General features: G+C 52.7%; 63 protein-coding genes across 67 annotated transcripts; 36 read left to right on the top strand and 27 right to left on the bottom strand.

The window, feature by feature from the left end:
- Positions 1-745: 745 nt before the first annotated feature.
- PV07_06000 (uncharacterized protein) lies at positions 746-2,315 on the top strand (the record flags this gene model as incomplete). The annotated part of the gene is made up of 5 exons (XM_016392939.1): positions 746-933; positions 990-1,363; positions 1,420-1,652; positions 1,710-1,974; positions 2,035-2,315. The coding sequence occupies 5 exons, from the start codon at positions 746-748 to the stop codon at positions 2,313-2,315; spliced, it is 1,341 nt and encodes a 446-aa protein (XP_016250458.1).
- Positions 2,316-2,688: 373 nt separating this feature from the next.
- PV07_05999 (uncharacterized protein) lies at positions 2,689-3,594 on the top strand (the record flags this gene model as incomplete). Its single annotated transcript, XM_016392938.1, has 1 exon — positions 2,689-3,594. One exon carries the CDS (start codon positions 2,689-2,691, stop codon positions 3,592-3,594), a length of 906 nt encoding a protein of 301 aa, XP_016250457.1.
- A 15-nt stretch (positions 3,595-3,609) lies between these two features.
- PV07_05998 (uncharacterized protein) lies at positions 3,610-5,074 on the bottom strand. Its single transcript, XM_016392937.1, has 2 exons — positions 4,131-5,074; positions 3,610-4,058 (listed from the first exon to the last, which is right to left on the bottom strand). Exon 1 carries the CDS (start codon positions 4,882-4,884, stop codon positions 4,201-4,203), a length of 684 nt encoding a protein of 227 aa, XP_016250456.1. The 5' UTR covers positions 4,885-5,074; the 3' UTR covers positions 3,610-4,058; positions 4,131-4,200.
- A 7-nt stretch (positions 5,075-5,081) lies between these two features.
- PV07_05997 lies at positions 5,082-7,874 on the top strand. Of its 2 annotated transcripts, XM_016392935.1 has the most exons (5): positions 5,082-5,392; positions 5,450-5,665; positions 5,719-5,822; positions 6,197-7,472; positions 7,527-7,874. In XM_016392935.1, exons 1-5 carry the CDS (start codon positions 5,330-5,332, stop codon positions 7,551-7,553), a joined length of 1,686 nt encoding a protein of 561 aa, XP_016250454.1. In that variant the 5' UTR covers positions 5,082-5,329; the 3' UTR covers positions 7,554-7,874. The 2 variants fall into 2 exon arrangements, with proteins under 2 accessions (XP_016250454.1, XP_016250455.1); XM_016392936.1 differs by having other exon boundaries at positions 5,719-7,472.
- A 2,412-nt stretch (positions 7,875-10,286) lies between these two features.
- PV07_05996 (glutamine-fructose-6-phosphate transaminase (isomerizing)) lies at positions 10,287-13,380 on the top strand. The gene is made up of 5 exons (XM_016392934.1): positions 10,287-10,710; positions 10,770-10,840; positions 10,897-11,128; positions 11,182-12,758; positions 12,808-13,380. Exons 1-5 carry the CDS (start codon positions 10,706-10,708, stop codon positions 13,026-13,028), a joined length of 2,106 nt encoding a protein of 701 aa, XP_016250453.1. The 5' UTR covers positions 10,287-10,705; the 3' UTR covers positions 13,029-13,380.
- PV07_05995 (uncharacterized protein) lies at positions 13,367-16,011 on the top strand. Its single transcript, XM_016392933.1, has 2 exons — positions 13,367-13,699; positions 13,759-16,011. The coding sequence occupies exons 1-2, from the start codon at positions 13,430-13,432 to the stop codon at positions 15,748-15,750; spliced, it is 2,262 nt and encodes a 753-aa protein (XP_016250452.1). The 5' UTR covers positions 13,367-13,429; the 3' UTR covers positions 15,751-16,011.
- Positions 16,012-24,103: 8,092 nt separating this feature from the next.
- On the top strand, positions 24,104-25,810 carry PV07_05994 (uncharacterized protein; the record flags this gene model as incomplete). The annotated part of the gene is made up of 3 exons (XM_016392932.1): positions 24,104-24,789; positions 24,926-25,099; positions 25,156-25,810. 3 exons carry the CDS (start codon positions 24,104-24,106, stop codon positions 25,808-25,810), a joined length of 1,515 nt encoding a protein of 504 aa, XP_016250451.1.
- Positions 25,811-49,248: 23,438 nt separating this feature from the next.
- On the bottom strand, positions 49,249-51,258 carry PV07_05993 (uncharacterized protein; the record flags this gene model as incomplete). The annotated part of the gene is made up of 6 exons (XM_016392931.1): positions 49,249-49,476; positions 49,572-49,717; positions 49,781-49,902; positions 49,956-50,050; positions 50,135-50,892; positions 50,958-51,258. 6 exons carry the CDS (start codon positions 51,256-51,258, stop codon positions 49,249-49,251), a joined length of 1,650 nt encoding a protein of 549 aa, XP_016250450.1.
- Positions 51,259-52,356: 1,098 nt separating this feature from the next.
- Positions 52,357-55,407, top strand: PV07_05992 (uncharacterized protein; the record flags this gene model as incomplete). The annotated part of the gene is made up of 7 exons (XM_016392930.1): positions 52,357-52,439; positions 52,526-52,612; positions 52,669-52,986; positions 53,038-53,314; positions 53,363-53,532; positions 53,582-53,808; positions 53,865-55,407. 7 exons carry the CDS (start codon positions 52,357-52,359, stop codon positions 54,653-54,655), a joined length of 1,953 nt encoding a protein of 650 aa, XP_016250449.1. The 3' UTR covers positions 54,656-55,407.
- A 3,399-nt stretch (positions 55,408-58,806) lies between these two features.
- Positions 58,807-59,873, top strand: PV07_05991 (uncharacterized protein; the record flags this gene model as incomplete). Its single annotated transcript, XM_016392929.1, has 2 exons — positions 58,807-59,550; positions 59,607-59,873. The coding sequence occupies 2 exons, from the start codon at positions 58,807-58,809 to the stop codon at positions 59,871-59,873; spliced, it is 1,011 nt and encodes a 336-aa protein (XP_016250448.1).
- Positions 59,874-64,192: 4,319 nt separating this feature from the next.
- On the bottom strand, positions 64,193-66,831 carry PV07_05990 (uncharacterized protein). Its single transcript, XM_016392928.1, has 7 exons — positions 66,520-66,831; positions 66,256-66,445; positions 66,115-66,206; positions 65,317-66,002; positions 64,800-65,239; positions 64,672-64,747; positions 64,193-64,506 (listed from the first exon to the last, which is right to left on the bottom strand). Exons 1-7 carry the CDS (start codon positions 66,631-66,633, stop codon positions 64,494-64,496), a joined length of 1,611 nt encoding a protein of 536 aa, XP_016250447.1. The 5' UTR covers positions 66,634-66,831; the 3' UTR covers positions 64,193-64,493.
- A 346-nt stretch (positions 66,832-67,177) lies between these two features.
- Positions 67,178-68,247, top strand: PV07_05989 (uncharacterized protein; the record flags this gene model as incomplete). Its single annotated transcript, XM_016392927.1, has 3 exons — positions 67,178-67,861; positions 68,123-68,134; positions 68,195-68,247. The coding sequence occupies exons 1-3, from the start codon at positions 67,318-67,320 to the stop codon at positions 68,245-68,247; spliced, it is 609 nt and encodes a 202-aa protein (XP_016250446.1). The 5' UTR covers positions 67,178-67,317.
- A 284-nt stretch (positions 68,248-68,531) lies between these two features.
- Positions 68,532-68,810, bottom strand: PV07_05988 (uncharacterized protein; the record flags this gene model as incomplete). Its single annotated transcript, XM_016392926.1, has 1 exon — positions 68,532-68,810. The coding sequence occupies one exon, from the start codon at positions 68,808-68,810 to the stop codon at positions 68,532-68,534; it is 279 nt and encodes a 92-aa protein (XP_016250445.1).
- A 2,439-nt stretch (positions 68,811-71,249) lies between these two features.
- PV07_05987 (uncharacterized protein) lies at positions 71,250-72,622 on the top strand (the record flags this gene model as incomplete). The annotated part of the gene is made up of 4 exons (XM_016392925.1): positions 71,250-71,318; positions 71,385-71,596; positions 71,725-71,807; positions 71,904-72,622. 4 exons carry the CDS (start codon positions 71,250-71,252, stop codon positions 72,620-72,622), a joined length of 1,083 nt encoding a protein of 360 aa, XP_016250444.1.
- A 655-nt stretch (positions 72,623-73,277) lies between these two features.
- Positions 73,278-74,833, top strand: PV07_05986 (uncharacterized protein; the record flags this gene model as incomplete). Its single annotated transcript, XM_016392924.1, has 4 exons — positions 73,278-73,931; positions 74,000-74,386; positions 74,473-74,655; positions 74,717-74,833. The coding sequence occupies 4 exons, from the start codon at positions 73,278-73,280 to the stop codon at positions 74,831-74,833; spliced, it is 1,341 nt and encodes a 446-aa protein (XP_016250443.1).
- Positions 74,834-75,848: 1,015 nt separating this feature from the next.
- On the top strand, positions 75,849-76,702 carry PV07_05985 (uncharacterized protein; the record flags this gene model as incomplete). The annotated part of the gene is made up of 2 exons (XM_016392923.1): positions 75,849-75,942; positions 75,999-76,702. The coding sequence occupies 2 exons, from the start codon at positions 75,849-75,851 to the stop codon at positions 76,700-76,702; spliced, it is 798 nt and encodes a 265-aa protein (XP_016250442.1).
- Positions 76,703-77,453: 751 nt separating this feature from the next.
- PV07_05984 (uncharacterized protein) lies at positions 77,454-78,575 on the bottom strand (the record flags this gene model as incomplete). Its single annotated transcript, XM_016392922.1, has 2 exons — positions 77,454-78,460; positions 78,515-78,575. 2 exons carry the CDS (start codon positions 78,573-78,575, stop codon positions 77,454-77,456), a joined length of 1,068 nt encoding a protein of 355 aa, XP_016250441.1.
- Positions 78,576-80,876: 2,301 nt separating this feature from the next.
- On the top strand, positions 80,877-81,886 carry PV07_05983 (uncharacterized protein; the record flags this gene model as incomplete). The annotated part of the gene is made up of 1 exon (XM_016392921.1): positions 80,877-81,886. One exon carries the CDS (start codon positions 80,877-80,879, stop codon positions 81,873-81,875), a length of 999 nt encoding a protein of 332 aa, XP_016250440.1. The 3' UTR covers positions 81,876-81,886.
- Positions 81,883-83,099, top strand: PV07_05982 (uncharacterized protein; the record flags this gene model as incomplete). Its single annotated transcript, XM_016392920.1, has 1 exon — positions 81,883-83,099. The coding sequence occupies exon 1, from the start codon at positions 82,305-82,307 to the stop codon at positions 83,097-83,099; it is 795 nt and encodes a 264-aa protein (XP_016250439.1). The 5' UTR covers positions 81,883-82,304.
- A 7,418-nt stretch (positions 83,100-90,517) lies between these two features.
- PV07_05981 (uncharacterized protein) lies at positions 90,518-92,332 on the bottom strand (the record flags this gene model as incomplete). Its single annotated transcript, XM_016392919.1, has 2 exons — positions 90,518-91,534; positions 91,607-92,332. The coding sequence occupies 2 exons, from the start codon at positions 92,330-92,332 to the stop codon at positions 90,518-90,520; spliced, it is 1,743 nt and encodes a 580-aa protein (XP_016250438.1).
- Positions 92,333-94,420: 2,088 nt separating this feature from the next.
- On the top strand, positions 94,421-95,209 carry PV07_05980 (uncharacterized protein; the record flags this gene model as incomplete). The annotated part of the gene is made up of 1 exon (XM_016392918.1): positions 94,421-95,209. The coding sequence occupies one exon, from the start codon at positions 94,421-94,423 to the stop codon at positions 95,207-95,209; it is 789 nt and encodes a 262-aa protein (XP_016250437.1).
- A 13,490-nt stretch (positions 95,210-108,699) lies between these two features.
- On the top strand, positions 108,700-114,158 carry PV07_05979 (uncharacterized protein; the record flags this gene model as incomplete). The annotated part of the gene is made up of 8 exons (XM_016392917.1): positions 108,700-108,736; positions 108,789-109,013; positions 109,098-109,114; positions 109,167-109,469; positions 110,386-110,781; positions 110,846-111,144; positions 111,219-111,375; positions 111,486-114,158. The coding sequence occupies 8 exons, from the start codon at positions 108,700-108,702 to the stop codon at positions 114,156-114,158; spliced, it is 4,107 nt and encodes a 1,368-aa protein (XP_016250436.1).
- Positions 114,159-114,459: 301 nt separating this feature from the next.
- PV07_05978 (uncharacterized protein) lies at positions 114,460-120,415 on the bottom strand (the record flags this gene model as incomplete). The annotated part of the gene is made up of 13 exons (XM_016392916.1): positions 114,460-114,753; positions 114,816-115,317; positions 115,430-115,691; positions 115,802-115,932; positions 116,645-116,902; positions 117,037-117,124; positions 117,222-117,554; positions 117,645-117,693; positions 118,252-118,285; positions 118,339-119,040; positions 119,094-119,866; positions 119,987-120,020; positions 120,105-120,415. The coding sequence occupies 13 exons, from the start codon at positions 120,413-120,415 to the stop codon at positions 114,460-114,462; spliced, it is 3,771 nt and encodes a 1,256-aa protein (XP_016250435.1).
- Positions 120,416-126,761: 6,346 nt separating this feature from the next.
- PV07_05977 (uncharacterized protein) lies at positions 126,762-127,534 on the top strand (the record flags this gene model as incomplete). Its single annotated transcript, XM_016392915.1, has 3 exons — positions 126,762-126,849; positions 127,091-127,146; positions 127,415-127,534. 3 exons carry the CDS (start codon positions 126,762-126,764, stop codon positions 127,532-127,534), a joined length of 264 nt encoding a protein of 87 aa, XP_016250434.1.
- A 101-nt stretch (positions 127,535-127,635) lies between these two features.
- On the bottom strand, positions 127,636-133,368 carry PV07_05976 (uncharacterized protein; the record flags this gene model as incomplete). The annotated part of the gene is made up of 8 exons (XM_016392914.1): positions 127,636-129,601; positions 129,681-129,798; positions 129,853-129,995; positions 130,057-130,084; positions 131,492-131,881; positions 131,961-132,178; positions 132,234-132,856; positions 132,949-133,368. The coding sequence occupies 8 exons, from the start codon at positions 133,366-133,368 to the stop codon at positions 127,636-127,638; spliced, it is 3,906 nt and encodes a 1,301-aa protein (XP_016250433.1).
- A 5,171-nt stretch (positions 133,369-138,539) lies between these two features.
- PV07_05975 (uncharacterized protein) lies at positions 138,540-139,211 on the top strand (the record flags this gene model as incomplete). Its single annotated transcript, XM_016392913.1, has 1 exon — positions 138,540-139,211. The coding sequence occupies one exon, from the start codon at positions 138,540-138,542 to the stop codon at positions 139,209-139,211; it is 672 nt and encodes a 223-aa protein (XP_016250432.1).
- A 906-nt stretch (positions 139,212-140,117) lies between these two features.
- On the top strand, positions 140,118-141,578 carry PV07_05974 (chlorophyll synthesis pathway protein BchC; the record flags this gene model as incomplete). The annotated part of the gene is made up of 5 exons (XM_016392912.1): positions 140,118-140,230; positions 140,289-140,653; positions 140,748-140,834; positions 140,912-141,391; positions 141,445-141,578. 5 exons carry the CDS (start codon positions 140,118-140,120, stop codon positions 141,576-141,578), a joined length of 1,179 nt encoding a protein of 392 aa, XP_016250431.1.
- A 2,481-nt stretch (positions 141,579-144,059) lies between these two features.
- Positions 144,060-146,875, top strand: PV07_05973 (uncharacterized protein; the record flags this gene model as incomplete). The annotated part of the gene is made up of 8 exons (XM_016392911.1): positions 144,060-144,629; positions 144,698-144,716; positions 144,772-144,966; positions 145,041-145,330; positions 145,389-145,595; positions 145,649-146,154; positions 146,245-146,665; positions 146,771-146,875. 8 exons carry the CDS (start codon positions 144,060-144,062, stop codon positions 146,873-146,875), a joined length of 2,313 nt encoding a protein of 770 aa, XP_016250430.1.
- Positions 146,876-152,342: 5,467 nt separating this feature from the next.
- On the bottom strand, positions 152,343-153,110 carry PV07_05972 (uncharacterized protein; the record flags this gene model as incomplete). The annotated part of the gene is made up of 2 exons (XM_016392910.1): positions 152,803-153,110; positions 152,343-152,728 (listed from the first exon to the last, which is right to left on the bottom strand). Exons 1-2 carry the CDS (start codon positions 152,912-152,914, stop codon positions 152,343-152,345), a joined length of 498 nt encoding a protein of 165 aa, XP_016250429.1. The 5' UTR covers positions 152,915-153,110.
- PV07_05971 (uncharacterized protein) lies at positions 153,107-155,717 on the bottom strand. Its single transcript, XM_016392909.1, has 8 exons — positions 155,526-155,717; positions 154,939-155,459; positions 154,870-154,888; positions 154,629-154,823; positions 154,266-154,570; positions 154,013-154,219; positions 153,461-153,960; positions 153,107-153,394 (listed from the first exon to the last, which is right to left on the bottom strand). Exons 1-8 carry the CDS (start codon positions 155,608-155,610, stop codon positions 153,139-153,141), a joined length of 2,088 nt encoding a protein of 695 aa, XP_016250428.1. The 5' UTR covers positions 155,611-155,717; the 3' UTR covers positions 153,107-153,138.
- Positions 155,718-156,470: 753 nt separating this feature from the next.
- PV07_05970 (uncharacterized protein) lies at positions 156,471-158,432 on the top strand (the record flags this gene model as incomplete). The annotated part of the gene is made up of 7 exons (XM_016392908.1): positions 156,471-156,765; positions 156,818-156,850; positions 156,917-157,182; positions 157,243-157,466; positions 157,520-157,975; positions 158,047-158,329; positions 158,379-158,432. The coding sequence occupies 7 exons, from the start codon at positions 156,471-156,473 to the stop codon at positions 158,430-158,432; spliced, it is 1,611 nt and encodes a 536-aa protein (XP_016250427.1).
- On the bottom strand, positions 158,376-160,854 carry PV07_05969 (uncharacterized protein). The gene is made up of 5 exons (XM_016392907.1): positions 160,549-160,854; positions 160,400-160,482; positions 159,930-160,326; positions 159,422-159,809; positions 158,376-159,359 (listed from the first exon to the last, which is right to left on the bottom strand). The coding sequence occupies exons 1-5, from the start codon at positions 160,704-160,706 to the stop codon at positions 158,532-158,534; spliced, it is 1,854 nt and encodes a 617-aa protein (XP_016250426.1). The 5' UTR covers positions 160,707-160,854; the 3' UTR covers positions 158,376-158,531.
- A 2,292-nt stretch (positions 160,855-163,146) lies between these two features.
- PV07_05968 (uncharacterized protein) lies at positions 163,147-164,033 on the bottom strand (the record flags this gene model as incomplete). The annotated part of the gene is made up of 3 exons (XM_016392906.1): positions 163,147-163,398; positions 163,464-163,558; positions 163,766-164,033. 3 exons carry the CDS (start codon positions 164,031-164,033, stop codon positions 163,147-163,149), a joined length of 615 nt encoding a protein of 204 aa, XP_016250425.1.
- A 1,858-nt stretch (positions 164,034-165,891) lies between these two features.
- On the top strand, positions 165,892-168,404 carry PV07_05967 (uncharacterized protein; the record flags this gene model as incomplete). Its single annotated transcript, XM_016392905.1, has 7 exons — positions 165,892-165,940; positions 166,002-166,377; positions 166,469-166,567; positions 166,635-166,665; positions 166,744-166,796; positions 166,907-167,083; positions 167,450-168,404. The coding sequence occupies 7 exons, from the start codon at positions 165,892-165,894 to the stop codon at positions 168,402-168,404; spliced, it is 1,740 nt and encodes a 579-aa protein (XP_016250424.1).
- A 3,571-nt stretch (positions 168,405-171,975) lies between these two features.
- On the top strand, positions 171,976-173,049 carry PV07_05966 (uncharacterized protein; the record flags this gene model as incomplete). The annotated part of the gene is made up of 1 exon (XM_016392904.1): positions 171,976-173,049. One exon carries the CDS (start codon positions 171,976-171,978, stop codon positions 173,047-173,049), a length of 1,074 nt encoding a protein of 357 aa, XP_016250423.1.
- A 583-nt stretch (positions 173,050-173,632) lies between these two features.
- On the top strand, positions 173,633-176,263 carry PV07_05965 (acetoacetate-CoA ligase; the record flags this gene model as incomplete). The annotated part of the gene is made up of 9 exons (XM_016392903.1): positions 173,633-173,884; positions 173,941-174,594; positions 174,654-174,689; positions 174,760-174,840; positions 174,904-175,028; positions 175,105-175,169; positions 175,229-175,378; positions 175,443-175,746; positions 175,828-176,263. 9 exons carry the CDS (start codon positions 173,633-173,635, stop codon positions 176,261-176,263), a joined length of 2,103 nt encoding a protein of 700 aa, XP_016250422.1.
- A 10,050-nt stretch (positions 176,264-186,313) lies between these two features.
- Positions 186,314-188,554, bottom strand: PV07_05964 (uncharacterized protein). Its single transcript, XM_016392902.1, has 4 exons — positions 188,380-188,554; positions 188,045-188,320; positions 187,549-187,966; positions 186,314-187,474 (listed from the first exon to the last, which is right to left on the bottom strand). Exons 1-4 carry the CDS (start codon positions 188,399-188,401, stop codon positions 186,778-186,780), a joined length of 1,413 nt encoding a protein of 470 aa, XP_016250421.1. The 5' UTR covers positions 188,402-188,554; the 3' UTR covers positions 186,314-186,777.
- Positions 188,555-189,035: 481 nt separating this feature from the next.
- Positions 189,036-190,206, top strand: PV07_05963 (uncharacterized protein). Its single transcript, XM_016392901.1, has one exon. The coding sequence runs from the start codon at positions 189,115-189,117 to the stop codon at positions 190,048-190,050; it is 936 nt and encodes a 311-aa protein (XP_016250420.1). The 5' UTR covers positions 189,036-189,114; the 3' UTR covers positions 190,051-190,206.
- Positions 190,207-191,000: 794 nt separating this feature from the next.
- On the bottom strand, positions 191,001-192,350 carry PV07_05962 (uncharacterized protein). Its single transcript, XM_016392900.1, has 4 exons — positions 192,233-192,350; positions 191,925-192,165; positions 191,580-191,864; positions 191,001-191,515 (listed from the first exon to the last, which is right to left on the bottom strand). The coding sequence occupies exons 2-4, from the start codon at positions 191,941-191,943 to the stop codon at positions 191,223-191,225; spliced, it is 597 nt and encodes a 198-aa protein (XP_016250419.1). The 5' UTR covers positions 191,944-192,165; positions 192,233-192,350; the 3' UTR covers positions 191,001-191,222.
- Positions 192,351-192,786: 436 nt separating this feature from the next.
- Positions 192,787-193,625, top strand: PV07_05961 (uncharacterized protein). The gene is made up of 2 exons (XM_016392899.1): positions 192,787-193,496; positions 193,550-193,625. Exon 1 carries the CDS (start codon positions 192,908-192,910, stop codon positions 193,433-193,435), a length of 528 nt encoding a protein of 175 aa, XP_016250418.1. The 5' UTR covers positions 192,787-192,907; the 3' UTR covers positions 193,436-193,496; positions 193,550-193,625.
- A 376-nt stretch (positions 193,626-194,001) lies between these two features.
- Positions 194,002-195,464, top strand: PV07_05960. Of its 2 annotated transcripts, XM_016392897.1 has the most exons (6): positions 194,002-194,036; positions 194,086-194,288; positions 194,336-194,413; positions 194,462-194,913; positions 194,967-195,232; positions 195,283-195,464. In XM_016392897.1, exons 1-6 carry the CDS (start codon positions 194,020-194,022, stop codon positions 195,290-195,292), a joined length of 1,026 nt encoding a protein of 341 aa, XP_016250416.1. In that variant the 5' UTR covers positions 194,002-194,019; the 3' UTR covers positions 195,293-195,464. The 2 variants fall into 2 exon arrangements, with proteins under 2 accessions (XP_016250416.1, XP_016250417.1); XM_016392898.1 differs by having other exon boundaries at positions 194,967-195,464.
- A 360-nt stretch (positions 195,465-195,824) lies between these two features.
- Positions 195,825-197,377, bottom strand: PV07_05959 (uncharacterized protein). Its single transcript, XM_016392896.1, has 5 exons — positions 197,244-197,377; positions 197,093-197,180; positions 196,772-197,042; positions 196,602-196,710; positions 195,825-196,531 (listed from the first exon to the last, which is right to left on the bottom strand). Exons 2-5 carry the CDS (start codon positions 197,158-197,160, stop codon positions 196,179-196,181), a joined length of 801 nt encoding a protein of 266 aa, XP_016250415.1. The 5' UTR covers positions 197,161-197,180; positions 197,244-197,377; the 3' UTR covers positions 195,825-196,178.
- Positions 197,378-199,138: 1,761 nt separating this feature from the next.
- PV07_05958 (uncharacterized protein) lies at positions 199,139-201,069 on the top strand (the record flags this gene model as incomplete). Its single annotated transcript, XM_016392895.1, has 1 exon — positions 199,139-201,069. The coding sequence occupies one exon, from the start codon at positions 199,139-199,141 to the stop codon at positions 201,035-201,037; it is 1,899 nt and encodes a 632-aa protein (XP_016250414.1). The 3' UTR covers positions 201,038-201,069.
- A 1,182-nt stretch (positions 201,070-202,251) lies between these two features.
- On the top strand, positions 202,252-202,710 carry PV07_05957 (uncharacterized protein; the record flags this gene model as incomplete). The annotated part of the gene is made up of 1 exon (XM_016392894.1): positions 202,252-202,710. The coding sequence occupies one exon, from the start codon at positions 202,252-202,254 to the stop codon at positions 202,708-202,710; it is 459 nt and encodes a 152-aa protein (XP_016250413.1).
- A 683-nt stretch (positions 202,711-203,393) lies between these two features.
- On the bottom strand, positions 203,394-206,403 carry PV07_05956 (uncharacterized protein). The gene is made up of 2 exons (XM_016392893.1): positions 205,891-206,403; positions 203,394-205,835 (listed from the first exon to the last, which is right to left on the bottom strand). The coding sequence occupies exons 1-2, from the start codon at positions 206,125-206,127 to the stop codon at positions 203,718-203,720; spliced, it is 2,355 nt and encodes a 784-aa protein (XP_016250412.1). The 5' UTR covers positions 206,128-206,403; the 3' UTR covers positions 203,394-203,717.
- Positions 206,404-206,562: 159 nt separating this feature from the next.
- On the bottom strand, positions 206,563-208,243 carry PV07_05955 (uncharacterized protein). Its single transcript, XM_016392892.1, has 2 exons — positions 207,536-208,243; positions 206,563-207,485 (listed from the first exon to the last, which is right to left on the bottom strand). The coding sequence occupies exons 1-2, from the start codon at positions 207,629-207,631 to the stop codon at positions 206,733-206,735; spliced, it is 849 nt and encodes a 282-aa protein (XP_016250411.1). The 5' UTR covers positions 207,632-208,243; the 3' UTR covers positions 206,563-206,732.
- A 158-nt stretch (positions 208,244-208,401) lies between these two features.
- Positions 208,402-209,830, top strand: PV07_05954 (uncharacterized protein). Its single transcript, XM_016392891.1, has 3 exons — positions 208,402-208,573; positions 208,631-209,188; positions 209,239-209,830. Exons 1-3 carry the CDS (start codon positions 208,571-208,573, stop codon positions 209,560-209,562), a joined length of 885 nt encoding a protein of 294 aa, XP_016250410.1. The 5' UTR covers positions 208,402-208,570; the 3' UTR covers positions 209,563-209,830.
- Positions 209,550-210,564, bottom strand: PV07_05953 (6,7-dimethyl-8-ribityllumazine synthase). The gene has a single exon (XM_016392890.1). The coding sequence runs from the start codon at positions 210,463-210,465 to the stop codon at positions 209,779-209,781; it is 687 nt and encodes a 228-aa protein (XP_016250409.1). The 5' UTR covers positions 210,466-210,564; the 3' UTR covers positions 209,550-209,778.
- Positions 210,565-210,753: 189 nt separating this feature from the next.
- PV07_05952 (ornithine aminotransferase) lies at positions 210,754-213,683 on the top strand. The gene is made up of 3 exons (XM_016392889.1): positions 210,754-210,879; positions 210,933-212,393; positions 212,470-213,683. The coding sequence occupies exons 2-3, from the start codon at positions 211,122-211,124 to the stop codon at positions 212,653-212,655; spliced, it is 1,458 nt and encodes a 485-aa protein (XP_016250408.1). The 5' UTR covers positions 210,754-210,879; positions 210,933-211,121; the 3' UTR covers positions 212,656-213,683.
- Positions 213,684-214,542: 859 nt separating this feature from the next.
- PV07_05951 lies at positions 214,543-216,015 on the top strand. Of its 2 annotated transcripts, XM_016392887.1 has the most exons (3): positions 214,543-214,609; positions 214,667-215,392; positions 215,445-216,015. In XM_016392887.1, the coding sequence occupies exons 2-3, from the start codon at positions 214,992-214,994 to the stop codon at positions 215,683-215,685; spliced, it is 642 nt and encodes a 213-aa protein (XP_016250406.1). In that variant the 5' UTR covers positions 214,543-214,609; positions 214,667-214,991; the 3' UTR covers positions 215,686-216,015. The 2 variants fall into 2 exon arrangements, with proteins under 2 accessions (XP_016250406.1, XP_016250407.1); XM_016392888.1 differs by lacking the exon at positions 215,445-216,015 and having other exon boundaries at positions 214,667-215,435.
- Positions 216,016-216,122: 107 nt separating this feature from the next.
- PV07_05950 (uncharacterized protein) lies at positions 216,123-217,427 on the bottom strand (the record flags this gene model as incomplete). Its single annotated transcript, XM_016392886.1, has 1 exon — positions 216,123-217,427. One exon carries the CDS (start codon positions 217,425-217,427, stop codon positions 216,123-216,125), a length of 1,305 nt encoding a protein of 434 aa, XP_016250405.1.
- A 2,245-nt stretch (positions 217,428-219,672) lies between these two features.
- PV07_05949 (uncharacterized protein) lies at positions 219,673-221,102 on the bottom strand (the record flags this gene model as incomplete). The annotated part of the gene is made up of 2 exons (XM_016392885.1): positions 219,673-220,769; positions 220,823-221,102. The coding sequence occupies 2 exons, from the start codon at positions 221,100-221,102 to the stop codon at positions 219,682-219,684; spliced, it is 1,368 nt and encodes a 455-aa protein (XP_016250404.1). The 3' UTR covers positions 219,673-219,681.
- Positions 221,103-223,586: 2,484 nt separating this feature from the next.
- Positions 223,587-223,940, top strand: PV07_05948 (uncharacterized protein; the record flags this gene model as incomplete). The annotated part of the gene is made up of 1 exon (XM_016392884.1): positions 223,587-223,940. One exon carries the CDS (start codon positions 223,587-223,589, stop codon positions 223,938-223,940), a length of 354 nt encoding a protein of 117 aa, XP_016250403.1.
- Positions 223,941-224,653: 713 nt separating this feature from the next.
- On the bottom strand, positions 224,654-229,350 carry PV07_05947 (uncharacterized protein). Its single transcript, XM_016392883.1, has 3 exons — positions 228,713-229,350; positions 228,458-228,662; positions 224,654-228,410 (listed from the first exon to the last, which is right to left on the bottom strand). Exons 1-3 carry the CDS (start codon positions 229,077-229,079, stop codon positions 224,948-224,950), a joined length of 4,035 nt encoding a protein of 1,344 aa, XP_016250402.1. The 5' UTR covers positions 229,080-229,350; the 3' UTR covers positions 224,654-224,947.
- An 809-nt stretch (positions 229,351-230,159) lies between these two features.
- PV07_05946 (uncharacterized protein) lies at positions 230,160-232,641 on the bottom strand (the record flags this gene model as incomplete). The annotated part of the gene is made up of 4 exons (XM_016392882.1): positions 230,160-230,314; positions 230,382-230,658; positions 230,707-232,582; positions 232,637-232,641. 4 exons carry the CDS (start codon positions 232,639-232,641, stop codon positions 230,160-230,162), a joined length of 2,313 nt encoding a protein of 770 aa, XP_016250401.1.
- A 2,437-nt stretch (positions 232,642-235,078) lies between these two features.
- Positions 235,079-236,020, bottom strand: PV07_05945 (uncharacterized protein; the record flags this gene model as incomplete). Its single annotated transcript, XM_016392881.1, has 1 exon — positions 235,079-236,020. One exon carries the CDS (start codon positions 236,018-236,020, stop codon positions 235,079-235,081), a length of 942 nt encoding a protein of 313 aa, XP_016250400.1.
- Positions 236,021-236,389: 369 nt separating this feature from the next.
- PV07_05944 (uncharacterized protein) lies at positions 236,390-239,964 on the top strand. The gene has a single exon (XM_016392880.1). It carries the CDS (start codon positions 236,631-236,633, stop codon positions 239,724-239,726), a length of 3,096 nt encoding a protein of 1,031 aa, XP_016250399.1. The 5' UTR covers positions 236,390-236,630; the 3' UTR covers positions 239,727-239,964.
- A 6,183-nt stretch (positions 239,965-246,147) lies between these two features.
- On the bottom strand, positions 246,148-249,850 carry PV07_05943. 2 transcript variants are annotated; one of them, XM_016392879.1, is made up of 5 exons: positions 248,274-249,850; positions 247,872-248,218; positions 247,707-247,821; positions 246,636-247,661; positions 246,148-246,581 (listed from the first exon to the last, which is right to left on the bottom strand). In XM_016392879.1, exons 1-5 carry the CDS (start codon positions 248,755-248,757, stop codon positions 246,457-246,459), a joined length of 2,097 nt encoding a protein of 698 aa, XP_016250398.1. In that variant the 5' UTR covers positions 248,758-249,850; the 3' UTR covers positions 246,148-246,456. The 2 variants fall into 2 exon arrangements, with proteins under 2 accessions (XP_016250398.1, XP_016250397.1); XM_016392878.1 differs by having other exon boundaries at positions 246,148-247,661.
- A 70-nt stretch (positions 249,851-249,920) lies between these two features.
- Positions 249,921-251,492, bottom strand: PV07_05942 (uncharacterized protein). The gene is made up of 3 exons (XM_016392877.1): positions 251,024-251,492; positions 250,874-250,969; positions 249,921-250,821 (listed from the first exon to the last, which is right to left on the bottom strand). Exons 1-3 carry the CDS (start codon positions 251,171-251,173, stop codon positions 250,387-250,389), a joined length of 681 nt encoding a protein of 226 aa, XP_016250396.1. The 5' UTR covers positions 251,174-251,492; the 3' UTR covers positions 249,921-250,386.
- A 43-nt stretch (positions 251,493-251,535) lies between these two features.
- Positions 251,536-252,644, bottom strand: PV07_05941 (uncharacterized protein). The gene is made up of 4 exons (XM_016392876.1): positions 252,466-252,644; positions 252,358-252,412; positions 252,201-252,306; positions 251,536-252,152 (listed from the first exon to the last, which is right to left on the bottom strand). The coding sequence occupies exons 1-4, from the start codon at positions 252,477-252,479 to the stop codon at positions 251,806-251,808; spliced, it is 522 nt and encodes a 173-aa protein (XP_016250395.1). The 5' UTR covers positions 252,480-252,644; the 3' UTR covers positions 251,536-251,805.
- A 120-nt stretch (positions 252,645-252,764) lies between these two features.
- PV07_05940 (40S ribosomal protein S2) lies at positions 252,765-253,877 on the top strand. The gene is made up of 2 exons (XM_016392875.1): positions 252,765-253,134; positions 253,225-253,877. The coding sequence occupies exons 1-2, from the start codon at positions 252,868-252,870 to the stop codon at positions 253,738-253,740; spliced, it is 783 nt and encodes a 260-aa protein (XP_016250394.1). The 5' UTR covers positions 252,765-252,867; the 3' UTR covers positions 253,741-253,877.
- On the bottom strand, positions 253,874-254,856 carry PV07_05939 (uncharacterized protein). The gene has a single exon (XM_016392874.1). The coding sequence runs from the start codon at positions 254,639-254,641 to the stop codon at positions 254,153-254,155; it is 489 nt and encodes a 162-aa protein (XP_016250393.1). The 5' UTR covers positions 254,642-254,856; the 3' UTR covers positions 253,874-254,152.
- Positions 254,857-255,229: 373 nt separating this feature from the next.
- Positions 255,230-256,801, top strand: PV07_05938 (uncharacterized protein). Its single transcript, XM_016392873.1, has one exon. The coding sequence runs from the start codon at positions 255,372-255,374 to the stop codon at positions 256,593-256,595; it is 1,224 nt and encodes a 407-aa protein (XP_016250392.1). The 5' UTR covers positions 255,230-255,371; the 3' UTR covers positions 256,596-256,801.
- The last annotated feature ends 6,026 nt before the right edge of the window (positions 256,802-262,827 follow it).

The following is a 262,827-nucleotide window of genomic DNA, read 5'->3' as shown; positions in this document are numbered from 1 at the left end:
TGCGCACAAAACCCCCTTGTCCTTTTGGCGCCTTCCCCGCATTGAGGATCTCGCACCTTCGAAGCTCCGATTTCAAACTCGACACCGGCACAACCTAAGATGGCGGCATTCGGCACACAAATAGCGTGTTCGAGGACGAAAGAGCCTATGACAACGAGATATTTCATGCTGGTTTGATGTGTCTAACCATGTCCTGTTGCCGGTGTCACCAGAATGTCTATCCTATGTTGACAAGACTCTCTCAAACATGGACAGGGGGAACAAAAGGGCAGAATATCTATGTCGACACTGCTGATCAGACACCGCCAATGTCGTGCCCTAATTCCGCCATTGTGCCGTCGGATCCTCGACAAGCAGAAGCAGCTGCTAGCCTCGGTACATGCAATGCACCCTTGCTGCTGAATGGACCTGGGATTCCCATGGGGCTCTTAGAAACGACGCGATTTGCGGATTTGACCATCCTTTCTACACACTAGCACCACCTCTTACAAATGCTCCATGTCTTTTGGTCGTCTGGGCGGTTTATTTGTTCTACCCCGGCTATTCTGTGACTTTGTTTTCTTCTTCTCTTTCTGTTTCATTGTGCGCCCCAAAGAGCCTGAGGATCGCGGTGTGAAATTGAAAGCCAATCGTTATGGGTCTCTGTACTCAATGATTCCGTTGCAGCTTTCGTCCAGAATCTTGACAGGTGACAGAGAGAAAGTCGGACCAAATCTGCTTCTGTTTTGCACAGACACCTGTCGTCATGTCAGACCCCCGGCATGACATTTCTAAAACAGGTGTCGATGCCATACCCATCGATGCCCCTAGCAGCAAAGAAATTGAGATCGAGGCAACGACTGTTGTTTCTTTGCCACCAATTACCCTTACAGATGGTGGATTCCGGGCATGGCTCCAGGTCATTGGGTGCTTCCTTGTCTTCTTCAATGTCTGGTAGGAGTACCCGGTTTTTAAGGGGAGACGGAATGCTAATTGTGGCCGGCGACTAGGGGCTTCACATTTGCATTCGGCCTCTTCCAGAACTACTATGAGACGTCCTTCTTAAAAACCAGCTCTGCATCCGACATATCCTGGATCGGGACGCTTGCATCCTACCTGTTGATCGTCATTGGCATAATTTCTGGGCCGTTGTTTGACCTCGGTCATTACCGCATCATGCTGTTTGGTGGTGCGGCCATGTCATGCTTGGGGATTTTCATGTTAAGCTTGTCAAGCGAGTATTATCAGATTATATTGACTCAGGGCATTTGCACTGGCCTTGGCTGTGGTGTCCTCTTCATTCCCGGAATGGCACTTGTTAGTCGTTCATTCAAAGCGAGGAGGGCAATCGCACTAGGTCTCGTGAGCTGTGGCGCTCCATTTGGTACGTGGAAGATCCAGACAATATCAAAAGCGACCCTCGCTCACTATCACAAACAGGTGGCATCATTTATACCATTGTTTTCCAGCAGCTGATCGACCCCTTGGGTTTTGCTTGGACTGTTAGAGTTATGGGCTTCATCATGCTCGCGTCGTTTCTTCTGGCCTTCCCTCTGTTGCTCTGGGGGGCTACAAATATTGGTGACATCAGCTCGGGTACCGCGCGAAAACTCTTCGACAAAGCAGCTCTTAAGGATATTGGATTTTGGTGTTATACATGGGCAAACTTCTTCGTCAGTCATTGCCCGGCCCAACAAGCTATATCTGCACGTGAAAGCTGACTGTCACAGTTGTTTACCGGTTACCTCGTTCCTTTTTTCTATATACCCAGTTACGCACAGCTTGCATTGGGCACATCACGAGCTCTAGCACTTTACTCGATTGTAATTGCGCAAGGCGCTTCAGTGGTAGGACGAATGATAGCTTCGACCGTCGCGCTACACATAGGTGTGATGATTCCCTGGTTGATATGTGGCTTTGTCTCCGCCATACTCTGCCTGGCCTGGATAGGCATCAAGAGCACGGCTTCCTTCTGTGCCTTTGCCGCTCTCTACGGTAAGCCTTTCCAACATTTCAGTCGTGACTCTTACCGCGGTGGTACTAACTAGCGTGCAGGCTTCTTCAGTGGCGCTCTCATTCCACTCCCGCCCAGTATCTTCCCCGTTGTTTGCCCTGACCCAAAGGTCTTGGGCGCCCGACTTGGTATGGCTCAAGCAATCGGCGCCACCGCTTCCCTTATCGGCAGCCCGATCGCTGGAGCCCTGGTTGGTGATGATGGGCGGCATTATGTGGGACTGCAACTCTTCAGCGGGCTTGTGATGATGGTCGGATCTGTGTTTCAACTATGCCTTTGGTTCACCTTGGTTAAAAAGAGAGACTGCAAGGTCCTAGTCTGAGCCATCATGCCCAAATTGCCGGAGGAAAGTGTGTCGAGCATTTCACCACTGCCTGCGCGAGTCCAAGGGTGATGTCCGCCTAAGGTTCCTCGAGAAGCTTTATACAACTATGGTAACCAGTGGCATGGCCTTGCCAAAGAATGAGCGAACTAACTCGGACGCCTTACGACATACTACCGGGAAACGCAATACTCGTGACCTGAATCTCAGCTCAGACAACGTCCATAAATAGCCTCTCCGCCATTCGGCCCCAGCCCTCCACATTGTCATCCCCAGAATCATTATACCAAACCAACTGACAAAAGATATGCATTTCGCGGCAATCTAAGGCAACCTTCTTCCCATCCGATTTTCTCCAAAGACACCTACCACGATGCCTCTTGGGGTGGACGATGATGATCTCGAAGCCGCCATCGGCATGTACAATTTCCGAGCAAAGCATGGGACTAGGACTGCACATTCGCTACAGCGGCAATCTCCAGAAACGGGCTCTCGCCTACCATTGGCGATAGGACCATCGCATCATCGCGATGTGTCGTGTGCTCGAGGAGAGGAGCACGCAGAGAAAGAGTCACAGCAGCTCAGTCCCGTCCAAGAAGAGCAACCCAACAGCCGCTTTGGTTCGCCGGTCACCATTCATACCTCCTCGCCACGGCCTAAAGCAAATGCCCGTACTCCGAGGGAAGGCAAAGGCGATACGACGTACTACAGTTTTCAAGGTGGCAGTGACGAGATACAGCCTCGAAAACTAATCCACAGCACTTCTCTCCCTCCCATTCCATCCCGCCAACCTTATTACTCCAAGCCAACTCTCCAACGTCAGCATATGCCTTCACAGAATATCTGGCGCCGGCAATTCGGCTGGGCAGACGTATTCGAGCAGGAGCTGCGGGACCTCGACGTCAAGCCCGCGTGCATACCGAAGGCGAGATCTGCTAATAAGGCTTCCCATATTCGGACCCTGTCGGATCTGTCATCGACGAGTTCGTCGCTGCCCCAAATTCAAAAAGGGGTCTCGAGTTTCTGGAAACCGAAGAGAGATCTGTATTCACACGACTCGACTTCCTCCGCTTCAAGTACGCAGGATGACATCGATTCCCGGGAACCTGCCACCAGAGCTGATGTACCACCACGGCATACGGAGAAAAGATTGACTCGCTTTGAATGGCTGTTCAGGAAGCTTCCGGGTGGTAGTGATCATGTCGGTATTGGTCCTGTTGAAGAGGCTGGTCAAGATGATCCAGGACACGGGGCTAGGGATAGGAAATTGAGGGCTTGAACAGCCAAAATCCCACTAGGCCCCCCGGGATGCTAGTGCACGGGCAGCGCGATTTCAGCTCTGCCTGTCTGTTCGGAGTGGTATGTGTTAAAGTGTGGAACGTGGAATGAAGCAACAGCACACGAAGGTTACTGGCTCGGAATGACATGATCTGAGGCTTTCATCAGGATTTATATCGAGATTCTAGTCTCAAGTCGTACGGTTGGCTATTTTTACAGGACCACAGGACAACCCATGGCTATTCCATCATGGAATCAACTGCATATGTCGGGAGGAGGTCTGATATACAAAGGAAAGCATCAGGTTTCTAGGCAGAGAAATGCTTTCATGGAGTTTTCCGAGCGAAGTGTTCCGTCTCTTGCATCCTTTGCTGAAGTTCCATGTGCGGCCGTGATTGTTTGATCCAGTGAGGCGGCTAGTCAGTTGTTCGACGGCTGGAACAATGAGGAGGCGATTGGATGTTCCTTCCTAGGTTGTTAGCATTTGGAGCGTTCTGGGCCTTGAACTTGATAGAGGAGTCTTCGTGTTCCTCTCACCTCGGACAGATGTACCACCCCTGCCAAAGCCAAGTAGACACCACGAGCAAGTCGCTCCAAACGGAAGCGTCTATTTTGGATACTTCTTCCAACCTCGCCCGTGGCCCTTCTGTTTCCACTCTCTTATCAACTCCGGCATGCTTTCCATGGCCTTCTTCCTCTTCTCCAGCGTCGCCCCCATGCGCCTCTCCCACTTGTGACCCTTGACCTTTTGTCCCTCGCCCGTACCTCTAATCCTTAATCCTCTCTGCAGCAGCCGCTCTTCCTTGAACGCGGAAGATTTTCGCCCGGGTGGAAGGAGCTCTTCGATACCGAACTCCTTTGCGAGGTTCACGAGGTCCGCTTGCCGGCGCAGGCCAATCTTTGGGCCAGCCCAGCGGCCAGTGATGAAGTTTTTGCGTGGGAGGAAGGGGTTTGGCGGGTATTTCTGCAGGGTGCTAGGCGTCGATGTCGGGGTCGGTGTAGGGGGAACTGCTTCTTCAGTTGTCTCTGCCGTGGGTAATTCGGACTGTGAAGAAGATGCTGGTGCTGACACTGATATGGGCTGTGCAAGGATGCTCGCGACGAGGCGCGAAGGTGGTGAAAAAGCAGACACTTGGTTTTGCAGCTCGGCGGCTCGTGCGACGGCTGCTTCTTTCGCTTCTCTCCGCGTCAGCGGTATTGTGATGCCTGTGAATTTTGCAGAGTAGAGCTGGGGAGGATAACGAGCGAAGAAGTTCTTCAGCCGGAGCGGCAGAGCATTGAGCTCCGCCATGGCAGAGATATGGGAGACCAACGCCAGGAAGTGGTGACGGAACAGGTTGTGACGAGAAGCCTTCGTTGTCTGTGTCTAGTAGGAGGCAACAGTGCAGTGCTGCTTAGACCTGGTCGATGGTATCTCGGCAGTGAAAGGCGTCTATCGGTGACTGTGAGCCTTCAATCCTTCACCACATAGAAAAAGCTGCTGGAGCGCGGATTTCAGGACAATGCTCCGCAGGCTTGGCGAACGGGAAGGACTTTCTGCTGCTTCAGCCTCTCGCCGTTTTTCCCACTCCACATGATTCTTCAGCCCTCTTGCCCCGTATCTCTCTCACATGCAGCGGAATACTGTCTACTGTATTCTTGTCACTAATAGATATTCCCGGAATCACTCCTGACTCGCTCGACTTTGCCTATAGCCGTCCGGAACGTCCCTCTTCGCGCGACTTGGCCCAGTCCAGATGGACGCATACGGTGGAAATGACGAAGAGAGCGCTGAGTTGCGGAAGCTCTTGGCCGAGGTGGTACGTGATACCCATAGAACGGCGACCCGCGCCTTGACTAACATATGGCGCTCGCAGAACGATGACTCGGACAACTTCGAGATCTGGGAGAAGCTCGTCCGCGCGGCGGAGGCCCTCGAAGGCGGAATCAACAGGAACTCGAGTTCGCAGGCAATCACGGCCGTCCGGAACGTCTACGACCGCTTTCTGTTGAAGTTCCCTCTTTTCTTTGGCTACTGGAAAAAGTATGCCGACCTGGAGTTTTCGATAGCGGGAACCGAGGCCGCCGACATGGTCAGAAAAGTCCAGTGCAAACAAGAGAGGCTCGCATGCTAAAAGTTGGACAGGTCTACGAACGCGGGATTGCCAGCATCACCAACTCGGTGGATCTGTGGACAAACTACTGCTCATTCAAGACCGAGACAAGTCACGACTCCGATGGCATTCGAGAGTAAGTATGAAATACATGTTCCCTCTTGTCGAGAACCTAAACATAGCATGACACAACATCATCGGCAGAAGGAGCTGGCGATGAAATCGATGATGATGGCCACCGCAGCTTTGGTGAGCTCATCGTCGCTGTCCCTCCCCTTCCGAGCTTGCTTCTCACTCATCACCAGTCAGGTGCTTTGATTTGATTTGCCCGAGAATTGGGCCTTTGCCCGTCCACCCTTTCTGCAGGACCATTTCAACTTGTTACAAGAGCAATTGAAGGACTATTATCACGCGTACATTCCCCATCCTCCCATATCTGCTTTCTTCTTCCTCTTCTCTGGACCCCTTCGCGAAGGTGCCCCACAACAAAGCTAACCAGTTGATGATCAGGCTCTTTGAGAGAGGAGCAGTTTGTGTCGGCCTCGATTTCCTCGCCCATCCCTTCTGGGATAAGTACATTGAGTTCGAAGAGCGCATGGAAGGATTCGACCGGATCTTCACCATCCTCGGCAGAATCATCCACATACCCATGCATCAATATGCGAGATACTTCGAGAAGTACCGGCAGATGGCACAATCGCGCCCACTTTCTGCCATCGCCCCGCCCGGCACGCTCACTCAGCTGCAGATGGACATCGAGAACGAAGGTGCCGGTTACAAAGCCGGCCGAAGCCAGGCAGAAGTGGAGCGAGATTTACGGGCCCGGATCGACAATTATCACCTGGAGATCTTCAGGCGAACACAGACCGAAACTACGAAACGATGGACCTACGAATCCGAGATCAAGCGACCATACTTCCACGTGACCGACCTTGACGAAGCACAAGTGGCCAATTGGCGCAAATATCTCGACTTTGAAGAGTCAGAAGGTGACTACACTCGCACTCAGTTCTTATATGAACGCTGCTTGGTTACTTGTGCCCAGCATGATGAATTCTGGTTAAGATACGCCCGGTGGATGCTGGCCCAGCAGGGCAAGGAAGAGGAAGTTCGAAACATCTATCAAAGGGCATCTTGTTTCTATGTCCCGATTGCTTTACCAACTACCAGACTTCAGTACGCATATTTCGAAGAAATGAGCGGTCGGGTCGATGTGGCAAAGGACATACACGATGCCATCCTCTTCCAGCTGCCCGGGCATGTCGAGACAATCGTCTCCTTGGCGAATATCAATCGTCGCCATTCGGGCTTGGAGGCCGCTGTCGCCGTGTACCAAAGTCATCTCGAGTCTCCGAGCGTTGACTCTGCGGCCAAAGCTGCTCTGGTGGCAGAATGGGCGAAGCTCCTTTGGAAGGTTAAGGGCTCTCCGGAAGAAGCTCGCCAAGTTTTCCAGAAGAACCAACATTGGTACCTCGAGAGCGCTGCTTTCTGGACCAGCTACCTGCGGTTCGAAATTGATCAACCCACAAGTAGTGAGACGGAACAACAGCACTACGAGCAGATTCGGCGCGTCGTGGAGGAGATCCTTAGCAAGAGCGTTCTACCAGAACCTACCGTCCAAGAGCTCATCACCACGTACATGAGGTACCTGCTTGAGAGGGGTACCAAGGATGCAGCCAAAGAATACATGAATCTCGACCGCGAGATCAATGGACCAACCTCGGTCCAGAAGCTACCCAAGGCGAACCCCGAGCCGAGCAAGACACTTGGGGTTGTTAATGGACAGGTGTGTGGTCCACCAACGATTGGCAGCGGACCTCAGACTGACTGACCTGCTCAGCAGCCACTACCGATCCGATACCCCTGAATATTCCACGGCGGGCGAGTTCCACGCTGCGACAGTCTGGCTACGAAGAAACGGCTCACTGAATCTCCCATCAACACGGTTACCAGAGGCGGGCAAAATGGAAAGTGCATGGCCATTCCGAATGTCTTTTTGCTCGGCTCGGCGGAGGGTTACTGCATTGGAACGGCTGAATTGATATCCCCTTGATTGTGAGGAGAGATCTCCCTGTACACAGATTCAATGTTGATATTTCCACTGAATGCAGCCTGTCATCCTCCCCTTGACTTCGCTCCCCTCGTTATCACGGTCACTCCATGGTGACCACTTTATCGTCATTTCGCAGTCTTCCCGCAATAACTACACAGGTCCGTGCTCTGTATCTTTGCTTCAGCGTCAGACGGTCATCTAGTCGTCATCTTGTCTTGTCAAGGAGAAAGGTGAAGCATTTGAGTTCGCCGCGCTCTAATTTACTGAACACGAGACCTGGCCTGAGCGTCAGACAAGTGATATTGGTTGCTTTATCCAGAGCCGCCTGCCAGTATTCTCGCTGAAGCCAACTGACGAAAGGCTCGTATCCGTCAAGATTTTTGTGGAACAGTTCTTCTTCCTTCATCCCAAGACCTCACAAACGTTTCGAACCAAACTATTGCAAACCTTGCAGAGAACGCATCCGCACGCTCGCCCAGTTCAAACTTCATCTGTGTTATTGTCCGCCCGAAGGTCACCAAGACCACATTTCTATGGGCACCAAATCACATCTTGGATGTACTTTGGGACTCCCTTTGCCTAAACCAACCCTGTCTTCAACCTGGCCCTGATCGGTGTGTTGGAGGCGAGAGGATCTCATGTGGAAATGACTCATCTGCTGGACCACCGGGTATAAATGTCAGCAACAGAATCTCAAGCGTGTCGAAAACCATCACCGGCTGGTGGGATTTGAACCGAACAACGCCCGCTGTCTGAAGGATGATGGACTTACAGGGGACACCAATTTTGTTCACCAGTATACTGACTTCAGTCACGCGCATTTTCCTAGCTCTGGGAAATACAAAAAACTTTCAGCCTCCGATATTTAGTAGCTTCATCATTGCCCATCGCTCAAAGTGCTCTAAAAGTCTTCCTTGGCTGGTGGGATTTGAACCAGAGACAGAAAGAAAGGCACATGGATGGCGAACAAGGAGCAAGCTGTGCCGAGAGTCGAACGGGGTGACTTGTGGAAGAAGGGAGGGAAGAGGACAAACGCAAACAGCGAGAGGACTTGAGGTCAACGACAGATTGAATCTGGGCAAGCACAGTCCTATGCAATGTTCATTCGGAGCAAGAACTGACAACGATGTTCAGATTCTTCAGCACATCGAGGAACTTGTTGTGATATATGCTCGGCAGGTACGTGGAGCTCAGTCTTCGAAATGCATCGCAGGTTCGTGATTGTCCTATTCAAGACGGAAGAAGTACCTCGAAAATACTTCAACAACAGGATATAGGCCCCTTCACAGCGCAACTGCAGAGTCAAGACATGATGGTTCCTCCCCTAGCCCTGGCTGCTTGAGCACACGGCTGAGCTTCGCATAACAGGCAATCCCCCATATTGACAGGGGCAGCGCGCAAGAACGCATAGAATGACCAAGTGACACCCAACCCCTATTTCACACCTGCTCGTATCACAAGCCCGCAACAACCTCTCGGGGATGGAACCTGGAAGGATTACTCAAACAGGGAAGCAGCCGATCCAGATGCCACGGGGGCCAGATTGTCTCAGCAAGCGACGAGGCGGGATGACGGTGAGGGTGAACATACATCTCACTCGACACTAGGGGAGGCTGACGAACCTCCGTATTTTTGGACTCAGCCACTGGTGGAGCGATTCCGAGGCTGTTCAAGAGGAGCTACCTCGCATGCGCTCGCCTGGGAGGGTAACCTGTTTTGTCCATTGTCCAGATCAGCTCGGAGAATTAGAGCTAGGCTCCTGCAGAATTGGGCACTTATACGCAGGACTTGGGCAGGGAGAACAGGCCAGATGGCAAAAGGCTGGCTGATACGAAGACTCAGCATCTGCTGATTGATGTCTCCTCCCTGCGAAGTTCCTGGGGACATATGACGAGAAAATGCCGCACGGCAGTGGCACAAACAAGGGGGATCGGGGCTATAAGTGAAGGAAGTGTTTCACCACCAAAGGACCGATATGTGGACATTTGTAGATGTGTTGTAGCTATTGCGGAGTTGATGCGGGTTTATTGAAAAGCTTAGAGCCGGCGGAGAGGCACTTGGGAGCTGCCAGCACTGCCCACTGCCCACTGGTACCTACAATGCAGCACCTACAGACCCCGCTTAAGCGCTGCTCGGGTGCTTGTTGCGCGTTGCTGGTAGCAATTGTCCCTGCCAAGCGAATGTCTAGGCGGTTGCTGTGCCAGTGATTGTGGCCTGTGGGCTTCCCAGTGGGCGGTGGGCACTCCCTGAACACCCCCAGCCGCCACCCGGGGGGGTCATGGCCACTACTGCCACTCGTACTCGCCAGCTGCTGCCAGTTGGATCGGGCTTACTGGGCAGTGGGCATGGGGAGTGGGCACTGGGCTGAGTGCCACCAAGTGGAGGCCAAAATGGTCTCGTCAACTGCAAAACTGGGGGCCAGGAAAAGGACCCTGCGGGTTGCGTCTTCGTCCTGGGCCACATGCGGCTGGCAACACAGCTGAGTTGGGTTTAGCTGGGTGCTGCTGGCAACGCTGGTCGTCCTGGTGTTGCGCCTCTGATGCGCGTCCCGTGTCCGTGCCCGAGACTTGCATGCACGCACCGTTTTGTGCAGTCGAGCTTTGAATTTCAGCCCTGACCTGGGATACCGCTGGTTGTCAGCAACGAGACGCAACTTGGCTCTTTTGTTTCTCACGGTGCTACAACTACTTGACTGATTCCCTGCCAGCTGATCCCTCTCTCTCACTCACTCACTCTCACTCCTATCTTGCTCATTCACATTCCAAACCCAGAGGCCTCCCATCGTTGCAAGCAACGCCTGCTTTGACCGCCCCTCCTTTATTGTCCGCTACAAGCCCATCCTTTCCTTTGTCTGTTGACTGGACCACAACCCTATAACAAGGCTGGCAGCGCTTTGTGACATTCTCTTCTGTGCTCACCTCGAGTGAAATCAATCCCTTCAGACACACACTGTAACACTCTTCAAGATGTGGTTTGTATATCCCCCCCAGCCGTTCAGGCAATCCCAAGCATGTGCTGACAGGGTATAAGTGGCATCTTTGGCTACATCAACTATCTGGTCGAGAAGGACCGCAGATTCATTCTTGACACCTTGCTCAATGGTAAGTTGTGCCTCGTATATCCGAAGCAAACGCTCATCTAACACGGAACCCTTCAGGCCTGGCCCGTCTTGAGTATCGAGGCTACGACTCCGCCGGTCTCGCCGTCGACGGCGACAAGAAAAATGAGGTCTTTGCGTTCAAAGAGGTGGGAAAGGTGGCCAAGCTCCGAGAGATGGTGGACAAGTCTGGCGTCGATATGACAAAGGTCTTCGACTCTCACTGCGGTATTGCTCACACCCGATGGGCTACCCATGGCCAGCCTTCCAGACTCAACTGCCATCCTCACAGGTCAGTGCAGAAACATTTTCACACGAGAGCGAGCCCTCTCTGACCGGTGACAGATCTGATCCCAAGTGGGAGTTTGCTGTTGTCCACAATGGCATCATCACAAACTACAAAGAGTTGAAGGCCTTGCTCGAGGGCAAGGGCTTCAAGTTTGAGACCGACACCGACACCGAGTGCATTGCGAAGCTTGCCAAATACCTCTACGACCAGCACCCCGACATTGACTTTACCACCCTCGGAAAGGCCATCATCAAGGAGCTCCAGGGCGCCTTTGGTCTGCTCATGAAATCCGTGCACTACCCCCACGAATGCATTGCGGCCCGAAAGGGCTCGCCTTTGGTGGTGGGTGTCAAGACGGCCAAGAAGATGAAGGTGGACTTTGTGGACGTCGAATACTCGGAAGACGGTGGTGCTTTGTCCGCTGAGATTGCAAACCACAATGTTGCAGTCAAGAAGTCTGCAGCTGGTCTCTTGTCCCCTAATGGACTGCTGGCGCCCCCTGACAAGTCTCTGCTCCACCGATCACAATCACGAGCATTCTTGTCGGACGATGGTATGCCTCAACCCGCCGAGTTCTTCCTCTCGTCCGATGCCTCAGCCCTGGTGGAGCACACCAAGAAAGTTCTCTATCTTGAAGACGACGACATTGCTCACATCCACGACGGTCAGCTGAACATCCACAGACTGACCAAGGATGACGGTACCAGCAATGTCCGTGCTATCCAGACCATCGAACTTGAACTTCAGGAGATCATGAAGGGCAAATTCGACCACTTCATGCAAAAGGAAATCTTCGAGCAGCCCGAGTCAGTCGTCAACACCATGCGTGGTCGTTTGGATGTTGCAAACAAGACTGTCACCTTGGGAGGTTTGAGACAATATATGAGCACCATCCGAAGATGCAGGAGACTCATCTTCATTGCTTGCGGCACTAGTTACCATTCCTGCATGGCGGTCCGAGGTGCTTTTGAGGAGCTCACCGAGATCCCCATTTCGGTCGAATTGGCCTCGGACTTTCTCGACAGACAAGCCCCTGTCTTCCGGGACGACACGTGCGTGTTTGTGTCACAGTCCGGCGAGACGGCAGATTCGTTGATGGCTCTTCGATACTGCTTGGAGCGTGGTGCACTCACCGTGGGTATTGTCAACGTGGTCGGCTCGTCCATTTCCATGCTCACCCACTGTGGTGTCCACATCAACGCCGGACCTGAAATTGGTGTCGCCTCGACGAAGGCTTACACTTCTCAGTTTGTGGCCATGATTATGTTTGCTTTGTCTCTCAGCGAGGATCGCGCTTCCAAGGCACAGCGCCGCCATGAAATCATCGACGGTCTGGCCAAGGTAAGCGATCAATTCCGGGAAATCCTCAAACTCAACGACTCGATCAAGGAAATGTGCGCCAAATTCCTCCAGAACCAAAAGTCCCTGTTGCTGCTTGGCCGAGGCAGCCAATATTCGACAGCCTTGGAAGGTGCCCTGAAAATCAAGGAGATTTCATACCTTCACTGCGAAGCCGTCATGTCTGGAGAGCTTAAACATGGAGTTCTGGCCCTTGTCGATGAGAACCTGCCCATCATTATGATCCTCACCAGAGACGACATCTTCCCCAAGTCCCTGAACGCATATCAACAAGGTAAGGACTACCCTGATCTCATCCGCGGTCATGGCTAACAATATGACAGTGATTGCTCGTGGCGGACGACCCATTGTCATCTGCAACAAGGACGACCCGGAGTTCCCTCCTTCTAAGACCGAGCGCATCGAGGTGCCAAAGACGGTCGACTGCTTGCAAGGCTTGTTGAACGTCATTCCACTGCAACTGATTGCCTACTGGCTTGCGGTTGCTGAGGGATTGAACGTGGATTTCCCCCGTAACCTGGCCAAGTCTGTCACTGTTGAGTAAGCTTGGTTGCGGAAAGTGCCTCCAGGATCTGCGTATTATGCTTGTTTGCGCTATGAGGGATCATCTCACGAAATGATCTGGAAATGCAGCCACAGGGAGAAAGGTTGCTTGTAGGAAGTAAATGAGACACCGGTAGAGAGTACTTCATGGAGTTTCCAGAACAAGACATTTCATTGCTTACTCGTCTGCTCTCGTTCATAAATGCCCATTCATATGGCACATTACAAGCGTAGGAGCTTTGCTCGTCCTATAAAGGGTGAAAGGCTGCCATCGTAAGGCTGAGTTGGAGAAACTTGGAGAAGTTAGTTGACGACCTCGACATCTGTGTTTGCAACTGACGGATCCCAATGTGTGCTTCAAAGTGTCTTTGATACCTCCTCAAGCTCCTCACATGGAAAGCAATGTCAATAGATGAGTCAATAGCGGCCAAGGCCGTCCTTCAAACGGATAAGAATGCAGAGACTGTCGGTCGCACACAAAATTCATCTCCTCCGACGGCGCGACGATCGTTCCCTGTCGCACCTCACAACGTCTTCCTATTCCTGGTCGGATTACGCTTGGTCAATGCTTTGACGACAAGGACCTTCTTCCAGCCAGATGAGTACTTCCAGGCCCTGGAGCCAGCATGGCAGTGGGCGTTTGGAGCAGGAGGAGGAGCGTGGATAACATGGGTGCGATAAATAGCAAAATGGCACACGCGCAGTGAAGGAAAGCTCATGACGGACAACAGGAGTGGAAGAATCATCTGCGATCGGCAATACATCCTGCAATCTTCGGACTGTGCTACCAGCTGGCCGACTTCGTTGCTGACCACCTGATGTTGCAAAGCCCTGTGCGCTCGGAGGTCCTTCTTGCTGCTCCCAAGACCTTACAGGCCTTCTTCGCTGCGACGGCGGATTTCTACACCTGGAGACTCTCATCAGACATCTACGGAGAAGACTCGACAGCAGCCCTAGCGTCGCTCTTCTTGACGGTTGTGAGTCCGTGGCAATGGTTTTGTTCGACGCGGACGTTCTCGAACTCGTTGGAGACGACCTTGACGGTTATTGCGCTGTACAATTGGCCATGGCATTGGACGCTGCCACGCGGTAGAAATCGCGACACGGCTGGTGCCCACCTCGACAACCAAAGAATCCGCACTCGCGATGACATCGCAGCCGACGAGGGCTCGACAGACGAGGTCACCCGAGTGAGGAGAGCGCTGCTCTGCGCTGCAGTGGCGACCATCCTCCGGCCCACGAATATTCTGATCTGGATGATCCTGACGCTTCTCACCTTCATTCGAGACTGGAACTCAATAGGCCTCAACTGGGCCGAGTGTGTTCTGTTCGTCCGCGAAACGGTCCTCTGCGGGAGCATCATTCTAGCCTCTTCAGCAATAGTTGATCGGATTTTCTACGACGCTTGGGTCTTCCCACCCCTGAACTTCCTCCAGGTCAATGTTGTCCAGTCATTGGCAACATTTTACGGCAATAATGATTGGCATTATTACATCTCCCAAGGCTATCCTCTGCTCCTTATGACGGCGCTACCATTTACATTGATCGGACTATATCGAGCGTTGGGCTCAAAGGATGCAAATTTTGCCCCGACACCTGCGGCCGGCCGCGATGCCCTTCACTCTCTATCCATCATATGTCTCCTCGTCCCAACGGCCTTCTCAGTCATCGCACATAAGGAGGTTCGCTTCATCTATCCTTTATTACCAGCTTTGCATACTGTAACCGCTTTACCCTTGGCGTCCTTCTTTCACCCGTTGATAACTCCTTCTCCGTCGTTGCACCTTGCAAAACGACTCTTACTCCTCCTCATTCTGTCGCTGAATCTCACCATATCATACTACACCACACAAGTCCACAACTCCGGCATTGTTGACCTGACCCATTATCTTCGTCACGAGTTCGAAACAGTCTATCTGTCTCCTCCCTCGAACATGACGGTCGGCATGCTCATGCCATGCCACTCCACGCCCTGGCGTTCTCATTTACAATACCCTCCGTCCTCGACGCATCCGGGAATCCGAGCTTGGGCATTGACATGTGAGCCGCCACTCAACCTCAACGCGAGCGATAAATCCAGCTATCTGGACGAGGCAGACCAATTCTACGCCAACCCATCGATTTGGGTCAAAAAACATATGTCACGCCATCCTCCACCAGGCAAGGGTAACATTCGACCAACTGGGTCGGTGGCAGGAATCCTCGCCGCCCCCAATGTAAACGGCAAAATCGAGACCATCCCTTCCGATATCCTTGAAGGCGAGAGGGCGGAGCAATTCTGGCTCACGGGCGGCCAAGGTCGAAAGCCATGGCCCGACTACCTTGTCTTCTTCGCCCAGCTCGAACCCAGTTTACAAGCGATTCTGAGGGGGAGCGGGTACGGCGAGTGTAAGCGGCTGTTCAATTCTCACTGGCACGACGATTGGAGGAGGCAAGGCGATGTGGTTGTGTGGTGTCTCGACGCCGACAAGCAGCAGGAACAGAAGACAGCATCAGGCAACGGAAGCGGGGGAACAGGGATCGGGATGGAAGAGGTCGAAGACGCGATCCACAATCCATCCGCTCTGGAAGATGGCGGTACGGGGCAGAAGGTGCTCGGCGGGGGTGCTTCGAAGGGTCAAAAGCCGCGGGAGAACGGAGAGTTTGCTGACCGAAAACCGAAGGAGCCCCTGAGGAGAGTGGTTGAGAAACCCTTCTGGAAAGTCAGGGAGCCGCGAGACTGATTCACCCGCAGTCGTTTGTCTTTATCCTCAATCCAGACCCGAGCCTCGCTCAGCTGAGCCCTAAGCGAGAGCCACATCATAATGGAGAAATGAGCCCAGAATTCCCTTCTGGTTCCGCTCCAGAATACCTGTCTTTGTGGGACGTCCACTGTATGCGCAAGTTCCCCCAATATCTCCCACTGGTTTTGTTTGGGAGGGACAAGGCGCAGAAGGAAAATGCGAGCTCAGATTATATACCTCCAAATATACTATATATACCCCTTCTTTATCTGTTCCTATAGAAGATCTAGGACGACAAGATGACCGTGCTGAGCTGCAAACTCAGCCCCCCCTCACTGTCGCCGACGAAAGATCGCGGTATGAGTATAGAGAGCTATCACGCCTACGCACCGAATGCTAATAGAGTTATTTAGAATCACAAAACTAGGAATCTCAACGTTCGTATTTGGTTTACCATATGTCGCATCTGCCGAATCATTCCAAGCAGGACGGGTTCCAGGAGTGGTCTCTTCTTGGTGTGCAGCTCTCGGGATCCTAGTGCTCTATGTGTGTCTGAGTTGCGTCGACGAGGACCTAGGAAATTCGATCGCCTATGTCCCTACGGTCCCATTGACCGGGGTAAGGGCCTTGCCGGTCTGGAAAAAAGCCGTGATGTTGTCCATTGCCAATTTTTCGAACGCGATGCCGGACTCGACAGTTGTGCCGCCGATGTGGGGAGTCAGAGTGACATTGCCCATCTTGATCAACTCTGGATGTACCTCCGGCTCTTGTTCCTGCACGTCGAGACCTGCGGCAGCAAGGTGGCCTGATTTGAGAGCCGCCACGAGCGCGGCCTCGTCGTGGAGAGAGCCCCGCGCGACGTTGACGAAGCGGCTGCCCTTTTTGAATCTCGAAAACATGGTCGCGTCGAAGAGCTTGTGGCCTTCAAAGGGCACGCAACATACCACACAGTCCGAAGTCTGCACTAGGCCTTCCAGGGTGTCGATGTAGGTTGCTTGGACAGCAGTCTCATCTTCTTGGGTCCTTCTTCTAACATCATGATACTGGATGTTCATGTCAAGCCCGTGATGGGCCTTTTTGGCGAGCAGGTACCCAATTCGCCCCAGGCCAATGATGCCCAAGGTTTTCCCCTCGGGATTTTGAGCCTTTGCGGAAACGGCCCGGGCTCTCTGCCATGCCTCTGTGCTGCCAGATCGAGCGGCGAGCTGCGCCTCCGTCAGGTGTCGAAAGACGGAGAGGACGAGGTACAGGGCCAGGTCCGCCACCGCTTCAGCCGGCGCCGACGCGCCGTTACAGTACAAGAAGCCTGGACTTCGTGTCAACGCCGCGAATCCCGCCAGCAGCAGCCCGGGACCCCAAGACTCGGGACAAACCTCGCTCAGTGTAAGCCGGGATATCCATCCAGTCGTAGCCTGCGCCGCAGCTGGAATGGATCTGGAGGCTGCTCGGCAGCAGCGGAACCAGCTCCGAGTCGAACGGCTCCATCTCGTCGCCCTCGTACCAGAAACACCGGAGGATGGCGTCGAACTCGCCCCATTTGCGCGTCCGCAGGCCCTCGAGAAACGCGGACCTCTCGCGTTCCCTCTTGGTCGTCGAAATCACGTCAAAGGTGTCGTAGAACTGTGCAACGGTTTCGGCATTGTGCACGGGGACATGTCCTAAGGAAAGGACTCTCTTTTTGGCCGCCATTTGAACAGGGTATGGTTCCCACGCAAAGACATTGGTGTTTCCCCGCTTGAAGGGTGCTTCAACTATGCAAAGGTAAGTGCCCGTCAACTTATACATCGCCGAAGCCCTCCTACGGAAGCCTCCGCCAGTGGGCTGTCGTCGGATTTCGTGTCTCGAATGAAACGCATGCCGAGCCCCAACCTCCTGGCCCGTCTCGTAGGTTGTGGGAAATATTCAACTGTCCGTTGTCCTGCTACAAGGAGCTTAGCGAGCCAGCTACCTGGGTGTTTGCTTTCCGCAAGTCCAAAAAGGCCGGCCGTGTCATCGTTGCTACTATAGAGTGGTAGGGGACAGTTCCGAAGCTGGCGCGGCGGATGTCCTAACCACCGACGGAAAAATCCTCATGGGAATCCCTGAGCATCAGCATCAAACCGCTCTTGTCAAAGGAGTGTAAGAGCCTCTTGATCTACGCCCGGGATTCGGCTGCCTCGACTGATTCACCCCATGAAGCTGAATGATTCTGTCCGGCGACCATGCTGACAAGGGCATATCTGGTTCCGAGCCACCGCCACTACGAGGTACAGTATTAGTGCCACATCTCCGAGCATATTAGCGTCATAGCTTTCGGCCAATCAGGGGCTTTGCCATACCTGGGTGAACATCAAGAGGCTCCACTATGTTAATGTCCACCCTCATAAGCACGTTATCATTGCTATTTTGCTCCCTCGATTTGATGAAGTTCCGAATCAGGGTCAGCGGGAAGGGAACTGCTCCGGAGCTGTTGGTGCTGATCGGGACTTTCGGAAGCTGGCCGCACGTCGCCCTCAAAGCGGCGGCTATTCGACAGAGCCTTCCCATGTGTGCTGCAAGGACGTATTGCGTATTTCAGACTCCTACAGCACACTTCAATGCTGCATATTAAACAAAATGGCTAGGTCTGCGGGCTCGAGGCGTAGTGCGTTTACCGTTCTCTCTTCTTCGCCAGGTAAGGAGACCTGCTCTCACTAAGCATACCCTTACCAGTGCGTTTCTGTACAAAAGGCACCCTACAAGTCAAGCACCTTTGACCAGCACGGAATTATGAGCGGCCAGATCGACCTCGCTGAGTATCTGTTTCGACGACTCTATCAACTGGGAGTCAGGAGCGTCCATGGAGTTCCGGGCGACTACAACCTGACGGCGCTGGACTACGTCTCAATCGCCGGACTCAACTGGGTTGGCAACGCCAGCGAGCTCGGCGCTGGGTATGCAGCAGACGGGTATGCCAAAATCAAGGGATTGTCGGCCGTGATAACCGCCTCGGGGGTGGGCGAGCTCTCGATCATCAACGCAATCGCAGGGGCCTACGCCGAAATGGTGCCCGTGGTGCACATCGTCGGAACGCCGCCTCTCCCCGCCCAGGACGCCCGTCTGGTCATGCACCACACGTTGGGGGACGGCGACTTTCGGGTGTTTGCCGACATGGCCGCCAGAATCACCTGTGCGCAGGCCAGCCTTCGAGATCCGGGCGTGGCGGTGGCGGTGATCGACGAAACGATCCGGCAATGTCTTCTCCAAAGTCGGCCTGTCTACATCGAACTACCTACCACGATGGTCCGTCTGAAGGTGTCGGCCGCGGAGCTTGATAGGCCGATCGATCTCCTGATTCCGGAGAATGACACACGCCTCGAGGAACGGAAAGCCAGCTTGATCCTGGAAAAGATGTACGCCGCGAAGCAGCCGTTTATTGTCGTCGACGGACTAGCTTCGCGTTTCGGCTTCGGCGACGAGGTCGGAGAGCTGGTTCGGGCCACCGGCATCGCCACGGCAGCCACGCCCTTTGGGAAGGGCATAATCAACGAGCACCTCCCCAATTTCCATGGAGTATATGCCGCAAACGCCGGGGATCCAGCTTTTGAGTCCTGGGTCAATAAGTGCGATTTGGTGCTGTACTTCGGACCTCTGATGTCGGACTTCAATACCTACGGGTTCGTTACCATTCCCGAACGCAAGCGGACTATAGCCTTCCATCGTAACGTTGTCGAAATCGGAGAGGAAAGACTTAAAGGCGTACGGGTAAAGTCGTTGCTGAGAAAAGTCCTCGACTTGATGGACCGGACGAAGTTGCACATTGACATTCCAATGGAACTGCCCGATCCCGTGCTCCAGTTGAAAAGCCTTCCCTCTGCGGCCCCGGACGGACACATCGACCAACACACGTTTTGGAGACGAATATCGTCCTTCCTCCGCACGGGCGATGTTATTTTGGTAGAAAGCGGCACACCATCACTCGGGGGCTCCGAAATGGTCCTCCCACCAAACACCACGTTCATTACCGGCGCGATCTGGTTGTCCATCGGCTACATGCTGGGGGCGGCGCAGGGAGTATCTCTCGCACTGCGAGACGCGTCAAACGACGGCCTGCGCCCTGCCGCCCGAACCATTGTGTTTGAAGGCGACGGCAGTTTTCAGATGACCGTCCAGTCGATCAGCGACATCGTCCGGAACCGCCTCGACGTGACCATCTTCGTCATCAACAACGACGGATACGTCATTGAAAGGCTGGTGCACGGCATGACGGCCGAATACAACGACGTCCAACCGTGGAGATATCTCGAGGTATTCAGTTTCTTCGGCGCCCCCCGAGACGATCCCGCGTACCCTGTTGTGACGAGGAGAGCGGAGAACTGGGGTCAATTGAACGATGCGTTGGCAGAGGACCCCGTGCGGCGAGGGAAAGGCTTGATCATGATCGAGGTTGTCATGGGGCGAGAAGACGTACCTGCATCCTTGAGGAGGCTGGTCGACGGCGCCAAAAAACGAAATGCAGGCCCGTGAGGTCGATGGGCGTGACGTGTCACATGAACCTGACTCAAACACAGGCATCTAAAGCTGGATTCGCCTGAGTCCCTGGTCCGCTGTGGACCCTGGCCATGAGATGGTTACTAGGAACAGCTTAGCAGGAAGAACCTAGAGTCTGAATTGTTCTGTGAAGGAGCAGAATGTATCTTGTAAAAGGGGGGTCGAGAAAATGTGTAAGATTGAGAGAATACAGGTGCAATATCGAACTATATACTGGGCATCATTGAGAGGGATTCTTGCCGTATACCACTGTTGACCGCAAGGGAGCCTCCAATGAGACTGCAATTACCCATTCTTTCCCTAGCGTTGCGGAATAATCACCAAAACGCCATCACCCTTGCCTCTACACTTACTCTCGGCTCCTCATTCTGCGTGCCGTGAACGACAGGGGAGCAGTGCACACACGAGGCGGCGATCTTCGGATCCTGCTCCGTGGCGGTGTCGGCGAACTTGAGGATCAAGACGTCGTCGGGGTCCTGGTTCGGCTTGCAGTACCACTTCTGCCCGGTGCCCTTTGCGCCCGGGGTCTGGGTCATCTGCTCCAGCATGTACTCGCCGGCCGCGAGGACGTTGCTGGTCGCGCGGTACTCGATGGCCTGCAAGGTGCCGGGGTCCACGGTGCGCCAGTCCGCCACGGCCAGGGGGTCACGCTTGACGGTCTTCAGCGGCCGCCAGACCGAGTAGGCTGCGTAGCGCCGGGGCGCGGCTCCCTGGTCCTCGGCGTCGAGCGCTTCTTGCGCCGCCACCGTGATGTCCTTGCGGCAGTACCGGGCGGTCCGCTTCAGGCCCCTCATGGTGTAGTCGCAGTGTGCGAAGCGGGCGGGCTCGAGGCCGGCATCTGAGCGGCCGTTGACTGCGCGGACATGGTTTTAGATTCTTTTTCTGGCAAAAAAAAAAGGAAGAAAGAAAAAAGCAAAGACCGGGTATCAACCTACCCCACGGAGCATTCTTCTCGGTCAACTTCTTCACAGCCTCGTCGTGCTGGTCGCCTGCCTTGCGGTAGAAGGTCGGGTCGTTGTTGTTGGCCGACAGCCGCTTGCGAATGCCCAGGTGGTTGACGATCACCTTCTTCGCCCCGGTCACCTGCCTGACCAGCTCCTCGACCTCGGGGACGTATTTCTCCTCGACGTTGTTGCCCTCCAGCCAGTCGTGCGTGCCGAGGACAGACTGGTGCTTCACGTAGGTGAACCCCTGCACGTCGAGGCCCTCGGGGCCTTGGACGATCTCCTCCGCGAGCTCGGGATTGTGCAAGTCGACGTCGACGTCTTCGCCGAAGACATGTGCTGGGCCTGAGAAGAGGCCACGGTCTTCAGGCTTGACGGATAGGTCCGGCAGGTTGTAGCGAACGGTGCCGCGAACCGATGACTGTTGCACTAGGCCAGGCATGTGTGTTTTGTCCTTTGAGAGTGTCGTTTAGAGGCAGGCAGGAAAGAGTTTCAAAGGCAAGTTTGCAAGTGTGTAGGTTGAAATCAATGCTGGCGAATAGGACCTTCAAGCTGGCGATATGTACTATTCGTTCACGGTCTTCACAGGTCGTCTTAAACAAATTCCGGGAGAAGGCCTGGCTATGATTTCTTTTACCAGGAATTCGAGAAAAGTCCTCATCATCCTTGCGTTGAAGAGAAGTCCAGGCCGTGTCTACCTCTTGCGCGGTTATGGCGAATTACCGCGGTTACACTGGAGTCGTGAGGATCGGGTACTGAGAGCATAGCCACCGGTGCATTGTTGTCGTAGCGTAACTTAGCATGCGGGGACCCCGCGCGCTATCATGGCAATCAGGAAAAGGTCCCGGGTATCAAGGTCGAGAGGCAACTGTCCCGTCGTGGACTACTGTCATGCGCAGCAGAGACGCCGGTTCCAGTCAAGATGTACGCAACCATATCGGTCACAAGTAAAATCATGCCGTGGGAGATTCCTTAGCACATCTCCTTCCCATGCATAACGTAATTCTACTTTTCAACAGTGTGGTATTGAGTACATGGCTCTAGTTGTGATGCACGCACTAACATGTCCCGGAGAGATCAGTATCCGTGACACAGTATATCGTGGCCATGTTACAAGTCAGGCACCTGGTTACGATGCTAGCCAAGCTCTTCATCACACAGCTAGACGCAAATACTGTAATAGAGTGATGTAAGGTTCATGACTGGCATTTCTATCTACCGTTGCCATTAACCTGGGCCGGGTGCTACCACTAAAAGATTGCCATGATGTTTGGCGGCGAAGCCACAGCTCTCGGATGGTTCAGAGGACTCGATGTGACGAAGAACGTCCATCGGTTGAGTTTCTTGCACAGATCCGCCAGACGCTCCAAGTCAAACATCTCGCCGATGGGCACACCCCAGCCAGCAAGGCAATAGTTATGCATCGACCAGTCGTTGTCGCGGTTGGGCCGGACTTCAAACGAGACCCCATCCCCGGCCACCGCCACGACATGGTTCTCCCACATGAATCGAGCCACCGCCTCACTCTGGATCAGGCCGCTGTGTCTGTGCTTGTGTGCTTGGGTCTGGGTTCGATAATCCTTCTTCTGTTCAAGGGTGAGAGACTCCCAGGTTTTGGTGAAGCCGCAACGCAAAAAGAAGATGTCGCCGTGCTGGAAGGTGATGTTGCACTCTTGGGCGATTTCCTGCACTTGTTCCAGGGTGATGGCATGGCCGACCATCCCGTTAGTCTCGAGGCCTCGCTTCTCCGCGTAGGAAACGTAGTCGATGAAGACACCGCGAGCAGCAATCCCTTCTTGCGCCCAGTGCCCGACGCCAATACGGTCGCTTTTCCCCTGACTGATCTCGTCCGAGGTCGTGCCACCGTACCATCTACGCGTTCCGTCGCCCATGTCGGCGCTATAGTGACGAAAGCCATCCCACTGCGAGGACGCTTGAGGGTTGAAGCGCCAGATGTCGTCCCAGGCAATCCCTTCGTAGTTCGGGATCGGCACGATCTGGTGCTCACATGGAAACCGGTTGAAGCCTGACGTTACTGTAAGACACTATGAATCTCTGTGTGGAATCGTCACTACCCACCTGGGGTTTCAAGTCTGGTCATCTCCCAGTTCAGACATACCTAGACGAAACCTATGTTAGTGGACGCGCACAACCTTCAATCTTCGCTTTCCACGTACTCGCTCCCCCGTTCGCACTTCCTGTTTGACAACCCCCGCCACATGGGCTGGCGTCAGATACCGAAGCATCCCCAGACCTTCATCTCTGCTGCCTGGCTTTGCTGGCCAATACCGCTTCTTATCCTCGAGCTCATCCCACTTGGGGAGGTCAGCGAATGACACCATGGTTTGACGGGTTCTTGTTTTTCCTAGTAGTTGGGAATGCATAACCAACTACAACCTGGACTTGCACGGATGAAACAAGGGTCGTAATATGTACACATTGTACCGTTCGTCTCGTTGATCTACGTCAAAGGTGTAGCCGCGGAAAGCCCCTGTTACTCCAACCTCGACGACCGAGGGGAAACCGGGCGCTGGCAGAAGCAATTGTGGAGAAGGCTCTAAGGAGCATACCAATGAGGTTAGGCACAATCAGGCTGACAGAGTGGGCCAAAGAGGATAGACCAGAATACGGTTGCCGCGGACCAACGAGGGCGTGGCTTCTATAGCCGGATCATAGCCAGTAGAGTAAGCGGCCGGGTATAGACACGGTTTCACCTGGTTTGTCTACGGGGATGGATGGACCCGCCTATTGCCATCCCCAGATCCGGGGCAATCTGGGGGCACTCCGTATTTTGTCTTGGAACTCAAAAGCAACACGAGTCCTTTCCATTCTCCTGGGGGCCATCAACCTGGGCACTTGCTTTCGAGCCTCGTATACAGTCTTGGGGGCTTTTCGCTGCTATGTCTCTCCATCGGAACAGCGACGTCAAGGACGTTTCTCAGCAAGTCGAAGACATCCCCCTTCCCAAGGTCGAAGTCGCCGACACGGACCATGGCTTCACCAAAAAGCAGCAGATGCTCATCCTGCGTCATGTCGACCGGAGACTGGTGCTGACGTGTGGCTTCATATACTGCATCAGTCTCATGGACCGGACGAATCTGGGAATCGCGGTTCTGTCGGGCATGAAAGCGGACCTCAATCTCATCGGCGAGCGGTACAACATCATCACGCTGGTCTTCATGCCCACCTACAGTCTCTTCATGCCTCTGGCCAACGTCATGCTCAAGAAGTTGGGCGCCCGTGCTTTTCTGCCCACCGTCTGTCTCCTGTGGGGCGCTTCGCTGGCCTCGCTCGGATTCATCAAGTCCTGGGGACAGGCGATTCCTCTCAGGCTTCTCATGGGCGCCTTTGAGGCTGGATGCTTCCCTGGCTGCGCTTATTTGCTCAGTTGCTGGTATACCAGATACGAGCTTCAGAAGCGAGTTGCGGTCTTCTACATGGTCGGCATCCTCTCTCAGGCTTTCTCGGGCATTCTGGGCTACGCATTTTCCCAACTGGAGGGGCACGGAGTAGGAGCAAGCTGGTTGGGACGGCTTTCGACCGTCACTGGAGAACACGGACCTGGTCTGGCTGGTTGGCGGTGGATGTAAGTATCGGCCTTTCTTCTGTGCTCGTGATAAGTCTTGGAGGGAAGAGCTTTCGACTCACCATTTCGACATTGATCCTTGACTATTCTGCCGTCTTCTAGGGAGTCAAGTGTAATGGCTGCTGACTGAGTCTAGTTTCATCTTACAGGGTGTGATCACGATGGTGATTGCGTTGATCGCCTATATTACAATCGTCAACTTCCCGGAGAACGCGCACAAAACCTTTGGGCTCAAATTCTTGACCAAAGCCGAGTCGGACTGGATTGTGGCCCGGCTCGAGGCTGACCGTGAGGACGTGCATGCGGAAAAGTTTGTCTCTCCAGCACTTCGCCTTCTGGCTCACGACTAACCGTGGACTGTGTTAGGTTCAACCTCAAGAAGTTCCTCTCGTACGCGAAGGACTTCAAGTCCTGGTGCTTTGCCCTGATCTTCCTGTGCAACAGCAACCTGACCTACTCCCTCGCCTACTTCCTGCCCATCATCCTGCGCGACGGCATGGGCTTCGGGGTCGCGGCGGCGCAGTGCCTGACCGCGCCGCCGCACGTGTTTTCCCTGCTCTTCATGTACGGGTTCGCCTGGGCGGGCGACCGGTACCGGCTGCGGTCCCCCACGATCCTGGTCTGCGGGACGCTGTCCATGGTCGGCCTCGCCCTGCTCGGGTTCGCCGGCAACACCGGGGCGCGCTACTTCGGCGTCTTCCTGACCTGCATCGGGAGCAACTCGACCATCCCGGCCCTGCTGGCGTGGCAGGCCAACAACGTCCGCGGCCAGTGGAAGCGCGCCTTTTCGTCCGCCCTGATGATCAGCGCTGGCGGCGTCGGCGGCATCATGGGCAGTCTCGTGTTCCGGTCGCAGGACGCGCCGGCGTACATCCCCGGTATCATCACCGGCATGGCCTCCGGCGGCGCCATCTTCGGGACCACGGTCGTCCTCATCTTCTACTTCTGGCGGGCGAATCAGAGGGCCGCCCATGGTGAGGAAGTCATTGAAGGGCTGGAGAGGTTCCGCTACACTCTATAGAGATACAAGTCGTAGTCGTCATCAGCATGGGGATCATGAGAATTGAGGGCCCTTACACCTCCCTGCAGATAGCGATCTTGTTTGTGGCCAAGTCCAACAACCACCGCGACGTTGTGCAAGGGTGACTTCCGCGGCCAGGCAAAGAAATTGTATTCGGTGCTTCGACTTCACATGAGAGGAGTACATGGCGTTTCTAGTGTCTCGCTTTAGGAGGTAATAAGGAGCTCGCGCCGAAGTTCTAACCATAACCCGGACGCTACCGGTAAGTATTTGATTATGTGCTCCGTCCTCGACACTTGGATGGGCACGTCGTCAGGCTAGGTTAGGGTGCCCAGGAAGTGCCCGCGTAGAAGTCGTAATTAAAAGTCATGGCATCGACATCAAAGCCGGCTTCCGCATCATAGGTCCAATCCCCCAACGCGCCCTGAGTCGCTGAGCTCGAGGCGTCTCCAAAGATGGAATGCCTAATCTCGTCCAAGTACTGCCCTGACATCAGGCCGTCCCTCGCCATGTCGGCGGCCTCGTAGCCAAACATCGCGGAGGTGTTCGAGGCCGGGAATGCCTCGGCGGGTGGTAGGTCGAAGCCAGGGGTTGCCATGCCACGGGGATGTGGGTGTTGTCTGTTTTTGAGCAGAAGGCCTGGTGAATCCCCCTGCTGGTTGTATCCTTCCGTGGGTGTAGGGCAGGGTCTGGCCTGCATGTTCGCCGGGTGGAGGGTTGTTCGTCGGTCGGGCTGATCGGTGCTCCTTCGCCGACGGGCTGGCGAACGATTGCCGATGCGGTTGGCGACAAAAGGCTCCAGCGCAGGGGCGGGGACACGACCACCGGCTCTCTGAGTAATGGTGGTGAGAAACGATATTGCCGCGTCCGCCGATGCATATATCTCACTCAGAGCTTGGAGCACCTGGAGGTTTTGGGAGAGCCGCCAGGCAACCGCGTCGTGGACGTCGGGATCCTGCGCTCTGATGTCCAGCGCGTGGGAGAGACTGGCCGCCACTAGCGCAGTGACCCCGACCGGGCCCAGAAAGCGGACCTGGTCGCGGCGGAGCATGGTCCGCAACGACTCGGTGAGAATGCGGGCTGTTTTCTTGACCTTCGACCGGGACAAGATCTGGGTGCTTCGGGAATCGGGAGACTTGGAAGGGGTTTGGAGGGCCTGCGCGCGATGGAGGACATTCAGGACCGTCAGGTACGTTATGTTGAGGATCGTCCAGTATACCCCGGAACAGCTGTTTGGGTCACGGGGAGCAGCCAGCGCACCACGTCCCTCCGTGTTCCCACCTTGTGCCTGACACCACTCTTCCAGTTCTCGATCGCAGCGCTCCAACTCCTGGGGATTTTCCACGTTGCACTTGGACACCACCATCATCGTATAGGGGGTGTCTGGGTGGGAACTCAGGACAGTGTACTGGGATGACACCACGCGCCCGATGTGTTTGCAGAGCTCTGCAAGCTGTATACACATGAGGGCCATAGCCGTGTTCTCCTCAACGCTCAGGCGCATGGATGGGGTCTGGAAAGGTTCCGCCACTTCTCGGGGGTCGAAATCCTCCAAGGTCAGCATGGCCACGTCGAAGTCGTCATCGTGAATGCGCATCGGGCGGCGGGTGCCGAGTGTAATCAAGCGATCTCGTATGTACAAGCTCCACCAGAGCCGCCTCCGGAAATGCCGAATGCTTTCTGACCCGAATTTGGTGGTTGGCTCGCGGTGCAAACCCATGTTTCGTGCAACGTCGTAGGCCAGGCCGGTCCAATGCCACGTATGCTTCCGGTCGTCCCATTTCCCATACCAATTGCTCATGAGGAGCAATGACTGTAAGATGGCAGCGTGGTCCTTCTCCACGTCGAACTCGTATAAGAGTCTGACGCGGTTAAAGAAGACTTCGCGGGCTTGCTTGACCGACTCGAAACCAAGTTGTTTGATGGCATCCGACTTGAGTGGGTGTAGTCCGGCAAACATGACGGCTTGGAAGAGTAGGAGGCTTATTTGGAGGTCTTCCCTCTCATGCAAGACCGCCTGGCTGAGAGTGTGGAAGTCTAACATCGGCATGAAGGGGTGAACGCCGTATAAGTAGCCGCGAAGGATTTCTATGCGCGCGCTGCGGTCTGGTATAGTCATCGCTCCTTTTCGGACAAGGAACTCCAGATCTTCCCCCGTGACGCGAGTAGATAACTTGGCAATGAAACCAGGGAGTGATGCCCTCACGGAAGGGCTAGCCACCATCCCGGTTTCTGGCTCCGAGGCAACGACATCACCGTGAGCCTCGATGACCACCCGGTCGATGCTGTCTTCGTCGGCATCGCTCTCCGCAGGCTGCTGGTAACTTCGCGCCTTGTCGAGCTCTTCGTCAAACGTGACCGAGACCGGGACGAGAGCAGGATCGTCGGGGCTCAGGGGCGAGCTTGCCGTGGTGAAATCATTCTCTGCTGCTTCTAGACCCAGGCCACCCAAGCCGTCCCTGATATGAGATGAGGTATTCTCTGCATTTTCGAGGACACTGCTCCGGCGTGCACGCTGAGTCCTGCCCCTCTTCGAGACCGGGACAACACATTCGATGTTGTCCAGCCTGCAGTTTGTACACTGCGAAACCGCCACGGTGACATCGCAGCGAGTTTTCTTGGCCCGACAAGCCTGACAAGCCCGGGACGCGCGACGCCTGACCACCCGCTCTGCCTCAGCTCCCAACAGCGAGCTTGGTCTCTTGTCGCTTGATCGAGGCGGGCCAAGGGCGGTCGTTCGAGCCGGTCCAGTTGCGATGAGGTCGTTATGTAAGCGCATAGTCTCCGGTCGACGGTGATAACCATTCACTCCCTGGGAATGAAGATATGGCAATTCGATGGCTAGTAACCTGAGGAATGGTCTTCTTCCAGAATTCAAGAAAGGGTGAGCAGTTAGCCGGCGGAGCTCCAAAGCGGGTATCATATGCCGCGAGAACCACGGTAACGCGCGCGACCTTGCCCACTTCGCAGCTCCGCTTAATGGAAAGCTCCCTCGCTTCCCACAGGAACTGATCAGCATGCAGCCTCTCCTCCCTTTTGCGGGGAAACACTAAGATTCATGCCGGGGGAACTGAGGGGTCCTGCAGGTCTCTCCAGGTCTGAGGGGAATATGCCAAGGTCGGATACTTGCCAATGCGGGCAGTGACTGGGTGGTTGCTGACGAGACATCGAGTTCCATTGGCTAGTGAAGGCAAGCTGGGCCTACGAGTACTGGCTGGGTGCTCGATACCCCCGGCAACTACCATGCCCAATAACCGCGGTCACCTCCAATCTGTCTTCTGGGAGGACTGAACCGTGGTCCGTGCTGAGGTCGAACAAGATCCCCTGGTTGTCCACTGCTCACAAATAGCTGGGCTATAGCCGAGGAACAAACCATGAACCTCCAACTCGGTACCGTCCATGGTGAAAAGAAAGGTTCCAACTTGGAGGCTGGACGATGTACAGCATTGGCACAGTTCTCGACGCATAACTCGATCGATCTTTGTCGAGTATCACCTGCAGTTGCCATATCCAGGACGCAAAGAGTTTTGATCAATCATGCCTTCCATGAAACAAGAGGTGAACGGCGGCAGTGTCCGTGGCACTCGCCCTGTCCGCATTGCCAACTGTTCTGGAGGTCAGATGGAACCCGGATGGCAGATGCGCAAACAAGCCACTATGGGCCCAGTCGACTTCATCACTGGCGACTGGCTTGCAGAGAACAACATTGCGCAGGAGGCGGCGGCCATGGATAAGGGCACTGGCGAGGGTTTCAAGAAGAATTGCTGGGAGGGATTACAGTTGAGCATGGATGTCATCGCGCAGAAAGGCATTAAAGTGATTGTCAATGGTGGTGGGCTCGGCCCCCAAAACCTAGCGAAGCGGTGCCAGGAGCTGATCAACAAGAACAACTACAATCTGACTGTCGCGTACGTCTCAGGCGACAACATCACTGGCCGAGTGAGGTCTTCACTCAAAGAGCACGGAAAACTACCATCAAGTTTTCAAGACGGGAGTGGAAGAAACCACCGGGACGCGAAATTCACGGCGGATGAAGTGCTTGCGTGTACCGCCTATCTTGGAGCCCGAGCGATTGTCAAGGCGCTTGAAAACAACGCTGATATCATAATCTGCGGCCGTGTGGCTGATGCTGCTCCGATCATGGGAGCGGCCTGGTGGTGGTATGGCTGGGCGGATACGGATTATGATCGTTTGGCTGGAGCATTCCTCGCGGGTCATATCATCGAATGCTCTGCTTACGCCTCAGGCTCTAACTTTTCAGGCTTCAACCGATTTCCGTTGGAAACCTTCATTGATTCTGGATTCCCGATCGCGGAGGTGGAGGAGGATGGAGCTTGCGTGATCACCAAGCACGAAGGCACTGGCGGCATGGTCACCGAAGAAACGATCAAGTGCCAGCTTCTTTACGAGATCCAGGGCAACGTCTATCTCAACAGCGACGTGAAAGCCGTCCTCGACCACTGCCAAATCAAGCAAGTAGGAAAGGACCGTGTTCGACTATCTAACATCAAGGGTTATCCACCTCCTCCGACGACCAAGTTAGCCGTGTTCTTCCAGGGGGGCTACGAGGCGCAGAACTTGGCCAATTTCGCGGGTTATTCCACCCGTCGGAAGCACAAGCTGTACGAGATGCAGATCAGAGCCCGTCTGGACGCAAGGGATTTGACCAAAGAGTTTGACGTGCTGGAGTTCCAGATGATTGGCAGTCCCAGGCCGAACCCCAGGAGGATGTTCGAAAGCACCACCTATTCCCGCATCTTCGCACAGGCCAAACGGCCAGAGCCTCTGTCGGCATTGAAGCTGATCCTGGCTGACGACACACAGCAAAAGCCCTCTGTAAGTTGACGAGGCCGTGACCCAGATGCGTATCGTGAGAAAAAGAGCTCGACTGACTCTTCTGCAGGGACTCCATTGGGCACAGGACATGAGAACCGCCGACCCCAAGACATTCTACGTCTACTATCCATGCATAATGCCACAAGACGAGATTGAAGAAGCCGCCCATATCCTCGACAAAGATGGAAACGTGCGAACGTTCCCCGTCACACGGCCTTCCAGATATGAAGCTCTCGAGGAACGCGAATCCTACGATCCCGTCAATCCGACTCCTCTCGAATCCTTCGGAGAGACTGTGACGATGCCTCTCGGCAACATCGTCATAGGAAGGTCCGGCGACAAGGGGCCGAACGTGAACATGGGCCTGTTCACCGACAGGCCCGAAATCTGGGAATGGCTGCGGAGCTTCCTCACCATTGACAGAATGAAGAGCCTTGTCGGCCGTGACTGGAAGGACGAGTACCGGATCGAACGGGTCGAGTTCCCGACCATATTCGCCGTCCATTTTGTCATCTACGGGATCCTGGGACGCGGCGTGAGCAGTTCGACGCTCTTGGACAATCGAGGCAAAGGGTTCACCGACTACATCCGCGCGAAACACGTCGACGTCCCCAAACGGTTTCTCCAATGGGCGTGGGAGGAGGATGACTTTGAAGACGAGTGAAAGCCTGGGGTTTGTTGCCTGGGAAAACCATGTCACTGGTGGGTGGTACTTCGGAGGGCCTGCTCCTATGCATTCGGGACAGATCTCGATCGTAGCATGGCATCAAGAGAGAAACCAGAATGCATCGCACTATGCTGTCTTGCTGATTCTAGCTTCTCCTGTTTCTATTGCACTTGAGCTCTATGTTACGCGTGTTTCTATGTTGGCCCTGAGAAAACAGATCACCATGTTGCTGTTGGGACGGGATACGGATGAACGAGAGCGAGAAGTCCGTACGCATACCCGTTGCCGTCCTCCCAAGAAAGGGAATTCGTGCGTGCTTTATGTGCTCCAGGTGCTCTAAGGCCGCGTTCAATGCCATGGACTGTGCCTTCTGTTGCTCTAGCTCCTTTTCCGATGCTTGACGTTGTCGCTCCCGCTCCGAAGCCTCTCCACCTACACAGCTTTGTGCCTGGAGGTGTTGCGAGTCTCTAAACATGTCGGAAAGCAAAATGGGTCCCGACCTGGCTCGGAGATTCGGAACATCGCCGAGCCCTCGTCCATCCGCCCTCCATCCAGCCAGACACTGCACACTCATCCCTGCTGCACAGTGCACACAGGATGACCTCTGAGCAACATTGGTTGACCATGGATCATGACCTTGTTTCACGAACCTCCGTCGTCGGCGGAAATACTCGGCTCCGACCTCATTCTCTGTTCTATTTGCTGCATAACAGTATATCTGCCATTGAACCAGCAGACAAGCCTGGACATATGCAATTTGACAGTCGAGATTACATCTAAGTTTCAGCCAGTGCTCTTTGAGACTCCGGTGAGATGGCGTCAAGCCAGTTGGACCCTTTCCAAAGCCAGTCGATCGGTCAGGCTGCTCTCTTTGGCATTGTCCTCGTAACATCTGTCACGTTCATTGTTTACGAGTTTGTCAGATGGAAATCCAGAATACCAAAGTTCTCAGGGCCTGTTGGACTCCCAATCGTGGGCAATCTGTGGCAGCTGCGCGGAAAGGACATTCCAGAGCAATATAGGGTATGGTCAAGAAAGTATGGGGCCGTGTATCAGGTCCAGCTTGGGAACATTCCCGTCCTCGTCATCAACAGTGCGGCGGCCGCGAAAGCAATACTGATCCAGAATTCGCAAGCGACGGCGTCGAGACCAGAATTCTACACGTTCCACAAGGTAAAAGCAATACCTCGATCTAAGTCCAAGCCGTTACTAATGTCACAGATTATCGCCAGCACATCCGGCACAACCCTAGGCACTACCCCATACACGAATTCTCTTCGAAAACGGCGCAAGGTGGTCAGTGCGGCCCTGAACCGCCCCGCTGTCGAGAGCTACATCCCGCATCTCGACATCGAGACGCGATTCTTCTTGGCGGAGGCGCTCAAGTATGGTCAATCGGGCGGGAGAGCGATTGATCCAATGCCTCTTTTCCTGCGCTTGAACCTCAGTCTGGGCCTCACGCTGCACTGGGGTGACCGCATGGGATCACAGTCGGATGTGTTCCGAGAAATCGTGTACGTCGAGGACCAAATCAGCAACTTCCGCAGCACCACGGGCAATCTGCAAGACTACGTTCCTCTCTTGAGGTTGAACCCATTCAACTCCAGCTCGACCGTCGCCGCCGACATGAGGACCCGCAGGGACAAGTATATCGGCGCTCTTGACCGAGGATTGGACGAGAAGATGAAGCAGGGCGAGCACAAACCGTGCATCAGGGCCAATGTGAAGCTCGACCAGGAGACGAAGCTGGACGAGATGGAGTTGAGCAGTTTGAACCTGACCATGCTGACTGCGGGACTGGACACTATGAATGGAGCAGTCGGCTGGGGCATCGCCATGTTGGCCACAATGCCCGAGATTCAGAAGAAGGCGCAGGAAGCAATCATGGCAACGTATGGAGATGACGCACCGCTATGCGACGCCTACGACCGGCAATCGTGTGAGTATCTTGTCATGATGATCAAAGAGATTATGCGGTAGGTTCATAGGCCAGGCCTTCGACGTCTTCGCTGCTAACGTGTGTCCCTAGGTACTACGCGGTGACTCGTCTTGCATTGCCCCGGCGATCCATCGCCAACTTCACCTATGAAGGCAAACTTGTCCCGAAGGGGACGATCCTCTTTCTGAATGCATGGGCTTGTAACATGGGTGAGCCAGCCCCTCCGCCTCTGCAAAGCCGATGGCGATCCCCTTGTTTACCTCCGTGCAGATCCTGCGGTCTGGGATGACCCCGAAGCCTTTCGCCCTGAGCGCTGGCGGGAACAGCCCGACGCACCGCTCTTCACTTTTGGTGTCGGGCACCGAATGTGTATCGGCACGCAGCTGGCCTACCGGGAACTGTACCTCTTGTTCTTGCGCCTCCTCAACAGCTACGAGATTCGCCCGCACGGACCGATCGAGTCCCACCCGATTCGCGGCGTCGCCAATCGGGACTCTTTGGTGATGTTGCCCCGGAGCTACAAGGTCAGGTTCATCCCCAGGAATGAAGTTGCGTTGCAGAACGCGCTGGTGGAAGAACTGGGACAAGTAGTGTTGGATGGCAAGGTTTGAGAGGCACCCCGTGTAGTTGTCTCTGCCCGATATGCTTTACGCGAGGGTAGATATTGCCTCCTTTTGGATCTCCTTTGGCCTTGATTTTTAGGAGATTCTTCGAGGGATATCTTGGACAAACATAGCTTAAGGACTATGTGAGCTTGGTTAACCAGTCAGCTGCACATGCATTCTCTATTGCAAGATCCTCAAGGTTCATTTTTGTGGAGCCCTCAGATTCCAGTTTCGAGAAGTTCCAGAAGTCCAATACGCGGGATCCCACCACGCCCTAAGGGTTCCGGCGAAGATATAGTCCCAAGAATGAAGAAACTGAGCTGGACCCTACTCGTATTCGTGGCATTTCTATACGAACTTCAAGAGGGCGTGGTCAAAATTGTTGGGGGTGAATGCAAGCAAGCAGAAACCTCACTAGGATAGGGGAACCATACCTGATCTGATAGTACTGTAACAGCCACTTCCCCATGATTGGAATGTCTAGCTCCCTCCACATTTGCCGTGGCTCGCCCGAGCTAACTATTTACTCCGGAGTGCTTGGGGCTGGTACGGTCACTGGAACAATTGGCACAAGCACCGAGCGCCGAGTTCCAGAAAGGGCCTCGTGCCCCGCGTGTCCCGCAACCATAACATTTTGCTAGAGCATGCTGGACCGTTGAAATCGAGATCGTCTCCTTCTCCTGGTCTTTATCTGCGCTATTGTTGGCGATCCCCAACCCCGTCCATCCATCTTTTCTTCTCTGGGTCTCCCTCTCGTCACTGTTTGCAACTGTCTTTCAGGACTTATTGCCAGTTTCTGCTTGCTCTTCGCGGGTCATTACTCGATGGCAGGGTCGGGGACCGTCTGGGCGACCGGGCCGGCTTTCTACCAAACAGAAAACGCGAAAGCGGCCATTGCCGGCGAGAAAAGAGATCGAGAAACCTCTGCGAGGCCAGAGCCGCCGAAACGCGCTCGTTATACCATTCATGCTTGGTCGGTGATAGCGTGCTTTACCCCCGCTGAGTAAACAAACCCGCCGCTGACCTGGCGCCTTGGGCCAATCTAGCAATGAATGCAAACGGCGCAAGGTCAAATGCGACGGCAACAGTCCGTGTCAGAGGTGCGTGACACAAAATGTGGACTGTTCATACTTTCGCCGAGGACGACGTGGTAGCTTCGAAGACGTGAGGTGTGTGATGGCCCATTCCCCAAGCTCACTTACAAGACACTAACACCTCCAGCGCTCAGAATGACCTCAATTCGCAAATGCGAGAGATGCAGAGTGTCCTCCACACGTTGGTCAATAAAATGAGTCCCCGGGCGCCCAATAAACAAGACGCTCGAGAGGGAGGGAACGCAAGTGATTCGGCTGTCGGGAACTCCGATCAGCGCAACGAGCAGCTATGGAGCGACGCAAACCCAGTCCGCGCCGAATCACCTCATGTGCGTGGACCGACGAGCACGGAATTCACCCTCGATGTGGTGAAATGCGGCTTCAGAGCCATGGGATACGACTCGACCCCTCCAGCATCACCAGCCCAAGCTCCAGTCTCAGCAGTTGACACGGGCTCACTTTCAACCTGCAAACTCAGCCCGTGTCTCAGATCGGTGATGAAAAATCCGTTATGGCAACTCGGTAAAACCAAAGCTTTGCAGTTGATCGGAAGCTATACCAGCGGGCCGGGCGCGATGTATCCGGTGCTTCTCGGCCAGAATCTGATTGAGCAGGTCGAGAAGCTGTTTGCGGCCGTTCAAGACCTAAAAAATCCATGTCCTTCGCCACGGAAAGCCCTCGCCTCGGAGGTCCTCCTGGTTCACGATCCAACGACGCTCCAACTGGTCCTGGCGATAGGCATCTCGATCCAGAAGAGGAGCTCTGACGAGCTTATGCTTCGGCTGTATGACAGTGCCCAGGAAGAATTGACAAGGTCGCTCCTGGATACCCCGACGACCTTGCAGTCTGTGGTCTGGTTGATTTTGGCGGTAAGTATAGTCATGGTCGCTGCCCTGTGCTGTCGCTAAATTAACATCACAACCCCCAAAAAGGCCATTTTCCATTTCCACCTTGATGATGAGCATAAAGCTGGCAAATTCGTTTCCATGGCTGCGCGGGCCTGTTTGGAGCTGGGCCTGCACCGAAACGAGAGTATCCTGCGTGGCTTTCCAGATATTAAAGAGCGAAACCAAGCTGTTCTTGTCTTTTGGGCCGTCTACATACTCGACCGACGCCAGAGTTCGGCACTTGGAATCCCTTTTGTCCTCCAGGACATTGATTTTGACGCGACGCTAATGACGCCCACGCTTGATGTTTCCTCCTACGCTGGTTTGGAGACCCGGTCACCGAGTGCGGTTCAGACACAAAAGGCTTCGCTCCAATATGTGGCCGCAATGGTTGACTTCGCAAAACTGTCGGGCAAGGCCATCCGGATTGTCAATAAACTTGGGGACATGTCTCTCGAATTCCCCCAAGAAGAAGTCGGATTTCTCGACTATCAGGTTCAGCAGTGGTACTCGAGTCTGCCTGATATTCTGCAGACCACTTGTGAACGCGTATGCGAGCACGGGGGCGGAGAAAGGGCGACTGACGTGTCTTTCTACCTCCGAGTCGTGCTGAAGACGCGGACCTGTCAACTCCGCAACCTTTTATGGCGGCCAGTGCTCTATTCTACGACCAGAGTCTCCAGGAACACCGGCCACGCCAGGACGGCGATCGAGGCGGCAAAAGAGACGGTTTTGTTTCTAGGGAGGGTGAACAAATCGACGACATTGCTGCGGTCGCACCCCGTCTTCTTCAAGCACTTTCTAATCAACGCTCTCGGTGTTCTCTTGCTCAGCATCGCTCACGCATGGGAGGATTTTGGGCGCCACGTCAGCCAGGATTTCTACATGGCTCTGGATCTCTTGAGGGTCTTGTGTGCAGAGTCGCCCCTGATCATGCGGTACTGGGAGCCCATCCAGAGGCTGGAGAAAGTGGCGCACAGAAATGGCCTCGAACGTAAACACGTTTCTGAAGGGGCAATTCCGGATGAACTCTCGGACATGGTCGCCAGTGACCAGGACGGCCGCCACGCACCCGACGAAATTATGATGCCGACGTGGGCGGCGGCAAACGAGTCAGAGGGTGACATGAGCTTCATGGATCCGGTTGATTTCAGGGCCGACTTCGCCACCCTCTTTGACCTTGAGGCCGGGGGCCCCAATGCCCTGCTTGACATTCCGCTCAACGAGGTGTTCATGACCAATCTTACCGCCTCATAGCCTTCGAGGCGGGGGAGACAACAGGCGGCTACTGTTTTCTACAAAGAAGGTCGTGTGCCTTGTCGGATGCCACAAGGAAGTCCCTTGAGGAAAGTTTCCATGGCAACTGAGGCGTCTTAGTCTGAATTTGTCCTTTCGGCTCGCAACTACTTCGTAGTTGTCTCGAGCGAAAAGCTGAAGATTTCTCAGGGAGATCTCTGAGTATTCTATCCTCTGTGAGCTCCATGCACGGAATAGACAGGCTAATCAGAATGCAGTGCAGGTAGCAGGATGTCACCTCAGGACCGTGCGCAGACTAGCCCACGTGCACAGAATAGGCGGGCTCAGGCCTGTGGTGCACCTCCATGCACATTTGGCTCGTACGGAACCCATTGCCAGGGTGTCTCCACCCGAAAGGCTCTCGTACAATTCTGCAAAGTATATAGACTGACCAGATCCTCGCGTCTTGGAAACTAACAAGTCCGTCGGTACAATCACAAGTGTCGTCGAAATTGTCCTCGTGACGGGGTCATCTTGCGTTCCCGCTAGCGAGTCTTCCTCCGAGGCGGAAGTTACTGCTTCCGTCTAGTCTTTCCGAAGTCATAATCCATTTCCGAAAGCATCACCAAGCATTACATCTTGTCTAGCGGATATCTGAAGGCAAATGGACACTCCGCTTTTCACGCGTTCAATCCGGGGCAAGTGGTGAGAGCGAAGAGAGATGAAATTTCCCCGTAGGCCTTTCACACTGCTATTGCTAGAGTTCTCCACACGCTTAGATGATCGAAGCCAAGTGACATATGTGCCAGGATGCACTACGGAAGATTGTCAGGTTCCGATCAGAACGGGTCCCATAGCCATACCTAGCCATGCCTCGTTAAACACACCGGCTCTCCTCACAATACCCATTCGTCCTCTATCCTTGTCGGTCGGCATAACAACCAGGCCCTCCATGTTTCTACATATCTTGTACTGACGCAACCACTACTCGCCTGGCGTTCGTTCCAACTTCAATGCTATAGAGCATCTATGACACTCATGCCTCCAGACCTTGCAGCGCACCTTCTAAATAACTAACCATGCCACAACCACGACAAGCTCCCTTGAAAACGAAAGATTACCTCGCGATGATAGGGATCTTCCCAGACGACGTGCCCGTCACGGTGGTCCACATGCTCCGCTTCAACGAGCAAGCCCTCTATCCGCCTTCCTCGCCACACGCCTCTCTCCCGCCCACTTCCGGCCGCGACGCCTTCTGGACGCGCTACGTGCCCGCGGGCAACACCGCCGCGCAAAAGCTCGGCGTCAAGCCCGCCGAGACGCTCTTCTTCTCAGACACTGTCACGAACCTCTTGCGGCACAACGACACTCCCTGGGACGTGGTCACGGCGAGAAGGTACGAGAGTTTCGCCGTCTACGCGAGATACCAGACGAGTAGGGAGTACAGTGAGGGGGCGGCGCCGCATAGAGATGCGGCATTGAAGGATTGGTCTCTCGTGGCTTGCATTCAGGGCGAACTCCCAAAGGCCTAGGATCATAGATGGCGGATGAAGACGAAATTCGTGAAAGGGAGGCGGTAGTGGACGCGTTCACGTGATGGCACGGGAGCAAGAGTGTCAGGTTGCTTCTTGTCTATCTACGCCATTCAGCGACACCTTCCTGTTCATGTAGACATCGGGCCTGTGTGACGGGATGATCTCTGATTCTGCGCTGTAAAAGAAACACCGCTCCATATGCCTTGCGAGGATTCTGATGATCGAGCTTGTGTTGCCATAATTGGCGGGTTCCGTCTTACAACATTCTCCCGATGGGATGCGAGCCGCCTTGCTAGAGCCGCGTTACGATCAAGACAACTTGTCTTCCTCGTTAGGATCCCCCAGATTCTTGAGCCAAGGGTGCGGATCGCAGGTTTCAAGCCTTGTCCTTTCTCATTGTCATTAACCCTTTCTCGTGATCTAGAGACTTACATTTCAGGATCCCTTGGCCGAAACTCTTACTCCATCACAGAATACCTCGCCGCGGGTTCCATTCTGTCCCGGAGATCGACTTTTGGTAAGGAGATGGCCGAAATTCCGAGCACTGATTACACTGAGCCAAGCCTTCCTCCCGATACTTACGAGACAGCTTACCACCTTACGGGTCCCTGTAACAGGGTGGAAACCTTGACACTCGCTTTGGTTGAAGCTGGGTCAAAGCTGAGTCAAGATAATGCACCAAGTCCAGTTAGAGTGACGGAAGTCATTGCTCGGGGTTCGTAATAGATGTTGCTTACGAAGCCTTTTTCTTCGGACCCGGCACAACAAAGCCATAATCGTGGAATAAGTTGAATAATACAGGTGTAGCCTTTGCCATCCCCCTCCGGGGGGACTAACCGTAAATGGCGATCCCCGCTTCCGACATACCAGATCGGGAAGTTGTGGGTAATCCGGGGTTGTGTTAGCCCAGCGGAACTTGCGTTGGGCATCTCGACTTTAGAGGGAACATACAAGTATTTCGACAATAAAAGGCTGGACGGCAAGCTGAGATCACCACCGACTGTCTTACCTTACAACCTTGGGATCCTTTGTTGGGAACAGATCGTTGCAGCTTATTCCGACATGGCAGATTCTTTCACCACGGAAAAGACATGTGGTGAGCACGTCGAACTTGGGGAAGAAAAGGACAACTGCCATGGCTCTGTTCCACTCGATAGCACAATTTTGGCTGATCAGGAACTTTTGTCATTCGACCGAAAGATGCTGCTGAAGCTGGACCTGATTATTATCCCAGTGGTGGCGCTGCTTTTTCTCATGTCTTTCCTGGATCGTGGCAATATTGGAAATGCTCGGGTGGTGAGTGATTTTTGGGACTATTACTTTCTCGCGTGCGGACTTTGTTGAGTGATGTTTAGGCTGGTTTACAAGCGGATCTACACCTCACGGACCACCAATATCAGACCGGTAAGACGCGAAACGGGCTTGAAAGTTTTGGGCGCTAAATGATCGGTTCTCAAAGCACTCACGGTCACCTACGTGCCGTACATTGTCGCCGAGCTGCCTTCCAACCTCCTTCTCTCCAAGATCGGCCCAAAGATTCTTCTTCCGACCCTCTGCACGGGATGGGGTCTTGTCACAACACTCCAAAGCCAAGTCCACAACTACAACGGTCTCATCGCCTGTCGTTTCTTCCTCGGGCTTCTCGAAGGAGGCCTGTTCCCCGGCATCGTACTATATCTTTCATTTTTCTATCGCCGACATGAGCTACAGCTCCGAGTTGCCTTATTTTTTGCTGCAACCTCGGCCGCTGGAGCTTTCTCTGGACTCCTCGCGGCGGCAATCATTCAGATGGATGGTGTTGGAGGCATGCGCGGCTGGCAATGGATCTGTAAGCTCTCACCGTCTCATCACCCAAACCTGATTTCAATTGGCGCGCTGACTCTCAATGATTAATAGTTTGTCTGGAGGGCATTCTCACCTTTCTCATCGGTTTCGGTTCCTTCTTCTTGCTTCCAAACAATCCACGCCAGGTTCACACGTTCACCGCAGAGCAAGCCGCTAGATGCGAAGAGCGACTCAAGCTTGACGTTGACCTCCAAGGCCACGAAAGTGTCGACTTCAAGTCCGTCGCGTCAGCCTTTGCCAGTGTGCACGTATGGCTCATGGTGCTCCAGCTTTTCGGCGCCGGAGCATGCTTGTACGGCCTGGCGTACTTTACCCCGTCGATTGTCAAGGGCTTTGGGTACAACGAGACCCAGACCCAGCTCTTGACAGCTCCACCCTTCATCGCGGCGTTCATTGTCAACCTGTTCACGGCCTACATGTCCGATAAATACCGACAACGAGGGCTCGCGGCCATCGGAACCTGGATCATTGCGCTCGTTGGGTTTGTCATGTTCTACAAGTGCCGGAGCATCGGGTCGCGCTATGCTTCCCTCTTCTTGATGATCACGGGGGTCTATTCCGCCTCGCCATGTCTTGTCTGCTGGGTTCCCAACAACACCGCCACGCGCACCAGGCGTGCCACCGCCATTGCCATGGCGTTCATCAGTACCAACGTAGGCGGCATTGTCAGCACTTGGATTTTCCCGACGTCCCAGGCGCCTTATTACCGCTTTGCATCCAGATTCCTCCTGTCACTGAATGTCACCTCCCTTATCTTGGCAGCCGTCACCATTTTCTGGCTGAGAAGGCGCAATGCAGAGAAGGGCGAAACAGAATACCGACGCAGGGTCCTGGAGCCAGTGGCGGGTCTGGAACCTGCTGATCAGCTCCGAATTCTCGGAGACTCACACCCAGATTACTACTTTACATACTAAGCCACGGTACCCCAGAGTCATGGTGAATGCTTGTCCGTGCTCTTTCTCTTCAGACTCATGTGCTGGAATTGGGTCTGTCTCGAAGAGGATACTTGCCAAGGCACAATCTTGCATACATTTGAGGATGTGGGACTCGATCGAACATTCTATTGTGAAGTGGTAGGCATAGGTGAACAGAGATCCGTTTAATCGATCTTGTAATCTGCACTAGAGTTGTGGAGATTCGAATAACCCTGAACCTAGCCTTTGAACAAGCGAAGGTCAAGCGCGAGACTTCGAGCTACCGACTCTCTTGGAAGTTCCAACCTTTCACAATTTAGATCGAGCCTTTGATTTCTCTATGCAATCGATGTCAGTATCCCGCTGCAGGTTGCTGAGAGGGGACAGATCACAGGAGTAACCACTTACCTCGCAACAATTTCTGCTTGTCTGCGAACCTTTGCTTGGGTGCGTCCTCGACATGCCTTTCCGCCAACGCTTCCAGAGCATCATAAACCGCCAATATCCTATCCCGCCTGAGCGGGAGATTTTGCAGTCTTTTAGCCTCCATCATGCTCTTCCCGTCATTGACAGCCAACTGTTGTCGGAGAAACTCGAGCACACGGTCATGGAAACCTTCTTTGGGGAAGATCCGATTCACCACTCCCCACTGCTCCAACTCTTGCACAGAAAGCTTCCGACCGAGCATGAGAAAGTCGTTGGCACGATGAACCCCCATGGTCTGCATGAATATTGTGGCAGAACCGAGTTCAGGAACAAGCCCGAGGGCACTGAATGGGGTTTGGAGGTATACACTGTCGGCAGCGAGAACAATATCGGCGACACCTGGAAACCACGTCGCTCCACCACCTATAGCGGGACCATTGAGAGCCAACACCAAGACTTTTCGATGATCGATCATGGAACGTAACAACTCGTTCGCTGCAAGGCAATGGATGAGTAATGGTTAGCGGAGTGCCCTCATTTAGAAGTTCGATGCTTAGAAGGCTCCTCTTACCGAACGACATTTTGGCCATCATGGCAATTTTCTTCGCAGCCAGACTAGGATATTCGACATTGTCCCCGTGGATGTCGTTGTGCAGTCCGGTTTTCCCTATCCGGCACAAAATGGCTCAGTTCTTGTTCTGGCTCGCCAAAATTCCAGGCAACCCGCTCTCTTCACTTCGCGATGCCCATTTTGGTGGGTACCACGAGTCTGCTCACCTAGAATGTCGGCGCCGGAGGAGAAGAATCTGCCCTCCCCAGTGATAACAGTGAAGACGGTATCAGGATGCTCATTGAGTTCTCGAAGAGCCGTCGCCAAGTCCATCATCATGTTACCGCCGAAAGAATTCAAGGACCTGGGTCGGTTAAACTAGGAGGAGAGAGTTGCGTTAGATCTTGGTATATTTCGGGTCGTCTGGCGAGAGTACCTTGATGACCCCGATTCTGTCCTGGATCGTAAACACAATGTCGGTGTATCTGTACTTGGGGGCGACCATGGTGGGCATTCAATCCTGGTGGCTATTCAAGTTCGACTTCTCATGGGCCGGACTACTTCAGTTGGGATTTTCTGAAGGTAGGCCTGCTTAAATGCACGGCAATACAAAATCAAGAGGGAACCGAGGATGAGAGAATTGTATACCCAAGAAAGTCTCGGTGATTCGTTTCCCAATACAGGCTTGCTCACTCACCAACCAGTACCTAGTAAGCCTTCTCAAATCTTTTCCTTCGGTGGGATCAGGCTCATAACTGGCTTCAAATTGATCTTTGAGAATCGAGGCTCTTCACGTTGTTGCTACGGAATCACATGAACCGGGGTCGCTGCCATGGCAAAGCGACGAATCATCGTCTTGAACCCCCGGAACAAGGACAAGCCTCACAGCCCTAACCAGCTTAACCTCTCTAAGTACCTCGTATCCAGAGTCCCCTAAGCTGAGCCAACCGAGCCTCTCGGCCCCCGGGTAGGGTTCCAGGCGGAGACGCAGCCTGTGGGAATAGATTCTTCCCCCTCGCCCCGCAGCCAACTCACGCTTGTCTCGGGCTGCGCACCTGACTCCCACCGGCATTTCATTTCCCAAACCTCGGAAATCAACATTACATTCTGCAATGCTCAACCAAGAGATTCGACATCTACCTCAATGGACGCTATGGAAAGCGTGATTGGCGTGCCTTATCACTATTTGGCCGTGGAGGGTCAAACGCCTCCATCAAGCGAGAGGCAGGCCCCGCGACGAAGGGCGACAAAGGGCATGTACAATTCTCCTCTCCACCTTTGCCAGCAAATACTGACCCCGATGTCTTTCAGCCTGCTTACCTTGCCGTGCCCGCAAGGTAAGGTGTGACGCTACAATCCAGTACCCAGACCCTTGTACCAATTGTCAGTTGGACGGTAAGCACTGTGGTATACCGAACAAAAGGTTGGCGATCCTATCCGGTCAAACCGGCTCAGTGTTTGGTGTTGACCATCTTTGCAGACGTCCGGCAACTAAGAAACTGCACTTACTGCTATCACAAAGTCCTGTTGTTGACCCCAACACTTCAATTGGACCAGCTTCCGAAGGGATAGATTCAACTTCACAGTCTGGTATCACCTCTACAACCCTCTTTCAAAGCAGTACAGCTCAGCACCCACCTAGCCATGGTTCGGATCCCAGTCGTTCTCTGTCGCTGCCATTCTCTAATGATTCTCGCGGACAATCAAATACCGCAAACGACGGACTTCAGTCTGTCTATGATGTCAACCAGCCACTTCGACAGTACGAGACCACGCAGTTGGACCTCTTCCAAATGGATATTTGGCCGGATTGGCTGAATATTCCTGACAATGTGCTGCTGGCAACACCTTCGGACGATAATCCATTGTCAGAGTCGAATTCGAACTTGGCCTCTGAGCGCCTGTCTCACTCGACCGAAGAACAACCTTTACACTGGGTTCAAGCGCGGTCTGCAATCGCTGACCACTGCCAAGGCAATGAAGAGGTAGACAAAGAACTACTCTCCTTGCCAATCCCGAGTCTTGTCGAAAAGCTCCTTCATTACCACTTCTTATATGTCTATCCCTCTTCTCCTGTTGTCAGTGAGTACGAGATATATCACCTCATCCATCGAAGTGACAACGGGACACATGGGCTGCAGCCAATAAGTCTGGCTTTACTCAATGCTATTATGTTCACTGCTAGTGCGGTGAGCGCTTTCGGTCCCCCACACCTATTTGGGTTCTGACGTCGAAAGTACCTTACAAAAGACGAGGCTTCCTCTGCAGGCTTCTCAACTGTACTCGAGATGCGTGATGTCTTCTACCGGAGAGCGACAGTCAGTATTTGAACCTATACTTGTGTCTCGTTAACGCCTGCCGCAGGAACTCTACGACCAAGGCTACGAATCAAGTCCCATTCGTCAATTACAGATATGCCTTCTCCTCAGCCTACGGAGGAAATACCCAGACGGCATGTTTGAGAGTGAAAAGTGGCTCCGGAGAGCACACCAGCACTTTGCAGACGCCAGTGTCCCTGAGTCCTTGGCTGAAAAGAACAACTCAGCGCACTGGAAAGTGTTATATGCGTGCTTCTTGATCAGAGCACGCGGAACCATCCTCGTCACATTCCGGCCGGGGATGGACGATCTCCTTCAATTTGAGGCTTTCGAAGTGAATACCAGGGACCTTGAAGAAGAGACGAGTTTCTCGTGGCTTCTCCGCTCCGAAGAGAAGAGTCGAATAGCACTAGTGTTCATTGCACGTTTCTATTTGCTTCAAGCGATGGAGACACTCGCTCACATCATACCCAGAGGAACTATTGACATGCGGAGAGGGCAAGTGATCGGAAAGATTGAAGAACTAGAGAGCTCTCTGGCGGAATGGTATGTTCAGTACAAAACGCTGATTGAGGATGATTTCGAAGGTTCCAGCACTTCCTTCATTGTCAGTCGGGATTATTTAAGACTGAATTACCAGTAGGTGAATCCCATACGTGATTCCTGGGTGAGGACAGTCCATTCGTCGTCTAACAGCACCTTGACTAACACGGTTCACCAGATACTGCCTCTCTGCATTACACTCGCTCAGCCTTTGCGTCGAGCGGTCGGCTCCGACCTCATGGAGCACGAAACTTCGTGACGCCTCAAGATATGCCCTAGAGGATTCCGCCAACGATACTATCAAAACCATCGAGAGCTTGCTCGCCAAGGACCTTTTCAGATTTCTACCTTTCTGCCCGTACGTCTCTGTCCGATTCCACATTTAAGGCTAGACTGGCTCTGAAAGAAGAGTCTGCTAATGAGCCGTGCCTCAGTGTGATTATGGTCTTCATACCATTAGCTATTAACAGCTCGAATCTCAAATATTCGACCAAAAGCAATCCCACCTCGGCGCACAATCTTTCAATTTGTTTCCGAGCGCTCGAGAACTTGGCCGGTCAGTGGGAGGGAATCACTGATTTCCTCATGGCGCTTAACGATGCCTGTCTGAGCTCGATTCATAAGAATCTGACCTGCAAGCAGTCGAGCATAGCGGCTGACACCCGAGGACAGCGGGTTTGGAATTCGCCCAACTACAGCGGCGATCCTTCCGATGTATGGAAAACTGACGCAGTTTCCCAGATTGTAAAGCTCCAGGTTCAGTCATTCGCACTTGGAGAAGTCAAGTGACCAGCCTCGCCTGCCACAATAGTTCAAGTGCAATATACTGAGTACTGCTCCGAGGATTAGCTACGAAGCCTAGCTCGACGCGTTGTCACAGAGCAACACCAAGACCGAAACGCCTCAATCTTCACAGCATGTAACGAGTACCAGCAATGCACGACAGGAGGCCCCGACGAAGTATTTGCATTAGATGACTACGAGAACATCTAGACTAGTCCCAGCTTGCCAACACTGCTACTCCAAACTCTATGGATGTGAGGCGAGTTAAGGGTGGGTTCTGAATACCTCGGAGTTTCGACCAATCACGGTGAGCTGCCTCGGGCTGATGAATGCTTTCCGCACCGTCATCGGTACGTCTGAACCTCATCTGAAGGAGCTGGACCACATCACTCGGCTTTGCTTTGACATTCGATATCTCTCTCCTGTCTGGGCCTTCGCCTGTGAACTATGCCACCACCTCCATCGCGAAAACCTCTTGCCGAAATCGCATCCCCACAGCCAGGCCCAGCCGCTGTCCCCCACAATTCGGTAAATCTGGAGGTGGACGAAAGCTCAGCTGCTTAAGAAGACAAACAAATCTCTCTGTAGAAGAGGAGCCAGACTTTCTACTTGGCCCTCACTCCTACTATGAACCGCTTCTCTGCCTACATCTAGACACAGAAGCTTCTCTCCTTTCCGTCTTAACACAAGCGGGCTCGCAGTCACCAAAGCATCGCAATGTCTTCACCCGAGAAAATCAGTCCGACCGAAGACCTCGTCGAAACAGCAGAGCCAGAGACCAGTCTCATGGTGCCAACAAAGTCAGCCGACCTCGACGAGGCCATCCACTACTTTACTCCAGACGAGCAGAAGAAGATCGTCCGCCGCGTTGACTTGCGCTTGATCCTCCCTCTTGGTCTGATGTATTGTGTGGCGTTGATTGACCGCGTCAATCTAGGCACAGCTGCCGTGGCCGGAATGGCTGTCGACCTCAGGCTCACTGGCGAACGATATCCGCTCATAGCTCTCGTCTTTCTGATCACATATGCCTTATTCCAGCCACCAGCGACCGTGGCGACGAGGAGGATTGGCCCTCGCATCTTCCTGCCTGCCATTACTTTCCTCTGGGGACTGGCAATGATCTGTGCCGGGTTTGTGGAATTCTGGTATGAGCTGATTCCCATTCGATTGATCTTGGGCGGACTTGAGGCAGGTTCTTTCCCGGGTACGTGTGAGATCGTCTTTAATCCCCCACCCTACAAAAGAAGAAAATCCTACTTACTGTTGGATCTTATCTCCTTGGTGTAGGAGCAGCTTATCTCCTCAGCTGCTGGTATCCACGCTACGAGCTCCAGAGGAGATATTCCTGGTTCTACGGCGTCGGCGTCTTTGCCCAGGCTTTTGCTGGAATCCTAGGCTATGGTCTCTCGCAAATCAAGAACCATGGTGCCCGTCCAGCCGCCTATTGGGGCCAGCACTATGGTCCAACGGCCGAGGACCCAACAGCACCGTCTGGAATCCTCCCCGGTATTGCCGGATGGCGATGGATCTTTATCATTGAGGGGACGGTGACGGCGCTTGTGGCTATTCTGATCTTTCCTTTCCTCATTGACTTCCCCGAGGTATCCAGGAGGGGCTTCACCTTCAGATTTCTGAATTAACGTGAGATCAGGTTTATTGTGGCCAGAGTGCAGAAAGACAGATATGACGTGCTTCCGCAAAAGTGAGTGCTCCTTTCAGTCCCGATGCTCTTGATAATTCGATCTCTGACCCCGTCCCCAGATTCCAGCTTAAGAAATACCTTCAAGCTGGCTTGGACATCCACGTGTGGGCGTTCTCCGCCCTTTTCATGCTCAACAGCGTGCCCGTCTACGCCACTGCGAATTTCCTCCCCATCATCTTGAACTCCGGGATGGGTTTCGACGTGGCAGTATCTCAATGTCTCTCCTCGCCACCTTACCTGGCTTCAGGATGCCTACTGTTGACCTTCGCATGGCTTGGAGACAGATATCATCTGCGGTCACCTTGGATTTTGATTGGCCTCGCTCTCATGCTTACAGGTAAGGTCGATCAACTTCTTCCAGATAGATTACCCTCCCTATTACTTTTTGGCATTGCATTGATGATTCTGACTACCTTGATTATCTCTTCACAGGCCTTCCTCTGCTTGCCTTCTCCACCAATACCGGAGCCCGATACTTTGGCGTCTTCCTCACCACCATGGGGGCCAACGCCAACATCCCTGCATTGCTCACCTGGCAAGCCAACAACATCCGCGGCCAATGGAAGCGTGCGTTCTGCTCTGCGACTCTCCTCGGCGGAGGTGGCGTAGGCGGCATCGTAAGTGCTAGCAATTTTGCTCGCGTCGAATTCAATGCTTCCACCTTGTCCCGCATTATTGTTTCTTTGAAATTCCGCGTCAACCCGAGCATTTTATCGTACATCGGTTCTGAAAAGCCACGCCTAGCGACGGCGCTAACGAATTTCTGATATCACAGATTGGCACAGTTGTCTTCCGCTCCCAAGATGCACCGAAATACTATCGCCTGCTTGGTCGCCACCGGGATGATGGTAATTATCACCCTGGCGTTGGATGCGAAGTTCTACTTCGCAAAGAAGCGCGCTCGAGGCGGTGGGGAGATGATTGAAGGGTTGGAAGGGTTTTATTATACGTACTGATATCAGTGTGGGTGACTGGGAGGGTGAGGAACCTTGAGTCGATGGCCGGGGTCGATGGCCGGTGCAGGAGGGGTAACAGATTCGCGTTAACCCGCGCCAGATTGGATGCTTGAGTAAAAGTGATCTGACTGTCCTTTTGAGTTAATAATAGGGCGTACTAGGTATCGACAGTGCCAGTCGCGCTTTGCGTGCACTTCGAGTTAGGAATCTTGTTGCAGTAAATAAGTATGAGACGTAGCTTCATTCCAGAGACGTCAATCAGTGTCTTTCTCTTGCCTTATCGAATAGTCGTGATCGAGGCGATGGCTTGGGTCCAAGATTTTCGTCCCAACCCACCTGGCAAGTACGACGACAAGCCCTTGTCGAGACGGGACCAACAATATCCAAGGCATTTTGTTTCTCCGTGAGTGTTGAAAGGTCTTTGACAAAACTAGATCGTCAAAAGCCCAAGGACAAATGCTCCTAACCACGGCTAGGATGCTATGCGCATAAGGAGGATCGAAGTGAGCGCCACGGCAGGAACACAGGAAATTCAGCTTCCGCCTTACTTCAAGGACCATGTATCTATGCTACGCTTGATATCACCCCTGCACTCCTACCTCTCACAACCTCGCTTTCGCATTCTCCTTCCCCTCCCCCTTTCCCGGCAGCCTCTGGATATCCGGATGATCGGCCCCAAACAGCGTCTTCTTCAACAACGCTTTGGGGACCTTGAAACTCGCCGTCTGCTCCAACGCCGGCACAACTCTCAAAAGCGTGGGAAGCTTGTAGTAGGAGAGCTTATCCTTAAGGTCGTGTCTGAGTTCTGGCAAGGAGAGGGAGGTTTGACCCTGCAGACTCATCATGTTGGACCGTCAGTTTCCGAACGAATGGATGTTGCGGACAGGATCTAAAAGTTGGTTGGACACCGTTCGAGCGGACTCACCTCTTTCAAGACCACTGCGGCGGCCAAGCGCTGACCCATGTCGTCGTCGACGACGCCCACGACAATGGCATCCTCGACTTTGGGATGGTCGAGGATGGCGCGCTCGATATCGAGTGCTGAGATCTTGTACCCGCCGCTTTTGATGACTTTTGCCCGTCTCACGTCAGTTTCAGATCCCTGTCACGCCTGCTGGAGGAAGGAGGACTCACTATCGACCGACTTGCGCCCTTTGAGAAAGTATATATCGTTGACTTTCTCCGCCACATCGCCGGTTCTGAAGTAACCGTCCTGCGTGAGAGCGTTTCTGGTACCGTCGACATCGTTGATGTACCTGGTCGGAAGCCTCAGCAGTGATAAGAATGGAGCCGTCAAGGTTTTGCTCACTTTGAGAACATGAATGGCGATCGAACAAAGACCTCCCCGTGATCGCCGTGCTCGAGGTATGTTTCCACCCCTGGATTCTTGACGCCGACCGAACCCTGGCAGTGGGGATCAGCATTAGGCTCCACTGGCAGCGCCAGAGTCTCTGAGCATTCGAGCAAACGAGAGGTACTTGCCGGAACAAACGGCGTCGTCTTGAGATTCAAAAACGGGTTGCCAAACTCGGTCCCACCGTATCTCTCCAAAATGTGTCGCCCAGTAAGTGCCTTCCACTTCATCGCCGCACGCACCGGCAACGCCGCCGATCCACAGTGATACTGCTCAACGGCGCAGAGCGCATCCAGGTAGCCTTTCCTCTCCGCGTCGTCGCTCTTGGCCAGAACGTCGTCCCAGTGCTTGAGCAGTCGCACGAAAATGGTGGGCACTGCGGAGAGACTTGTAACGCCGCCTTGACGGATTCGCTCCCACGTCGTCGCGGCGTCGAACTTGGGATGCGTGAATTCGATACAGCCGCCACCCAGGACGGTGGGGATCGTGTTGAGCATCAGACCGGTCCCGTGGTGGGTGGGGAGCGTCTGCAGGACGGTAAATCCCTCTTTGACGCCGTTCTTCCAGATCTGCTGACAGGCGACCAGGGTCAGATTGTATCTTCGGTACGCAACTCCTTTGGAAGGACCGGTACTCCCGGAGGTGAAGATGATGAGGGCAGGCTTGCTTTGGTCTAAGGGTTTGTTTGAGCTGAAGAGCATGGATTGGACGGACAGTGTGGAGGGATTGTCATTGATGCAGCCGTGCAAGTTGATGGCGAGGTAGCCTTTACGCATTCGAGTTCGCCCAGCGATGCCACTTGCCAGCTTCACGTGCTCGGGTGAACAGACGGTGGCATGAGCCTGGGCTGTTGCCGCCGCATGGAGCAATTCTTCGGACGAGACGTGTGGACCTATACAGGGGGAGGTCGTTCAGCTACTGTCGGATGTCACGCTCGCCAGGTCAGGTCGAACGTACTTTGTGGGACTGCAATGGCGTCCAGGCCCAACACTGCAAAGAACACCACCGTAAACTCATAGCCCCTTGCCACAATCAATATGCTGACTTCCTCTTCCTCTCGCAGCATCTGCAGCGACCCGGCCGCCAGGTGGTTCCGGATATGGTTCCTGGTGCGCACGACGTCGAGCAACAATTCGCGATAACTTTTGCAGTAGCTGCCGTAAGGGTCACGAAACGGCGGTCGTGTCGCCGTTGTTGTTCGCCAGGTAGAATATTCTGTGGAACATGAAGTCGTGGGGAAGGACGTTGGGACCTTCATGGTACGGGACCATGTCGGTGCGGTCGAAGGTCGCGGCGCTCAATTGACGACTGGGTCTTGGGCCTTCCATCTTCATCTTCTCTGTGCGGCGGTGTGTTTCGCAGCTGAAGTTTGGCGGGACCGGGCGGATTCAATGCGGTTTTGCAGAGGTCTAGTGCTCAGCACAAGACGAATATCAGCTCGACCACTCCTACCGGTTGACTTAAGGCCTTTTAACGAGGCGTGATGCCGATAATGGACATGCTTTTCTCTTCTGAACGTCGGCTCTTAGGAGAATCATCCGTCCGTGAATGGGTGACTGGACCGTGTACAAGCAGACCCGCCTCGACTACGGGCCCAGCTCTTTTACCTAGGCACGGCAGCAGCATAGATGGCGACAATACTGGCCTTTTCCGCGGTGAGAAATCTTAGCCTTGGTTCTGGGAAGTATTCAAAGAGGGTAGCCTAATGTACCACCTTCCTAGTCCGTTAGGGAAATCTCTCGGCATTCCATCCAATGACCGACACAGACTCATTCTCCCCGAACTCCACTTTTGCCGTAGACTCGGGAAATGAGCCAGTCGTAATTCAGCACCAGATTCTGGTGGAAAGGAATTCTATTCTACACTGCGAGGGACATGCCGCACGCCATTGATGCCTATATCTACAGACACGAGAGACCTTCTTGTACGGGGCAAGAATAGATCGAACAGGACACAGAGAACAGAAAAAAAAAGGAATTCCAATATCTCTTTTTATGCGCGTTGATGTGTTTATTTTATAGTCGTTTCAGGCTGTCCAACAATGCGCTTTATGTCCGTATGAAGGTGATTTATGCTGAATAATTCGCGATGCAATAGACTCCTTCTCAGAGCCGGTATATATTTCCCCCTTCGACAAGTCGGGCCCCAGCGACGGAAGGCTGAGATTGTGGCGGCAGATCCTCGGTTTTTGTCCTCGCTTGGCACCTTAACCTGCAAGCCCGCTTCGTACTTTCTCCATCTTCGTAACAGCATCAGCCGTAGAGAGCCATTGTACATTGATACATCACCCACCACGATCCGACCAGGGTCCATTACGTGGTTTCTGATGGCGATATGAATGATCAATTTGCAATCCATGAGGAACCCCCCTCAAAGTCTCGCCGTCGCATTCTTGCTTGCGCGTCATGCCGGCGACTCAAAAGTCGTTGCGAGTATAATGTGCGATTCAATGCCTGCCGCCGATGTCACAAATTGAGGTCAGAACCAGCTTCATTCGTCTTCTTCAATCTTCTGAACCATACCAGGATCACTTGTTCACTCGAAGAAGAAGGTCAGCGCGTGACAACGGCCGAAGTCACCAACGACAACAACAAATCAGAGGATCATGACAGGTACTCTGCTCGTGTTCTGGTGCCATCCGAAGCCGACGTAACTGAACCCCGGTTAGGCTGGCTAGATTAGAGTCATCGGTGACGGAAACGAAACATTCGGTCGAAACAATCTTGAGCTTCCTGCAAGAGCACTTCAAAGACCCATCCGAGCTGCTCAGCCGCTCCTCCTCCGGCCAGAATGCACACAAGCCAGCAAGAAACGATCCCGAATGTGCACCTCTGACAGGCGTACAGGACAACCTCAACAAGTCCGGCCCCATTTTGATGGTCAGACAATATCGCTCGAGCATGCGTAGGCTGTACAAAGAAGCAGATCGCGATATCATTACACAGCAGATCTTGCCGCAAGAAGTCACAGAGAGACTGCTCTCAAAGTACAAACCCATCTTTTCCTGTATCAGCAATGACTGATCAGACCATGCTAGTTTTATGAGCCGCCTAGGCCATATCCTACAAATCACGCAAGACGAAGACATGACGACCGGGACTCCTGTTCGACAGAGCTCACCATTGCTCTACGCCGTGTGCTGCCTCAATGGCCTGCGCTTCTGCGACCAGCCCAATTTGATCAACACACGCCACCATAGGCAGCTTTATGAAGCAGTTAGAGACATGCTTGGCCAGGTCGTTCTCGCTAGCCCTTTGCCGGTACCAGAGCTATACGCTTTGCTCATTATGTCAACGTTCGAAGCTGCCCCAAGAGTGTGTCTTTTACGTCTTGACTTGATATCGCTGACTAACCCCTTACAGCCTGCATTCGAGTACATTGAAAGCTGGCTTCTGAGTGGAATTTGTGCAAAGCAAGCTATATCAAGCATAGATTTTGCTCAAATACTGGCCAATCTGACATTGGGAAGACACCAAAGCAAAGACAGGAAGTATCTATCCTTGTGGAACAACATTTGCCTTATCAACCTCAGGTCTTGAAACATCATACGTTGAGCTCCAACAATAAGCTGACCATTGCAGATTTGCTGTTGGAACGGGTAAACCGACTTCGATTCCATCAGAGTATTTGCAACACTGTCAGGCAATCCTGAACCATCCCGAAGCTTCCACCGAAGATAGGATAACACTCGCAGAAATACTACTCCTATCTGTATTGTGCCAAAAACCCAGATCCTCGTTGCTGCTTGATCGAGGCGGCAAATCTCAAGACCTAGAGGCATGGGAGCAGAAATGGGCACATCTACTGGGTTCGTATCCGGTTGATTGCGCTGAATACAGCAGCTTATATTATTGCCTCTACCAGATTTGCCTAATGCGACATTCCTCCGGTTCTGTCGCGAATTTGCATATCTCGTGTTGGCAATGCACACACTCGAAAGACATCGTGCCGCAAATGCGCAAGAAGGCTTGGAAAAGCCTACCGGTGAAAGAACCGGTATCATTTCGAATTCCGACACGGGCCATCGGGATATGCTTCTGGACACTTTTCAGAGCTACATACTGGACCACGCTCTTTCGATGGCCCGTGTATTTCTGAGCATGTCGACGTCCTTTGTGGAAGAACTTCCAAAGTTTCATTATATTTGCATCGCTTACTGCGTGCTTGTCCTGGTGGAATGCAGCGAACGTGTGCGCTCCGAGTTGCAGGAAGACATCATACAGGTCATTGATGATGTCTACAAGCATTTCTCTCGAGCTACAGATGAGCTCCCCGCCGCCATAAGCGTTGCTGTAGAGAATGCCAGGCTTGGCCAAAAACATAGCAGGTCCTCGAAACAGACCGAGCACCTTATTCCAACAGGTTCTCTGGCGCCCTTCTCCACAGCAGACCTAGGTCCAGGCAACATTTCTAAAGAAAGTCGAGAACAGTTTTCCGATCATCCATTAGACGGACGAACTTGCCCCGGTTCCCAAAGTTCAACTTCTATCCATGGAACCCTCCACCGTTCAGAAAGCAACACATATCCGTATCCCAACATGGACGGGCTCGATGATAACCTGACATTTCCTGCCCTTCCGGCTGTCGAAGATTTCTTTGAAAGTTGGATGATGGATGAGGGCAATGAGTATTCGGAGTACACCCTCCCTGACTGAGCGATATTTCGATAGCGCTAACGTACCTCAACGCACGCAGCAGTCAGTTCGTGCCTGCTCATTCGACGGATCCGAAAGACTCTTCTGCTGGCCAAAACATCCATATTCCGGCTATACAAAACTTCAGACCGCTGGCAGCGAAAAATATTGCAGGGATACCTCCTTGGCTTCTACTCAGCCGACCACCGCAGACAGCCCCTAGTAAAAAGGCGCCTACGGCAAAGAACCGTCGATTCCGGGGCAGATTCTTTTTGAAACGCTGCAGCAACTTTACGTCCGAGGCAAGCCCAAAATAGACGCTAGTCAGCACCGTTGTTGGGATTTCCTTAAAACCCAATACGTCACTTGTCCAGACTTGTCCTCCAGCCTGAAATCCAAGGAAGACCAGGGGAACAAGGACCATCATTGACTCGGAATCCTCGTTAGCGCCTGGTACAGCCTTTGCCTGCACAAGTACGGCAGCAATCCCCAGGCAGAGTCCTTGCACCAAGAAGGATATCGCCAGCATTCCTCGACTCCTCGGTCTATAATGCCGGCTCGCGGAGAAAACGAAGCAGCCCGTAACGAAGGACAAGATTGCTATCAGTGAGCGGAGCCAGCCATAAGGCTTCGAGGCCGGGAGTCCTGCTGCGGCGAGTCCAAGAAAAATGGTGTTGCCTGCAAGCCAGTATCAGCCTCGAAATATCTCTAGGATGCTTTCTTTGGAGAACGGCCTAATTTTGAGGGAAAAGACGAACCGGTCTGCATGCACCCAAAACAACTCCAGGCATTGAAAGTTCCACTGTCACACAAGCCGGACAAGAAGCTACACAGCAACAGAAGGATGTCGCCGTGCTTTGCGCGCACGTCTTCTCTCGAATACTTGATAAGCCAAGACCGCTTCGAGGCTGCCACGCCCGCGGGAGCGTCGTTCTCGAGATCACTTTCCGTAACCGTGTGATTTCGAGGCATGCTGATCGACTTGAGATACTACTTCAGTCCAGGATGAAGTAGAACAATCAAAGCCTGCTGGAAATGCTGTCCAGAAGCATTTTGACTGACTTCCACAAGCGTGGAGTAGTGGCAACTTGCAAGGCTTGGCCCGACGCAGACCGGCGGAGGTCGATGGACTCGGCCGAGGGCCAATGGCTGGGCGCTGTCAAGGGCTTCGCACCTTGCGATCCCCGGTCGCGGCCGGTGAACATAACCCACATTCATATCTCATCTCGAATCTGAAAATGGGGGTCCGAGGTTCCGTCAACAGGAGACGAACAACGACAGCGATATCAATTAGATACGCGGGATAGGAGGATTCTAGCGCTATTTCTTATATTAGATCCGCAACCTACAGGTAGACGGCGAATCAGGCGGTAGCATTAGTTTCCGTCTCTAACTCCTACGCCCCACTCCTATATTCCTAGCGGCTCGCAACACTTGAACTACTCTGTTAGATGGTGAGCAGATACAGCGGTGATATCTAGTAGCCCGAATAACAATGGCCACACCATCCGCAGTCCTTGTCACACAATGCCCAATCCAAATCGTTCGGAAAGGCATCATGATAGCCAATGCCACCCCAGCTGTTCGATGACGACTGTTTCTTCCCCTTGCGTCGACTTTTGACCTCTCCTGCCCTCACAAAAGCGATGGGCATATGACGAAGTGCCTTTTCAGGCTCCTGCTATTTGTGAGCGGGTTACCATTGACAGCAGAGGCGTGCGGCCTACCTGTACTTGGTCCAATCTCTCGGTAGGGACCGATGTTTGGTTCTGCAAAGCGACAATGGCGCTGCTAATGTTGTCGACTTCTTCTCTTGTCAATTGCAAGTGAGCCTTTGGAGGCTCTGCAGATGTCTCGTTCCTGTGTCCCTGGCCTCCATATCTGACGCGGGCTTTTGTCTTCGTGTTGCTGTTGCTTGCTAGGTCGACAATACGATAAGGCCCCTTGCCCCTTTGCTTGCCGCTGGCCTGGGGATCATAAGCGGGAGTTCTCGATCGTCTTAGCCTTTTGTCGGTCTCTGCGCGGAGAGCCAGCCAGCCTTGCGCGGTCAGTCGGAGAGAATATGCTTTATACAACGCCGGCAGGTACTCGACACCTCCTGCAGCGTAGATCAGGAGGTCTGCCGGCAGAGGTCTTCCCTGGAAGGGCGAACCGTGTAGGTTTGCATTGCCCAACCATGAGCGAGGGACCGACAGTTTTACCTCCAGCCAATCTTGGATATCTTCAGATGGTAGTCCGCTGTCCTGCTCCACACACTTCCTCAGACTAGCTAAATTTCGACCCGATCGGCCATTCTGGAAATACTCCATCATCTGCAGGTCCACCACCCCTTCCACGAGGACATTGTAAAGACTAAACAGTGCGTCTGCGTCATTGCGGACGTCGAAAAAGATTTTCTGGATGGACGACGACTCTAGTAAAGTTCTCAGGGAAATCCCTCGAAACGAAATATTGAATGCCGCGTGTTTCAAAGTGAACACGTCGACAATAAGGTTTCCTGTAGTGGCAGAACGAGGATTTGGAGAAGGTCCAGCGTCCCGAATCGTCCCAGCTTGTCACCTTCCGCGTCAATGTAAAGCGATGGGAGATCACTGCCGATACCGATACCGCCGATCTCGTTTAAAAAACATCGCAGAGCATCCTGGTTGTCAATCCAGTAGCAAGCCATGTCGGTGATCAGAGAGGGCGGAGGGCAATAACGTGCTGGACGATAACGTGCTCATTGAGCAGGGCAACAGTAATTCCTGGCTCGACCCTTCCCTCAGTCTCTTTTCTATCAGATCGTTGTATTGGCGGCAGTGCTGTAATACATGTGAGACTACCCCGCGTTGGGCACGGATTCTGGTGAATGTGACAAGTCAGCATTGGATTTCGCGCAGCTGCCCGGAGTTCAAGTAGATGACATAATATATCGTATACAGCCGCAGGGAGGAAAGTGATAGTCCCCTCTAGGTGAGCGCAGTCTCTCGGTGCTCCCTTGCCAAAGCCTTTTTGCTTCTCGCCCCACCTTATCGTGAAGCAGGTCTACCGGTGTTCACGCTGATTGCCTCGTCGAAGCTGTCCACGCAAAAATCTGGGGCTAGACAAGGCTGTACGGAGAAAGGAGATTGAGCGGCGGACCGTTCGTTCGGAGAGATCTCATTATTGGTACTATACAAACAAAACAATAATCCATCATCCAGAACAGTATTCGCCTCCCCAAGTGAGCCTCGATTCCAATATCGCTCAGAATGCTGCCCTCTTTTCCAGATTTCCTGTCACATTATCGACCAAGAGTCCCGCCGCAAAACACCTGCAAATGCCGCAGTGTTGCAGAGAAGACCTTTCTGCGCAACAGGTTCTGGACGATCTCGGATATGACCGGCGAAAGTATTGCTCAATCTGCCGTATATTCGCGATAGAGGGCGTCTATCGCGCTTCACCAACGTGATATAAGTTTGATTGGAACAGGAACTCGTCTGTTCGGATCCCTTTTGTGCGGTCAGAGCTGCAGACTTGATCACTGCATCGCGGGGCAGTCGAGTTGTTCTGAAGCAGGTGGGACTGTAGACAAGAAAACAAGCAAGGGTGAATCTCGCGAAAGAGGTCGGTGCTGCGAGCCCGTCATGCTGTCCGAGGGGTGTGAACCGAATGTATTTACCCCGCTGATTTAAATAACGGCTCTGTTCTGGCTGCTTCAAGGTGTTGCTTAACCAAAGCCCCTGAAGGCGCTACCTAAGCTCGACCTATCCTAGAATAACTTAGGGCGAAATAGGCGCTCACGATCTGACTCCCGATAATTCTGGAGGCCATTGCTCTTCACGACGAATCGAAGGTAGATCGTCTTTTGAAATTAGCTGTCATTTAAACTGGTGTGATAAATACGTTTGATGCAACACTCGGCATTGAGCCGCGAATGGGTGTCTGATTGATACAGAATCTAACAGAGACTGATTTCGCTCCGACTTCAAGAATGGTTTCAGATCACGCGCTTGCAGACGCTCGACTGGCCACATGGCCGGTGCCTGTTGAAACCGAGCTTCTAAGCGCCGGGTCGCATCCAGTGAGTATGTTAGGCCATGTGGCCGAGTGACTGCTTCTGGCCGTGACAATAGGTTTCCTAGCTCAAAGAAAGACATCTTCGTAGTTCAGCTTTATGTCGAGAGTTGTCGAGGCTAACTACTCTTCCCAAGATGGCTCAACCTTCTCTCGCACCTCAGCCGAAGCCATGGGAGACACTTTCTCCTCACCAGGAAGCGATGATCGAAGCATGCAAGGCTGGTCAGATCTTTGAGCTAAATAACTTGTTCGACGAACACCATGTCAAGGAAGGATCCGAGCCTATTTCTTCTTACCAAGCAAAACAAGAAGGCGCACCCGCGACTGATCTGCTATTTAAGGCAGCCATTTCTCATGGGCAACAGTCAATCGTCCGATGGCTGCACTCAATGTATCCGACATACGACTTTCATAATCCTTGCATCGTCAGGGCGCTGGGGGCAACGCGAAACGTTGACATGCTCAAGTTAATCCACTCCTACTACCCTCGAATTGTCAGCTACTCATTCGATGACCACAGGACGTCTATGATGAGCTTGGCTATTGCACAGGGGCCGGAGAATGGACCCTTCATTCACTTTCTTCTGGATCACGGAGCAATATCCATGAACGATGGCGGATACCTCGTCCATGGCGGAGCCGAATTGTGCCCCGCCATCGAATACAATCAGCCGATAGATGTCATCAAGAAAATGATCCCGAAGACTCGGTTTCTGATATCCCCGCTGCTTATGGCAATTGATCACAAGCGTGCGGACGCAGTCGAGGTACTCTTAGCCGAAGACCATGCCAGGAGGAGACAAGTTGGGATGGAGGATTATTTGCAAGAGCCGCTGAAGGCTGCGCAGAAAACAAACGACAAGGATACTATCGCCGTGGTAGAGCGCTTCATATACACAAGGTGGAGCAGCAAGATGCGAAAGATGCTGCAAAGAAATTACGAGCCTCGAAGAAATGGTGGCAGTTCGGCACAGGAGCGAAGCGCGAAGATAACACAGGAGGCCCGGAGTCCAGCAACTTCAACCGGCCAGGCAGGTCAAGCTGGTGGAGCTCGCTGTCAAAGAGTGGAAATGAAGGAAAGTCTGGAGATGTCAGTCGGCAGGAGAGGAAGGAGATGGAGCCCTACGACTCTTCCACGGACGAGGAAAGCGAGCCAGAACTCGGAGAAAAGGCATCGACGCCCCCAAAGAAGCTAGGCTGAAACGGCAAGTCAAGGTGCCCGTCAACACGAAGTTCTCATTATCTGGCAACAGTATCCGCCTTCGTGGGTGAGGAGAACACGCAGCCCGCTATACATTGTTCAAGCCCTTGGATCACGCCAGCAACCACATCACGACCTGTGGGATTGTTTTTGTGGTCGAAAATAGTTTTCATTGGCGCTGATTGGCAGTTTCGACTGTCAAGCTGCTGGAGTTTACTCTGATGAGTCTGAATTTGAATGTGCTCTACCCTTTCGTTACTGGGTATTTTATGGAGGAGCACCATGGCAATACGTGGCCATCAATCGTTGATTCATTTCCCCTTTTTTGACCCGCACACCTCCTCGTCCTTAGTCTCCCGTGCGAGACCTCATCCAGGCGACCGCGCGCTTCGGTGACACAAGGACGGGCGCTCTGATGTTTCTGTCAGGCTGCTCCACGGCCGACAATCCGGTGTCGCAGCTCGGCGACGAATGCATCCACCTGGCCGCGGCTTACCACTTGGTCGGTAACACGAGCTCGAAGGTCGTTCACATGATTTCAACCTTGTATAACCTGGCGTTCTGACTGCCAAAGATATGCAGATAAAGGGTGTAAAGGAGCCTTGGCCGACATGCTGACCCATTCCTCGGCGAGTGTCAGAGCAGTTGTCGTGGTCCACCATCCTTCGTATTTATTTTCTCTGACAATTCCACTCTGTATTGCGTCCTCTTGTTTGATAGCATCCATTGTATATGTTAGAATCAGATTGTCTGAAATTAGTCCCGCCAAAGCTCGCCAGACGACAAAAGCATCGCAGCTACAGAAACTCAAGACTTGGCTAGTGAACTCCACTTCAGCTTGTTCGCTCGGCATGGCTTCAAGATCAGAGCATAGCTTGCCCATTGTCACAGGAATGGATCAGCCGATTGCGGCGGCTTTATTAGACTCCAATCCTGACGTGATATCCCGGAACTCTGGACCAGATCCCACGACAGTTATCGCACGCGACGATGCCCGATTGATTTTCGGAACAGTTTTGACAACCTTCACAGGCTCTATAGCAAAAGCTGAGGCAAATTTTAAAGCCCCTTGCGACAGGCTCAAAGAACGGAAAGCAGCTGCGTTGGACTGGCTGCAGCCAAGTGTCAGCGTGTGTCCACCTCTGGTCAAGTGGGAAGACAAGACCTGCGAGTGGCTTCTTGTGCATCCATGCTACATTGAATGGACAGCGTCAGGCTATTCCTCTCCGCTCTGGATCCATGGTATACCAGGTTAGTCGTCATGAAGAGATGTACGAGTCACTATACTTACTACTATTCAGGATGCGGGAAGACGGTACAAGCGAATTATGTTATAAACAACGCATTTACGCCTAGCGATGTACCAGGTGGGATTTTCGCTCACTTCTTCCAAAAACCCACATCTAGCGCCTCATCGACCCCATCCACATTAGTGAGCTCGATCTTAGCTCGTATATTCAGAAATCCCTCACTGCATAGCAGTCCCGCGCTATTGAACGGCCTAGAAATGATCACTGGCCTTGCATCCCGCTTCAACACCAGTGGAGAGTGCGCTTTCAAACCTCTTTGGAACATTTTGAAGTCAGCCATAGCGCATATTCAGAACTACGCCTTGGTTGTTGATGGCCTCGACGAGTGCAGTATGGGAGACGAGTTTGAGGATTTGCTGCATGGTCTTCGTGATCTGGCTAATCTGCCCAATGCAAGAATCATAATACTGTCAAGGTTCAATGCTAAATTTCTCGCCTTGCTAGGCTCTCCAATCGCTATTCCAATGCACGCAGACATTGTTGACGCGGATATTCGGGTCTTGGTGGAGGCAGAGGTCAATCGGAACCCTCGACTTGCCCCCATCAGTGGAAGGCTTTTCGAGAAGATCGCGAGCAAGGCCGACGGCATATTTCTCTGGGCGAGATTCATCATCGATTGGGTCAAGGATACTCCCACTGAGTACATCCAGAACAACCGTGTCGCTACATTTCCCCCTGGTCTGACTGCCGGTTACGATCACTTCATCAACCGGACTACAGAGTCACTGGGTAATGATAAGACTCTTCTCAAGTTACGCAGAGAACTGTTCTTGCTTTTCGTTGGAAGCCGACGAGTGCTCAATATTGAGGAGATCAGTACCGTCATTGCACTGAATACTTATCGGCCCACTCTTGATGAGGGCAATAAACTTCTGGACCCCGAAAATGATATGTTGCGTCTCTGTTCACCACTGGTGGTGGTCGTGGGCAGGCGCGTCCGGTTGATACACGCTTCGGTGAGGGACTATCTACTCCGACCTGTTACGACTATTCCGTCTTCATCTCCATTGTACGCTCCTGTCCGTTTTGACCTCTTCGAGACGGACGATTACTTCGCTAGGAAGTGTCTGTCCCAGCTCATACTGCTAGAATTTGCATCGCTGGAAGCCATTGTGACACTTTTGAGGAAAAATCTGTCCATCAAGGATAAGCCGGATTTAGACCATGTTCAATCCGAGACGAAGGGGTTCTACGAGTACTCCTGTCTGAATTGGCACCTTCACCTCACCGCAACCCCTAATCCGTCTCAACACACGCTGTCTCTAGCGAAGAAGTTTTTGTTGAGTAAGCACTTGGTAACATGGAATGAGACGATATTCGTTCTCCTAGGCAGTATTGATTCGGGGCCTACCGTCGAGGTTCGATCAATTTTGAGTTCTTGGCTTACCCTACTGCCATTGTCGATGAGAGAAAAGATACCAATAGACGAATTCATTTCAACCTCGTACGTCTCTGCTGCAAAAGAGTTCGAGTCAGATGGGTGGCGGCTAGGGGCTTGGCTTCTATACTCACGGTTGGGCCACTATTTCAGCTGGTTAGGAGATACTGATGCGTCCTATCATACACGGCTAGTGGGACAAAACAAGAACTTGGAGAGGAAAACCCTATCACTCTGAGGGCACTTTCCGCGCTGGCCACTATCACGTTCGCGCAGGGCCATCTCAAACAGGCGGCTAAGCAGCATGCAGATATCGGGAAGCTACAGAGCAAGATCGTCGGCGAGGGTCATAGAGACACACTCATCAGCTTGAGTGGAGAGGGGGTTGCTTATTACTTCCTAGCCAGGTTCGCGGAGGCTCGGAATTGTCTCGAGCGGGCATCCGCCGGACTCTTGACTACGGATGGCCCAACTTTGAAGGAGTACTTATACAACCAGCTCTATCTAGGATATGTCCTAGAGTAGCAACACGAGGTTCTCAAGGCAAATCAATTGTACGAACAAACTTTGCAGGTATGGATGGATCTAAGCGGACCCGAAAACCCGGCAACCCTCATGACACAGAGCGCTTTGGCAGGGTCCTACCGCAAGATGGGACAATATGAGAAAGCAGAGAAGTTTTATAGGGAGGTGTTCGCTGCCCGTCAGAGAAGCTGTGGGCTAGATCACTTTGTCACCTTCGATGTTGCTCTGAGTCTCGCATATGTTTACCGAGAGATGAAAAGGCTGGATGAAGCGCTTGGCTACGTCAATCTCGTATCATCTCTGGACATTCTTCGAGACCAGTTCGAGAGGCGCTGTCAGATGATCCATCTACGTGCCTTATTGCTTTACGCCGAAGGGCAAACGGATGAAGGCGTATCTGAATTACAAGACTTACTGTCTGTGGCAGCAAATCATCGACCGTCCTCGAATCGAGAGATTCTTTGGATACGACTGTCGCTCGCGGATATGTTAAGAGAGCAGGAGAGGCCCAGAGAAGCTCTCTCACTTTTCCGTGACCTGACCCATAACACTCACATCATGGCATTACAAGGCAAAAGCGACCTACAATCCATCATTGCAGAAAAGGCACTCAGGCTTGTACGAAAGGGAGCGATAGCGGATAACGGGCTGTATTGGACTCGAAATGAGGATTTTCATATTCTGCCTGGAGGACCTTTGACGGACACGGCCTGGCTCGGAACAGTAGAAGATGGTCCAAGCCTCCCAACTTCGTAATTATGGCAATTTAGTACATTACTCTACAGAATATGAACAAAGACCGGATGGTTCAGCGCCGAAGCACTCTGACTACTCTGATATATATTGATTACTGTTGGTCTGCAAACATCTCTCTGAAACTAGAGCAGTTTCAACACCAAGACATTCGCTACCTAAACAAAATAGTGTTACAGCACCAGGTTTCCGCACGCAGAAGTCCAGGTTGCCCGTGCGACCCGACACGAGGCTTGGTTTGACAAAAGTTGGCGCACTACAGCGCAAGAAGCACCCTGCCAAACAGCAATCTGATTGTCTGCGCGGCGGTAATGATGTATTTATCTCACATGGTGCCACAGACCAAATGTCTACCTGTCTCTGCGCCCACGCCCTTAATTAGCTCTCTTTGTCCTGGAATTCGTAGTATCATATCTGCACCCTGCAGTTGAGAACACGCCTGCTAGTTGTGTGCACCTAGATACGCATTGATGGGAGCTTTGTCAAATGCCTCCAGCATATCTAAAAGGGCTTCGTCTCCTGGCGTGCGAGACATGTCGGTTACAGGCAAGGAGAAGGGCCTCTTCTCTGGCTCGCACATGGTGTTTACTTCTGGTAGGGTACCGGTCTGGAAATAGCGCCGAACCACCTTTGCCGTACAAAGTGATGGGGAGTTTAGAGAGCAATGCTATCACGTATGCTGTTAGACATGACTTAATTCCAGATTAGAACTATGCCTACCCCTTCAGAGTTCTGTCGCAATACAACGGAGCCGTTGAAAGCGCGAGTCATTTTATGGGCGCTGATACATATCCGTATAAAGTCTTTCGTGAAGAACGCGGAAAGAACCTACTTGTGGATGGGCGTGACAGGATCAAATGTGTTCCCAATGAATAGTAAAGGGTGCGCTGGGTCTCCAGAAATGGGTCCTGTAAACAATTGTAAGCAATTAATGAACCATGAAGCAGTAGTCATGATTACCAGAAAATCTCCAACTCGGCCTGACTTGCCATCCAAAACAGGGCAAACGAACGACCGAAAATAGGTCACCAAGCCACTTGCTCTGGTTCCTCCTGCGAGTAAGATAATCTCGAAAATCTGATTTCGCCAAATTCGTCTGATCTTCAGCGTCGGTGCAAATGATCGAGTCTGCAACTTCGTAAATCAACTGGTCGTAATCCGGACAATCCTCAGGCCGTTCTTGAGGATCTGATTCCGATAAGCTCTGACAAGTAGGAATTTCATCTTGCTTGTAATCAGCAAATCCGGACCCGTTCCCACGAGAGATCTCATCGAGGAACCTCGCTATTATTGGAAAGCCGAAAGGAGGTGAGTAGAGCGACACCCGAATCAATCTCATGACATCGCTGTATGTGATAACATCTGGTCCTCTATTTGGAGAAGCTTTGACAGCAAGGGGGCTATCCTTGATCGCTGTTACCTAGTAAGGTGCTCCATAAGCTGTCATCCTCTCGATTCTGAACGGGTTAATACTTACCACGTTTTCAAGTCTATCCAAAATTTCTGCAGAACTGCTTCCAACATAAAGCGGGCATCGTTCACGGCCGGCTTCGTGAAAATAATCGCAAAATTTGTGTATGACGGTATCGGAGTCTTGGAGATTTGTCTGCCAGCCTCCACGAAATATGTCTTCTGCATCACATACACCGTCCAAGACCATGCGGCCCACTCGATGAGGATGCATAGCTGCAAAGGATGCACCGAGCACAGTTCCATACGAGAACCCCAATAAAGAAGCTTCTTCTCTCCACGCCTCCGGCGAATTTGATCACTGATGGACTGAACATGTTGGTGAGACGCTGAAGTTTGAGCAGGCCGGCTGCGAGCTTCCTGCTCCCGCCATTCACCATGGCGCTCCATAATTTCTACCATGTCCGTCACAACTGGAGCGGTATTCGTGAATCGTTGGAGCTCATGTCCGTTGTGAACTGCGATTGATGTATCTGAACAGCTGTGGGCTAAGGCTATCGTCCTAGCCCACAAACCATCAAACGCAGTATCAGAGCTCCCAAAAACGTCGACGTGGTTGGTAAACAGTGTCCAGGACTGCCGTGAAAAAAAGTTCGTGAAGCATTCAAAGCGTGGGCTTGTATTGTTGACACCACAGGGATCAAAACCAAGTACATCAAAGTATTTGATGCTCAAATTGGAAGATTGCTGGATCTATAGAAGGTCAGTGGGGCGTATGCACTTCTGGGAGATCAGAATTAGAAGGGCTTAGGAAGTAGGAACATCATAGATTCATCCCGGCAAAAGCACAAAAACGCCAGCTTACATTCGATGATGGATCAACTTCTGAGTCGATATTCTGTTGAATGGGCTTGCCAGCTCTCAGGCACAAGTCCACACCGGAGGCTCCAGGGCCGCCTAGACGCATTAATTGCCTGTTTATCGTTTCCAACCAACATATACATACCTGGATTGAGGAGAACCACGCCTCCATATCGAGGGTCAGTCACTGGCACACGAGCAGGCAGCTTTACAATAGCAATAGCAACCTGTTGTTCGCTCCCAACAGTGCTATTCCAATCTAGAGGGACATCAAGCCGCGCACATTGAAAGCCATCGAAACACGGATGATAAACTAGCCGCTTGGATGGCGATATCTTGGCTCACGTCAGATTTGATATAAAGCGTGGAGATGAGTGCTTGGGGGAGGTCAACATGCGTGAGAACTTACTGTGCTCCATGTGAATGGTCTCGTCTGCGAGTTCGTCAAACTTGTGGAGTTTGGCGCGTCCATCCTGGGATGATAATGTTGAAGTGTTGCAGATGACCAAAACCGAAAGAGCATCCAGATAGGAAACAACAACAAGAGTGTGCGCGGTGGAATAACATTTTTGAATGAGACGCCTCGTCGCCCAACCTCATAATGAAAGGGATGATGGTGCTGACGAGGAAGAGCCACATCGTCTGGGGAAAGCACTTTCTGATGCTTTGCAGGCCATCACCGAAAGCAACCTCTTCAGCTGCGTGTGTACGTAGAATGACAGAAGTATCCAGAGGGGAAGAATCGTAGTTCAAAGATAAGTTCCGGTAAGGGAGAGCGGACATTGAACACATGATGCGGACGGGACATAAATCAGGCTATGCTAATTACGGAATAGAGCGTCCACGTGAAAACCGCCAATCAGGTGAAAGGGTCTTCTCATTTATCTTGCAGGTCTTCTTGCACCTCAACCATCACTTAAATTTGGCATACGCCTTTTCGATCAGTAGTTGGCTTTCGTTTACCTGTTGCCGTGTGGCCCTCCGGCAAACTTTCAGAGTCCACCCTTGCGCGTTTCCTTCCCGTGAAGTACAAAATGGTGTCCACTGGGCTTCCATCCCGCTAGCGGCGAGTTTCTCTCTCCCCACCATTGCCTCCAGCCGCTAGCTCTTCTGTCACCGTTACTGTTCTCCCACCATTCTCACGAGCTGCCCTTCCGACGATGACCATGGGCGGCCTGAACACCACGACCGGCCAACTGTGGGCCTGATGCGAAGGATTATGAGAGAGGAACAGATGCTGAAGTTTAGAATGTCCGCGGCAGACGGAAATACCCATCCAAGACACAGAAAGATCAAGATCGAGCTTTATGCCGCTATATCCTCGAGTGCTGCCTTGGTCAGGGTTCTTCTGATCAACGGCGCTACCTTGCTTCCTTTTGGCGCAATGGAGCCTAACGACAACACAGGGTTTGGCCGTGCCAATCTCGCCAACTCGCTCACAATTGTACAGGGTGAAGCTGGCACAGGCAGAATTGAGCATACCTTCGATGCCACGCACGGCAATCCATTCATCCATTCCTTCAATTGCACGGAGGTATCCGACTTCAAAGTGACTCTTGTGTGGTCGGATCCCCCTGGCCCCAAGATTCAGAACCAACTTACCCTGCAAGTCACCAGCTCCGCTCAACCAGATATCAAGCGACTAGACCCCGCCAGGGGTCCGCAATTGAACATCGTCCAGCAGGTGCTCTGGTACAAGATGCCCCCTGGGACTGTGGCCATGAAAGTCCAATACGAAAAATCCGCCCGAGGTGAGCCGCAATCCTGCGCGGTTGTTTGTCTTTTTTTATAGTCCGAGTGTTTGGGCTCCTGGAGATATATTCACGGTCTATGACCTGACCACATGCCAGCCGGCGGGGCCACCCCGTATCAGACTGAGCACGTCGCACGAGGCACGTTACTACCTCTATCATTAATTAGGCTTCCACCGCCTCAGAATCCATATCATGATTGCACCCCCAATAATACAGCCCCTCCCTTTCCAGGTTGTACCGTGATACTAGTGTGATTAGAGCGGCGGGCGAGTATGCTATCCAATATGGCCGCGGAATCGAACGACTAACCACTAATACTGAGTGGCCTAGCATTCCTGGCCATCATGGTGTGCCCTGTTGTGATTGGTGGAGCAACGAGCTAAGAGACATGGGCGTGAGAACCCGTCAAAGAAAGTCTATGAGCATTATTTCGACTACGTCGTTAACAGTTGACACGAGTAAGCCGACAATGGTGGTGCGGGTAGCGACGATAGCACTGGGGCAACCTCTCCAGCGCTAGGGTCCTTTCTGCAGGAAACAATATCGATGTGATTGAGATCTTGCTTATGTCTTCGATTGACGACGATGGCGTATCTGAGCCAGGAAGTATCTTCTTCTCCCAGACGTCGACGACGCTCCGACACTCCCAAGGCGTGCTGCCTGTACCTCAGACCTCATACCTAAAAGTCACTGCATGGTCCCCCAGGTCGCTCAACTGCCGGTCGGTCAGGCCAACTTGCCGCGCGTCGAGGGATTCACTGGTCTTGTTGATCCGCTGGTACAAAAACAGCAACGTCGAGTCGGCCACGATGGCGGCCAACACAAAGCCAAGTTCGAGGCTGCGCCCGAGGATGGAATTCGGGGGGTCTTGGACCCTGGCAATGCCATTTCCGCGCACTGGCTCCCAAGAGGACGTGAGGACTGACCGGTAGCAAGTCGACGCCATGGCGTCGCTGAGGTTTCCCATCCCGAGCAGAAATGCCGTGCCAGCCCCCCTCTTGCACGATGGAACCAGGTTGGTGGCTATCCAGGTCTAGCAATGATTAGACTAGAGGGTATGGAGGACCTATGTCTCCCGTGGACGGGGAGAGGGGATTCTGGGATCTTATCACGGCCAAGACGAGTGCTGGGTAGCAAGAACATGTCGCCAGAGACACGCCGGCGTACGCGAGGCTTGGAACGCCGCCCATGGCGCAGCCTCCCACTGTGGTCGAGTCAGGTCTCCTCTTCGTAACCACCTGTAGGATGGTCTGTTTGACACTCACGAGCGAGGCAAAACCCGACCAGCGTCGTTATATGAAGTGCGAGGACAAAACTGCCGCGTCTACGGTACTTGTCCGAGAAGAAGGCGACAAGCGGATACATGGGAACTGTGAGAAGGTTGGACGCGTTTGCTATACCGTCGACATCAGGTATTGTAGAGTGACGATGGAGAGTGTGAAACCCACTGAGAAGAGGGTCGTAAAGGCTAGACAGGAATTACGGGAGAAGGGAAGGGATGGCTATAGCAGGAGACTCGATAGAAGCAGCCCCGTCACCCTGTAGGTCACGGTCCGATAGTCTACCAGGGCACTGAGTCCGGAGGAGCAGCACAGCCTATTGTTCGGGGTCCTGGCAGTTAATAAGTGCAACGTCAATTGTACGTGAGAGAGAGAGAGAGAGTCAACTCCATCAGATACGAGCTCACCTTCTGCAACGCATAGAATATTTCTAGGGCTCACCACTGGCTGGAAAGACCCAGCGGGCTTCGGAGGTCAAATCCAAAGGGCACGGCACGACGAGAATTGACAGAGAGTAAAGAGAAAGTTGGCAACGCTCGGCGGAGAAGAGACTATAATGTTTAGAACCAAAAAACCGAGGGGTCGATATCCAGCCAGAGGCCTGAATTGCAAGAGGTTGACAGTATGCAGACTGGACACCCTCCTATCTGAACAACCTCTCGGCGTTGTCGACGAGGAGCTTCTGCAATGAGCTCGGCGGCAATGCAAGCTTCAATAAGGCCAGCTCATTTTCCAAGTTGACGTTCTTATTTGCAACTGGCGCCAGCGTCTTACTCTCGAAATTGGTATGTGGCCAATCGGACCCCCAGAGGACCTGATCGGGTAATCGTTCGACAATACTCAGTATCGGCGCAGGGATGGCGGACATCCGCCCCGGTACGTCGGTCCTCGCTTCCAGTCGATTGAGCCCACAGATCTTGACGAAGAAACGGGTTGGGTGTTGGGCGAAGAGATCGAGCAGGCCGTCGAGCCCCGGGTTGCTGGCGACGTCTGTCGACGGATCGATTCTGATGTTGTGCTCGACGATGATCCGGACGTTTTCCAGGTCTGGCGACTCGACGAGCCACGGGGCGAGTTCAACCCAGGTTTCCAGGGCACACATGCTCGACAGGAACCATCCGGTCCTCCTCGCGTAGGCGGCCAGTCGGACAAACTCCTTCTGCACCCCCTGGAGTACCTCGTCGCGACCCCAGCCGAGGACCCCGTGGAGCCGAATTGCCCGGACCCCCTTGTCGTCTAAGTCGCGGAGTTCAAGGTCGGTGTAGGCCGTGGTCGCTGGAATTTCGATTTCTGCTCGAAACGTCTTGCTTGGATAGCGGGCCGCAGCCAGTCGCAGGTGAGTTAATATGCTCGTGGTGCCGTCCTCCACCGACGCTTGCACGACGAGGAAGCAGTCTGCAAATGTCGACGCCATAAGTTCGTCAAGCCTGCCCGGAGCCGGGGTGTAGAGTCTGTTCGGGGCATAGGGGAAGGCCCGGGGATCGAGGATGTGTAGATGGGTATCCCAGGTCCCCCGTGGAACGGTCTCTCGTCGCTGATCCGCCATCGACTACGCCTCTGCCGTGCGTGTTACTGGCAGACAACTGGCAGTGCGGCCTGACGACGAAGACTGACAGCTCGATGACGGGTCAATGATCAGACTGTCTAAACTTCGCTGATCTCGGCCAGGAACAATTTCTAGTCCAAACGTTAGAAGTTCCCCAGGTTGTATTCTGTGGTGTGGCCCGGCTTCTCGGACCAACCGGCGGTCAGGAACAAAACTTCCTGCGAGGCTGTGACCACTTCCAGCAGCCGCAGCCAGCAGAATGGCCGAGGAGCCGGGGGTCAAGTCGGAGAATATTGGGAGTATGGGGCTTCTTGGCCCCTTTGCCGGTTGGATGCGACCCACAAATGCTGCCACGGGCTCTAAGCAGTGTTTGCACGAGCCATGCATCTTATGCTGGTGGCGCCGTGGCCACAGCACCGAAATGTTGCAGGTTTGGCTAGACTACTTACTACCCTTGAAGTTTGCGAGTACGCTTCCTAACTAAAGTGCCTGTTTTGTGCGACTGTCTTTCCTGACATGACGCTGACGCAGAGGCTGCAATTTGTTTTGATCCTGAGCCATGACGGAACAAGTATTCAATCACCAACGACGGAAATACACAATCCTCCAAGCCGATGGGCTCTATCCAGTACGCTGCTTGGACAAGTTTTGGATAAAATTGTTTGGACATGCACTGACTCGATGCTGCCATCAGGATGACCTGGTCGAACAGCGCACGTTCGCGCCTCGAGACGCTGAAGATTATGAGGTCCACTATGTACAGGCCAGTTTAATACCGCCAGGAGCAGCGTCGGCGAAACCCTGGTCAACCATTGACAAGGAGCTGCGAGATCGAGTCGACGGCATCATGCTGCTCAAGGCGTACTTCACCGCGGCGGATCTGGAACTATTCCCTCGATTAAAAGTGTGAGTTTGAAAGAGTGACCAGACGCGAAATCTGTTTGCGTCGAGACGAGAAAGAGAGAGAGCAACAACTGTGTTGGCACAACTACAGGACAAAACTACTGACACCGGTATTTGCCGCCTCCAATTAGCATTGTGCGGATGGGCGTTGGGTACGACCGGCTCGACCGAGACGCCTTGGGCAAACGAGGAGTAATAGTGTGCAATATTCCAGGTATGTCTGGCGTTACCCACGCAGACTCATCCCGTGAGACCCAAATTGTACATGAAAGCCCCCGTTCTAACGTCGACATTTCTCACGCCGCTGTAGACTACGGTATATGTGAGATTGCCGACCACGCCATCGCCCTGGCCCTCTCTCTGAGACGAGGGATCCTCCTCCACGACGCAAAGCAGCGAACCGAGCCGCCGGCGCCCTACGTCTTTGTCGACTCGCCGCTCGTGTCGCGGGTGCGCGGCCGGACGTTTGGGGTGCTGGGCCTGGGCCGCATCGGCACGGCAACGGCGATGCGCGCAAAGGCATTTGGGTGGAACGTCCTCTTCTACGACCCCTACGTGTCCAACGGGACCGACCAGGCGCTCGGCGTCGAACGCGTGAGCGACGTCCGCGAGCTATTCCGCCGCTCGACCACCCTCAGCCTACACTGTCCGCATACGCGCGAGACGCGCGGTATGGTGGGCTACGACCTGCTGAGCCTCTTGCCGCGGGGGGCCATCTTGGTCAACACGGCGCGTGGCGAGGTGGTCGACCTCGACGCCGTCGAGCGCTGCTTGAGGGAAGGCGTCCTTAGTGGCGTCGGCCTGGACGTTTTGCCCATCGAGCCCATCCCCGCGGACAGCGTCCCCTCCCTGGTACAGGCCTACCGTCGGAGGGAGTCGTGGCTCCTCGGACGCATGGTCCTCACCTGTCACTCGGCGTACTACACCCCAGAGAGCTTCGCCGACATCCGCGTCAAGGCTGCTCAGACCATGAGGGACAATCTGATCGACGGCCGCCCGAGCAACGTCATTCTCCCCGAGATGGAGTAGTCACTATATCTCGTTCAGCCAGCACGTATGGCTTGGTACCTCGAACGATCTGAAGGTTGCTGTCCTCTGGGTGCTTGTCCGTATCCAAGAACTAATGGATGACTATACTTCGCACTTCTCCCATAATCTTAGATGCAATATTAAAGAGTGTCTATATCAGCTACACGGGATGTAGTAGGCCGTATATCTGTTCAAAGGCCCTGACTTGCCTACATTTTCGGTATGTCGTGAACTAATTAATTGCTTGTTTCAGAAACAGTAGATAGAGTGGTGACATGATGGCCACTCGGTTGTAGCGGAGAGTGGTTGTCGGTACGGTACATCCTCATCATCCGAACGGCCGTTCAGCGGGCAAAGAGGGGCCTTGCTTATTGCCCAATCAGTTCGGAAGTTTGCACGCCTCGGGAGTCCTACTGTCAATTCCAAATCAACATAGCTAAGCCCATGTGGCCCAATCTAGTTCCATGTGGTTACCTTTGTAGCTACAGCGGTGCCAAACCATGAATGGACATGCACTTCAGCAGCAAGCAAGCAGATGGCAGGACCGGTCCAAGAGCTGTGTATTTCAGTCCGGGGATCATCAACCCGTTGGTCTCGACGTGTCTGGGTCTGGCGCGATGTTCACAAGCTGTCCATAGGGGATTTAGCATTCACCATGTGGACAGTCTTCTCCCACGCTCGGTCAAAGCATGCTTCGGGGACACGGTTGTCCAACCAGCCTCCTTGGCTGATGGCAGCTCGTCGCCATCAGCACACGACGGTCAAGGTGCCATCGATGGCCGAGTCAATCACAGAAGGCACTCTCGCGCACTTCCACAAGCAGATCGGTGACCGTGTCGAGGTCGACGAGGAACTCGCAAGTATAGAGACCGACAAAATCGACGTGTCGGTGAACGCTCCAGAAGCGGGTGTTTTGGCTGAGCTGCTCGTGGCTCCGGGAGATACAGTGACGGTTGGCCAGGACGTTGCACAGATAGACACCACGTCCGATTCAGCCACGACGGCGTCAAAAGCACCATGGGTTGCTGCTGCGAAGTCGTCCCCTGCGCATTCCGACTCGATAGCAGACACAGAGAAGATGCAATCGTGGACCGAGCAGTCGTCTTCGAAAGGGGACGCCAACTTACCCTCTCACGAGCAATTGAGGAACAACCCCCTCTCCAATATTCTTGTGCCCTTTCGAACCTCAAATGCTTCACCTCCAGCGCCGCGCGTCCTGGAGCAACCACGACCGATTGAGAGCCCAAATCTACTGCCACGAAACTCTCAAGCTGCAACGGAGATTTTTCCATTCCGTGACGAACGCGTGGTATGTTGGAAACTTCCGGAACCCGCCAAACATCTTAACACCGAGAAATGCTGACAATGTGCCGACAGGATCCCTTACCTCGAATGCGAAAAACGATTGCGCAACGGCTGAAATCGTCGCAGTTGACAAATGCGACGCTCACGACAATGCAAGAGGTCGACATGAGCGCGTTGATGTTGTGGCGTAAACACAATCAAGCCCGAATTCTGGACGAGCACGGCGTCCGATTGGGCTACATGGGGGCATTTGTCAAGGCGGCGGCGTTGGCTGCCCAGCGCGTCCCCGTGGTCAATGCGGCCATGGATATCGACAAGGAGGAGATTATATATCGAGACTACGTCGACATTAGCGTTGCCGTCTCGACTCCAAAGGGGCTGGTCACCCCGGTGTTGAAGGACTGTGAGCGCCTGGACATTGTGCAGATAGAAAAGCGAGTCCGGCTACTTGCTGAAAAGGTAAGTTCAGCATCCTCTTAGGGGATCTCTTTGAGTCAAGAGACAGGTCATCAGACCCGACGCCTTCTAACGCCTTGGGGGTTCAGGCTCGGGACGGAAAATTGAGCATGGCGGATCTTCAAGGCGGTAATTTCTCCATCAGCAACCCTGGAATCTTCGGGTCGATGTTTGGAACGCCCGTCATCAATTATCAACAGTCAGCCGTGTTCAATATGAACACCATCTACGACCGCGTCGTCGCCATCGATGGCAAGCCCGAGATCCGACCTGTAAGTAGTGTCTGCTATCCTCCGGGATCGAGATGCCATGGTTAACCGCTGGGAAACACAGATCATGTACACAACTCTGTCGTACGACCACCGCCTGATTGAGGATCGAGAGGCGGTTATGTTCTTGAGCACCATCAAAGACTACATAGAAGATCCGTCAAGAATGCTTTTGGCATAGCGTGTGGCGTCATATCAGTGGGAAGCTTGCTGTCAAAGTCAAGCGGGGGAGCGCTGAACAAGTACCACCGGGTGCCAATCTCTTTCGGCGTGTGCCAGCAGCCATCTGCCCATGTTGCGTGGGTCACATCGTGTAGGTAATGTCGATGCTGACCTAGTAGTATCACGGGAGAAGGGGAACGAAACTCGGTGGAGACAGACTCACAGCCTTGTATTTAGCGTCTTCACTTCCTTATTCCGTAGCTGCAAAGGATTCAAATGCCGACCAGCCGTGACACCGAGAGTGGCTGTCACCTTCGGAATAAAGCACCATGCCGATCACAAATTCTTGGGGCTAAACTCTCCCAAAAAGATAGGTGATGGCTGGGACAACTACCGACAGGCCCGTAGGGTCCTGCGTATTCTCCGCGGTAGCAATTGGCGACCCAATGCTGCCAATAGATAATTTGGATTGTTCCAGTACAGAGTGGGAGAACCAAACCCGCAACTCGGAAAATCGAAGATGTGCAAAGCATAAACGACAGAGACAATGCAGGCTGGGACGTCTTCCCTGGGGACTGGCTGATATCAGTATTCTTGAGTCCTAGCTTCTTTTGTCGGTACGTCTTCGATTTGCTCCCAATTGCCTTTACATCAGGAAGTCACAAAACCAGCCCGTGCCCCCTCCCAAGAGTACGTTGGGACGTCAGCTGGAAAGAGGTACGCTCCACTCCTACAGTCATGTCACAATCTCAAACGATCGAAAAGAGACCGGTCAATTTTGGAAACTTGATCTGTGAGTGATATTTTTGAGCCACTCAACGGTGGTGAGACCGCATATTGACATGTGCTTCTTTCGTAGTGGGTGGTTGCTTGCATCTTTTCGAGTAGGGGACCGACCCGAATTTCCTTTGTGATGATGGAGGTCCAAAAGTGCTGACAAGATACAGAGTCACCACCCTCGGCCAGGTGAGGAACGACAAAGTGTCTTCTGCACAATTGGTTCTGACTGACACCTGTGTATTGTCCGTTAGCCGATGGAGGTCATCAAGACGAGGATTGCGGCAAATCGAGGCGACAGTTTTCCCGCCACGTTACGCGCCATTTGGGCTCGAGGGGGCGTTTTGGGCTGTGAGTGAGCTGCCTTGATATCACGGTAATCTTCTTCCGTCCTGAACTTCGAACAGTCTACCAAGGTTTGATCCCGTGGGCGTGGGCCGAGGCATCGAGCAAAGGCGCGGTGCTGTTTTTCGTCAGTTCCGATATCGAGCATCGAGCGCGGTCGCTCGGACTGTCGGATTTTGCCAGTGGTCTCATCGCCGGTATGGCAGGCGGCGCCGCGCAGGCGTACATGGTCATGGGCGTCTGCACGCGGATGAAGACGGTCGAGATCACGAAACGGCGCGACACCCCCGGGCACCCGCGGACGTCGACGTGGACCGAGTTGCGCGAAATCTGGAACCGCGACGGCATCCGTGGCGTCAACAGGGGGGCGAACGCCGTCGCCCTGCGTCAGATGTCTAACTGGGGCTCGCGTCTGGCATTTGCCCGACTGTCCGAGGACGTGGTGCGGCGGCTGACCGACAAAAGGTCAGAGCAGAGGCCGGGGCCGACGGAAAAGGTTCTCTGCGCCGCCATCGGCGGAGGCCTGGCATGTTGGAACCAGCCGATTGAGGTCGTCCGCGTCGAGATGCAAAGGAGCGTCGTCGACGACCCCAACCGACCGAAGCGCCTGACGACGTGGTCCGCCCTGGCATACGTGTACCGGAGCAGCGGCGTCCGCGGCCTGTACCGCGGCGTCCTGCCCCGAATGTGTCTCGGAATCTGGCAGACCATCTGTATGGTGGCCCTGGGTGACATGTACGTTATATCACAAGGATTGCCGTCATAGACTGACTATAAATGCCTACAGTGTAAAAGAGAGGAGAGCGCAGCATGCTGATCGGGTGAAGCTGACGGAACACGGAGGTTTGAAGCAATTTTAAACCAGAGAAATCCCCTCTTAGCGCTATAGGCTGCAGGAGGATGGCGCACCGTTGCAGTCCACTTGTGAGCTGGTGTAAGATTTCAACAGACGTGCTGGTCGTGATCATCAAGAACGTAGTCACATATGAGAAATGGGAAAGCGTTCGAGGGCCATAGGGCGCATTAATATGACTCGATAGAGGAACATGATGAATTCTACAGAGCCCGAGGGCATATCTAACTATATACGGAGTACCTTTTAGTATTTAATAAAGGGGTTACTAGCAGCGCTAGCGGATGACCTTTGGCCAAAGACCTTTAAGGGACTAGCGTGGCTGTTGAGAAAGCACGTGATATCGCGTCCGAAGCGCGTCCGAAGCGCGTGATGCGTGTCATACGTCGCTGCACTTTCTTCGAGGTAATTTCAGCGTCTGTCACCTGCACACACTCACTTATAAAATAGCATCGCTTAAGGCCGTTGGCTCTTCCCAGGTGATTCATTCAAGCCAACAAACGAGTCAATCCATCTAGTCTCTTCAGAATGTCTTTTATGCACTCGTACAGCTCCCTTACCACGGCGGATTAGCCGCCCGAGAACGCTTGTCATTTCCACTATTCTCCGCTGATCTCCCTCCCCAAAATCTCCAGAGTCGTACCCAAGGACACATCCATGTCCATCAGTAACTCTTGGGCAGTCCCAAGACCCTCTCGCTGATGTAGTTTAGGACCATCTCCCGACTGACCGGCGCGATGCGCGGCACCAGAGACTCTCGGAACCAGCGTTCCACATCGTACTCGGCTGCGTAGCCCATGCCGCCGTGGGACAGCACGGCCCGCTCGCACGCGGCGAAGGCGGCCTCGGCGGCGAGGTACTTGGCACTGTTGCAGGCGACGCCGATGGAGCTCTGCGAAACGGCCGCACCGTCGCCGTCGTCATACAGCCGGGCGGCGTGGTAGGTCGCCAGCTTGGCGGCCTCAAGCCGCATGTACGCGTCGGCCAGCGGATGGGCGACGCCCTGATTCTGCCCGATCGGCCGCCCAAACACCACCCTCTCGCGCCCGTAACCGGCCGCACGCTGCAGCGCCGCGTACCCTAGGCCCAGCGCCTCAGCCGCCACCAGGCACCGCTCGGCGTTCATGCCGTGCAGGATGATGCGGAAGCCCTGCCCTTCCTCGCCGATCAGCGCGTCCGCCGCAACCTCGTATCCGTCGAACCACACCTCGTTCGCGTCAACCGCGCGGCCGCCCATCTTCTTGATCGGCCGCATCTCGAGCCCGCGCTTGCCTTGCCGGTCCAGGTCGACACAGAACAGGGAGAGCCCGTCGACGGGCCTGCGAACTTGGTCGAGCGGCGTCGTCCGCGCCAGCAAAATCATCTTCCGCGCCACCTGCGCGCAGGTGATCCAGATTTTCTGCCCCGTCACCCGGTAGGCGCCGTCGCCGTCCCGCACCGCGACCGTCCTCAATTGCGTCGTGTCCAGCCCGACGTTGGGTTCCGTCACACCAAAGCAGGTCCGCCATTTCCCACTGATGATGTTGGGGACGATGCCCTGGATCTGTTCGGGACTTCCAAATTTGACCAGAGGTTGCGTTGCGTAGACATTCGCGTGGATGGCCTGCGCACCCGCCATGCCGGCGCCTGACTCGGTGATGGTTTGCATCATCATGGCGGCCTCCGATATACCTTTCGTTTCACATTAGTCAGTCAAGCCCCGGCAGATACGATCAATCAACGCACCGAGTCCACCTCCTCCTAGCTCCACAGGCAGAGCGATTCCCAGCCATCCGTCTTTGGCCATGGCTGCGTGAAATTCTTGGGGATCCTTGCTCTCTTGATCGCAGCCCTGCCAATAGGTGTTCGGGAACTTTTGACACAACTGCATGACTGCGTCCCTCACCGTGCGCTGGGTGTCTGAGAATCCTGTCATTTCCATCAATTCGTGTCGGTTTGGTGTGTGGGAAAAGTGTCGAGACTCCTGCGGTAACTCTCTGTTGAGACGCCTACAGCGTTGCCATAGTTGTCTGCCCCCTTTGTTCAGTGACCGGTACATGGTTCCCTGCGATGGGGACAGAATTTGAGAATCTCGATGTACGGCAGATTCTTGTGGAAGACAGTTCTAGCCTCCCTGGATCGTCATTGACTATGAACTCCAAATACCATTATGAGGCAACCGACTGACTTTCGCAGCTCAGCACCATGGTACAGGGGGGAACAGATGGCCCGTCTCAGTGGAAACCAAGGCGACTAGTGGACGCCGTACCTGGGCTGCGATGATCCGTTATCCCGGAGTTGACACAGTGCGGTGCTTTCGGACCCGGTGTCGGCACTTCCAGGAGCACTCAATCCCCATATCTAAGATCGTGACGGTCCTACTCGTACAGACACCTGGTTCAAAGCCGGAAGCTCCTGTCGGCTTAGCTTTGGCGTGATCAACCGCGCTACGATCACAAAGCCCGAGATTACTCGAAGCGGCATTGGTCACTGGAAAACCAATGCTTGAATCAAAACACACAATACCAATGTCTACGCGGAAAGTCACCCATCCTATTTCAGGCCTAGCCCTCGATCGTTCCCTTCATACAGAGGGTGCCGTCATGACTAACAACTTTGACTTCAACACCCTCCTGGGTCGTGGTCTCCTTGCTGGCCAGCACCCGATACGGCTCTCTGGCGTACACAGGACTAACTGCCCTGTAATCGATCCTCGCTGGGTATACCACCTCTTCGTGGCTCACTCCGGCTACCTCATCTCTCCATAAATCCAGCATGGCAATCAAGTTCATCGGGCCATGTACGACGAGACCACGGTGTCCCTCCACCTCCATTGCCCACGTCTTGTCATAATGAATGCGGTGTGCGTTGAAAGTCATCGCCGAAAATCGGAATAGCACAGCTTCGTCCCGGTTGTATTCCCTCATATGATAGCCACCAGGAAGTGTCTTGAGACCTTCGCCTGAAGATTCCAACGGTCGCGCACTTTGGGGTGGCGATACTGATGATGAGTTTGCAGGATCAAGCGCAGGGCGAAATACCCAGTTTCGCCTGTCCAGAACACACAAATCGCCCTTGCTGTTGCGAAATTCCTTTTCCACCCCCACCACCAACATATCTTCTCCCTTTCGCTGAACCTTCGCCTCGCAACTCAGGATGCGAGTGACCTCTGTTGCGACTTCGCCGACCGTCAACCATGACTGAGCTCCGTCGCCGGGGCTGGCGGCGCCTGGCCAAGCGCAGGAACCACCGGCCCACATCCGTCTTGTGAAAGGCTTGTCTGGATTGAATGACGCATCAGTTCCATCGCGCCCGAGAGATGCGTTGGGCTGGATGGGCGTGAAGTAAACGAGGTGATAGCCCGCGGGTAGGGGGGTTCCTTGAGCGGGTTCCTTGTCCTGGAGCGATTCGCAATTCCTCCACAGGTATGGTCGATCCAGAGTGAGCCCGGTCAACCGCAACTGATTAGCGTCAAGGAGTTGCTCGCGGACAAAAGTTTGACCGGCAGAGAACTTGCGCATCAGGTCGTCTGCAATTCGAGCGGGATCGGGTCGCCCATAATGCCTCGCAGAGAACGAAAGTCGGCGTTGCAACGAATTTCGAGCCCGGAATGGACGACGTCTTGTGGTGCACCCAAGAAGCCGCATGGTCAGGGTTTGTTCAGTCACTCCAACAGGTCGGAACCTGGTGTTCACCCATTCGAAGAAATGTAATCTCTGATGGGGTACCCACAAGAATCTGCCATGCCTGCGCTATCTGTCTCTGCGCTGCGGGATGGACATAATTCTGCCGAAATGCTCCAAGGCTTTACGATGTTCAACTTTCGGCTCCTCGGACGTTCGTGGCCGTTGCTCAGCAGCCTTTGTCACCGAGATACCGAATCACATCTCATTCCGAGAAGCCCGCACACGTCTCGAGGGTTTCCACGGATTCCTCGCCTAGTATCCGAAAATTCTGTCTCTCCGGGGATTCCCCACGAGGTGTACGAAACGGCTCTCCCCCATGGGCAAGTGGGCTTGGCGGGATCCGTGAATTTTGGTATTTATTGTTCATGTAGAAGAGGACGAGTCATGGAGAATGGTGGCCTGTCCTTGGGCATTGTGGCAGGATGTACAGGCACAAACTCTCGTTCTACGCCGTCCACGCCTGGCTTGGACTTGCGCTCTCTTCTCTGGTTTTGGCGGCGTCGACCTCGAGCTCCTTGTTACATCAGTACTCGGATGGGACCTGGATAGAAGCACTGACGGTGCGGTCAAATGGACTGATTCTCGCCACAGACGCGTCCGCACCTCACCTGTACTCGATCAACCCGTTCCACGGCACGTCTGACCTAGTCTTTACATTCCCCTCCGCCACCGGCGCCGTTGGGATCGTCGAAGTGCGTCCAGAGTTCTTTGTCGTGGTCGCCGGCACCTTTTCTTTGCAGACCTATCTCGGAGAGACGGGGTCGTTCTCGCTCTGGGCCGTGGACTATTCACGTTGCGGACCGGGCGATGCTCATCCGATAGTGACAAAATACATGGATTGGCCTGAGGCCAAGTTCGGCGACGGGTTGACGACCCTGCCCGGGCGCAGCGACATGGTCCTCGGGGCAGACTTGAACCTCGGGGTCGTTTTTCGCCTCAACCTCGACCGGCGGACCGCAGAAATTGCCATCGCCGACCCACTGATGGGCCCCGGTAGCACGATAATCGGCGTCGACGGGATCAAGATTTTTCACAACACTCTCTACTTTACCAATCCAGGCCAGGAGATCATCGGGGCAGTTCCCGTCGACTCGACAGGATCGGCCACCGGACCCTCGCGCGTGATTGCCCCGATCGGAGGCGACGACTTTGCAATCGACGGACAGAAGGGAGGACGCCTCTTTACCGTCGGTGGCTCCAACGTCCTGTCGCAGATCGATCTGGCCTCGTTGAGCGTGCACAATCTGACCATGCTTCCCGGCCCCACGGCGTGTCAGTTTGGCCGCACGCTCAACGACACCGGCTGCCTGTACGTGACGACTTCGGGAGGGGACGCTGAATACGCGGAGCTCCCTGTTTCGGTCGGTGGAGCAATCTACGCCGTGGATGTGTTTGGCAACAACAGCTGTCCGCAGTGGTGATTATAGCCAGGAGGCCCTTGAGTAGATGTCTGGGGGTCCCGTGGACGAGGCATCGGCAACGGATGTGCTTTAGCCTGCATCTACGAAGAAAAGATGATCAAGATCCAAAAAAACAGAAAAACAAAGCATACCAGGCAATCCGATTACCAAAATGCCGAGCCTTGCCCAAGTTCCGAATAGCCCTTGCTTATACCGAAGAACCGGCCACAGCCGGCCGGCCTCGCGACATGTCATACCTCCATGACTAGTCCATGCATTGGAGACCCCTTACCCCACCCCCTACACACTTTCCCCTGAATGTTTTCCTTCTCGCTTCAAGGACATATAAAGCAACAATAAGTACATTACTACGTGGATGACGGGAAAGCGACTTTGATCCGCACCACTCAGATTTCTTAAACATTAACTAGGCCTTCAGTTTCGACAATCATGCCGCGAGGATGTTTGGATGCGAGGAAAGCTCACAGCGTCCCGGCGCAGAATGCCCTGTACCCGGCGACCAGGGTCGACTTTTCCGACACGGACGTGCTCAAGATCCAGTACTACACGTCGGCCGCCGCCGTCAAACACCTGATCCCCGACGACTTTGAGCTGGCGGAGGAGCCGCTGGTCACAGCCTGCCTCTTCCACTGGGGGTACAGCCCGTTCGGCGCGTACTCGGAGATGGTCTCGACCGTCGAGGTGACGTGGGCGGGCGTCAAGTACGACTTTGCGCTCGAGTTGATCCTCGAAAACGAGGGCGCCCTTTTCATGGGCCGCGAGCAACTCGGCGTGCCCAAGGTCATCGGCAGGGTGGCCTTTGACCCTTCCAACATCCCCCGCGCGCCAGGCTACCAGCTGGGACACGTGGAGCGGCCCGTGGGCCACAAGATCATCGATTTTGGCTTCAAGCCGGAACGCAAAGTCCACGGCCTGAAGCCTCTGCCCCCTCCGCCCGACCAAAAGGCCATCCTGGCCCTCCGCATCCTGCCGCACCTGCACAACGACCAGCCGCCGGTGGTGCGCGAGTACGTCGCCATCCGCACCATCTGCACCGAGGGCGAGCTGTGGACGGGGACCGGGTCACTGGGATTCGCGCCGCTGTCGGGCTTTTCTCTCTTGCCCCAAGCCCCGGTCCGGCGCTACGGAGAGAGCATCTTACTGCGGAAGTCGTCACACTATATTTCCCCCGACCTCAAGGGGTTCGCTCTTGGCGACCGGGTTAAAACGAACGGCCAAGGATGATGGGTGCTGTGTAGAGAATGGGGCTTGTTAGTGTACCTAGCTTGTCAAATTGGTATATCGGTCCCATATCTCTCTGATCTGGACCATCTGGTATAAGGCAAGGAAAATTCAAACATTATATCTTGAATTCTGCTCCTATATTTCCACCAAATACAGCTCCTATACGGTCGAGATATGAATTTCTGCTAGCACAGTGATGGACTGGCGGGTAAAGTCAGTCTCTTCGCCTATGCCGACTCGTTCACCTGCAGAGGAATGAACCCGGGAGAGCGAATGGCATCATCTCACGAACTTGCATTGCACTTGGCAAGTTCTCCAGGTACCCCACCTCATGGTGTTTGTGGTGCCAAACTACCGAGCAGCCCAGGCCGAAAAGGCCGCCAACGGTGGCAACTCGGAGGTGATCCGGATTCTGACGAGGCTGCAAAGTCGTGTTGGCGTCCAATAAAAGGGGAGACGTCTATATTTCTTGGAAGCTCGGGTGGAGAGTCGACTCAACCAAGCGGAAGAAATACATATATATACATACACCCCTCTTTCCCACAGGTTCGTCTAGCATTCAACTACCACCATGTCCTTCGAGATGACTGGGACGTCCACCATTACCGTCGAGCAAAAAGGCATCTACTGCGGCACGCCGACCTATCCACCGGATTTGAAAAACCTGTCCATCATCGTCACTGGCGCGAATGGCATCTCCGGTGACTACATGCTGAGGGCCCTTGCCGAGTCGCCGCAACGGTGGTCCAAAATCTACGCTCTCTCCCGAAAGCCACCCCAAGGTCAACTCGGCGTGAACGTGGCCTTTATTGCGGTGGACTTTCTGCAATCCCCCGAGCACATTGGGGCCACTCTGCGTCAGCATGGGGTGCAAGCGTGCGTGGTTTTCCACCCCCATAGACCTATGTGTGCCGAGTGCTATCCACTAACGCATAGCCAAAGCGATTACGCCGCCTTCTTCTCATACATACAGCCACCGCCGGTCGAGAAGGGAATCCTCTGGTCGGATCAGGACGAGATGTGCAGGGCCAATGGTGAGTGTGCTGCCTACATTTTCCTTTCTGCTGGTTCCCCACTCGACCGGGCCAACTGACAGTCCACTCGATCGGCACGACAGGCCAGCTGCTGAGCAACTTTCTCGGCGGGCTGGAGGCCGCGCAGATCCGACCGCGGCGGCTCCTCCTGCAGACCGGGGCGAAAAACTACGGCGTCCACCTCGGGCCGGCGACGGCGCCTCAGCGCGAGTCGGACCCGCGGGTGCTGCTCGAGCCCAACTTCTACTACACGCAGGAGGACGTGCTGTTCGAGTACGGGCGGCGGACCGGGGTGGAGTGGAACGTGGTGCGGCCGGCGGCCATCGTCGGCGCAGTGAAGACGGCCGCGATGAACATCGTCTGGCCGCTAGCCGTCTACGCCAGCGTACAGCGCCACCTGGGCGGCAAGCTGGCCTTCCCCGGCGACTGGGCCGCCTGGGACAAGGAGCAGACGCAGTCGTCCGCCCGGCTGAACAGCTACCTGTCAGAGTGGGCGCTGCTCACCCCGGCGGCCGCAAACCAGGCCTTCAACGCCGCCGACGGCGGGCCCTTCACTTGGGGCACGCTCTGGTGCGAATTGGCTCGCTGGTTCGGCCTGGAGTGCGTGCCGCCCGACGAGCACGCCGAGTACCGCGAGGTGCCCCTGGCCCACGACCAGCCTCCCAGAGGGTGAGTGTGATCCCCTCTCCTGTTGTCTCGATGCCTCCTAACCAGTTCCGCAGGTATGGCCCACAGGGCCACGTCAGGTACACGTTCACATTGACCGAATGGGCCCACCGGCCCGAGGTCCAAGAGGCGTGGAAGTCGCTGTCCGAGAAATACGGGCTCATGGCAAACCCCTTCGACGACGTGGACCAGATGTTCATGTTCCCCGACATTTGCATCTTGAATTCCTGGCCCACGACTTTGAGGTAAGTCGGCATCCTCGAGTCTGTCCCGTGCTCGGTGGAACTGATGCTCCCGGTGATCAGTCTCGAAAAAACGCGGAGATTCGGGTTCTTTGGCTACGTCGATAGCTGCCAAGCCATCAGGGAGGCGTGTGTGGAATATGAGCGGTTCAAGATGGTCCCGCCTATGCTCTCCGGGGCCTCCGGCGAGGAAGAGTAGTTACAACGTGCATTTGAGTGCTGCGGTGGAAATACCGCTTCTCAATCGTGAAATCAATTCGGGGTCTGCCATTCATGTCTTGTTTCCATTACGTGCACAGTGATATTCGCCAGTTGGACGGATCCTGTCACAGCGCAAACAGAGATACTTGAAACTGACGCGGAAGGTTACCTTCTTCTTTAGGGCAAGCATTGATAGATGGCCCGTTAACAATCTCTACAGTTTGGCCCTGCGCCTGTTCCTGTCTTCCTTGATCAGATGAGCCCCCTTCTCGGCCACGGCGTAGGTCGTCGCGAGGATGTTCCCGCTGACGTGAGCCGGGAACACGCTCGCGTCAACGACGCGGATGTTGGTCGTTCCCTTCACCACCAGTCGGTCGGTCACCGCTTCTCCCATGGCACACGTCCCGATCAGGTGATACTGCGTGCTGATGTGGTTCTTGAGGTACTCGATGCGGCCTTCCTCCGTGTCGAGGATGTCGCTATCTGCCGGGGGTAGTTCGCGTCGTGCGATGTGCCTGCTGAATGTCGGATGCTTGGATACTTGGTCGATCCATTTGATGCCCGCCGCGAGGACCTTGGCGTCCGCCTGATTGCCAAAGTATCCAGGGTTGATTTCGGGCTGCTGGAAGGGATCGCTCGATCTGATGTGGACGCTTCCGCGCGACAGGGGGTGCTCCAGGCACATGAGGAGCGAGACTTGGTGCTTGCCGGCCGGATGCGGTGCGAAGAACTGGGTTTGGTCGGAGCCCTTGGAGACGTCGAGCCGGCCACCCAGGCAGAATGTCTGAAGGTTGGCAAATTCGGGATGCGAAAGCCGGTCCAGGACCAACTCTTCACTCTTACGTTCAAACGACGTCGTGGCCTGGCTCTCGTCTCGAGCCTGGGCGACAGTGGCGGCGACCTCGGCCGGCGTGCTCACCGACGAATACGACACGAACCCCATGAGCATTCCCGGCGACCCATAAGGCCCCGTCCCGGTCTCCATGTAGGTCTGCTTGTGTGCCTCGGCATTGTCCTGGAGAGCGCTGGGAGAGGTGGCCACGTCGTTCTTCAGATCGAACAATAAACCGCTCAGGACGTGGTCCTGAAAGTTGGCCCCGATTGCGTCGTTCCGGACCTGAGACTTGATGCCGGCGCGCTCCAGGACGGTCTCATTCCCAATGCCGGAGAGTTCCAGGATCTGGGGACTCTGAATGGCCCCAGCGCAGACGATAACCTCTTCGCGGCACCTCGCACTGTAGGTTTGACCGCGGGATACGAACTCGACCCCCAACGCTCGAGTGCCGTCCAAGACAATCTTTGTGACATGGGACGATGTCAGCACTCGCAGGTTTCGCCGGGCCAAGTTTGGTCGCAGATATCCTGTGGCAGAGTAGCTGCGCTTGCCCGGGTCGGTGGAGCGGTTGACCACTCCGAGGCTGGAAAAGAAGCCCATGTGGTCGCCGCTCCACGCGTCTTTGATGGTTTTTGGGCGACCCGTGACGGCGTACGCCGCCTCGCAAAAGTCCTTCTCGAAATGAGGATGCCAGTCGTTGAAGGAGACGTGGATTGGACCGTCGGTGCCGTGATACTCGGCCGTCTTGTCGGGGTCGACCGGCATGAAGGTGGAATCCCGTCGAAGTCGACTGCGCTCCAAGGTCTCGTGCTTTTTGAAGTAGGGGAGCAAGTCCTTCCAGCCCCAGCCTTTATTCCCCAGCGCTACCCACGCATCGAGACATTCGGAGGCAGGTCGACAGTACATAAGGTAATTGATGCCGCTCGACCCTCCCAGCAGCTTTCCACGTGGCATCGAGTACACCTTGGTCCCGGCGTTGGCTTGTGGCGTGGACGAGAAACACCAGTCGTACTTGGGGAGCCCGATCATGGCCGGGTAGAGGCTCGGTGTCGACACGTTCGGATCGTCCATCCGATTCTCCCCTGCCTCGATCACCCCGACCGTGCAGTCGCGATCTTCGCTGAGTCGGGCGGCGACACAGGCCCCGGCGGTGCCGCCTCCCACGATGAGAAAGTCATACTCTGCAGTAACGAATTCTTCCGCTGTGCAGAATGCTGTGTGATTTTCCGCCATCTCGATGAAGCTTAAAAAAGTCCTGGGACAACAGACAGTGATCTGCTTGAGCGTGCGAATAAGGTGACAAGAAAGAGCTCATCAAAGCTTCCCGTGGGTTTAAAATATAGAAATTCCCTTCGAGACAGATTCAGGGTAGAAAGACGAAGCGCTGGTGCTGGAGAATCAATCCAATGAGCCACGAGATAGGTGCTTCCAGATTGACGAGGAGGGTGAGGCAGCCGGGGCAATGGCAGAGTTGCTCCTGCGACCGAATACCTCAGAGCAAGGTGGCATGTTTGAGCTCCCTGCTTCTCGGCTCTTTGAGAGACATGAGTTCTAGTAGTCTGCCGGCCCCAGAGTCTAGCCGGCAAGGCCTCGTCCCATAGTTCTAGCCACAGGCTAGACTTCAAAGGTCCGTGACATTCCGTGAAGATTCGACAACTCGACTTTTGCCGACGAGGCTTCAAGCAAATATAGGTTTCGGGATCTCGGCCAAAATCAATGTCTAGTTGTCTGCAGACCCTGCTGGAGGAGCGACCGGTGAGGCTGGGCGGCCGAACATACTCTGTGCACATGTGCCGAAGGTATCATGTTCCAGCCGGCCTCATTCACGCCTGCACCCGGCCCCATGGGGTGGGGAGTCTATTCCTCCCTCCACGGGGCAGTGGATCCGGTGCTGATAGACGCACGCACATATATATATATATATATATAGGCAGGAGAAAGATGTACGCAAGTACACAAGTACACTTACATTTATATTGACTGCGAAGGTTAGGGTTATAGACACTCACCGTCAGATTTTGTTGTCCATCATCATGGCTCGCGGTCAGGAACAGAATCTCACTGCTTTCAACTTGGCGGTAAGTAAGCTGTCGGCACTCGTTGACTCCCCGTCACCTTGACTCCCTCTTTTTGACCACGGTTTCAACTGCAGATTGTCTTCTCACTGTGCCTGGGAAGTCTTTCCTACGGATATAGCTTCAGTATTGTGTCAACGACGCTGGGCCAGCCGTCGTGGTACACGTATTTCGATCTGAGCCAGGATCCGACCAACCCACGATATGATTTTACTAACTCCATCCTCGGCACCATAAACGGCGTCTTCTCCGCCGGCGGATGCTTTGGCGCTCTATTTGTCGCATGGGCCTGTGATCGCCTCGGCCGTCGAAGCAGCATCCTCTTGGCCGGCCCAGTGGCTGTCGTCGGGGGTGCTTTGCAAGGGGGGGCCGCACACATCGCCATGTTTCTCGTCGGCCGTCTTTTGAGTGGGTTTGCCGTGGGTGAGTGCCTGCTCAGCTGCTCAACCGTCTCTACGATTTCATTTTCGAGATAGTTACCGTCGTCACAAAACAGGTATGCTGGTCGTGTTGGTGCCGCTGTTCCAGTCCGAAGTCGCACCACCAGCGACCCGTGGATTTCTCGTCGCCCAACATGGTACGTTGTCACCGCAGCTGTCCCATGACTCCCATATTCTCACCTGCTTACCCACCGACAGGGGTCATTTTGGTCCTTGGCTACGTTTTGGCGGCCTGGATCGGAGTGGCATGTTACTTTTCCTCCAATCCACACTTTCAATGGCGCTTCCCTTTGTGCCTCCAGTCTCTCTGGCCTTTGTGTATGCTGGCTTTGGTGCCTGTAATTCCCGAGTCACCAAGATGGCGTACGTGTACCCAAAAACAAAGTTCGATTAAGACCACGCATCACTGACAAAGCTCACCAGTGCTGATGAACGGCAAGCCCAAGGAAGCATGGGCCGTCATCCACAAACTTCACCACAGCGGAAAAGTTGATGGTGGTGGTGGTGGTGGTTGTGGCGAGGTCCGTTCGCATTTTGCAAGAGAGGAATTCTACCAGATCTTTCGACAGGTCGAGGTTGACCTATCTCTGGCCAGCCAGGAGACCGTATGGACGCTTTTCACCAAACCTTCCTACCGTCGACGCATGATCTGTGCCTTTCTGACCACCTTCGGGACCGAGTCAACGGGGATTCTGGTCATCTACAGTAAGTGTCCGAGCCCGATGTGACATGGACAAGCCGGCCAAACTGACCACGGTGGACCGTTGATAGATTACAGTGTGCTTTTATACCAAGGGCTCGGCTTCAGCGGAAGTACATCTCTTATCCTGGCGGCATCCTACGTCACAGTGGCCTGTATGGGGAACTACATCAACTCGATTCTCGTCGACAAGGTCGGCAGAGTCAAACTTTTTGGTTCGTTTGAACTCTCTTGCGGACAGCCCGACGCTCTCGTGAGGATTGTGAGGCTGACCGCTAGGACACCAGTGACGGGCTGCATCGGCTGCATGGTTTGCTTGAGCTTCGAGACGGCGTTGAGCGCCGAGTACATCGGCAGCAACCACACGGCGGGGTTGAGTGCCGGGGTCTTCTTCCTCTTCGCATATGTCGCCTTGTAAGTGCTCTGGTCCTTGATGTGCATTGTGCCTCTTCTAATGAAACGCCCCCTCTGCAGCTATGGGAGTTGCCTCGACGCCAACACGTTCGTCTACTGCAGCGAGATCTTCCCGACGCACATCCGCTCGCGGGGAGTTGCGTTTTCCATCTCAATCCTGTTCCTCTCCACCATCGCCTACCTCACGCCCGCCCCGACGGCCTTCGGAAACATCGGATGGAGATACTACCTCGTCTTCATCGTCTTGACCGCCATCTGCACGCCGTGCATGTGGTATCTGTTCCCAGAGACCAAGGGACTGTCCCTGGAGGAAATCGGCGAAAAGTTCGGTGACGAGGTGGTCGTCCACCTGGATGAAGTGACGGACGAGCAAATTGCGCAGCTGGACGAAATCACCTCCTTCAAAGCGTCAGATCTTGTGCAAGAAAAGCCTGCGGCGTCGACCGTGGAGACAGTGTGAGTGGAAGAACAGCGGCTGTTTGTGGGCAAGTGGTGGAGGGGTCGAGTAGTGCATCAAGGAAAAAGGGGGCAGAAGAGGCAGCGTTGTCAACTAGTCAAGACTGGTATAGTCGAATTTGACTATAGTCACAGCCTCGCGCGTTGACATATTCCTGACTAGCCAGAGCTTGGCAGTGGAGCCGGATATTTCATTGGCTACACGCTGGGAAATACTCCAGTACTCCGTCTAGTAGAGAGAGCCTGGGCTTGAAAATTACACGGCCATTCTCCCGGCCAACATACTCTGCACAGTCTGTTCAAATAAGTGCTAATCCCCTCTGATGCTCGCCGATCCATTCAAGCAAAGTGCAGCCTAGACTAAGACGTCGTCCCACAAAAGCCAGCTGCCAATGTCGCCCCCCGTGATTTCTCGATCCTGTCCCAGGTCCGAATTCATGCCGTAGAGATGATGGCCTGGATTGGCTATGAGGCCGAGCGAATCGTCGAGGATGGTGGAGAGATCGTCGGTCTCGCTGGCTCGGGCGAATTCACCCACAGAGTCGTGGATGCCAATGGCCAGGTTCTCGCCCTCCGTGACGCGATCCTGGGGGAAGAGATGCCACTGATTGCAGAGCTCGTCGCCGTAGTCTTGGAAAAGGAGTCGTTGTGCCGGCGTGATCGGTCGGTCAGGCAACGACAGTATAGCAGCGGCTGAGGTTGCTTGTCCGAAGATGCGGTCGCGGACTTTGGAATACAGCCTTTGAGAGCCCGTGGCAGAGGGCCACTTCTTCTCGAGCTCCACCTGCGCCCGCTCGATGATGCGCAGGTTGAACTCGGCGGTGGCGCGCAACGACGTGTACTGGCAGCAGCGCAGTTGTGTCAGGGACGCAGCCAGGAGGTAAAAGGTGAAGACGGGGCCGAGGAAGCGCACGTCGTCGCGGATCAGAAACTCGTCAAACAGGCCGGCGATGAGCGACGAGGCGAGGATGGCCACACGGGACGGCGGGTCGTTGATGTTACTGGGGTGATTCGCGATGACCAGCGCCGCGAGGTACGCCACGTGTAACTGGCGCGTCTCGAAATTGTACGGCATCAGTCTCCGGGGCAGTGGCTCTTCGTAGATCTTGAGCTCGGGCGGCAGGGCCTGGATCCACGCGCGCAGCTTCGTCTCCAGCTCGAGACGATTGTCGCTGGGAAAGGCCTTGGGCGGGTGGTGGCGCTCGGCGATGTCGCCCAGGATGAGACAGATCTTGACGTACGACACGAATCGGGCGGGCATCGCCAGGCCTGATGCCCGGAAGTCGGACTCGCAGGGCATGGGAACGTCGCTGTCATAGAGCTTGATAGCACGAGGCCGGCCATGCGCCACACTGATACAGCAATCCCGGGCCTGGATGTACAAGAGGTCAATGGTCAATGTCCAATCGACAAAACAACATCGTGGACGCGATGGGACACTTACCACCAGTGACCACCATATCCTGCGCTGGAGAGACGCATTCACCGGGGCCTTGCCGTCCTGGTGCAGGCCAATCTGAAAGGCAATGCTCACGGCCAGGCGCAGCCACGAGTAGGCTGTGTCAAGGGAGAAGCTCTCCGGACCGTGCGGCGTCCACCACTGGAGGGTGCAGGCGGCGATCAGGCAGACGACGGGATCCTTTTCCGAGTCCAGCCAGAAGAGCGTCTTTGCCCGGGCGTACAGCTCGGCTGACGAGGCATACGTGATGGGGATGGAGGCCATGCGGCTGCCGGCCATGAGCATCGCCTGGAGCAGGAGCGGAGAGCTAGGGCAGTCGAGCGTCGCCCGGAACTTGGCCTGGTTGTTGACGACGGGCATCCACGGGTGGCAGTGCCGCCAGTAGCTCTCCAGCAGCACGTCCCGCACCACGCGCGGCGGCACGTCCAGCGCCTTTTGCAGGCGGAAGATCTCGGCCGACGTCTGCTCGAAGACGCTGGGCACGTCGTTCGGCGGCGGCTCGTCCTCGTCCATGTGTCCGCCCGGCGCGGCCAGGTACGCCCCTCGTCCGACAAAGGTGCGGAAGCCGGACGCCGGCGTCGTGGCACTCTCGCTGGCTTCATGCGTCGATACCGCGGCGGCCTTGTATTGAGGGGCGGCAGCGGAAGCCGTAGCAGAAGGCCCCAAGCTGGACTGGCTCATTCTGCCACCGTCTAGTCGGGGAGCATCCATCGTGGCTGGCTATTAAATAGAAAAATGGTCAGCCAAACGCCGCGTTATACAACCGGAAACACACACTTCGAGCAAAGGCCAGCGGTGACTTTCTCCCTCAGTGTTGTGCCCCTGGGACCGAGACGGTGCATTTGCACTTTGATTGGGCCTGCAACGCTCCGACAGTCCATTGTTCTTCCGCTGCTTCGGTTGGCGACATCGAGGCTCGCAGACTTCGCCATCTCGACGACAATTGGTACAAGGGATTCCCACAGGCACCATGTCGCAGCGCACCTTTCTCCGGTGGCAGGTGCAGCATGCGCGGCCCGCACGTCGCCTCGAGCTTCGGGGGTTGATTTCGTCCTCCATGGGCCCTCGGGCTCCCTCAACCCCTGCTCCCAAAAACATGGACATGTGCAAAGGCGAGAGGGTTGCACCGCGGTGTTTGTCAAGTATGGTGGATCGACGTGATAAGCTGGTGGTTGTAAGGAGACGCCAACAGTATTGTCAGGGGCATTGAAACCATATACTTGGCTACGCAAAGTTGTGAAAAAAAGGTCGTTCAACGTTAGCGGTCTCGGTAAGGTGGCATTTAAGCATCCTTCTAGCCTCCCAGCTACTCGGCCCCGAAACCCGCAACCCCGCAGTACAAGGACAAACTTAAAGTGCGTGTACGTGGGGAGGAGAAGGGGAGATTTAGGCGCGTCATGGAGCTGGAGTAGGTAGGTCCATTATCTTGCCCAGAGGTCTTCCGTCCCCAGTGCCAAGTGAGAAATCCCTCCAGTAAACCTACGTTCCCTGCTCTAAATGATGCCTCATAAAACAGGCTAATGGCCAGGGTTCTAGGAGACCTGTGGGGCCATGTATGACCACTAGGGCTTCGTGGGAGCCTTGCTGGATCTCGCACAAACAGCCCATGCACTCCCGTATAGAGGGCGTTCATGGGTGAGTGAAATGGACGCTGGAGATGTTAAGATCTTGACCCTAGAATCCCTTTCCTCCCTCGTCATCATGCAATGGACACACCACTCAAGGTTGAATGACAGACCTTTCAAGGCAAATTCCACCCCAGGTGGTCAATGCAATGCAGAACGATTTCCTCCACCCAGGTAGCTTCGGTATAATCGGCTCATCGGTAAGCCAATCATCTCGCTGGATCGTTTGGCGGTTTCTCGGTTTCTCGGTATATCGGTAACCGGCGTCGGTTAACTCGGCGATGTCGTGTTTTAGCGCCTTGGCACTTCTACCATTGGGTAGGCTTGACCGACCCTCCTTCATGAATACACACATACCATACGCCCTTATTACCTCAGTGTACGCACAGTGTTCTATACAGACCTCCTGTCAGGCCATTCAGCGGAGACGGAAAGGGTCCCAATTCTCCAGCCAAGGCTCTGGTTCGGATTCGGATCAAAGATTGATTCTGATAGTGTTCGAGTGTCGCCCACAAAATAGAGAAAGAGACAATTGAGTGTTGACGGGAAGAGAGAGGACCTCGGATTAGGTTGAACAGCCAATCTGTCCTCCTCTCTTTTCCAGCCAGCCTTACCATTGCCAAGGACGACATCATCAAAGATCGTGACTTGTGTGATTCACATCTTTTGAGACATGACCGCCCTCTCTCAGAGATTCGAAAATTGTATCTGAAGGCCGTAGCGCAAGCAATTCTCCGTCTACGATTGATGGTGTTTAGCTTCGTGATCTCCTGACACACTAGGTCGTGCAGGCCCTTGATACCGTACACCGCCATCGAGTTAACCACATGGCAACTATGTAAGCAGTGTGAATCCCAGTGGATTTTCCCCTTTGTTTCTTTTCATTTTTGGGTGTAGGCTTGTTGCCCCACGACGAGGCTTTGGTCGCTTCATCCACATGGCTGCGGATACCTGAACCTTCGGTACGCAAGAGTATGCAAACGTCCGACGGCTCGGCAGGACATGTAACACGGAAGAAGGGGGTTGCAGGGGATTACGCATAAATACATAATGGCAAAGGTCGGATGCAACCAGTTATTGCTCAAAACGCGGGACCGATTTTCAGGGTGGTCGTTGCGCCATATGTTCAATATTCCACCGCGTATACGCCGTGCCCTTACTGGAGAACCTGGTCATGTCACACTCCTTACTACTCACGCTTCCACCCGAGCTACGACGACATATCTTCCAGCATTACTTTGAACTCCAGCCTCTCGGTCCCGCGTCTGGCCCCATCCCCTGGTGCGGAGCGTCGGCCACCCTTCGTGAAGTGACATGTTTGTCCGGCACGGTCAAGACCATCTTGGCTCTGGAACGCCGCGGCCACCGGGGGAGGTTAGTCGACGTGCCTACTCCAACGCGTCTCTTCCTCGTGTGCCGGCGAATCTACGGCGAGGCGGTGGCTCTGTTCTACGGCTCGCTCATGTTTACCATCGACCCGTCCATCTCCAGGTTCTCGCCCTCTTCTCTCTCGCAGGTCATGGGTCATACGGCTGGTTTTCTCCGGAAAGTCCAGATCGACCGGAGACTCTGTCTGCGGGAGACCACCGACCGCGGTGGAGAGCACGAGAGATTGGCCGAGGCAACGACGCTCCTTTTGAAGGACGCCCAAATGATCCGGCGCTCTCTCAGCAAGGTTGAGGCATTGGTCATCCGACTGGCCATCAGGTACCCTGTTGACGAGCAGGATCAAGACTGGTTCATTGCCCAAGTAGCGACAGACTTGTGCCAAAGGGTCTCGGTTGAGACGACAGGCTGGACGGTTGCTCACTGCACCCACAATGACCGCGTTACGGCGACGCTGGATACTCCGCTGCTGTTGGCCCAACTATTACTGCAGCGTCTGTCGGCAGCGACGACTCTGGCCGACGAAAACCTCCACTGCGAAGAAGACTATATAGTAGATATCGAAGGGACCGTATAGGCTGAAGGTTGCAACGAGGGTCTCACGCAACTGTGGCTTGTCCGTCAGAACCCAAGTAGGCTGCATGTGTGTGTGTGTGTGTGTGTGTGTGTGTGTTTTAACTTTTCAGCTAGAGTATTTGCGGACTTGAAGAATATGTTGTGCACAAAGGTACCAGCCTCGTGGAACCCGAGCCTCTCCTTAGACCGGGAAGAGAGAAGAGCCGAGGAACCGAAATTCCTAGCAACATGCAGTTGTTGCCCTGTCTTCCCTGCGTACAGCCGCACCACATGGTCCGACGTCGAGGCCGCCCCGCAACACAACTTCACACTCTGAGAGTCTCATTTCTCCACCCGAAGCAACAAGCCTTACCGTAGGGCATCTCTCACTAAAAAAAATCCCGGTAGTGCTTCGACACTGGTATTGCCTGTCCGCTTGGGAATAGTGGTACGGACGAAAGACGCACAAAACTCTGGACTCGGTCAGCTAGTCCTAAATAATGCCTCTGCTATCATCTAACAACGATTGCCGTATAGAGACACATCAGCATGATACTGTGATTCTGAGCTTGGCGATCTCTGACCTGTTACCCTGGTTTTGGAAGTTGTGATCCAACATTTGCGGTGTCCATCATGCCTCTGGTTGATCACACTTTTTTCGTCGGGGTTTCATTAAAACCTTGCCTGCAAACGGCTCACCGTGTACGGTCCGGACAGCAACGATTTCTTTCGACCTGCGCATCGAAGCAGAAATGGGGGAGAAGGACTCAAGGCTGGATGAGGCTAATCTTATATCAAAGAGCGTATGCCAGTACTTCCACGCAAGACCTTGATCGCATGGTGAGTGAGAGAGCTCTTCGTGATGCTACAGATCTCAAACACTCGAGACATCCTAAACAACATGCTAAAACCCTTGAGGTGTTCCAGCACAGAGCAGACTCGTTCCTGCAAGGGAATGCAGCAAACTACCTGGACGAGATGTACAGAATGTGGCAGGATGATCCCTACTCGGTCCACGCGTCGTGGCAAGTGTACTTTGCTCGGTTACTAGATCGCAAAATGCCCGCCTGGCAGGCATTTGAGCCGCCTCCGGGATTCTTGTCGTCCCGCCACGAAGCAGATCCTCGGCCCTCTGTAGTCCAGGCGGTGCTCGACAAGCGACCAAGCGTGCAGCAGCTTGTGTCTGCGTACCGGACCCAGGGCCACCGACACGCAGATCTTAATCCTCTCGACACTCGACCACGACCGGCGCTGGCGGAGCTTGACCCTGCGTTTTATGGTCTCACTCAGCACGACATGGACCGAGAATTCGCGCTGGGACCAGATCTACTCCCGGGATTTCTCGCTGATGGACGACAGTCTCTGCGTCTCAGGGACATCATTGACGTCTGCCGGTCAATCTACTGCTCAACCTACGGAGTCGAGTGGCAGCACATCACGGACCCAATCAAGCGCGAATGGCTCCGGCAGCGTCTCGAGGTTCCTACGCCGTTCCACTTCACCAAGGCCGAAAAGCAGACCATTCTTCACGAAATCACGTCCGCGTCCATGTTGGAGCGCTTTCTGGGAACCAAGTATCCCAGCGACAAGAGATTCGGGCTGGACGGCGCCGAGGCACTGGCTCCAGCCATGGCGACGCTCATCGACTGGAGTGCCGACGTGCACGGCGTCGACGAAGTGGTCATCGGGAGTTGCCACCGAGGTCGTTTGACCATGATGGGCAGCGTCTATGGGAAGCCGTACGACGCCATCCTTGCCGAGTTCGCGGGCAAGACTCGTTTCCAGCTTCTTCCCGGCATGACCAGCGACGTCAAGTCCCATCTCGGCGTCGACAGCACGCGCACCACGGGCCAAGGCCGGCAGGTCTTGTTGTCGCTGCTGGCCAATCCGTCGCACTTGGAGGCCGTCGACCCGATCGCGGGCGGGAAAACGCGCGCCACGCAGCGTCTTCTGGGCGATACCGAGCACAAGCATGTCCTCTGTGTGACGCTGCATGGCGACGCGGCGTTTGCAGGCCAGGGCGTGGTGTATGAAACCTTGAACATGTCCAAGGTGCGCACGTACGACGTCGGAGGCACCATCCGGCTCGTGGTGAACAACCAGTTGGGCTTCACCGCCGACTCGGTTGCGACCCGTTCGACCATGTACTGTTCCGACATCGCCAGGTTTGTCGGCGCTCCCGTTTTCCACGTCAACGGCGACGACCCGGAGGCCGTCACCTTTGTCTGCCAGCTAGCCGCGGACTGGAGAGCCACATTTCACACCGACTGCGTCGTCGACCTGGTCTGTTACCGCAGGTATGGACACCAAGAGCTCGACCTGCCGGACCTGACGCAGCCTGTGATGTATGAAAAAATCGCCAAACAGACGCCCCTGCTCGAGGCATATGCGTCAAAGCTGCTTGCCGAGGGTACTGTCAGCCAGGCTGAGTTGGACGCCCAACAACAGAGGATCTCGGCCCATCTCAACGAGTCGTTCTCGGCGAGCAAGGACTACCAGCCTCTTCCACAACCCTCGCCTCCTGGCTGGCGGCACCTCCCATCTCCAGCGCATGTGGCTGAGGATATCATGCCTGATGGCACTACAGCGGTGGACGGTGACATCTTGGACAGCATTGCACGGCAGACCATGACCATTCCCAAGGATTTGAAGGTCCACAAAAACTTGCGGAGGGTCATCGAGGCCCGCAAACAAGGCTTCGAGCAGGGCTCGGTGGATTGGGCCACGGCCGAAGCACTGGCATATGGTACGCTGTGCCTCGACGGCCATCACGTCCGCCTGACCGGCCAGGATGTCCAACGAGGGACATTTGCGCATCGCCACGCGGTCTTGCACGACCAGGAGACCGGGCGGACGTGGACTCCTCTAAACCTGCTGTCCGCAACGCAGGCACCCTTTTCCGTAGCCAATTCTCCCCTCAGCGAGTACGCGCCGCTCGGCTTCGAGTACGGGTACAGCCTGGCGGACCCAAGCTCGTTGGTCGTGTGGGAGGCGCAGTTCGGCGACTTTGTCAACAACGCCCAGGTCGTCGTCGACAACCTGCTCGCGACAGGTGAGGTCAAGTGGATGGACCGGTCCGGCTTGGTCTTGTTTCTGCCCCACGGGTACGACGGCCAGGGCCCCGAGCATTCGTCCGCACGGCTGGAGAGGTTTCTGCAGCTCGCCAGCGAGGACGGGACGAGCTGGCCGGCGGACGTGCAGAGACGGCACCAAGACTGCAATGTGCAAGTGACCTACATCACCTCGCCTGCGAACCTATTTCACGTTCTGCGCCGGCAGATGCACCGGCCGTATCGGAAGCGTAAGTGTGTTACTCTCTCAGCCCTCTCGCCAAGTCGAAAACAAGATCCCCGTCTCGACCAGTGCATGGCCTCTTGGGGGTGATCACATGGCTGACGTACAGATTCGAACAGCTCTGGTAATCCTGTTTTCCAAGTCCCTGCTCCGGCACGCGTCGACCGTCTCCGCCGTCAGCGACCTCGTCGGCGCGTCTCGCTTCCTGCCCGTCCTCCCGGACCCGACGCACGGGACGTCGATCGACGCGCCCGAATCGATCAGGCGCGTCGTCTTCTGCTCCGGCCAGGTCTACGCCGCTCTGCACGCCCACCGGGACCGGGCGGGGATCCGGGACGCGGCCATCACGCGGCTCGAGGAACTGCACCCCTTCCCGTGGTCGGACGTCCGGGACACGCTCGCGCGATACCCCCACGCCGAGTCGGTCGTCTGGGCGCAAGAAGAGCCGCGCAACGGCGGCGCCTGGCAGTACGTCCGCGATCGCTTCGAGACCGTGTTTCCTCGGACGGACGCCCATCGGGACCAGCGCATCCTGTACGCGGGCCGGCCGACGGCGGCCGCCACCGCCGTCGGGGTCAAGTCGGTGCACGAGGCGCAGCAGCAGCAGCTCCTGGAACTCGCCTTCTTGGTGAACGGGTAGTGTCTGATGCGGGGACATGATATAGCATAGCGGCCGACAAGAAGCGGCGGATGCCCAGATATATATATATAGGGAATGGATCGGGGCCGCAAGTTCAAGCGCAAGTTCGTACAACCGCAAGTTCGCTTAGTGCTTGGCAGAAACGAACTACACCTCAAGTCGGACACTAACTATACCCTTACACTTGAGAGCTTTTTCCGTTACGATGCTGCGTTCTTTCCCCAGAAGTCGAGCCCGTCGCATTTTCGTATCGATACTAGATATAAATCTACCTAGAGGTCCCTAATATCTTAAATATCTCTATAAGGGTCCTAAAATAGATCTTCTATTGAGGTACTTGAATGGGCTCCCGAACCCGTCCTCAGCCCCCAGGACACAGCTAAAGCTCAGGATTCATGTCCTCACCTAATCAGCATTCCCGAGACAGAATTCCCTGGAGTCTATTTCGGTAGCACTTCGGGCTGATTGCTTCCTCGTTGAGAAGATCTTAGCGCTCTTAGCACGCTATATATAAAACGGTGAATAACGACTTCGGGTGGATAACTGAGAGAAAACGCAACTCCGTACTCGTCGAGCACCGACAGTAGCTCCTTCGATCGCAAACACTCTCCAGAACCTCCTCTAACGGCAGCCAGGGTGTCTTTTACTCCTGTACTGACACCGTGGAATAGTCTGCCTGCACGGCATCGAATTCGGTATTGTAAAAATGGGTATCGCATCGCATACGTTCGCGTCGCCTTTTCCAAAGCTACAGGAGCCAATCTCCTTCCCATTATCCCCCGAATCCTCAACTCTCGAGCTCAGTCATCGCACCATGGCAATCTTATTTGAACCTCTTCAATGCTTCTCTCCAACTCTATAACCTCCTTCTACTGCGTCTGGTCTTGACTAAACCTGCTGCCTGCGCGATATGTAATCGGCTCGACGTTGCTTCGGGATTCTCACACACTGATACCTGGGATGGTTGGCTATTGTGACGGATCCTAGGGAAACTTAAAAAATCTTTCTTCCCCCTCTCCCTCTTAACCTCTCTCCGACCTACGCGGTTCCCGACAGACGCCGATTCGAACTTTATCACCCTTTCCGACATTTATGCGACAATTAAAACGCTACAAGAGTAATAGTATCAAGAGATGGACTATGACGTACAAGTTCGGGATAAGAATATTGAAAGCTTGCCGGCTCCGTAAGAGGCAGAGACCCGCGCCTTAGATGATAGCTTGAGGGATCAGTGGATTTCCCTACGGTACGGCTCCGCCCAAAGGCAGCCTGGACGTGGTGGTGAAAGCGACTGGCTCAATGGCTTGAACGGATATTCCACGGTCACTCGCGAGGCGCAGGACTCCGTAGGTCGCATCATATGGACTTTCCTACACTTCCCCAAGTTGTCTCAGTAACCGTGCCTACTCCCACCTACTTTAAAAGTCACCTCCTCAGGCCACAAACGAAAAAGAGTGGACGACGACCTTGGCATCCCTAACAGGTGTGAAGACAATGACGCGGACGCCGAGTTTAACAGTAAGACTGTCGTTGCAAAGAGACCTACTAACCAGACAGTCGATCTAGTCACACTTACTAACTAGGGCGTCCGAACGGCCTTAAAGAACCGACGGCTTGATCTAGCCCCAGTACGACGGGCCATCAAGAGGGAGAGGTGTCCATCGCCTGGAATGCCTGCGACGCGGTGGTCAATTGGCTCGAGGCCCGAGGCTGCGGGCCGCCTCACCGTCGCAAGTCCTCATCGGGAAGAAAGGTCGCCGAGCCCAGAAGAGCAGTGTCCACATTGCGGTGACACTGGCCACTGTCGCTGTCCGCGATGCCCTCCCCACGTCGGTCGCGTCTGCCGAAATTGCGAGAGTTTCGGCATTAGGGTAAGTACATCACCGATTGTCTCACACGATAAGAACCCAGATTGACCGTATAGACATAGTGCTTCGGAACTCGGCCCTGCTTAGTATGCGTCCATAACCCGGAAGGTTGTTTATATGACGGGCCTAACTCCGAGGTGGATGGCTACCGAGGGAAAACGTTACTGCAACTGGAAGTATCGCTTAAAGTGTTGGCAGACGATCGCTCAGTTCCTCTTTACGGCCAGATCGCGGTTGCTCTCACTTGGTGAAGCCTTTTGGTACGAGTTGTGATGGAAGGTGGGCTAACACGAAACAGGATACTGACGCACTTTCTCCACGTCGATGTTACGGACCTTGACTGGCGAGGGGAAATCCAAACGGCATACCGTGGCCAATACGAAGAGACCGGATTATGCCTCGGTCAGCCACACCTTTAGAGACTCCTCACATATGTGTTTGTCCTGGAAAGTTGTTAGGATTTTGAGGATGAGAGCCTCGGCGTGGATGGCAAACTATGCACGATGGCAAAGGCCATTATGTCGACTTCGCCAGGCTGCACCCTGCCATATCGTCGAGCAAGGAAGTCAGATGCGGCGTGTGACTGTTCCCTTCGCATTGGCCGACTCTAAAGTTAAAACACAGGATGATGGCCAAAGCATGGCAGCCAAGCGCGGTAGAAGTGACTTTCGCCGACAAGTCACGAAGGCGTCGATTGCCAGCGTATTTGTGCCGAATTCTCGATGGGTCTCTTGTGATAAGAATGGACGAACGGCACCGTACTATGCCCAACTTGTGGTCTACACGTATCAAGTCGTGAGGAGTAGGCATCGGTAATGGGACTGTGTACTGATGGATGCGGTTTTGTGTTAGTTAAATTGTCTACCCGAGGTTTACAGTATCTGCTCTCGGGAAAGAGAGGATATGAAGCTATGCCAAACGAATCCTTGATACCTACGCGGCAATGCGGCTGTCCATCCGAAGATAACTCCTCGATATATGTCGTCCATATTAATGATGTCTTCAGCATCTACGAATAATGCGAGCCGACAGGCTTTTCAGAAGCGAGATGAAAGAGGAGGAAGCATTACAAAAGAAAGGGGTGGGCGAAGGGCGAACGAGAATTTCGAAAAACGCAAACAGAGTCTCCTTCGAAAGTGCAACGATACTGTTGAATTATATGGCGCAGATCTATATATCGTGGTCCGCCGAAAGGGGAAGTGTACGATGTATGCGAGTTGTTTCGTTACCACTTGGCCGCCTCGCCAAGGCCCGGTATTTGCCTGCGAGATCTGCAAAGAGATCGTGATCTGCATTAGCACACTGAAGTTGAAAATTGCCGTTGGACTTTTGTTTCTCTACTAATTCAGCCGAAATGACTTAAATAAATCAATATTCAGAGTAAATCGTCAGAAGTTGCAGGAGAAGTCGCTTGGAGTCGACTCCTGTTGCAGTCGGTGATGTGTTTCTCGGGGCACCTTCCTTTTGTACTACCAGGGTTGAACCCCTCCCTTACAGTGTGGCGCGTGCCTACAATAGAACCATGAGAACTTGCCATCCAATTAAACAATCCGTACAGACCTCTACATTTGGCATCACCTATGTACATACAATCAGGGGGATTGGAGTCAGAGTGGCGTTGCATCTGGGAACGTGGGATCTTACAGTCCCTGGTAGTCCTCAAAGTGAGTGAGATATCTTGTCTTATTCATTATGGTGGAAGCTCGTGCTAAAATGATGGATTCTGCTGTAACTACATGTATTGTCGTGATTTCCGTCCAATCGCTATTGATTTCCTGGCATACATTAATGTTGAAGTCTCGGAATTATTGTCAGGAACAAAGAGTAGGCGCTGAGATGATATATAGCAAGGCTTCCCCACACCCACTCGTTGACTCCAATTAATGGAGGAAGAACAATCTATAACAGTGTGGAGAGATGGCAACTCGGAATAATGAATCGTCTTGTATACCGTGGTAAGCAATGACAGTAATTTCTGTCGCACATGTGGATGACAGGACTTCCATAAGATTTACTCTTTACTGTTAGGAAATAGCATTGCACTTAAAATTTAGTACAATCCAACAAACCAACGACCCTGCCTCCTTTGACCAGCGAAATGTCTTACAGCGACCTCAAAGGGAAGACTTTCATCATTACCGGAGCAAACTCTGGTCAAGGACGTGCAACTGCACTTTTACTAGCGAGCCAGGGCGCGAATTTAGGTAAGTTTCGCATTGGCCGCGGTCCGCGTCAATCGGAATGGCTTACAAGATAGGCCTCTTGGACATTGTCAAGCCAGACAACGTAGTAACCGAAGTTGAGAATCTGAAAGCAAAAGCACTTGCTTTTAAGGTCGACGTTACTGTCTATTCTCAGGTTGAAGAGGCTGTCAAGGCGACAGCTGACCACTTTGGAGGGATCGATGGCGCTGCAAATTTGGCCGGTACAATTGGTACGCAGGGATGGAAAGGAACGGGATATTCTCTAGATGTCATTGAAGATCCAGATTGGGACTTCATGCTAGGAGTGAATTTGAACGGTGTCAAGAATTCGATCAAGGCTGAATTCAGACATATCAAAGACAATGGAAGCATCGTGAATGCGTCCAGTATCGCCGGCCAGATCGGATCGGCCACAAATGCTCCTTATGGAGCTGCTAAATGGGGTGTCATCGGCTTGAGCAAGAGTGCTGCACAGCAAGGCGGACCGCGTGGTATCAGGGTCAATGCTGTTGCTCCGTAAGTGTCCCATTGACTTTACGTGAGGATAGAGATCTGACATCAGTCACAGCGGGTTCATCAATACACCCCTTCTCCATGCAATTGGAGACATGGACAAAATAAATCAAGTGCTGGCGGCGAAGACGGCTTTAAAACGGGTTGGCCAGCCTGAAGAAGTTTCGAAGCTTATAGTCTTCCTGCTCAGCGAAGTTTCTAGTTATATTACAGGAAGTGTAAGCAAGGCCGTTTCTCCCACGTCTCCTGCAGAGAAATTTCTGACTAACAAATGTATAGACTATCAATATAGATGGAGGCTATCAGTGAAGCGTGATGCTAAAAAGAAAAGCACAGATGTTCAGGCATGCATTAGATTCTCCGGTACCAAACTCGCTGTTTCCTACACAAGAGGTTTTGAGTGGAGTTGAAGAACATGAACCTGCTTGAGTCCGATGGTAGATACTTTGCCAACGCCAAATAAGGGTGCATGGTACAGAATTCTCCGTTTGCACTGCACGAATTTAAAGCCCAGTGGGAGGACCGACCCAGAATGCCACAAGTAGTGTATCACCGAGCTTCATGACAAGCATAGATGATGCCGATCAGCAAGTGGTAGACTTTCCTAAGGTCTAGCCCTTCTAAGAAAAATAGAAACATTCTAAAGCTCGAGAGGCTAAAGGAAAACACAAAAGTCTTTCACCGTGGAAATACTTATCTCCTTTGCAGCCACAGAATGATCCTCACGCGTGAAAGTCAGAATTCTTATCGAATTGTGAAGATGTCATTGTTGAACGCAATCGCTCCCGAATGCTTAATACCGAGGACTTGCGGTCGGAATTTTCCGACAAGAGGGCAGTAGGCAAACTAGTCAAGTGCGACACGGCCCTGCTCCTTTTGCCTAATCTCATGAGAATCAGAGAAAATCAGAGCAACGTAGGCAAAAGCATCAACCGTGGTCGCTATGGAGTCTCAGCTGAACATCCTTCCTCGTCCAATCTCTGATGTCGTCCGCAGGGCTCGTCAAGAAGTCCTCGACAAAATTGAGCAAGAACAGAATTCTAGCACTCCATGGTACAAATATCCTCAGCCTGAGGAGTATCGAAAAGCAAGACGAGAGGGTACTCACGGGTTTCCGAAGCCTGTGCTAAATGAAAAGGCCACCTTGATAAAGATTGCCGGACGAGATGGCCATCAAATCGAACTTCGGATCATTAAACCAGAGACCAAAATCACGAAGGGAGTGTGGCTTCATTTCCATGCCGGTAAGTGGAAACGCGTCCGATGGTAGTGTTGATACGAGAGTATGAAATAAAAGCTTTACTGCAAAAGGGTGTCTTCAACGAGCAACTTTTGACTGACTGTATCTACATAGGAGGTTTCGTTATCGGGTCTAATGCCAGCTACGATCCATACCTGACAGAACTAAGTGAGGCTCTCGGATTGACGATGGTTTCTGTGGAGTATCGCCTGGCCCCCGAGCATCCGCACCCTGCAGCACTCCATGACTGCGTTGATGCTGCTCTGTACGCCCTTTCAGACGAAGGCACTCGCGCTCTCGGATCATCGCTGAAAGTTCTGGGTGGAGAGTCTGCCGGCGGCTGGCTATCAGTTTCCGTGGCATTAACCCTCCGCGACCAGCACGCCGTTGATATCAGGTCTCGCATAGCCGCCATATGTTCGGGTTATGGGATTTTCGACCTTTCCTTTACTCCGTCTGTGTTGTCTCATCAGCGCTCGGTTTTCCTCAGCAAAGAGCATACTGAGATCTTCACTGAGACAGCGTTTGAAAATATGCCCATCGCCCGCAGAAAACAGGCAGATGTTTCCCCGTTATATGCTGATCTGCACAACTTGCCGCCGGCCCATTTTTTGGTCGGCACGGTCGATCCTCTGTTAGATGATAGCATCTTCATGGCGATAAAGTGGCAACAAGCAGGGAATGAGGTGCAGGTGGATGTGGTGGATCAGGGCTTTCACGCCTTTACACTATATCGATTCAACGATACGCATGATGAAGGGCTAGAGAAACTAATCTCATTTCTAGACGGGAAGCTCAAGTAGTACTGAAACAGGCAGGGCTGGAAAGAAACACAGATTCATCCTGAAAAAGCGGCAAGCCTGGCCATCTTCCTCCATCTCACACTGTGAGTACAGGGATTTTTCGCTCATTCAACGTTCCGTTTCGAAAGGCAATAAGTGACACATGAGCGAGCAGCATCTCCACATAGCTTCTCCATCGTCTTTGATGGATGTGATCGATGTGTCCAGCGGATTTCATGCGGCGGGATTCGCTGCCATGTTGCCATCCCTCAATGAGGCATTCAGTGATATGGACACCGTGTATTTACGCTGGGGGTTACTTTGCATCACTGCAGTATAATTTCTCGAATTTGCTCATTAGTAGCGCCACATTGCCTGCAAGCTGTCGATTGGTAGTATATTGCAACCCGTGTGGTGAGTACTCTGTACGACGTATCTGAGACAGTGCTGCGAGATTTGAGGTCAATCACAAAGAATAGGACGAGCTCTGGAGGCTGAACTCCTCCATGTGTGTATTAATGAAACAAACGAAGAAGCAAAATTTCAACAGAAATAAGACTAAGTTATGACAGGCAGAGGTCTTCCAGATTAGTGGCCACAAAGTATTTCAATTTCACTGAATGTCAATTCCTTAGGAATTGAAGGGAATCCCTCCGGACATTCAGTCCCTGGTGACCCAGAGGCTCTCCTAGGTAGACAGAGAAAGCGCAATTTGGGCCAAACTAGCCATCATTCAGCTTATTTAGAAGCAATATCAGGGCTATAGGCCCAGTAAAGAGTCTTCTAGTAGATCAAGACGAGGTAAAGGGACCCCGAGGTCATCTCGACGCTCACTCGACCGCCGCCGCATTTATGGTTTGAACACGGCCATAGGTGATTCACTTTTTGGCATGTCGGTATCTCGAAGGTGAGAGGGCCAATGTTCTGCTGGATAAACCAAAAGACTTTCGACAGAGTCATCTTCCTCCGAAATGTCGTCGATCGTCTTATGTTCACTGAATCTTTCAACTACGGACTGTAACGTCGGCAAAGCATCATCCAAGCGCAAAAATTCAACACATAGTCCAGCCATCTCTCTTTCAGTAATTCCCGAATCAAGGCAATGCTTCTATACAGATGGAAGGATAGTGGAGTCACGATCACAGATCAAAAATCCCTTGGCTGTTTGGTCAATGAGGTTCATTCTGGCGTGATGAATGAAGATAAAGAGACCGCACCAATCACGAATGTTACCTCACTTGATCTTCTAAGACAATTCTTGATATTGGGGTTATATACTACTAATATCAAAAGGTCCAGTGACCATCTCAAGTCCTCCAACATAGCTGGTTAAATAGCAATCATACCTACTCTGATTGCAAAGGACTTCTGGCCTTGGCTGAGACCTCTTCTCTAGCAGCGCTCTCGCAAGTTTACGCCAAATTGTTTGCTCAGGCAACTGAAAACGATCCTGCTAATGCGCAGATCGCCACGAGAGCACTTCAGATTCTAGCAGTGGCTCAAAGATCCCTGAGCATACCGGAGTTCGGATGGGCTGTATCATTGGACGATCCGCTCACAGACATCCGGAGCCTGGTGCAGCTCCAAGCCGGTGTGGGTGGAACGAGAGCCTTAACCCTGCTGCAGCCTTTCTTGTTCTGGTTGACTTTGAGGACGACAAGAAACGACAGGTTCGACTTGTGCATCGATCCTTGAAGGAGTTGATCCTGCGAGATGTCTTTTCTGACTGGGCCCAGTCGCAAACCATCGAGGTCCAATGTGATGGCAGGCTGTAGCCGGTGAACAGTGAAGCTTCAGCTTCGCATCGCAGGATGGTAGAAGGCTATGCTCAAGTCGATGCTTCATCAGGGCTCGAGCCACCCAAGCAACGTCGCAAGTTTCCCTAGTCAGTGGTAGTGGCTCAACTTATCGTTGATTGATAATTTCTGTAGGCTGCGAGGATACGACATCGGTTTCGCATGCCCGGAACTTAGAGTATTCTCTTCCTGGAGCTTCGCATTGTTTCCTTCAACATTTTTAAGCCTCCGATACTCAACCTGGACTCGGGAAGCTGTATCATCAAGACCGTGATTGTGACGCCAAGGATCAGCTCGAACTTCCCTTCTCTGTCTCGCCTTCCGTTGACTTTGCTGCTGATGGTGTCACTTTCTTCAGTACAAACCCGTAGTAATCGAAGGAGCTCTCGAAGCCACCAAGTATGTCCACTTGGACATCCCAATCCACTCCTTCACAGTTGAGAAGAGGTCCCATAAAGTGAGGTTGTCGGTATGTGACGTACAGAAAAGTGCCGTCGGATTTGAGGACACGAAAGACCTAGATTGAAAGAGAGGTTATATTCTCGTCGTAGCCAAGTAGGGCTAACCTTTCTGGGAAACCTTCCAAACGTACCTCTCGAATGCATCGACTAGTGTTGTCGAGAACTTCGTCATAATGGTTCACGCCTTTGTTCTCTCTTGCTGCTCGTGAAGGAGACGAACCAACTTCGATCCTACAAGTGCCTGCGGTACATAGCAGAGTATATGTCCTCCCAGCAAATCTACGCACTCACGTGACTGATTTACATAATTCGTTAAATGAGAAAATGAGAAAAACAACTCGGACTTGCTATAATGCTGGAGAAGTCTAGTGAAGTATCCTTTGATGTGTTGTATGAGACAAATATGATGTTCAGAAATATATTCTGTGTTTCTAGTATCTCCATTGACCACAAACGAAGTTTGACGACATTCATCGGACCGTGGTCGGACCGTGGCGCACAAGCACTTTACCCCCTCCGCGGGAACGAAACCGAAACCGTCGGAAAAGATGCCACCAATAGTTGAAATACATATTTCTATTGGCCTGTTGATCTTCCATTCTGTGAACCATCAGCCATCAGCCAGGGTCTGTATGTGTTATTGATCTTCTTGCTTGAAATCAATATCCGAATATAATTGATCAAGAATTTAACATAACGATCCACCTGTTGAAAATGTTGCTGAACGGTTCTGCACTTGTTACCGGGGGAGGTGAGATTAGTGTTCGACGGGCAGATATATTTGACGTTGCTGAGCCTTCTAGGATCTGGCATTGGGCGAGCCGTCGCACTCGCGTGTGCGGCGGGGGGATGTCGAGCACTTGCCATTGCTGATAGAAACTTAGAGGAGGCGCAACAGACAGAACGTCTTGTCAAAGAAGTCAGCAATCAGGTCAACATTCTCACTTTGGGGGTGGATGTTAGCGACATCAAAGCCGTAAAAACTATGGTACAGAAAACTGTGGAAACATTCGGGAGACTTGACTATGGTAAGTACATCATCTTCTATGTTTGCGAAACGTTGATGAAGATTTATGTTGTTGCATCATGGCCGACTAACGGATGTCTCGCAGCTTTTAACGTTGCAGGTGTTTGTACATCTTTTCTTTCTTAGCAGAGGTTTCCAGCTTACCAAAGTAAAGATAACTTGCACTGCCCGCGTTGCGACCGCACACTATCCAATGGAGGAGTACGACAATATCCAAGCAATCAACGCCCGAGGTCTCACATTATGCACACAGTTTGAGATCCAAGCAATGCTGAAACAGGATCCCCAGGTCACTATTGATTCTTACAATCCTCTTCGCGCCCAGAGAGGGAGTATAGTGAACATCGCATCGACTTGTGGTGCGAATGTCATACCAGATCTTTTCCCATATGTGGCATCCAAGCACACAGTCATGGGAATCACCAAGGCCGCTGGGATTGACCACGCCAAAGACTTGGTACGTGTCAATGCCGTCTGCCCCGGCTTGGTCGAGACACCCATGATTACGGCGAGACGAAAGATGCTCCAACATCGGGAACAAGAAGCACCTCCGACAAATTCAGAGATATGGGCACCTGCCAATATGTACAATACTCCGTTGGGCAGACTCGCGCAGGCGGAAGAGGTGGCAGACACGTGTATCTTCCTGGCAAGCTCAATGTCTAGTCATATCACTGCGTCCTCTATTACAGTTGACGGTGGTAGGACAGCAGCTTACTAGTATCTTGGAAGGATATTTTATTGGGGCACGTAGAAACCCTTCATGGCTCAAGGCATGTACAAGCGAGCACAAGGCAAGACTCTGTTGCCGAGTATCCACGACTACCAGCGAGATGTTTTCAAGTTGCCCTTCTCCTTACAGTGTCTTTGAATAGCTTGTTAAGATGAGACTAGACCAATATGTTCAATACGGAAGACTAAACCACCTTCCCAGATCAATGTTACTTTCAATCCAGGATGACAGAGTCTCTTTCCAACAATGTCACGAAACCAGGGCGACTCTGCCGATGCCGATCATAGGCCAGCACCATCCCCACGAAATAGTAGCTCAAATCCCCAGGCAGTCACTACCACAACCATTACAATTAACGGTCTTGCTATTTTCACAACAAACATGTAACGGATGTCAAACAATACCTGGAAGCAGTACTCTCTATCAAGATTCCGAAAATGCATAGCGGAAGCTAATCTGTAGGTTTTCAGCAATAATTGGTACAGCATCATCGGAAAATTGATTCGGAAAAGCTGTTCGGCACAATGAACTTGTATGAGCACTACGGTCTACCGTATATCTTGGTTCTGGGGTCTAGTCTGACTCTGGAGCTACCGAATCGTATAGTAAGTTGATATTCTTATTACATTTGGCTGAACAGGCTGTGGCTCCTGATCTGACTGAGATCCACCCTAAATCTCACACCACTGAGAATATCAGCAAGATGGCAAAAGAAGCTTTTCCCGCGTCGAGAATCGAATCACAAGTTGGTTCTATTCCATTGCCAAGGCTTTTACCAAATCTTGTCGCCGAACGGGCGTTGACTGAGCCAAACAAGATCTGGGGTGCTATACCGACCAGTCCTCAAACCACTAGCGATGGGTATGAAGACATATCATACCGGCGCTTTAACTATGCCATTGACAGGGCAGCATACTGGATGCAAAGTACCCTCGAGCCAAAAAGGCTTCGACCCTTCGAGCCCCTAGCATACCTTGGACCTCCTGACACCAGATATATTGTTTTCAGTCTTGCTGCTATCAAGGCTGGGTTTCAGGTAAGTTGAACCAGGGAGAAGGCCAACTTTACAGCAAAGATGTACCCATACTGACCGGCACAAGATGTTATACCTCTCGCCCAGGAATAGTGATGAGGCACAATATGCCGTCATGAAGGAGGCAGATTGTCGCAAGTGGCTTTGTGCTGCTGAGATGAAGCCCAAGGTGGAGGCTCTGGTGCAAAATAGGCCACCCAAAGCCCTTGATCCGAATGGCTCCCAGACAGAGAGCTGGAACGACACATTGAGCGTTGTTCCGGGACAAGTTGAGCTGTTGAAAGACGAGCCGACTCAGTCATTCCCGTATACTAAGACGCTGGAGGAAGCGAGATGGGACCCTTTGGTCATGCTTCATACATCAAGGTATGTGTCCTCATCCCGGCTGAAAAGTCTTTGAGTTGCCATTGTCGTTGATGAGTGGCTGATTCATGAGGTAGCACGACCGGCTTACCCAAGTTGATCCCTCTCACCCAGGGATATGGCTTCCAAGAAGACGTGATCCTGCATTATCCGGAAGAGGGCGGGTTGGATGTTCTCACCCGCAAGCCTTTCTACGGCGACTGTCGATTATTCCTGGCCATGCCCCTTTTTCATGTAAAGTCTCCCCTTGACATTTGAGAGCCACATCCTCAGACAGACTTTCACTTCCATCTCCTCTTTCCAGGGTAGAGGATCACTTTGGCTAACGATTTGATTCATCACAGGCGGGCGGAGTCTTGCTGGGTCTCTTGAAGTCCCTTTATCACGACATGGTGATGGTGTTCCAACCTCCAGCAGTTCCATTGAGTGCCTCAGTCGTCAATGGCATTCTCCGCGACGGAAAGTGTGATGGAACAGTCATACCTCCATTTCTCGTCGAGGAGATGCTCGGTGTTCCGGAGTGTTTCGATACGCTCGCTAGTCTTAAATTCGTGCAATTCGGCTCTGGGCCACTAAGCAAGTACTGTGGTGATACTCTCCTTACACGCCAAAAGAGCTGTCCTCATTTTATTGGTACTACTGAAGTTGGTCTTCTTCCTCTGCTGGAACTGGAGGATCCAGAGCCAGAGTGGCAGTATTTCCATTTCCACAGCTGGAGTGGAATCGATATGAGGCCTGTTGACGACTCCGGTACCCTCTGCGAGCTTTTCATCAAGAAGATCGACGAGAATGTTCCTGGCCTCCAGCCTGTCTTTGAGCTATTTCCTCACCTCACTGAGTGGCCAACAAGAGACCTATACGTGCAGCACCCTGAGAAGCCGTACCTATGGCGCACCCGTGGTCGAGCTGATGATGTGATTGTATTGTCCAACGGCGAAAAGTTGAATCCAGTCGACACCGAGTCACACATTGCAAAGGCACATTCCGCCATCACTGGTGCTTTGGTCGTCGGACAAGGGCGATTCCAGCCGGCTCTCCTCCTGGAAGTAAATGGCATCGATGTCGATAAAGAAGACGAGAAACGGGATCTTCTCCAGGCCATTTGGCCCACAGTCGAAGTCACAAACAAGACTTCTCCCAAGCACGGACAATTGACGAAATCCTTGATCCTCTTTTCGTCACCAAGCAAACCCTTCCTTCGTACCCCGAAACTCAGCGTTAGGAGAAAGCCAACAGCCGATCTCTACAGCGAAGAGATTGAAGAATTGTATCGCCGAGTCGAGGGAGACGTGGACAACGTCGACCGCAGCGATGTTCCCGAGGATACCAACCTCCATGATCTCAGCTCAATTCAAAAATTTGTTCAGCATCTTGTGGGGAATGTAACGGGATGGACGAACAATCTTTCCCAGGACACTGATCTGTTCATGCTGGGAATGGACTCGCTCCACGTTGTCCGCCTTGTTCGAGCCATAAAGGCCGCGGTGAAGGATTCTATGAATCTCAGTCAAATCGCCGACTTGACTTCAAAGACCATCTACAACAACCCGACAATCGACTCGTTGGCGCAAGCACTGAACGACTTGCTTCTAGCTCACACTGTGAATGGCGAGAATGGTTTACAAAACGGCCAAAATGGTACCGAAAATCACTATCGCGAGACCAGGCTTCAAGAGATTATTGAGAGATGGACACACGGCTTGGACTCCCAGGCCTTGACTCTTACCAATGGCTCGAAGAACACCACAATTGAGACCAATGGTATTGTTGGGACGAAACCCTGGACCATCATCTTGACGGGCTCTACTGGATCACTGGGATCACACATCCTCGAAGGCCTTCTCCGTCATCCCTCAGTGTCCAAGGTTATCTGCTTGAACCGGTCCGCCGAAGCAGCTGCAAAATGGAAGAAGACGATTCTGAATCGAAATCTCACCGGCGAAGTGGCCGAGCCTGGACGTGTCCAATTCTTCCAAACAACAAACCTGGGAGCGTCGTACCTTGGCCTCGAAGAGAAGTCGTACCAGGAGCTCCTCGAGTCCGTGACACATGTGATTCTGAACGCCTGGCCAGTGAATTTCAACCTGTCAGTCGCATCGTTTGAGAAGAACCACATTGCCAGCATTCGGAAATTTGCAGACTTCAGCGCACGTTCTTCCAAGGGCGCACATATTGTCTTTGTGTCGAGTCTTTCGTCGGTCACATCTGGAGCGCTCAAGCAGACTGTTCCGGAGAAGATCATCAAGGACCACTCCATGCCGGCGCACATGGGCTACGGTGAGTCCAAGTACATTGCAGAGCGTATCCTCGATACGGCGACGGCATCCTCCCGCGGACGAGTGCCCACGACAAGCTTGCGTGTTGGCCAGATCGCTGGACCGGTGCCGACGCCTGATACAGCAGGGGACAAAGCCAAGTTGGAGGTCTGGAATCTGCAAGAATGGTTCCCAAGTCTAATCATCAGCTCGAACACCATCCAAGCTCTGCCTGATACTTTGGGGCGCATGGAAACAATCGACTGGATCCCCGTGAATGTATTGGCCAGCGTCATCATCGAACTGTTACAATCGGACAACGAGGAGATCGAACGCCAACGCCATTCAGAGGAAGAGAGTAACACCCTCTCGACTTCGCGCGTGTACCATCTCATCAACCCAGAAGCCGTCAGCTGGCAACAAGACATCCTACCAGTCGTGCAACAGTTCCTTGGAATCGACAAAGTCGTGCCATTGGCGCAGTGGACTGAGCTCATAGGTTCGACCGCCGACCTTGACGCGGGTAGCAACGCAGCAGCAAACCCAGCGGCCAAGATTGTACCGTTCTACCAAAGCCTGCAATTGAGACGGGATGAGAGTTTAGGGGAGGGACCGAAGTACCAGACTGAAGTGACTCAGAAGAGTAGCCCTACGTTGAGGAAGGTCGGGCCGGTAAGGGCAGAGTGGATTAATCAGTGGTTGAGTGATTTTAATTTGAAGGGGAAGGGAAAGGTTGAGGTTGAGGTTGAGGCTGTGCGGTAGATACGAGCGGATGTTAGATAGTGAAGTCGTGGAGTCATAGCTCGACTCTATATTGGCTCAGAAGGCTCTCTCATAGAGGTGCATACTTCATCAAACACGTACACGTACGCTCAGCTTATTCTCGTAGCAGGAAGCCTGAAGGATTTTGAAATAGATACAGACCATGCAGAAAGGCTTCTATGAATGGTTCGATGTGATATATCATATCCTCACGGGACAATTTGACTTCTCTAAATGCTGAGTCCAGTCCATGGAACACACGTTCAGCCCTTTAGATATTGATCACTCCGAATCCTCCACCTTATAGCTTCGACTCATTGACAAGCGACACACTTCCCAGCCGCAGCCTTTCAGCCGCGCCGTCCACGAGCTCATCCACAATCTCCCTCGCGCTGCTTCTGTGATTCACTTCGCCCGCCACAATGCCCATAAGGAACGGGTGGATATTATCCAGAATATCTTCGTCGTCGGGATGCTGCTCGGCGTCATGTTGAACGGGGAGGATCCCGTTTGCAGTTAACGCCTTGATTTCGTCCTGTCGCTTCTCTTCCCAGTTGAGGATGTATGGAGTTTTGCGTATCCGCAACGGGCGGCCCTGAGTTTGTTGTTAAATTTAAATCGGCCTCTGGGATGTTCAGGAAGAAAAAGAAAACATACCGAAAATATGACACTCCTCATGGTATCATCATGCGTTGCACTCAACACGGCCTCTTGATGAGCCTTCGACGCCCCAGCTTCATGGGCGACAATGAACCGTGTCCCAACCCAGACACCAGACGCCCCGAGCATCAGAGCAGCAGCTAAGCTCTCACCACTGGACACACCTCCCGCCGCGACAAGCTGAACATTCATACCGGTCATTTTGCTCTTCTTGCCCTTGAGCAATTTCGCCGCGGCTGGGATCAAGACGGAGAATGGAATGTCGCTTGTATGTCCACCGGCTTCGCCTCCCTGGGCGCACAAGATATCGACATCTAGATCCAGACATTTTTGGACGTGCTTGGGGTGGCCGATCATGTTCATGTACAGCACTCCCCCGGCGTGTAGGCGGTCCACGGCTGCTCTGGGGGGGACGCCGATCGCAGAGACGAAGACACGGGCTTTGGACTGGACTACCACGTCGATGAGTTCCATTAACTTGCCTGCCGTGTAGTCGTAGCTATTGTTTCATTCATGTTAACCATGTAGTCCACACTTCTAGCATACCTCCCCCTCCAAAAACATTCAGAAACATCATCAATCCAGGTTTGTTGCGGGTACTTGGTACTTACTTCGTCTTCCTCGCATTCCCACCGACCTGAGGCAACAAAATATCCACCCCAAACGGCGCGTCTTTGTCGACCAGGTGCGCTTTCAACTCGTCGATCTGCTCGCGTAGTCCGTCTGGATTGTACCCGTGGCCGCCGATTACTCCGATCCCGCCGGCGTTGGTGACTGCCGCTGCTAATCGCGGACCTGCGGCGACGCCCATGCCGGCGAGCATTACGGGGTGCTTCACGCCGAACAGGTCCGTCAGCCCAGTGCGGATTTTCTCTGCATTTGTGTGTTTTAGTAGATTGGTTCATGATGGGGGTGCAAAGGTCCAAAGTTCCAAGGCTGAAAAGATTCAAAGCGCCAAAGATTCAACGTGGGGAGCTACTTACGTCGAGAACTCATCTTGAGCGAAACAAAAAAAGATCCGTTTAGTTTTAGATCTGGATCTGGATCTTGTCCTTGTTCTTGGATAATGTTTCCTGTATGAGGTTCTTGACGATGCGAATCGTATTGACGACAACTTCCAAGTCAAGTCAGCTCAGTCTTTTTTCTCACTCGCCACTATCAAGATCATCGTAATTCATTCTCATCGGCCTCAAAAGAATTCCCAATAGCCTTGGACTGACAGAAAGGATCAGCTGGATTATCTCCTCAATGTCCGAACCTCGGTCGTGTCTCCGCAAAACAACCACGCAACTTGCTTACTTGTCGGTACATCTCGAGTCGAGTGTGTCATCACGTGGCTCCGAGGCTCCGATGTGACTCTGAGGCACCCAGGAAATATTCCGAGGAATCATTACTACGACGGGGATAGTCTCCTGGTTTTCTTATATGTACGTACCACTAATTATTCCGCGGATTAGGACTGGCACTGGGACCGTTGCGGGACGAGATTGATGGGAAGAAAGGCAAGAGTTGAGGTACGTACCTCAGCACCTCAGTTCTTGGACTCGGGTCCGAAATCGAATAGACTGCGCCACAGCTTCGATCAGCCACAATCCGGGCCGACCATGTCTTCGATCTATTCCAGAGAGACCTCAGACAATGTCTAGTCAAAAGGTGACATTGATAGAAAATCCTGGAGACTTAAAGGATAGCATGAGGACTATATGAGTGCACACTGTAAGATTGTTCTATAAGACTACAACTTATATCCCCCACCCCCATTCCCCCTAACAAAAGCCCTTCCATTCGTGAGAACATCCCTCCCCCTCTCATTCCTCACCACGAACCTCACCTCTCCAAACCCGTCTTCATCGCATATTCCAAGCCTCCACACCTGCACCGTCGCCGTGTCGCCCGGATTCAACGGACTCGCGAACTTGGCCTCGAAGCTCTTGATATTCTCTGCCTGGCTGTTCCCCGCGACTTTCAGAACGGCGTAGAGTGTCGCGTTGTATGTCCATAACCCGTGGATGATGACGCCTTTGAAGCCCATTTTGCGGCCTGGCTCGGGGACTGCGTGGAGAGGGTTTGTGTCGCCGTTTAGTCTGGACGAGTACATAACTTGTAAGTGCTGCCGTGGAGGAGGCGGAGGAGGAGGAGAAGGAGAAGGAGAAGGAGAAGGAGAAGGAGAAGGGAGACGAAGATTGGGATGGTATAGCATAGCATAGGGGGAACGGACCTGTATAGTAATGCTGTCTCCTCGGTGGTGATCAGCGGATAGGATAAGTCGGGGTCCCGTTTAGGCGGTGCATATACGGGCGATGAGCCTAGGATGCGTGTCGAGTCAGCTTGCTCTCGTCGGGGGTATATTGCATTGAATATCGAAGTCAGAAGTCGACAAGAAGAAAAGGATATCTTTCTCACCCTTAGGACCACCCCACCCCCCTTGCCCAACGTAAAAGTTATTCCCAATAACCCTCGTATAAACCTCATTCGTCTCCGTATCGACCATATCAGTCTGCGTCTGCACAATCGCCCCCGCTTTGCCCTTGTCATAAACGCCAATGACTTTCATGCGCTGCTCGAAATGGCGGCCCACAGAGGTAGGAGGCAATGGTTTGAAAAAGGAGATGCCCTTTCCCCCGTCGACCATGCGCGTGACGTCGAGCTTGGGGACGCCTGGGATCGGTGCGCCTGAACTGTTCTTGTCGAAGTTGGCATAGAAATCGACGAGTTCGTTGTTTTCTCCTTTTTGGGCTGCATTTTTTCAATTTTGAGAATCAGTGGACCATGAATATGCAGAGGCAAGGAATTTCGATTGAGGTATAAATTTAGTGTTTCACTTACATAGCACAGTTGAAAATGACGGAAATACTTGGAAATTTGGATGGAGTTCCTAGGAATCATGTTAGCCACTTAGACATAATGAGGACACGGCATAGCATGGCATAGAACTTGCATATAGAAAGTGAATGTCGGCAGCTTTCACACCGATAGAATTGGCGAAGAGGAGCACATCGCGTTTTTGCCATGCCACATGTTTTGCTGGGAATTGATGTCCCAGCCACGGTTCGAGGCCCATCGTTTGTTGTGCAATGTGGGCAATTGATATGGTCAATGTAAGTATAAGTTAGAATTGTCCCGACAGGCCGGAACATTGGAAGTATATAAATATGGCAGCTTGACTCTTGAGCCCCAGGACCTCAACGGTCCTGGACTAGATTCGGGCGGAATAAAATAGCCGATTCTTCCGCGTATTTCACAGCTACTCAGATATCTTATTTTCTGATATCGGAGCCGAGGCTGAATACATTCAATATCTGAACAATAAGCACTACAGACAGAGTTCTGGTCGCATTACGGGCACAACTGTACTTTATTCGCTTATTTACTCCTCTCGCACAGTCTAAATACACTCCTACGCATGGCCATTGAGTTGTTCCTTTGGCAATACGTTCTTCGATCCAGGAGGGGGATTCAAGAAATACCTGTGAAGAACACGATTAGTGAGAGTACGGAGGAGTAGCAGCGTGTAACTCACGTCAAGTCAGCTTGACCCCCTTTATAATACGCATCATCCTCGTCAATGGTGAATCCATTTCCAAGCCACGCAAAAGCAAGATCCTCATCTGGACTAAGACTTGTCCAATCGAAATCCTCGTATCGAGGAGTACTCAATAACTCGAACATATGTAATCTGGACCCAGGGTGTAGAGAAACGAGCTTTCCGTCGACAGTTCCGTTTTTAAACGTGCTGGCACAGTCTGATGCCCAGACAGTGCGCTCAAGCCAAGCCAGCGCTTGTTTCTGGTAAGCTCTTGGGATGTGCGCCTTAGGGCATACGGACGAATAATTCTGCGTCTGGAGTTTGCGAATAATGTCGCATATGTAGGACGTCACGAACTCGATTGAAGGGACAAGACTGCCGTGGCCAAGGGGACTGGCTGGGCCGAGAATGGTGAAATAGTTCGGCATGTCTGCTGCTGTCACTGACAGATATGACTCTGGATTGGTTCTCCAGGCATCTTGCAGATTGATTTTATTTCTCCCGATGATGGGGAATCTTGGGACGCAGGAGAGGTCGAAGCCTGTGGCGCAAATGATCGCGTCGACTTTGGACACTGCGCCGCTGGCAGTGCGTAGTCCATCTGGAGTAAAGGCAGCGACTTCGCCCCAAACGACCTCGCATTTGTCGGAGCAGAGAGCTTCGAGGTATCCATTTCCTGGGGTTGGGCGTCGGCAACTATACATCAATTAGGACGGAAGTCGTGGATATTAAGAGTAAACTGGACTCACCCGACTTCAAACGTTGGCAAGAGAAGCTTTGCAAGCTCAGGTTTCCCTCCCGCCGTCAGTTTATTTGTCATTGACTCTGTCGAAAACTTGCGTGCTGCTTCTTGGATCTTCGAGCCAGCCATATACAGACGAAACCTCGAACTCATTGAATTCTCCACCTCCTTGCGGTATTCAAGGTACTCTTCTGGGTTCTCTGCCCATTTTCTTTTTTGCTCCTCGCTGAATACGAGGTTACTACCGTTTGGTCCGGCGAATTTCTCCGCAAGGCCCGTCGTGACCCAGGTCGCACTGCGAACGTGCACATAGATTTTACTCACGCGGTCGATGATGGCGGGTAGGATTTGAATGCCACTGCTGCCATTTCCGATCAATGCCACGGTCTTGCCGTCGAGACTCTTCTCAGCGTCTTTGGACCAAGCAGCAGAGTGAAGCAGTTGGCCCTTGAAGCTTTCTCGATCCGGAATTGCAGGCCACTTCCAGTTGTTGAAGAATCCAGTGGCGTTGATCAAAATGTCACATTCGGTATTGATTGTTTCCTCGATTTCTCCTTCAGTGATTCCAGGGCTGGAAACGGCGATATCGCGACCGTCCATTTTCCGTACTGTGACTTGCCATTTCTGTTTCTCTTCATTCCACTCAGCTTTGGTGACTTTGTGGCACAGTTGGATGTATTGGTTCAAGTTGTTCTGCTCAGCAACACCCTGGACGTAGTTGTAAATATCGCTCCGGTCGGCATAGAAAGCTTTCCAGTATGGATTAGGAGCCCAAGAAAACTATGATTTTCGTCAGTACACGAGCCGGGTGCCTCGAAGGAACATTGGTGACGCATCAATTCATTGCCCCTGAAGATTGCAAAGAACTTCCTGGAATCGAGTGATATTCTAGGCACTCACCTGATAGTTATGAGCAGGAATATCACAGGCGCACCTTGTCCAGTGTCAGTAATCAAACATTCAAAAAAGTGGAGAAACGTAAGAATGGAATGCTCGCAATTAAACAAGATAAACCTACCCCGGATATCTATTCTCAAACCAAGTCCCTCCAATCCCAGAATCCTTCTCATAAATAGTCAACTCAGCTCCGGGAAGCTTACCAGATTCCACCGCATGAGCAATCGCCAATCCGCCAATACCAGCACCTATCGCGACGATCTTAATAGGTCTCGGGGTAAACAGAGACACCTGAGACAGCGCATATGCGACATCGTCGACATCGCGCCAGGCTTCGGTCGCTCCACAAGGCTCTGGGAATTTATCCGCTAGGGCCTGGATGTATTTAACTGCCTGTTGAGCTGCGGTCTCGTTAACGGCTGACGGCGACATTGTTGAAGATATGGATGCTGATATTGGAAAGGGGGAGGGGAAGGAGAATAACGTTTGCTTGGTAAGGGATGAACTAATGACTGTATGTGCCAAGTGATAGTTCTTTTAACTGTTCAGATGAAATGATGATCTTGTGCTGGGTTCCATAATTCCGCATTGTGATTTGCCGTTTGGAGGTTCCAAAGAGCGATTGAAGGATCGATTCGCCCCGAGAAACCGAGTATATTTATTTATTCCGAGGTGCTCAGAGAGATCTAAGTAGCTACGTATTCCATCCCGTCCACTGTCTACTGTCCACTACTCCAGCATAGACTTCTTTCGTCGGTGTTACTGTCATAGCCTGGCACTACCTTCCTTTTCCCTTCTCGCCAAGTCCCGAAGTGGGTTTTTGAGGATCTTTCCGCTGGGGGCTTTTGGTATACTATCCACAAACTTCACGCCACCTTCAAGACGCTTGTATTTGACCACTTTCGAAGCAACGAATTCTTTCACCATGTCTTCGGTCAGGGCAGTTCCTCCAGCGGTGTCACGTGTGACTACGTATGCCAGTGGATATTCTGTTGCGGCTTCAGAGTTGTAGATGCCAATCACGGCTGCATCAGCAATGCCAGGGTGTTGAAGTAGGATTTCTTCGAGTTCTGCTGGTGCAACCTGGAATGCGTTGACTTTGATCAAGTCCTGCAGGTAAAGGTTAGCTGGTCTGCAATGTTGTCACAAGTTCTTTGGATCTGTATACCTTGATACGGTCGACAATATACCATTTCTTGGTTTGCGCATCGCAATAACAGATATCTCCTGTTCTCAACCAACCTTCCGAGTCGATTGTTGAGTTCGTCGACGCGGGGTCGTTAAGGTATCCCATCATGACTGTTGGGCCTTTGAGACAGAGCTCTCCTCTGACGTTGTAACCGCTCACATCATTTCCTTCCTCGTCAAGCAGCCTGAGTCATTGGTATTAGCATCATTCAAGTTCTATCTCGGCAAAGTGCTTACTTGGCAGATATCCCAACCAAAAGCCTTCCAATACTGGCCGTCTCATCATGCTCAGGCCAAAAAAAGCATGTCCCAATCCCAGAAGCCTCAGAGAGCCCCCAGATAGGAGTGCAAGGTGTGTCCCTGGGGAGCAAGAGTTTCAACCTGTCCACTAGAGTTTTGGGCATGGCAGCACCTCCACCGTGAACATATCGTAGACTCTTCAGCGTCTCTTTTGTTGCAAGCGGACTACGAAGAACTTGCACCAGCATTGGAGGCAAGACACTGACTTCGGTGATGCTGAATTTCGAAATGTTCTGCAGGAATGCCGTAGTGTCAAATCGACGCATCACAAAGCAGACTTCTCCATGACGCAGAGGACAGAAGTGATTGGAATAAATGGCGGCCGTGGCAAATTGAGGCAGACACAGTATTCGCCGAACCTGGATGCCGCCTTGTAAGTAAAAGTCTGATGTGAGAAGCATTTGGACTCTCTTTCGCTGCTTACCTCAAAATCTTTCCTCTCTCGATCATAGGCAAGAGATACAGCAGCCACCATGTTATGGTGAGATAGAACCACAGCTTTAGGAAGACCGGTTGTACCACTGCTCATCACATAGGCAGCAACCGTACGCTGGGAAGCCTTGTCATCTGTGAACTGGACCCAATCCTTCTCTCCACATTCCAGAAGCTGCCTCCATGACCGAAAGCCTTCAGGGATGGTGGGATTTCTGTGGTCGAAAATGAAAATACTCGTGTGGTCGATTCCACATTTCGCCGCGCACGATTGCATCTTCTTCACGAACTCGGCCTCTGTGAAGATAAATCTGGGCCGGACTCTCTTCAACTGATGCACCGATTCGGTTTCTGTGTAGTATGGATTCGACCCGCAGACGATTCCTCTTGCGGCGATGACTCCGAGAAAGAGAATTGAATAGTCGACCTAGCCCTCAGTATATTGCCATAAAGCATTCTCAAGTGCCACACTTACATCGGCCATTGAGTTGATGAGCACACAGTCACCCTTCTTTAATCCTAAGTCATGGAAACCTGCCACGAGTCGTCGGATGCTGTTTCGGGCCTTTCGCACAGAGTACCATCGCGATTGGTCTAGCGAGTCGATGTAGATCTACTCAGGTTGAGGAGAATCGTAAAATCAGCCCGATTGCTCTCTAGGATTCATGGATTCAAGGTGACACAGGCTGGTCACTCACTGGCTTGTCGACATCGTACTTCGGATTCCCCAGCACGAAAGACACAACATCCTGGGTTGAGATGGGAACATTGAGCGGGTTGCCGAAAACCATCAGGCCGGCTGTATAAAAGGAACTGTCGGTGTTATTATAACGATTCTTCAACCTTCAATAGATGTCCGAGCAGTTGAAAAATATAAATGTAAGGCTTCAGTGCTCGGGGGCTATAAGCGCGGAGGTTGCGCGGAATGAACAGTTCTGTCTTCCGACCGGATCATCCCCCATGAAAACCGTCTCCGCGTTTCTCTACCTTGTAAGCGGTTCTCGCCAAAACTTCTTTCCCTGCTCCATACCTCGTATCAGCCCTCTCAATCATATTTCCATTGCAGGACAACATGGCGGCCTCCAGCAAAAAGTCGTTTCCTGAGCTTGTACAAGAAGTACAACAGATGATACCACAGTCTTTCCCTGCTGATAGTTGGTACTTGTTCGTGGTAAGTAGCCCCTCCCACCTCACCTGTTCCTGTTTCGGCCCGACATGAGTATTATTATTTTGAGTCTCATGAACATATATAACTTAGGCTACCTCACTTGCAGCAGCTGGCCGAGGTGACAAGTTCGGGGAACTATACCAGTATGCACTCGCACAGGCGAAGAATGACGAGGAATACCGCAAGAGACTCTCGATCCGGCTGCGCGAAGTCATCATCAAATCGTGGACATTGATCGGTATGCCTCGTGGAATTGCGGCGTCTTACAGCCTCCAAGCCGCAGATCAGAAAGACGACGAAGTTGGCGAGATCCGGCGAGCCAAGATTGTAAACGACGCCGAGCTGCCGTTGCAACGCTCACAGGCTTGGTTCAAGGAGGCTTTTCAGGATCTGGAGCCCAAGATATTTTCTCGCTTTAATCACCACACCGAATTAGGTTCGTCGACTCTATTAATTGATCGGGACTTAAGGCTGACTATTTATTTCCAGAATGGACATTGAGATACATTGTCTACGGCTACTTCTTGGGAGATCTAAGTGTTTTTACGGCCGTTGAGAACGAGTGTGTCGTCCTGGCTTGCGTGTTACCTGCCGGGGGCTCGCCGAGTTTGACTCATATGAAAGTCCTCCGACAGCTAGGAGTGTCTGCAAGTGATGGAGATGTTTTCCTGGATATTTGCAAGAAGGTATCGGACTGGGCGGGAATCGATTCTAGTAGTTGGCCGTCTTATAAAGCGATTGAAGCGTGAATTCAGCAAGAGCAAGAGACATAGCACTCTCTAAACTACAATCTAGCAAAGCAACTCTACATAAGTAAAGGATGACCCTGCTTGTGAAAATGCAGGCGGTATTTTGAGACTGCTTCGAGAGTCTATCATGCTATGGTACTCCGCATGTCTCAATCTTCCTCAATTTTCCACGCCTCCAGAAAACGGGAGCGCCTGACACCGTTCCCTCTTCCACCGTCACGTATTCTCGCAAAGGTCCCATCATTCAGTATTGGAGTTTCAAATTATTCCCTCAAAATACAGAGAGGAGCTGCTTGAGCGAACCTCGGGGCCGAGAGCCTACGCCCGTGGTGCTCACTGCTCCGCACCTCGGAATGAAAGGTTCCAGTTCAGGCCCCTGATACCGTCAAGTCTTTCGGTTTACAGTACATGAAACATCCAAGGACATTTTACTTCTTAGAAAACTGTCCCCTAATCGCATCGACCAGCATCGACCTGTGTTTGCAACAATGGCAGAAAATCGTCTCTCTCAGGTTGTTGGACACCTGGGTCCCTCACGAGGCTACCTTACCGGCCAAACCGCCATTGTCACGGGCGCAGGTCAAGGGATTGGTGCTGCGATTGCAGAATTATTTTTCAATGAGGGAGCAAAAGTAGTCATCTCGGACATCGATGCTGGTAAGCTGTTACTCTATTACTCCTTTACTTCCCTTGAGCGTCCTGAACAAGCCAGTGCTGACTGTCACCAGCCAAGGCGAATGCTGTGGCGGACAAGCTTAATGCCTTGAGTCCAGGAAGAGCGCTGGCTGTGTCTGGTGATATCACTGACGCTGACACAACCCGTCAGTTAGTGCAGCAAGCAGCCAAGTTTGGGGATGGAAAGCTTCATATCATTGTAAATAACGCGGGCTATACATGGGATGCGGTGGTTCATAAGGTGAACGGCCTTATTCTTGATATGTTCCCCATACTGATTGCAAATTCCTCCAGACGAGTGACAAACAATGGGACGCAATGGTGGCTATTCACGGCACAGCGCCCTTCAGAATCATTCGCGAGGCTGCACCGTATTTCCGAGTGAAAGACGGTGAACCCAGAAGTATTGTCAACATCAGCAGCGCAAGTGGACTACATGGCTCTGCGTAAGTGATCGCCCGCGAAGATCTCCTTCAACGCAGTGAGGTCTAATACTACAAACCAGAGGCCAAGCGAACTATGCATGGGCCAAAGCCGGTCTCGTCGGTCTCACAAAAACAATATGCAAGGTGATTAGTACCTTGTCCCTATGGATGCATGCTTGCTGACCGGAATATGAAGGAATGGGGTCCTCAATTCGGCGTTCGAGCCAATACGTGAGTTCCACCCTGCGTGTAATATCTCTTGAAAGGTTGATACTAACAGTGCCAACACAAAAGGGTATCGTTTGGCGCTGTTCAAACACGCTTAAGCACCGGGAAGGAGAAAGGCAACAGCATCACCTTGGCTGATGGAACGAACGTGGCATTGGGCATTCCAGGGGCAACCGAAAAGAGCGCAACCGGCCAAAGATATGCTCATATCCCGCTACAGAGGGCAGCTACGCCCCACGAGGCAGCCGGGGCAGTCCTAGCTGTTGTGAGCCCGTTGATGAGCTATGTGGATGGACAGACCATTGAGGTCACTGGTGGTGGTTGGTTGTAGGATCATTGATTCATTTCTACCACTGGTCGTGTCCAGATCTCTGATCAATACGGCGCAACACCTCCGAGAATGTCTGTATTAATTAAGCCGTGCCCTGAAATACAAAAACATCCAAAAAGGGTACAAAAAGAGGAACGAAAAAGAAATGAAGAAAATAGAGAAATCGTAGGGTACTAAATGAGCGAAAGTTGGTGTAGCCTACTGACGCCTTATGCTCCATGAGACAGAATGTTGCTCAAGAATACATGTACAAAATACTATACATCTCCTCGTTAACACATATCGCAATGCTTCGAGGACAGAACTTACCAAAGACTGTCAGACTATCAACAGCCCACGCCATCTTCCTTCGTTCCAGCATACATCTTCACCTGTGTTACAACTTCCTGTCAGGCTATGTATGTTTTACTCCGTACCTCGGCCCCCCTGGCTGAGAACATATCCGATGGACAGACATATACAGTCAGTACGCAGCACGGACTCTACGAAGCTCGGCTGTGGGACATCAGGATCAACAAGACCAAAAGCCAACCAATAGCCGTTTACCGAAACGCCGAACCCCATACATTGTTGAAATGCGAAATGCCCATTTGCCTCGTGCTCGGAAGGGTTTTGTTCCTCGGAACATCGCCAGAAGAACCATGCACCTTGTACCCCACCCGTATTCCCTTCGACCACAGCTAAGTTCCCATGTGAGGGCTGGTATCGCCTTCCACAGCTACAGGTATCGCTAGGTATCTGATATTGTGCCCGACGGGGCTACCATCCAACATCGTTGCTCGAATATAGCTATCCTGGTCTGCCGATTTCCCATCCAAAAAACCACGCCCTCTTGCCCCAGCGAACGCCATTTCCTCCAACGAAACAAACCGTATTCAGTCAACGAACAGTATTCCGCATTCTGTCAACGACCTTCGCTGAGGCACCTACCTGGAGCACCTAAATAATACTCGTCGCCAAGTTCCAACATGGCCCGGGCAGTCAAGACAGGACAAGCAGCCAAAGACGCCATCGTAGCTTTGATGCAATTGTATGTTCTTTAATGTTCTTTACCTACGACACCAGACCAGACGCGACACTTGCAAGCACCTTGATTCCTCCCACGCACAGGTACATTGAAGCCGAAGCTGAAGCTAACGTGGTTACTGGTCTGCAGATATCATCAGCGCATGAAAGAGCGCAATTTCCATGTACTGCACATATTCTGCTCCTTGTGTTCAAACATCAAAGAATCGTCCTAACCTAATCTCTCTTTGCAAAACAGGGCTTCGAAAAGGCAATCATGGATAATCTGCGCGTTGAAGATGTCGAGGCCGACGGGACCGTGGTGTTCAGCTTGTTCCTAGGCCCCGAGTTTCTGCATGTTGGCGGTGAGATGCAACGATTACCTTTACTTTGCTGCTGCTGCGTGTGACAGCGAGGCTTGATTCGATTTGATTTATATGCGGCGGGGCTGATTTTCGTTATTCGGTACCAGGGTCGTTGCATGGAGGAGCAGCTACGCTCATTCTTGGTACGCATTCTATTTTTCTTTTTTTCGTCTTCCTCTTCGTCTTTGCCTTCTCTTTTTGGCATTGCGGACACCTATTACCTCGCATTCCACTGACGCAGATAGACCAATGCACGTCGTTGACGATAGCGCCGCACTCTGCGCCTGGGTATTGGGAGTAAGTACACTACGTCCCCTCCCGCCCGACTCACGACAGGAGTTTGTCGTACAGTATACAGTACACGTTGCTGACAAGTCGCAGATGGGTTGGCGGCGTGACGCGGACGCTTTCTCTCACTTGTCTCCGCGCACCTCCTGGACGTGAGCTACACCATCCATCCCCCATTTTTCCGTGGAAGACGTTCCATGAATCGCTGCTAACGTAGGAGACTCAATGAACAGACACTACTGTGAAAATCCGATGTAAGGTCGCTTCTATCGGTCAGACTGCGGTGCTTGTGCGAGGCGAGATTGTGTCCGAGGATGGGAAAATCGTCTACGATGTGGTCGACCATAATAAAATCAATGTGCGGCTGAAACCTCGCGCTCCTGGCTCCAAACTGTGATTTTAGGATCGGGGATGGGGATACGGAAGTGGACGCTGGTATTGGATTGCCAGAGGTTTGTACAGTCTGGAAGAAAGAATATGCATTAAAATGATGCCTCTTCAAGTATATCTCATGTGCTCAGTATCCCACATTCCCATGTCAGTCCCCATCAGCGATTCTCCATCGAATTCTGGGCCCGGCAGCACCGGCAGCATAAAGTCAGGGTCCATTGCGAAGTCGATGCCATGAAATTCCGTGACCTGATCCTGGTCTCCATGCTCCGATGTTTCATCGTTGATGAATGCCTGATCAATGGACAAGCGACGATTCTGCATATTCAGAGAAGCCGTGGATGGCTCTTCCGGTAAGGAGAGCTGAGAACTGCATCGACTCTCGATAATTCCTTTCAAGACCTTCAATGCATTCGTTGCAATCGTCAGTCGGCGACGACTCAGGTCATTTAAACATTCCCATGCTTGGCTCAGTGACAAGGTCTTCGTTGCCTCAAAATCAAAAGCCCCAATACTGTCATCGGTCGAGGGCAGAGACAGCATGTAATAGAGTGATTCAATGATACACATCGTTGCATATGTGCCAAATGAACGTTCACGGCGCCGCGTTCGTACGTATGACACAACTGCCTGCACGGTGGACGCGGCAAGCTTGTGACAAACTTGTATTGTGTACCTCCGATCGCTACCGAAAGCATCCAGTTCGCAGTCTTGTTCGCAACCTCGTATGTGGAGATTGTTCCGTATCAACATCTGTAAGAGATTCGCCCTCTTGGTCTTGTTAGCCGGGTTATTGGACAGGAAGTCGCCGTTTTGGTAGAAAGAGAGTTGATTGAATGGGGGTGGAAAGTGGTATTGGATACTCACCGTGTAAATCACGAGCCTCATGCGAACCATTCGATCGGGAACATCAGTTTCCGTGCCGCTTGAGCCGATGGGATCCTTCCATTTCATCTCTGGCGGTAGAGTTCTCTTGAGTTTTGATAACAAGGCCTCCATGATCTCGATTTCTTCAATACTCCCAGCCCTGGGACTGGCCAGACTGTAAAGGGAATCCCATGCTTTCGCGAACAGACGGCCCCATCCGACATTGAACTGTAGATAGTGAATCCAATGTCCGTCAAGGGACGTTGTTGCTGTTCCAGCAACTGGAAGACGAATACGCGCGCTTTCGATTGCTCTTATGTCGGCCGTGAAATCGGCAACTGAGACTTCGGAATCTCGAATCATATATGGCCTTCCAAGCCTGTACGCCATCCTTCGGTCGAAAAAGTATATCGTCCACCATAGAATGCGGCGAGATCGAGCTTCTTCGCCAGAACAACTAGCCCACGTAGACTCGTCATTCAGCCCCATAGAGAACGACAGTTCCACGGCCCTGCATAGCGCCTGGGATGCCTTTCTGAAATTCTCCTTCATCAACATATAGAGCGTTTCGAGCATGAACAGTCGCACGGTATCCATGAGTTTGTCCGCCGTTCGTGAGCACAGACCCAAGAGCCTTATACTCTCTCGATTCCACGCCTCGCCGCGAACAATCCTCTCAGGTGGATGTGCGTCAGTCGAGGAGTGACCATCGGCTTCGATGTGCTCAGCAATGGCAAGAACCTTGCACGTCATGGCGGCAAAGACCAACATTTCGGGATCCCCGTCGGACAGTAATAAGCAGTCTTGATCCGGCGAATAGTGCTCGAAAAGACACTGTAACTGCACCTCGAAGCTCTCTTCATCAATGCAGGGGTAGAGGAAGTGATACTCGTCGAAAAAGAGCTTCAGGAGGTATTTCAGGCGTGTACTCGAAGATATAAATGTCTTGATGCTGTTTCGACCACTTTGTGTGCGGTGGCTTTGACCAGACATGGACGGGCTTGTGTTTGATGCTGTCCCAACAAGGCCCTCTCTCCGGGCCGTCGCAGGCGTAGATCGTGATGCGGCATTCTTCAATGTCTCTATCTGGACGGCGAATGAGTTGTAGGCACGATGGCCCGAGTGTATACAATCAATGGTCTCTTCTTCGGCAAATTCCGTCTCGGTGGAAGTCGAAAGATCGTCGGAAAGACTCGAGGGTGAGAGGCTGATGGCAGATTAACTTATGAAAAACGCATCGTGGGTTGTATGGCAGGACAAAGCCTCACTATAGTAGCACAACGTACCTAGTGTATTTAATCGTTCGCAGGTCTTGAACATCACGTTCTATGCGCATAATCCGCTCCAGCAGCGCGGCCGTGTCCGAGGGGATGGCAGGCTGTGCCTCGCAAGAGACTGGGGGACCTATCCTGGGCCAACGTCAGGTCTGAGGTGCCAAACTTAAGCTGCTCGCCGTACCAGTGTTCAGCAGGACCCGATACTGACGGTTGCTTCTTGGGCGGCTCCTTTCGGGCACGCCCTCGTGGGCGAGGAGGTTCGGAGGGGTATACACATTTGGCTGTTGCAGAAACGCAGTTATAACACGGCTCTGTGCCACCGCACTGTATACACCTAGTCAGGCCAGAGAGGCCTTGCACAATATCAGAGAAACATTTTGCGTACCCTGACTTTCCGGCGATGGCATTCGGTGCTAGATCACCATAGCGAGTCAGTGCGTCTGTCTGAGCCTAAGTGACCGACTCGCCAGACAGGTGTAAGCTCACCAGGCACGGAGCGTGTATTTCAATCTCTTCCCCCGAGCCCGTGCGGGAGGTGCTTGGCCTCGTTCGACGGCAGTCGCACCAGAAGGATTCGGGGAGACCATCACTGCTGGGTGGTGCGAGGTGTCTGCGCTGGAATATTTCAACAGGAGTTGTGTCAAAGCCAGGCTCTGTCTATTTCGACCAGATATTCATAGTGAATTTGGGGAGGTAAGACAGTGAGGGGAGATGTGGAAAAGAGAATGAACGTCTGGAGCTTGCAAGTTGGGTCGGCGATTGAGTGCTGGGATGTTGTAGGTGAGTAAGACTGCGACTGACTAGCTGCTGCAGCAGTACATCTCCGGAGCTGCGCTGCTCATAGGTAGGGATAATTTGGTGGGCATTGATTCCACCTCGGCGGTTCCCCAGTTTTGTGCGGGGTATCTCAGGGTTGCGGTGCTCCCACGAAGAGGTTCCAGCAACAAATGGAAATGCTTCGCGGTAAGTCTCCTGCAGTCTTCTGCATGCCACAAGGATTCCTAGAACCCCAAAGCTAATCAGCCAATAGCAAAATCTAAGCAGAAGACGAGCAAGGCTAAGCTGTGAGCCACCTTTTGTTGATTGTGCAGTGGTCTAGACCATGCGAGTGTGTATACATCTGAAGAGAAGAGGGAGATGATCTCACATGGTATATATTGCTCTTTCTATGATCTTTGAGTACAGTGCAAATATATACACCTCGTCATTGTTTCAACCCCTTCTATCCAACTTGGAACCCTACTCCGCAAAGGCAATGAAAAGCCATAAGGGGCATGTTCAGCACGGCCCTTTAGCAGTGACCTTGAGCAATTGTGCCTGAATATCAGACTGTCCTAATAGCAAAACTCCAATCCCACCTAGGCTTTGGCCAATAGCTGCGAGAGGCCGGCCAACCGGATGCTGAAGAATCCACTCCTTATGACTTTAGGTTACGGAATAATGATCCATTCATTTATTCCGAGCAGCCTTACGAGGTTCTAACTTCTCTTAGCCTTTCGATGTTAACAGACCTCGGATCAGGGCTCACTATTTTTGATCAAATTGACCAGGATGCGAAACGGCCAATCTTTTGATAGAAGATCGTGACATCATTGTCAGCGCAGATGCAAGTAAGCCCTTCAATTCAGATAAAGTACGCATGTAGAACGAGCAAATTCCATTGCTCACTGCTCAGCTATCGAAGGATGCGTTGGCGTTGGTGTTGGCCCCCATTGAACCCGCGAAAGGAGCCATAGCATCGTCGTTAAATGATATGACTTCGGACCATAAGTTCCAGGGAAAGGACAGTGACTCCAGTGGCGCATTCCAATCTATCTCACCCATTGTCGCCAATGGCTCGTTGGCAGTCATTCTCCGAGTATCTTCAGTGTGGAACTGCATAGACTCGAGCGCAGCCTCTGATTCGGCCTCAGGAGCATTTCCCTCGGCTGTACCGCCATCAAGGAGCCCCAAGCCTGGCGGATTCGCGGAGTTGACCAGCTGTGCACTGTGCTGGCCGCTATTGCGGGCTTGTGAAGAAGGTTCTTGAGTAGTGACTTGCTGCTTCAGCTTCTCCATCATGGCGAGGTATTCTCCCGCCAGAGCCTTGCCCGAATGTTGCATGCGCTGCATCACATCCGCAGCCAGCCTGATGAGATGCCGGTAATGCTCGGTTTTGTGAGGTTTGTGCCGCATCTGCGCAAGGAGTACTATACTGGCTGAGAACAGGTCTACTCGGTCCTGGTCAGTACTTGCATACTCGTGCGCTGAAATTGAGTCCAAGAGAGGAATAGCTAAATGCCGACATACAATTTGAGTCGTACCACAAGGCACTGTTCAGGCCTTGGGCATAAAACTTGGAGATATGTTCAATCAGCTCTGCTGCCGCATTAACGCAAAGCTCCATGCGTATAGAGGTCAGTCGAGCTGCCACCATGCCGTTAATGGAATTGTACGGGGTGATGACAGCGGCTGTTGCATCCTGTGAGACACAAGGTCGGTGAAGCACGATCCGGAGATTCAAAAACCTGCACATCAATATGGGTAAGCAGAAGACTTTTACAAAATCAAAAGGCCGATCACCTTGATATCAGGACATGTCTTTGTCTCCAGAACTTCTCGTTGGTACTGGACTTAATCTTCTCGCTACTCCCATTTGGAACGAATTTGGCAATCCACTCACACAACTTCTCGTCGATGGCTAGCACCCGCGAATGGTCAAAGGGGCGGTCATATGCTTTGGTGACTTCGCACATCAATCCACAGAGCCTGATGGTGGCAATGAAGAAAGCCACTTCTGAAGGCTTTACATTGATCCAGGATTCCGAGCTCTCAAGATCAACCAAGCTTGCAGGGGAATGTGGAGATACTGATTTTGCTCCGTGCATCCTCAGGTCCTCATCTGAAGCGCTTGGAACTTCAACCCAAGTAGAATGGTCGTCAGGAATCATTTGGGGACGTCCCAACATAATCCCCGACACGCTGTCGAGGAGGTAGCATGCCCACCATGCTCGCTTCCGTGTCTCCCGCGCCAGCAACGTCCATGAAGATTTATAAGTCTTCTTCAAATTCAGGCCCAGGCTTTGCGCCTGTCGGACCGCCATGCCGATCACATTCCATGAATGTTCAAGATTGACCGAACTCTGCAGGTACAGGCTTGTGAGAACGAGGGCCTGGAGCGTCTCAAGTGTGCCAGAGCTATACACCTTAAAGTCAATCAGCGAAGTTACCTTTTTGAAGAACTCCTGGCCAAATGCGATGGGATGTCTGGAGAGAATTGGCAACCAAGGGCGAATACAATATTGATAGTTCCTATCCACAGGTTGCTCTGAGGCTCCTTGGCTGTCCATATGGATTCGTAGCATTTTTGAAGGGTTGGCCCGTGGACAAAGGGATATTGCGGGTAGCACAAGTTCATGTAGCATTCGACCAGGTAGTCTCCTAGGTGTTGCTGAGGCCAGGTGTCCGCGAGACTGCTCAGGCTGGCAAAGGTTCGAGAAGTTGCCGTCCGCGACACTCTTTCCACACCTTCCGGCGCAGATGTCACTTCTCTCGCTCGCTCTCGTCTGGTCTGTTGTTGTTGGTCTTGATCCTGTGTGAGAAGCGTTTCCAGGAATGAAATGCTGCAAGAAGGGCCCAGACAACTTTGCGTTGGCAACTCCAATCCTTCTGGATATGTGCCCAATGCTCTGGGTCTTTCGTCGTCGGTTCGATGCATGTTGGATCCTTGTCCTGACAGGGAGGGCTGCTGAACAAAGTCGCTAGTCACCGAGTGGGGTGAGTCTCGAGGGGTCTCCTTGTCCTGTGTTGTCCGGCATGATGGTATTGACTCCATCACAGTGGAAATTGGAACAGTGGGTCGTTCGTCGTACTGAGGGCTGCTTGCTGTAGCTCGACTACGCGACCTCTCTTCTTCTATCTCTTCTTCCAGCCTCTCGATTCGCATGACGAGATTGTGAACGCATCTGTCGTGGAAATCCAGTGGTTAGCAAGACCACCAGACCCAGTCACATAGTACTTCGTGTATACAACTGAGAAACTTCGGCTTTTTGACTGGCCGACTCATATGAACACTCCAACATCTGTCGCTTGCAGTGGCTGCATTTTGGTTGCAGGCCATCACAGCGCTGTTTGCGATTCCGACAGGTCTTGCATGCCAGGAAGGTTCTCTTTCTTTTTCGGAGCAATGAATGGGCACCCGGTGAGGGCATAGTATCTCCTTGACGCGCGATCTGGACTGTATCCCCGCCACTTCGGCCTGCGTTGATGACTGTAGGGGTTGGCGACACAGGCACCAAGCCATCTTGCCTTACGCCTTTTGCTTTTTGACCAGATGACATCGGTGCTAGGTTCAATGCTGCACTCATATTTGTGCCCAGGCCGTCTATGCTAACTTCCCTGTAGTAAAAGGGAGTCACAAACTATACATTAAGCATCCACCAACCCTGAACCTTTCCGAAGACCGAGAACGGAAACCAATCCAGAGCTTAAACCGGTCTTAATAGGGCCATTTAAACCGTTGGAATGTTATCCCTCCACACGGAGACCCCGCACAGATAGCGAGCCAGGAGGTGGATGGCGTGGAAACGTGTAGGTAAAACGTCGATGAATGCATATCGTGGGTTCAATCGAAGTATAGAAGCAAAACAACCTGCGGCAATCTTGAAAGCTAGAATGGTCGGATTCACATCTGATCTAATGATGGGGTGCAGAATTTCTTATGTACAGCATATAAATTCAATCGCAGTCTTCTCATATCCCCCCCTACCGGGTTATCGATTTTCCACTCTCTTCCCTCCAACGGTATAGTTGTGCTCATCGACTTTGAATGCACATCTCATAATTACTCCACGTACTCTATACTGAAGCAGCCTCGGGGATATCAGCTTTGAAGAAGACAACTTGAGGCGCATCTCGTGAGCAGATGCTGAACACCATCCCCGCTGCCTTGGAATGCGTTTTACGTCCCCGCTTCTCGTATTCCTTGAGACTCGCCAAGGGCTAAGAAAGCCGCCTCTTGCCCAGAAGTGCTTGGCTACGACTAATTTTTGTCACTCTTTTGTCTTTTTGAGCGCGAGAAAATCGTCCAATTCGGACGGTTGAAGGTGCCACTGTGGCAGTGTATACGGTCCGGGAGTTCAATCATGTCCGAGCGAGGACGTAGTGTGCGGTAGCATTCCCGATGTATGGAGTAGTGGACGGAGTATTGAAGGCAAGGAATCCAATTTGCGGACAACCCCCGCCGTTGCAATTGATCGTCTCTACAAATATGGGAAGGCTGCCGTTAATGTCGCACCCTGGTTGGTCTGTAGTAAGCCCGTGGAGTTCGCTGTATTATTCCGACGCTGAAAGTACGGTGTACATTCATCTGGCGGTTAAACTGTAGAGACATCACTCTAAAATCCGATCTTGATCGTTCCTGAGGGGATTTGATATGCATCAACCAACTAACATTACGATGGCTAGAAGTAACTATCTGGGAGCTTTGAATTCTGGGATTCGCATGCGCCCTGCAGATTCAATGGGTTAGCCACCTTGTTTTTTCCTTCTGAGTGAATGATCTCAGGATGATGTGTTTCGAACACTACACGAGAGCCATTTGCTAGAATTTTGAAAGGTAAAACTTCAAGTCGGAGTTGAGAGAGCCTAAAAAGACAAAGAATCAGGGTACAGAGAATAGTACCAAAATCTTCGCCCAATCTAGGACCCTCACTGTCTGCAAATTCCATTCATTTTACTAAATGGAACCAACAGCAGCACTCTTGTTGTTGAAGAGGGATTATGATCAGCCGAAACCAGGCCAAAGAGTTGCAACGCGCGCAGAAGAGAAGGAGCAAGGTCCTGGTTTTGAAGACATATAGGTCTCAAAGGCTTATAAAATACATATCTTCAATTTCGCTTTGTCAGCCTTGCGACTGGCAGTCTTGAAGCACAGTGTATTCGTTTCCTGTGGCCTGGTCAGACTCCGGATTCTTGGAGAAATAGACAGTATCGAGCTGGAGTGAAAAATTACCTGGCTGACTCTCACATGAGTGGTGACCCAGGAGTAATAGTAAATGCAGTGATGAGGTGACTCAAGTTCTAATTTTCTCTGTTCAAATACATCGCCTTTTGGCCGACCAGCAGTCGTTAGCGAGCCACATCTCCGGTAACAATGCATTCTGTCGGCAGAGATCCCGTCCAGATGTACGATTTTTCCGAGCAAAGATAGACACATTTGAACACTAGTCAAACTGGTTCAATTTAGTTGCGTCCAAAGCCGTGTCGGAATTATAACATGGCAATCCCCATAGGGAGAGTTGCCGTCAATTTCCCCAGAAACCCCGGTATACCCCCACTCACCGTGGTTCCTTTTTTCCTGGAGAAAAGACCTCGTGGTCTCAAACATATATTGTGAACTCTTGTCCCTTATTTCCAGTCGAATCGTGGTGTGATAGTATGCCAACACAATCCGTCCACACAATGTCAGACCAGATTGCCACCCCCAATCCCTCTTCTGGTGCCGCGCACCTTGAGGACCCTCTCCGGTCCAAGGAGGCTTCCCCTGACCTGAAGCGAGTTATGAGCGAGGGAAGTGTGGAAATGGACGGTACAGATTACCGCGAGATCCTTCCCAAACCTTCCAATGATCCTAATGATCCATTGAATTGGTCGTGGACTCAGAAGCATGTGGTGCTGCTCTTGGCCGCATTCATGGCATTCCAGACGCCCTTTGACGCAGCTTCTCCGGCCTCTGGCTTCATTGAGCAAGCTGAGGCCTTTAACACTCCAGTCGCTTCGATGCTTGACTCTGTCGGTGCCCACGCAGTCGTTTCTGGTGTTGGCGGCCTGTTCTGGGTACCTCTGTCATACCGCTATGGGCGCACTCCTGTTTACACAGCTGGGGCGGTGATTGCGACTTTCGGGGCCCTGGGATGTTCTCTCGCAGACAGCCTTGGGGCATTTTGCGGTGCTCGGGTATGCCATTGCCAAACCCCAATGTGATATTCCATTCCTAACAAAGCAGGTGGTGAATTCCTTCGGATGCTCCGCTTCCCTTAGCATTGGAGCTTTAACCGTCAAAGATATCTTTTTCCTCCACGGTAAAGTGGGCCTTGATTGTTCTCGTTGTATCCATCTGCTGACATGGTACAAGAACGTGGGCAGAAAATGGGCATATGGACGATCTTCATTGGGCTCTCAGCCTATGTTGGCACACTTCTAGACGGATTTGTGACCACCTACGCAGGTTGGAGATGGATGCAGTGGCTTACATTCTTCCTCTGGTGTCTGCTGTTAGTCTTGTGTGTGGTGGGCATGCCGGAGACGCTGTATGATCGCCACCACGATCTCGCTGTCGTCCCACCGAAGAAGACATATCTGCAACGGCTGAGGTGGATACGGTTCCCTGGAAGAAAACTCACCTTACGGAGCTTCTGGCATCCATTAAGCATGTTTTTCTATCCTTCCGTCATTTTCCCCGGGTTTTACTACGGAAACATGTATGGATTTTGTGTGTTTGGGTCCCTAGGCATGCTTCCATTTGTAAGTCTTGCAGTTGGCTGGAGAGATAGGTTCCTGCTGACACGCTGGCCACCAGGCATTCGCGGAAATCTATGGGTTTGGTCCCATTGGGCAAGGACTCGTCGCAATTCCGCTGGCCGTAGGTACCATCTTAGGCGAGCCCTTTGCTGGCCCGTTTTCCGACTGGATGGTGCGTTACCTTGCACGGAAGAACGGCGGAATACGACATCCAGAACAGCGTCTTCAAGCATATTGGTTCGGAGCAGTCCTCATACCAGTAAGATCTATGAAATATTCGCGACTGCGGGTTCAAAATTAGCAAACTAACACCGAGTAGTTAGGGTTGACAATGTTTGGCCTAACCTTGCAGTACGAAGTGCATTGGATTGCTCCATGCATTGCCATTGCCATCTTCTCGTTCGCGGTACAGATCGTATCCACTGTCACGTATGGAACTCTTACCTATATAATGGCCTTGCCATTAGGATATTGGATCTAGTCAGCTAACATTGTTGCAGCTTCGCCTATGCCATCGATTGCTATGAACATGCAACTGGGGAGGTCGCGCTCGTTCTGGCCTTCTGTCGCATGGAGTTTGCCTTCTATGTTTCGTTCTACCTACCCCATTATACCGAGAGAGTCGGGTATGGATGGGCATATGGAATCTATGCCATTCTTTCAATTGTGCTGTTTCTGCCGCTGGTGATGCTGATGTTCAAGGGAGGTGAAATCCGAAAGCGCATGGGGAGCCCTCGCTCTGAACTCGGGCACCACGTTGCTCCAGCTACTGTAGAGGATAATGCCGCAGGAAATGCAAAAGAAGTCGAATGATCGAAGTGAAGGGTGAATGAGAACGGAAGCAATAGCCTGAAGCGAGTTAGCGATGTTGTTTCTCCAGTCCATCATCATCAGCTTTACAGGGGCGAGATAGGTAGTAGAAGGCAAAAACACAGAAGCAATCCAAAGGTGCCGATATCAACCAAGTACATTTTGCGACATTGGGTTGAATTGAAAGGGGACGAGGAGTCGGTAAAGTGACAGCAAATGGGTGAGTCCTTGTTGTTGGTAGAGTATTTCTCGGAGTAACGCAGGCAGAAAGAAGCGTGCCGTCTACCAGCCTGACTGCGCTTCTCTTTCCTTCTTTCCCTCGCAACGGACTTTTCTTACTTGCAACCCTGTGAGCATCTACAGGCGCATCAACAAGCGGGCACCTCTGGCCCTCTTATTTTATGCAGCCACTGGCGCAGCATTTCAGCCCGACGCCCAATTTCCATTTCTGCGCCCCGACTCGTCGTGCATGACATTAAGTCACTGGAATTGCGCGAGAGGCTTGACAATGTGATCCCTCAGATTGAAAGCCTCCTGGAGATCTCGGGGACGGCAGGAATGTCTATCGGCGTCATGAGCTACGGAGAAGTCGTGTTCAACTCATCTTTCGGCTTTGCCGACGTGAATAGGCGTCTTGTTGCGAATTCCAGCACGCGCTATCCTCTGGCTTCGCTTACTAAAGCTTTCGTTGCTACGACAATTGCACAGCTGGTTGATGAAGGTCTCCTGCGATGGGACGAGCCTCTGACCACTTACATTCAGAATGACTATCTGTACTGGACGAAGAGGACTGTTGAACGGGAACTTATGTGGTATGGCAAGGTTTCTGCTGAACTGGATCACTCTCGAAAGCCTGGCACATTTCCACTGCCTCTTGAATCCTACACTGGTATTTATGAGGATTCCATTGGTTCGTTGCGGCTCCTGGTCAGAGTGGAGTCCGATCGTCTTGTGCTCAACTTCCAGAATTTGACGCAGGAGGACTACGTCCTCGACCATTATGAGAACAATATTTTTACTTGGCTGTCTCCTCGATCGGTCCTTGCGGCTCGCGGCAGGTACACCGGTCAGGCTGCCGTATTCTACAAGATTCGGTTCACTGAGGAGGAGAAAGGCGTCGTGAAGAGTCTTTTTTGGTCACACGATGGATCTATGAAAGGACAAGAGTTCTTCAAGAGGCCGTCATCAGCACTCGAGAGTGGAGGTTGCCAGCTTCAGCAGAAACTCTGAATGAGCTCTTCTTGGAGTGTAAGCCTGTACTGATTTGGGTTCAGATATTGTCATGCACAAGGGCATCATTTAATGTTGATCGACCCAGAAGAGGCCATGACCGTAACAGCCTTTTGAAGCCTTCCAGGAGAGCAGGTACCCGGCCACTATTCTCAGGCTGTTGCGGCCAGGCGGACACTGCTTGCACACCGCGCAAGTTACTTCTCATGAGCTCCTCGGATGAACTCCCACACACCACCTCAGTCTTAGCTCCATGATAGTATCTAGCGGGAAATGCAGTAGCAGGCAATCAATACAGCCCGTTTCCTCACCTTCCAAGATATGGTCTCGAAGACACAGCTCAGCATTTGATGTTGCAAACGAAGTCTCGACATCTCTGGCAGGGAGTTCTTTGTCGGCCATACTTTGAATTAGGGTATTGAGCAGCTCTAACCAATGGCAACACGCGTTCGGAGTGTTTCCTGTGCCTAGCTCAACCTATATGAGTCTTTCTCTTGGTATGTGGCATGCTACGATGCAGCCCTCCTCGGGCGGGACGGGCAAAGAAAGAGCCTGCTAAATGGCGTTGTACCGGACGTGGGCTCAGTGTTCACCACCTTATACGGAGTACAAATAAAGATATCCGGAGGCGAACTTCTGGATTCCGGAGTACAGAGAGGTCCCACTCTCGGTGTATTGTCCAACTCCGCAGGATGCGATGATCAATCACATTGGCGAGTTCAGGGCCGAATCAGGTTGACTTCTCCTCCTGAAGTCTCGAGCGAGTTCCAATGCCAGGTACCCAGGTACCCTATAACTACATTCACGGGAGAGAGCATCTCAGGGGTTTAGGCTCCAGGTCGAGCCAAGAGACCCCTTGCCACCAGCCCCTTGATACTTATCTTACGCCTGCACGAAATATCACGGATGGAAGCCATCCGATATCACGGTCAAAAAGACATCCGTCTAGATCGAGTCGATGTCCCGATCTGCGGGAGCAACCAAGTCAAAGTGTGCCCTCTGCCCACCGTATTGTCCATGTATATTTGATTAGGTATATTGCAAATGTGCTGCTGACAACTCCACCACCTTATGCAGATACGGCCGGCCTACGTTGGGATTTGTGGATCAGGTAGGTCAAGACTCAAAGCCCCCGTTGAGGAAAGGCAACTCCCAGTCAGAATACCAGTCTCAAGTGAACGTTCTCCATACAGATCTTCACGAATACCTCGACGGGCCTGCATTTTTTCCCACCAAGCCACACCCTTTGACTGGAGAGAAGCTGCCCATCATTCTCGGGCATGAATTTAGTGGAACCGTGGTTGAGGTAGGAACCGATGTCAACGACATTCATGTCGGCCAGAATGTGGCAGTCTTGCCTCCCTTCTATGACCATACTTGTGGAGCTTGTGTGAAAGGCATGTTGAACTGCTGTGAGTCCATTGGTGCTATTGGCTGTAGTGGTAAGTCCGCCCTGAGCCCTGCACTGTTCTAAATTCTGCTGGCATCAAGATTCAACTCTTATGGGCTCTGGCTGACTGACTACTGCTCATCAAGGAAGGGGAGGAGGGTTGGCCGAGTATATTGTCACGGAGCGCAAGGCTGCTTATACTCTCCCAGACTCGGTCTCACTGGCAGTAGGAGGTACGAGTACCACGGTCCACAAGTTGCACCGACGTATCGACCCCGAACTCAGCACTGACTCTGGTCTTTGGTCTCAGCACTTGTCGAGCCCCTCTCCGTAGCATGGCATGCTATCGACACAGCCATGTTCCAACCAGGTCAGTCAGTCCTGATCATGGGCGCAGGCCCTATTGGCATCGGTCTCATCCAGTGCCTTCGGGCCCGGGGCTGTGAGAAGATCATCATTTCGGAGATATCTCGTCAGAGGAAAACCATGGCGCAGGAATTTGGGGCACACTACGTGTTGGACCCGACGCAAGAAGATGTCGTGCCTCGAACCCGCGAAATCTGCGATGGCCAAGGCGCAGATATCGTGTTCGATGCCGCCGGCGTGCAGAGCTGCCTTGACCAAGCCATTCAGGCACTTCGAGCCCGAGGGACTCTGGTCAATGTTGCTCTGTGGGAGAAGCCGCCAACAATCGATGCGAACAGTCTGTTGTTCCGAGAGAAGGTCTACAAGGGAACATTTGGCTATCTTCCGGATGATTTCCAGGCCGTGATTGATGCGATTGCCTCGAGTATGCTATGCTCCTCCAAGGTCTGTATGTATAATGCTAATGCAAACGCACAGAGCAACTCAATCCCGAGAGGATGATTACAGGTCGAGTTGGGCTTCATGAGGTGGAGGAAAAGGCGTTCAAGGCGCTGATTCAGGGCAAGGACAAGCACACCAAAATATTAGTGGAGGTCAACCGAGAACACTAGATACAGCATGTCTATCTATCTGGTATTATGGCATATATAGTTCCATTGCCACGCCTCAAGGCTCATGCCTTTTGGGCCAATTTTCCAATGCTGAAACGTTGGTACTTTGCATACCATGCCTCCTGATACGCACAATGGGTGACTCGACCCTTCTCATCCGTCCATTTGTACACGGCATCGATGAACATATTGTTTGGCCAAGAGGGAAGATGAGCCATGGCGATGGCCTTGCCTTTAAACTTGTAGATCTTGCCCGTATCGTCTTCAGCCTCGATTTCTTGTTTAGTCGCCGCAAACAGTTTCGGATGAAACTCCGTGACTTTGCGATGAATCCGCACGATGTTCCTGATCGATTCCTGTTCATCGACCATCCAGGCGAAGTAGAAGTTTGGCTTGTTCGGGTCGCTGTGTTCTGGGAAAATATCCTTCCAGTGCGGATTGGTGTCCGGCGACTCCCACCCAATCTGGCAGAAGGAGAACTGTCCGTCGAAGCACATCGGTGACCATCCTGCCGGGGGGAAGTCGACCTCCTCTTCCGTGCGGATCTGTTTCCACGACCGATCGCGGACCGGGAAACAATCGACATCGTAATCCTTGCCGTTGAGATGCAGTTTTCCGACACAGTGCATGAACTGTTCGCTGCCCCCGGGGTTCTTGTCGGCTTCGGCATCTCGATCCTCGCCTGGCATCACATGGCCACGCGGCAGCAGCGGAGTGACAGCCGTCTGGATGACGTCGAAACTGGCACTTCCGTCCTTGCTTTTATAGGAGAGATGGAACTTCTTCCCCGGCTCAATCACTTGCATGTGCAGGCCGTTGAATGTGGTGAAGGAATTGGTTTCATCGAATTCGGGCCATGGCATCGTGTTCATGAAGTTCAAGTGCTCGACTTCCAGGGGCCGATAGTTGTCCAGGCCTTGGAACAGAGCAACACCGCCCGCCAAAAGGGGGAATGCAGGCTGGTAGCGAAAGTAGATGAATGCCCCAATAGCGGCTTCGGGGACACTGAATCCAAAGTAGTGCGTGTGAATCGTGTGCGGCTTCCATGTCTCTCCTTTTTCAGGAGTGAAGAGCCAAAGATCAGATTCTGGAGGAGGGAGGTTCGACATTGTAATTTGAGGCAATGGAATTGGAACTTGTATTCAAGATGAAGAACATGTAACAATTGTCAGTGGCTTACCATTTGAACGACTTCTATATCGAGCAGAGCACAGAAGGCTGAAGGCTGAGGGCTGAAGCAATGTTTTTATTCTACTCAAATCTTAGTTCTTGAAGCTAGGAAGGCTCAAACAAAGGCTTGCTTAACCCCACGGTGCTATAGAGGGAAATCGATTCACCGCCCGAGACCGACTTTTCCGACGCCGAACTGAAAAAGTCCTTGACGGCTCAGCAATCCCGCTGTACTCAAAGGAAGCAACGTGCCTAGGAAAATTGACGTTGTTGGTCGGACTGTCATAGAATAGACTCCTGTAGTCCATGCATCAATGATATCTGAAAAGTGACCTGTGACAGGGTGAGTAGTTTAAGGCGCTGAACTCTAGAACTAGTGTCATTCAAGCTCCTCGCGGGCTGCAATGGAAAGAAAGCGCTGGAGTTGTACTCCGTAACTTGTCTGCATTCGTGGTCAGTAAGTGACATTTCAACAACTGCGGGGTCCGGGGCATGTTGCCTTCCTTGGGCCCACAGCTGCTGTCCAATTATAGTCTTGCTTCGGTGTCGGCGAACATGGCCGGGCCGAAATATGACCTCGTTTCGCCGGACCGCCAGTGAGGGAAGTTGGGACTGTGCTCCACTGCTCTACTGCTCCACGGTCACGCACGAATTGGGAAACGACCCGTTACTTCATTGGTCGATCGTCCGATGCCTTTGTAGAACTCGTCGAAATGCCCCGTGTGACTCGTGTAGGGTCTTATGGGTAGGGCTCCTATGGTTTCGGATAGACACGAAGCTCTCAAGGCATTTGCATTTGCCCCTTGTCGTTCTAGGCTCAGCAGCATGGACCCAATGCTTGTTGTCTTAGGCCTGCATGCCTCAGCCTATTCGTCTACCCTGTAGCGGGGTTTGGGGGGAGACGTATACCCCAGACTTTATACCTGAACACCTCGAGCCACCGCGGATGTCCATCTTTTTTTTGACCCTTTGATCCTCTCGAAACATTGCTAAGTCGTGCAAATTCACCTCGAAGTTTGCCCGCTCGAGAATGGCAGCATCCCGTAGTGACGGCGTGCAAGCCAGTGATAACAATGACTACATGTACGCGAGAACAAGAAGACCCATTGCTTGCAATTTCTGCAGAGTGAAAAAAATTCGCTGTAAGTCAAACTCCAGAGGTTCCCCTCTAACCTTGGCTCCAAACACTTACGAGGATGAGCAGGTAATGGAGGATATCCTTGCAAAAACTGCCTTGATCATGGCGAAGTATGCGCGTCCGTGGCTAGACAACGGCCTCGTACCCAGAAGAAGGACAGCGCAACCACTGTCATGGCTCGACGTCTAACGCAGCTGGAACAAGTTTTGCTGTCCATGAACAATGCGAACGCGCCTGGCAACAGTGTCAACATCCCTTACACGAACCAGCAGAACAAAATCAAGGATATGGTTGACATGGTTGATGTGACTAACCCAGTCAACACCAGGAGTCCCACACTCATACCACCAGCTTCAGCTTCTGGTTCACTGGTCGCAGGTCTACAAGAGGGGCCTGGCCCATTCAACGACCTCGACAAGATGATGGTTCCTGTCCCTGGGCCTGGCCCGCCACCACGCTCACACAGACTTAGTTTTGTGGATGGTGCAAGCCGGGCGCATGTCGACTGTGATGAACAGTTTATTATGAATACGTTCCCATCACCAAGCACAATTTCGAGTGGCCCAGGTCATCCAATGGAGCTAAACGGCTTTGAACACGACCACACGAAACTCTCGAATACCTATCAGGGAACGATGCTAGGATCTGGAAATACACATCGTGAAAGGCAGAAGTTTGCAAGCAGGAGCGACGAAGATTTGCATCATGTCAGCGAAGGAGAAGAAGTTTGCTTCCGTGATTTGGTTAGTGACTGCGCCCACACACAAAGCATGTAAAGACACAGATGAATTATGACTGACTTAGTTGCCAGGCAAACTGGGAGTATCATGGTTAGTGATTAATCCATGCTCAATAGACCCAGGACTACGATTGACACCTCAAAAGGACCAAGGTCTTACCTTTCCATATGTTCGAAGCCGGGTATCCATTGGGTATCATCGAAGACGGGCACCGATACATTTCAAGACTCTGCTTTCAGGTTGACAAAGGAGGTCACACGAAGCCTGAAGCTCGAGAGTGGATTGACCAAGGAGAAAGTCGCTGAACCAACTGTCGAAGCTGCTCAAAGATATGTCAAAGGTATTACTATCTGGTCCCCAGCCTGACTCTTGAGTCTTGTGCAATGCCACCTCTCTGACGAGACTTAACGCCAGCTTATTTCGAGTTCGCCGCCGAAGCACCGTTCGGATTGATGGATCAGGCGAGATTCGAGAGCCGACTTCAAGCTCACTTTGCTGGAGCACTCAATGATGATGACCCTGCTTGGTTTGCTCTGCGCAACACGATCTATGCGGCTGGAGCACGAATCGAGCTTTCGAGGGCCGGAAGCTATCGACACGCTTGTGAGGTGGCATGGACGTATTTTGCCAACGCACTTCTTGTCCACACTGAGCTATTGTATTTCCGAACGTCGCTATCATCTATCCAGGCACTGGCCGTCATGGTACTCTAGGCCCTTCATTGGCGCTGGGACTGACTGGTTACTGACCACGATCGAGCAGGCATACTTTACAGACAGCATGGGAAATCCTTGCCTCGAGTATATGCTGTCCACCGTCGCACTGAGATCAGCATGCTCCAAGGGGCTGCATCGACGGCCGGCGTCTTCTTGGAACATGAGTCCATACGAGCAAAGGTACCGAAACCGGTTATTTTGGGCACTTTACTGCCTCGAAAAGGGGGCATCTGGTTGTTCGGGGCGGCCGTCGGTAAGTTTTGAAGTGACATGCTTTGTTTGTCCAAGGTCCTAACAACATTGCAGATGCTCATGGATGAAGACATCAACTGCGAATGGCCCGTGGCCGAACCTGGAAGCAACTCGGTCAATGAGACTTATTGCTCAATCCTGATCAGGCTGGCACAAATGTCATCTACAGTCACGAGAAGACTTTCCAACATCGACTCATCTCAACAACCTCAGCCTGCTCAAGACCTAGCATCGACAGTCGCAGAGCTTGACGCCGAGAACCGGCGCCTGGGCGAGCTTCTCCAGCCATATCTGTCTCTCGATAAACCGGCCAGCCTTCCCACGCCTGACGGAGAGTTGACGGTGCAACAGGCAGTCTATATCCGATTGTACTACTACAACATCACGTTGGACATTCACACCATCCTCTCGAACCCGTGGTCCCGCGCTGCTTTCAATCTGAGAGACCACCCTGCTTCGCGACTTCAGATGGAAAAGTCTGTTCAAACGGTGGCCACGACGGCGAGAAACGCCATCCTGGCATCGCAGTACATCCACATTGACGCCTGCACTCCGCTCTTGTAAGTTCGTTTCTTTTTGTCTTAGTATTTGTCTCTCATCTAGATACATATGTACTTACGTTTCTCTCTCTATCTCTGATATTTGTGTAGACTATCATTCTACGGCCCTCTCTACGCCCTGATTAATCTCTTCATCCAAATCCTCGAGCGCATAAAGCACCCTTCACTCCAGACCCAGTCCGATCTCGCTCTGATGGATATCGGCGCCGCACACTTCTCCCGCGTGCAGTTCGCTACAGAGGTGTACATTCCTTTCGCAAAGGACATTGCTGCTCTCGCGCGGACCGCTGTCAGACGCCACAACTCGGACCTTCTGACACAGACCCAAACACAGACACAACCAGTCCATCCTGCAACTGCGTCTGCGACTGTAAATCCAGGACCTTATGCGAAAAAGTCTGCAATGGGAATGGGAATGCAGGCTACTGCTAGTGCATCGGACACATCGACGTTGATCGGTGTTGCTGAAGTTGACGAATGCCGAGACAATGGCGATGGCAATGCAATCACTGTAAGTCGTCCGGACATAGAACTTATAAGACACCATTGCCACCCAGTCTTGTCATTTTATAGTTAGTCGCGAGCAGAGCGCAAGATACTAATTTTACCTGTACAGGGAGATGCATCGAATCTATTTGACATGGAGCTGGACAACTGGAGCACATTCCTCCCGCCGCCTGGTTCTGCCGACGACGAGTTTTTGGATTTTCTGGGACAATAGTGAAGTTGCTTGATGAATACCTACCTTGTACATCCTGTAATACAATACAGCTCATGTTCATGCTCATGCTCATACTACTACTACAATACAGGAATTCCACGCGGCCCAATCTCCACCCTCCTCTTCAAATCCCTTTCACTCTCCCCCGCCCTCAACCGCGAGATATACTCCTCTGGATCGAAATCCGTCCCAATAGGGTTCTCCGCGAAATACTTGGACTTCATGAACTCAGTCGCCTCCTCCGGTGAGTCGAAATTGTCGACTTGCGTTTCGAGCATGTTGCCATCCGGGTCGCGGTAGTAGATTGACGTCGTGGGGCCATGGTTGACGGGCCACAGGGGCTGGATGTCTTTCTGTTTCCGTTGGCGATAGGACAGCAGTAGATCCTCGAGAGTGTTGAAGGAGAAGGCGATGTGTTCGAGGCCACAGGTCGTGAGTTGTTTGGGTTTTGTGTCGGGGATGCCGGCGATGGCGATGCGGTGGTGTTCATCGTCGTACGTCAGGAAGGCGAGGAAGTCGTTGGAGTAGATGACCGACGCGCCGAGGAAAGATTGGTAGTATTGCACCATGGCGGCGAAGTTGTTGGTGCGGAGGACGACGTGGGCGAGTTTGCTGGGGGCGAGGACTTTGTCTGTCTTTTGGTCGAAATCTGCGACCATGGTGATATATTTCTGCGAAGCGAAGCGAAGCAGTATATATTATAATGTTGATGTCTGTGGTGAGATGGGTTTACACTGGGCGATACTGCCAAGGCGAAGTAAAGGGTAGACCCTATAGGTTCTTAGATTATCACAGGCTCCGAAGAATCTGAAATTGATTTGCTTTTTTCTTCTGGGATAGCCATGATAATGAAATATGTCGACCTGGTCTCAATGCTCGGTTGGCGTTTGTGCACGATTGAATGCTGATTTTTCTCGGAATGTTCACAGCTCACAGCCGGATAAGAACAGACACCGGGCACCAAGTCCGGGCCGGTTCCAAGCTGCCACAGTGAAAGGAACAACCCCCCGCACCCCCTTTCCCGCCCATACGGTATACCGAGTAATGACTCCGAGCAGCACGGAGTCGTTCACCGGGGTAGCACTGGTCTGGCCGAGACATCATCCATGCACAGATCTCACCCACTATAGTTTTCTTAGCTTGGGTGGGTTTGTGAGGGTGTTTTCATATAGACGGATTAGTGAGGTTGAGCTATTCCTCGATTCCAATTTCCATCCCACATCGAAGAAGAGTGACAAGCAAGCCTCTTTCCACCATGACTGCCCTGAACGGTACAGCTGCTACAAATGGAGTCCGTCCTTCGATGACTCGCATTATCATCGTCGGTGCTGGCTTCGCTGGACTCACTACCGCTATCGAGTTACATCGAAAAGGCGTCCAAGTCGAAGTCATCGAGGCAGTCAAGGAATTAACCACCCAAGGTTTGTTCCCCAAAATCCTCTGGGTACGGAGTATCTGACTTCAATTCTCAACTAATATATCACACACAGGCGACATCGTCCAAATCGGGTCCAATGCGACCAAAGTCATGGCCAACTGGGGCAATGTCCTGGACGAAGCAGTAGCACAGTCGGCACAACCTCCACTGATCACCATGCGTGACAAGGATGGAAAAGTGATCATTCAACCACCGCTTCCCACCGAAATCAACGGGTCTCCCATCCTCTATTCCAATCGAGGCATGCTGCAACGCCTCATGTTCGGATACGCAAAGTCCCTCGGCATCAAGTTCCGCTTTGGATGCCGCATTCGAGAGTATTTCGAGGACGAGGAGCACGGATGCGCAGGTGTAGTGGTTGGTGATGGCGAACAAGTCGAGGCCGATGGAGTCATTGCCGCCGATGGGATTCACAGCGCAGCAAGGAAGCATGTCATTGGGATCCAGCAGCATCCCAGGACGAGTGGGTTTGCCGTCTATAGGACCTGGTTTCCGCTGGAGCTGCTCAAAGACAGTCCCCTAACCAAAAATTACGTCGAGGATGCGAAGGATACGTTTGAGGTGTGGCTGGGCACGGACACGCATGCTATTTTGTTCATCTCGGCGGCGCCCAAGTCGGCTGTGATTTTCTGTACTCATAAGGTATTTCAGTTCATCTCCCACCCCACAGTCGGAATGGTCTCTAACGGCGACAATCAGGACACGTACGAGGTCGAAGAGTCGTGGAGTTACCCCGGAGATCTCAATGACATGCTCAAGGTGGTGGATGGATGGGACCCCGTGATTCAAGCTGCTATGCGAGCCATCCCCCCAGACAGGTTGATAGACTGGAAACTTCTCTGGCGCGATCCCATCAGACAGTGGGTTTCAAAGACTGGCCGCATCGTACTGGTCGGCGACGCAGCTCACCCTCATTTACCAACGTCAGGTCAAGGCGCTGCGCAAGCAATGGAAGACGGTGTGACAATTGGCACGTTGGTCACCAAGCTGGGAAAAGATGGAATTCCCGATGCATTCCGAGCGTTTGAGAAGATTAGGTATGTTGGTTGAAACCTGAGGGTCGAAAATTGCATGTATGATGTCCATCGCAGAAACTGACGGAGAACTGCTACTAGATACGAGAGAACAAGTCTCACCCAGCGAATGGGTTGGGAGACGAGGCATCGATGGCATCAAACGGACTGGGACGCCGTCAAAGCGAACCCGGAGTTCCTCAAAATGCCGCAACCGCTGTGGCTCTTTGGACATGATGCAGAGAAATACGCCGACGAGAGATGCGATGAGGCTGTGGCGAGCTCTCGAGATGGTAGCAAACCATTCACTTCGACGAATACACCCGAGGGACATGTGCACGAGGACTGGACCGTGGAGATGATGATGGCGCTGGAGAAGGAACAGGCCCGCGAGGCATTTTATCGCGTGGCCAACAAGTGATATTGACATTTAGCATAAGAGAATAGTCATACTTGATACTTGAATCTTGATACTTCCATCTTCTCCTTCCTCATACTCAAGCAACCTCTCTTCAGTCCTCTCACACAGCCCTTACCTTCATCGTCATCCCACACAGAGGCCGCAAACTAGGCCCACTCTTCTGCGGCTCCGCCGGCCCTGTATTCTCAAACTCGAACCTGCGCACCAACTCACACAGAATCGTCTTGAACTCCAAAAGAGCAAAGGATTTCCCAATGCACACCCGCGGCCCAGCGGAAAAGGCCTCGAGAACAAACGGATCGCGCGCTGCTTCGGGGAGATTGTCGAACCTGTCGGGATCGAAGTCCTCGGCTCGCGGGCCCCAGATAAGAGGGTTGAATTGGATGGTCGCGGGGGCGATGGTGATGAGTGTTCCTTTGGGGATTGGGATGCCGGCGATGGTGACGTCGATGGATGTTTCACGGGGGAAGGTTGGGGCTGAGTAGGTAATGATCAGTTTAGCCACTGCTGGCATAGTGCAAGCCTTGCTAACTAGGAGAAGGAGAAGGAGAATGAGGGCTAACCTGGAGGATAATATCTCAATACTTCCTTGGTGAAGTTGTTCAGAAACTGAAGCCCCTCGATCTCGTTGTAGCTTGGGGATTTGGAATTGGTGAATCCGTCTTTGATTTCATCCCGGAGGCGCTTTTGCATCGCGGGATACAGCGTGAGGGCATATAGGGCCCATGTCAAAGCCCCTGCTGTAGTTTCGTGGCCACTGTCATAAGGGGTTGTGAGAAGTTGTTTCCTTCTCGTATTCACGGTTCATCTAAACCAGGATAAATGACGGCAAACTTACGCAGACATAAAGTTCAAAAGCTGCAACAAGTTAGGACTCAAAATCACCCGGAAAGAACGTACTACGTAATGTAAAGAAAGTAAGAAACTCACATATCCTAGCATCTCATCCTCTGACCACGTGTCTTTACTCTCCTCGATCATCAGAGTCAACAAATCCCGGCTTTGTTTCTCCCCTAGGATCTTGCCTTCTTGAAACTCTCTCTTCCTCTGCCTGATATGCTGTCGGAGTCGTGTTCGAACGTCGGCATTGGCGTGGACATATTCTTTATTGACCTTGAGTGGGAGCCACGATCGAACGGGAATGAATCGGTGGATGGTCGATATCAGGACTTGCAATGGAGTGATGCACTCGAAGATCTTCTCGTAGCTCTCTGCAAGGATGGACGGTTTCGAGAGAGAGTCGAGCTGGTATCCCAGGGCGGCGAGCCCGACGATGTCAAGGGTGGTTTTTGCGAGGAGGCCGGAAACTGTACACCGCTAACTTGTAAGCTTCTCACGAGTCAAGTAGTCCAGACCATTTAAATTGCAAAATGTCAACATTACCTTCGACGAGCTCAGATTTTTGAAGAGACGCGGATATCAAATTGGCCAATTCCGTCGCTTTGGTCTGAAAAAAGGGGAGAAGCCGCTTGATGTTGCCGAATGAGAATGGTGCTTTTCAAACACGGTCAGCAATCAGCAATGATCACTATCAGCTTTTAACGCAGCAGGCGAAATAGTAACTGCAAGGGGCTCAACGAACATATCAACATCTTCCTGATCCTTCTATGCTCCTCACCCTCCGCGAAGAGGATGCCCATCCCAGCAATCTCGCCAATAATTCTTTGGTAGTACAGCGGCTTCCGGAACGAATAACACTGAGTCTGGAGCACCTCTTTGTGCGCTTGGGGGCTGTTGACCAGAAGGACCTCCTTGTTGAGGAAGGTCAAGTATCGAATAAAAGGCGCGTCGGGATGTTCTAGCATCCATTGTTTCTCCAGCTCGCTGGGGAGCGAGTTGTATTGATTCGGGATCTGACCGAGCAGGATATTTCCGCGGACCTGTAAGGAACCCGAGTTAGTATGTTAAGGAAGATATTATCGAATCAGTGTTCAATAAGACATTAGGTATCACTCAAGTGACATGAACGGCGAAACGCACCTTTGGACGAGGCAGGTTTCGAAGTGGCGACAAGTAAAAAGGGTACACAAATATGTGGAAGGCTTGCAGTGTGAGGAAATTAAGAAATACTGCACATGCGAACGTCGTTGTGAATGATTCAGGCTTGATGGGCCCGAATCGAATCAACGAGAGCGTTTCAGCGGCTGCGAGAGCGCCAGACACCAGTAGACCCAACATGTTTGTGTTTAGAATTTGATGATGTTAAACAGAAGGAGAAGAGACGCTGGTTCTCGTTGTAGTTCTGCCACGTCGAAGCATTCCTTGCCCTTAAAGCCTAAATAAATCATGGTCTCCGTGGGGAAGTGATTGATCTGGGATGATGCTTGATCTGGGTTACCCCGGGCCCGGTCAGCTTGGAGATGGGGCAGAGGAAAGACAGGGTAGGCTGGTATGTGGACTGGAGTTAGGCACCGGCAATGTTAGAATGTGCCGATGTATTTTAACTCAAGCAAGGGAAGTCAAGCTCCACGATTATCTTGAGAAACTTCAAGCCGGAGACCGGAGACAACATTCTAAGGATTGTCTTGTTGGCATCATATAAATTCCTACTGCTCTACAGCTTGCAGCCAGTGCTATGCCTCAAGGATCAAATGTCTACCCAACCTTGAACATCCTGTAGACAGCTTCAACATCGCCGTCAGATCGCACAAATAGCTTGCCCATCGCTATAAAAACTGTTCTATTGACCCATGCCAATGCCTCGCTTCTGCTCGAAAGCATGGGCTGAGTATAGTAGTACGCCTCGCCAAAGTCGATCGATTCCTGCTTTCCTTTCCACAAATCCAGCATTGGCCCGTCGAATGCACATACTCCGAGATAACGGATGTCGCACTGAAGCTGTGGTTGGGACTCTGCAGGCGAGGCGCACGACACTCGCGCGTCCATGTGCGCATAACCCTCATGTAACGTCATCCAATCACTCCCAGCCTTCAATTCGAGATTGATGCTTCCATCTGCAGATACCAAAGACCCCCTGTAGACTAGGTAGTAGGGGAGATTGTTAGTCATTATTGCATACTTGACGCATTAGACAAATATCAAATGCAAAACCTACCATGAGCTACACTTGTAGCCGAGTGTTGAGTGCCTTCTGACGCAAACCCTGGTGGGCCGATGACAGTCAGGTCGAAAACGTGTGTCAGCTTGGGGGCCTCAATTGGCGCCATCGGGACGATGTTGCTAAGGATAGTGCTTGAATCCAAGTTTCGGTCGTGACCGAATGGTCTCAGTTGCCTGTGTAGCTGTGTAGCTGTGTAGCAAACGACGGCATACAGAATCCAAGGTCCTGCTTGATATCTGATGTCCAAATCATTCTCCGATTGGTGGAAACCTGATCGTGCCGGTGTCGAATCATTTCCGTCCGAGCAAGGCCCCCAAGGCACTCATTTGGTCAACCGAGACCTCCATGGAGCCCGGCGAATTGCTTCGGTCCGGCTGCTTTTCGTACGGCATTTCGGGCAATGTTGGCGATCTCCCGCACGGAAGAGAGCGGAGCCTCGATGCCGCAGGTGTGCCCCAGGTATCCAAAGTGGCCGGATAGCATGTCCAGAAGTGCAATATCACTGCTGGCGCTAGGTGAACTGGGCTCCTTGAGAACATGCATGAAGAGGCTCATCGCGGCCATGGTCGGAAGATGGAACATCTGCCTGCCGGATATCCACTGTCAGCTGCGGGCGCCGTAATAGTACCACCGAAATCGGTAAACAACTTACCACGATGGGGTGGAAGCATTGATTGACCCGGTATTGGACGTCAGGATGACATTCCTTGCAGCTTCTGCCACCAATGCCGAGCTATGAATCGCCTGGTCTTTTGTTGCCGGCGAAGCTTCTGCCCCTAACAATTGGCTCATCCAGGGGCACACTAGGGGGAAGTGAATCTCCATGAGAACGGCGTTGTATGCACATTGCAAGTATGTCACGGCATGCGGGTTCCAGTCTCTGGGAACCTCTAGTCGGCTATTTCGCTTCCGGACTTTGGCGAAATCGGGCAATGACTCCCTCCAATCCTCGAGTTTCCTATCAAGGTGTTGGAACGTGTGGTGGCATTTCTCGGCAGAGACATCGAAAAGCCTCTTGCATCCCCATCCCTGCATTATCTCCGACAGCATCTTTGCGTGCTGAATGCAATAAGTGAGAAAAACAGTCTCCGCATGGCTTGAGTTGGGTGACATTGTCGGCAATGGGCAAGTGACTGCGTTATCATCCAACATCTGTACAACTTTAGTCTAGCTCTTGGTACACTGTTTTAGAGAATGTGCAAACCGAATTGAAGCCATTTACGTAGGCGATGCGCTTCTCTAGGCAATAAATGGTCCAGAAAAGCCAGCATCCCAGTACATCATCACTACCATCAGATGACCATCGTCGTGCAGGAGACTGATCTAGCTCGATTTGCTGCGCTAGTCGAACAGCGGTACAGATCAATGTGTGATCTATCGATGGACTTGAAAGTCCACCGCAATATAGGGTCTTGTCACAACTTTAGCACGGAACTGTAGCCTAGTAAGAAACTCACCATAAGAACAACAGCTTGCACAGCCTCAAGATCTTCCCGCGGATAGAGAAGCTCCGATAGGACTGAAAGGGCGTTCTCGAAGAAGTTCCCGCTGGGCTCCTGTGCACCCGCGAAAGTAGATGAGTATTCAACTTCCGATAGGAGCATTCGGCAACCTGCTGCATATACGGTGTTGCGAAGCGCATACCAGGCTGGGTCTTCGGAGTGCACCGGAGAGGGATCGTTGAAGTGACGGCGCAATTGAGTCTCAAAGGATGTCCGGTCCACGATACCAAACACTGCTTCGGGGGACTGTTCGAAGTATGCTATGCTATTGGTCAGGAAATCTACACTACACACTTGAGTAAGGGGCCGAAGTCAGACCTTGTGTATAGATCATCGCAGTTGCCATATCTGGCTCAGGAGTCCTCTCCCTCGGTGTCCGCCTTGGGCCACCGCATCTCTGCCGCTGGTTGGAGAGAATAGTGTGTCTGACAGTTTCAAACGCGGTGCTTCCGGTGATGGCTGCAACCCACTGAGCACCAGCTTTCGAGCATATTGACAGCTCCAAGGAGATTCCTTCGATGTTCAATATAAGCCTTCCAGAGCAGCAGATGTATCTCACCTGGATAGTCATACGAGAGCTGTAGCAGTCAGCGACGATTCTCAAGAACATTTACTCAGCGAGACCAACCTTGTCTACTGTGGAAATCGGACTTGTAGTTTCAAGGTGAGGATACTCTCTTGGTGTCGCAATCCAGGGGTATGGAGTGCCTTGAGCAAATTTAGGGTCGCTAGGAGCTGGAATCTGTCTACTTTGCTGCCGCAGGCCGTTTCCAATGGCATCCTGAGAAAAGTCGGATAATATCGTAGCGCCACGCGAAGTGGGCGTCGACAGAGCGAGCTCTAGCAATTCATTGCGAGCGAAGGCTGCAGAATGTAAATGACTATCACCAGTAACACTCACGTGACCCTCTGGCGATGTGGTTGGTGTCTGACTGATTGTAGGGACCAGCAATTCGGAGTCTGCTGCTGCATCTTGGTCGGATCCTTTCTCCTGTGCAAGCCGCAGAAGTTGCTGTTCAAAGTGTTCGAGTCGCCTGGCCAGCCTTTGAGTTTCAGTGCGGCGTTTGGGAGTTGGTTTCTTCCGTCCTTCTGGGTAGAAGCACTGTTCTTCTTGCCGCTGACACCGTTCACATGGCAATGTACCAGTACCTAAGAGCAAATAGGTCAGAGGTTGATGGCGGGTGGAGGGTTCCAAATGGCAAATAGGCAGTTCACATTTCATTTTCTTGTCTCGACAGGGGAGACATGCAACCATGCGCTTCCTGGGGGGCGTCTCTCCGCTATCACTTGCTTGCAACATAGTCTCATCTGGTGAAGAACAGCGGACCCGGGGATGCTATCAGTATAAGACCAGATACAACCTGGAAAGGGTGGAAGGGGGGTGTTGGGCTGTATCGTACTTTAGGTAGGGTATGGAGTTATGCACGAGAGTGAGTGCATGTCAGGATGGCAGCAAGATGTGCACTGCTCTGCCAAGCCGCCAAGGCCCAACAACGAGCAGAGCTGATGGCTCCCATTGACTATCTAAGGCTCCCCCGCCCTCCGCTTCGGTACCCTGCGGGTGGTACTGTCATCATTCATGCTGCCTGTAGAGGCTAAACGACAACAAGGTTTCGAAGGGTGGCTCTCGATGCCAACCAAAGGCCATCATTCTCAAGTCCAGACCCATTTCTCGGGCTTTGTGGGGGAGGGGCCCGGGTTGAAAAGCGGAGAGGAGTGGTCTACATTCAAAGTATCTGGACGCACGAAGCCGAATGCCGACCTGAAAGATCATGCAGCAGCCTCCAGTTCAACTTCTCTCGGAGCCTCCTCAACATCGTCCTTTGCACCTCTCTCTCTTCCCCATCGTACATCACCTCAATATCGTTCGATGTAATCTGGTTTTGGAAGCTCTCCAGCGCGGGAAGCTATTGCAATCACACCGGGGTAAGGAAAGGGCGCCGCATTCCAAAATTCGAACGGCGCAAGCTGGCACGTGGCCAACACGGACCTCGGCCTCAGACACGCGTGTCTACGATCGATCGACAACGCTTGAATTGACAGAAGTATCAGACTCGGACTTCACCACATCTAAGAGTCCTTCCTACAGAGTCCTTTCCAGATGTTTGCCTCTGTTCCACTGCCACGACTCACTTAGGTGGACGTGTTGGCACAACTCTCATGGGTACAGTTTGGCCGGACGTGCGTCTCAGTGACAGCGGCGACGAAGCACCCACCTCGCCACAGAGGAGTCACTTGATCGGTGGCCACGATTCAAAATCCTACTTGGCAATATGCTCCGAGAGCGCCGTCAACTGGCTCAAGGCACGAGTCAGCTCAGCGGATGAACAGTCTGTGACAGACATTGTCACGCGGCTCTCGAGGCATGCTGACTACAAGTCAACGTTCATGTGCCCGCCAAAACTCAAGCAATTCCCAGAACCTGATATGCAGATGGCCTGGAAGTATTGTCAAGGTACACCTGCTGCCCCTTTCAGCGAAGTTAACAAACGTTGACCATCTTGCAGAATACTTCGATAACCGGGTTGAAACGCTCTTTGGTGAGTCTTCCATTGTCTGTGATACCTGCTCGTGTCAGCGTCATTGACTTCATTTTCATGAATAAGGTGCCATCGACCGGCGGCAGTTCGAGGCCCGACTTCGAGCACATCTTCAGGATGGCGATAACTCAGACAGTGACCCCAGCTGGTATGCTCTCCGGAATACCATCTACGCCACGGGCACTCGGCTCCTGTTGACGAGAACCGGGTGCGATGCGAAAACGATACACGAAAGCGCGATGCAGTATTTCCTCAACGCGCTCTCGGTTCACACTCAAGTACTCTTCGCGCGGCAGGTGGACCTGACGGGTGTCCAAGCACTAACAATCATGGTACGTCAGGCCTACGTCCTCCACTCGCGTGATTGGTGGTGTCTAATTCTCCTTTCTCAGAGCTTCTTCGCCGAAAACCTCCTAGGCTCCAGTATTGAATCCATGCTCTGCTCGAATGCCATTCGCGTAGCACAGGGCTTGCGACTGAATTATGAACCAGTGTCAAACGAAAGACTCAGCCCAAGCGATCGCTTTGTGGGAAACCGGATCTGGTGGGCTCTCTACTGTTATGACAAGCACATCTCACTGCGCGATGGTCGGCAATCGTGCATCGATGACGACGAGTATGTTGAACCCAGACTTTTCCGATACACCCTTGCTAACCTAGGCCATGAAGCATCTCTTGCGCCCTACCAGAACGCCAAGCATCTGAAAATCCCAATAAATTCGAAATATTCATGCAGATGATCAAAAGTGCCCAGATTCAATCATTGATTTACAAGAAACTCTTCTCCGCTGCCGGAAGGCGACAGAATACTATCCAGGAGAGGGCAGCAGTTGAACAATTAGACCAGGCACTCTCGGAATGGCGAGATTCGCTTCCACTACATCTGCGACCTGGTGCGCCCATCAAAAAATCTTCACTCCCAGCCGGCGTACACATTGACCCGGTGGTTTACATGCACTACACATATTACGGCACCGTCATAGCGATGTACAACAAATTCCCGTGGACCGCGAGGGGAAGCAGTCTGGACAACGCGGCATTTGGGAGAGAAAAGGCCGTATCAGCGGCCAGAAGCGTCGTTCTGGCCACAAGATATATCGATACCGACATGAACACGACAGGATGGTATGCAATCCCTCTTCTTATGGGCAATACCTGCTAGTCATGTTCCTTTCACTGACGCGAGAGGGAAATAGTTTGTTGTTCTCCTACCCCATGACAGCCTTGATTGTCCTCTTTGTCCACATCCTCCAGAACCCGTTGGCGCCATCTGCCCACTCAGACGTGGTGCTGATGGATATGGCCACCGGACATTTTGCACAGCTGGAATTCGCGACTTCGATGCAACTGGAGGTTCAATTTGTGCGGGACATGGCGCACATCGCGCGGAGGGCTGTCGAACAAATCCGACGCGATGCCTGGATTGATGTGACGCCCTTTGAGGCGCCAGAACCGGCCATTTTCTCCCCTACCATGACGGTATGTCGCTGGGCGGTAGCCACCAAAGATAGTTCGTTAACGTTTACAGGGCCCAAACTTGAATTTCATGGATTTTTTGACCGACGATGTCTATGCAGTATAAATCTTCTGCTGGAGATTCCGCGTTACGTTCCTTTGACCCGTCTCGACCCGGATGATCTACAGCTATGCTTCGTGTATTTGGGACTCTGTTTGATCCAGCTCACTGCTGCATGACACCCATCTGTTCCAGATGGTACTCCTCGACTTGACTTGTTACACCCTCTGTGGCCGCAAATGGCACCTTGATCTCTGGTCCGACGTAGCTCTTCTGGGATTGTGACAGGAGGGGCTCGTGACCGGCGATGATGGTCATGATACGCTTGGCCTCCTTAGTGTTGGGTGCATCCTTGCCGCGCCAAGCTACATGTCCATCGGGACGGACCAGGACAAGTCGACTCTGCCAGACACGGCGGGCGTTTTCCTCGTTGCGCAGCACTACAAGTTTCACCGGCAGGCCGCTTTCTTTTGCGGCCGCAAGCAGGTTCTCGCACTGCGCCGGCTCCTCATGATCGTCGGAGAACTCGAACAGCGTCCAGAACTCGCCGTACAGATCGAAAATGGCGGTTCCATCTTTCAAGTACACATGTGGCGCTCGCGAGCCGATGAACGTGCTGGGGACATAGGTGCTAGGAGACCAGGGGGGCTCTACACCGTCTCCCTCCGACGGCGTTGGGTAGACGCAGGATTTGTGTCGATGGTCCATTTCAATGCCGACGTCAGTGTTCTCACCCTTATTGGCTTGGTAGTGCTCGTGGATCCTTCGTCGCAAGGCGCGTCCTGCCTCTGAATCCTCATCTACGAGATGGGGATCTGTGCCGAGGAACTCTGTGAGAGCAAGATGTGTTTGCATGTGAACGCCAGATTGTTGAATGCTGGTCGCTGCCACCGCTCTCCGCTCTTGTTGGTAGGAATCCAGCAGGCCCGGCCCAAGATTTTCTCTGATTGTGGCGGCAAGTTTCCAACCCAAGTCAAATGCGTCGCCAATCCCCTGTCATACAAAAGCTTCAGTATCCTGCCAGCGCCAAAAAGTTAATTGCACCCAGAACGTACCATGTTCATTCCATACCCGCCGGTAGGGATGTTTTGGTGAGCCGAGTCCCCAGCCAGAAACACTTTCCCTAGTCTGCTGCGATAATCCCGCGCCACGGCAATACTGTGCCGATATGCGGATCTTACCAGTATCTCGTCGATCTCAACTTTAAAAGGGCCACCCATACCCCCAAGAGCTTGGTAAACGGCATCGTGGGTATCGATTTTCTCGTGATCGACATCCACGGGGAGCAGGAGATGAGTGGTGAAGATGTATTCGTCGTCTTGGCTAATGGCCGCACTGCCAAGTCCGTGTTCATTGCAGATGAACAGATGCCAGAACCGCCCGAGTTTAAACAACTTGTCCAGGTCTCGCGACTTGAAGTGCACGAGAAGGGTATATCCTGGGCTGGTGGTGTGCACAGTGCATGTTGGTTGTCAGAAAAAAAAGCTCATCACATCACATCACATGTCAAAGGACGGGGTGGGGAGGCGAGAATAGGATCAATCAAAACAATCAACCACGTACACAGGCCCACCGTCCAGTGGGATGCCAATATCCCGCCTCACTCGGCTTGAGGCCCCGTCGCAAGCAGCGAGATATGTGCTCCGTATCGTTTTTGTCACCCCACTCGCGACATTTGTGGTGTGGACATAGACTCCGGAGTCTGTCTCGACAGCCTTAACGACCCTCCACCCGAAACGGCAATCGAGCAAAGGGTTGTCATCGCAGCGAGCTTTGAGATACTTCTCAAATATGGCCTGTGATATCCGCTGCCACGGTTCCAGCGGCATGCTTCCTTCATTTTTGTCTCTAATCTCCTGCTTGAGATCCTTGACGCATGGAAACTCCCAGGTGGTGATGGGCTTTTGGGCGTGCAGGCCAGATAATATCAGGACCTTATAGGGTGTGGTATCTGGGACTCCTGTTTCGAACACGAAAACTGTCAGTTTTTGCTACTTTTCCATTGAGGCGCCCACGGAACCAGATGTGCCCACCCAATTTGCGAATGTCATCCACCAAGTCTAATCGCCGCAGCAGTTCCATCGAACGAACATTGGTGAGGTCCATCTTCGGCCACCTTCACACAGGTCTTTAGTCGAGAGAGAGCATGTGAAAGGGAAGGATTCGGGGACCGGGCACTTACCTGGTTGTAGATTCATTGCGCTCCAGGATAATGGACTTCAGACCATACTTGGCCAGGACGGTGGCTAGGATGAGGCCCACGGGTCCTCCGCCAGCGATGACGATGGTGTCGTCGGCAACGATCTCTTCCTCCATATTCGCGTTGTGTTTGTCAATCATCCTGGCCTGCGATACACGGTGAACTCGAGGTGATGGTCAGATTGAAAAGGTTGGTTTTTGTAAATGTTAGGCGTAGATTCGGAACGATTGGACACCTTGTTTTCGGAGTGGACTAGCCGGAGATGAAAGACTGGAGGTTGGCATATTAGAAGTAGTAGACTCAGGAGTAAAAGGCATCTCTTCTTGCATCTGGACTGCACGGCGGGCCGTCTGTTGTCTGCATCAAACGATGGGCGCTGGGCGATGGGCCGGTTCCCAGTGGAGTCGCTCGTGACTTGACGGCCACACGAAACCGTCTCCGGCCGGAGCGTGGGCTCTCGGAAGCGACCACTCCGGTACTCCTGTTTCTCTGTCCACCCCTCCCATTACGACCTTTCTGACTTGGAAGACGAAAGTATGGGGGCTGGTCTGTGCAAGGCCCCGAGCTCCGGTTAGTTTAAAGAGTGGGAGTGTCTCGGGCTGCTTGTACTGTAGGAGAATGCTTGAGTTGCAAAGACCGTTTTTCCTTGGCACGATTTCCAGTCGTACTACTACCTAGTTAGCATTTTTCATGTCTGCGCTCACAAATACCATCTGGCCAGAAGGCCTTCCGCCGCCACCTGCTCTGCAATCGTGGCTGTCCAAGCTTTTTGAAACTGTTGATTCAAAGGCGCCAGATTCTGGTGAGCAGCTGGCTGGGTTGTACGCTGATAATGCGGTGATCTACGGAATGCATGGAAGATCTGAAGGGAAAGAAGGTAAGACCTACTGTCTACTACACCTCAAATTCATTTCATTTCGTTTCATAGGCTAGGCTAGTCGCGTGCAGTGCAGTGCAATATTAATATCTTATTACCAACCAATGCAGCTATCGCGGCGAGCAGGAAGTCTGCATGGGATAACTTCGAGTTTCGCAAACATGAAGTGCTGCAAGTGTTTTGTGGCAAGGCCGATTACTCCGAGATTGCTCTGATTGGCAAGCTCACTGCAGTTTTGAAGAATGGCAATCAAGTCGTCACCGAGTTCATTGCCCAGATAAAATTTGCAGGAGACGTGCAACAGAGTCCAGAAGGGGTTTTGTACAAAGTTTGGGGTGTAAGTAAATCATGCCTTGCGGTCGTTTCTGGCTCCTTCGACTTGGATTGTGAGGTGGCTAACGACATGTTCAGGACAGTGCACCGTGGATCAAAGCCATGCAGAAATGAAAAGTCTAGACCATTTTCGGCCGGCTTGAACACCATGGCACCACCAGCACCAATGAAGGTTCGCCGAGGCAAAGAACCCCGGTTCGGGTCCAAGGAAAATATAGTGACAACAGTGTGCACGGCTATCAAAAACGTGACCTTGCTTAATGTTGGACATTTTCTTTAGTCTCTCAGATGACTGTTAGGGTCCCTTCACTTATCGCAAAGCAAATGCGGTATGCGGAAGTTGGAATATCGGACTCTTCATGTCGCGCTGCATAGGGATACATGCCTACTTAGGACCTAGTATTCACTAATTATGGCAGTGAAGGCAGTAACAAGATACTTCACTACACGGGTGACACTGCAAGGCCTGATATTCAAAACTCTAGTTTTCTTCTCCCTCACAGATAGGTTGAGAATAGTCATGACAACTGTACCTCTATTCATCTTTTCAACTTATGATAACGACTTTCTGAAATTTCGGCCACATCTATTCCACACTACCACCCAAGAGACACAACCACAGGCTACAGCAAGCACCGTCTTCCCAATCTAAAGACGGAGATCCTTCAGAAATGGCATCAAGCAGTGAAGACCAAGCTAAAGACTAGCTCGCGATGGTAAGGACTAATGGCGCACGCTTGAAGAGGAAACCCTGATCATGAACTACAGTGCGACTGGTACATCGAAGTCACCATGAAAGCCGGAGCATCCCCTAGGACTCTCGAGTGGTTGGAAAAGACGCAGACCAAGGGTGAGTGTTCGCTCAACGCCGAGAAGCGAGTCTGGGCTCACAAACACGATGGTACAGTCAAGGAAAACATGCGGGCCGAGAACGAGTGGAAATGAAAACGAAATCAACTTGAAACTGCCCTCACCACAATCACTCGGCGACTTGATGCCATTAAAGCCATGATGAACAAGGAAAGTCTCACTTCAGAAGAAATCAAAGAGCTTCTAGGAGAACTGGCGGATATGCAAGAAGCTCATAGGAATCGACAACGAAAATCAGCGGAGGAAGATAGGAAGGCCGTGAGTCTGCGGCTCGAGCCTGCATGGCGGAATTTCAATGCTAGTACTACCTCTTGAATTAGGTGCCGCAAGACATCGGCGATGCACTTAACAAGACAACACATGGCACCAATGGTGGAGCTGAAACATCTTCTACCCAGGACGGAACAGAATCAAGAGTCAGTGCAGGAGCGCTGCCATCAGAGAACACCATTCTCTTCAAGGCTCAAGCCATCAGCTCCGAGCGTTCAAGGAGAGTGTATTCAGACTTTCACATAGTCCTTTGCCTTTCTGAAATTCTCCTCTCCTCGTTTCTCATTGTCCTTATCATCCATCCTCAGATTCTCGCCAGCGTCAAGACTACAAGTGAGATCACCCTTCTGCGTGGCGACGTTCACCGGGAACGAGACGTGCTCCTCGATCCATTTCCAGATACCATCCTTCTTCCGCAGAATCCCAGTATACCGAAATTTAAAGTCGAAATCATGCCCATCAGTAGTTGTGCCCCAGTAGTGCTGTGTGAAAGAGTGGTCAGCCAGCGACTTTCTTATAGTGGAACGTAGCCAGCGGGAATTAAAACAGAACCTGCCTGGAACATGTTGACAAAGCCCATATCTGGGGATGCGGCGATGACTTCCATGTCCTTGTAGCCGATATGTGATTTTGCATAATACGCTGCGCAATCGGGTTTATGTTAGCTTATGCATGTACAACTGAGTACCTTGCCGTAGGAAGGTGCCATGTGGGAAGTAAGAAACTGCATAACTGACGTCCAATATGGTAAAAATGGTCATGAAAACCTCCACCTAGATAGATCATTCACGGAATTAGTTGACAGTCATAGCCAAAGCGGCAAGTCTATGGAAGGCGACAGCGTCATACGAGGAATCAAACCCATCATATCATAGTACAACACCTGATCACAGTCATAGAATCTGGTTCCTTCCTGGGGCGCCACCGCAAATCGGGTGTCGTTGAAAAGCATCCAGTCGGCATAGTGCTGGAAGATTTCTTCTTCTTCCTTCTTCAGTTCGGGTTTATGGAAAGCGCTCATGGGAAATGACAATGTGGCATGGAGATTGTCCAGGGTGGTCAGGTCACCCAGATAGTGCCACTCGCCGGTGGTTTTCTTGTTTGTAATCGCTGTCATGATGGCGCGAGAGGGACTGTATTGTACTGTACGTTAAATCAATTGAAGGTCAGAACTTAGGGGTAGTTTTCTCTATAACATATGAAGGAGATGGATAACTCAAAGCCTGGGTAGCCTTATAATGAATCCTGATTTCAGTGCGAATAGTCTCCATCCACATTGGTTCTGACTCGGCGTGCTGATCACGCTGCATTCTGCCTTTGGCTGGATATGTGTGTTTCGGCGAGCATTTTGACCCGGCCGAGCCTCCCTCCACCAGACCTCCACCCTCTCCAATTGGCAGTCTCCACCATCTCGGATTCCCTCTTTCGCTCGGCCCTCCGGCTTGAGCGGAGCCTTCTTCACAAGACGAGAGGGGCGTTTTTGATGAAAGACTCTTGTGCAGGAAATATACTGTACATGATCACTATTATATGCTATGCCAAGGGTGGTGACACTTTCACAATCAACCCTTAGCAATGGCATCTTTCGAGCGTCTCGTGCGGTTCGAGTCCACAGATGGCAATGTTTACTATGGTGAGGCGTCTGATCAGGCACCCGGCGCAACCGTCGATAATGTCAACCTCCCTATCTATGACAATCCTTTTCAATCAGATATGCGACTGTCAGGGGCGACGAAAAATGTGGCAAAAACCTTGAGTCCCATTCCCCACGCGAGCCATATCTACGGGGTAGGCTTGAATTACAAGGCTCATGCAGCAGAAGCAAATGTGAGGCCAGATGAAAAGGTATCAGCCTGGACATGAGGTGTTGAACTGTCACAGTTGCCTACCCCGGACTATCCTATGATCTTTTCCAAGCCAGTTGATGCTCTCGCTGGCCCGTTCGAGGAAATTCCAATCGACAAGGAATGCACACTAATGGACTACGAGGTATGTTGAAATGGTCGCAATGCGAACTGCCCATCATTCTTGACGCGAACTAATAGCAAGTATTTATGTAGGGAGAACTTTGTGTGATCATTGGCAAAGACTGCAAAAATATTAGGCCAGATGAAGACCCGATGGATTATGTCCTCGGGTACTGTGTCGGAAACGACGTATCGTCCAGATATTGGCAAATGCCAGAACGTGCTGGACAAGCTGGCTACGCAAAAGGCTTTGATAAGTTTGCTCCGATCGGGCCCGTGCTGGTCTCTCCCAAGGCCTTGCCAGACATTGGTAACCTCCGAATGACCACCAAAGTGAATGGCGAGCAGAGACAGACGACCTTGTTAAACGATTTGATATTCGATGTCCCTACGCTTGTCAGGCATTTGAGCAGGGCAATGACTTTGAGAAAGTTCACGGTCATTTTGACAGGAACCCCCAGTGGGGTGGGAGCTTTGATGAAGCCTCCCGGGTGGCTACAGGATGGCGACACGGTAACCATTGAGATTGAACAGATTGGGAAGATTAGCAACAAGATGAAATTCTTGTAGAGGGCAATGTGAGCTTGATCTAGAAGTAGAACCAGGGGCCAGACGTAGAACAATCACAAACACCCGGACTTGGTGATGGAAGAGCATTTGCCATTATTACATCGAGATTAGAGCTGCAATTTGAATTTCGAGCCCCGATGCAGCAAGATACTCTGCCGATTGGACTGCCTGATGGGCAATGGGTTTGAGACGACCTACACTACGGATTCGCCAAAGATATTCATTGGAGCCGGTAAAATTCCTGGGTGTGAAATGCCGGATGGCAATTTCCCGAAAGAATGATGAATCCCACGAAACTCCTCCATTGGGCGTTTTGTTCACACACATAAATGATAAATGGTCCTGACACGAGTTAACAACCTTCATTAGGTAGACGAGGCCGTGTCCATATTGAAAAACTGCTCCAGCCTGCCTGCCACCTTTGAAGTCAGTACAGTCATGAACCAACTTCTTAAAGGCGTCGCAGTAATAACTGGCGCCGGATCTGGTAAATATTAAAAACTTTGCATTGTTGATAGTACTCGTCACTTGATTGACTTGTTATTCAGGAATCGGAAAGGCCACAAGCATAGCATTTGCTCGAAACGGTGTGACGAAGCTCGCGCTCGCTGACATTGACGAGGCGGGCTTAAAGTCGACTGAAAAGGCCGTTGCTGCTCTCAACAAGGATGTGGAGGTTCTCCTAGTAACGATGGATGTCTCGATCGAGCAATCAGTGATCCAAGGAATACAACAAGTCGTCATTCGCTTTGGCCGGATTGATATCGCCGTCAACAACGCTGGCTTCGGTGGCCCGATTGCACCATCGGTTGACATTTCTTCTGAAGACTTCCGCAGAGTCATCGACACCAATATGATTGGCTTGTGGATGTGTCAACGAGAAGAGATCAAACAACTACTCCGACAAGACGTGGTGGAAGTCCGGTAGGTGACAAGTCGCCATTCCTCGAAGTCCCGTTGAACGGCACACAGCAGGTGTGTGACAGGACGAATGCTAAGATTGGAATCTGGACAGAACTGGTGTATGGAGTCGAGGCATCATTGTAAACATGTCGTCGACCTTTGGCCTCACCGCGCCATCTCAGTCCACACCAGCAGCGCCTTATTGCACGAGGTGGGTTCCCCTACTCTTCTACGCTGATCAAAAATTTTGACAATCTGTTAATACTTTTGTAACATAGCAAACATGGTATTATAGCGATCACTAAAAATGTGAGTTAACACCTACTGTGTATATGTGTATATGGGTATCCGACGCAACTATTACTAACAGCCGTATGATATATGTAGGATGCAAATACATATTCAAAAGACGGCATTCGAATCAATGCCATCTGTCCTGGGTAAGTCCTAAGAATTTCTGTCTTTGTTTCTATGGACAACAGACCATTCCCTTCCCACATGCCTGCTACGCTCACGGCTCGCTAACTGATGACCGCAACTGTACATAAAGCTACGTAAACACAGACCACATGCGGGCGACTGTATCCGATTCAGAAATCATGCGTGCCGAAATGGCAAAGGTGCCGATGCGCCGCTTTGCCGAGCCTGAAGAGATAGCAGATGCAATTTGTTTTTTGGCGTCTCCGATGAGCAGTTTCATGAGTGGTGCGAGTCTGGTTGTTGACGGGTAAGTGCAGGTTCCATCTGTATATAAACTGTCACACCTGAAAAAGAGGGACAGACACTTACAAACTTACTACTTAGTGGATATACTTCGCAATGATTGCTGGCGCCGCCGTAGTGACTAGTCAGGGGAAAGTAGATAGTAGATACTGGAGCGAATAGTTCATAGTTCGTCGTCGATAGTCCGCCTTGGACCTTCGGGGGCCGGCTTAGATGGATCATGGCCGATCATATCCGGTAATAGTCAAGAGGTCATGATGCTTAAAGACATGCTACGATCGCTTCTTCAGTACCTTAGTATTAAAAAGTATCATTAACCAATCATGAACTCTAACATAGTCAATATGGAAAATCACACCCGCACCCACAGAGCACTGCCCGTCGGTGCTCTAGCAGCAATCCCGACTTTCTTCCACCCCCAAACCGAGGACCTCGACCTACCCAGTCTCCGAACCCACGTAAAGATGCTCGCGGAAGCAGGCATTGCAGGCCTGGTAGTTCTAGGATCGAACGGAGAAGCACCACACCTCAGCCGCGACGAACGCGTCACCGTGACTTCGACAGTGCGCCAGACCCTACAAGACGCAGGGTTGGCTCACATTCCAATCATAGTGGGCGCATCCGACGCGTCAGTCAAAGGAACAGTCGCACTATGTCGCGACGCCCTCCGCGCTGGCGGCGACTTCGTCCTCGTCCTTCCGCCCAGTTACTTCCGCGGCGCCATGAGTCGGGAAACCATCACCGACTTCTACACGCGCGTGGCGGACGAAACGCCGCTCCCGTTGCTCGTCTACAGTTTTCCCGCTGTGTCGGCCGGTATTGAGATGGACTCGGATCTGATCATCTCGGTCTCGCGCCATCCGAATGTCGTCGGGGCAAAGTTCACCTGTGGCGATACGGGCAAGTTGGCCCGGGTAGCGCGAGCCATGGACGCGATGACTCCCAACACCACCGACCCTGGTTCTGGGTCTGGCTACGTGTGCTACGGCGGGCTTCTGGACTTTGGTCTGATGGCACTGGTTGCCGGCGGGTCTGGGTTTATTGCTGGCGGAGCCAATATCTTGCCGCGAGCATCCGTACGCTTGTGTGAGAATTTTAGGGCGAAGGAGTTTGAAAAGGCCATGGAGCTTCAGAGCATTCTCTCGGCTAGTGATTGGCCACACACAAGTGCCGGAATTGCGGGGACAAAGTACATTTTGGAAAGGGTTCATGGATACGGCGGAGGGCCACGTCTTCCACTTCAACGAATGCGAGATGAGAAAATGCAGGACTTGTGGCGGCGCATGGAGGAGGGAGTACGTTTGGAAGCTACGTTTACGGGTTGAACATGCAGACCGTGAAGCTCCAAGCATTTCAGACCAAAAATGCTCTAGGTAAATCCCGCCGATTCACCACAGTAGAAGAGAGTTTAGATTTAGAACCGAATGTTTTCCATCATAACATGTACAGACGTCGTGACTGTTGTGACGACCCTGTATCCTTCTGAAAACTCAGACTCTGATCCTACCTAGGTAGGTACCCAGGTAAACGCTACGTACTATGCATGCAAAGGTGGCGGCCGGTGAGAGTATTCGAACAAGAATGCCGATTGGTGGGTGGCTAGTAGTGGTCTCCACTTTCATATGATTCGTCCACTGTTCGATGCTCGGCCAGTCATTGTTTGCCAGTCGGCGAACCGGTCCACTCGTTTAGCCGGCCGAAGCCAAATGCCAGCAGATGTGAAAGTACCTACATAGTTTTCTCCTTTCTCACTCGCAAGACCTAAGGAACAAAGATAAGGATCACTGACGAGTTGTGACTCCGGAACCTTGTGAGGTACACCATACTCCTACTCCGTACCAGCTACAGCTACAGCAACCGCAACACTATTGCACGACCCTAGACCCTGCAATTTAGAAGCGACAATCTAACCAGCATTGCTCCAGCCAGGCAAGCAGTTGACCTTGTATGCTCCTAGCGTCAATTCCCCACGGGGTCAATCCCGGCAGGTAGGTGGCATATAACTACATATAACCCTTTTCACGTCCCGACTTCACGTCCCCTGACCGTCCAGTTTCTGAATTCAGACAGCTACCCCTTCTCTTCGTATTTCGACTATAAGCCCAAGATGACCGCTTCACTACACTCGGAGCTGGAAGTCCCAGTCCAGGTGGTGGATCAACCGCGGGAACAGGATAAGGACAGGGACAGGAATGCCGTCGGGCGAACGCACGTTGAATATGCCATTGATGGCATTGGCGTGTCGCCGATCGACGAGAGTCAACTTCCAAAGGGATACTACTACAGTCCTCTCTTTGTGGGGTCTTATGCTGTGAGTTGCTAGCAATACTTTCTTTACCTTTACCTTTGTCACGTTGTTTTACCGTTGACGTGGTGTTCACTCTCTTTTGGCCCCGACCCAATCCAATGTAACACGACACTGACAATTACAATTACAATGTATAGGCGAGTGCGTTCGGGTTGATGGCCGGTGTTGGTGCTTTCACTCTCATCGCCCCGAATCTGGGAAAGGTCTATGTGGACATTGGCGGCCCGGGGACTTCGATAACTTGGGCTGCTATTATATACATCCTCATGTTGGGTGTAGTGAGTGAGTACATTTATCTCCCTATTCATCTATTATTTATGATTCGGAATTCCCCAGCGCCGGTAATTCTGACAAAAGGTATATAGGCACCCTGGTGGGCCGAGTGACTGATCTCTTCGGCCGACGCTGGTTTTTCATCTCTGGTTCAGCTTTGGGTCTGGTTGGCTGCATTGTTTGCGCCAGGGCACAGAACATCCCGACACTTATTGGCGGCATGACACTCGTCGGAGCAGGTAAGTAAGAAACTTGAGCCTTGGGCTCAGCGAATCCAGAAGAAAGAACAAGAAGAGAAAGAAAGGGAAAACACGCTCACTGACGGGCTATTCCAGCTGCCGCCACCCAAGGATCCTTTGCTTTTGTCATCGGCGAACTCGTGCCTATCAAGTATCGCTTCGTCGCAAACGCCGGCTTGTACTTTATCGGAGCCCCTTTCAATGCCTTTGGTGCAAAAACCGGCACGGCCATTGCCAATAACCCCGACATGAGCTGGAGATGGATCTTCTACGTCTTTATTATCATCAATGGTCTGGCCACGTCTTGCTGGTATCTGTTCTACTACCCGCCCACGTTCAAAATGCTGCATCATGGCCGTACGTCCAAGAGGCAATTGATCGCCCATTTCGATTACATTGGGTTCATCCTCTTCACAGCAGGCGTTACTCTGCTCATGTTGGGCTTGAATTGGGGAGGTTCTCTCTATGGTGAGTTTCAGTCTCGACTCTCTGCGACCGCTCTTCGTTTGTACGAGTCTCTGATTAACTAACCCTCTTCTGATTACAGCCTGGGACGGTGCTCATGTGTTATGTGCACTTGTCATCGGTGCCGCGTGCATGATCGCCTTTTTTGTGTATGAGTGGTTTGCTTCTCCCAGAGAGCCTTATGTGCCGTTGCGACTCTTCCGCCGGCGCCAATACATTGCCGTGTGCATCACAGTGACAGTGGTTGCCATGGCTTACTATGGTTTCAGGTGAGATCCGGACTCTTCCAGTACCGATTTTATGGACTGCTAAGACCGAGACTGACCCTACCACAAGTATCATTTGGCCAACAATGGTGGAAACACTCTACCCAGCGTCTCCTTCCCTCCTTGGATGGAAATTCTGCGCTGCCAGCGGTATGATCACCTTCGGCGACTTCGTCGGCCTAGCAGTCGCCTCGTATATTCGACACTTGAGGTACTTCATGGTCGTGTGCATGGTGATTGGCACCGCATTCACAGGCGCAGTCGCTGTAGCCACACAGCACAACGAAGCCGTCACCGCGTCGATGCTCGTCATCGGCTGCTTTTTCCTCGGCATTGTGGAGGCAGTATCCCTGACGCAGTCGAGCATTGCCATTGACAAACAGGACGACATCGGCCTTGCAGTGGGCTTCGCTGCGTCTTTCCGCTCGTTAGGCGGCGCGCTCGCCTCAACCATCTATTCCACCATTCTTGCAAACCGCTTGAAAACCACCATCCCGGCGCTGGTTCCAGCGGCCGTGGTGCAAGCTGGGCTTCCGGTGACTGAGGTACCGGCTCTGCTTCAAGTGCTTCAAGGCCTGTTGCCTGCCTCGAGTGTTCCGGGCTTGACTGAGCGGATCCTTGCTATCGGGCTGGACGCTTATCAGACGGCGAATGCTCAAGCGTATCGGACGTGCTTTCTAACTAGTATCGCGTTTTGTGCGCTGGGAACTATTGGGTCTTGGTTTTGTCCAGATCTTAATCCCGAGACGGCGCATTTGGTGGCCAAGGAGCTTCACAAGAAGTCGGAAGAGAAGAAGTTGGAAGAGACTTCATGGGAGTCTGCTTGAAGCTGCCGAGACGGGGTTCAATAGGTCAAACTGAGTGAATGCACGAAAGAATGTATCAGCCAGATGGGAGGTCTCGTGTAGATATCAAGTTTGCAATCGCTGTGCCCGACTGCTGTGTACATGTTTGGGGCACGATATTCACTGTTATATGCCAGAGGAGGTGCGTAGGTGTAGCACTGTTCCGAAAATGAGACTCTCTGGTACAGCTTCTCAGTAGATAAGTTTATACCGCCTTGACTGTACAATGTTCATTGTTCCGGAACCAGGATACTGCATGCTCGGGTCTTTTTACCTGGCATGTGAGTTTCAATACTGTTCCGCTTATCCAATTAAAGTCTGGTATGCTGCATGCAAGCTACAAGCTTGCAGATCGGTATTATATATAATATATCAAGCCAACAGAGCCCTCAGCTAAACTTAGTCTTCAATGTTCATATATTTATTATTTCAATCTCACACCTCGCATTGAGCTTTAGCCACCACTGTAAATGTACCCATAACACCCCAACTATTCAATCATGACCAGCATCGACGTGGCAAGAAGTCGCCTCCCTCACGAGGGATTTGCGGGTCAAACGGCCATCATAACAGGCGGATGCTCCGGGATTGGTCTCTGCACAGCCCGCCTCATCCATGAACTCGGAGGGAATGTCATGATGGGCGATATCCATCCACCCTCCGCTGCCGATTCAGCATGGATGTCGAAGTCGATGTCGCAGTTTCAGGGCATAAGCGAGAATCTCCACGTCCCACGTTACGAGTACTGTGACGTGACTCAATGGAGCTCCGTTTGTTCGCTGTTTGAGAAGGCGTTCTCGACGTTTGGAAGAATCGACATTGTTCTCGTGAATGCCGGCGTCAATGATGTGGGAGATGTCTTTTTTTCAACGGACGACCCTGGAACCTCTACTTTTACTTCTACTTCTACTTCTTCCCAGCCACCACCACCACCACTACCACAACCACGAGAACCTAATTATAAAACAATCGATGTCAATGTCAAGGGCACGGTGAACACCATCGTTCTCGGGATCCATTATTTGCGACGCAATGCCGATGGGGGAAGCATCGTCCTTACCGCGAGTCTCGCGGGATACTTTGCTACAGAGGGGATGCCCATCTACACGGCTTCAAAACACGGTGAGTTCAACTTCCCACTCAGGACTCGGAGCACGCAACGCGAGGAAGTGATACTAATCATATTCCTAAAAGCTATGGTCGGTCTCCTGCGCGCATTGTCGCCATCAGCGTCCAAACTCGGAGTTACCATGGCCCTTGTTGCTCCCGGGATGACTGAAACGTCTTTACTCGCATCCCTCCCTGGCGTTGATGTGAAGGCAGATACTAATGACGATCTCGAGGTGCTCTGGAAACAAATGCAGGACATGGGGATTCCGTCTCAGAAGCCCGACGTCGTTGCAGACGCGATATGTTATCTGATCAACCAGGGAGCCGCTGCGGCCGGGAAAGGTCTCTTCGTTCAAGGGGGTGAGGTTTTTGACCTGGAAAAGGAACTCGCTGTAGCTAGACCGGATTGGTTGAGCCAGAGGATGGGGTATATGTTGACGGAGAAAGGGGCTGTTTGGAAGTGACACCGTACACGCTCCGTCTCTCTCGAGAGTCTCCGCCTCGTCTTGTTTGATAGGTCACCAAGAGATATCAGGTATTGGGGAGTGATGATAGGAGTAATAGGACTGGAGAATCATTGAGCAGTTAGTGACTAAGCGGGGCGATATCATTGGTGGAAACTATCAGACAAACACTCCCGATTGGTCAAACGGGCCGAGCTTTACCTTTCTCGACCGGAAACCGGAGGCCGGAACGGCTGATCTGTTAGTGGAGCTTGAGGGCTCCAATGCTTTGACGACCGCAACTTCGATGATCGGACCAGGTATGACATTTCCCCGAAGCAATACCTGCAATACCTGGTCCTCTGTAGGTACTCTGGGTGAGTGCCATTCTAGCCATAGCTTGCTTTGCTATTTGCTTTGCTGTTCTTGGCAAAATCGTTCGCTCGCGTGCTCTCTCGACATTTTATTCAGAAGTGCTGAAGCTTCGTTTAAGGACCAACTGATAACAGAGGTGCTTGAAACACACGCAAATACAAATCAGCCAATTCCAAAAGCTCCAATTGCAACCTCCAGCCTGCTATTGACCAACACCAACACCAACACCATGGACGACGCTGGTGATGGTGATGCCAATCCAGTCATATGGGTGCCTTCGAAGAGCGACCTAACAGACTCCTCTCTTGCAAAGTTTCGTGACCTGGTAAATCAACGGTATAACCTCTCTCTGCAAAGCTACAAGGACATCCATAATTGGTCCGTCAACGCAAGCACATCCCAGGATTTCTGGATGTCCGTGTTTGAATTCTTGGATATCGGGGCAACTAAGCTGCCCTCAAGAGTATTTTCCAATATCAGTGTTAGTCACAGGCTATCGTTACTACCTGAGTAGTCTTGCTCACGTTCTGGTGATAGGATACTGGCACTCCCAGCATGTTCCCAAGTCCGATATTCTTCCCGGACGCACAGTTGAACTTTGCCGGCAGCATTTTCAAACACTGTCACCGCGATCCATCTGCAATCGCCATCATCGAGACGACAGAAGGCAGCCTTGACCATCGATCCGTCACTTGGGGGGAGCTTTTCACGCAGGTAGAAACGCTGTCGACTGCAATGCGCAGGGGCGGCGTGAAACGCGGCGATCGAGTTGCCGCAGTCATTTCGGCGTCGAGATTGGCGATTGCTCTGTGTCTGGCCACGCTGTCAATTGGGGCGATATGGTCATCGATATCGCCGGACTTTGGCTCAAAGGGAATTCTCGACCGTATCGTTCAGATCGACCCCAAATTGATCTTCACCGACACCACGGTGTTGTACAATGGAAAGCGCCGGGACCTCAGCGGGACGATTCTGGAATGGGCGCCAGTTGCTGCCCGAGGCCTTTCGCTCGACAGGATCGTCCTCTGCGGCAGAGGTGGTAGCACCAGCACCAGCAGCCCGGATCTTACGACCCAGATTCCAAAGACTCTAGATCTGCGTGATTTCTATACAAAGGGGGAGGGAGGGAAGATGGAATTCGAGCAGATGCCGTTCTCGGCGCCAGCTTTCATATTCTATTCCTCAGGAACAGTGAGTAAGGCTTCAATCAAGTGTTGGGACCATTCATGACTCATGTTTAACTCTTATAGACTGGCGTTCCGAAATGCATTCTCCACAGTGCAGGGGTAAGTCTACGTACTGACTCGCCGTGAACCCTTGAGTGGAATGAAAATGCTCATTACTGACTATCCACAGGGAGTGCTTTTGCAGGTCAAGAAGGATTATGTCCTCCATATCGGTGTCTTGCCCAAAGATATCCTTTTCCAGTACACCACCGTAAGGGCAGATCCATCTTTACCGATTACCGCTTTGTCTACCTTCTAATGGTAATGTCAATAGACTGCATGGATCATGTGGGCTTTTCTCTTGACTGCCATGAGTATCGGAACAACAATAGTTGTCCATGAAGGCTCTCCAGTCTACCCAGACCCTCCTTTTCTCTTGAAGATCATCTCCAAGATAAAGTATGAACCCTCAAGCCCTCTACATTGATGGGAAGGCTGTCATCTGGGTCATTGTCGACGACTGACGACTGCACAGGGTCAGTATTTTTGGAACATCGGCAAAGTACTTAACCGACCTGATGGACAGCAACGTCCGGCCGAGTAAGTTAAAGTGACACTGACCCAATACTCGTGTGGCTTAAAAACTTATAAGTTACTAGGAGACGTGCTTGATCTCTCTGCGTTGAGAAAAGTAACATCGACAGGCTCGGTTCTTCCTTCAGATGTCGCCAAGTGGTTCTACAATCATGGCTTCCCGCCCAAAGTTCAGTTGATCTCTGGCAGCGGAGGAACGGATTGTTCCTGTTCTTGTCAGTCAATTCATTCATCCCCCAACCGTGTACGTACGGGTACTCAATCCTGGTTCTGTTCTAGTCGTTGGCGGCAATGCTTTGACTCCGGTTCGCGCCAATGAGATCTCAGACAAGGCTTTGGGCATGGCAGTCGATATCTTCGATCCTACATCAGTTCGTGGCCAATCACTCGAGGGTACCGATGAATCCGGCGAGCTGGTGTGCAGGGCTCCATTTCCCAGCCAGCCATTGACCTTTTGGGGTCCTGATGGTCTTGAGAAATACAAGGATGCCTATTTCTCGATGTTCGGCCCGGATACCTGGGTGCAAGGAGATTTGATTCGGATCAATCCCCGTACACGAGGTATACAAATGTTGGGACGGTCGTGAGTGCCGCCCCCTGGCTCAATGACTAACGCTCATAAGGTTTTATTGTACAAGCTGACATCTGACATGTACCGACACAGCGACGGGGTACTAAATCCTTCCGGGGTCCGCTTTGGATCTTCGGAGATTTACAACGTTGTACGATTGTTTCCTGAGGTCGAGGACTCTGTGTGTACTGGTCAGCGACGATCGACCGACCGTGACGAGGTAGTCATTCTTTTCCTGAAACTGAAACCCGGGGTGGAAAGAACTGCGGCGCTTCGGACACAGATCAAGGCCAAGATTGGGCAAAGTCTCAGCAAGAGGCATGTTCCAAAGTATGTCTTCTATGTGGATGATATTCCATACTCGAACGTGGGCAAGAAGCTTGAGATCCTCGTCAAGAAGATCATCAGCGGACATAAAGCCGAGTCAACGGTTGTCGCTAATCCGGAGAGCCTACCTTTATATCAGAAGTACTACGACATTGAAAGGGCGGCACAAGAGGAAGACGCAATGCTGCTATCCCGGCTTTGATCTACTTTGGAATGGGAATCCAAGGACAGTGCCCAGAAGAACATATCTCCATTCACCTCTAGATAGAATAGTTTGGAATTCCGTTAGAGATTACTAGGTAGATAAGAGACTATGACGGGTCTGGGTCTGGGTCTACCATAGGCACAGTCGGCCTCGAAAGCGCCTCCTCCAAGCCCCGAATACAGCCTCGAATAAAAGGCCCAAAGATGGACGCGATAACCTGCTTTCCTTGATCATCCACCTCCTCAGCATCCGAAGTCCACGTTACCCTGGTTTCGTTGGCACCGACCCCCGCAGCAGCCAGAGACACAGTGCCATGACCCCCCTTCATCGGCAGACCTGTAGGCTCGAGCATTTCGTAGGAGATTGTGTGGTTTTCCCAGTCGAGGATTCGGAGTTTCTCTTGGATCGAGGTGCCGCTGTAATAGACTGTTCTCACTGCGCCAACTTGGCTGCCGTTGGTGATGCAGGCGTCGATGGTAGGGATCCAGGTCTTGATCGCCCCGAAGCCGCTTAGGATTGCCCATACTTGGTCCACTGGGAAGGGGAGGGTTTTTTGCTCCTCGTGGATCAGCGTCCTGCCCATGGCGGGTGAAGGTATACTGTATTGCTGCAATGATCAATCTCGGTGGAGTGATGACTATGTATGATGCTGTTGTCTTTAGGAGATGGTTTCGTTTTCTGCGTTGTGATATGATGTCAAACCTGGATGCAGAGGTTCTATGCTCGTCACACCTGCACACTCATGCATACCATGCACGCTGTATGTAGAAGTTTGTCTCCACTCTGGTGGAGAGTGCCAGGTGCCAAATGGCCAGAAGTAGCTAGATCGACAATTAAGGTTGTCTACCTACAAATCCGGCCCGGAACATGGAACATTCAACCTCGCCTTCCTCTGCCGAGAAAAAGAGAGACAGATCTTGGCCTCTGCAGCTCAGTTACGGCGAGAGGGAAGACATCCCTTGCTGCCGGCGCCAGGTTTCAATGTACTCGCCGACCGTGCTCCCGTGCTCTCCCCAGCCCGGGCTCCTAGTCGCCGTGAGGAGGTATGCGTATGATTCTTCTGATTGGGCGATTGAAACCAACAGAAGGGCTACTCCTGACTCATGGTTGTTTCTCTCACTTCTGGAGTCTCCGGGTCTTTGGGTCTCTGCAGTCAGCCCAGATCTTCAATTTGCATCGGTGAGAGCAATCCATTCATGCATCCGAAATCAGAGACTAACGCTATTCAGGAATCAAGACACCTTGAACCCCTCCCTGCCTCGATAGTTTCTGGCGGCGCTGGGCCTGTCACGCGACCAGTGGTGACAATGGATGGAGAAATCTTCCATTGACTTGGATTAACTTAGAGCTATCTTCTGAGAGAGAGGAAATCTACTGATTTGAATCAAACTAGAGACTACAAACATGAAGGTCACTTCCAATGAACGGCACATTCACGCAGCGTTGGCTGCGTTGAACACCTACGTTCTGCCTGAGCTTGAGTCGACCACAAGCAAAGAGTCAGCCAGTCTCATTCGAGTGGTTCTTGAGGATGTCTTGAAGCGAACCTCTGGAGGTATACATGTTCTGAAGACCGTGATCAACGATGGCAAGCATCTAGTCGACGAACTTTGCCATACCTTTCCCGATGTGTGCTCACCACCAGTTTCAACAACCGATGAAACAGAAGTCAGAGACTTTGATTCGCTCTCCCAGACCCATGGAATTCTGATCAAAGAGTTGGACTTGATGTGCGCCCGCCTCTCCGAGAGGAAAGCGGACGATGTGCGAGCTGGCGCATTACTTCGAAAAGCCGCAGAGTGGGAATTTGAATATTTGGACAAGCTACGAAATTTGGACTCTCATCCTCCTCCTTCCAATGGCATGGTGAATGGAATTTCAAAGTCCAAAGTGCCTACAGTGAGAAAGACATTGACTCGAGAGCTGCTGGAAGACTGGCTCGTCAGCCAACGTGGACGACCTTTGCGAGTGACTCAGTTCTCTGCCGTTGCCGGTGGGTATTCGAACCAGACATATTTCTGCACCATCGCGATGGACGGCGCTGAGGATGAAGAGTTGGTCATCCGCAAAAGTATTCCAACCGTGATAGCACCTTTTCTCGACCTTGACGAAGAGTTCAAACTCCTGCAGATATTAGAGTCGCAGGGATTTCCGTCGCCCATTCCCAAGGAGATCGCCTTCAAGTTGGACTTTGTCGACGACACCTTCTACACCATGAAAAGGTTACGCGGACGACCTCCTGGAACCCTATTCATGGGCGACGACCAAGTGATCCCCCCTGAGCTGCTCCGAAACATGGCAGATGTTTTGGCCAGGCTACACAACATCACTCTAGAAAAGTTTGCTGGATTCTACAAATCCCGCGGCGCCGGCGATATATCACATGAATCAGTGGAATCTTGTTACAAGCGGAGGCTTCGAGAATTGCGACGCCATCTAGAGATGCACGAGCATTTACCGTCGCTGTCAATCACTTGGCTCTTCCACTGGCTGGAGAACCATGTCCCAGCATGTTCAGACATGGCCGTCATGACCCACGGCGACTTTGACCTTCGAAACATCCTTGTCGACGACCAGAATCAAATCACGGGCGTTGTCGACTGGGAGACGGCCGACCTGGGAGCGCCAGAGGACGATCTGGCTTATCTACGGGCACATCTTCCTGCCTCGGTGGACTGGTCGATCTTCTTGGACCGCTACTATTCCCAAGGCGGGCGCCAGATCCGTCAAGACTACATTCAATTCTGTCAGGTGTGGGGAGTGTTGCGCATGCAGGTGGCCATGAATCGAAAGGTGTATGATCTCCAGACGGGACACTCAAGCGACATTCTATACTTCCATATCCAATCTCGGTTCGCGCCTGGGATGCTTGAGATCGGACTTAGAACTGTCCCTGCAGAACAGTGAACACGGGGAGGGTTGGTCGGGAAACAGAGTACATTTATACATAGTTGAATCTTTCAAATTCCACTTCATGAGAAGTGTAAATCCGTGTAAACGATGGTATACCATTATCGCCGTGTTATATAGAGTGAGCTCAGGAGTACCCTCCCCTTTCAGCACACAAGAGGAAAGCCAGGAATGACTCTCTCCTCAATGGGACAACCCATTCTGAGCTTCAGTGGCCTCGGACACGGCGTTTGTGCAATTGCCCGAGTGCTCTCGGTATCTGAATGCCGATCTAGACGGGTCGCTCTCTCGCTCTCACGCGGAGCCGGACACAGGTATAGCATACCCTCAGAGCATCCTCTCAGCACGGGGTTAGGCTGGCTATTACGGCACGAAGCTTGAATTATTGCAAATAATGTTGCTGTTTGGACGTATTGCCGGATATACACGAGATACACCATCGTGTGTACCTGGTTACTAGTATAACAGAAACAAAGACCGTTCATCCTGTATTTGTCCGCGCATAAGGATGCTCAACACTTGTTCATCTTCGCTGTGAGTGTCTATGAGGTTGTCACTCTGTGTAAGGCAATACCTAACATGGCCCCTGATCGCCTCCTCCCTCAGATCATTGATGATCTCGCACAACAAGAACCCAACCGAATCATATGTGCCATCCCCCAAAATGAGGATATCATGTCCGGAGTCAACGAAATTACCGTGTTGCAACTCTCCAAAGCGATTGATCATGCAGCTTGGTTTCTTGAAAACACGATCGGACGTAGTGAATCGTTCGAGACACTGGCCTATATTGGTCCCCATGACTTGAGATATGCAATTCTCTCTGTGGCGGCCCCCAAAGCAGGATACAAGTCATTCTTTATCTCGCCACGCAACAGTCTTGAGGGACAAACGAGTCTCCTGAAGGCAAAAAAATGCACTCTACTACTAACGCCAGCAACATTACCGGCTGGCGTTGCTGAGGTGCTTCAAATTGCCGGTCCAGGCTTGCAGTTGCGGCATGTCGTTGTCCCTGAGCTCGAGAGCTGGTTACATGTTGATGTCTCTGAAGGGCATCAGCCTTATCCATTCACCAAACGGTTTGAGGATTCCTGCAATGAACCGTACATGGTTATCCATACCTCAGGATCGACAGGTATGACCCTCCTTTGCATCTGTAAATGATCAGAATGGTAAAGCAGTGAGCTGATACGTTTGTCTTTGCAGGAATTCCCAAGCCAATCACTCTTCCGTACAGATACTTTATAAGCTGTGCCGCGTATGTTGAAGACGACTATGAGAACGGAGTAAAGACGTTGCTCTCGTACATGCGAGAAAGACCAGGCAGAATCTTCCATCCCTTTCCCTTCTTCCATGTAAGATTACTCTGTGTACCGTCTAAACAACAACCTCATCGGAACTGATGTTTGCAATCAGGGAGCTGGTATATACCTGTTCTACACATTCAGTCTCTTCCTTAGACAGATCCCCGTTGTTCTCACCCCGAAACCACTTACAGCTGAACTTGCAGACACCTACCATCGCAGCGGAGAGGTAACCTCGAGTTTCCTGCCTCCGTCTATTCTAGACGATATCAGCAAAGACACTTCATTCACACGCAATCTCTCCAAGCTGCAGTTCATCATGGTTTCAGGAGCTCCTCTGTCTCAAACGGTCGGCGACAAGGTCAAGCCGCATACCCGCATTCTGAACTTCATTGGGCAGACAGAATCAGGGATGCTGCCGCATCTCTTCGTGGGAGATGACGACTATATGTACGTGCGATTTTTCACTAGAGCCGGCATGGAGATGCGCCACCGCACAGAAGACCTGTACGAAGCAGTCATTACTCGCCGGGAGGGATGTGAACGCTTTCAACCGGCCTTTGCTGTGTCACCGCAGCTAAACGAGCTCGGGATGAACGATCTCTTCAGCAGGCATCCTGACCCTGCGAAATCCGATCATTGGCTTCACCGCGGTCGCGCCGACGACATCATCGTGCTGGATAACGGCGAAAAGGTCAATCCGACGTCCATGGAGCAGACCATCGCCACGCACCCGAAGGTGAAGACGGTCATGATCGTGGGCGAAGGCCGGTTTCAGGTCGCTGCTCTGATTGAAACAACAACAGCAGCAGCAGAAGCAGACATGGATCTATCCCTGCCTTCTAGCCGCGTGGCGTTCATCGAACAGCTCTGGCCGCTTGTCGAGCAGGCTAATGCCGAAATCCCTGCTCATGGTCGACTCACAAAGGAGTTGGTGCTCTTTGTTGAGCCTGACCGGCCCTTGTTGAGGACTTCCAAGGGCACTCTTCAGCGACGAGCCAGCGCACGGTCCTATCTCAAGGAACTCAACAGTGCATACCAGGCGTTAGAGGAAAGCTCTGGCTCTGCATTCGTTTCTACCACTATAGATCTCGACAAGGGAGATGTGGATATACAATCCGATCTTCGAGATCTCTTGGAGAATATCACCGGGTTGAAACCCTCTGGCGATGCCGATTTCTTCGCGCACGGCATGGACTCCCTCCTCGCGCTGAAGGTGTTTCGCGCTCTCAAACAGTCCTTGTCCCAGTATCCAGAAGTAGTCAAAAGACTTTACTCAAGCTTGATCTACAATCATCCAACCGTGGAGACACTGGCACAAGCTCTATCTGGTCTACGAAAGAGTGCAAAACCCGCTGGAAGAACTGGCAGTGCCACCACTCAGGGTACGACAGAGGACGAACAGCAGCGTCGAGACAAGATTCGCAAAACGATAGAAAGATATGCCACCACCACCAGCCCGCCACCTCGCACTCCATCTGATCAGTGCCAGAGTGCCGTGAGTGCCGCGAGTGCTCAGATGCAAATGTTGTATCCCTCACGCTGCTCGCCGTCGGGTCGGCATGTCCTCTTGACCGGAACAACAGGCGGCTTTGGCACCTACATTCTTGCAGCTCTGCTTTCCGACCCATCAATCTCACACATCTACTGCCTCAATCGCTCCGCCGACGCCAAAGAACGACAAATTGCAGCACACGAATATCACGCACTCATCTCACCTCTTGATCCCCCATCCCGCGTCCGCGTAACTTTCTACCAGGTAGATTTCTCGCGCGAGAACCTGAATCTAAGTCCAGAGGTGTACAATCATCTCCTCACCCACACTACTGATATCATCCACAACGCATGGACCGTCAACTTCAATCAAAGCCTCGCATCATTCGCACCGACCATGCTCTCTGGCCTACGAAGTCTCATTGATCTGGCCATCCGCGCCCGCGCTCCAGGGCCACACAAATCACGGTTCACATTCATATCGAGCCTGGGCACGATGGTTCGGTGGAAAGCCGCCGGGCGCTCTGGGGCCGCATCAGAAGAAATAAATCATGACATCGACGTCGTTGAGAGAATGGGTTACGCCGAGTCGAAATACGTGGCTGAGCATATTCTCGCTGACGCCGCCAGAACGCACGGTTTACACGTCAATATTGTCCGCGTGGGGCAGATCGCTGGGCCGGTCAAGTCAGGCGAGCGAGGATGCTGGAATCGAGCAGAGTGGTTGCCGAGATTGATTGCTAGTTCTGCAGAGTTGGGCATGTTGCCGGACAGCTTGGGGGCGAATGAAATCATTGATTGGACTCCTATTGATGTGCTGGCGGCAGCGTTGTTGGAGATTATACTCCCTACACCGTCTGCGGATCATTTGGAGACTGATACTGAGACTGAGAATGTTGGCGTTGGTGTTGGTGTTGGCGTCTATCATCTAGTCAATCCGTCCAGGACAACGTGGGAAAAACTATATCCAACGGTGCTGGAGCGACTTTCACAGGCAAGGGGCCCGGGTCAGGACCTCCAACTGGTCAGCTACGATAAATGGGTTGCTGGTCTTGAAGAGTCAGGAGCAAGGAGCCATGCAACGACAACGACAACGGCGATGGAGGTGGACAGAAATCCCGCCTTCAAACTGTTGAGCTTCTTCCAAAGTTCAGCTACTACTGGTACGAGCGACATGACCACGGAATACTCCACAAAGAAGGCACAGGAACGAAGCCCAACGCTGAGGAGCTGTGGTCCTGTTACTCGAGCGTGGATGCAACTTTGGCTAAAGCAATGGGGCTGGTAGTTTGTATCACTCGTTGAGGTCGCCGAGAAATACACGACCTGTGTCCCAATATCCCATAGTTAGAATCCCAACCAAAAAATCAAGCAATTGTATGACAACGGACGATTCCGGCCCGGATGATCGGTCTGGATATGTTCGCCGTCTTTTTGGTTTCTTACTCATATTCCCCAGTCTTTAGAATAGCCGCGTGGTTTGGCTACACACACTGGTCAGTGGACATCACAAGCCGTACCGGAAGCCATTATCCCGGCGCGAGTTGAATTGCCACTCCGGTAAGGGTAGCGCCTAGTAAACCTGCATTACTAGTACTTCCATCAAGAGTAAGAGATTAAATTAGGGATATACCATGACTGTTCTGCAAACACGTTTTCACTGCCTGGCAAGCCTGGTCGAGCCTCGTTAGCCAAATCACTCTCGATTGAAAAATGCCTACCAAGGCGCCTGCACCAGGTAAGGGCAACATGTGGACCCAAGCAAGACCGAGGAGGACGGACCCTGGCTTATGTCTCTTCGATAGCCGTCATCGCTTTCACGTCCAAAACGCACAGTGATTCCTATCCAGAAATCGATCCTTCGGCATTAAACCAAGATGGGAGACACGTTATGATCGCCGGTGCCTCTAGAGGGATAGGTCGAGAGATGGCACTCTCTTTCGCGAAGGCTGGCGCGTCCGCTATCGCTGTTGGTGCTCGATCCGATCTTTCCACATTGGTCAAGGAGATAGAGGCCGTTGCTGTCCAATTCAACAAGCCTAAGCCCAAGGTCGTCGCGTTGATGTTGGACGTGGCGGACGAGAAAAGCGCAAGCGATGCCGCCAACAAGGTCCGAAGCGCGTTTGGGTACATTGACATTCTGATCAACAACGCCGGCATTGTCGAGACTCCGCTCCGGAAGATCGCCGTGTCTGATCCGACGCAATGGTTAAAGGTACTTACCGTCAATGTTTTTGGCCCCTTTCTGGTCTCAAGAGCATTCTTGCCTCTTCTCCTCGAGCAGGAGCAGGGCCAGAAGACAATCATCAACATCACCAGCATGGCAGCTCACATGATCTTCCCAAGAGCTTCAGCGTATGGGATATCGAAGCTGGGAGTCGTGCGCTTGACGGAGTTTTTGGACGAAGAATATGGAGATCAAGGACTGTTGGCATATTCGGTCCATCCCGGACAGATCATGACGGCGTTGGGAGAGAGCATGCCGACAGAAGTGCATGAGCAATTGACTGACACCGTGCAACTTCCGGCACACACGGTTACCTTCTTGACCCAGACTCGGCAGGACTGGCTTGCTGGGAGATATATTGCTTGCTCTTGGGATATGCCTGAGATGTTGGCGCGCAAGGAAGAGGTCATTAAAGGCGACAAGCTCAAGGTTAGAATGCAGGTGTGAAGAGGTACAGGAGCTGCGGACGTCGTCTTAGATAGATAGCTTCACTGGGAAGGCAAAGTACTTCACATGGTCATTTCGCAGCCTCCCCCTTAGATAGACATTAAGCTCCAGGCCTGAGACTTCTATCACCTTCACGCGTATCCCGGCAGCAAGAGAGTTGAGTCTTGACCCTTGCAGTCGAGCTAGTTGGAGATGCGGGCACCTACTGGGTACATATAAAAGCGGCGCGGTCTGAAAGAGTCGCACGTGAACTGCGAGCTACAGTTCAGTACGTCATAAACAAAAACGCGGGACGCCCAGCTGCGGAAACATGATGTATCGGACTGCGGTCATGCAATCTCTGTTCACCCTGTTGCGCGCGGTCATAGGAGCCTGCTTCAAGACATCTTGCTGAGCTGAGATCGATACAGATTGCGCGCAATACTGATATCTACCATCTTCTCTCTATCACACAAAAGCAGTCAGTGGTCCCGACATGAAGAGACGCATCCCCTGTTAGCTGTCCTCTCTCCACAGCAATGCCGCGTTGCTAGCAACATGATCCTGTCGAGGAGCCTTCGAAGCTCCTTTGGGCGACAGCGGTCCCCATTGGCAGCCAGCTTCCAGAAACAACTTATCTACACAGGCGAAGTGACACGACCGAGACTGGTTACGCCTACGCTCTCAGACGGACTCGGAAGAAGGCGAGCATCCTCCGAGGCGGGAGACGACGAGACCGGCCACATTCAGACAGCGAAGAATGAGGGCATATTCTTCTTTGACAGTGAGTACCCAGATAAATGTGGCTCCTACCTCAGCGCATCTGACTGATCTATCCTAGATGTGTTCCCACAAAAAATCAACTGCTTTACAAGATGTGAACGCTCCTGTTACCTACCGCCGTACGAGTTGGTGCCCATGGCTAGATGCCTCGCCCCAGTTCACTACCTTAATAAATTAGGTAGTGGATGACTTCTATACGAAACTTAAATCTAGTATATAGAAGTTTCAATCCTACATAGTTCGAAACATATACTAAACGTTTAGTCCGGACAGCTGTTTACGCAAGATGGTAAAACTAGCTTTAGGCCTGGTTTTAGCGGCGTAGCTTATTAAGAGACAGTCCGACTAGGACAATCTAGTCTATGGTGGGGGAGATGTAGCTATGGACATTTTTATGGCAGTCTCGGCTTCACGGCACACGCACGCACGGAGTCAATATTTTCACCACGCAAGCGATGTGCTAGTTGCATATCCTAAGACTGAATCGTGACTCGCTTAGCGTGAATTACACATAGATTAGTGTCCTCAAAAATTAATACGAGGTACGATTCGGTGGCTTCTTAGAAGGCTCCAATAGTAGATGACTAAAATCGGAGGGCTGGTGTGATATCATGGGTAATTTCTCGAATAAGGCGTTAGAATAGCTGTCACGGCCTGCCAAGCCTTCCCTGGGACCAGTTAAGCTATCCTGGGAAGCGCCATTGCTATGGGCTCTAGAAAGGGGGTAAGAGGAGACGGGAAAGACAAAGGCAGAACGTTGGAACCCATAAAGGAGGGTAGAGGAACGATTCTTATACCTTAGGCATAGGTACTCCAACACAGCAATAGGCTCCCGTGCTACCCTCCGGATAGAGTAAGTTGTCTACCTACTTGATCGACGTCCTGTCCGATGCATCAAACCGGTTCTAGAGGGAATTAATATTAAGGGGCCAATTGTATGGTCGGTCGCGCTTCTGACGCGCTCTCCCGCTCCTTAAACTCGCAGTCAACTTAAGGGACGTAGGCGTCAGAGAGCTCTCCGGTGGAGAAGTTCTCTTGTGTAAGTCGCGGATTGAACGATGGATCCAGCTGTGGCTATACAGGCTCTTGTTGTGTCGCCGGCGTCATACACTCTTCGTCGACGGATGGAATCTCGGCTGTTTGTAGCGTGATAGCTTCGGTAGATCCCTGAGCTAGTATCGGTACTTGCGTTAATGTAGTCAAGTGCCCACGGTGAGAGATGGGTTTGTTGATGGTTCGAGCTGTACGGTCATGGTTTTTGTGATTTCTTGTCCCCTCTGAATCGTCATCTAGGTCTGAGCATTTGGTGGCGGACAGGTGTGTCTGCTTTGTGTAGTTTCACAGTTGGTGTTGGTTTTGGCGAAACTTCATCGATTTATGGAAATAGATTCGAAAATCATTTTCCCAGGTGCGTCATGTAGTATGTCGATCCAAAGAAAGGACTTGAGAATTAGTCGCAGCTGTGGCCACGAGGAATCCTTATTCAAGCCAATATTCTCTCTTAGCCTGGATTTTATCCACGCAGAGTCATCTGTATCAGAGGTAAAAATGGAAATTTTACCCATCATGAGAAACCACAGCGAAATCCGAGAAGCGACTCGCGGCTGAGTGTTGACGTCCTCAAAGCAAGTCCTATAGTTCTCACAGAGGTAGCCATTCGGAAGGTGAACTCCCCGTCGCTTTAAGAAAGAATGTGAACATAATGCAAGCAAACCAAGACGAATCGCTTCGTTGATCGGGTTGGTTGAAAATCTCATCCTTAGAAGTGCGTACATCACTGAGCCCATGGTATTTAAGAGGATTTGGTCGCTGAGCTTGATGTTCTTGTCAGCCACTGAGTTTACTAGACAACAGAAGTTGCTCAGAATGTCCCATATTTCGGCTAATTTCTCGTCTGTTATAACATTTTTGGCTTGATACTTGTCATAGGGGGATTTATAATCCAGACAAGGAGTGTGTGGAGAAGATGACTTAGTCTGGGGTAGATATATGATAGATTGTAAAAGCTGGTTGAAGTCAAAGACCGGTTTTGTTCCTTTGTGAATCGCAATGCTGATGTCACATCTGAATAGCATCAGCCATAAGCCCCAGGTAGTATAGTCCCAAATAGATAAGTGAAGGTCAGAATTCTGGCTAACCTTAATAACTCAGTGAGAAGTTTTGGAGTATTTTCGAAAGCAGCAATGCCTCCTCGCAGGTTGATGATTTTGCAAAGACCTTCCAAGTGTTTCTCGGCGGCAATATGATCGCCACTTAAATGTGCAACGTGTGCCAGAGTTAAAACGATCAGTATTGTGGGATTAGAAACGGATGTCTGTTCGTTTCCATCCGAAATCGAAAGTCTGTTGCGAAGGAGCTGAATTGTCTTCAACATCTGCGCTGACGACCGTTTACTGGAGTGACCCGAAACCAAATCCAAGTATGATTGAACTCCAAATATTACGGCATTAAGATAGGCCGGATCGAATGTTAACGGATCGAACATCGATCGGTCTTTGACGTTGAAATCAAAGCATCTCTCCAAGGGAAAGTTAATCTGTTTCGAAGTGGAAGTGACTTCAGAGGTCAGCATCGTTAGATTCTCAACACATCTTACATTATATCTGCTAGATATCTTAGGGTGAGCTCACTTACATTTCAAGACTTCCCATAGCGTAGAGGGCTCTATTGAATCGGCAAACCGTAATAAAGATAATTCTGAACCAAGCTTACTGGGGACTGCGGAAGCAGCCTCCAGGTCTGGCAGTTTTTGGACTGGCTCTGAGACTGGAACAACCGTCTTGGGCTTTCGCCTACTATGCAAGATTCTTCCGCGATTTTTCCCCAGCATGCAATGGCTCCTGATCAGCTTACGCATTTCAGGATCTGCTTTGTTCATGCTGGTGGAGATGACGAATGGCATTCCTGCCGCTGATGAACGAGCGAAAGGTCAAATCGATCGCCTGGCACTGAAACAACCGCGAACTTACCTGAAGCATCCGTATTAGCCATGTTGCTACCAGGCTACGAGAATTGTGAATGCAGTGTCAAAGCTTCACTTAACACCCCCACGAGACCATCGTTGCGGAACCATTCGGAGTTTCAAAACGGGTAGGCTCTGATCACCAAAAGAGAGGGACACATGACTCACACCTGAGGGAACATTCAAGAACGACATGAAGTATGCAAAATCTTCTGAGCGGATGAGGTTTTTATCGGAAGCTTTGCTAGTGGAGAAATTTAGCGTGCTTGAGATTGTTTCCTGTTTTAGGAATAGCCTGAGCTAACATCTCAGGTGTTCTGGAGGCCACCGTCCAATCACCTCCTGCATACCCTTGCGCTATGCGTATGAATTCTTTCTTGGAGACATCAGCTGACCTTTATGTTTAGTAGTGTGGAACCTGAGGCTGAGTACATCCTTGATTGCCGATGCACATCCAGTCTGGAAATAGGCATCAATGTCCTCTCCGCGATGCAAGTGAACGAGTAGTGCGAAAGTTTAGTCCATTCCGCTTTTGGCGGTAGGTCTACCTCGTATTGAATGCTTGAGAGATGGCCTGGTCTTGTTCCCGGTTCCGAGTACGTACACTGAAACTATATAAGTGACGTTAGTTGCTTCTCGGTCTGTCTTTTCAACATTCCTTCTTGAAAGTGACTCTTGGAAAAGTCTCCCACTAGGCGCTCGAGCACCATACCGGACTAGTACTCTCCATCTTAATTTCAACATGGCTGCTCCAAAGGTTATAGTCTTTGGACCATCTGGAGCAGTTGGGTCGGCTACCGCACGGGCTGCCCACGAACTTGGAGCGAAGGTGGTACTGGCAATGCGGGACACCAAAAAGCCTATTCCAGGCCTCGATGAGGTCAAGGTGAAAGACGGCAGTTTTGAGAGAGTTCAAGCCGATCTACACAGCCCCGACACTGTCCGCGATGCTGTATCTAGCACTCAAGCAACCCGTGCTTTTATTTACATCGCCCACGGCTCATCCGACAACATGAAGTCTACCATTCTGGCGCTCAAGTCTGCCGGTATCGACCTGGTGGTATTGCTCAGCAGCTTCACTATCCAAGGCGAGCCAGAGGACGTGAAACCTAGTGAGGTTATACCCTACATACACGCTCAAGTCGAGATCACTTTGAAAGAAGTATTTGGCCCAGGCGGATACATCGCGGCTAGACCAGGTTCATTTGCCAGCAACACAATTCAGTACAAGGCAGGATTCGAGAGTGGGTTGGTCAAGATTTTCGCACCAGATGCTACAGTTGATGGTATTGCTCCAGAGGACATTGGGAGAGCCTGTGGCACGGTTCTTGTGAAAGGACCGCTGGACGAAAACACGGCCATGTATCTGTACGGGCCACAATTGATTTCCCAAGCAGACTGCGTCAAGACACTCGCAAAAGTATTGGGCAAGAGTCCGACCATTGAAACGATGGAAAGAGAGGAAGCATACAAGAAATTTACAGAGGAGCGTCGTTGGCCTGCTCCTCTCGTGGAATACGCGATCAAGCAATCGGAGGCTATAGACCCTGCACGCAGTCTGGTTTTTGGCTATCCAGTTGGCGCTGAGCAGCTGTCGAGTGTCGAGAAATACACTGGTCAGAAAGCAATGACGTTTGAGGAATGGGCAGAACAGCACAAGCAGATGTTTATCTCCTGATAGCTGTAGAAAATGTTGGGAGGGAACTCCACCCTTAGGGTCTGTCATGTGCTGAAATAACGATTTGATTTTCTTCTAACGCAATGCCTACGTGCAAGCCCTTAAATAATAGGTACCTACCCATTAGTGGGGTTTTCAGCACAGTTGATGTTTTTGGAGTGCCTGACGGCATAATTGTGGTTTCATGTCGTTTCATCAATTTAGGCGGTTTGTCAGACTCTGTCGGTAATTTCGCGGCCTGATAACGCCTGCAGGGTCTACCTTCCAACACTGCCCTCACCCCCGGCTAGCAGGAGCCGAAATAGGAGCAACTTGAATATTTTCTAGTGCCCGCACTAAGACTTCGATATTACCTCCTTCAAGTAGAAGCATTATTGCCTAAATATACGGATCTAAGAGACCACGGTGCACCCGAGTCGTCGACATTCTTCTATTCCATCTACAGTTGGGGCTGTCTCCTCGGCCTCCAGTAAGGCACAATCCAGGTTAGAAAATATCAAGGATGTATTCCGCCGCCACGGTGGATGAGTTATATCACGGCGCAACCTAGGACAGGAAAGATCACTGTTAAGGGTGCAATTATGATATGAATTCTGAGACAAAGGAGTCTAACTAACAGTGGCGCGGTGAACGCGACAGAAGAGTGTTTACGCGCCCAGCCTTGTGCGGGGTGGCCAGCCTCGCATCGGTATCTCACATGCGGTCAGCCAGGCCGTGACACAGTTAACCAACTGATCAGTACCCACTATGTGGCGTAGGTCCTGATATATAATCTTTATATTACTTGAGGACTTCGATTCTAGCATTTAGTAGGAGCCCTTGGCCTCGAATTGGCCTCGAACCGAGTCCCCTAACATAAAAATTTAATGGCTTTAGATATGTTACACTATTTCGAACCTAAAGACCTATATGTCGAGAACCCCTTTACGTTCTAAGTAATCTATAAAGGCCTACGTTAGTATCGTCCTTAGAGCGCTCGTATTAGGTCGCGGTGATCAGTCTCTATAAGCTTAGCGACTTAAAAAAAAAGGAACTATTTCCGGCTCCCGGCTTCATTTGGCTCCCTTAATCTTTCGTATACTCTCATCTGTCGGTGCCAACCTCGTCTGCTGAATAGAGGCACGGTAGCGGTGTTCTTTTGACGCTCTTGTACGCGCCACTCCACGTCAAACTCAGTGGCAGGACTTGCTGTACTTCTTTAGCCGGAAATAATTGTACGGCAACGGAACTAAGAAACCCGCCACTGCTGCGGATCCGGCAGCGGTCCAGAAATATGGGCTACCCAGGTCGACGCAGCCGCCCGTGAGAGTGTAATCGACAGTATTTTCGGCCACCTCCATCGCCAGCATAGATATCATGCTCATTCCTGTCGCAGTCCTGGCGGCGACGTTCCACGGGAGACGATCGCGACCGAAGCGAAGGAGAGTGGTCTCTAGGACGATCGAAGACATGATTCCCGCCGACACTACGTAGCACCGGTTAGTTCAGGTTAGTGGTTGTACGGAGGTCAGGTAGACAGATGCACTCACTTGACAAGCCCATAGTCGTCACGGTACCTAACTCTGGGTAGGCCGACTGCAAGTACCACATGGCGGAGAAATCACCGGTCGTGCATCCAATAAGGCATCGCAAAGTATTGACGCTTGACCGCTTCCACGTGGGTATCGACACCCAAAACCCCTCGTCGATTGCCGGTGGAAGTCCTCCCTTCTTTGCATGACAAGGCTTGTTCGTGGCTGTCGTGGCGACCGTGCGCGATACAATGGGAACTAGCGGTCGACGGGCAAGTGAGGTCGAAATCGGACTACGACGGGCTATACACGTCAGCAACGCCGTGGTCACCATGCACGTCGCTCGTGTCCAGCTCGACAGACCTAGCATCTTTAGGACCATTCCGTATGTGAAGTGCGGCGCTTTTAATGACAGCTTGTGCCTGGTTCTTTTCTGGCGCGAAGAATTCGCGTTAAGAGCAGGATTGCCAGCGACAAGGCAGGCCGTCCCAAAAATCGCCCGGTGGCTTTACCGCACAGGAGATCAAAGCCAATGATGAGCAAAGTGACGACTCCCGCTATTGAGCTCCACAAGTGGGGGTAGAGCAGCCAAGTCCAGTAGAGCCTGGAGTGAGTTTTACATTCAGCTCACTGCTTGCTCGCAGGGCAAAAACGGTCAAGATGGCACGTACAGGCAGCCAGCAACAAGAACTGTGAAGCAGGGCGGGAATGACGGGCCAGAACCAAGAGCACTCGCGCTGTTCGGGCTTCGGTGGCGGGCCAGAGCAGCAATCAGGCATTGAATGGTAGTTGACAGCGACGATGGGAGAAATGCGGGATGAAAGCAACACGTGTCGTATCCACATATATAAGGACCGCTCGAGGCCTACGACACTAGTGAAAAAACCCCATCCTCGAGGTGGATCTTCCTTTAAACCACCCATCCTCGAATTTGACTGTTCGACTGCTTGGTATTGCCCCCACACATAGCACTATTGGCGCCATGCTACTGCTAGTAGCATGCTAGTAGCACTGGTGGTGGCCCACGGTGGCCCATACTAATTACGCACAATGCACTCACCGTGTTAGTGTGAGCCATTGCGTCAGGTGCAGTATTGGGTTGGCCGGCCAAGCGTCGGCATTACGGAGGCTAGGCATAGTATGGTGCTGTGGACTGTAAAGTGGACCGCTTAGGTCATCTCAGAACGCATATACCGCTCATTCACCAACAAGCCCCTGCGGAAAACTCGATAACACCAAGACCAAGCAGGTTTCGATCTGACCTTGCCACTGGCCTTGCTTTCAATGCCTACGACTGTCCTCCCGTCACCCAGATCGATGCTGGTGACAGTGCAGAATCGAGCTCCATGTACGCGGCGTCGGTTGCGATTGAAGGCATGGTTTGCGGCAGCTGTGTGGGTGCCATCAACAGGAATCTACAAGAATTAAACTCCGTGATTAATATCAGCGTTGACAACAATGGGTCGATCGAGTTCCGCGGCAAGGAACACCTCGACAAAACCCTCGAGTCCAGATCACATACAAGCCTGATCCCTCTAAAGGTGTTACTCTGCGAGATGAAATCTCGCAGATCAGATCCATCGACCCGGCTTCCACCGTGGAGGTATATCACCCTCCGACGTTCGAGGAATGGTCGAGGCGACTACAACACCATGAGAGGTGTGCCATCTTGCAACGCTTGGTCTTTAGCGGCATTGTTTGCGATTCCAACATTTATCATTGGCATCGTCTGCATGGCCCTGGTTCCGGAGCATAATCCCACGCGGATGTGGTTCGAAGAACCCACATGGGCCGGCAACGCGTCACGCACAGAATGGGTCGACCTTAGGCGCGAATCGCCGACGCATACAGGTGTTGCTCGCTTTTGTGGCTGAGTAGTTCAACGAGGGATCTCTCTCTCCGACCAGGACAGATCTGTGGAAGTCGACGTTGTTGGTAAGGAGATTTCAGATCCGCCGGTGGCGCCGCCGATGATAACAACATCGTAGAACTGGTTCCGTGGTTGTTCATGGAAGGGCTCCGTTGCTAATGAGTTTCCAAGAGACTGGACTGCAGACTGTAACGTAAGGAGATATCGTTCTCTGAAGTATATATACTCTTGTTAAATGGCATAAATAATAGCTCATTACTGAGGCCCTAAAAGCTGCTTACATTATATGCGTCGGGAGGATTTCCTCATCTTGATTCTCCTTTACGATGCTAACTTGTTGCAAGACTCGGAGATGTAAAAATGGCAGCGTAAACAAGATACGACGAAATTTATAGGGATTCTTTACACATTAGGAAGGCCTTTCCCGGAGACTAGTTCCAAAATGGGAAGAGGTGGGTTCCCCAGCGAACCACTCGTTGACGAATTAGTAATATTACTCCACAGTGCCATGCAGGAAGCGCATATAAGTACTTTTCTCATTCCACGACATCAATGGCACCCAACTAGTAAACCACGCACACGGCGACGATGGCCAGAATTCTCCTGCAAGCTTATGGATGCCCCAAGTACAAAGCCCGAAACTAACAGGTGCAGGACCGGAGCAACTGGATATATTGGAGGCGAAACTCTCCACCAGTTGGCGACTTCAGGCGCGAAATATGCGATAACGTGCCTCGTGCGACCCCAGAAAGCTTCGTTGATTGCGAGGGCGTATCCGAGCGTGCGGATTGCCGAAGGAGACCTCGACGATGTTGAAATCGTCGAGAAAGAGGCCAGCGAGGCAGACATTGTCATTCGTACGAGTGGCAGCTCGAGAGTGTGGATCCCCCGCTAACTGCAACAGATCTGGCAAGTACAAAGCATGTCCCGAGTTGCAACGCGATTATAAGAGGGTTATCCACTACCGGCCGATCGGCACCAGGTGAGAAGCCTCCCAAATACTGACGCACTGTGGCTGAAAGTTGATCAGGCTACTGGATACAAATGAGTGGTGCCTCTCTGTTCTCGGCTGAAGAGATCAAGAGCGATACGTACGGCGAGGCTGCTGGCAAGTTCTACGACAACCTGAAAGATGCCGACGAGATCAGATCAATCATCTCCTCCAGTCCGAGCCGTGTCGTGGATAATCTCGTTCTTGCACAGCAGCCGTCCTCGATCAAGACAGCTCTAGTCGTCGGTCCACTCATATATGGACGCGGTCGGGGGCCGGGAAACACCCGATCCATCCAAGGCCCCGAAAGTGCGAAGTACACTCTACAACAAGGGCAGGGCTTCAGACTCAGTGCTGGAAAGAGCGTTTGGAGTAATGTCCATGTGCGCGACGTTGGATCGCTGATTTGTTTGCTGGTGAGCGCTGCCACCGCCAAAAAGGAGGGGATTTGGAATCAGGATGGAATTTACCTTCCAGAGAATGGCCATATGGTAAATCCATCTCCCTTTTCTGTGATACACCCTCGCTAATGAATTCTCCGCAGGCGTTCGGCGACCTTACAGCCCTAATCGCCAAAGAAGCACACCGACAGGGCTTCATCCAGAGTCCGACAGTAGAGAAGGTTATCAACCCCGCTGATGGTGACGAAATAACACCTCATGCGGCAATATTACTTGGTACCAACGCAAAGCTGGTGGAATCTCGTGCAAGAAGGGATCTTGGATGGCAACCCTCCGGATTCAGCCTTGAAGATGAGGTAGCTGACATGGTAACACGGGAAGCAAAGGACTTGGGCCTTGAAGCCCACATGTAAGGATGTACGGTACGTTATATGAGAGCACTGGGCTAAGAGCGACTAGTGGCGAGTAAAGGCTATGATGGTATATTATCGAATCTCAATGGAACCTGAATATTCTCTTCTCCCCCCTCTTGTAGTCCGGCGGCAACACCGCGCTCTCTCCGAGTCTCTGCCCAGCATATCGGCGCCCCTGATGAGCGCACATCCCGCGAGGTATCCCCCGCCTGTCTTGTCATCGTACCCACGCACGACCACCGGAAAGGACAGACCATCAACCATCGCCACGATCGACTTCGTGTCGCAGCACGTTTGCACGCCTGGACAGCTGATCAAGCGGCTGGACATCGAGCTCGTGCGGTACATTGCGCTGGGTGAAATTTGGCCGCCAGGAGGGGACATTGGTAGCTGTTATGGATGGGTAGCGGGTTGGATACCACCAAAGAACATCGCCCCAGCATTCGAATTGGATCAAGAACACGGCTAGACAGGTAAAGAGCAACTCGGTCCTTATCTAATAGTCGGGAAGAAATGGTTACAGTGGACGCGAAGCAGGGTGTACAACTCGTACAGCTCGTGGGACCGAAGATGACCCGTACTAATCCACTATAAGCGAGTTGCAATCATTGCATTGTAGCGGTCCGAAAGTGATGATGCATTCTTGGCGATTATGATGTATCTGTGTCGCCGCTCTTGGATTTCCAGAAGAAGATGGACAATGCTGGGTAGTGCGACAAGGCGGTTTACCATGATTGAGGCAAAGAGTTCCGATTCGAAGTTACAAAGGCGCGCGGCACCATGGAGCATCAGGAGTAGCTGTACTCAATTCGTCGCGCTCGGTCGGAAAACTAGGTGAAGCAAAATCTCCTACAATCCCAATTTGAGATGTCACAGGTGTTGTTGCATTGGGCATTGGCCAAGCTTGACACTCCACAAGCAAAGAACAACCGTATCTATCTGTCAATCAGGAGAGCTGTGATGATGTCGGTCCAACTTCGTCGTCTGCTCGTCCATAACCTGCTGCGCGGTCTGCATGGCGCTAGTATGCTGCAGTCTCGGTGGCCGATTCAAGTCATCAGTCTCTTGTTCTTCCACTTCATTCTGCTGCTGCTCCTCGGGGTGTTTGTCGACGAACAAGTCCTCGATGGAGCCTTTGCCTGTCGCTCTCTGGTAGATGGCGAAGGCGCTCGCAAACTGGCGATGTGCACCAATCTGAATGGCATTGAGCAGCTCCAGCGCGAAATTCTGGCAGTTGTTGCTTATGAGATTGTAGGCTGGTCGCTTCGTACGCATCTGGTGTATCGTCATCTCACCTAGATGAGGGTATGTTTAGTATAAGGGCTCGTTGTGACCAAGTGAAATCGCCGGAACGGAAATGCCTACTTGCTTGTCTTAGCGCTTCGTCGTTGAACCTTGTCTTGCCGACAACGAAGGTGTGCCACTCCGCTGGTTTCAGCCTTTCATTTATGTAAATGATGTCCAAATGTTCGTCCTGTAATACGGATGAGCAAGTCCTCTCCCCCTTGGGGCGGCAGGTTTCTGACGAGACTTACCATCCATAACTGGTGGACGTAGTCTTCTACCAGAACTGCCCAGTGTTGAGTGGGGTCAGGGTAGTGATTAATCTTCTTGGTGATCATCTTGCCTAGTCCCGTCTGCTCGGCGAACCATTTGCCGCCCAACCCTGCAACAGGATGCCATCCTATTTGAACCACGCGCAGATCCCCGCTCACAGAGGCTTCACTTGGAGGAATGACATTTGGTTGAGCGCCCAGCCCGAGGGATTGCTGAATGAGAAGTTTGCCCTTCAATGCTTGATCCTTGCTGTAGCGTGTCAATGGTAGAAATACTGCCACCCGAGACCTGGTGCTTACAAAAAAGAGCCTACAACTTCTCGTTTCGACTGACGTTCTTGTTCTCGCTCTGGCTCGTTCTCTGTCATGGCGGGGAACGAACCTCGAACTGTTGTGGGGACAGTTAGCTACAGGATGGTTGTGCGGTGTTGACTGGATAGGGTTGACCGACGGTTGAATGGGTCGATGCCTTCCTTGAAAGTCACCGCTGGGCCGATGTGGTACTAGCGTTGACCACCCTAACCCACAATGCTCCAGACTTGGAACGGTATGTAGGCACTGCCTTGTAAGATGGATGGACTTTGCAATCCAAGGGAGTAGTGGTTGAGCCACTGCAGGCAGCTCCTGCCCCTCCAAAAGAAGTCCACCCGTCTTGGCATCATTGACGTCAGCGCCTACCAAGCCCGCCTCTGACATCCCGTTTTAATAAGTGGGGGAAAGACTCGCCTGGCCAAGTCTCGCCCATCCGTATTTCATCGCCTGCACTGCCACATGTCGTGCAATTTCAACAGCCTGCGGGCCGCGCTTTTTGCCCATTTAACGCAGTTCTCAGCCCCATCGTCACCTATACGAGAACTGTGGCTATGGCTGTGCATGTAATGGCTACGGTTCTCCCAGGCTCATATACTCCACCGTACTGCATCACCGGACCACTGATCCACCGTAATACTGCAACCTCCCACGCCTCCTTCGTTGTGATTTCCTAGACCACGCCGCCGCACTTCGAGCGGTAGGAGAATCAACAGTTCAATGTGTAGTACTGCATCCTTCCTGTTATAATAATTTGGTCTTGTTTCATTTCCAGCTACAACGAAGAACGATTATATTTGATGCAGGTCCAAAATTAAGTAGCACGGCAGTCCTGGGCACTGTGGCCATCGTCCAAGCAACAATAGCTGGGCTTGACGGACCCAGAATCGGTTCCCTGGCTCATAGCTTGCCCAGCCGCGACCACCCAAGCCTGCACAAGCCTCGTACCCTCGGAAGCTTAGGTGAGCTTCAGGAGCCTCAAGTCGAATTGCGCGCACAATACACCAATCCAGCCCCGCCTACTCAATGCACTAGATCCCTTGGCAGCTGAAATCAACACGAGGATGGGGCAGCACAAATTTGACCAACATCCGGAATAGCAGCTGGGACATGAGCAACGTTTCGTCGTGGCCGTGCATGTTGACACCCTTTTGAGAACCCTTGACTGGATCTGGAGATACGATTGAGCGAAGCGTCACCTCCAGTCACCAAATTGAAATTGCTTACTGTTCGCCAGAACTTGAAGGTGGTTCGAACATAGGACGGGAGCCACACATGCCGTCAACCTCCTCTGGTCAAAGGCCGTGCTAAGACATGTATGTCCGGGTTAAGCCTTTCTGGAGCAAGACAACGTCCGCGAACAATGCCCTGCCTTCTCCTTGGCCGGCTTGGCGCAGCTGAAATCCCCAGGCCCGAAGGAATACGAAGCATGGTGTTGAATGCATATGTCCTGCGAAGGGGTTGCTGTTTGGATCATGGTTCACTGCGCCCGCGAATGGAGACGAGAGGCTAGTCTGGACTCGAATTTGCGGCTGAAGCGGACCTCGTGTCGGCCTAGGTCTAGGCTCTCCGGTCGGCCTGCAATACGAAAATGGCTTCTGAGACTTCGATTTTCAAAACAACGTCTACCTCCATGCATAGTGAATCCCCGGAGATTGAAGGTGATTCAGGATATTCGGATTCAACATTTTTGCCCGAAGATGCTTAGGACAGCTTAAAGATACCTTACTGGATCCTCGAATGCGGAGGTGCTCCAGTCATAATATGGAGACCGGTAAGGCTCCCACTTTGTGGCGTTGAACGAACCCTCGCAAGTCGACGTCCCCTGAGCAGCTGACCGTGTCAACAATAGCTGAAGCGGTCCAAACGAAGCCGTGGTGATTTGTTTGCTGGAAGAACTGGGAGGGGTTGGCGCTGGTACTTAAGTGCCTGTTGTTCCGCCTTGCACACGAGCCTGGGAGGACTGCCAACACCTCCCAATTTTGCAAAGCTGCTTTTTTGCTGTCTTGAACCTTTGAAGGTACTGTAGGGGCCGAGATGGCTGCGGAAATTAACCTCCAAGAAGTGGGAGCACATCCGTCCTTCGAACGGCCAAATCGTTTCTCTGTGCAAATCGGCCTGTACCTCCCGGGGATCCGCCACGCAGATGGGTTTCAGGTGGTCGTCCGTATCATCCACCGGGACGATCGCTTCAATCAAACCGTTTCGCCTCAAGATTTCGACCTAGATTGGGTGGACGGTAGCGCCCTCGACCACTGGACGAAAAGCATCCCCATTACACCCGTTTCTGGCACACATTATGGTACCGAAGGCGTGTACCTGTATCGCTTTCAACTGTGGTTCACCCCTGGCGGGGGCAGCCGACAACTTGTGACTCGGTGGTTCACTGATCCATTTGCAAGGGCCACCGACGTCGGGAGCCTCGCTGCCTTCACGCTCTCCAGATCGCCGACCACTTTCGCCTGGAACGACGGCTCCTACAAAACCCCCCAGCTTGATGACCTCGTGGTCTACGAGCTGCAGGTCGAGGAGTTCAACGACACCTTCGACGGTGTTGCGGAACGTCTGGACTATTTTCGGAGCCTGGGAGTCAACTGTCTCGAACTCATGCCTGTTACAAGTACCAAGCTCGATTTCGACTGGGGATACGGCCCTTTGCATTACTTTGCCCCCAATGCTCGATTCGGGGGCCCCGATGGCCTTAAACGTCTCGTCGACGCGTGCCACAAAGCCGACATCGCCGTCATTCTCGACGTTGTCTATCAACACGTTGATCCGTCGTTCCCATACAAGCTTGTCTACCAGGACGTGAAAGACTTCCCTGGAACTCCCCAGATCGATAGTCCAATGATCGGAGGTGATGGACCCTTTGGTCCGCAGATAGCCTTCTCGAAAACATTCGCGCAGGATTATTTCGCGTGCGCGAACCGCCGCTGGCTCGAAGAGTACCACGTCGACGGCTTCCGATACGACGAGGTGACCGATCTCTTCGTCAGCCCTACCGATTCCGGTTACGCCAAACTGTGCTATGACACGTATCAATGCTCGACACGCATCGACCGATTTCGACGAGAGGCAGGTAGCTACTCCCGGATCATCCAATGCGCAGAGGCACTCTCCAAGGCGCGGGAAGTCTTGAGAGGCACATATACGAGCTGTGCCTGGCAGGACGATCTGCTCAACAAGTCCGAAAGCATGATCCGCAACAATGTCGCGGACGCGGATTTTGCCCATTTCCTGGATCCGAACTTTTGTCAATACCCCAGCACCAAAACGGTCGAAGACGCTAACGGCAAGTCGGCAGAAATGCCCGTCGCGCCCTTTCAATACCTGGAGACCCACGACCACAGCCAGTTGATCGTGTTTGCGGGCACCACAGGGGGCGGATCTTATCCCTCAGGCGATCGAAGCAAATTCTACAAGCTCCAGCCATTCGCCGTCGCGCTGTACACGCTACAGGGTGTCCCTATGCTGTGGCAGGGTCAAGAGTTCGCCGACAACTACCAACTGCCGAAGAGCGGCGATGAGCGGGTCGGGCTCCGGCGCGACACACACTGGGAGTTCTTCTACGATGAAGTCGGCTCAACCCTGGTGCGGCTCTATCGTCGCTTGGGCATGTTGCGTCGCACCTACCCAGCCCTCCGAAGTCGAGACTCGTTCTTTTACTTCCGGCAATCACTCCAGGGCACTCAGATTGTCGCGTATCACCGACATGCGGGACCCACGTCCACCGCTCCCGAGCAATTCGTCATGGTGTTGCTGAATTTTGCCGACGCCGCCGGGTCCATCACACTCCCGTTTCCGAAGGCGGGAACGTGGACTGAAATGATCGACGCCGATACCCGCACCCTCACGGTTCAAGTCCCTGTCGACGGCGCAGAGGTTTCGACCGATGTACCCTCGCATTACGGCCATGTTTTCGTGTGGGCAGGCTAGTGCCTGCTGCGAAGGACCTCGTTATTGTTTGGGGGGGGGGGGGGCCAGCTCAGGAATTCGATCTTCAGAGCCGCATGGTTTGATTTAAAATAAGTTGGTGTTGCAGGTACGAGAATTTGAGGCAGGGACGCTCAGTGATTGGCCAAGCCTCTTCGATACTCCGTTACGTACCCCTTCCCTAACCGAAAATGGATAGGGTATATATATATCCATTATTTATACAAACGGTTCGACGACAAAAGTTAGGGTAAAGGACACCGTTTCGAGGGTGGACGGACCATCAACGCGCCCCATAACCATATACACATGTACGATCTGCTTTAGGTGTACCTTGCATTGAGGCAGACAACTAACTAGGCCGCTGCCTGGGGAGTCCAACCGCTTCCAGCAGTAGCCAGCGCTTCTCCTTCATCACCCACGGTACTATTGCTCTGGCTTGCACGTCCGCCCTTGACACTTGCATCAAACCCTTTGCCCTCACCCTCATCCAGGAGTTCTATGCCCCGCTGGTTTCCATCAAACCACCCCACTGCTAGTACGGACTACAATGCAGGGCGTTGTAGCCCTGATTCAATGATTGCGCAGACATACAGAAAGGGGCTGGACGGCCGCTATGACTGATAAGCCAACCCAAATGTGTTGAGCGAATAGGTCGCCACAGGAGACACCCTATCAAGGGAGTATGCACCAGTGCTCCGTAGCAGTCTGCTCATTACTTCATCGGAGCCGACTTTCCTCTTGGACATGGATGTTTGCTGCTTTCGCCGAGTCGGCGACGGAAGACATGCAGTCAATGGTGAAGATGGTGAGGCTTCAGCTTGTTTTGATACTCGCACTGGCAGCTCTAAGCTCGGCCCAGCACGCGCTTTCGCCATCACAGACTTTGACTCTGTCGTAAGGCGGCAGCCCAGGCACTACTGCCAGAGCAACCCAGATAGAGCTTCGAGAACGAGACCTAATCCAGTTTCCCACGGGATCCGTCTGTGGTTATGTGACTCGTGATGCGCGTGCGTGGTTCGGTCAATGTACATAGGGAAGACTCTCCTCGACTGACAATGCAATAGACCAGCCGATAGCTTGCAACGAAGGGCAAAATTGCGCCATAGGAACCAGCGGTGCCTTCCTGTGCTGTGGTACTACTTCCGTGTCGACGAGCGGGTTGAACAGTTGGACCACGGTTGCCAACTGCACCCAGAATTGGGCAAATGCTTGCTATGACCAAAGCCATACGGGCCAATGCACAGGCAGCTGCACCTCAACGGCAACAGTCTGGTTTGTATAGCCCTGATGATGGTTTCGATCAGACACTGACAGCTGATCGCAGCACCGGCCCCAACTACCCAGCCTGTGCAACGCTCATCTCGACGGACAGCGCAACAATCTACACCACGATGGGATCAGTCAACTTCGCTTCACAGTGGACAGTCGCGTACTGCGATGTCTCGTCATATGTGCTCGCGATAGAATACACCTATGAGTCGTATGTCACCGCAACCACCACCATAGCACCTGCCGGCGTCACCTTCACTTTCGCACCACCAACGCCGACGAATGTGGCCACCACCACATCCATCGCACAATCCACATCAACCAGCGCGGCCCTCCGCACTCTCCCCAGCCGATTGCTCCTGTACACCATCAGCATGATGGGTCTCTTCGGTGGTCTTCACTAGACCGTTGATTCGACATGAGAGTAGTGGGCGCGCGAACGTCATGGTAGAGTCGAGGACTGCGGCCCGCCGAGTTTGATGTGGCTTTCCATCAGAACGGAGACGCAAGGAAGCAGGCTGCGATCGCCTTCATTGAAGCGATGAAGAGAAAGAGCTCGCCAAGGGCCTAGTTAAACCGTTCATCAGCCATGTCTGAGATCCAAGGGGAAAGACGGACGCCCTTCCTTTCTGCCGCGGGAAAATGGCACTATGCTGAGCTTCGTGATAAAGAATTACGATCGGCATCACATACCTCCACCTGGGCAAGGCAGGAATGCCACAATCAAAACATAGAGTGACATCGAGCCGCCCTCGGCCTGGCCTCCTCGGTGCTCCTTTTTCTGAACGAAAATGCCAAGGGATAAGCGCGGTTCGGGGGATTTATAATATACATATACTAGTATACAATACACATACACACGCGGTTCGACGACGAGAGCCAAGACAAAAGTAAACCCTTTTCTCCATCCTGCTTCCAGGCACCCGGTCCAAGGTGGAAGGGCCATCAACGCGCCCCTTGACTGCATACGCACTTACGTGCAAAGCTGTTCCGGGTGGTGACAAGGTACCACGTAATATTATACCCTGAGAAGGGGGGCAAGAAATGATAACCATCGCTTCAAAACACCATGAGAACCGAGGATAAAGGCAGATTGGTGTGTAGATACCGACAAGAACGGCTAGGCAGGTACCTATTTATGTAGGTAGGTAGAGTGTGTAGAAGGCCATTACATTCCACGTCCCCATATCCGGGGCGGACTCCCACCGTCGTACCCTCTTTCATCCTTCTTATCTTTCTTCTTTCTGTGTCGGTGAACCAGAGAATCCCAGCCAGCCTGGCTGCTTCACGCCGTCATATCAAAAGATTACCTAGGTACGTGAGATATTGAAGAAACCATGTAATATTACTTCCCGCTGCTTTCAATGACTCGAATTTGCCCCGTTCGCCCCATCCGCCCTTGTGACATATCTCATCTCATATATCTCGCGCTCAAGTTTGCAAAGGCGTCGGGACTATGCCTCCCCGCTTCCAAATTGTTGATACTCATACTCTCTGCGCTGGCATGCCTTGCCCCGATACCCTGTTGTGCACCCTGCACTCCCACACCAGCACCCATGCCGCTGGGCATGTTCATCCCCTGCCCAAAAGGCTGCTGTGTCGGAAAGCTCTGTCCAAAACTCTGGTTCTGAATCTGAGCATGGCCGGGCGGAGGGGACCCGAATGGACTAGCGCCGCCGGCAAAGGGATTTAATGTCCCATTTGTATTGACGGTGTTCACGTTAGCGCCAGTGACGTTGGTCATGAATGGATTTCGATTCCCGCTTCCACCGGCGGAGTGCATACTCGACAGCGAAACAGGCATAGTCGCGCTACGTTTCGCAGGCGAGATATTATTGTTGCCAAAGATATCACCTGATGGGGAATACGAGATTGTGTGCTGCAGCGACTGTTGCGGGTGTTGCGGTTGTTGCTGTTCGGAGGCTGGTTCTGGGATTGAAGCGAGTTGCTGGGAGCCGAGTTGTGGATAGTTGTAAAGAGCCAAGATGGAACTTTTGTCGTAGCGGCCAGTTTGTTGGGGCATCATAGGCTGCTGAGTATGCTGAGAGAATTGTGGTTGGGAATATGATAGTTGTTGCTGGAATTGAGGAGTTGACGTCGGCATCGGTTGCGGTTGTGTCTGCTGCTGGGGTTGTGTCTGAGGATGGGTTTGTATTTCAGGTTGGGTATATTGGAAATTGCCGTAAGGAGGTTGGATTTGAGATATTTGAGGGCTCGACACTTGGGGCTGTTGTTGCTGCGGTATGCCCTGTTGAAAAGGATTGTTCGGCTGGAGTTGACTCTGAGGAGCAGTGCCGAACAAGTCTTGTGGTTGCTGCGACTGGGGCTGTTGTGTCGACTGAAGGGGCGAAGAATGGGAGGGCGGTATCCCAAAGGGATTGAAACTTGCCGGGAGCGAGCTTTGCCGTTGTTGTACTTGCCCTGGCTGTCCAGATGATTGCAAATTGAAGAAAGGGTTCGATGAAGGAGATGGAGGCATCTGGGAAAGGAACGGGTTGTTTCCTGTCGACTGAGCTGACACTGAGGTGGGCTGAAAAAAGGGATTGCTGACGACAGGAACCGCTGCTGGTGACGCTACATAACCTTGTTGGAATTGCGTCGACGTGACTGGAGGCGTCATTGAATACTGGAAACGAGGGTCTTGTAGAGGAGGAGGTTGGCTTGGATAACCCCCAGTGCTGTGAGGGAATAAGGGTTGAGAAACTGGCTGGGAAACTTGCATCGACTGAAAGGACTGTTCGAGTCCCGTCTGGGATGGGCTGCGACTGGGCTGAGCATAAGGATTGTTGCTGCCATAAGTTGTGGCGCTGGTTGGAGTTGAAGGCTCTTGGGATTTGGCCATTGAGAGACCAACAGTCTGCTGGTTGGTCATGGACGTGAATGGGTTGTACGACGGTTCTTGAGGCCTGGAGGCAGGATCTCGACTCGCAGTAGGCGCCGGTCCCTGTCTTCTGGAGGAAACGGTATTGCCATTTTCACTGGGTCCGAGTTGAACCAAGGCCTCAATGGTCCTTTCCACATTCCCATTCAAGCGGCGCAGCAAGTTCGTATTGCGGTCGGTATTGGTAAAGCCCATGTCTCTCAACGTGACCAATTTCATTTGTAATTCTGCGTCTGTCATCTCAAAGCGCGCATCGTCCATTCTTGAATTATAGTCTCCAGTGGGGATGCGAAATGTGCTATCTACTCGAGGCTCTTTCTGGTGCTTCTTCTTATCATGCTTCGATAGACTGTAGGCGGAAGACGAGGCGCGAAGACCAAAACCAAAGAATTTGCCTTTCTTCGGAGGTAGAGGGGGTGGAGGAGAATCCAGATCTCCGCCTTGAGGTCTGGAATAACTGGAGGGTAAATCGTCGTCGCGCCGAGGAGGTTCAGGTTTGCCATCCGTGAGACTCTTTTCCTGGTATTTCTTGCGTATGAATCTTTCCATGGCCGAGTCGACTTCGTCGACATCAAGCGGCATGTCGGGCTTCTTGTTCTTCGGGTTGTAGATCTTGTTGACCGCGTTGTTGCCGTTGCGCCTCATGTTCTGTGGGCTTTGTGTCAGTAGATATGCGCTGAGGAGGAATGGAGATTCCACCCACCTCAACCTGTTCTGTCGACCAGGTATCCATGCTCAAAGATTTGACCTTGGAAATATGAGTGCCCAGTTTACGATGCAGAGAGGCGCAGCGCATGCAGAGGAAGACTCCTAGATTCCAGCTCGCCCACGCCGGGTTCTTCGCACCACAATCGGCGCATTGTGAATTCCCGGGCACGGAGAGCAACTCGTGAAGCTCCCGCTCATTCCGCGCTTGAGTTCGCTTGCTCATCGAGGCCATTTCGAGTTGCGCGGCCGATATCGATAGGGTCGTCGTCAAAACTGCGTCGAGCCGGAGTTCACGACATGCGGAGCGGAGGGAGATTGACGGAGGAAGTTGCAAGTTGAGAAGCTCGAGGTTGATCGACTCGATGGATCCAAGACACCTCAACTCATTGCGACGACTTGATGCAGCGTCGATCCTTTGGCTCCTTACAGGACGATTACCAAGGTCTCTTGCGGCACTTCAGTGGAATGATCTGAGCTATGCTTTGTTCGTCCATCTGCCCTTGCCGCAATTACATAATAACTGGGCTGCAGTCCTAAGAACCCCTTTCTGGAAAATGGTCCGGCGAATAGATCTCCAGCAGTAGATCCTCAACGTTTAATTACCATCTCGTGCCCAAGGAGCATATGGGCATTCGACGACTGAGCCGTAATTCCGAGACCATGCTTTGTCTGGTTATGTGCAATTTCCATTTGAACAAAGGAACGATGTCGATCAGTATCTACAGCCCAATCTATGCAACCACGAAATCAAACATTCCAAGCAGTCTTCGCACGCCAACATCATGCCATCACTTTCATCTGTTGCATGGTTGCCACGTCACACCCTGAATCCGTGAATCAAGACATCTCTGAATCCCCATCACCGCGTCTAGCAACGGAATAATCAATCCCATAACCATACATCTGCTGGAGCATGCCGTATTGATGTTCCATGGGCTCATCGTCAGACAGATGCCACCACTCTCTGCTATTGTATACCGGGTCCTTCGATTGTTTGTAGTTGTCTTCCTTCATCATGAGAGGGCCAAGTTCCGTCGAAGCTGTAACTCCGTTTACGTTTGACTGTGTCTCGTAGCCATGTAGTATATATGGCTCTGCAGTTTGTCTGATCTCACCCGCAGGCAGAGCACATAAATTCTTTAACCTCTCTTGTTCCACCAACTGCAATCGATACTTGGCGGCTTCTTCTTCTCTTTCCATGCTCGTCTGCGGCCAATTCGCCAAATCATCAGGGTGCATCTGACTGCCGTACGTTGGAGGGGCGATTTGCCAGAGTTCGATCAACCTCAACCTTTGTTCAGGCTCTGCATTCTTGAACAACTGCAACTGGGATGGGAACAACGCCGAGGCATTGATGCCGGATCGTTCGAGGGCGGTTGAGACGGGAAGATCCTGTGGTGCCTGGTGTGCTGAGTGATGATAGTGTTGTGTGATATATGTGATTGGCGTCGACTGCGGGACAACTTGAGGGGTCGGAGGCATGGACATGTCTGGCGGAGACTGGAGAGGGCCGAGATGCAGGTTGCGTGTCATCATGTTGATCAGGTCGTCCTGCATCTTGATATCGCTCTCGAACGCCGATAGTCCGCACTAGGGCAAAGAATCAGAAGGTCATGAACAGGGATTGGATCCGGACAAACCTGTCTGCAATGAGGGTTCTCTTCAAAGGCTGCCAGATTGTTCGAGAGGTCTGTCTCGTAGCCACAATGCTGGCATCTGTGAAAAGCCGACGCCATGATCTGATGGCTTCAGATTTGACAACAACACCAGCGGTTAGAGATCCTTGTGTCTGCAAAACGAGAACCAACCAGGCAGGGAAGAGGAAGAAGCAAAAATTCTGGGATTTAGGCTTCAAATTCGTATTGTACTAACTAACACACAAGTCTGCTATAGAAGCTCCAGGGAGTCCAGCGAGGAGGTCCGGTTTCCGGATCCGGTGAAAGAACTCCAGGCAGGTCGGCAGTCCAGTATCCAGAACAAAGAGCGACCTTGGATCCAGATGTCCAGTCCAAAGGAATTTTGATGTTCCAGTCCGGAAGAAGCCAGAAGTCAAGAAGCTGTTGATCTGTTTGTGAAAAGATATGAAGTCAAGGGGCAGAGGACGAGGTCAAGGGGAGGAGAGGAGCGGGGTAAGGAGGGTTTGGTAAATTGTGTGTTGCGAGTCTCGTCGATTTACAGAAGGCGGGGGCTCAGCTCAGCATCAGAGCGTGAGGGCCGCCTGGTGGAGGGAGGAATGTAAGAGATGTCTGAGATCTTGGAGCTTGGAAGAAGTGGTGACGAGCAGAGATAGAGAGAAAGCTGAAGTTGAAGGTGGGAAGTTGGAAGGGGCACCGGGGGCAGATAATATCACACATGACCAAGTCGGGAGCTGCTGATGACACGTAGCGCTCGCTGCTGCCCAAACTCATCAAACACGCCAAAACTTCCCGATGCGCGCCTTGGCAGGACTAGGCTCTTTTGGGATCCCTGCTCGCCATCTGCAATGGCGCGGCTCTGGGGAGCCTGCGTCGCATTCAATGAAGTCTGGCCGTGACAGAAGTTCTCACTGTAGAATCATCTTCTCGATATCCCCAAGTCAAACGCATTCTTGCTGACGCCTCTGTAATTTGAGGCTCTGTGCTGAGTTCACACCTTTCATCAACACACCAGGAATCTTCTCAAGCTATCCTGTTGCAATGGTATGTCACTTATAGCCCAATCAAGATCTTGCAGAATACTAATTGTTCGTTCTCTAGACGTCGATAGGTACAGGCTACGATCTCTCCAACTCCGTCTTCTCACCGGATGGACGAAATTTCCAAGTCGAATACGCTGTCAAAGCAGTGGAAAACGGCGGGACGTGTATTGGAATCCGGACAAAGCATGGGGTGGTCCTGGCGTGCGAGAAGATCATTACCTCGAAGCTCCTAAAGCCGGGCTCCAACAAGAGAATATCCACGGTCGATCGGAACGCCGGCATCGTGACTTCTGGACTATTACCAGACGGTCGTCACCTCATCAGCAGAGCAAGAGACGAGGCCAGTAGTTGGAGACAAACATACAAGGCCCCCATTCCCATACACGCTTTGGCGTCAAGAGTAGGGGGATACGTGCAGGCGTACACCTTGTACTCCAGCGTTCGGCCCTTTGGTGTGACAGCCATCTTGGGAGGCTGGGATTCTGAGGCGGAACGCGGTGTAGATGGCCAAGTCGGAGAAGGTCCCACGTCAGGTGCAGGTGGCAAGCTCGAGGGCGAAGCTGTTAAACGAGGTGGTCCGGGACTTTATATGATCGAGCCTAGTGGGCTCTACTGGGTATGTCAACAAGAATCGCTTCGAAGCATGATGCTGACAAAGGACCACAGGGCTATTATGGTGCTGCGACTGGCAAAGGACGGCAAGCTGCGAAAGCTGAGCTGGAAAAGCTTGACCTAGGCTCACCAACCTGCGCCCTTACTCTCAAAGAAGCCGTCATGGAAGCTGCCAGAATTATTTACGTTGCGCATGAGGACTCGAAAGACAAGGAATTTGAACTCGAGATGACCTGGATCTCGAGCCTCGACGGTCCTACAAAAGGTCGACACGAGCAGGTACCATCAGAGTTACTCGAAGAGGCCGAGAAAGCGGCTAAGAAGAGCCTGGAAGGAGACGACGAAGACGAGGAGGAAGAGGATGCCATGCAGGAATGATTGATTTCGCCTTTCCAGCACTGTAGCATTACCGGCGTTGGAGACGGGCGATGGGGCTTCTAGTTGAAAAAAAGAGGCTGGGACCAACCGTCGACGCGATATCTAGTTTTGTGGGCTTTTTTCGTCTCTCGCATATCAAGGCTAAACACCAGAGAGACCTCCAGGCTTGTGATACTCCAGAAGACCACCACAAGCAGGTAGGCAATGCTACGTGGATCACGTTCCGGCAATCTTGCCTTCTCCCCATCCCTTCCTCTTCACTCCAAGTTCGACCGCTGCGTTGCCCCAGTCCTCTCCATGGTTATGTCCTTTAGCCTCCTTGCCTGTACCTCCTTCAAGACCAGCTCGTGCTAGACCCTGGCCCTCGTTCAGGACTGTAAGAAGACCAAAGATCACCGGCACACCAGTGTCCAATTGGACTCTCATCAGGCCGTGAGTCACAGCGTCGGCGATGTATTCGAAGTGCATGGTCTCGCCTTTGATGAGCACCCCAATGGCTATTATGGCGTCGAAGGTATGCTTCAGTCCTTTCACGTCTTTCTTCTCTGGTTCTGGCGGGCCTGGCTGGAGACTTCCCTGCAGGTCTGTTGTCGAGTTACTTCCTCCCAGGAGATCTCCAATCCCGCTCGCCAGACTACCCATGCCACCTGCGACTGCGCTCGCCGTGCTCTGTATTTGAGAGGCCGCATAGACTCGTTGGACCGCAAGGGGGAGCTCGTACGATCCGGGGACTGATTCAATGACGATGTTCTCCTCTTTCACTCCCTGGGCTAGCATGGCCTTCTTTGCACCGCTGACTAGGGCTTCGATTATGGTGGTGTTCCAGCGGGCGTGGACTATTGCAATTCGCAGGCCGGAGCCATCGTGTTTCTGAGGAGCACCTGGCCCCTTGAGAGTTGCCATTGTCTCTTTGGATCAGCCTCGGGAGTGCGGGCACCGTTTCGTTCTGACCTGAGGTCTGGAGTAAGTGCGTGTTTGTGGCAGGCGAGGGCTAGTGAGAAGCGAGGGCTTGACTGGGGGAACAGCCATCCCGCGCTTAGCCGCAGTCGACCCTACATGGTCAAGAGGGTCAAGGAAATCAGCCCACGGCGTAGCCCACCACCACCCACTTGCCCCTCGACGACCCCTCGCCTCTCGCTCACTGTGCCGCCTCTTCTGCTGCCTATGGCTGCCCTTGCATATCTCATTACGCTCCCCAAACACCCAACGATCAATCCCATCCACTCAAATCGCTATCCACCATTGCGGGTCAGGCCTTCGACAGGCTTAAGCAGCCCTCCATTCAGGATACACCTGCACTTAGGGGTATAGCAACAGGTGAGTTTCCATGTGGAAAATCTCTGCACATGACCTAACATGGTGGACCTCAGAATCACGGGTACTTAACATCAACTTGCCCCAGCATTCCCATGAGAGAGACGACGATTACTTCACTCCTACTAGGCTATATAAGATCGAGTTCACCTTCAGACATTTCAGAGTGAGGCCAAATTGTTGGCCAATTAGCGCAACCTCGACCCGGAATATCAAGCACCATAACAAGCTCCTCACCATCAACCATGGCACCATCGGCAACCAGCGGTGATGGCGTCAACGGTATCACGAAGTTGAATGGCCAGACGACGGGCACGCAATTGAAGGCAACCGCTCCCGCATTCCACCCCGCTGGCACTCCCGATCGATCAAAGTACCACGCCTCCACTTCCGACGAAGCCATCCATGCCGAGCATCAATACGCCGCCCACAATTACCATCCGTTACCGGTTGTCTTTGCTCGAGCACTGGGAACAACGGTATGGGATCCAGAAGGCCGACAATACCTGGACTTCCTCTCCGCATATTCTGCCGTGAATCAGGGCCATTGCCACCCGGAACTGGTCAAGGCCCTTGTTGAGCAAGCCTCGACCCTCACGCTGAGCTCGAGGGCATTTTACAATGACGTATTTCCCCGTTTCGCAGAGTTTGTCACAAAGTATTTCAACTTCGACATGGTCTTGCCGATGAATACCGGTGCTGAAGCGGTGGAAACCGCGGTCAAGATCGCCAGGAAATGGGGATACAAGTCCAAAGGCATCCCTCATGACGAGGCAATCGTGCTCAGTGTGGCGGAGAACTTCCACGGACGCACATTTTCTGCCATCTCCATGTCCACAGACCCCGAATCCCGCGACAACTATGGCCCTTATCTACCCGGCGTAGGCAGCATCTCTCCCGCCACCGGGAAAGTGATACCCTACAACGACATCCCCGCCGTCCGTGCTGCGTTTGAATCCCACGGCGACAAGATTGCCGGGTTTCTCGTTGAGCCGATCCAGGGCGAAGCCGGTATTGTGGTTCCCGATGACAGCTATCTGACTGAGCTTCGCGCGCTGTGTGACAAACACAACGTGCTGCTCATCTGCGACGAGATTCAAACTGGCATTGCCCGCACGGGGAAACTTCTCTGCCACGAATGGGCTGGAATAAAACCAGACCTAGTTCTCCTCGGCAAAGCCATCTCCGGCGGAATGTACCCCGTCTCTTGCGTTCTCGGCCGCAGAGATGTGATGCTCACCATCGAACCCGGTACACATGGATCCACCTACGGCGGCAATCCGCTTGGTTGTGCAGTTGCCATTCGCGCTCTGGAGGTTGTCCGCGAAGAGAAGATGACCGAACGGGCAGAGAAACTTGGACAGCTGTTCCGTGATGGACTGAGGAATCTGAATTCGGACTTGATCAAGACAGTCAGGGGCAAGGGCCTGCTGAACGCGATTGTCATTGACGAGGCAAAGACGAACGGTCATAGTGCGTGGGATCTGTGTATGTTGATGAAGGAGAAAGGATTATTGGTGAGTTTTTCCAACCCTCGGGGTCAACTCATGTGGTTGATTGTCCATTATATGGTGGTTCTGACCGTTATGATAGGCCAAACCCACGCACCAGAACATCATCCGTCTCGCCCCGCCGCTAGTCATCACGGAAGAGGAAATCAAGCGTGCCTTGGCTATCATTGCGGAGGCCGTGGTGGAACTTCCAAACTTAAAGGGAGAGAAGGAGAAGCAGGTGCTTCCAGAGGGAGAGAAGAATGTTCACATCGGTGTGGATAATTAAGGCGGATTGTGTTGGCGGAGAGGAGTCGCCGCATGGCAGGACCATGGGCAGCACGAGGCTATGATGCATCTAATACTAACGAGTCACAGAGGAATGACGTTCACCGGAGACGTGGGTCTTTGCTCGCGGAGTGGTGGCATTAACATTCAGCTTTTCAGCCAGGGAGGTGCCGGTTTTGGATTGTCAAAGCAGTGGTTTCCCAGTGGTCATGGAGAATGTCTGTATTGATAAGGCATAGACTCTTACGGAACCGAATTCGCTGCATGGACGTTTGGAAATGTTCAGTCTTGTGTGGACAACAACAAAGGGTGTTGAGGACCAAAGTCGAGGGCTCGGATTCAGCCACGACTCCATATGCTGGCCTGGATAGACATGTATCAACTCCTCTGCTCCACCATCATCCACCCCGTTCGGCTGTCCCCCGGCCAAAGCCTCTTGCTCCCGTGGGGTCCATCGTGTCTTTTCATCACTTATCCCCGGCAAACATCTGACCAACATACTTCAGGTCGTGGTCCATTGGCGGCTTCTCTTGGTGTTTGTCGTGACCATGGCCCGCCGTATGAGCCCGTGATGGTTGAGATGCAGAGTGACTGGGGCAGGCTCCGTCGTCTTTCGAGGTCGAGCCCGTGGTTGCCCCCGTGGTGGATGGGGTTGTGAAGATTGGCCCTGTTTTCTGCCTCACACTCGCCGGGCTTCTCTTCGTGGAGGGGGAGGGGATTGAGCTGGTGTTGGTAGGGCTCAGGCCGTGCCATGGTTGGTGCCGGGGGTCTTCGGCCAGGAAGCGTTGCATTGGGGAGACGTCAACAGATGTCGGTTCCTTGACCTTTTTGGTACCTGGGGTGTTGGGGTCGGTCAATAACCCTGGGGAGGTCGCATGCCATGTCGTCCTTGACTTGCTCATAGTGCAGGTAGTCAGGAAGGGTATTTGGGAGGGTCAAACCGGGGTCTTGACAATGAAGAGGTAGCAGGATATCACACCGAGGAAAGTATTCAAACTCCTTGTGCAGTCATCCGCACATCAATTGAAGGATCAATCCCCTGCATCTTGTATACTGCTCACCGGTAAGCTAACTCTCGACTGGGGCAGATCTAGGAATTCTGATCCCCATCCCTCTGAACCCGCTCTGCGATGTGTGACACTCAGCGCGGATGAGGCCAGGCCGTTGATCCCATCGCAGTCCCCGGCTCACAGAGACGAGTATCCAAATTCCTAGATCTGCCCCAGTCAAGAGTCAGTTGCACTGCACCTGGAAATTTTGAATTTTGCTCGCCTATAGTCAGTTGTCTACCTAGGTGTACGACCAAGGACACGGGCTGGGTCAGGCGTCACGAAACGCGGTGGTGGTCTTTGGATATCGACGGCGGCCTCATCCTTCCCCTCCTCTTCTGATAAAATCCTGCGGAAGGTCCCGGATCATGTTCTGTGGTATCCATTGGCGGCCCCAGTGGGCGGAACACCGTGCCTGTCCTGGGTCAATCCAAGCATACGAGCACTGATGCGGCAGTGGAAAAGTAGCGAGGGAACCTGCCTCAGCCTCGTGGTCACATATGGCGCGGCAATCTTTCTTCCTCCTGGAGAATTTTCATTGGCGGCCCCAAAGGGCCCAGTTTTTGGCTCTGGTCTCATCTTTGACCCTGGCTCCTCGAAATCTGCATGCAGGCGCGGATGGGATGATAGGATGTCGACGCTGGCCCACGCCGTGGAGGTGGTGACGCCCAGCTGGATCGATTGGTCTGTGTGAACGGCCCCAAGAGCCCCAGCTAGTCGCAGATGCAGAACTTGGGACTGGGCTGCCAAGTGGCAGATGAGGCTGCTTTTGCTCGTTTGCACCCACCAGTTTAAATTCCCCGCCCTTCCCTCCACTGCGGCTCTCTTCGCCTTCAACCTCTGGATTGTCCTCGACACTCGAGAACGCAGAACATTGCCCCCTGGGCACCAGAACTAGACTCGAAGGTATTTTCGCCACCCCCTCGCTCAGCTATGGTCCTACACTGACATCTCATACAATAGGGGTCTCTTCAATCCTCCCGGGTGACGGTCTTGCGCGGAGACTGCTGGTCTTCGCGCAACCGTCATCCATAACAATCATTATGATCTCCGAATAGGTTATGATGCTCTCGGCCCGTCTCAGGAATGCCATACTTCTCAGGTTTATGCAGTTGAACCCCTCGACGACCTTGCTCCACTAGCAGCAACCTCGACCTCTCTTTCTACCCACACTTCTTTTCCGAGTCCAGCCAATAATTGTATTGCACATGGTCCAATCGACGACCAAGACTTCTCAAAGCTCCTCGAAGAGTTCGATGACCAGAAGTTTCTCACCAACGCCATTTGCATGACTTGCCAAGGCATCCCTGGAATTGGTTGTCTTTGCGACCTTTGTGGACTCGTGGTGCTTTTTGATGACATATCCGCGTATCCTCCCTTGATCGACCTGACTACGACCCCATCCTCCATGATGTCCCACAGAGAAAGCAGAGAGACCTCCGTTTCCAACTTGCACGTTCAGCAGCCCAACGTAGTTGAAAGAGACCCTCAAATTCTCTCGATACCTCGCATTGGATCTGCTGAGCTCATGGAGAATTCCTCATTCAACCTGTCACTGCACGAGCCTGGAGGAGTCGAAGGCAACCCGCAATCTTTAACACCAGCAAGCCTTACTATGCCCTCGGTCCTCAGATGCCCGCATTGTAAGCAATGCTACGGCTCGGGCCCTCTCCAGGCTCAACGCTTCCGGTGAGCATAACAGAACCACAATACCGGCGTTTAACGCCCTGACAGTTTACAGAGAACACCTTGCAAAACACGTGAGCCAAAGATGTGACTTCCAAGGCTGTGGAGTTATTCTGAAGAACGATCGACGAACACTGGAACGTCACTTGAGGACAGTTCACATCGCTCCATCGCGGGCTCCAGAGTATTTCTGGTGTGAATGCGGCAAGTCCTATAAACGGAGGGACCATCTCATACGACATGGTAGGAAATGCAGACGCAGTCAACAAAGGATGGCAAGGAAGAGTCATGGTTAGAAGATCCGAGGTCGAGTTATCATCGTTCGAGTGTTTGGGCACGCTCCTCCTTCGAGGTTTGGATCACCGAGACGTGGCAACGGGACATCATACACGGATGATCATCTCTCTTTCAGTTTTTTGCGCTGGGTGGCTTTTTGCATGGTGATCTCCACCTCTATGGTTTGACAGCTCCTGGTGTGAAGCAGACCAGGCTATCAAAGGCTCAAGTTGAGTTTACGCTACTCTCTTGAAAGGCCTTCAGCTGAGAGCTAGTTCTTTGATGGATTGAAAGCATGTGGACATCTATCGAGGAAGCTTCAAGGAGCCTTAGCGATACTCGATATTTCCACGTGCTCCAATATGAACTAGTGCCAGACCCGGGAGAATCCCTGACCTCATTCCAGGACAGCCTCTGTACTGAATTATAACCATTGGACATGAAACCTCGACGCCACTCAATGCCCGAAATACTTGTACCCTCTATGTCGAAAATGAGCGATATTAAATAGCAACTTACTCTCCGCCCACGGATCCTTGCCCCGGACATCCTTGAGCAATTCGCAAGCCGTACACTTTTTGGCTCCCAGATGTAGGTCGACAACCTTAGTATACTTGTCATAGGAGGTCTCTTCTCGCCAAAGCAACCGCAGATTGTGCGAAAGATGAACAGCTTCCAGCCTTGCAATTTCCAGGCCCCAAGCCCAGGAGGGGGCCGCGAGCGCCGACTTCCACAATCGCCATCCGCGGTACACGTTTCCGTTGCAGACACCCTGGAGCGGATTTGGTGGTCTTCTGACTCTATCCTTGCCGTCATTCGAAATCTTTGTCCTCGCCCGCATCCTGGGCTCTGGTATCAGCAACTGCACTGACGCTGTTCGTGGCTGCCAAATCGCCCTCAGACTTGCCGTGGCCTCCTGCCTACTGATTTGACGACGATGCCGTTGGATTGTCCTCCATCGAGCCTTTCTTGCTTCTTTCCTTGACCCTCTCTTTGTTTTTTCGCTGGTGTCTTGCTCAGACGACGTTTCAGAGCCTCCGAACAAATCGTCAAACGCTGCGGACAATGCATCAACTGCGCTTTCACTGGGCTCGGGATTTTGAGCCCTCTCATTCACCACGCCAGAATCTCCTTCGAGCAAGGACTCTGATCCGACTTTCATCACTGTAGAGTTTGAGAAGGAGTGCAAATTCCAGTCTCCATCAGGCGCTGGATCAGTGTCGGGTTGGGGACCTCGATCGCTTGTCCTGTTTGCTGGGCTGTCGCTGACCGTCTCAATATTGGTGGAATGCTCTTCGCTTGCCTGGTCAGGGCAGGGTGGCGGAGTTCCACCAGATGTCGTCCTGTCCAGCTCTCCAGGCCCAAGAGCAGGCGCAATGCCAGTATCGGCCTTCCCCGACTCCTCATGGTCGCGGATCACCCACTTCAAGCCATGCTCTTCAAGCACGCATATGAAGGACGACGACGCTTTCAGTCTCTTCACGTGTTTCTTCCGGTGCGCTTGCACTTTCGGGGACCAACCTCTAAAGTAGATGGCCTTGGCGACGTATTTCTTCTCGTTGGAGCTGTGACCAAGCAAGTACAGGTCTCCGTGGTTCTCGTTCCGGAGAAATCTCACAATGCGGAACTCAGACCCCAGTGAGAGTCCTTCGAGAGCCTTGTTCCGCCACTGCGATGCATGTTCGGGGCTTTGGTAGGATGTGGTCGATGCACAGGTGAGTTCGGAGCTCTCGCCGCGCAAGGCTGAAACCCCTTTCGACATTTGGCGGAGTTTGGCAAAAAAGGTCTATCGAGGGCAACACAAAGCACACGACAGTGCACGGCTCTGGCTATCGGTAACATACACGGGATGAATGAAAGGAAGACGGAATCGATCGTAGTGCGATAATCGTTGGGCTGTTTGCCGTAGCCAATGTCGCGATCAGGCTGAGGCAACTCAATCATGCGCTACATTGGGGCCACCAATCAAATGACTCCCTCGCCTATGCAACTGTGAGCTATCACCCAACCAATCATTGGACCATCTAGAGGGTGCTGGTCACCAGCGCAGCGACTTGTGGCTACTGCACACGTGGCCTGCTCCTGGAAAAACGGAACTTTTGCCCGAAAACGCAGACCCAGCCTTGTTTGCAACTACCTCCTCGGGTTGAAACCCATGCTTGGAGCCTGAGGGCAACACTCGGGTCTCTCTGCTAGTGTGCTCGTGCCATTTCACCGTTAACCACGTTGGTGCTCCACCCGTGTTCCTTCGACTTTGTTTCCGTGATCGGGTGCTGTGTGAACACAAGGATTCGCACTCAGTTTTTGCATCACAAACGAAGTATCTCTGTCCGCGAAGAGAGAGAGGAAACTTGCGGATATCGGAATGAAACAATACTGGTAGTCCCGGGTACTGACGTGGCAAGTCTGGCAGAAAAGTGTGTTTGTTTCCTTTACAAGACCTTGGACTCCCCGGATTCGCGGCCTGCCCTGTTTGAATAGCCAGATACTGACCTTCACCGGGTCCCTGAATCTTCCGAGACGCTGGCTATCTCCATAATGGCTTCATCAACCGCGGCCAAAATCTCTGTTCAAACCTAGTGTCCTCTCTTTAGACAGTCAAACTCATCGACGTCGTCCCAGATAGAGGCACTCAGTAAACCCATCCCGACTTCGACACCGCCTGGTATGATCCATTTGACATATTGCCTGCAATGCTCATCCTTGAGCGCGAGGTGGTTTCATGGGGAGTTCGCCAGCAGTACTAGGAAACATTGATCCTCGCGGGTTCGTATAAGGAACTTGAAAGATGGCTGTTTCAAGGACGGCGAAAACTCTGAGGTGCCGGTCGTCGGAGATCGTCCTATCCTTCTCTCGGCCTCTTGAGAATCTCGTGCCCGAAGCTTGAAAGCGCGTTTCCTCTTGGTATCAGGCTCTTGATCAGCTTCACGTCGTCGCGAGTCCCGTCCACTTGTCGAACGCGAAGATGTGCATCTTCTTCAATATAAAAAGTTTGGCCACGGTGTGGGATGCATCTGCAGCGTGCATGGACGTTAGCAGGGTGCTTATAGAGACGAGGTATTGCCCGAGCCTAACACGGATTGCTGTGGCACGTCGTGAAGCAGCAGGACCGGTGGACGTCTCCCCAAATGGAACAAGATTGTATCTGGTATGCATGCTTGGTCGACACCAATTCAGATCCCCGATTCCTGGGAAAGGACCATGTTGAAAGAATTGAAGTTTTGTCTATCTGGGACCTGCTTCTCCCTCACCGAAGTTGCATATTGACCGTACTCGTCTTGCTTCTCAAAAGTATGCAGACGTTCGACCCAGCCAGGCGGAACATGACCTCGCCGTCATCAAGATGATTGACAATAGATGGGGTGCAGCCTCATCGAGCAATCTTCTAGCCATGAGAGACAAAAAAGGGATGAAAAGGTCCCATGCTTCAAATACCGCAGTACATTGCCGAATATATGCGACGACCGAACCCCAGGGTTGACGAAATACGCGAACCGAGCCACCCTGTGGGTCTCCTTTCCCGATCGGGCAGTATCAAAACGTCATATCACCCCCACAGTTCAAAGGTTGTTCGAGACCTCACTTGCCGACGCATTACAATAGACCAGTGTTCAGGTCAGGGGCAGTAAAAGCCACCGACATTTACCAAGCAGTCTCAACATCGAATGCTCAGTGCCCGGGTACCAGTCATCGGAAGGCAAGTGAGCGTGGAAATTTGGTCCGATGCTTTCAAATGGTAATCTGGCAACGCAAGCGAGAGCAGATCCCAACGAGCCGACTCGGCTACAGGATGAGATGATTCATCTCTACAGGAGCACCAGTGTTGTACGGAATGCCACACAATCTAATGCTGCCCTAGTCTTGGCTGGAGATGCGTGTGGTTGAGTCGTCTAGCTAGTGCTATCAAACACCAGGGCTCGAATTTACGGGGCTGGCGCAGACGAATGATTGCAAAGACATAGACGTGCTAGGCTCTCGCTCTATCTAATGTATCAAGGAAACACCAGACAGACAGGTCAGGAGGGAAGCTGTTCATCTGGAGGTGCCGTGAACCAGAGAAGCTCGCAATAGCATTCTGCAGGGACAGATCGGTCGTGCACGTCCCGGCGTACAGGATCTGCATCGACCCGTAGTTCTCCATCAACTCCCCATCCGGCGGGTATCTGTTCAAACATCTCCGGCATCTCGAGTGATGTGAAAAGCAGCCTTTCTGCATTGTTCTGTACAGAAGGTGCCAGTCGATGAAATGCTGCCAACATCCGTATGACGCCAATCCAGACCTGAGCATACCTCTCGCCGATCGATGCCGAGACACTCAGTCGAATTAGAAACCACAACAGATGGACCGGTGATATTGATGCATCGTCTCGGGCTTCTTCCAGGTGTTGGCTGATGGCCTCGATACACGAATCGGTCGCCGGGTCAAAGTCTCCATGGGACCTGAGTGCCGATGTGAGAAACAAAAGGACCGCGAGCCGGCAGCTACGTTCCGTGGGATATTCTGACGTTGGTTTCTGGAGCAGGCCTTTCAGGGTCGAAGCTTGGAACACCTTGATCCTCCTCAAGTCGGACAAGCGATCCATCTCTACTTCGGAAGTAGGTAACAGATCAACCAGGGCCTTCTGACGACTCCGAAGCAGATCGCTGAGGTCCTTGAGCCCCACTTCCAAGTCTGGAGCAAAGTCGAACCCCGTCAGAGGTCCTGGCAAGGCAACGAAGGTCCAGACGAGCTTTGTGAACATGAGATAGTCGCCTTTGAACGAAGACAATCCGCCGTGTAGCGCTATCATCTCCCTGAACGCTTGCCAATGTGAGGTACCGTCCGACCCTGCCATACATTTAAGGCTGCAGAGTAATGCCGTGCCGAGAATGACGCCTGTGTTGAGAGTGGGAAGGTTGGACCTGACGCTTCGCACAAGACGGTTCTCGTACTCGAGCGGAGCTGGTATCCCCTGAAGGGCTGAGCGATGAGTTGCCGCATCGAACAATATGGCTCGAAAGGACACCTCGTCACGGCAGTAGAGCTGGAACAAGTCTCTCACGGCATTTGCGTCGCCCATGTGCTTCCAGCGTGCTCTGTATAGCTCCGGCATAACGGTTGTATCTGTGGCGATTTTAGTAGCTAGATGGGGAGAAGAAGGCGGTCGAGGTACAAACAGTGATGGAAGAGACATCTGTCCGAGGGTGTCACCAGCAGATGGAGAGGGAGATCAACCGTCGGTGGACAGGCTGCCTTGACCACCACGTCAACGGGCCACTTGAACTGGTCGAATCGTAAATCTGCGTGGGAAATGGCGAGGGTCGAGTGATCGCCTTTTCTGCGCTGGCGCTTTATCCGATGCAACTCCCTGGCAAGATGCGCTCGGGATTTGTGTCGCTTCTCAGGATCGTTTTCGTCGACAAAATGCAAGCGCGGAAGAGATTTGTGGGCCGCCATGGAGGAGGAGAAGATTGCACGACCGACAGAAGTGCCAAAGGATGCAGAGAAATACTAGTACCCGACCACCACAACTACATAGTATATAAATACATGTAGTCCTAATTCAGGGAGATTCAATCTAGACCCTCGGGTGAATGCCTGGATGCTGACGAATGTTGCTTGACAATGACTCGCTTCGCTCTTACGGCAAGCAACGACGGGCTCGGTGGAATTGTGACACGTGACCTCACCTCACCTCACCTCATCTGCACTCGAGCTTTGGCGTGCTGACAGTCTGCAGGTGAGCCTGAGGGAAGCATGATTGCCGTGTGGTTAACATGTGGATCATACTATGGTCAACATGTCGCATAGCACTGCTATGTATTGACTGCTTTACGCTGCCTCATAATAATAATCAAGCATCCGCATTTCAAAGGTGGCAACATCCTCCATGTGAGGTGGCCACCCTGACGCTTGATGGTACTACTACTATATCTATCTAATAGATAGTAGTACTTGTAGAACATGATCCTATGCTAGCTCCCGTGTGAAATGTATGAGTAAATCTTCGACCTAAATTTAGTGGTCTGCGACATGTCAGCGAGGCTGGGTCGCCCCTGAACGAACAAAGGGCAGTCATGAAGGCATGCAGAGCTTCAAGCCTGATGGCCAAAAGTGGATTCGAACCTCGCGATTGACATCGAATGACACTGTTGCCGTTCACTTGGGACCACTACTGATTCCACGTCGATCATAGTCGGCTTTCTGGGTGCAGGTTGAGCTGAAGCTTGACCTTAGGGCACTAGTAGTAGTACTCTCTAGATGACTCGCATCGCTCAGGACTTCTGGCTGCACCCTCCCCTGAATGTCAATCTGTTGGACAGGCGATTCAGACATTCCACCCCAGCTTCAACTTGAATATAGCAAGATCAACTGGAAATCCGCACTTCTACGGTGACGCTGTTTTCCGAACTCAAGAGTCTGGCATCAAACTCTGTTTCTCTTTTATTCGAAGCTGAGGACGCCGTCGCAGCATCGCGAACGAGCCACGGCAGCTCCGAGTTCGAGCTCTCGAAACGTTGCTCGTAGTGTATATTTAGTTACCTACGGGGGGCATTTGCATCCATTTGACTCTGGAGAACCGTTTATCTTTGACGATACCTACTAGGACTGTAGTTTACTGCATAACTCAGAGCTGCCGCACTGACTTGGATTATCAAATCAGTATACTATACTAGGGTCAAAAGATAGTGGTACAAGCTCAATTGGCTTCTCCATTTCAGGGAATCGAATACTGTTTGTATGATGAATCTAAGAGCAAGGCGATGCTCTAATAGTACTACGGACAGTGGTATTTTTGAAAGCAGATGGCTCGCAGGAAGTCGGTATACGCGTCCAGTTCACCAGTAGTACTGCGTGTCAAGTGTCTGATGTCACCAAGTCTTTGAAGCCTTCAGCCCTCTCATCTACTGTAGCTAGGCGAGTAGAGAATTCATTTATCCTATCAATAGTATCACACAGAAACATCTTCCGTCTGTTGGTCTGAGTCCTCTCACTCGCTATTAATCGGCTCTGTAAGCTTCTTCTTGAAATAGGAGTAGAAGTTGCTTTTCTAACTGCCAGTATTTTGGGTTTCTGCACCTTGCTGAAATGCATCACGAAAATCGCCCAAAACGGAAATCGACTTGAAAACCTACCACGTGATCATCTCTTCGCAACATTGAAACTGCCAGTACCACGTCTATCCTCCAAGGCCCAAGGCAAGTCGCCTGCATTTATGGTCGCCCTTTCCGTAGGTACTCGCTTTACAACCCAAACTCCAATTGCTTTAATGGACAGAGGTTGTCTTCCCAATGTCCCAACTTGAGTATGCTTCAGTTCTCGATTGCCAGCACAATCTCCTGGTGTACTAGCAATCCCTCCGTAGACTTCAAGTGCCACAAGTTCGAATTCCGACATGCATGAGGTCGTAAAGCCCTTCGGTCAAGTGCCAGCAACAATGAGAATTCAAATTGGTGCTCTATGGCTTCAGCAGCAGAAAAAACATCGTATGCGGACTTCCTACCTAGTCGCAGGCTTGCACTTAGTACTAGTACACAGCAGTTGTTCCATCCATAGCCAAGTCTGGAGCACAAGTGGAAGAGCAATTCAACGCATTAGTTATGTTTTTGTCGTATAAGCCGGTCACAAATGTGTATAGGCAGGACTAAGACAATGAATATATAATATAACCATCGAGCCAGCACTATTCAGACGACAGCCTACAAGATGGACGGTGCAATTGACAAGCAGTCCCCGGGATCTAGTCACGTGACCCAACAAACATGACAAACGTTGCAAATTTCAGGTCGGTTGATCCTCGGAGCTCGACATCAGGTTGTCTTGGGTAGAGAGAAGCTCCGGAACAACCAGAGCGTTCAATCATGGATATGCAATCAGTCTGCCTTTGTTGAGCGTAATTGCGTTTGTGTATTCCCCTACTACCTCCTCAATCAGTTCATAATGAAGTTCCTCCGGTCGATTGTCCGCACACGCCCGCCGGGGGCGCAGGTCCAACTCCCCAGAAGTTCACTCCGCACCTTCAGCGCCGTCCGCATGCACGCGCAGTCTCAGCGGACCTCGAGCGCAAGCTCCCCTCAACCAGAACGGCCCGTCAACTTCTACAGCACGCATGGACGCGCCTTCTTCAAAGCCATCACTTTGGCATTCCTGACGTATCAAATCGCGTATTGGGCATGGTTGACGGTGGAGACGGAATACCTCAAAGATCAGAAGAACCGCGAGGTCAAGTCGCTGGAGCAAGAAGTGAGGTTGCTGGATGAGGGTCGAAAGGCTCACAGACCCGGAACCTCTTGAGGGCCTACAAAGAATTTATAAAGATGAGGAGCTGTGCGAAGGTGTTACAAACGGCCTACCGATACCCCATCAACGACGCGCCCCGTGTCGCGACTTCGAAAGTATGGCGAGTCCTTCGAATTGAAGCTGCCTTATGACACCCTGTCACCTTTTGGAACTCGGATATAGAAGAAGAAGATGGCCGTCCAGAATTTTTGTCGAACGGGTGGCGAAGAGCGCCAGGATGGACGGGAGGACATTCTACGCAAACACTTGAAGCTTGTCGCTGCCAGGCTGCGGATTCGTTCTACGCCCAGCCCCAGTATTGACGAGGACCTCTTACCAACCGGAGAAACAAATATTCGAGTCCACATCACGACACGCGGAACTCGGTCACTCAGACTTGAACCTACGAATCATTTCTCGATGGACGATCGAGGCCCTACAGTTTGTGATGATACCGGCCACCCACGACCCCGTCAAAGACGAGAACCCGGCCCTTTGCCACCATCCTTGAAACCGACAGGAAGCTCATTCCGACCAAATGCAGCAGGGTGGAAAGGTGAAGCAGCAAATCATTTCCAATGAAGCAACTCGTCCAGCGAAGCCAGGAACAGTCATCTACAGCACGGCCGGCAATATGAGGCACACTGTCAGCACCAAGACGTTCTCGGAGGACATCGCTCTCGACTGCGAAAGTCAATAACGACAAACGAAAGTGGAGGAACCAAGGGGGGAATTGACGCAAGGAGTGCTGTGCAGAATACGTGGATAGACGTCTTGTATACTCCTTTTTACCCACACTGGAGATGTAAAATGATCTATGTCCCTCACATTCGAGTACCAGGCGGTAATCTCTGACAGTTCCGTTTGTTGCATTCTCCGGCCTTAAAACACATTGTATTCCACTCGTTGTATTCGTTACTGCTTCTTTCGTCTCAGTCAACCCGTCATCCCATCTCTCTCCTTCGCGGTGTATCCACCTCGCAGGCTCAACTTTCCTTCAGGGTTGCTGACAAGCCAGCTCCTCAGCTGGGCATGAGCGGCTTATACCTGTCCAACCTGCTCGCTCCGGGCCTGTCGTCCTCGTCCATGAGGCCTCCGTTCGCGTTCACATTGCCGTCCGGTCTGTGCCTCGTGGGCAAAGCCGGGCTGTCGCTCCTGGCGCCCGTCTCCCTCCTCGGCGGCAAGGGCGGGGCCGGAGGATCGTCCGCCCCGTCATTGCGCTGTATCTGCTGAGGCTGGAGTTTCGAGACCCTCGACGGTGGCGGCGGAGGAGGGTTGGCGGCGCCCTTCTGCAGACCTCTCGCACCACCGCCGGGCCCCGGCGCAAGAGAGTCGGGAGCGCTCACGAACGAGGCGGTCGAACTCGCCGTCTCCTTGCGCCTGGGCAGCGGCGGGGGACGCTCTTCCGGATCAGGCGCCACGGACACCTCGGAGCGAGACACGCTCGCCGCCAACCGTGGCAGGACAGGGGCCGGGAGAGGGCTCAGCTGCGGGACGGCGACCTGGCTGGACGAGGTGGTGAGGGCCGACGGTTTCGTGGGTTTGGGCGGGGGTCGTTTCTTGGGGAATCCCGCCGCTGAGGAGGATCGTGCCGGGATGTTGTTGGCCAGATCGCCTGCCGACGACATGGCTGATCGGACAGGAGAGGTGGTGGCGCTTGAAGCCCTGTTTCGCGGAGCCGAGCCTCCTCGTGGTGTCGGCGGCGTTGGACGTCGAAGGGCCTTCATCTCCGCCGCCGCTGTGGACGGCGTTGCAACTCGTTCTCCCTCCCAGGGCGGAGGTACCATTCTCTTCACCGTCCTTGGTGGTGGCGGCTCTGGTTTCCTGCTTCCCGGTCTGCTGCCGCCTTGCTTGTTGTTGTCCATGATCGGCGGCCTCTCGACCTCGACCCAGTCGTCCTCCCCACCCTCCCTCCACGGATTGCCTTCGCGGTTCCCGCTCAACATCACGCCCTCCTTTGGTGGGCGGATCGTGCTTCGCGCAGCTTTGTTCCCATCTAACCACCACTTTCGCTTGTCGCTGCTCGCCGGAGGTAGGCCTTCCTGAATACTCTCATAGCCCATGAGACTCTCCATGACGCTGTCGGTTTCGTCGTCGGTCTCCATTTCGTCCAGCCCTTCCGTGGAATCTCCGGCTTTGCTTTTCATTTCTTTTGCCCTCTTTGAGTATAGTTTTTTGGTCAAGGTGTCCTTCTTCTCTTCGTCCACCACCCGGATCCCCACGTCAAATATGGCATACACCGGTCTGTGGTCGCTGAACCTCAGGCCCATGACGCTGTCATATTCCAGTTGCTTCATCTGCGAGCCGAGAACCTCTCCAGCCTGGACTGCGTTTCGGTTATGGTTCACCTTCCAAAGGATACGATCGGTCCAAGCAGGTATACGTTGCTTGTCACTCGAGTCGAACTCGTCTTTGCCAATGTCGTACTTGTATGTCGGCAGGAATTTGACCCGTCCTTCCCGATAATAGTTGAAGCAGTTTCCTACCACCATTTGAATGTTGAGTTGGTCGTTCTCGTAAAGCTTGCCCAATGCATCTTCTCTGATCTTTTCCGACCCGATGATCGCTTCATTGACGAGGGCTTTGACTCGTTCATAGCCCAAACCGATACGGTAGTTGAAGTCCCCTGCCCAAACGATGATCTCGTGGTCCTCGATGCTTCGGTTGCGTTGAAACCTCAGGCCAGAGGTGATAGTGTTGTAATCTCGATTCCGTTCCTCGTAGTTGGCAAACCCTGCGGCCAAGTGGGCAGTGACGAAACATACAGATGTGCTTTCAATGTCCATCCTGATGGCGACGGCGCCTTTGTTTCCGGCAATCCCACTCATGCCGGTTTTCTTGATGGCGCCCTCCACATTCTTGATTCGGCCCAGAATGCTTGAGCGGACAAAGACCATTAATGCAGCTCCCACCAACTGCCCGCTCCTCAACAGAACATATTCGTCGCCTTTTGTGGGCACCCCCTCGAATTTCTCGTCAGGGCCGTGTCCGTTGAGACAGTTTCTGACTGCCCTTTCCCATAGCATTCGCCGATTGGGGTCGGTGCTCATGATTTGCTGCGGACTCAGCTCGACGATTTCTTGGAATCCCACCACCACGATGTCCAGATTCTTGCCACGAACGTCCAGCCAAGGAGTCAGGTCTTCATGGATTCCTGACGTTTTGCCGTTCAGGTTATATGTTCCCATCCCAAGTCTAAGCTGATCCCTTGACTCAAACTCCGCTCTTCGTCGGGCAACTTCCGCAACGACCCAGTCGTTGATAGGGTCGAACAGGTCCACGCTTGTCTGTCCGACCAACCTGCCGAGCAACAGATCAACAGTATTCTGTCTGTTTTTATCCTCAAAGTGATTGACATAAAGGCGAGTAGCACTCTTCCGGGCATCCGCAAGGGCGCCCGCAAGACTCATCTTACCATGCCTTGTAAATGAACTCTTCAGCGCTCCAGTCCCAGCATATATTCTCGAAAGAACATCTCCGTTGTCAGCCCATAATGCAGAATGGCGCATCCAAAAGTCAGAATTGCCTCGCTCATCCCGGTGCGACAGGAACAACTCCAACGCCATTTGGCTGATTATGCCCTGGATGAGATTTGTCCGATCTAGGCAGTCCAGACAATTGACCCGGAAGACGCCATTTTGCTGCATGATAACGATAGGCCTTCGGACAAGTTTCCTTCTGCCTTGCTCGACGGCGACTTCCTCTATCTCCTCTGAGAGAAAGTAAACAAACGACTCTGCGCTTGTGTCAAGATATGGTCGGATAGCTTTTGCTGCTTCGTATCCGGTGGGTCCACGAGTCCGTTCGTGGAAATCGAACTCAGTTTCGTGGAGTAGATGGTGTTCCTCCACTTCACCTTCCTCATGTCGTCGTAGCGGGCTTCTACTCACATGATATCGGTATCTCTCTGTCAGCTCGACCTCACCCGGCTTCGAGGCGCTCAGCAGATTCACGATGTGAACCGCGCCATAAGTTCTCTCCAGAGATGCGAAATGCTTATCAAAAGCTGGCTGCGTGGCCTCCGGCGAGCGGGTGATTTGGATTTTTTGTTGGCCAGGTATCAAACTGCTCGAGCTTTCCCAGAAGATCGGTATGCTGCCTCGCACTTGAGTGTATGAGAAGCAAAGGCCGGTGGGAGACCAAAAGACAGTCTCGGTCTCGACAAAGTTCGCAACATTACCGTCATCGTCAATGCCTCGAGAGTTGAAACGTGTCCCGGCTCTTCTAGAGGATAATCTAGAGATGATGGTTAGGGTTGTAGGTGGACCAGGGACAGTTCCCCGGATCGGGGAGGAAGAAGGTGGTATCGGCAAACTTTTGACGAAGCCACGAATCACAGAGGTGAGAAGGCGAGAGCGGTCAAGAGCATTTCGTTCGAGGTCAGTAAGCCTACTTCTGAATTTGATCAGCGGATCAATCATGTACGAATTCCAGAGGAGGCCTTCGTCGAGACTGGAAATGTCAACGGTGCTTTCTGCCTCGGCACTAGAACTTGTCAGCTCAGTTGACCTTGACGATTGATGGCAACCTACCGATCCTGTAGCCGTCGTGTAAGATCAAAATCGGCACTGTAGTAGAAATTGCCGTTGCTTATGAGTTTCTTCAGAGCGTGGAATGGATGTTCGGAGACATCGTCGCCCTGGGTGTAGTCGACATCGTCCGACTGGAAAATTTGGCCAGGATATGGGTTGGGATAAGGGCCATGGGCGTGATCGTAATCTGCACGGTTGAGGCAGTCTAGCCGGTCATCAGCACGAGGTATCTGTGGCAGGCCGAGATCGACTCACAGAACTCCACGGCGAAGATCTTCTGGACGGTCTCGCCTGGCCTCACAATCGCCACCTCTTCTGAGCCGGTGATAACGCAAAGAAAGACATCGTTATTGAGTGTGATGAGGCCCAAAGTGCCTCTGGCGGTAGTGACAGGATGAAAGTGCTCGAGGTTGATAAGAGATTTGTCTCCGAACTCGACCATACATCGAGGCGTCAGGATGGATCGACTCGCATTGCCCAGTGGTAGGCTGGTCGAGCTCGATATTGACGCTCTGCCACTTTCTGGTGCAGCATGAGAATGGCGAAACACCAGGACATGCTCATCTGTTGCAAGGGCCACTGTCCGATGAGGGTAATCATGGATCAACACCCTGGTTGACATCGTGTCGAGGATCACCGGATGGCGCGCACTTGATCCCGCATCGCCAGGCTCATCAGCGGCATCTATCTGCGGACAGGCCCAAGCAGGTGTGACCGCCTCAGTCAACCGACCATTGACTTATTGCGGAATGCAGTCGCGTGCTAGGAGACTTGGGTTTCGGAGAATTTGTTCGAGGTTCCGCAGCGCACACCAGGTTGTTTCGCAGGCCGATTTACACGATGATGCTGTCAAAGATATGCCTTGTCATCGAAATATCTGGGCCCGGTAAGATGGTCACTCTCTGGAGGTGACAAAGTGTCGATGAATTAAACGGAGCTGAAGGCGAGGTTGTTCGGCGGACCACGTGACATCCTGCTTAGTGAGATTTCGACGAGACACCATCTTAGCGACTCCAGATACTCGATCTGCTACAGATGCAATACAATATAGCGGAAAGGATCCTTGACAGGCTCTATTGTATTCATTATGTTGCTACACAGCCTTTTTATCTCCAAGGCAATGAGCAACATTGCCAGCTAAACCGATGGACCTGCAATGAAAATGGGTATCATATATGAAACCCCGGGCAAGCAACGCCATATGAGCCCACAGTATGCAAAATGGCGGCAGTGTCCTCGAGCCGATATCCAAACGACCTCATGTCAAAATGTTTCGCCGCTCCATAGGGAGCTTTTTCTTCGGCGTCAGACCCCTGAATCCCCCCATGTGTTTTGGAAAACTCCCGCTAAATCCACATTTCGTAAGTCGTAACCATGACAAAGGAAATTCATCCACGTCTCGCGTCCCCTGAGGCATGAAAAACCAATCCCGAATACTCGAGAGGATAAAGCCATGCCCCCTGAAGTGGCCTATGCCAGAGGCTCTCTCGTCCGTCAATCATGAAAAACTGTCGTAGATTGGAGGGTTGCTGCAGAAAAGCGAGAGATGTAGTCGGCGTCGAAATGTATGGTACTGAAATCGATGAGCAATGGACAGTGCCGCCCACCCAGCTTTCAACTTTGTTGTCGGTGTCCCACAATCGTTGGAACCAAACGCTGGCCAATCTACCCCAATTTGTCCTGTCAACGTCAAGAGAGCCGCTCACATAACGGTGCATGCACTGTCTTCAGTGGCACCGTGCTGAGATTTAGCGGCCACATCAGGCTTTTTATCACCTTTTAACGGCCGCGAAGGCCTCGCCGCTCCTCCCAGCATCCAGCCAGCGAGGCCTCCGGTTGGTTTCTTCTTCCTGGGGCCTAGAAATACCTGGTCAGCATTCGTCATTCCACGACTAGTTTCTCTCTAGCACCCATCCTCTCATACCTTTTCTCTCCTTCTTCGGGTTGATGATTTCATCCAGATTTAGAATCGCGTCATCCAATATCTCTGGCGGCGGCGGCGGCTCTATGATCTCCTCCTTGGGTTCGGGAATGGGCCATAGCATCATTGTGATGTGCATATCCGGCTCGATGGTAGATTCCCAATAGTTGGGCATGATAATCTCTTTGTCGGGTCCGATCAGGTCGTAACGACCAGCCGTCACATGCTCTGCAAGGTTTTCGATGTGTGCAAATGCTTGGATGATCAGATTTTCCATATCCTGCCAATGGTCAGCTTCCGTCTCCGCGTGAGGCATCTACTAACTTACCCTCCACTTGCAACATCGATCCCAGGGGAAATTGTAATTCCGCCCAATTGCGTCTTTAAATCTGACCGGAGCCTTCCTCTCGGGCCCCTTTGCTGCAGCAGCTTTCTTTTCTGCCTCTTCAGCTTCTGCTTTTGCTTTGGCTGCTGCTTCCTCAGCCTCCTTGAGCTTGGCTTCGGCTTCTTCTTTCACCCTCTTTGCCTCCTCCCTGGCAGCGGCAGCAGCCTCTGCAGCCTCCCTTTCGGCTGCGGTCTTCGCAGCCGCTGCGGCATCGTCGGCGATCTTCTTCTCGGCGGCGGCCTTTTCTGCTTTCGCAGCTGCCTCTTCCGCGGCAGCTTTCAGGGCGGCCTCGGCGGCCTCTTTGCGGATCTGCTGTTCTCTTGCGGCTTGCTCCGCGGCCGCCCGGACTTGCTCCTCATAAGCCCGAATGGCTTCCTGTCTCGCTTCTTCTCGGATCCGTTTCTCTGCGGCCCTACGCTCGGCTTCTGCCGCAGCATCGGCGCGGGCCTTTGCCTCTGCAGCCCGCACAGCTTCTTCTCGAATCCGACGGTCTTCTTCCATGCGTGCTGCCGCCGCTGTGGCTTCTGCTCGGGCCTTTTCTGCCGCCTGTAGCAAAGCCTGTTCCCGAATCCGTTTCTCTTCTTCTGCACGTAGAGCGTCTTGACGGGCCTTCTCCTCGGCTTGACGTATTGCATCTTGTCGAGCCTTCTCTTCGGCTTGCCGAACTTTTTCCTCTGCCTGGAAGAGTGCATCCTGTCTGGCCCGCTCATCCTGTCGGGCCTTTTCCTCGGCCTGTCGGGCCTTCTCCTCAGCTTGTCGAACTTTCTCCTCAACTTGCCGGAGTGCTTGTTCCCGAAGACGGCTTTCTTGCTCCGCAAGTGAGGCTGCTATTGTGGCCTTCTCGGCCGCTTCCGCATCTTTGGCAAGCTGATCTTCTTTCATCAAATCCTTGAGACGTCGCACAAGGTCGTCGTCATTCTTCGCTTCAAGTTTTTCGGCAGATGCACTTGCGGACCCTGGCTGTGGGGAAGGCGCAAGTGGTGGAGCATAGTATGGATAAGGCATCTGTTGAGGGTACTGCATGTAATGGGGCGGATACTGCTGTGTACCGAAAGGCGGTGGTGGGTATTGAGGAGAATAGTAGCTCGCTGGCGGAGGCGGATAGCTGACGATTGTCGCGGGACCATAAGGAGATGATGTGTATGGAGCGCTCACTTGTGAAGGAGCATGGTGGCTGAAGCCTCCTGGATACGCAGCATGAGGAGGATATGGGACCGGCTGGCCCTGGGGGTAAGCGGTAGGATATGGCATAGCCATGGGTTGCGGTTGAAGAGCGATCACTTGATTGGCGGGGTGTGGCACAGCAGGATATGGGTATGAAGCTGATGAACTGCTGTGAGTATACCCGTTGTGCCCATAATATGATTGAGGACGAGGCATGTGATGGCTCAGGTCCGGCCTGGCAAGGAACTCCTCTGTCGAGTCCCCACTCTCAGTCGGGGATGTGTCTTGCAACTCTCGGGTGCGGCTGCGAACAGGCTCGCGAATCGCCTGCTGGCGGTGCACCGCCTGTCGTCTTGCTGAATTCGATCGAGACTCGTATTGTTGCACTCTTTCACGGTGGTCTATCCTCGAGGCGGAATCTGAGCCATCCGGATTTTCAAGTTCGTTCGGATATAACACTTGCACGAATTCACCGTGGTGCGAGGAGGAACCGCTCTGACTTTGGGTCGGCTGGATGACCGAGTATTGGGGTGAGACGCCAGCAGAGACCTGGACGCCGTCGTTTTCGTGGAGCTCGTCGTCTTGCGAGCCGAGGGAGGGAGAGCGAGAGACGTGGGTAATATCAATGTGCGTATGACTGTGACGACCTGAAGACCTAACAGCAGGCGAGTTAGCACTGGTGGGCGAAAATGTCGGTGAAATAACCCACCCCATGAGAGACTGAGTGAGGTCAAGGAATTACCGCGTTCAACCTACCCCAGGGGGAAGGCTGAACGAGATAGCCTTGAGGGTTATGTTAGTGTCAAGGGATGTGCTAACCGGACCAAAGAGAGCTGACTTCAGGCAGTAGGACCGTCCAAATGGGCCAGATCCAGTGTATATTTTGAAACCAGTATCCTTCAGCGCCAAATGTGGTCGAAGAAATTCAAAGGCCTGGCTGAGAGGGGCGTGGTCACCTCCCGCAGGTGTGCCACCGGTAGCGTCTGGTGTCGTGAAGGTGCGTCGTGAAATTCCGACAAGGTGGATCCGTGGCCGTGGGGAGGAAAGGGACGAAGGGTCGGGCCACAGGGAGAACAGGTTGCATATGCGAGGAGCCGAGGGGGATGCCGATCAGGCAACGAGTATTAGAGACAAGAGGATCACCACGTATTTTCAATGGCAGGGATGCGAGATGGCAACGGGTACAGATGTGGTGAAAGGTGGTGGTGAGTGTGTCGAAGGAAGGGAAAAGGAGGAGCAGGTGAGAAGGTGACAATTGTAGCGAGATGAGACGGTGAAGTCGGGCTGCCCAGAATCATGCAAATGCAAATGTGTGTGAGCGCGTGGACAGGTTGTTGACGCCAAAGTGGTTGTTTGGCGTCAAGGTCAACCAAGGTGTGTTGACGGGGGATCAAGATGCTGGCTGCTGGATCCTGGATCCGCCCACCGAGTCAAAAAAGGCGACAAAAAGGGGGGGTAACGAAATTGGTGACTGATGCCCAATTGCTCGCCCACTCGAGGGATTCCCCCCCTAATTCGTCGGGCGCAGGCGCTGTGTGGGCGCAGCGGGCAGTGGACAGTGGTGGGCAATAGTGCGCAGTGGGCGGCAGGCTGCGGGTTGCGGGCGCAGCCTATTTGGTAGTAGTGGGGCCCGGTCTGACTCCCCCTGCGTGCTGTCTCCCAGGCCTCCTATTCTTGCTGTAAGGCACCAACCACGTCAATCGTAATGAGAAATCCCTTCTCCAGCAGTGTGCAGAGCCAAAATCAATCCCGGCTTCACTCAACGCCCGTCCGTCAACTCAGCTCTGGGACGGTGTCGTGGTGGTGTTAGGTTGTTGACAGTGTCCACAAGAGCCCAGCCCGGTCACGACCACCTTTTGCTTGCAGTGAACAGAGGTGCGTCTCCCAGGACAACTTGGCCCTTGGTGACGCGGACGAGTGTCCAGTGTTTAGGTCTGAAATAGACCTCGAAATGGTTATATCAATCCACCCAGAGTCTTGTACAGAGCATCGACTCATACAATTTCCTTTTTTGTTGCCCGTTTATCGTGAACTTTTGGTGTTGGTTTTTTTCGCCGCCGGAGGGTCTTTTTCCTGCAGGATCGAACTGCAGAGCCCGTCAATGGATACAGCGGTGCAAAAGGAAGACTAGAAAGAATTGAGCCTCCCGCAAGAATCTGAAAAGGGAGAATGCAAGATGTGAGTTGGCGACAGGAGAGTGTCGCCACAACAACCCGCAGAGTGTCAAAAGGTACTCAGGTGACGCAGAGTCGTACAGAAAATTCTCTCGCGGTTGCAAGCGATCTGTAAGGGGTTGGATCTAGTAGAGGTAAGCGCTTCTTGCGCGCTGTCTTTCTTCGCTCGCGATTGGATTTATGATTCTGAGACATTGAGGGCTCCTTGGGAGGAGACGTGAGGAGCAGTGAGTCTGGTATTATTAATGGCGAAATGGGAGTGACAAAAGTGCGCAAGTGGTATGCAATAGGTCTACATTTGGGTTGATATCAAGGCAGAAAGATGGCTATCCACCCTCTTGACCGGTCATGGCATTCTCAGTCTATATATCAGAAACCGAAACAACCCGGTCTTCGACGTCGCCACCGGGACAGCCTGTTTTCCGTAACGCAGGGCGATTAGCCTGATATTCACACCCCCCCCTTGGGTGTCGGAGAACTGATGATACCCTTTCTTTTTGGTGATTCTCCCAACAAAACCTCAAGTCGACCGCGGCCTGAAGGTGGGATTCTTGACCTCGTGGTTGTTAGTTTGTCGGAAAGACGAGGCTCCAGTGACTCTAAATTAGACGTGATGGGCACAAACGACCCACGGCCGCTGACGGAGTGAGAGCCTCATTCGCTAGTGGTTGGGTGTTGCGACAATCGAGGCATCCTCAGAAAAGCTGCCACGTTGGCTTGCGCTGAAATGCTGCCCAACTTCCACCTTCAAGCATCACGCTAGCGGGCGCGCCCGCATCTGACATGATCTTCGCCGAACCATGGTTTCTCCTATGGTCCATTCGGTTCTCTGCAGGAACTTTCGCCCGCCCCCCCTCTGGTGCCAAAAGGCATTGAGGTCCGTACGCAAGTGGCTTTTCCCAATGCTCTTTTATTCGGAGAATCGTCTTGACTTGGGCTGCTTTGTGGTTCGTGGCTCCAGGATTGTGCAGGATGCTTCAGCCTTTGGATCTGTTCAACAATTCCTGAGCGGCAATGAGCTCAGGATGATCGGTCCCGGAAGATCGTCGTCCGCTGCGGTCCTTGACGATACCCTCCAGTTTTGACGTGGCCAACTGATTCAGTTTCTGCACCTTGTCTGGGGTGATCGGCGAGCTGGTGTTCCCCCGAGATGTCGTGTTCGTCAGCAGGAACTTGTCCGTGGCCAGCTTTAGCCCGTAGAACCCCCGCAGATAGTCGTCACAAAGTTCAATGCTCCGACTGAACCGCTGGATTGCCTGTGCCAGGTGTTTCTCGACATCGGCATTCTCCGTTGACGACATGGCAGCCAGATACTCGAGTTCGCCCAGTCGTGCATGAAGGTTCCATGCATTTGGGGCGATAATTACGGCCTCCTCCAGGCAAAAGACAGCTTGTGGAAGGCACCCCTGCGAGTGATAGAGGTCGCTCAACTCGCACCAAGCCTCCATGTCGGTGGGAAAGGAATCGACGAATTCCACCAGGTCTTTGATGGCATCTTGTGGCCTCCCCAAGCTTCTCATGAGCGCAATCCGGCGTTTGTGGATGGGAACATTCATAGGGTTCTCCATCAATATTCTCGCATAGTCTTCTAATATCTTGCGCAATGCTGCTTCGTCTGGAGCCATGGCTTCCTGATACAGCCCTCTCAAAGCCATGACCCGTTCATTGGTTGACCCGAATCTGTTACTTAATCGTTCCACACATAGAGAGGCAGACTTGTCGTCCCCTGTGCGCAGGCATGCATAGAGGAGTTGTTCAAGCTCGTCCCATAGTTCAGCGGAATCCGCCGTGTTGAACATTGATGCAGGGAAGGTCGTACTGACCGACGAGGACTTTGCAAGGATCGAGGGAGCCTGCTGCGCTATGCGCAGAGCTGAGGCAGGGTCGGAAGCCGGGCCTTGGAATACGACTGTCGCCATTGCTGCGTTGTCCGATGACAGGTTTGGCCAGAGCCAGAGAAGACGGAGGATATGGTCTGCGCAGGATTAAGTAGTATCGTCGAAAGGTCACTAATGCCGGAACTCTGCAAAGACTGACAAGATGAGGCTGTCAAGGTAGCACAGGACAAGTTGGAGAACACGCTGGTCTGGACGGGGTTTGGAGGCCACTGCGAAGTCGCGTAGCAAGCTACTCGTTCATACAGACGCCGCGAGGTCGCCGTTGGCCGTTGGCTGCCGTTTCTTCGGAAGAAATCAGTCTTGGCATTCGGGCGGAGCATTTGACACCACACGAAGAGGTCCTCAGCATCCCCATCCCATCATCGCTTCTTTCTTGGTGGCCTGCTAATGCTCTGCGGTCGACAAGCGAGATCGAATAGCGAATGCGTGGGCGTGTGCTGAGTCCTGAGAAGACAGAGGAAAGGTGCACGAACATTGCATCCTCAGCCTCTTCTGTGTCCGAGTCACCGTGAACGAGGGGTCTCCCGGACCGCAACCTCAACTGTGTCGCGTGAGAGATGAGGGCCCGCGAGATCCCAAAGGAAACACCGGCTGCCCAGCTCTCATGACATGCTGATCAGAACCTCTCAACATGTTCGAAAAGTCACTTGTCGACCTTATTCGGGGCCTGCGAGGCCACAAGGGAAATGAGGCCGAATACATCCAAGGCGCTCTCAAGGAGTGTCGAAGCGAGATTCGTTCCCAGGACCTGGACCTCAAGGCAACCGCACTGCTCAAGCTCATTTATCTGGAGATGTTTGGTTATGATATGACCTGGGCCGCCTTCAACGTCTTGGAAGTCATGGCGTCCCCGAAACCGGCGCAGAAACGAGTGGGCTACCTAGCTGCCGTCCAGAGCTTCCGACCTGAGACGGAGGTCTTGATGCTGGCTGAGAATTTGCTGAAAAAAGACCTCACCTCTCCCTCAATACCAGTTCTCACGCTGCCGTTGGTCACACTTCCGCACATTGTCACTTCTTCACTGGCACTTTCCATTCTCACGGAGCTTCTCCCACGATTGTCACATTCACAACCAGCCGTGCGTAAGAAGACTATCGTCACGCTATACAGGCTCGCTCTGGTGTATCCCGAAACTCTGAGAGTTGCGTGGCCAAAGATAAAAGAGCGTTTACTAGATGAACAAGAAGACAGCAGTGTTACTGCCGCTACGGTCAATGTCGTCTGTGAGCTCGGGTGGCGACGACCGCAGGATTTTCTGCCCTTGGCACCAAGGCTGTTCGACCTTCTCCTGGCCCAGAAGAACAACTGGATGGGCATCAAAATCATCAAGTTGTTCGCAGTTTTGACTCCCCTCGAACCAAGGTTGGTCAAGAAGCTAGTCCGACCCCTCACCAAACTGATTCAGGAGACAACGGCCATGTCGTTACTCTACGAATGTATCAGCGGGATCATTCAGGGCGGGATCTTGGACGGCGCCGAAAGCGGCGTGGATGTGGAAGAAGTGGCCGATCTCTGCATTTCCAAGTTGAGGGGAATGATTGTGTTGGATGGCGACCCGAATCTGAAATATGTTGCTCTCCTGGCGTTCAACAAGATTGTGGCTACTCATCCTACACTCGTTTCAATGCAGCAGGATGTCATCATGGGATGCTTGGACGATCCTGATATTTCGATAAAGATGCAGGCTTTGGAGTTGGTGTCGGGTATGGTCAACAGTGACAATCTGCAAGCCGTTGTCAACCGCCTCATAAAACAGCTTGCAGGCTCAGCGTCAGCCACCGTGGACCCCAACGGACACGCGGAAGAAGAACAAACAGACATGGAGCAGAGGCTCGTCCCCGACAAACGAGGATCGGAAAATGTTCCTTTACCAGACGAATACCGCTACGAAATTATTAGCCGAATTCTTGACATGTGCTCTCACAATACTTATGCCAACATTACCGACTTCGAGTGGTATATCGAAATCCTGGTTCATCTAGTCAGACATCTCCCGGCGGACAAGGATGCGAATTCGTTGAGAGCCACACTGGAAGATGACACCTCGTTAGGAGCCCGGGTCGGAAGTCAGCTTCGCGATATCACAGTTCGAGTCAAGGAGCTCCGACCAGAAACGACCAAAGCAGCGGAGACTCTGGTACTCTTGTCCAACCGCGCAATTGCCTACCCGAAACATGGTACCGGTCAGAGCCAAGTCATCAAATCGGCTGCTTGGATCTGCGGCGAATTCGCCGTGTACTTGTCCAACCCATATGAGGTCCTCAATTCTTTGATTCACGAGTCGTCTGGACATTTCACTCCAACGACCTTGGCAATAGTAATCCAAGCCATTCCGAAAATCATTGCACGGATCGCCACTACGGCCGACCGTGAATGGAATGCCTCAAGAGGCGCGACAATGTCGCTCCTCCTCGCAAGGACCACGGAGTTTCTGGAGAAGCTCTCATCCCACCCCAACCTCGAAGTACAGGAGAGAAGCGTTGAATTTCTCGAACTTCTGCGTCTTGCCTCGGAAGCGCTCTCTACGCAGGGCGGGGATAGTCTTCAGGCGCCGCTCCTACTGACTTCTGCAGTTCCAACGCTCTTTAGTGGCACGGAACTCAATCCGGTCTCAGCGGCAGCTCAGAAGAAAGTTCCCCTGCCCGAAGATCTCGATCTTGACGCGCCTATCAATCCCGACTTGTCGACGATTCTACAAGATTCGCAGATTGCAGACGTCGATGATCACGGAGAGGATGTGTTCCAATCCTTCTACCACGATCGAGAACCGATACCGTCCATCACATCGTTACATCCGCAACCAGCAGCGGCTTATCTGGACTCTGCTGTTGCTTCGGAGAGTGCACCGCTCTCATACCAGTCTGCACCCGAGTCTCCAGGAACCATAGCTAGGCGCAAGGCCGAGAGGATGGCCCGGAACAAGGACGATCCATTCTACATTGCCCCGTCCGACGATGCGGACCCTCAATTCCACGACATCATCAGCAAGACAAACGGCGATGATGAACTCGACGTCGACTCGATTCCAATCATCGACCTACAGATCGACCGGTCTCAGACGACGGCGGCGAAAGGGGAGACAGGAGGAGAAGAACGCCGGCCGCGAAAGAAGAAACCTGTTCGAAGATTCGTCGTCGCCGCGGACGAAACCCTCGAGGCCTCCGCAGCGACCACACCCACCTCACAGTCATTTTCGAACTCGAGCCCCTTCGCCGCCCTGAGTCAGGCTCAGCGGACCCGTTCACTCAGTCCTAATGCCCAACCCCGGGCGCATTCTCGGCCCACGCGCACCCTCCTCTCGGTCGACTCGTCGACGCTCGAAAACCTCAGCCTTGAAGGCGGCCCCGCGGAGACCGAGTCGGAGATTCTCCGTCGTGAAGCCGAGGAGTTGGAGATGGCGATTGCCCTTCGCGAGGTGGAGAAGAAGAGGCTTGAGATGCAGCGGGAGATGGAGCGGCAGAGAACGGTGATGGGCGAGGGGGTGGACGCGGAAGGCACGGTTGTGAGGCGGAAGAAGAAGAAGACCCGGCCGAAGGTTGGAGTGGACGCGACCGAGGAACGGGTCGGGGTTGAGGCAGAAGGCCACGACGGCGAAGAGGGATCCATCAAGAAGAAAAAGAAGAAGAAGCGGAAGATCAAGCTTGTCGAGGAGGGTGTCGATGCTGGAGATGAAGGTGGAGAGGCCGTGGCCGCGGCAGAGAGTGTGGAAACGGGCGGCGGCTACTGAGCAATCGTGAGAGATTTCTACTTCCCACCAGGATCTTATAACAAGACTACATCCCTAGTCTTAACTTTCAGCCGTGGCGCCAACAAAGCCAGAGTGACTGGTATGTCACATCATTGGGGATTCATCACAGGACGACTGATATAACATGAGTTTGAGGAACGAATATGATTGTACATGTCACAAGCTCGATGGTGTCTTGGGGATCTTTTACCTGGTGCATAGGACGCGAGAAGGGGAGACGAGCGATGAGGGTAGTTGAGGAGCCGGGAAACGAATGGACTTGTCTGCTGCCTCTGCCTCTGCTCTCTCGTCCCGGTCCTGGTCCCCCTCCTGTGTCTTCTCGGTCGAGAAAGTTCGAGTGTGCACAACTGTCCAGAAAACCAGTCGCGCAAACAAGCAAGAACGCTCACAACCACGCCTCCAGACACCGACCCTCGCACATCCACACCAGCATCCCAACGCAACACCCAGGCACCTACGCAATTAATCGCTCCTTTACTCCGTCATCCATCTATCATTTTCCGTGTGCCTTACGACGCAGGGCAGTGACGGCGGCGGTGGGTGGCGGTGTTCCATTGTCAAAAGGGTAGCTTTTTCCTTTTAAATCCGTCTGTTGTGGTTGTCTGCCTTTTCCCGCCTGCTTTGCCTACGAGGGGATCGATCCCTCCTCACCTGTGTGTTTTGTTTGCGAGTTTCTGCATTCATAGCCCTCCGCGCCCTGCCCCGCCTCACCCAGACTGCACTGCGCGCCACCACCGCCGGCGAGGCGTTCACGCGGTTCCAGCAGGGACATGTGCAAGGGCGTGTCAAGGTAATTTCGGGAGGCAGGCAGGCAGGCAGGCAAGGAAGGTCAGATAGGCTGGTGGGTATAGCCTGGCTAGGGAGAGGAGGTAAGATGGGTATCTAGTCTCGGGTGCCTCGGTCGGGGAAAAAAGGTGAAGGAATGGCTCGTACATGTACGAAATAAAGTGAGGCGGAAGCGAGAGCAAGCAAAGAGCAGGAGGATTCTGGATTGAGTTTGTCAGGGAAGGTTGTGGTGCTGGTGCTGGTGGTTGGAATTGATCTCGGTCGCTGAGAGGAAGGGGGAGTGGAGGGGAGGGGAGAGGAGGGAGGCAAAAAGCTCACTGCCCCTCCTGCGCCAACCCGCCTCATTGTTCTGGTCTCGGCGAGGGTGTTGCTCTACCCAACTCTACCAAGTCTACCAACTCGGCCATGGCAAGAAGCTTGCAGAATGCAAGTTCGATTGCTCTGTATCCCGTGCCCCCTCTGGTGCCTCTCCTCTGGGCGAGAATATCCCTCAAAGTTCAACTCACCTACGCCGGCCCAAGCCCAAGCCCAAGCCCGAGTCCAAGCCCTGCCCATGTCTGCCTGGGCCTCAGTTTCGCGCAGCGCGTCAGGCGACAACTCCCCTCAATAACGGATCCTGCTCCGCCAACCTGCCATTCTTTGGCAGTGGGCTCCAAGCTCTCGATTGGCTGGGTCGCCCTCCGCCATCTCTTCGCCTTTGCCTTTGCCTTCGGATCCCCCAAGGCTGTTCCGGAGTCTTATGTGACTGCTTGTTAGGTATCGAGTAGCTACGAGGCAAGTCGGCAGGCTATGGCGATGGCAACACTGTTGACTTTTCCGCAACAGCGCCACTGTTAGTGTCAGTCCTGTCCCGTTCGTCACATCACCATCACCATCACCATCACCGTCACCGACCAGTTGTGCGTATTTCCCTAGGGTCTCCAGTCAGTGGATCCCAGGTTGCCTGTTGTGGCTGACGACCACTTGGTAGTAATAATTACTCCGTCCCCAAGTCCTACAGAAGTCACATAGCTACCCGCAGGCCTCGAGGCACGGGCAGACAGGCCAACAGACAGACACAGGTCCATCCATGGCTCCAGTCCCTCCCGTCACACACGCTCTCCACTCATCTCGTCGGCTAAAAGTACGAGTCCCTAACTTACCCACCTCGTTCGCTCCCTCACCATCCCTGACCCTGGTCGCCGCGTCGTCGTCGTGCATTGACTCATTCCAACTAGGCAGTGTTCCAGAAGGTTACTAGGAAGAGACACGGGCCCCCTGTCCAACCCCCTCGACGGCAGACCTATTGGGAAGCCCACATTCCAAACGAAGGGAAACACAAGGGCCCTATCCATGACCCGTTCGCGCGTGCGACCTTGCATGCTGTCTCGGCGTGATCCCGGGTGGGTTTCCTCTGCGGACGTGCTTGAGCTGAGTGATTTCTTTTCGAAGCTGGAAAGAACAGAAGTATTCACAGAACCGTGGTCAAAGAATAGAACCTTGCACCAGAAACGTATCCTCTCCCAAGAGACACAAAGCCCCGCTTTTTTGGACTTTGTCCGCAGGTCCCTCTCCTGCAAGCTGTAACCGGCAAAGATAGAATAACTTTCCAAAGACCAAAAAAAAGCCCCGGAAATCTCCTGACCACTCCATCATCTGCATTCTTCGCACCAAACTTTCGTTCCGGAAGGCTGCAGGAACTTTGGTCTCCCAGGAGGTAGGGTCAATGGCGACAAATGGGGAGCGAGGAGCGAGTCTCTTGACGACTCCCTCCCAGCTGGATCACAGTTCAGCAAGCCCATCATAGTAGTAGACGTGCATCCAGCCAGTACTGAGCGCGGTCCAGGGTGGCTGGGGAGACGGGGAATTTTCGAGCAAGAAGGTTGAACAGAGGGACAGGGCGGGCTGCATGGGTCGATCCATTTCCTCCTAAACTTACACCATCTAGAGGACTGTGATACGTCAGAGTACCCATACTTACTGGAAGGTCGGTACTTGCGTGCTTTGATTACACCCTTACTTACCTCACCTACTTACCTAGGTACAATACGAGTATTGCGTGCATTCGCCCTGGTCCCCCCAAGTCCCCTGCGCTAGTCAATAGCATGCTCGGAGGCACATCTCTACCAGTCACCGGTCACCTCTCCTCGCCCTTTGTCCCCTTGTGATGTCTGCTTTTCTCTATCGCTCCCCCTTCTCCAATTCTTCGCACTATGCTCCCTTGGGCACAAGCCCCGCCACCCACGGTAACATGGCTCGAGATCTTTTCCCAGTTTCCATTCCCTGGCCCCCAGCCCCAGCCCTAGCCCTAGCCCTAGCCCAAGCCCAAGCCCACCAGCTAATATACCATACCTATCTGAGCCCTTGTCCAACTGGGACGATCTCGGGGGACGGGGGGGGACTGGCGGGGCGGAAAAGATAAATGGCTCTCTCTTAAAACCACGTGGCATGGTGGGATCGCCCATCTGTGCGCCGTTGGCGTTGGTGTTGGTGTGTCGTGCATCATCCACTTCTCGTGATTCTCGTCGGCTCGTCATATCGATCCTCCCTCCCATATGTAGGTAACAGTAGATCTGTTGCCCCCGAGGAGAGTCTGTTTGCTGACTTTGGGGGTGATGTGGTCGGAACACACGACGGCCAATGTCAAGACAACCGTCTCCTCCCATCGGTGGCTATGAGGGAGGCAGGAGCTGGTCCGAAAGAGCTAACGGCCACCACCCTAACCACCGTTATCTGCTCCCCTCGATTGACCGTCCCGGTCGAGGAGGTAGTATTTGCAACCGTGGTCCGAGCTGGGCTCTTGTGCCCCGTCCACCGTCCACCGTCCACCACCGCCCCTTCTTCCCTGGCGGCCAGTCTTTGTTCTCTGATACGGTGCGCAAGTTCTGTGCATATTCGCTCCCCTAGGGCCCTAGCCATGCACTCAATCACTTGACCCAACCTCTCCCCCCCTGGATGCCGCCCTAAAATTAGTTGCAGGTGGGTGACCCTTGTCCAACACCCTTCCAAGAGACGCACCGCACCACCCGGATCTCTGTTCTACCTCATGGATTACTTCCACCGACCTGCGTCCGGTATTTCAGGAACCGGTGTCTCATTCGATCATTATCACCGCCCTGTCGTCCCCTATCACACCCCCCCCCCCCCAAGTCCCGGTCCTGGTCCTGGCATCTGTCTAGCTCCCTCAAGCTAGCCGCAGGCTGAGGGGCTGGTCGTTGTTGTCCTTCCCCCCACCTGCCACCTGGCAGCACCTTCGAGGCGTCTTCTAGAACAATTCTAACCCTGGCCGCAATTTCGCCAACCCTTAGTCCCCCTCTCTTCAAGCCGGGATTGGGGGGATTGGGGGGATTGGGGATCACAGACACAGACTCTCAGCTCCCTGTAGCCCCGTAACTGTCTGAAACCTCGGACTAGGGAGGAGAGCTGACCTCAATCCGACCCCCGTCGCCAGCAAGCCCCCAATGATTGATTGATTGATTGTGCGTTATGTCATGGGCGGTTAGCAAGCCACCCAGCCTAGGGGGTCACAAGGGCCAGCCATCGTCCCGCTCTTCCAAACCATCTTCCATCAGGGAGGGCTTCTAGCGTGTTTCCATAACGGGACTAGCTCCGCCCAGCCATGATGATGGAGTTCAGCCTGAGCCGACCCAAAAAAAAAGCTGCCTTTCGTTTGCTGCCTTTTTTTCCTTCCCAGAGAGGCTGAGCTGACGTCTCCCTTTCTTCCCGGCAACGGGAGGGGGATGGGATGGGCTAAATGATCGTGTCCGACGCCTCCCTCGCCAGATTGAACCTGACTCACCAGTGGCTTTTTGGGCGAGTTGTAACTTGTTTGTTCCCCCCTCCCCGTGTTGGCGGACGGCTCTGTCTCAGCCTTGCCAGAGAATTTGGCATGGCATGGCATGGCTGACTTCACCCAACGTTTGGGTTCCGTCTTTCATCAGGTTTGCCCTCGAGTCCACTTCTTCGAGGCGCAGCCCGCTCGAGCAAAGTCCTTCCGTCCGTCATCGCCATCGCGCGGCGGGAAAAGAGCCTTTGTTGTTGGGCCATTGGGCTTCCTTCCGCCCAAATTCCCGCCTTTCGCAAAAGTGTGGGTTTCTGAGGCCGACCACTTAGCCTCGCGCTGTCGGCGGATTTACTCTACTCGTTGTTACCTCATCCTCTTCCTCTCCTCTCCTTCGCCCTTCCACACTCTGTCCATTTCGCCCAATCCCTCCCCAGCGATCTCAAACAATGGTCCTTGTCCCCTCCCCTGGCCCTGCCCTGGCCCTGCCCTGATCGATTCTGCCCTGGCGATCTGGCATCCGCGCCCACAGCAGCAGCCCCGTCCCCGTCAGATTCTCTCTTGAAATCCTCCTACATCCCATCCCATCCCATCCCATGTGCCCTCGCTCGCGCGTTCATGATTTCCATTTGCAACTCTCTCTTTCCCAAGTGATAACTTTGCCCTTTGCCTACCCCCCTTTTGCCTTTTGCCTCTTGCCTCACTCGACTCCATCAGTGTTTCCACTTATCCCGTAGCCTCGTTGGCTGATGGGGAGCGTTGCCACCTTGCTCACCTACCTGTGCCTCCCCCCCTTGGAGTCCCTTTGGGTTGGCCGGGATTGCCTTTTCGTCCTGACTGTGCGATGCTGATCGGATCCCTTCTCCTACCTTCCCTTCACCTTCCTTGGCCAGTGTGATCCATTAGCATCGTCCATTTTGGCACGGCCTGGTCGGAAAGGCGGTCGGTCTCCCAAGCCTTTGCTCCACCCCGATATTCCCTGCCCTGTCGCTGTGCGCCTGTCTGTCCCTCCCTTGCGCTTCACTACTTGGTCGAAGGGACAAAAGCCCCCTGCATCGCCACAGTATCGTCGCGGGTTTGTTATAGAGAATGCGATAAAAAGCGCCTTGCACCCCCCTTGCTTTCTTCTTCCTCTCGAGACCTTTTCCAGACACCATCCAACAAGGCCACAGCAAGTACAACATTGACTCTTCTTCCAACATCAATCACCCCCAACGCCGACATCCACGCCATCCAGCCAGCCAGCCAGCCAGCCAGCCAGCCAGCCAGCCAACCTCGTGACCCCTCGCATCAAAAGCTCAACGGTCTTACCATCCACCACAATCATGACCCGACCAACTTCGACCGCCGTCCAGACCAAGCACGCGATGGCCTTGACCAGTTCTCAAGGCACCAAGAAACCCCCTTCCAGCCCAAAGCCCATTACGCGTAAGTCATCCCGTCCACCCCCATGAGGTCCTGGCTACAGAGACATACAGACTAACCCGCTGCAGCGTGGAGCTCGAAGACGGTGCGGGTATAGTGAAGGGCAGGAGGTAGAGGGTAGTAGCGGGACGGCCACCTTGGGGGGGGAGAGGACGAATGTAACTGCTGCTCGACGCGGGCTGCCCGCGTCGCCATCCAGGCTCGGCAGATATGACGCCCGGCCGGGGGGGGGGGGGGGAGGAGGGGGGAAGAGTGGGAGCAAGGAGTTCCTTTCTAGCACTCGAGCATTGACACCAACGATGGGGGGCCGGGGGCGGGCACGTGTTGGCGTATGGGGCGAATGGGCGTCAAAAGACTTCTGGGGCAAACCATGGGGCATATGTACAAGAGTCGACTATAGATGGGAAGGATGGGAGTGGAATAATTGGACATCTTGGGGGGCGTCGCCATTTTTCATATACCCGACAACACGCTCTGACGTCATCGCATGTATCAAATGTAACAATATCATCAACACCAACCACTGTTGTATCACACAGGCAAACAAGGCGATTGGGGAGGTGCTCCATGGCGCATATGGATGGCGCGTTTGCTCAATAGACTTCGGCTCAATAGATTTCAGTTTCCACCCATTCACCTTGCGTCTAGATTCCTGTCTCAATAGATGTCAACCTCTTCGAAACTACTGTCAGCCCTGCCAATTGTGAACCCTGGATCCTTCATTCCATTACCCTCGCGCTATCTAACAGCCGGTGCCTTGTTCAAATTCTCAATCACCTTCCAGCACAGCCGCCGCACATTTATATACCGGAAAGTATTCAAGTGATACTCACCCGGCTCCAGCCTGTCGGGTTTCTCGCTCACTGCGACTGGGTCAGACCAGGGTTTCCGGCTGGAGGAGCAAGCTTCACGCTTACCGTGGTCCTCGATCTCGCGCCACAGTTGGCCCTCCAAGTCGAATTCTCGGGCGTGGCGTTCGCTGGGGGAATCATGCTCGCCGGACGTCGCCACCGTTCTGCTCAAGGCATACTTGTGGAAGGACAGGAGATAGTCGCACACTCTTTCTTCCATCTCTTCAATCTTGGCCTGGGCTTGTTCCTGGGAGCACGCCAGACCGTCCTCGGTCGGAGGCATGTAGGGGAAGAGGAACAGGGCGATCTGGGCCCGGCCAAGGAATACCACCAGGATCAAAAGCATACACAGCACCAGATCCCTGTCGCTCTGGGGCGACTTCTGGCTCAATGCCATCTTAAACATCTTATCGTGAAGAATTTTGAGGAGCTGCTCCGCAGCCTTTTCGGCTCCTGGGAGGATCGAGGCTTTCAGAAAGCGGTTGATCGTCTCGGGTATGACATTTTGATGACGTGGAGCGCCAAAGCGCGCTCTCGCTGAGAGATTGACTTCAAGGGTCGGTACCGCTTCGGCTGGAATGGTGAATTTGTTGATGAGTAGATACTCGAACCACAAAAGCCGCAGAGATTCCCGGAGGACCGAGTGTTCGGCTATGTCGTCTCTGTAGTACCTTCCGATAAGGCGTAGAATTTGGGCCTCGAAATCTCCGTGTGCGTCCTCGAAGTACTGTTCAGTCCACTGGACATACTTATCCGGATCATTCAATACTCGGTCAAATATCTCGACGAGATTCCCGCGAATTTGCATGATTGTCCCGTCGAATCCGCGATCCCGAATCCACATGACGATTGGTGGATTCCAGTTCTGCTGTATGTCCAACGACCTTTGCCCATTCGAGTGGTGGGATGTCTGGAATGCATAACGGATCTCCAAATCTGGTTCAAGCGGGGAGAACTCCATGACAAAGACATCCAATGGAATGTCGATGTGGAGGTTCAACTGGATCTGGAAAGGTCGATAGGTTACAGGAGTGGAAGTGCTCTGAAGATACGGGTGCAGATAACTTTTGCGTAGGCGAAATGTCAACTCATCTGTCTGGTCAGCGGCAAGTATCATGAATCGATGGGTGATCTTACCAGGAAAGAGGCAGGCCCTACAACCATCCCAGTCGTAGTGATATGGAATACAGTATTTTGGGCACTTTCGCCGGTCCTTTCTCGAGCAATTGGCACAAGGGCTGCCACAGTCGCACTTTCAGGTGTCAGCTTCCCATGGCAGTAGCTATGGATAGGTGGACAAACCCTTTCCCTCATGATTGCACAGCGGAGGCAAGCGCCCCGTTTTCGCACATCGCGGGTCTGTTGTCTCTGGGCCGGGTTAAGAGGCCCAGTCCGACCGCCGCCTCCTCTTTCACGTATGACGAGCGTGCGACGATACTCCTGGATGGGAAGCACCGGAAGACTTGGCTCCATATTGAGAAATCGATTTTCATGACGGAAAGGGTGTCCACTCCATGGCTCACTTTGGCCGGGGTACCTTTGTTGCCCGATTGGCAATTGATTTTGCGGTGAATGGAACTGGGGACTCTGGTACAGATACTGGGCCGTCTCGGGCAAGGGAGCATGAGCGTCGATGCCCACTACAGCCTCTGCATGAACACGTCAGTGAATCAACAAGTCGAAAGATTGGAGCCACGATCTGACCTGTCATTGCACTGTCAGCTCCCGACATGTAGTCAGGAGCTATGACTGTTGGATGCACGGGCTGGTCACTCGCATGGTCGACGGCATGGGCGGGATGGTATGTCGACACGCTGGCGCTCGGGCTGGGGGTGCCATCAGCATCTGGAGAGAACTTCCGAGCACGCCCTAAAGCTGCAGTATAGCTTGTACTTGTCGAGGTCGCCACACTACGGCGAGAAAGCGTGGACCGGGTACTCACGGGGCTGAGAGCATCTGTGGTCGACGGAGTGGTTGGGTGTTCGGCCACAACCAAGCCATAGGCGCGAGGTTGCCCAGCCTGCCAATGAAGCTGCGGTGTCGGAGTCGAAAACGGAGGGTGAGACGGCTGATTGTATCGAGGCTGGGTCCAGGGCAATCCGAATTGATCAAAACTCTGGCTGGGTTCAATCCTTGGAAGAGGGAAAGTGCCTTGGAGGTGGCCAGACCGCCGTCGGTGCCGCCCCATTGGTGATCGGGGCAGACCGTCGATCGATCTTATCCACGGGTTGGAGGTGTCGGTCCGGACAGCCCTCAACAAGTATAGGGTTCAAAGGCAGAAGAATGCCTGAAAGCACAGCAATCGAGCAGTGGTGATTTGGGCAGGACGCGTGGGGGGGAGGAGGGGAGGGATGGGAAAGGGAAAGAGACCATCAGGCGACGAGGCGACTGCGGGCAGGGTTTATGAAGAAATCGCAGACGTAGCAACTTGTGAGACCGACTTCGCTTTGAATGGATGGTAGATGGATTGCAGAGCGCACAAGGGAGTTAGTTCACTTCAACGCATCATCCGCGTGGGCTCGCTTCGACATGCCAGATGGTTATCTCTGGGTAGCCAGGAAAATGAGGGGCATGGTGATGGTGGTGTCATGGCAGCATGCTGGATATAGCGGGACGGTGATTCTGATCCATTGAAAACAAAGCATGAAGCGTGAGGCATGCTGGAGCAAGCGTGAAATGCACCTTTGTGGTCTGCTGAGAGGCTGTTTGGTAGTAGGGTAGCAAGACAGCAGGGAAGCAGGGTAGCAGGACGAAGCATCTAACCAACCCTAAGCGACTAACATGCACACCCTTGTCACCGGTTAGAGATATCTTCCAACCAGATGCTGTTTTTTCAGCCGCACCCGACCCGTCAATTCCAAGCCGTGCTGGCACCATGTCATGCGTTGCCGAAGCTGGCCGGCGGAACACGGCTGGCAGTAGGTGCCCGACTGTGTTTGGCCAACGGCACTTTGGTGAGCCTGCGCTTTAGCTAAGCCGAACAGGAGGACCTTTGGCACCCCTTGGGCCTCAGTCTCGCAACAACATGTGATCTCAGTCGACACTTCTGATGGTATGAGAAAGACCAATGGCTGATGTTCTGTCCAATGCCAACCCAACTAGCACGTCGGAGGTGGTATGTTGCACAGAGCGATTCTGGAAGGAATTCGAATGTGCGATGCCCTCCGAGTGAGGCCGGAGGAGACAGCGGAGGACAGTGCATGTCTGCCTGGCAACTGTATGTGCCTGGGTGGATGGTCGAAGGGAAGAGAAGGAAGAAAAGATGTAGGAAAGGAAAGGAAAAAGAAAGTGCGCAGCATCCCGTCTGGAAATGCAGTCAATGCCTTTTAAGTAGAAAGTGACATTTTGCCTGTTTTGTCAATGCTCTTGCCACTAGCACGTTGCAACGGCCATCAGCACATAATTGGCCTCACCAAGTAATTCCTAAAGGTACAGCCAGGCAACAGTACGCGAATAGGGCCATTGATATGCTAGGGCTGAAGGGCTGAAGTGCTGAGTGCTCTTTGTTCCCCAGATCATGCAGAGTCTACCACTGGATTGGTCCGGCCGCTACGGCTCTCGACCAGTAGAACTATTGTCAATGTATCAAATATCAAGCTCGTATCTTGGTGCGCTCCAATGCCCACCCTGTCGCTATGCTCATACCATCGATAAACATGCAAAGGTGTTCCCTTCCTCGCATTTCAAACCCCGTTTTGGCACCCCCGGTGATCGAACGCCATTGAAAGCCTGATTTCCAGGCATCCCAGCCCTAAGCAACATGTCGTACCCAGAATGCCCCCAACCCTTCCACAGGGATGGTTGATTCTTCCCATCCTCAAACAGTATACTTTGTCTTTGCTCGCGTGCTGCCTGCATGTGCAGCGTCTGTGTGGCCACTGAACTCCAGTTGATCGTTGTCGGGAATCTGAAGCACTTGCTTGAACCTGGCACCAATCTTCATCAGGGTGTCTTTACCACCAGCCTTTCCGGTGGTGCGAGTCCACAATCCAATTCGGTAGAAGCTCTTTCGCACGTTGACCACAACGCCCATGATCTCATTGTCTCCATCGTCTTCGAGCGTTTCACCGATCGCAGCCAGTTGAGTGTGCAGCCATAGTTCGTCGATGTTGACGGCTTTCTTATCCTTGAATGTGTAGGACCACTTGCCACCATGCTTGTTCTGGGGATCTTCCCACTCCGGTCGTACTCCTCGCTTGAACAGGTGGTAGTCAGACTTGACGGCAAGGTCTGAGGTGGCTGTGATGTTGTTCTATTGACACATTAGACGTTTTTTGACCAGTAAATACTCCGCGCGAACATACGTATACACCCCAGAATTCCTCGACGGTGTCGAATGTGATCACCTCCTTCAGCAAATCGTTCCAGTTGTCGCCTTTTGAAGAGGGTGGTTTGGTGAACTGTTCACATCAAGTCAGTGCCAGAAGGGAAGTGACTGCGGCGTTTCGACTCACCCAGAGACTCCAGGTGTTGAGCAGAGGGTGCTTGACGTTGAAGTTGTTGACATCGTGGAAGATGGTCTTGATATCATCAGATGTTGCGGGTGCTGCGTTTTCGTTTGACACAGGGCCGGGAACCGGCTGGGGCATTTCGACTTCGGCCATTATCGAAAACACTCAGGTGTTGCGGATTGAGGCTGCAATTCTAGGGTAGTGGAAGCAAATAATCGATGCAAAGGCACGACGGAGGGAAAGGCGGCCGGCAGGGAGGGAAAAAAGGTCGAGGGGGTTTGATTCGTGCAGTGAGTAGATTGTGGCAAAACTCGGTCTAATGCGAGCACCCTGGACAGCGAAAAGACGCCTTGGTGCAGTGTACGTTCAGGAACCAGATCGTGGTCGGGTAAGAGCAAGCGGCACCTCTCAAGTGACTTCTACAAAGTGCAGCAACAAAAGTCAAGATTTCGAGGCTGCTGCGGGTGAAGATTGAAACTTGCGCCTCCGCTGCTGCAGCCAGCGAGCGGCACATGAAATAAAATCCGCAGACTCCAAATGCGGCTTAGCTTCCTTCGTGACACAAGCACACGCCCCGGTTCCTCTCGGCTCTCAATTGCTCTCTTCCTCCCATCCTCTTTCTCTCTCGACTTCTTCGTGTGCTATGTGGTTTCCTTGTCAAATATAGTTGGTGAACTCTGCTCACAGATGCTACGTCTCTAATCGTGCTGTCATGCAGATCCCAGGGATGCTAGAAATGCTAGATCAGAAGGCCAGCCCTCCATGCATACCTCGCTATGCTACACTCATTTCGAGCTATTGAGATAGCTCAAAAAGCAGTTCCAGCCCAGACTCACAACATTCACGACCAGGACCCTATGCTCAAGAGGCACCAACTTGAAGTTCACAGCCTGAACTGCCGGCCATATTGCCCAGTTGGCCTTGAGCCCTGGAAGGTAACTCTTGGCGAGCTTCTCCTTAGGATCACTTCCCTCCAATACCGACATGCTCGAGAGGAAGAGGGCGAGATTGCATGTGGCAAAGATCGTTTGATCCGCAGCAACTCGCGCCAATATCGTCATGTTATGTGATTGAAGGTTGATGTTCTTCTGCAGAAAGCCATACCATTTGGTCGCTGCTGGACCGAACACACCTGGCCGTGTCAGCTCCCTCCACGGAACACCAGCAATGTCGAACTTACAGCCGCCATACAAGCACATTCGAGCTGTCCGAGCGCCGTCATGGTTTTTGAGTCCTTTCCGCTCCACGGCCTGCTGGGCAAGAGTGTCGCCCGCAGCAAATAGTACCTTGGTTGGTCAGCCAAGTCTTGAAGATGTCATTGGAGTAAGGGTCATTACAGCGGTGGTAACGGATTGGGTCAACAGTGGCCGCTTTGCCAGCTTTGCTTGATACCTAGTCCAGGTCAGTCGTGGACATATCAGAGCGGAGCTCTCGATAAAACGAACCAGCGTATCGGCATCTTTCCTTCCTCCGCTTTGATATACGAGATTCCTCAGATAAATCAGTCAAATAGCATAGTATTGTGCCGCTAATTCTTGGACTTGGCTCAGGCCATATGAGAGCAGATTGAAATACCGATGTTGGGGGCAATCTGGGAGACCTGTTTTCCAGGGTTTGCAATGCGTCATTGGCTTGCCCCAGCGTTGGCGGCGGAGAGGCTGCCATGTCTGAAAGTCAATCCGCACATCCGAATGCAGTATAGCCCACAACTCCAAAAACAAAATCTCTTGGCGTGAATTTGCGAATCTTCAAATGCGGATTGACTGGTTCACCCGAGACTTAGCAGAGACTCAACCTGCAACTTGCGCCCACTGCCCGACAATTTCTAATCTGCGCAATCATACAGCATGGCCGACGCTGCTCCCCGAGGACGCGGCGGTTTCGGTGATCGAGGACGTGGAGATCGGGGGAGAGGTGACCGTAGGGGGCGACGAGGTCCACGCCGTGGTGCAAAGTCCGACGAGAAGGAATGGCAGCCGGTCACCAAGCTGGGCCGTCTGGTCAAAGCAGGAAAAATCCAGAGCATGGAACAAATCTACCTGCACTCGCTGCCCATCAAGGAGTACCAGATTGTCGACTGGTTCTTGCCCAAACTCAAGGATGAAGTCATGAAGGTGAGGGATCACAACCTACGTGATATCTTAGGACCATGGTCCTTCTGGCAGAGCATGTTTTTTTTCTGACAGGTCCGCCTCGTTGTACAGATCAAACCCGTCCAGAAGCAGACCCGTGCCGGTCAACGCACTCGATTCAAGGCCATCGTGGTCATTGGCGACAGCGAGGGCCACGTCGGTCTCGGCATCAAAACCTCGAAAGAAGTCGCGACTGCCATCCGCGCCGCCATCATCATCGCCAAACTCTCTGTTCTTCCCATCCGACGAGGCTACTGGGGCACCAACCTCGGTGAACCTCACTCCCTGCCCACCAAAGAATCCGGCAAGTGCGGTTCCGTCACGGTTCGATTGATCCCCGCTCCTCGAGGTACCGGTCTCGTCGCTTCTCCGGCTGTCAAGAGATTGCTACAGCTTGCCGGTGTGCAAGACGCCTACACTTCATCTGCGGGTAGCACGAAGACGTTGGAGAACACGCTGAAGGCGACGTTCGTGGCGGTTAGCAACTCTTACGGATTCTTGACCCCCAATCTGTGGAAGGAGACGAAGCTCATCAGAAGTCCGTTGGAGGAATATGGTGATGTTCTGAGAGAGGGCAAGCGCTACTAGGCCGCACAGGGGACTTGAAGACGAACAACAGGTGATAAGGGACGGCTTCGAAAGCTGCATTGGCAGACATGAGAGACAGCTTTGCAAGGCGTACGGACAAAATAAGACAAGTCTGTACCTGATCAAGAAAATACCATGATTCAAATGTGCTTCAAATCTTTGGCCATTGCTCTGTTTATGTGATCTCTATATCGGTGGAATCTGGTCCACCACAGATACATCGCACGTGCCAGCCTCCCACGCGCAATGCGCAATCCATTGACTACGCATGGAGATGTCTCTCAGGGCAGCAGGTGTCGATTGTGGCCAGTGCTACTCCGGTCTCACAAACCCCGTGTCGAAGTTTGTAGGCCTGCACAACGATCAACCAACCGACAGGCTTGTTAGGCCTAGCGAAGTCTAACCGCGTGCCTCAATCCTCCATGGCCATCTCTTCCATTGCCTTTACCGCATTCTCCAGTTCTCGTATCCTCGGTCCCACCCGACTCTGAATCTCCTTGCTGACCTCGGGGCTCGTCTCCTTCAGCGCTTTCTGGAAGGCCTCTTGCAGCATCTTCAATGCGTCCGCCGCAGCCTCTCTGTCATCGGCGGCATAGACCGTTTTCTTCTCCGTCTCTTCAGCTGCGATTTCAAATTCGTCTTTTGCCGTGGCGTACAGCTCGTTGAGGTTTTCCATCAGAGCGTCGGCGGTGGGTGATTGCGCATATTGAGGAGAGGAGCTGTGGAATGATGCTGAAACGGCACGGGGATTGAAAACCCGTGAAGGTGTCGGGGGTGAGGCCCTGCCGTGCTGAGTTGGTCGGAAAAGACAAGATGCTGCCCTCCATGGTTGAAGGGTGTGAAGCGAGTGAAATGACCCCGTGGTCCGTCGAACGGACTTTAAAGCAGCTGTGCGGATCATGGCTGCGACCGCTGCTCACAGAGACGAGGCGGATTCGGCAGGACGAGGATGGAGATGGCTGGTTGTAAACACAGAGCGTGCAAGGTTTGAACCGAGGCGGCGTTTAGCAGCTGGCGGCGGTTTGGAGGCAGCCACAGCAGCATCTGAATGATGACGTCTGGTTGAAAGCTGCAGCCATTCAGGGCCGCGAGTTGCTCGCATCCTTCGCAAATCCGGGGAAACGCAGCCGCTCTATCATGTTCCTGCATTGGATTGCTATTCTGTTTTCCCTCCCATGGCCCCCCTGGCTCACCAAGATGCCCATAGCAAGGAGTCTTGCATTTCCAGTGCGGCAGGCCAATCCCGACAGAACCAACTGGGAAACCCTCGTTGCTGCCACGGAACCCGCGTGACGTGATGCTTTGCAGTGTCTGCTTTGTGGCACCCACAGACGCCCGTGCCTTTCGCAATGACGTCCTGCGGCGCTGCTCCCCTCTGGATACTTCACCCTACCAATGAGATACCTATTGGCAAACTGTGTTGGTTCTCACGAGTCCAGCGTTGCCCAGCCCAGCTGAAGCTGCGTCATCGTTGCGCGACTCGCCCTTTCGTGAAAAGAGAGCTGCTTCGTTTGTCTTGTGTTTCCTTCACTACGTTTCAGATCATACTCTCAGCACTTTCCGCCATTCGTAGTCTACATTACTATTCCCTCCCATCTCTGGAATCATTGATAGCACCTTCATAGCACTACATGATGCTAGGAAGAACACCCACGGCAGCTCTTCGCTCGGGTCGGGCACTGAGAGTTCGTCGACCAGTCCATGTCCCTCCAAAGCCTCGCAACATCCGCTTCCAGTCTACAGCTCCCACCAAAACTGCTACCGATGCCTCGTCATCTTCAAGCCAGGCTCTTCTGGGAGGCTTGGCTGGTGGCACTTTTGCCTTCGTGCTAGGATACATGTGGTATCAGTTCTCGGGTGCCAAAACTGCCTTGAACACGATACACTCGACGAAAGCCTACGTGGACGATGCCTTCAAGAAGACGACTCAGAACGCCCCGGAGCCTAATCAAGCCATCCAGTGGCTGAGGGAGACGGTACAAAGCTACACAAGGATGATTCCTGGGGCCTCAAAATACGTCGACTCTGCTTTCGAGGATGTGGACAAGGTTCGGGAGAAGCATGGAGACGAAGTAGACGAAATCGTCAACGATACCTACACGAAGCTGAAGGATGTCACCAAGAAGGGGTTCAGCATGGAAGCTGTCGTGCAAGTTTGGGGAATTCTTGAAGATTGTTTCAAGCGAATTGGCAGTCTGGCAGCCAGCGCTGGACAAGACATCCTAGACAACCACCCCCAGTTGAAGAGTCAGTTTGGAGGCAGGTTCGAACAACTACAGCAGATGGGCGAGCAGTATGGCCCGGAAGCCAAGAAGGCAGTTGACGAGACCTGGCAGCAGGCGCGCGACATTCTGGCGGGCGGTGTCAGCTTCTCGACAGTGCAGAAACTTCAAGATCTATTGCAAGAGAAGGCACAACAGCTGAAGAAGTACGGCGACCAAGCCTGGCAGAAGGGTATGGAGCAGGCCAAGCCGCTCTTGGACAAGCAACCGCAGATAAAGAAGCTCATCGAGGAGAACAAGTCAAAGCTGCTCCGTGGAGATCTAGGTCAATTATGGCAGAAGGTCCAAGAGGCGGCTCAGTCAGGGAATACAGACGACCTGCAAAAGTTCGTCAAGGACCAAGTAGACAAAGCCTCCGAAAATGCCGGGGGTGGCATTGAGCAGTTGCTCAACATGATGCCTGGTGGATCAGAGATTGGAACAAAGCTGCAGCAGTTGCAGGAGCTCAGCCAAAAGCATGGACAGGAGGCAGAAAAGCTGGTCAAAAGTGCAATTGAGGATGTGAAGAAGGTGTTGTCCAAGAAGGTTGAAGAAGGACAGCAACTAAAGGAGAAGGTCAAGTCGGAGGCATAAGTGCCATCTCTGGGATTCGAGAAGGATCAAAAGCCAGTGTTTCAGCTGGAGGAGATGGCCAAACAAAAGGCGATACTGGTTTCCCTGCAGGATTACGGACCAAAACGAGCGCTAGCCCACGATACCTAGGTCTTGAAAGGCGAACTGCCTGGGCGGAATTGATTGATAATACTTCCATATATACATACTATCACGCAAAAACCTGCCGGTCATCTTCGCCGAGTGATGAAGCCGCTTACTACTTTGCTCACCCTCGATTCGCCAACGAGTCTTGGGGTCCTTCTCGGGCTTTTGACCTTCCCTCCTCCTCTACCAACTTTGGTCTACTATGGACAATAGGATCTGTTTAGGGTGGGTGCTGGGAGACGCTCCTTCGGTGCTGTCCTGCGTGGTCACGATGAAATTCGAAGGTCGGATTGAAGCGGCCCGCGACAGAGTCCGACTCAGTTGCATGAGAGCAGCGACCTGCAGATGGAGAGACTTTTTGGCAGGTAAAAATCGACTCCAGATATGTTCTGGGTTGTCCGATCATATTGCACTTTTCACGTCCGTCCTGTGCTGGAGACCATGCCGCCATCCACGACGAGTTTCTGGCCCGTCACATAGCGCGCGGCGACGTTGCTCGAGAGGAAAAGGACGGCGTTGGCCATGTCCAGGGAGGTGCCCATCTTCCCTGCCGGCACCTGGGCGTTGCGCGTCGCCACGAACCCGTCATAGTCGCCGTCGGCGTACTTGTTGGCAATGGTGTGCACGAGCGGCGTGAACATCAGGCCCGGTAGGACGGCGTTGAGCCGGACGCCCTTGGCGGCGTAGATGACCCCGGAGTGTTTGGTAAAGGTCGTCACGGCGGCCTTAGTCGCGGCGTAGGCGACCTGGGGCTTGCCGATGTACCGCATGCCGGCGATGCTGCTGACGTTCACGACCGCGCCGACGCCCTGCGCCTCCATGGCGGGGAGGACGGCGTGGCACATGAGATAGACGCTCTTGAGGTTGACGGCGACCTGGGCGTCCCAGACCGCCTCGTCCATCTCGGCCGGGCCCCCCTTCTCGCTCTTGCCGACGTTGTTGACGAGAATGTCCACGCGGCCGTGCCTGCGCAGACATGCCTGCACGAAGCCGTCCACGGAGGAGGAGGAGGTGACGTCCGCCTTCACGACGTCCACCACGGCCCCAGGCACGGCGGCCTCGATGCGAGCTTTGGTCCGCGTGGCGGCCTCGAGGTTGACATCGCACCCGAACACCTGCACGCCGTTCCGAGCCAGTGCCAGAGATATCGCCGCGCCGTTGCCCCAGTTGTCTGTGATGTCGGGGGGCCCGTCCTGGCCGATCCCAGTCACGATCGCGACTTTGCCTCGGAGGTCTGGGTAGATGGGAAGGTCGGCGTTGGTCATGCTGAGACAGGGCCGTGCAGGTCAGTGCCACACGACAGCGCCGTGGCTTTAGGGCCTGGGGTGGTTGTAGGGCCTTCAAACGACGTCGTGGTGTAAGAAATTAAGCGCTGTGGTAAATGTATGAAAGCCGCCTGTTGAGGTCAGTGGATATTTGGTTCCATACCCTTTATGTATATTTGTCCGATTTCGGTTGACAAAGACGCATGGCGTCCTGTGTGCATCGAAGTGCTACGGGTCGAAAAATGGGACCGAGGGCAATCGGTAGTATCGTTGTCAGTTTGGCGGGGATGGAGAAAGGTGACCAGGTCATCTTCCTCCAACATCTCCATGCCGTGACCAGTATCTCTTGCTTCCTATGTACTTGTACAGCCGGTGTAAATGATCTCCATTATTTCCTCCATAGCAAAAAGTCCCGTACAACCCTTCGACTCTCTAAGGGAGGCGTTTTCTAACGGCATTGGAGCCTCACACTGAAGGCGTCCGACAATCCATTTTTTCCAACTGTCTCTCCCTTCTCCAGCCTCTCACCTTACCTGTCGGTTGGAATCTAGTGAATAAACACTTCTAGGCCCGTTCCGAGAATAGGCATATCCAACCAACAAACTCCTTTTCTGCAGCGTTGCCTTATCCAGGCCTGCTGGGACGACAGCATCAGAGAACCAGCTACAGAATACAGAGCCATCCAGGGCGGCCGGACTCTCGGGCGATGCACGACTGTGCATGTCGTTGATCTCCGACCCTCCAAAACTGTCGTTCTCATCATCACGGTCCGACGTGTAGTCCGCCGCGCCGGGATGGTCTTGCGGCAACCGACGAGGAGCTGGTGAGCCATCGCCGTGGTCTGGAAGCTGGATATCTTGGTGAGGTGATTGTTTGAATGACCATGTCGTACTAGCAGCATAAGTCGGCGGGCGTCCATCTGGAGAGGACGGACTGGTACGCCGGCACGCTGAGATCTGCTGGATCGAAGTAACCATGGACTCGAGCATGGATCGGTGAAGAGTCTCCAACGACCCACCAATCTGGACTCGGTCCAGGATTTCAAGACTTGTTGCCAGAGAGTTGGCGTATTCGCACAGCGTTCCTGAACATTGGCGGGAATGCAAACTCGAGGAAGCCCCGTCCGTCGATTTTTCGAGACAGGAACCTGGTGACCAGCTCGCGCGTCCCAGTGGTTTGTTGTTTCTGCGACACCCGTCGGACGAGCTGGGGCGACTCTGCCGATTCCTCTGTATCTGCGTCCCTTGGGGGTGGCGGATGGATTTGTAACTGTTTCTATCTCTCAGCCAAAGGGGACTTGATAGAATGTCCATGCAAAACTTGCACTCCATGCCTCTTGCTCACAAGGTGACAATCGATTCCATCCCTTTCACAATTGACGCACGGCAAGTCCTCGCGGGTTACAATGCATCGTACCTTGCGACTTCTGCACAGCGAGCATGCAAAAGGAGCGCGGGGGGCAGAGCGACGATTGACACCACCTTTCCGCCGATGCGCTTCCATGCCGCGCTCGCAAAGTAATACCACAGGCGACGTTTCGTATCTGAAGAACAGCAAATTTTGAAAAAGTCAAGAGCCGTTTCTTGGAGTTGCCGAGTGGATTTCCTCGTGCCTATAGTCGTATAGCGTCGACTCTTTCGACTGTCCACGTTTGGCAGACCTAGGTGGCGTTGGAACTTTGCCTGACTGCATGGCCTAGGTATTCTCACTGGCCCCGGTCCAACCCAGACGAGGTTGGATACCTCTATCCGGGACCTGTCGAGTCTGGGAGTTGGAGACCGCCCCGGCTGCTTGGATCCACCGCAGTGCACGCAACTCGACAGAGGTGGAGAGAAGATGGGAGATTCTGGAGATTGTGGAGATTGTGGAGGTTGGGCTTGTGGCTTGCTCGGGGAAGCCAGGGTTGACTACGTTCTCCACAACTCCATGGACATGACCCGTATACTCGTGACCGACATTCGAGCTGCCAAAAGCCTTTTCGACAGCAGGGCGGCCTCCTCGGGAGATCAACGAGAAGTTCTGGGCCGGGGTGACACAAACTTTGCCCAGTCGTGGGATAAATACGCGGCCTGTGGTCCTAGGCGGCCGCGAAGTAACGCTTGGGTGTCAATGGTTCTTGTACAGGTGCTCAATCCTTCCGAGCCAGGCTGCTGTAACCATCTGGAACCCCCAAATCTAGGAAAATCTCAATATGGGAAAGCACCATTTCGACGTAGTCGTGGTCGGCGGAGGCAACACAGCCTGTTGCGCGGCCCTGTCTGCGTATGAAGCTGGAGCAAATGTGGCAATGCTCGAAGCGGCTCCGAAGGACAAAAGAGGCGGTAATAGTCGGTTTGCAGGCACTGCGTGGCGATTTCCGCATGATGGAAAGGAACACCTAAGACCGTTGCTATGTGCGGACAGCCTTGGGGATATGGACCGCTGCACTATGGGTCCGTATACCAACGAGGAATTCACCCGAGACATGCTGAAGAAGTCCGGGGGAAGACATGATCGCGACGAAGTCAGATCCATCATCGAGCACGGCTATGATACGGTGAAATGGATGGCAGATCACGGGGTACCCTTTGTGATTCCGCTCAACTTCTGGGTGACCAGGGAGGGCCTGACGGATGAAAAGGTCGAGTTGAGCCCCGGTGTCCCCGTGGTGAACCGAGGGTTTGGAAGGGGCTTGACCGACGCCATGTGGCAGGCTGTTGAACGAACGCCCATAAAAGTTTTCTACGACTCGCCTGGCCACGACCTCATCTCAGCTGGGGACCAAGTGCTCGGTATCCGCGCCCGTCAGGTGGATGGGTTTGTCGATTTCTACGGCAAAGTCATCCTCGCGTGTGGCGGCTTCGAAGCGAATCCGAGGATGCGAAGACAATATCTGGGAGAAGGCCTAGAGCTTTCCGTGGTTCGCGGCACAAGCTTCAACACGGGAGTGATGCTCGAACGGGCTGTCGAAGCTGGCGCACAGGCACAGGGCCACTGGGGTGGCTATCACTGTGCGCCGCTTGACGTCAACACTCCCGCAGTGGGCGATTTCAACGTCCTCGACGCTTGGGAAAGGTATTCTTTCCCCTACAGCGTGATGGTCAACTCGGCCGGAGAAAGGTTCGTCGACGAAGGAGAGGACGAACCCAGTCTGGCGTACTCCAAGATGGGGGCCGCAATCGTGAAACAACCCGGCGGCAAGGCATTCCAGATCTTTGATCAGAAGGTCATCCACCTGCTCGAGCCCAGATACAAGTCTCACGCCACTCCGGTTTGTGCCGACTCGATCGAAGAGTTGGCGGACAAGCTGGGCCTCGACCGAGCCGCGCTCCTGAACACCATTCACGAATTCAACGCCGCAGTGCCTGGCAAGGGGCCCCGACCGTCTTTCGATCCCTTCCGAAAAGACGGCCTTGCAACAGCAGCTGGGTTGTCGCCGATAAAGTCCAACTGGGCACAGACACTGGATTCTCCGCCCTATGTCGCGTACGCCGTGACCACGGGTATCACCTTCACTTTCGGAGGCATCAAGGCCGACCAGAAAGGCCGTGTCATCAGCAACGAAGGACGTATCATGCCGGGATTGTACGCCGCCGGCGAGATCACTGGTGGATTTTATTTTGGATATGCCGCAGACGCTTCCCTCATCAGGTCTTCAGTCGTCGCGAAGATAGCTGGTCAGGATGCCGCCGCGCTCGCACGCCACATTGGAGCCCCCAGACTTTAGCCGAACAATCCAATAACAATATGGAACCCGTGCTACGCCCTTAAAATCATTAATCTTCGCCATGTAGCTCTGCTGTCATTCGGAATTACACATACAGCTACGGGAACTGTTGGTTTCTCGGTTTGTACAGCATATTGTCTCACGAAAAAGGTGGGTTGTTGCTCTTGGTTGCGGCTGGTAGAACTGTCTCTGATCGAAGCCAGCCTCACTGAGCACAATCAGACGTTCTGGATTCGCGAGAGTGGGCTTTTTCGGTCCAACAGACAATACTGTGTGTGTCATTACCGTTCTGCAACGCATGATTGATTCCTCTCCGGCATCAAGAACGATTAGCTCTAGACAGCGTCATTGGCATCTCCAAGGTCTCCACAATGCTACAAGTCATCTCCAAGACAAGTCGTGCTGAGGAGTTGACCTCCAGACGGCGGCTCCTGTGCCGATTTATCGGGGCCAGGTTTGGGTGAGCTTTCTTAGACCAAGCATGAATTCGCCGTGACGGCGATGAACGTATAAATTCATATAACCCAAACACAACATCGAATTCAGGAGTCCGAAAAGACCACACGCAAACCACAAACCATTCCACCAAGAATCAACCACCGAGACAAAAAAGATGGAAGACGTTCCGAACAGAGAAAGTGGTCTCCAGCTGCCTCCGCCCCAAGGAAACAATCAAGTGTATGTCAGTATCGCAGCGTTGAACGGAGGATTCGTGACTCTGCCAGAGAGGCTGTTTGTCACCGACGCAGACCCTGAAAAGGCGTCGATGGTACCGTCGATGTGCTTCTTGATCGAGCATCCTGTGGCTGGTTCTCCGGGTAAGAGTGAACGGATCGTCTTCGACCTAGGTATCAAGCGCGACCTGAGTGCCTATGCACCTGGGATGCAACCTCACATTTCAAAAAGACAGCCGATTGTGACTTCTCCAGACACCAAGGAGAGCCTCGCCAAGGGGGGCTTGGATGCTGCAAAGGATATCGACTATGTTATGCTGAGCCATGTGCACTGGGACCATATCGGCACGCCGTCAGACTATACGGGGTCTAACTTTATCGTCGGCTCCGGCACTTTCTATATCCTCGAGCACGGGGCTCCTCACTATACGAAAGCTATGATGGAAGTCAAGCCACTCCCC

Source organism: Cladophialophora immunda (genome assembly GCF_000835495.1).
Source record: "Cladophialophora immunda strain CBS 83496 unplaced genomic scaffold supercont1.3, whole genome shotgun sequence".
Taxonomy (NCBI): Eukaryota; Fungi; Ascomycota; class Eurotiomycetes; order Chaetothyriales; family Herpotrichiellaceae; genus Cladophialophora; species Cladophialophora immunda.
Note: the sequence above shows the minus strand (reverse complement) of the source record. Positions and strands in the feature narration are given on the sequence as shown.

Bases quoted from the DNA above. Each gene is read 5' to 3' on its own strand.
- PV07_05944 (XM_016392880.1), top strand. From the start codon at position 236,631: ATGTTCGAAAAGTCACTTGTCGACCTTATTCGGGGCCTGCGAGGCCAC.
- PV07_05954 (XM_016392891.1), top strand. The intron at 209,189-209,238 runs GTATGTCAACAA...AAAGGACCACAG, and splicing joins AGCCTAGTGGGCTCTACTGG to GGCTATTATGGTGCTGCGAC.
- PV07_05953 (XM_016392890.1), bottom strand. From the start codon at position 210,465: ATGGCAACTCTCAAGGGGCCAGGTGCTCCTCAGAAACACGATGGCTCC.
- PV07_05959 (XM_016392896.1), bottom strand. From the start codon at position 197,160: ATGACAGAGAACGAGCCAGAGCGAGAACAAGAACGTCAGTCGAAACGA. The intron at 197,043-197,092 runs GTAAGCACCAGG...GACACGCTACAG, and splicing joins GAAGTTGTAGGCTCTTTTTT to CAAGGATCAAGCATTGAAGG. The intron at 196,532-196,601 runs GTAGGCATTTCC...ACCCTCATCTAG, and splicing joins CGAAGCGCTAAGACAAGCAA to GTGAGATGACGATACACCAG.
- PV07_05940 (XM_016392875.1), top strand. From the start codon at position 252,868: ATGGCCGACGCTGCTCCCCGAGGACGCGGCGGTTTCGGTGATCGAGGA. The intron at 253,135-253,224 runs GTGAGGGATCAC...CTCGTTGTACAG, and splicing joins TCAAGGATGAAGTCATGAAG to ATCAAACCCGTCCAGAAGCA.
- PV07_05955 (XM_016392892.1), bottom strand. From the start codon at position 207,631: ATGGCGTCGGCTTTTCACAGATGCCAGCATTGTGGCTACGAGACAGAC. The intron at 207,486-207,535 runs GTTTGTCCGGAT...TCTTTGCCCTAG, and splicing joins AGAACCCTCATTGCAGACAG to TGCGGACTATCGGCGTTCGA.
- PV07_05947 (XM_016392883.1), bottom strand. From the start codon at position 229,079: ATGTCAACCAGGGTGTTGATCCATGATTACCCTCATCGGACAGTGGCC. The intron at 228,663-228,712 runs GTGAGTCGATCT...ATGACCGGCTAG, and splicing joins GATCTTCGCCGTGGAGTTCT to ACTGCCTCAACCGTGCAGAT. The intron at 228,411-228,457 runs GTAGGTTGCCAT...GACAAGTTCTAG, and splicing joins ACACGACGGCTACAGGATCG to TGCCGAGGCAGAAAGCACCG.
- PV07_05995 (XM_016392933.1), top strand. From the start codon at position 13,430: ATGTCAATAGATGAGTCAATAGCGGCCAAGGCCGTCCTTCAAACGGAT. The intron at 13,700-13,758 runs GTGCGATAAATA...GACGGACAACAG, and splicing joins GAGGAGCGTGGATAACATGG to GAGTGGAAGAATCATCTGCG.
- PV07_05956 (XM_016392893.1), bottom strand. From the start codon at position 206,127: ATGGCCTCGATGAGCAAGCGAACTCAAGCGCGGAATGAGCGGGAGCTT. The intron at 205,836-205,890 runs GTGGGTGGAATC...CAAAGCCCACAG, and splicing joins GGTCGACAGAACAGGTTGAG to AACATGAGGCGCAACGGCAA.
- PV07_05961 (XM_016392899.1), top strand. From the start codon at position 192,908: ATGTACGCGGCGTCGGTTGCGATTGAAGGCATGGTTTGCGGCAGCTGT.
- PV07_05943 (XM_016392878.1), bottom strand. From the start codon at position 248,757: ATGGGGCGGCACCGACGGCGGTCTGGCCACCTCCAAGGCACTTTCCCT. The intron at 247,822-247,871 runs GTTTGTCCACCT...GACACCTGAAAG, and splicing joins GTGCAATCATGAGGGAAAGG to TGCGACTGTGGCAGCCCTTG. The intron at 247,662-247,706 runs GTAAGATCACCC...CTGACCAGACAG, and splicing joins TAGGGCCTGCCTCTTTCCTG to ATGAGTTGACATTTCGCCTA.
- PV07_05997 (XM_016392935.1), top strand. From the start codon at position 5,330: ATGGACGCATACGGTGGAAATGACGAAGAGAGCGCTGAGTTGCGGAAG. The intron at 5,393-5,449 runs GTACGTGATACC...TGGCGCTCGCAG, and splicing joins GGAAGCTCTTGGCCGAGGTG to AACGATGACTCGGACAACTT. The intron at 5,823-6,196 runs GTAAGTATGAAA...GTTGATGATCAG, and splicing joins GACTCCGATGGCATTCGAGA to GCTCTTTGAGAGAGGAGCAG.
- PV07_05939 (XM_016392874.1), bottom strand. From the start codon at position 254,641: ATGATCCGCACAGCTGCTTTAAAGTCCGTTCGACGGACCACGGGGTCA.
- PV07_05963 (XM_016392901.1), top strand. From the start codon at position 189,115: ATGGCTGCTCCAAAGGTTATAGTCTTTGGACCATCTGGAGCAGTTGGG.
- PV07_05951 (XM_016392887.1), top strand. From the start codon at position 214,992: ATGACTTGCCAAGGCATCCCTGGAATTGGTTGTCTTTGCGACCTTTGT. The intron at 215,393-215,444 runs GTGAGCATAACA...GACAGTTTACAG, and splicing joins CTCCAGGCTCAACGCTTCCG to AGAACACCTTGCAAAACACG.
- PV07_05998 (XM_016392937.1), bottom strand. From the start codon at position 4,884: ATGGCGGAGCTCAATGCTCTGCCGCTCCGGCTGAAGAACTTCTTCGCT.
- PV07_05964 (XM_016392902.1), bottom strand. From the start codon at position 188,401: ATGGCTAATACGGATGCTTCAG. The intron at 187,967-188,044 runs GTAAGTGAGCTC...TGACCTCTGAAG, and splicing joins GCTATGGGAAGTCTTGAAAT to TCACTTCCACTTCGAAACAG. The intron at 187,475-187,548 runs GTTAGCCAGAAT...GATGCTATTCAG, and splicing joins CTTCTCACTGAGTTATTAAG to ATGTGACATCAGCATTGCGA.
- PV07_05969 (XM_016392907.1), bottom strand. From the start codon at position 160,706: ATGATTGACAAACACAACGCGAATATGGAGGAAGAGATCGTTGCCGAC. The intron at 160,327-160,399 runs GTGGGCACATCT...TGTTCGAAACAG, and splicing joins GGATGACATTCGCAAATTGG to GAGTCCCAGATACCACACCC. The intron at 159,360-159,421 runs GTACGTTCTGGG...TTTGTATGACAG, and splicing joins GCGGGTATGGAATGAACATG to GGGATTGGCGACGCATTTGA.
- PV07_05941 (XM_016392876.1), bottom strand. The intron at 252,307-252,357 runs GTAATGACCCTT...TGACCAACCAAG, and splicing joins CCCAATCCGTTACCACCGCT to GTACTATTTGCTGCGGGCGA. The intron at 252,153-252,200 runs GTAAGTTCGACA...TGACACGGCCAG, and splicing joins AATGTGCTTGTATGGCGGCT to GTGTGTTCGGTCCAGCAGCG.
- PV07_05942 (XM_016392877.1), bottom strand. From the start codon at position 251,173: ATGGCCGAAGTCGAAATGCCCCAGCCGGTTCCCGGCCCTGTGTCAAAC. The intron at 250,970-251,023 runs GTGAGTCGAAAC...TGATGTGAACAG, and splicing joins TCAACACCTGGAGTCTCTGG to TTCACCAAACCACCCTCTTC. The intron at 250,822-250,873 runs GTATGTTCGCGC...ATGTGTCAATAG, and splicing joins AGGAATTCTGGGGTGTATAC to AACAACATCACAGCCACCTC.
- PV07_05962 (XM_016392900.1), bottom strand. The intron at 191,516-191,579 runs GTGAGTGCATCT...GGTGCTACGTAG, and splicing joins GACGACTATGGGCTTGTCAA to TGTCGGCGGGAATCATGTCT.
- PV07_05990 (XM_016392928.1), bottom strand. From the start codon at position 66,633: ATGCTCTTTCGGTTTTGGTCATCTGCAACACTTCAACATTATCATCCC. The intron at 66,003-66,114 runs GTAAGCTGGCGT...GACCTTCTATAG, and splicing joins AAGTTGATCCATCATCGAAT to ATCCAGCAATCTTCCAATTT. The intron at 64,748-64,799 runs GTAATCATGACT...AATTGTTTACAG, and splicing joins GCCGAGTTGGAGATTTTCTG to GACCCATTTCTGGAGACCCA.
- PV07_05938 (XM_016392873.1), top strand. From the start codon at position 255,372: ATGATGCTAGGAAGAACACCCACGGCAGCTCTTCGCTCGGGTCGGGCA.
- PV07_05960 (XM_016392897.1), top strand. The intron at 194,414-194,461 runs GTGAGAAGCCTC...AAAGTTGATCAG, and splicing joins TACCGGCCGATCGGCACCAG to GCTACTGGATACAAATGAGT. The intron at 194,914-194,966 runs GTAAATCCATCT...AATTCTCCGCAG, and splicing joins TTCCAGAGAATGGCCATATG to GCGTTCGGCGACCTTACAGC.
- PV07_05971 (XM_016392909.1), bottom strand. From the start codon at position 155,610: ATGTTGCAAGCAAGTGATAGCGGAGAGACGCCCCCCAGGAAGCGCATG. The intron at 154,220-154,265 runs GTGAGTTTCTTA...AGTTGTGACAAG, and splicing joins TGCAAGCTGTTGTTCTTATG to ACCCTATATTGCGGTGGACT. The intron at 153,961-154,012 runs GTTTGCACATTC...AAAGTTGTACAG, and splicing joins ACGTAAATGGCTTCAATTCG to ATGTTGGATGATAACGCAGT.
- PV07_05996 (XM_016392934.1), top strand. The intron at 10,841-10,896 runs GTAAGTTGTGCC...GGAACCCTTCAG, and splicing joins TCTTGACACCTTGCTCAATG to GCCTGGCCCGTCTTGAGTAT. The intron at 12,759-12,807 runs GTAAGGACTACC...ACAATATGACAG, and splicing joins CCTGAACGCATATCAACAAG to TGATTGCTCGTGGCGGACGA.
- PV07_05952 (XM_016392889.1), top strand. From the start codon at position 211,122: ATGGCACCATCGGCAACCAGCGGTGATGGCGTCAACGGTATCACGAAG. The intron at 212,394-212,469 runs GTGAGTTTTTCC...CCGTTATGATAG, and splicing joins TGAAGGAGAAAGGATTATTG to GCCAAACCCACGCACCAGAA.